The sequence below is a fragment of the Anolis carolinensis genome, chromosome 3 (assembly GCF_035594765.1).
Source record: "Anolis carolinensis isolate JA03-04 chromosome 3, rAnoCar3.1.pri, whole genome shotgun sequence".
Lineage (NCBI taxonomy): Eukaryota > Metazoa > Chordata > Lepidosauria > Squamata > Dactyloidae > Anolis > Anolis carolinensis.
The window spans coordinates 78,337,332-78,625,689 of NC_085843.1; the positions used below are offsets into that span (position 1 = coordinate 78,337,332).

The window sequence follows — 288,358 nt, forward strand, 5'->3', positions numbered from 1 at the left end:
ACCCGCTCCGGAAAGGTGGGACCTTCCTCGACGTCGAGCTCTCTGGCTTCGGTGACCTCGATCCGCTCTCGTATCGGTTCCCCTCCGTCCTCCTCTGCTATCAAAATAGCCTTTAAAAGGGCTCACGAGGAGTCTCGTCGAGCGCAATCCGACTCAGCTGTGGTTCCTCCCACACCTGGCAAGTCCTTGAGGGTTGCATCCAAGCAACCGCCGGCGAAGAAACGGCTAACTCAGCGCTCCTCCTCCTCGGCCTCCTCAAAGAAACACCCGCCATCTTCCTCGACAACTTCCTCGAGAAGGTCTTCTCCTATTGTACCAGCCCAGAGGCCTAGAGATGTTTCTCAGTCTCCATTGCACCCCCTGTCTGATGGGGAGCTGCAGGACTCACCCCACCACTCTACCCAAACGGTGGTCAGGGTGCCGGTGCCGGAGCCCCTTGCGCCGCCTCGCTCGTCGCGCCAACAGCTCTTCCCTCCCACCTCGACACCAGAGCGTGGCAGACAAACGGCTCGCCTGGCTCGGGCAGCCCAGGCCTCAGCCTCTAAGGACCTTCGGCCTCCGGCCCTCTCTTCCCGCGAGGCCTTGCCTCCTCCCGAGACTGTGCTGTCTTCTCCCCCTCAGTCCCCCCAAGGGGCTGAGGAGGAAGATGTTGATGTCGACCGCCCAGACTCTGTCCTCTCGGCCTCGGTGGTCTCTCTCGGTCTCGACCTCTCTCCTCCCCACGACGCGTATGAGGCGGACCCGCCTTCTCCTACTGACAATGTTCGTGCTTTCGCTGAACAAATGGTCAGGATGGCCGACGCCCTGGGTTTGGAGATCAAGCAAACCTCCAAAGCAGTGTCTGACCCAGTCTTCAAAAGGGTGCAGGCCCAAGCTCCGCCGGCCACGCTACTCCCCTTTCTGCCTTATCTGTTGGACGTTATCCAGGCCTCCTGGAAAAACCCTTCCTCCATTCCTCCGACCTCGAAGAGGATCGAGACTTGGTACCGTACCGACGATGATACCCTGGAGTGGCTCAAACACCATCCCGACCCTAACTCCCTGGTCGTTAAGGCCTCTCAATCCTCAGGTCGTCAGTCGAATACTCCGGCCGACAGAGAGGGGAAGCGCTTCGACGCCGTGGGTCGAAAACTTTATTCCGGAGCCCTTTTGCTTTGCCGCATGGCGAATTATGGAGCCTGCATGGGTGCCTACCAACAAATTATCTGGGAGAAGGCGCAGCCCTTCTTCGCTAAGATGTCGGACGAAGACCGCTCCGTCCTCACTACCCTCCAACAGGAGGCAGACTCGCTCGCTCACCACCAAATACAAATGGCGAAGCATACAGGTGATACTGCAGGTAAAATGATTGCCCACGCGATTTCCATTCGCCGCCACGCCTGGCTGAGGTCTTCGGGTCTCTCCTCATCTTCCAGACAGGTCATTGAGGACCTTCCCTTTGACGCGCTCGGACTGTTTCACGCCGGTACCGATGACAAACTCAAGTCTAATCATGACTTTAAAATTCTTGCGTCTAAATGTGGCGACCAACCTCAACCTCAGCGCACTCGCTGGTTCCCGCACCGTTCCCGCCGTTTCCCGCCGCAATCTTTCAGACACCATTCTTTCAGGCGGCCTTCGGGCTCGAACAATCAAGCCCATCACCAACCTCGCCGGGGACCTCATCCGCAAAAGCAACGCGGTCGATCCACCCCTGCTCCTCCGCAGCCTAATCGGCGTACCTGACGCCAACCCCTGCCAAAGCTCCTCGCCCGCTACCGTTGTAGAGCCCACGCTGCCTCGTCCCTTCGGTGTCTTTGCAGACCGACTAGCCCCTTTCTACAATCAATGGGACTCTATTACTTCAGATGCATGGGTTCTCCGCATTGTCCAAGACGGCTACGCCTTAGAGTTCATGGACCTCCCTCCTACAGGTCACGTTCTCCACTCAAACCCTTCCCCAGAGATACTGGCCGAAGTCGAAGCGCTACTGGCCAAAGGCGCTATCCGTCCCTCCCCCCCCGAACTGGACCCTTTAAGTTTCTTCTCCAGATACTTTACAGTCCCGAAAAGAGGAGGCGGGCTACGCCCGATTCTGGACTTAAGGGCACTCAATATATTCATTCGCCCCTCCAAATTCAGGATGGTCTCTATTGCCTCTATCCTCCCGATGCTGCAGCGGGGAGACTACTTTGCCTCCATAGACTTACGAGACGCCTACTTCCACGTGGCAATACGAGAGGCGCACAGACGGTTCCTATGCTTCAAGGTTCTCGACCAAACCTACCAGTTTACCGTTTTGCCCTTCGGTCTCGTCACGGCCCCGAGGGTCTTCACCAAGGTTGTCGCCGCCGTAGCGGCCCACCTCAGGCTACATGGCATCACGGTCTTTCCTTATCTGGACGACTGGCTTCTCGTCGGGCCCGACCCGGTTCTTCTCCAAAATCACGTCTCTTTCACGCTGCGTCTTCTAAAATCTCTCGGCCTCCAACTCAATTCCGAGAAGTCAAATCTCTCCCCGTCAACCCGAATCCGGTTCATCGGGGCCCTCTTCGACTCCGTCGCAGAGACTGTGTCACTTCCGTTCGACAGATTCCTGGCTCTCCGCCACCATATCGCCCTTTGTCGATCTGCCCGGAGGGTCAGAGCCCGTGTCATTCAGGTCCTTCTAGGCCACATGGCCTCCACGGTTCTCACGACCCCGTTTGCCAGGCTGCGCCTTCGGACCCTGCAAAGGTGGTTTATAGACACTTTCAAACCGTTCCACCACCACAACTCCAGATACCTGTCGATACCGTCGTCCGTCCGCCAGTCTCTCTCATGGTGGATGTCTCACCAAAACGTGTGCAAGGGCCTTCCTTTCCATCCAGCCCCGCCATCGCTAACCATAACCACAGACTCCTCCACCTACGCTTGGGGAGCCCACATGAACGGTCTAACGGTTCAAAATCTTTGGTCCCCGTCAGAGAGGGCCAACCACATAAACTTCCTCGAACTTCTCGCCATTCTCAAAGCCCTAAAAGCATTCTCCCCCCTCATCCGCCACAAGTCCATCCTCATTCAATCGGACAATCTAGTAGCAGTATTCTACATCAACAAACAGGGTGGTACGGGTTCGAGGAAACTGATGCTCCTCTCCTCTCGTCTCTGGATTTGGTGCATAGCCCACGGCGTACAGATCTCTGCAATCCACCTACCGGGCGCCCAAAACGGTTTAGCGGATGCCCTCAGCAGGATGACTTCTTCCTCTCACGAATGGAAGCTCAATCCCGAGGTCCTCGACGGTCTGTTCCGCCTCTGGGGGCGCCCTACTCTGGATCTCTTCGCGTCTCCCCACAACGCTCAGCTACCCCGCTACGGAGCGAGGCTCCCCCCGAACTCTTTCCCCGGCTGCCTAGGGGATGCCTTTCTTCTGGACTGGTCGGCGGAGATGCTTTATCTTTTTCCACCGATTCCCCTCATACCGAAAGTTCTCGAAAAACTTCTCTCGATCTCGGTCACGGCGATTCTCATAGCTCCGGCCTGGCCCCGCCAACCGTGGTATCCAGCCCTTCTTCGCCTCTCCAGAGGATCGTTTCACCCTCTGCCTCTCTCGCCGCACCTTCTCTCACGGGAGGACGGCAAAATTCTTCACCCGGACCTTTCTTCCCTTCATCTCACTGCATGGAGGATTCTTACCTAGCCTCTCTTCCGCAGAATCTGCAAGACGTCCTGCGGGCAGCCCATAAGCCGTCTACTACCAAGGCTTATTCCTACAAACTCTCTCGCTTTCATGCCTTCCTTCGATCCCGTAACGTCGACACCTTCCCGACCTCGGTATCGGTGGTCCTCGACTTCCTCATGACTCTCGTCGAGAAGAAACTTTCTCTTGCCTCTATAAAAGCTTATCTCGCAGCTCTTTCCTGGTCCTTTCAGCGCCACGGCCAGCCATCTCTTTTTTCTCACCACCTGATCAAAACCTTTCTCCGGGGCTACAATAACATCTGCCCGCCGTCGCTACCACCTACGCCGGGCTGGAGCCTCGAACTTGTACTTTCTCAACTGTCTTCTGCTCCCTTCGAACCGCTTGCCTCGACCGATCTACGCCTGCTCTCCTGGAAGTTGGCCTTTCTGGTGGCGATCACGTCGGCACGACGGCCATCCGAGCTCGCTGCCCTCAGAGTCGACGAGCCTTATCTTCGTTTCCACCATGACCGCGCTGTTCTTCGCCCGGACATTACCTTTCTTCCTAAGGTGGTGTCAGCCTTCCACCTCAACCAGGACATTGTCTTACCAGCTTTCTTCTCTAACCCCTCCTCTCCTCTCGAGCAAAAACTGCACCTTCTCGACGTTCGGAGAGCACTTCTTTTCTACAGGGACCGTACTAAGGACATTCGTAAGTCACAAAGACTCTTTGTCGCCTATGCCCAGGACAAGTTGGGTAATCCCATCTCTTCCCAAAGACTGTCCCACTGGATCGCTCAGGCCATTGAGTTGGCCTATGAACTAGCCAAGCGACCTCCCCCTCCTTCCATCCGCCCGAGGTCGACTAGGGGCCTCTCGGCGTCGACCGCCTTCCTTAGGGGTATTCCGCTTGACTCCATATGTAAAGCGGCTATCTGGTCAAACCCTCTCACGTTTGTCTCTCACTACAGGCTGGACAGTAAGGCCCTTAAAGACTCGGCCTTTGCAAGATCAGTACTCTCATCTTGCCTCTCCTGACTCTCAGACGTTTTTTCTCTTCATATTCACCCACAGGTGACTCTCTATACCTCTCCTTCAAGTTGGACGGGGTTTTTTCCCCATACCTACCTCTAGGGATATGTTTTTTTCCCATGATTGTATTGAGCAGTTGCTCTGTTGCTTTGTACCGCCTCGTTGGCCCTGGCGGATATGCCAAAGACCAAGATGTGTTTGTCCCTCTCCCCCTGGGAGAGCGTTTATATGCACTACGCAATTGTGTATTTTTCTCTATCATGTTTATTGAAAAATTCCTTCCATGTTATGTTCTTCTTCTATGATGCTCATGTTGCATTGCACTGGTCCTTTCGGACAATTTATTGCACTGGTCCCTTGGGACGGTTATTTTTTTCTATGTCCTAATAAACATGTGTTTGGACATTCACTGATTGTCGAGTTTGCCTTGTCCCACCATCCGGGACCTTAGCGTGTTAGTCTCCATTAGTGTGCATTCACAGAGTACACGAAGAAAAAGGACAGGTTGCTCACCTGTAACCATGTTTCTTCGAGTGTACTCTGTGAATTCACACAAACCCGCCCTTCCTTCCCCTCTGGCAAACCTCTCCCTTTCTCGTTGCCTTGGCGGCGTAGGAACTGGAGAGCGGGCGCCTGGGGCTGCCTTATATGCCCCTTGGGAAGGGGGGCGTGGTTACCGCCAAAAATTTGAACTTCAGCTTGGAAGAGTTTCCGTCGGAACCTGCGCAGGCGCAGCTTCTCCATTAGTGTGAATTCACAGAGTACACTCGAAGAAACATGGTTACAGGTGAGCAACCTGTCCATATAGCAGCTGGAATCCCAGTCTTGTAGGGTCCCAAGGCATGCAAGCCAAGGTGCATATCTGCTTCTTTTACTGTGTGACTAGTAAGAAGGAGATTGGGATCTCTGGGTGTCTGAGGTTGATTAGTAAGGACTCTCAACTCCCCATGGTTTAAAAATAGCAACAAAGGGTTCCATCCACATTCTTAAATTATGGGGATGAAATCTAGAATGCTTGAATAAAAGCAAATGGACATATATGAGTACTAAAGCCATTTTCCTGGGATGAAAACATCTTCACAGTTGCTTTCCTTCAATGTTACCTGGCTCCAACTGGTAAGCTTCTGAATTCTAATTGTGCCGTCCGCCGGACAATAAAAAGCTATAAAACTGAAACGTGCTGTCCTTTATCCGGGCGAACTGCAAATCCCTATAAGCTGTCCTATAGATATTGAACGACTGAGTCTGGATAACTTCAAAAAAGGATGTTTATTCATACAAGGTTGTAAACCTGGCGCAGATCTTAAAGTTGCAGAAAATGAAACAAATTTCTATAGGTTTTAGTCACAGAATTATCCCTGGTTCCAGAAGGCAAAAGTGATTATAAAACCACTATACCCTAATCACGCTGCCTATATTAGAAGGAGAAACTCTTTCCTTCCCTATCTTTACAGCAAAGATTAGTTCTAGAAGCGATGGAATAACTCTGCTCCTCTAACTAGATTTCTTATTCCAGATCAATATAATTCAATACTTATCTAATTTGGATAGGCTTAGATTGGCCTGGTTTTGAGGATGATTTGTCCCAGTTAGCCTTGCACAGCTCCAGCACGTTGGAAGACAATAGCCAGAATGAAGCTCCAAAATGGAGACTAGACCCTGGTAAAAAGGGCGGTCCTAAGATGTTGCACTCTTTGACCAATCACTGCAAAGAAAACTGCAGCCAGCTATTGCAGATTCCAAGCCACTTTTCCTAGGCTTTTGCAGCCAGAGGCTCAAACAAAATGCAAAGGAGGGAAAACAAACAAACGACCAATAGGTAAGGCAAACCATCGTCCTGGGGGACGGAACACTCCCCGCTAAATTCCCAGGATGTGGGAATTTACCAATCAAAAACATACAAACACCTTTGTATACACAACAATACAACAGTATAAAACTTTAAACATCTCCAATAAGCAACACGAGGTCACTAATTGGTCTGTCCAGGACAGACATTTTGTCCTTACTATGAGTCTTTACTTGAACTTTTCTAACCTTACCGTCAGGGCAAGGAAAGGTCTTTAGTATAATGCCCATAGGCCAGGCATAGCGGGGCAAGTCTTTGTCCTTTGGCAACACAAGGTTTCCCACCTTGGCATTGTCCTTTGGGGTTTGCCAGAGTCTTCTGGTTGGAAGCTGGCTTAAGTATTCGGCCTTCCACCTCTTCCAGAAGTGGTTGGCTAAGGTCTGCACATGCAAAATTGGTGCCACAGTCCGACCAAATTGACTTAATTGGCCCTCTGAGGGCTATGAACCTTTTCAATGCGTTTATGAATGATGAAGTGTCCATTCCCTCTGCAACCTCTATATAGACAGTTCGTTTTGACAAACAAGTAAACAAACCCGCCCATCTTTTGTTATTTACAACACCACCCCTGGTTTTCCTAGTGACAACCTCCCAAGGACCAAACACATCGATTCCCACATGGGAAAAGGGTGGGTCTGTCAAAGTCCTATCCTGAGGTAGTTCTGCCATCAACTGACTTTGACAGTTTCGTCTGAGTCGCCGACATTTGACACATTTGAAAATACAACTGTTGACCAACCTTTTGGCATTAACTACCCACAGACCTTCATTTCTAAGGGCTGCCTCAGTTAGAGTTCTACCCTGATGATGGATTTTCTCATGGTAGTGACGAACCAACAACAAAGCAATATGGCTATTGGGGGGTACAATGATGGGGTTCTTTGTACACACTTTGAGTTTAGCCTTAGCTAACCTCCCTCCCACTCTTAAAATGCCCTCCTTGTCTAGAAATGGGTTTAACTCACGCAAGAAACTCCGGCTGGGGGTGTCAAGCCCTTGTTCTAACCTGGCTATTTCTAGACTAAACTCATGCCTCTGAACTGACCTGAATATTACTCCCTTAGCCTTCAACATGTCCTGAACTTGCAAAGGCTGACTATCTTTGCAGACTAAGCGATGTATAAGCCTAGCAACTGCTCTAAGAAGACTGTGCCATTCCGAAAAACGTTCAAAATGGTGTCGTTCCAGACAAGATCTTTGGCCCATCTTGATTTCTGTGGTTGATTTGCAGGCTTTCACCTCTGCACTTCGTGAGACTTGAGCATTCATAATGTCCGAAAACCTTTGCTCATCTTTCGAGAGCGCTGTGGCTTCGTCTCTCTCAGAGACTTTGAAGATGGAGGAATACTCTGGAGTTATTGCTTGGCAGTAGACCGAGATATGACTTAGGCAACTGCGCACAAGTGTAGGACGTCCACCTTTAAGCACCTGTGCTTGATTGGAGTCCAACGACGATGGTGGGTGCATCTTGTTTATGCACACTGGGCCTATGACTGTCCAGCCTAATGGCAATTGTTGTGCGATAGGTGCACCTGGAGGTCCTTTAACTTGGTCGTTCACACAGAACAAGCTCGGGCAGTCCGAGCCAAGCAAAAGGGCAATGTCCACATCTGGCCGAAAGGCTGGTATAGCATTCTTTAACCGTCGCAAATGTGGATGAGCCTCCACAACTTCTCTGGTGACAATCTGCCTTTTGTTCCGGGGAATAGAGGAACACTCAATCAGGTCTGGCAACTTGAACTGTCTCTTCTGGTCGCAAGAGGAGACAACGAAGCCAGATGCTATGCGACCCTGCAACTTCTTTTTTCCTGCACATGTAGTCATAGTGTAGTCGACCATCTTGGTTTTAAGGTCAAACATGCGGAAGAACTCTGGAGTAGCCAGGGAGGCGTCGCTCTGTGAATCCAGGGCCACATAGAGTCTCTTTCTAAGCCAAGGGCTCTTGGCTGGATATACATCCGCTAGGCAGATAGGATGACAAACTCTGTACTGGTGCGAGTCAGAACACAGCTCTGTACAGGCGACTGCTGAAACTTCCACCTGCATCTCTGGTGCGGCTGGCTTGTCGGTGTCTTCGACTGCTGACTTTTCTTTTGGTGAAGCGTTCTCTTTGGGGTGGGAGATGATATTGGAGTTGTGCATTGCGGTGCAATGCTTGAGGCTGTTGCATTTCTCACACTTGATGTTTTCTTTGCAGTTGGATGCAAAGTGTGGAGTTGCTCCACAGCATCTAAAGCAGATTCCCTGCTTTTGAACTAGCTGTTGCCTTTCTTTGTATGTCTTTCTACTAAACTCCCTGCAGTTGGCCAAGCTGTGAGGCTTTTGGTGAATAGGGCAAAGCAACTCCTTTACCTCCGACCTGGGTTCGTCAGTCTTGTGTTGAGTTTCGACTGCCTTTACGCTGACAGGTCTATTGGCCTCTCTAGGTGGTTTCTTGTCCACTTCAGGTGCCTTCTCTGGCTGGGTCCCTTGGTATAAGGTGGGGAGGCCCGTCTGTGGATCATTCCTTTCTCTGGCTGCCCTGGTGATGAACTGGACCAAATGAGAAAATGGAGGGTATGCCTGGGAGTGGGCCTCCTTGTAGTTGAAGACCTCCTGTCCCCAGCGTTCTTGCAAAGTGAAGGGCAGCTTGGTCAAGATCTGCCTCTGGGACAGGTGCTGATCGAGGCACTTCAAACCGGGCAGTTCTGGATTCTCCTTGGCCGACTCTAATTCCGCAAGGAGATCGCTGAGGTCCCACAAGAGTTTGAAGTCTTTGAGTTTTAAAGCTGGGAACCTTTGGAGCTTGTCCATAAGAGATGCTTCAATCTCTGTGCTGGCCCCATACCTCTGCTGCAACCTGGCCCAGGCCTTTTCCAGGGCTTTGTCGGGATCGGCTACGTGGGCTGCGTAGATCTTCTTAACTTGTGAGGATGAGGCTGGGCCCAACCATGCAGCCAGAAGAGTCAGTTCTTCCTCAGGCAATAACTTTAAGTCTCTGATTGCTCTCTGGAAGGTGGCCTTCCAGAGAAGAAATTCCTCAGGCTTGTCCGAAAACCTTTCGACACCCTTGTCCTTAAGATCTCTTCTGGGGCTTCTGATGATGGAGACAAGCTGGGACTCTGGCGTCGAAGGGAACAATTGAGGAGTTTGCTGTTGTGGAGTGGACTCCCACCGTGTACCTTGCGTCAACCTTTGGCCTCTTGGAGGGATGACATCGACCACTGACGAATCGATGGTTCCCTGTGCAGCTGTCTGTAGGGGCCAACTAGCGCTCGGCCTTGAGGCCCTGATTGACTGACCTAGGGTTTTAGCAGGAGGCACAGGTAGCTCGAGCAAGGGTGAGCTCCCCGCTATGACGCTCTGCTCTGCAGGAAACTCAAAAGTGACTTTGGGACCCTGCTCTGGGTAAGGAGAGAAGTCTCCCTGTTCCTCATCCGAAAACTGGCTGTTCATGCTGCCAAGGTGCGCAAACACTTTGGCAGAAGGATCCTGTATTGGTAACTGGCTTACATTTTCTTCTGTGAGTGGCTCAATTAGGGCCTTGGCCAAAGTCTCAGCCCTTACCCTTTTGGCTGCGGCATCCATCTTTATTCTAAGCATCTCTATACGAGCCTGTTCTATTTGCATTTCGCTTTGTCTACGGGCCTGTTCTATTTGCATTTCGCTTTGTCTACGGGCCTGTTCTATTTGCAGTCGTTGCTCTTCTTCTTTAAAGGGAAGGGTGAGATCAGCTGCCTTAGCATCAGCCTCCGCCCCCGCTACCTTGCTCTTTAGCTCCAGACGTGCAGCCTCCTTAATGTGCAAGGCAGCTAGGGAAGAGATGGCACTCCCAGCAGCAGAAGACTTGCTAGAGTGGCTGTGTTTAGACGATGCACGCTCCCTTAGTTTAGATACCTGACTAGAGCGGTTGGACTTAAGACTAAGTGCCACAGCAGGTGATTTTAAAAGATTGGTCTCATGGCTGCATAAGGAAGCTAGGATTGCCCTCACCCTATTTTCTTTCTCATTAGTGTCAGCTAAAACACTCACTATTTCTAACTCTGAATCCTTGGCGTTAATGCGCTCGAGGACCTGGACTATCTTAGACACCAAACCCCTCCAAAGACCGAAGGTCTCTTCAAGGTCTGTCTGTAATATGGATGGCACCCTTGTAATACCCAAGCTCTCTATTCTGCCCATTAATGTTACAATGCGCTCCCATGCCGAACCTAACCTCACATGGAGGAGCTCCTTTTCATCTATTAGATGGGCTAGCATCTTGGCTGAAGGGTGCTTTATCCTTTGGGGCCTTTCATTCCTAATTTCAGCCTCAGAAGGAGATATACCATTTGTATCATCTTGAAATTGCATAGACATTATGTATTCTTAATAGCAAGTAAATTTACAACAAAGGCAAATGCAATATACCTGCAAGTAAATTTACAATAAAAGCAAATTCAATATATAATACAATTCACAGCACTTAACCATAGCAATATATATCACTAAGTAACTATACTTTACAAAGATAGTGACCTTTGGCGCCAGACTTTGGTGGGCAAGCTGCAAAATGTCAACTGACAGCAACTTGCCACTTGATACCTCCCTTGCCCGAGTGACGTAAACTGCCAAAATGGCGACTTCGCCAAATTTTCAAGCACCTCGTGCTCTGCGGCTCGAGGCCTGCCGCCGAAGGAGCACCGAGGCTGGCTTTGGAAAGGAGGAGAGAAGAGACGCCTCCTCCCCGCTGTGAAGGGAGGTCACCACCGCAGGTCGATGAAGCAGGTCACCACCGCAGGACGATGAGGCAGGTCACCACCGCAGGACGATGAGGCAGGTCACCACCGCAGGACGATGAGGCAGGTCACCGCCGCAGGTCAATGAGGCAGGTCACCACCGCAGGACGATGAGGCAGGTCACCACCGCAGGACGATGAGGCAGGTCACCACCGCAGGACGATGAGGCAGGTCACCACCGCCGGACCATGAGGCAGGTCACCACCGCAGGACGATGAGGCAGGTCACCACCGCCGGACCATGAGGCAGGTCGAAGCCGGCCGAGTGCTCCGGCCGAACTCGCAGCAGCGTTGCCAGGCCTGTCCAGGTTCTAGCCTGGTTCTGGTGGGCTTCACGCCTCAGAGCCAGCCAAAGAACTGTCGCTGGTGCTCCGCGGCTCGAGGTCTACCGCCGAGGGAGCCCTGGACGTTGCTGGGAACTGCACAGCCTGTGCAAACCCAGAAAGCCACTGGGCCACGTGCGCACACGCGAGCCAAATAGCAAGGAAATAGAGCCCCACTATTTGATTCCTTCAGGTCTGAGAGCGGGCTCCACTGCCTCAGACGCTGGTAGAGTCTTTAGGTATGCAGACTGAGCTCAGGCGGAAAAGCCGCAGCCTATACTAAAACTTCCTAAACTATAAAAAACTATAAAGCCGTGCAAGCTAGCTGAAGCGGAAAAACCGCTGATCGACCTCAAAACTGTGCCGTCCGCCGGACAATAAAAAGCTATAAAACTGAAACGTGCTGTCCTTTATCCGGGCGAACTGCAAATCCCTATAAGCTGTCCTATAGATATTGAACGACTGAGTCTGGATAACTTCAAAAAAGGATGTTTATTCATACAAGGTTGTAAACCTGGCGCAGATCTTAAAGTTGCAGAAAATGAAACAAATTTCTATAGGTTTTAGTCACAGAATTATCCCTGGTTCCAGAAGGCAAAAGTGATTATAAAACCACTATACCCTAATCACGCTGCCTATATTAGAAGGAGAAACTCTTTCCTTCCCTATCTTTACAGCAAAGATTAGTTCTAGAAGCGATGGAATAACTCTGCTCCTCTAACTAGATTTCTTATTCCAGATCAATATAATTCAATACTTATCTAATTTGGATAGGCTTAGATTGGCCTGGTTTTGAGGATGATTTGTCCCAGTTAGCCTTGCACAGCTCCAGCACGTTGGAAGACAATAGCCAGAATGAAGCTCCAAAATGGAGACTAGACCCTGGTAAAAAGGGCGGTCCTAAGATGTTGCACTCTTTGACCAATCACTGCAAAGAAAACTGCAGCCAGCTATTGCAGATTCCAAGCCACTTTTCCTAGGCTTTTGCAGCCAGAGGCTCAAACAAAATGCAAAGGAGGGAAAACAAACAAACGACCAATAGGTAAGGCAAACCATCGTCCTGGGGGACGGAACACTAATAAAGAAGACAAAGATAAACCCTCAAGCCTGAAATTAGACAACCTCCAACCCCATATTCTCTAGAAAAAGGCTTATTTAGATGCAAGGCTAAGCCATTGTTTTCTTTTAATCATAGTCTTGAAAGAACCAAGGTCTGATTCATGGGGTTTTTTAGTTGTACTATTTTACCTACAGTCAATCCCTCTCACCCACCCTCCAAAATCTTATGAATCTCTCGTTGGTATTTTGAATCCCCTTATGTTAGCTATGTGTAAAGGAATAGAGACAACTTTCTTCAAAATAGTAGATGACAGTTAACTACTGCCGCAGAGGACAGAAATCAAGATTAAGGCTAATCTTAGCAGGCTGAAAAACTGGCCAGAATTAATAAAATGAACCTCATAAGGGATGAATGTAAGATCTATATTTAAGCAAGAAAAAAAATCAGATGCACACATAAAGGTTGGGTGATACCTAGTGAGTGTGACAACACTGTATGAGTACCATTATCCAGAGTCCTTTAGAAATAAAACATGGATCAAGAGCAGAATGCAGCAGCAAAAATCACCAATGTAATTTTAACCAATGTAATTAACATAACTGTAGTGTCTAAAGCAAGGTATGTAGTAATACCAGTTTACTGTATTTTGCCTTGACTACATAGCAAGAATCCAGTTTTTAAAAGGGCATTGAAAATAGTTTCTAAAGGAGAGTGACCAAGATGGTAAAGCAGCAGGAAAGTAGATGTGACTCATGGACCACATGAGACCCCACAAACCTGTTTAGAAATGCTCAAGCATCATCCACCCCATTTTTTAAAAAGTAGCATTTTTTTAAACCCCAAAATATTCATTTGTACTCTCTAGTACAGGGGTGGCTCTCACACCTGTTCTAGGAGGTTGCTGCTTTTGTGTGCCTTTACATTTCTCATGACTCTCCTATAGATTTGTTTCTTTTGCAAGATCTCTTTGGAGGATTGTTGTGTGTGTTTCTGGGCTGTATGGCCACAGTCCAGAAGCATTCACTTCTGACATTTTGCCCACATCTATGGCAGGCATCCTCAGAGGCTGTGAGGTATATAGTTCACTACCTCTGAGGGTGCCTGCCATAGATGTGGGTGAAACATCAGGAAAGAATGCTTCTGGAACATGGCCATACAGCCTGGGAAAACACACAACAACCCTGTGATTCCGCCCATGAAAGCCTCCGACAACTCTTTGGAGGATGTATGCTATTGCCTTCTTCTAAGTGCCCTTCCACACTGTCCCTATATCACAGGATCTGATCCCAGATTATCTTCTTATTCCAGATTATCTGGCCGTGAAGATTTAAATAATCCAGTTTAAAGCAGATAATCTGGGATCAGATCTTGGAATATAGGGCAGTGTAGAAGGGGCCTAAGAGTGAGAGAATTTGTCCTGCCCAGGGTCCCTCCGTGGGCTTCCATGGCTGATTGGGATTGAAACCTCATTTCCTGGAGTCCAAGACCAACATTTAGACCATTACACTGTGCACTATGCCGACTCTAAATGTGCAGGAGAGCAATTCAGCATTGTTATGAATCTCCCTAGGCAATTTTGAAACTTGAAAGAGGTCATTTTCTAATATGAATTCTATGTTATTTCAAAAGAACTATGTTAAAACATGGAATAGGATATGTAGAGATGGGGAATATTAAATATGTATTTGTTAGGGAAAATTTCAATGTCAAATAGAATTTCAGTGATAAAAATGAATGGGACCAAGAAGAAGGAGTATGAGGAGCCTCAAAATAAACTGAGTGGCTGAATCCCTTCTAAGTGATCAGTCACAATGGATCATCAAGGCTTTTATGTAGTTGAGCCGCCTTCAGAATTATAAATCAGAAAGACACTATATTATCAAGCATACAAAAATATTAGGATAGTAACTGGTATCCTGCTGAGGAGTTAGATCTTCATGTCTATGGGAAGTAGAAATGTGCATTTCTGTAATGTCCATTTTTTCTTCGTGTACTCTGTGAATGCACACTAATGGAGAAGCTGCGCCTGCGCAGGTTCCGACGGAAACTCTTCCAAGCTGAAGTTCAAATTTTTGCGGTAACCACACCCCCCTTCCCAAGGGGCATATAAGGCAGCCCCAGGCGCCCGCTCTCCAGTTCCTTTTTTTCCGCCGCAAGGTTCACTTCGGACTCTTCGCATGTCTACTACTTGTTTCAAACGCTGCACGCAGTGCGCTGCTAAAATTCCTGATTCAGTCGGCCACGCCAAGTGCCTCTTCTGTCTTGGCAAGGCTCATGTGGTCGGTACCTGCCTCTTCTGCCTAGCTCTCACGGCTCAGGCCAGAAAGAACAGAGCCGCTAGGCTCAGAGCGGCGCTCTACGAAAGATCTCTCGCGCCAGAACCGACTCCGTCGACGTCGGGTACGTCGTCGTCTTCAGCTCTGAGAGCAATGTCGGCGCCACCAGCTAAGCCTTCGACAGCTAAAGCCTCCTCGGTCTCGTCCAGGGCGTCCAGGACCTCCAGGGCCGCTAAACCAGTCAAGCCACCGTGTACTGTGACGACGGCTACCGTGTCGACCCGCTCCGGAAAGGTGGGGCCTTCCTCGACGTCGAGCTCTCTGGCTTCGGTGACCTCGATCCGCTCTCGTATCGGCTCCCCTCCGTCCTCCTCTGCTATCAAAATAGCCTTTAAGAGGGCTCACGAGGAGTCTCGTCGAGCGCAATCTGACTCAGCTGTGATTCCTCCCACACCTGGCAAGTCCTTGAGGGTTGCGGCGAAGCAACCGCCGACAAAAAAACGGCTGACTCAGCGCTCCTCTTCCTCGGCTTCCTCAAGGAGGGACCCGCCGTCCTCCTCGGCAACCTCCTCGAGACGGTCTTCTCCAATTGTGCCAGCCCAGAGGCCTAGAGATGTTTCTCAATCTCCATTGCACCCCCTGTCTGACGGGGAGCTGCAGGACTCACCCCACCACTCTACCCAAACGGTGGTCAGGGTGCCAGTGCCGGAGCCTCTTGCACCGCTTCACTCATCGCGCCAACAGCTCTTCCCTCCCACCTCGACACCGGAGCGTGGCAGACAAACGGCTCGCCTGGCTCGAGCAGCCCAGGCCTCAGCCTCTAAAGATCCTCGGCTCCCGGCCCTCTCTTCCCGTGAGGCCATGCCTCCCCCCGAGACTGTGCTTTCTTCTCCCCCTCAGTCCCCCCAAGGGGCTGAGGAGGAAGATGTTGACATTGACCGCCCAGACTCTGTCCTCTCGGCTTCGGTAGTCTCTCTCGGGCTCGACCTCTCTCCTCCTCACGATGCGTATGAGGCAGACCCGCCTTCTCCTACTGACAATATTCATGCTTTCTATGATCAAATGGTCAGAATGGCCGACGCCCTGGGTTTGGAGATCAAGCAGACTTCCAAAGCAGTGTCTGATCCAGTTTTCAAAAGGGTGCAGGCCCAAGCTCCGCCGGCCACGCTACTCCCTTTCCTGCCTTATCTCTTGGACGTTATCCAGGCCTCCTGGAAAACCCCTTCCTCCATACCCCCGACCTCGAAGAGGATTGAGACTTGGTACCGTACCGACGACGATACCTTGGAGTGGCTGAAACACCACCCCGACCCCAACTCCCTGGTCGTCAAGGCCTCCCAATCCTCAGGTCGTCAGTCGAACACTCCGGCCGACAGAGAAGGGAAGCGCTTCGACGCTGTGGGTCGAAAGCTTTACTCCGGAGCCCTTTTACTTTGCCGGATGGCAAACTATGGAGCCTGCATGGGTGCCTACCAACAGATTATCTGGGAGAAGGCACAGCCCTTCTTCGCTAAACTGTCAGACGAAGACTGCTCCGTCCTTACCACCCTCCAACAGGAGGCTGACTCGCTTGCCCACCATCAAATCCAGATGGCGAAACATACTGGGGACACGGCGGGCAAGATGATTGCTCACGCGATCGCCATCCGTCGCCACGCCTGGCTGAGGTCGTCAGGTCTCTCCTCATCTTCCAGACAGGTCATTGAGGACCTCCCCTTTGATGCACTCGGACTATTTAACTCCGGTACCGATGACAAACTCAAGTCTAATCATGACTTTAAAATTCTTGCGTCTAAATGTGGCGACCAACCGCAGCCACAGCGCACCCGCTGGTTCCCTCACCGCTTCCGTCGCTTCCCGCCACAATCCTTCCGGCACCAATCTTTCAAGCGCCCCTCGGGCTCGAGCAATCAAAGCCATCACCAACCCCGTCGGGGACCTCATCCGCAAAAGCAACGGGGTCGAACCACCCCCGCTCCTCCGCAGGCTAACCGGCGTACCTGACGCCATCCCCCTTTGTCAAAGCTCCTCGTCCGCTACCGATGTAGAGCCCACGCTGCCTCGACCCTCCTGTGCCTTCGCCGACCGCCTGGCCCCCTTTTACAATCAATGGGAGTCCATCACTTCAGATGCTTGGGTTCTTCGCATTGTCCAAGAGGGCTACGCCTTAGAGTTCACAGAGCTCCCACCTACAGGTCACATTCTCTCTTCAACTCCTTCTCCAGAGATACTGGCCGAAATCGATACCCTCCTGGCCAAAGGGGCCATCCGTCCCTCTCCTCCCGAACTGGATCCTCAAAGTTTCTTCTCCAGATACTTTACAGTCCCGAAGAGGGGGGGCGGGCTACGCCCCATTCTGGACCTAAGGGCCCTCAATATCTTCATTCGCCCTTCCAAATTCAGAATGGTCTCTATTGCCTCTATTCTCCCGATGCTGCAGCTGGGAGACTACTTTGCCTCCATAGACTTACGAGACGCCTACTTCCACGTGGCGATACGGGAGGCTCACAGACGTTTCCTCTGTTTCAAAGTCCTCGACCAAACCTACCAATTTACCGTTTTACCCTTCGGTCTTGTCACGGCTCCAAGGGTCTTTACCAAGGTCGTCGCCGCCGTAGCGGCCCACCTCAGGCTGCATGGCATCACGGTCTTTCCTTATCTGGACGACTGGCTTCTGGTCGGGCCCGACCCTGTACTTCTCGAGAGCCACGTCTCCTTCACGCTGCGTCTCCTAAAATCTCTCGGCCTTCAACTCAACGCCGAGAAGTCAAATCTCTCCCCTTCAACCAAAATCCGATTCATCGGAGCTCTCTTTGACTCCGTCACAGAGACTGTCTCGCTACCGCTCGACAGATTCCTAGCTCTCCGCCACCAGATCACCCTATGTCGATCCGCCCGGAGGGTCCGAGCCCGTGCCATTCAAGTCCTTCTAGGCCATATGGCCTCCACGGTTCTCACGACCCCCTTCGCCAGGCTGCGTCTTTGGGTTCTACAGAGGTGGTTTATAGACACTTTCAAGCCGCTCTACCACCACAACTCCAAGTACTTGTCGATACCGTCAAACGTTCGCCAATCCCTCTCATGGTGGACGTCTCACCGGAACGTGTGCAGGGGTCTTCCATTTCATCCAACCCTACCTTCAATAACCATAACCACGGACTCCTCCACCTACGCTTGGGGAGCCCACATGAGCGGCCTGACGGTCCAAGATCTTTGGTCCCCATCCGAGAGGACCAACCACATAAACTTTCTCGAGCTTCTCGCCATCCTCAAAGCCCTGAAAGCTTTCTTCCGCCTCATCTGCCACAAATCCATCCTCATTCAATCGGACAATCTGGTAGCAGTGTTCTACATCAACAAACAGGGCGGTACGGGTTCGAGAAAGTTGATGCACCTCTCCTCCCGCCTCTGGCTTTGGTGCATAGCCCACGACGTCCAGGTCTCCGCGATTCACCTTCCGGGTGCCCAAAACGACTTGGCAGATGCCCTCAGCAGGATGACATCATCCTCTCACGAGTGGAAGCTCGATCCCGAGATCCTCCACAATCTGTTCCTCGACTGGGGGCGACCTACTCTGGACCTTTTTGCCTCCCCCCAGAACGCTCAGCTACCCCGCTACGGAGCGAGGCTTCCCCCGAACTCCTTTCCCGGTTGCCTAGGGGACGCCTTTCTGCTAGACTGGTCAGCGGAGATGCTTTATCTTTTTCCCCCTATTCCCCTCATACCGAAAGTCCTCGAAAGACTCCTCTCGATCTCGGTCACAGCGATTCTCATAGCTCCGGCCTGGCCCCGCCAACCGTGGTATCCAGCCCTTCTTCGTCTCTCCAGAGGAACGTTTCGCCCTCTGCCTCCCTCGCCGCACCTTCTCTCGAGAGAAGACGGTCAAATTCTTCACCCGGACCTTCCTTCTCTTCATCTCACTGCGTGGAGGATTCTTACCTAACCTCCCTTCCGCAAAACCTCCAAGATGTTCTTCGGGCAGCCCATAAGCCGTCTACAACCAAAGCTTATACCTACAAACTTTCTCGCTTTCACGCCTTCCTTCGATCCCGTAATATCGACTCCTTTCCAACCTCGGTATCGGTGGTCCTCGACTTCCTTATGTCTCTCGTCGAGAGGAAACTCTCTCTCGCTTCTATTAAGGCTTACCTCGCAGCTCTCTCCTGGTCTTTTCAACGCCATGGTCAGCCGTCTCTCTTCTCTCACCACCTGATCAAAACATTTCTCCGAGGCTACAACAACATCTGCCCACCATCGCTACCACCTACGCCGGGCTGGAACCTCGAACTTGTACTCTCTCAACTCACTTCTGCTCCCTTCGAACCACTAGCCTCAACTGATCTCCGCTTGCTTTCGTGGAAACTGGCCTTTCTAGTGGCAATCACTTCGGCACGACAGCCATCCGAGCTTGCTGCTCTCAGGGTCGATGAGCCTTACCTACGTTTCCACCACGACCGTGCTGTCCTTCGCCCGGACATTACCTTTCTCCCTAAGGTAGTGTCAGCTTTCCACCTCAATCAAGACATTGTTCTACCAGCTTTCTTCTCTAACCCCTCCTCTCCTCTCGAGCGAAAACTGCACCTTCTCGACGTTCGCAGGGCGCTCCTCTACTACAAGGACCGTACCAAGGGCATCCGTAAGACTCAGAGACTCTTTGTCGCCTATGCCCCGGACAAGTTGGGTAATCCCATCTCCTCCCAAAGGTTGTCCCATTGGATTGCTCAGGCCATTGAGTTGGCTTACGAGCTGGCCAAACGCCCTCCCCCTCCATCCATCCGTCCGAGGTCGACGAGGGGCCTTTCGGCTTCGACCGCCTTCCTCAGGGGTATCCCGCTTGACTCCATCTGTAAAGCGGCAATCTGGTCAAACCCACTTACGTTTGTTTCTCACTACAGGCTAGACAATAAAGCCCTAAAAGACTCGGCCTTCGCAAGATCAGTACTCTCATCTTGCCTATCCTGACTCTCAAACGTCCTTCTTCTCCCTATACTCACCCGCAGGTGACTCTCTATACCTCTCCTTCAAGTTATGGGCCAGTTTTCTCCCCATACCTACCTCTGGGGATATGTTTTTTTCCCTGATTGTGTTTGGCAGTTGCTCTGTAACACTTTATTGACCCTGATGGGTGTGTCAAGTTGTGTGATGTTTTTCCCCTCTTCCCTTGGGAGAGCGTTTATATGCACTGTACTCAATTTCTGTGTTTCTATTACGTTTATTCAGTATTTCCTAATATGTTCTGTTTTCTTGTATTATGCTCATGCTGGCATTGCACTGGTCCTTTCGGACAACTTTTTGCACTGGTCTCTTGGGACTGTTATCTCAATGTGTCCTAATAAACTTATGTTTGGACATTCACTGGTTGTCGAGTTTGCCTTGTCCCACCATCCAGGACCTTAGCGTGTCAGTCTCCATTAGTGTGCATTCACAGAGTACATGAAGAAAAAGGACAGGTTGCTTACCTGTAACCATGTTTCTTCGAGTGTACTCTGTGAATTCACACAAACCCGCCCTTCCTTCCCCTCTGGCAAACCTCTCCCTTTCTCATTGCCTTGGCGGCGTAGGAACTGGAGAGCGGGCGCCTGGGGCTGCCTTATATGCCCCTTGGGAAGGGGGGCGTGGTTACCGCCAAAATTTGAACTTCAGCTTGGAAGAGTTTCCGTCGGAACCTGCGCAGGCGCAGCTTCTCCATTAGTGTGAATTCACAGAGTACACTCGAAGAAACATGGTTACAGGTAAGCAACCTGTCCATCCAGTACATAGCTTTTTTTTCCTAGTCAAATTTGATTGCTGAAATCATAGGTTACAGTAGAAAAAAAAAGAACACTATCAATTCATCAAGAATTATTAAAGACACAATCAGGGCCAGCCATAGGCAATTTCAAGTGTAAGCAAACAGTATTTTGGTGCCCCCCCAAAAAAAATGCAGTGAGAGTGGAAGAAGAGAGCCATGGAGATAAATAGCAAAGATAATAGGCTTCTTGTTGAAGAAGAATAATTCAATTTGTTGTATCCAGAACAGAATAATAGAGTTGGAAGATATCCACAAAGTAGGCTATGTTTTGGATTTTAAAAAGGACAAAGTATAGGAGAAATCATTTACCATATGCAGCTAAAAGACACATCCCAATACTACAATCTCACGTAATCCCCATTGAAATCTAGGCAGGTCTCATATAGATAAATGAGTTTGGAAAGTACTGCTCCAGTAAATTCCCCGCTTGTGTCCTCAGCCCTTCCCCCTTCTCCCTTCCTGCAGCGTAGCCAAAACGCCGCGCTGCCAGCCATGCCCCCATTGTTGGAAACGGAGGAGAGAGGTGGCAAATTTACTGGGGCAGACCTTTCCAAACTCATTTATCTATATGAGATGTGCCTAGATTTCAATGGGGATTACGTGAGATTGTAGTATCATGATGTGTCTTTCAGATGCATATGGTAAATGATTTCTCCTATACTTTGTCCTTTTTAAAATCCAAAATGTAATCTACTTTGTGGATAGCCCTCGTAGATATGTGTATTAATGAAATAAAAAGAAATCTCTTGTTTGCACTTATGTGCAAATGTTTCATGTCTTTTAAATTTGTTTTAATTATTCCTTTGTAGGTTTAATTCTATTTTAATGCTTATAGTCTGCTTTGGAGTATTTTAAGAGGGAAAAAGTGGTATACAGTATAAATTAATAGTAATATCAAAAATAAAACAGGATCCTAACAATAATGCTAATAATATAATAAACATAGTACAACTTCTAGTTTTTAACAGCATTTTCTAAATTGTTGCTATTTTAATGCTTATGGTCTGCTTTGGAGCATTTTTAGAGGAGAAAAGGGGATATACAGTATAAATATATATAAGTAAAAGATAAAGGTTTTACCCTGATACTAAGTCTAGTCTGGGGGTTGGTGCTCATCTCCATTTCTAAGCTGAAGAGCCAGCATTGTCCATAGATACCTCCAAGGTCATGTGGCCATAGGCATGACTGCATGGATCACCATTATCTTCCTGCTGGAGCGGTACCTATTGATCTACTCACATTTGCATGTATTCGAACTGCTAGGTTGGCAGAAGCTTGGGCTAACAACGGGAGCTCACCCCACTCCCTGGATTTGAACCGCCAACCTTTCGGTCAGCAAGTTGGGGAGCTCAGTGGTTTAACCCACTGCGCCATTGGGGGCTCCAAAATAAATATAACATCAAAAATAAAATACAGTATCATAATAATATCCTAAAAATAATACTAATAACATACTACTGATAATAATTTCCCAATAATAATTAAATAAGAACATCCAAATAATAATAATATCCAAATAATGACAAATGCTATCAATATAGCACATCTTCCAGTTTTTATCTTTATTTTCTAAATTGGTTGCTATTTTAATGCTTAAGGTCTGCTTTGGAGCATTTTAAGAATCACAGTGTTGGAAGACACATCGTGGGCCATCCAGTCAAACCCCTTTCTGCCAAGAAGCAGGAAAATCACATTCAAAGCACCCCCAACAAATGTCCATCCAGCCTCTGCTTAAAAGCCTCCAAAGAAGGAACCTCCTTTAAGCCTCCTTCTTAAGAAGAGAAACTAATATTGAAAATATAATAATAGTATCCAAATAAGAACAATAATAATATCCAGAAAATAAAAATATCCTAGTAATAATAATATCCAAATGGCAATAACAACCTAATAATTCTATTCATGTTATGAATATATCCCAGCTTTCCATTTATAACTGCACCACCTGAACTGGTTGATTTTATAGTGGTGAAATAGGGCTTAAATCATTGGTGGGAATGGTGTGACTCCCCAGATGTTGGGCTGCAACTACACTTGTGAAGAACACTGAATGTTGCACTGGGTAACATCTGGGAGCTGCATAATGGCCTCTCCTAGTTTTGGTTTTTTCCTTTACTTGTCACAGCAGAAGGGAATTTGTTATATCAAATATGGACTGGAAAAAGTTTGAGACCCAGAACAACAGAAAGGACTAACAGAAGGTCTCTTCTACCACCACTTAAAACTTGAAAAGCCTGCTTTGAGAATGATATTGAAGATGGCAGCGGCCTTTTATCCACACAGGCAGTCAGCATTTCCAACAGAGCAGAAGACCTACCATGGATGGAAGTATATCTTTCCTAGAACTTCTCTCCATGGTTTTGTATTACATCCCTGGAAATTGGAAATGTGACTGACTCACCCCTTTGCGGGTGAATGGCACCATGCAACCCTCTCCTTCTCCAGCGGGCGTCAGCCCACCCTCCCCCCCATCCACAGATCCTGCACCCAAGCCTTCATAAGAAAAATAAAGGGCTCTGTCTCAGTGCTGCTTTTTGTTTGGCTGCTGTCATTGGATCCCAGAAATGAGGGTCCCTTTGCTGAAGAAGGGGTGGGCAGGGGAGAGGAGGGGAGTATCGGGTCTGTCTGCTGCATCACATGAGGAGGTGCTCCGGGATTGTCTGGTTGCATTATGTTCTTGCCCCGCCAGCCACCCTTTTTTAATCTCCGGGAAAGTGCTTAAAATCCTCTTGTCCACTCCATTCTCTGGCTGGAGAGATACACCAGGCCTGGCATGTTCTGTGGCCATGCTTTTGCCTCATGGACAGCGAATGCTGATTTGGATCTGGCTGGACACCTCTAATGCGCTGGACACAGAGTTAAACGGAGCTTTGGCGAGTTTAGGGACAATCTGCAAAAAGTTTGGGCTCCGTTTAACCTCGCTTTCTCTCTTCCTCCCTCCCTTTCCTTCCTTTCTCCTTTTGCAAGAAGGTGAAACCCTTCAAAGGCAAAAGGTTTTTATTTCAAGAAAAACGAGAAAAAGAGCCAGAAATGTAAGGGAGGGAAGGAGGAAAGGCGGGCTTGAGGAAACACAACACCTATGAACTGTGAAAGGGATGGGAATGTCCTCTCCCCAGCAGGTTGGATATCTTTTTCTCTCTCCTCCCTTGGAGGAGACTTTCCTCACGGCTTGAAAGTGAGGGGCGTCTCTTCAGGGGCAGGAAAACTTCCAGCCCAAGTTGGCTGCTCATCTCATCCTGTCAGGCTTTTTAAACGCTATTGATTGAGACAAGCTCTTTCCTACCCCCAGAAATGCTTAGTCTGCCTGTTAATTGAGGCGCTAAGGAGCTCAATGCGAGTTTTATTAGCGGCTGCAGAACACAGTGGCAGAAAGGATCAAAAGATGCCCTTGATATTTGTCAAACCGGCCTCCACCCCCCCCCCCCCCAATATTTTTTCAATTACAGAGCAATTCAGAGTTTATCATCACCGCCAGAGGTGGCTCTGAGGCACAGAGGTAAAACTTCTGTTTGCCTGCCTCTCTCTCTCTCTCTCTCTCTCTCTCTCTCGGCGCTGAACGCCTCAACAGTGCCCCCAGGGGATTGGCACCACCTGCATTTGTGTACTTTGCTTATAGGTTCAGCCACCCCCGGACACAATCTTTCATTTTTAAACAGTTTTGGGAAAACTCAGCTTGGTGTGGATTTTTATTGGGCTGATGGAAACAGTAAACATCTGAACTCTGCCTCAATCAAATCCCAATCCCGTTACAACTACAAGAGTAAAACAAAACAAAACATTTCAATACAACAGTGGAAGTTAGGATCTTCATATGTCTTCTGCACTGAATCTCATTTTGTCCCAAGTTTAATTCCTGGATAAATGGCTGAGCTAACAGTTGGTGGCCATTATGTCTTATGTCTTCAAGCAGATGTGTTGATAATCTGCAGCCAGTACACTGTGATCTAAAAGTGATCTGTGATTGGGAATGCGGGATATGTGTGCTCAATGGCTCACTTTTCTTGTCCACATAAGCCGGGATCATTGTCAGATAAATAAAGCTTAATAAAAAAATTAGGTTACTCTGGATCATGTTAATGAGCTAGTGTAAAAAAATTCCCCTTGATCATGCATAACATAAAATATTTTATTATAAGTACTTTAACTGAGTTTCATGTATTTGACTGTTCATTAAATTGTATATGCTAAGCAGCTCATTTTATACTAGGAGGGATGTGCTCCTACTCAATTATTATTGCCAAATGTTTGTATCTCTCACCTCATTAACTACATCCTCCAAGACCAAACACGGATATAAGTATCTGCCAACTGAGGCAGCTCTTCATGTATCTGATGAAAAGGGCTGTACTCAAGAAAAGTTTGTGCCTCATAATGCTTTATCCCTGATAGCGGTATATACCATTAAATAAGTCAGGGCAGAATCTAGTTCCTGTTGTTTTTGCTTGAAAAGACTAGTATAATTCCCCTTTAAAACGTTAAAAGTATTTTTCTGTGATGTCTCATGGGCCTTGTAGTCCCGTTCCTAGTACTATTGTGGCAGATGAAAAGGAAAACATGGGATTTCCACCGGTTCAGCCTGAATCGGAGCCCCTGCACCTGCAGGATGTTTACCCTCAAGAAGTCAGCCAAACAAGCCTTGGGCAGAATTCTCCCCCGTTTTTTCGAAGAGACAATTATAATAGAGATAGAGGAAATAGGGAGGCGAATCGCCGGAGCGCCAGAATCGCAGCCAAACAATTAGCTGATTAGGTTTGCTTCCCTTGGGAAATTCTAAGGAGTCATGCATCTGGACAAAGTTGGGTTTCTCTTCTAGTTCTCCAGGGAAAGTGTTTTCTGGCGGGAAACGAGGCCCTATTTAGGTGTTTTGCCGCGAAGGAAACCTTGCGGAGTCAACTCGTCAGCTTGAGGAGTGAGATCGTGTGTGGACTACGCAACTCCAGTTCCTTGTTTCCAGGACCAAGTTCCAAGCCAGCCTTGTTCCCCGGACCTCGCCACGGACCTTGTTCTTGCTTCTTGTTGCCTCGTATCAAGTCTTGTTTGCCAAGAATCTAGTTTGTTTTCCAGCCTTGTTGTCAAGCTCCAACGGACTAAAGGACCTTGTCATTTCCCCACACTTTGCTTGGCAAAGTGTGTGTTTCGGTTATTGGATTATAACTTTGGACCTTAATATCACATATTGGACATTAATTTCCTGGACTAATTTTGACCTTTCCTGAAAGGTCTACTTCTGAACTATATTCTTCACTTGTTTTATTGACTTTATATATTCCTTTAATAAAGATATTAGATAGAATCTGGCCTCTGCGCATGGTTATTGGTGCTCTGTAGCCTGGGTCCTGACATTTTCTTACATCCAGGTATGATGTTAAAAAATCAGTATCAGTTACAGTCCAATTGCCAGATGTGTCTCCTGCTAACACCCTCACAACTGCTGCTTTGTTTTCCTGAAATAGTTTACATTGTAAATGTAAATAGTTTTCCTTTCTTATGCACATTCAACTTAGTAGTATATATATGTGAGCAAACAGTTCAAAATTCCATATAAATGGAGAATTAAGTCCATCAAAAAAGGTGTTGTTTTTTCTTTATAATTGTTTGGAATTCACAACATGCATTAATAAGCTTCTATCTGCTGTCTCCTCTTTTCTTGTACCTTTCCTTGTAGTAGCATGATGAATTGGTCAAGTCAGGGAACAGAGCACAGGAACAACAAATTGTGCTGTTCTTACCACTCTTTGATTGTGCTGTATTGCTTCTGTCACTGGATTCTTCACTTTCCCCCCTTCCCTGGACTCACCTTCCTCTCCCATGCCTTTTCTTGTTCACTTCACCTCCTCTTGTGCAGCCTCCCTTTCTTGAGTTTCTGCTTGTACCACTCATTGTCTTTTCTACTTACCTTACTTTAAACTCTTTGAGCATGTCTTATTTACGTCTTGCACTTCACCACTCATATGTTTCACTCTCTGGTCTTTCCCCCCATTGCCTCATCTTGTGTCTTTGCAGTGTGGCTCTCACTTTTTTCTTATGCTCCAGTACTCACACAGCTCACTCTCCCATCTTTGCCACTCCTTCCCTCATCTCACCTCCTGTGATAATTGTGTAACCTCTGTTGCTTTTTCTAATGCACTGCTTGTACACTCACTCTATCAACTATCCTACTCCCTTCTACACCTTATCTCACCTTCTTGTGATGAGCCCCTCACTTGCTTCTGGCAGAGCACCATCACACTGCATTTCTTATTCTCTTGTTGTTATTAAAAGCAGTTTAAGAGCTGACAGAGCAACCATAGTGGTGGCCCTGAGAGCTCCAGTTAAACTAGGTCAGTTGATAGAACATGGGATTCTGAATCTCAGGATCGTGGGTTTGAGCTCCACATTGGACGCTATAAGCCAATTCTTCAAGAAGAAGAGGCAACAATCCCGCTAAGACTTCTCATAACACCAGCGACGTATAACATTATCGCTTGTACCCCTGGCCTCACCTCATGGTGTATCCCTCATTGCTTCTTTTGCATTGCTATCTTACCACTTGCTCTCCTTATTTCTTCTACTCCCTCCCTTGCCTTATCCCATGCCCTCATTGTGCACCCTTTACATGTTCCTTGCACTATGACAATTGTTTCACTCAAACTTGCTTCCTTTACACCAAAACTTTCCTAATGGGCTTGTTGCTAGCAGAACAAATTGACAGAAAACTGCCTCCAAGGTTTGCCCCATATCTCCAATTCTACAAGAGCTAAATATTTATGTTAAAAAGCAAAAATCCAGAGCTTGGAATCTGGCCGAGATGATGATTCAAACAGGCATCAGGTGGCCTGTCTAAAATTCATGTAAAGTTTGGTTATCTGAATGAATGAAAACCCTATGCGTAGTACAAGTGGGATGGCAAGACCTTATTTGCAGGTCTTTTTTTGTTGAGACTGATTGATTAAAACTTTAATCACATGTTACTTTAAAGAAAATAAAAAAATAAAAGTTCCTTCTAAAAGCTGTTAGCTATGTTGAAAAGATTAATTTAAAAAACCCAAAACAAACATGACTTACAATGAAACATTTTCCAGTGTCATCTGAAACTATTGCAGACAAGCAGAATATATCCCTTGACAGAGTCAACATTAATATGCTAATACTGTATGTTTAAAATTCAAAATTGAAGAACCCCAGCTGGTGATAGGAACACAGACATGATGTTACTAGATCTTGTTGTTACATGAAGCCTCAGTTAAACTCACAGACTTAAGAGGGTCAGCTGATTGCTTGCTTCATACATTTAATGAAAGATTGATTTCTCGTTTCTAAAGAGCAGGCCCAAGCCAGCAACAGTTAGTCAACATGGATAATTTCCATTTTGTTGCTTTCAACATAAATTAGTCATAATGCACTATTGCTTGATTGAGACAAATTAGTGGATGTTTATGCAAAAAAAAAAGTGGTTTTTGAAATAAAATATATAAGAGATAATTCATGGAGAATCGTATACACAAACACACACCACTTTGTCAAGGTCTTATAATATTTAAGATCCATAAATATAATGGATTAATCGTAGAACTATAGCATTAAAGAGTTGGAGAAACTTCAAAGTTTATCTAGTCCAGTACACTTTAGATGCAGGGGATCTGTTACTGTAGCATCCCTAATAGGAACTCTCCAGTTTCTGCTTAAAATCACAAATTACATCTGTTGAAGGAGCATCTACCAGCTTCTGAAGTACATTGCTCCACTGCTGAATACCAGAAAGGAGTTGTATATAGTCAATTGCTTTTTAGATTGTTCATGAGTGCTCTGGAGTTAGGAGCGTGAATGAGCTGACCCAAGTGTTTGGTTTCTTTTTTTAGTTTTGTGTCCTCAAGTGAGCAAAAAACTCTTTTTTTTAATGTATAAAATGACTTCAGATGGTTCTCCTCCTGCACCCCACAATTCATCCTCACATTAACTATGGAGGATATATCTGGCTGAGTGTATGTGGTCTAAGTGAATTTCATGGCTCAGAGTTGAACCTAACCTCCCAATTTCTGATCCAACATTCACCTCTTCAGTTGGACTCCTGACATCCGCCGAAAAATTGCAGCCAATAATGAAAGGACCAAGGCAGTGACACCTCCAGCTCATCTTCTGTTCGGATTATCAGCCAGCACACCAACACCTTAAATCAAGAAACAGTTTTCTAAGATCTACAGAGATAATCACAGGAACACCACAGCAAGCGAGAGTCCAGAAGTGGCAGTTTAAAACCCGGAACCTCAATCAGTGGCTGGGACCGGATGAGAAAATCCCCCCTGGGCACACAGAAGACTTGGGTGACTTGGAAGGCGCTGAACAGACTGTGCTCTGGCACCACGAGATGCAGAGCCAATCTTAAGAAATGGGGCTACAAAGTAGAGTCCACAAAATGCAACTGTGGAGAAGAACAAACCATAGACTACCTACTGCAATGTAGTCTGAAGTCCTGCCACATGCACAATGGAAGACCTTCTTACAGGAACACCAGAGGCACTCAAAGTGGCCAGCTACTGGTCAATGGAAATTTAGCATAATGCCAAGTTTTTTTAACTTTGTGTTTTTAAATACAACTGTACCCTCAGTTTCTCTTCTGATACGATATATAAATAAGTTGGACTCAGTGTCAAAGATGCTACAGGATCCCTTTACTGCACATAAACACTAGCATGGCTATGTCTTAAATATCACTACACTGCATAGACACCATATGATTCAGGGTGATAAAAAGAAATTGCAAAATGTTCCAAAATGATCTCTAAATTTAATGAAACATTCTTCTCCCAAAGGAGAATTCAGCTGGAAAGTAAAGTGATATGTGATATATGGTGTGGGCATGTGAAGTTGTGTGGGCAGGAATTGGCCAGGAAAACAATGTTAGGTTAATGGTGGATGTCACAGCAACAGTGATATTGTCACCCACAGTGCACTGAGAAAATCACAAAGTTTACCTAAGTGTGTAGTATCTTAGTCCATATTACAAAAGTGATTAGGAATAAAGCTGCCACTATTGTAAAGCCTCTCTCTAGAAATCTATAGACCATCATACTTGGAATAGTTTTAGCTGCTAAACCTTTAAAAGTCTATGTAACAATAGGGAAGGTGCAGAGAAGACTGGAACAGGGCTCCTAACATGAAAGACGACAACATTTGTGGGCACTCCTATCAGCTGTATAAATCTGATGCAAGAAAGTGAAGAAAAATGTATTCCTTTCTGTTCCATAATAACAGAACCTAAGGTCATTTAGTGAGTGTATTAGAAATACCCTCCTTTCTCATACAAAGTTGAATAAATGTGCAGTTGATACATGTTGTTGATACATGTAGTTTAAGTGAGATCCAAAGTCAAAGTGGCCAGAAGATAGATCTGCTTGCATTATTTGAAAAGCAAATAAATAAATAAATAAATAAATAAATAGACACAACTCCATGCAAGTCTTTTTTCATTTTTTATAGCAGAGTCATCAATGTGACAAGATGTCTTTTCCCTCATGTAAGAAATTAGTTTGCCCCTCCATCAGATGTTGATATATTGTCAGAATGCAAATTCCATGCTGTTGTAGGCTATGAATTAAGTCAACATATCCAAAGGGATACAGAAACGTAGTGCACTGTCCCACTTAAGCTTGTAAAATGAGAAAGACATTCGTTCTGCAAAATAAAGGCAGCTTAACATATCTTCTGTATAAAGAATTTTATGTGGTATTCCAGGAGTATTAACAGAATAATTTAAACTCAACAACAAAGACACTTGCTTGTTTGTTTCCCAATCTGAATATTTTATGTGTGGGATGACAGTATGAGACATCCACATGGTTTGAATTTTAATTATAGCAATGAACAGAAATGACATCCTTTCCAAATCACAACCTTTCATAAACCTCAATAAAAAATGAGGGGCAAAAGATTCAGGTTGTGAAGACACTTTTCAATGCATGATTTGTGGTAGGGTTGGGGAACTTGTGAAGTCCTCCTCATATTACTGGATTATACCTCCCATAATCCCTGACCACAAATTTTGTTGGTTGTGGTTAACAGAATCAATAGCTGGAGAGTCACAGACCCCCTTCTTTGGTCCATGAAAATGAATGGGAGACATAGGACCACTGGGTCAATTTTCTGGTAGATTGTGAGCAGTCTTTAAAAAGGAAAGCAATACCAGTGAGAAATGTATATCCCTCCTCCAGGCCAACCTTGCACTTTAATGAAGAGAAGATTTTGTCATTTCAAATGTCAGCAACAAGAACTGCATGTTAGAAGACATCAACAACAAGATCTTCAGGTAAGAACTTTAGTCAGCCTCAATATTGTCAGCCTGAGTGGAAATCCAAAATTGACAGTTCTTGTAGTACTAATTTTTGTTTGTAGAGGGCACCAGCAAACCTTCTAGGAGGTTTTCCAGATCTATAGAGAAAAATTCTGAGTTTGCAGAGATGTAAGGCCAGGAGTAACATGACACATGTAATTAGCTTCATGATCTAGTGAAAAGATTAAAGCAGGTGTGTTATCAATAGGTTTGAATATTTGCAACATACATGAACCAAATAATGGTGCTAAGAATTGAAGTAATTACTTAGTATTAAGAAGAGTGTCATAACTATCCAAAATGCTTGGGTTCAGAAGTGTTTTGTATTTAGATTTTTTTTTTTCAAATTTTGGAAAATGGATGACTTTAGATTTTGGAAGTTTTTGGATTTTGAAATTCCAGATAAGGGTGCTCAATCTACACTATTGGTACTACTCTTATGCTTGTTGAGCTTTATGTAAATAATGAAAGCTTTCCAAGTTCTTGATTTTGATTAAATATATTAATTTCCTTCATCTACACAAGGAAATGAATGAATGAAATAATATGCCCATCAAAATCAATAATAACTTGCAATGCTTTCATTCCAAGTGGGCCATTAAAATGATGAAAACCTGCACACACAAAAGAAGCTATAAGCATGCCTTTATGTGTTTCTCTACAAAGGGCCTATATGAAGCACTGGTGACAAGAAGTATAGCATCAGGCTTGATCGATTACATTTTGTATTTCTATGGATTGCCCTTTTGCTTTAAAAATTGTGCAAGATGATTTCAAGCCAGATATCCAAAGCAGAAATGAAATACACTCACAGGAAATAATTACATAGGAATTTCAATGGGATATTGATTCATGTTGAGCAGTTGCAAGAAAAAAGATATATTTGTGTTTCTAAAAATGTCAGTTGTATGCTGTAGAATCCCATGCATGTCTAACCTGAAGTCAGAGTTCCTTGGGAATTCCTTAGTGCTTTTAATACAAGCAGTGTACAGGTTGTTTACCTTTAGTGTGGTCATCTCAATTAAAATTAATGTGGGAAAATTCTTGCTTATTATTATTTGATACACAACAAAATTAATACACAGCAAAAAACATCACCATGCTGGCTGTTGTATTGGATCACATGTTGGACACTTCCCAAGTGTCTAGGACTATCTGCTGTATCGGCGAATAATGTGTGCAGATCCAAATAGGGTGGTTTTTGCAGATGATAAATGGTAACAACAACAACAACAACAACACTTATTTATACCCAGCTTTATCTTCCCTAAAGGGGACTTATACCTCCTAGAAATCTCCACCCTACGTGGGTATTGGATAAAAGATTCTGAGATGTGTAGTTCAAAAAATAATTTGTCTAAGCCCCACAATGAAATTACAGTAGTAAGATTTCAGAAATGGTCAGAAGTTCATCTGTCTCTAGTGTTTAATAACATAAAGGCTAACACGCCTCCTCTCTGCCCAGCCATACCATTGAGGTGTTTTAGTTTCATCCAGGTCTGTGTTTTGCATATCTGGCTGATGTTTCTTTTTTCCAAAGCTTGAATGGTTTGCTTATTGTTTTATAGCTACAGCGGGCTCTTGGTATCTGCTGGGATTTGGTTCCAGGACCCCCTTGGATACCAACATGCATAAGTCCCATTTTATACAATGGCAAAGAAAAATGGTAGCTGGGTTACTGTGAGTTATCTGGGCTGTATGGCCATGTTCCAGAAGTATTCTCACCTGCTGTTTCAGCCACATCTATGTCAGGCATCCTCAGAGGTTGTAAGGACTGTCAGAGGTTGTCACGAGACAATGCTTCTGGAACATGGCCATACAGCCCAGAAAACTCACAGCAACCCAGTGATTCCAGCCATGAAAGCCTTTGAAAACATGTTAAAATGGTAGCCCTTCTATAAAATGCTTTTTTGGGGTATTTTTTTTGGGGGGGGAGGGGTATTTTCAAGCCATAGATACTTGAATCCATGGATGAATGATCTGTGGGTATGGAGGGCCAACTATATTGCTTTAATCAAAGTTATAAGCTACTTGGGTTATGAATGAGAGGTCAAAGTGCAAAATATAACTACTTTCATAAATAATAGAATATGTTCATTATAATACATTGTCAGTTCACAGTGCATTTAAGAAATGAATGAAAAACGCTACTCATTGTTGATCAGCTTTGAAAATCCATTGTTAATTAACATCATTCCAATCTTCTCTGTTTTTCAACATTTCAGTGGAAATAACTGGCACAAAATACATTGTTAAATGCCTTAATCAGTCATTGTAGAAAAATAGAAGTGTGTGGGACATTCTTAGTACAAAATGTTGACAAAGCTTCCCTACTGAAAGCATCAGAAGCTTTGGGTCTTTTAAGTTTATATTACAAAAAATGTGATTCCATAAACTTTACATCAGATGCTTCATTGTTAATAACAAAAACAATTCAAGAGAGACTTTAAGCTTTCTGTCTCACTCACAATGTTACAGCTTACACATGCATGTGTGTCAGAAGGACGCGGCTTCTTTTTCTGTGCTAAAAGGGCACACAAACAGCTGAAAAGGGTCTGAAGCTCCACTTGCACAGGACATAGGTAACCCTTTAAAAAAATAAACCATAACAAACTTACCAAGATCCTTCATAGAAAAATGCCCCTTCCCCCATATTACAAGAGTAAAAACATGATGACCTCACATAAGACTTTCTGTATGTGTGTGTGGAGGGCTCCTTCACTTTCTCATGCATTTTCAATAGTGCAGCAAGCTAGTGACACCCAATCGAGAACTTTCTACAACTTTCCCCCTTACTTCCACATCTTATCCTTCCCCTGAGACTTCTCATATGTGCTTAGCTGGCTGCTACTATGACATTTGAAAGGAGACACTTTCCTTTCAGTTCTTGAAGCAGTGGATGATAATCTATCTAAAAACAGAGCTAGGAAACATTATTAAAAAAAATATGTTACTCAATTGATGTCAGTTTGACTTAGGAATGTCTTGCGTGTTAGAATTACTGGAGAATAACAAGAAAAAGCACCCACCTTAATAAGATTATATTAAAAACTTTTTTAGAAAAAATAGTGGCAGGAGGATTCAAAATTGCCCCCAAAAGTAAAATCCAAAATAAAGAGCAACTGTAACTCATTATGCAAATCAATGATATTTCTGCTGCTCATAACTGAAATAAATAAATAAAAAAGTGGCGGGCTATGAGTAACATTGTAACAAGCTCTGGGAAAAATATGATATTCCAAGATTTTGTTCCTAAATCATTATGGGTTAGTATTGTATAAGAAAAGAGCAAAATGCTTTCTTCTGTCAGATGTATAGCCAAAAAGTAAGGTTTGGGGCGGGGGGTGAGGGCATTAGAAATTTGCACTCCAAATGATTTTCCCTTTCAGTTCCCTTTATATCTAGCATTGCATTAACCAAAATTTGGATCGGAGGGTTTAGAAATACAATTCAGATACCCAAAGAAAAGGGAAAGGTACAGCAGCCAAGGGAATGTGAGTACAGCAAATATGAGCATTCTTTGATTTCCAATGTTTCATTCTTTGCAAATGCTAGAAATCTGGGGACTGAAGGAAAATTTCATGGGCAGGGGAATTGCCCTCATTTTGCTCCTATGCAGTCCCCCCCTCTTTTCTGCTCCCTGCCTCTGCTCTTTGCAGCGTGGTATGTGGCCGTGGCTACAACACGTCATTTTCTGTAAATGCACTCAATAACATTGTCTGCCATGCAAACTCCTGGTGCCCCTAAGCACAGCTTTAGTGATGGGTGTCCCAATTCAGCAAGGCAGAGCCACATGCATAGCTGATATAGATGTGATTGGGATGCTTCTCCAGTCCTCACTGAGTCTGACACAGACATGTCAAATGGGAGAACAGGTTGAGAATCCTTTATCTGAAATGTCTGGAACCAGAAATGTTTTGGATTTTTTGCATTTTGTATTTATATATACCCTGTTTTCCCCAAAATAAGACCTACTCCGAAAATAAGACCTATCGTGATTTTTCAGCGTTTCTGAGGATGCTCGAAATATAAGCCCTATTTTAAAAATAGGCCCTAGATATAGTTTACGTATTTAAAAAGTCAATTTGGTAAAATAAGACAGCCCCTGAAAACAAGCCCTAATGCATCTTTTGGAGCAAAACTTAATATAAGACCCTGTCTTGTTTTGGGAGAAACAGGGTAGGTACATAGTGAAATACCTTTGATATGGTATCCAAATCAAAACATGAAATTCATTTTTGTTTCATATACACCTTATACGCACAGCCAGAAAGTAAATTTATACACAATATTTCTAATAATATTGTTCATGAAACAAAGTAACCATCAGAAAGTACAGGTGTCACTATCTCAGACACTCATGTGGACAGTTTTGGATTTTGGAGTATTTTGGAATTCCAGGTAAGAGATGCTCAACCTGTATACATCCTCATTGAGGGCTACAAGTTGTACATGACCAAGTGCTACTAGAATTGTACTGAGGTCAGGGTGAGCTACATGGACATAAGTAATTAGTCAGCATTACCAGACACCATGACAGCATACAAAGGGCATCCAGTTACATATTAACAATATATACAACGAAAAACAGTTTTATTTCAAAAGTGAAGAATGAAAGGAAGTAGCAATTTCTATACTGTTATGGTGAAGTGTGCCAATGCGGTATATAAAGATGCCAAAACACCCCTTGGGGAACTGCCATGGTAGTTAAAGCCATATTTTCTTTGTGAAAACGACTGAGAAAGGAAATTCGTTTCCCCATTTCCAGTAAGGATGAGTGTAGCTGGTTTTTAAATCCAGCTCAGTGGTAAAACAATGTAGCCTAGACGTGAGCACTTCTAAGGATTGTAAATCATAGATTAATCATCATTCCATGAAATAACTGGAATTCTACTCAGCAAAAATCAGCATACAGATGAAATTAATGTGAAGGATCTATCACAGTGCAAAATTTCTACCTGCCTACTAGGTTTCTCCTGAGTTATATCTTTTAAAATATGATTTTATATGCTTTTATACAAAAAATACTTTAAATTCTTCTCAATCTACTTTTTTATTTCCAGATTAGGCAGGCATAAACACGAAATTAAGGCTGTACTAGTTTGTTTTCCTCTTGTAAGGAAAACACTTGGTGTGAATGGGCATTTGCACTACATGGAGTTATAATTGTCTTTTGCTTACACAGTAGTCCTTTTTCTGCCACCATTACTCTGACTGAGCAGTAATTTACTCTGATTACTACCAAATTCAGTGCATCTACTTTAGGATAAATGCTTTCAAGTTCACTTGGTCTACTTTACTTCTATTGAGAGAGATTTCCAGAAATAATATAATGTGGGTCCCTTGGGAGTCATTTCCTATTTTTAACAACAACAAAATAAACTCTTCTAGTTTTTTTTGTTTTGTTTCTCAGGAACAGATGCCAGCCATAAAGCAGGCCGGCCATAAAACATCAATTACCCTCTGGTATGTGGGAGCCCCTATATATGTGGGCCAAAAGAAGGTTCTGGCATTCGGTACAATAAAAACTTGTTGGAATCTACCCGCGTGTGTCTTGGTGCTTTTCTTTGGAAGACGGACCACAGCACATCTGGGAGAAGAGAACCTTACAAAAGGCTAGCACATTTCAAATCATAGACTTCCTAAACCAGCCAGGGTAACGTTGTGTTATGTTGCACTGCACAGATATAAACATTTTGTGATAATGCACCAAGTCGGGCTCATGTGTCTTTATACCATCAACTGACATAGTCATCAGCAGATGCATCATTACATTACTGTGAAAAGATATTTGGCAATACAGATAGACAAGTAGATAGATCAATGACTGCTGGTAGTGAAAGCAAGATATCAATGGCGTAAATTAGATTAACATCAATGTGTGGCATAATGCACATAATGCACATGGGAGATTTTATGTACTCTGTGATATTGTTACAATGCAACTCCCATCAGCCTTCCCGCATGGAAGCTATAGTTAAACAACATCCCTGACATAATGGAAAATATCAATCCAACCTGACATGCCTGTGAATATATATTGATGTAACACACTTATCTAATATCATTCAAATGCTCTTGTTCATCCAGATTATCTCCTGCCATAATGTATTTGCCCATGTGGGTTAAGATTGAAAAGGAAGCTATAAATATTACATTGAAAACAAACCTGTTGGAAACCAGGCAGTTGATGTTGGTACATGATATTACTGGTACTGCATATTTATTTAGGATGGTGAGGGCTACAGTAGCACAGTAATAATGAACTTGAAAAGAAGGGATGTGACGTTATTTAATTAACACATGCAGATATGTTGAGAGGTCTTTTAATCTGGTAATATGTTTGTAGGTTGTTATATCCATGAATATATGGATAAGCTGCTATGCATTTGTTTAAGTCTTTTGGGAGAGATTCAGCATCATGAAAGAGTACTTTTCATCTTTAGTCCTTCCTGCTGCAGTTCTACATGCTCCTCAATTCTACTCTGGAGGCTGGGGAAATTTCCAGAGCAGATTTTAAGACTGAAATACTAGAGAGGAAATAGGACCAGCCCCTCTTTGTTTTGCTGATAGATCCCATTCCATTGGTGAGAGAGGCTAACTGAGTGAGTACATCTCCTTGCCAAATTGCATTGAAAATGTGTAGGAGTAAAATCTTTGCAAACATACAAAGTTACTGTTGGGTACCTTCAGGTCAACCCTATGGTGATCCTTAGAGTTTGCTTGGCAAGATTTTTTTTGGAGCGGGTTTGCCTTTAATTTCCTCTGGGGCTGAGAGAGTTTGACTTGGCCAAGATCACCTAATGGGTTCCCATGGTTGAGCAAAAGTTTGAACCTTGTTCTCCAGAGCTCTAGTATGGTGATAAAACTAATAAACTATCCTGACTCAAACATACATTATCCTGAAAGAATATCAAGTGATGAATGGAAAGAAGTTTAAGAGCAATGGATTTTTTGTCTGTGGTGACTAAAATCTAATAATTATTAGGATGACTATTTAATGTTGGTTATCATTCCTTACAGCAGGAGTGGGGAATATATGGTCCTCCAGATGTTCTTGGACTGCAACTCCCATCAACATTTGTTGGTATAACCAATGGTTACAGGCCAGCAATATTTGGAATATTTGGAGGGTCATCAGTTCTCCCTCCCTGATTTATAGGTTCAGTGGCCGGGATTAATTAGTCAGTTTGATCCAATGGAAGGTTTAGATTGTACATGCTGAACATGGTGCCAATATGGATACAGATGTGGCATAGAGTCTAGATGTAGTGTCTACCCATTGGCAGCTGCCAACTGCTGGGAGAATGTGACATTGGAAAGCACTTAAGGCACTACTCATTATAAGTAAAGATGGCAGAATGAGGACTACAAATTGTGCTCACTGACATCACAGAAACTACATGTGTAAGAGGCTGACATGCTGATATCTCATGAGAGATTTCTGTCTAAGGATTGCTCTTTCTAAGGCTTGCCCAAGGGTGCAGCTCTTTGGGAGAGTCTTCAAGCCATATGAAGCAACTATTATGATAATGTAGTTCAGCTGAAATTCAATGGTTTTCTTTCAGTTAGAACATCAGCTGGTTATGTTCTCTTCTGAATGATGTTTAACATTCAAAAATTTCCATGGCTTATATAGGTTATCTATCTTCATATCTACCTACCTACCTACCTATCTATCTATCTACACAGGGTTTTTTTACCCAATGGTTTTGAAAACCAAAGAGTTTCCCAAGGTATTGCACTTAGAGGGTAATAGCTCAACATACACACTCACACACCTCTTACAGACAAATGCCATACAAATAAATCCTTGCATTTGACAAGAATCAGCCACAGTTAACATTCTAACTGTACAGCCCAAATAACCATAAATGGTTTCACCATGTAACATGACGAAGAACAGGATCATTTTGTAAACAGTATCACAGTATATCAGGAATCGCGTTGTAATTTCGTTGCCCTCAGCCCCCAGACCTATGGCTTTTAGAGTTAGCTAAATCATCGCTTAAGAAAACATTGAGGTACTCTAAACAGCTGCCAGTCTGGTACAATGAGGAAGTTGACATGCATTAAACAGGGCAGTTATAGCAGGGTGCAAAACAAACTCTTATAAACTGGTATTAGAACAGAAATACCTTCATGGTGTGTTTCATTTTTTTGCATCCTATTATTTTCTAATTATAGGTCTAAACTTACATTAATTAAAGAGATATATACATTATTTAGAGGTCCTTTACTACAGTACTTTTGTACATGCTGGGTTTATTACTAAACTTAAAGAAAAAAGAAATTACATAAGGCATATATATGTACAGTATCGCATTGAACTGCAAAGATTTCTCTTCATCTTGGGTTTTAAAGCTGCAATGCAGGCATCTCATTCAAAACTGTCTTGGAGGAATATATAAAAAGCTGAAGTTAAAGCTTGGGAAATGGACATTAATTACAGTCACTCCATTTGTTTTTGGCCCAGAATAATAAACTTCTGCTCTTAGTCTTAAAAACAAACTCTAAACCATATGCCTGCATACAAGAACACTTGAGTTTTTTTCCAGGTGAAAGAGAGAATAATAATAAGAGTATATATGGTAAAATAAAGGATATTGCAGCTTTAGCCAAAACGTTTGCTTATCTTTTGGGCAGGCAGACCTTTAGTCCTTTTTTCTCCTTTTAAAGAAAGATTTGCTGTTTTCTGTCCCCTCGTAAGTTTTAAACTTTGGACTCATTCTCTAAATTGGCCACATCACCATTTCTTTCTGTTTGCTCTTCTTGGCTTTTGGGCTCCTCCTCAGGATCCACTTCGGCATGCTGGTCTAATTGACTGGACACAGACCACGTGAGGGGCAACTCTGCTTTACTGGCCTTCTCTGCCAGTTCTTTGGCACTATAAGGTGGTGTGTTGGTCTCATAGGTTTCATGAAAATTGTTGTAGTCAACTTCATAAAATCCATCCTCTAAGGTGAGGACAGGTGTGAACCGATAACCCCACAAGATCTCACTGGTAACATAAGAACTTCGGGCTTGGCATGTCATTCCTGGGAAGAAAAAAGGAGAGAAATTAAAGGCATCAAGGGTACCCAAGAGTGGTCTTTTATATAGTTTGTGATTTAATAGCTATGGTACAAAGGAACACTGTACACCAGAAGGATTAAAATATTTGCCACACTGAAGATCTGCCAGGGTACAATTATGGAAAAGTAGCTGGACGAATGTTCCACTAGATTTTTCTTGTATTTCAAAGATAGACAAGCAACCTAAATTGTATGACTCATTCCACTTCAGAAATTGTTCCAGAAAACAGTAAGAACCAATGCATGTTCATCAGATCCATTCACCGCCCCAATATTGAAGAGATTTTCTAATGGATCTATGCTTCTATGTTAGGGTACATCCACATTGTTCAATTTTAATACCAGATTAACTGCCATGGCTTCATCCTATAGAACAATTGAATTTATAGTTTTTTGGGATTTTCAGAATTTTTGTGCCAGAATCAAGCCTCCCACCAACAAATACCAGGATTTGACAGAATAGAGCCATGGCAGTTAGGCCGTGGCTGTATCATTAGTCTTTTGTTCAAAAAGAAAAAAAATAAGCTATAATTGTGCAGTATGGATACATCATAGTTGGTCCCCTCGGGGAAAAGGAGCGGGTGATAAATAAAGTATTATTATTATTATTTGTCCTGAAGTGGTATCCAAATTATTCCTTTGAAAGAATTGATATGAAAGTTAAAATAGATCGCAGTGTATTCCAGAAATAAAAGTACATCTCATTAAGATGTTATGGTAGCAGCCTTTGTGACATTCCCATAAAACTGTACCCCCCCCCCCCAACCCCGCAAACCCATTAAAATAGCTATGCCCAGATTCAGCATTGGCAAATATAGCTATGACAAGGATCAAGTAGCAAATATGAATAAGATAAGGGCTATATAAAAGATTAAAATACAAACAAAAGAAATGAATAATATAATAATAATATAATAATAAAACTTTATTTATAACCCGCCACCATCTCCCCAATGGGGACTCGGGGCGGCTTACATGGGGCCATGCCCAGACACCATACAATATAACAAAATAAAACAATATATCATAACACAATATAATAGTACAAAAATAATCATATACATTACAACACAGATCAGAGCAGACAGGGCGGGCCACATGAACATTTAATTAAAAACTCGGGAGAGAGAGGCATATAAATAAAGAGAACAGGGGTATAAGATGGAACAGTCCAAACAGTCCAAAGAATAAAATCCAAGGGGAGTAATCAAAGGTATATAACATTTACTCCCCGAAGGCACATCGAAAAAGCCATGTTTTTAGATCTTTCTTAAAAGCCAATAAGGTGGGGGCTTGCCTGATCTCAGAGGGCAATGAATTCCACAGTCGGGGGGCCACAGCAGAAAAGGCCCTCTCTCTCGTTCCCACTAGACGGGCCTGGGATAAAGGCAGTGGCGAAAGAAGGGCCTCCCCAGATGAGCGGAGGGATCGAACAGGTTTATAATAGGAGATACGGTCACGAAGGTAGGTGGGTCCCAAACCGTTTAGGGCCTTATAAATGATGGTATTCACCTTGAATTGGGACCGGAAGGTGAACGGCAGCCAGTGGAGCTCCTTGAACAGGGGAGTAGAATATTTAGGAATGCTGGCTATAAAATGTGCTAGGTGTACTTGCAACAAATGAAAATAAGCACAAATACTAATAAGTTTTACAAATATCTGAAAAAATGATCTATGAGTACCTGCACATAATTGAAATAAGTGTAAGTAATGTGATGAAAATGCATTAAGAAGTGATAATAAAAATTGCTTTGGGAAAAAAAAGTTAGCAGAGCAGCAATTTAAAAAATGTAACTGTGGCCAGTTCCACACAGGGGAAAATTCCGATCCAACTCAGGTTTAAAAAACCCGGTTCAGGCTGGACTTCTGTCCCCACACCGGCCAAAAACCCTGTGCTTTCCTGGACCTTCCGGCAGGGCACCCAGACACCAACACCCCACCCCCCAGAAAAGCCTTTAAAAGTAAAAATTACTTACCTCGTCACAATTACACTGTTGCCGGCCCTCTCCTGGTGCGTAGAAATGACATACAAGGAGAAGGGTGTGAAGAAGGATAATTGCTCCTGCCCCCCCCCCCTTCTCCTGGCGTGTCATTTCTTTGTGCCAGGAGAGAGCCAGCAGCAAGGTAATTGTGGCCGGGTAAGTAATTTTGACCTTTTAAGGGGTTTTGCGAGGAGGTGGGGACTGTCTTAGGGTTTCTGGGCTCCAGAGGGTCAGAAATCCCAAGCCAGCTGTGTGGATAGGGCTCAGAAGTCGCACGTCATGGTCCCCAGACCCAGTCCAAATAGGGCCAACAGTTAGAAAGAACCAGGTCTTCTGAAATACCCTGGTCTTTCCAGGTGTAAAATTAATGCGGTACAAAGCAGGGTTTTGCTGCTTTGTGCCAAATTAATTTGCTTTTACCTGAGGTGTCATTTGGACGCCTCAGATAAAAACACGGGAGCTCGCGCATTTGTGAGCAGACTGGATGCACCCTGAGACAAGGGAGCTCTATTGTAGCTACATCTGCAGATGTTACCCCCAAAAAGCATAACTCTTTAGGCAGCGAATGCCTCAGCCAAAGGGTTTCTGAGCCACTACAGACTGAGGTGCTGGGAAATGATGGGTAATGTGCTGTCCCAAACACAGAATATGTTGAAGGTAGGCAATTGAACAGACCTCTCAGGGTCCTGCCACAATGCTTGTCTTAATGCACTCTGCACCCAGAGCCGTACCTAAGAGATAACTTCCCAGTCTGCAGTGCTTTGGAAGCCCTTAGGATGAGTCACTGCCTAGCTTAAGATGTAGGTTTTGTGGGTCAGGGTTTTTCACTGGAGACTGTAAATGTGAATCCTAAAAGTTTAGAACAAAGACCGAGTCCTGCTTACAATCTTATGAATACTGGTTTTGAAATTCTTTTAAATCATACATTCAGCAAATTTTTCACACAGCAATTGAAAATGTGGATTTTAATCAGATGTCATTTCATAACCCAATGGAATACTCCTGAACCATAGTGTTTTTCTTATAGTCAATACGTAAAAAAAAAATGATAAGTTTTTCTAAACGAGGAAACATCAGCAAGCAGCAGGAGTTTTCATACCTGTAATCCTCAGAAATTGATATCTCAGTTTTCTTATGCAAGGATGAGGCCAAGTTTTGGACCTTAACTGGTCCACAAATATTTGTATTTATTTTAATGTTATTTATTTTAATTTAATTCATATAGGAGTGTAAGCTGCCACAATATAACTTAAAGCAAAGGTAAGACAATTGGTAATGCAACTCTTATAACCACATTAATAAACAGTACTTAATTTAAATAGTTGAAAAGAAGGTACAAATAATAATAATAATAATAATAATAATAATAATAATAATAATAATACAATCCAAAGTGACTAAAATAGTGAATTTCATATTTGTTTTATACTTATTTATATTATCATTGCTATTATTATTGTTGTTGTTGTTGTTATTATTATTATTATTAATAATAATAATAATAATACTGGTATATAAGATGATCAAATATATAATTCAAGGGAGTTTTGGTGACAAAATTATAGATGTTGATATGATGCATGAATAAGTTGGTCAATATACAGAGGGAAAGCCACAGAGTTGTTTCAGTAGTCAGTCACCCCTGGCTGCCACCATAAAAGTAAAGGTAAAGGTTTCCCCTGACGTTAAGTCTAGTTGTGTCTGACTCTGGGGGTTGGTGCTCATCTCCATTTCTAAGCTGAAGAGCTGGCGTTGTCCATAGACACCTCCAGGTCATGTGGCCGGCATGACTGCATGGAGTGCCGTTACCTTCCTGGCGGAGTGGTACTTATTGATCTACTCACATTTGCATGTTTTCGAACTGTTAGGTTGGCAGGAGCTGGGGCTAATAGCGGGCGCTCATTCTGCCTCCGGGATTTGAACCTGGCACCTTTCGGTCCGCAAGTTCAGCAGCTCATCACTTTAACTCACTGTGCCACCAGGGGCCCCGCCACCATAATAATAATAATTTTATTTTTGTATCCTGTCCCATCTCCCTGAGGGGACTTGGGGCGGCTCACATGGGGACCAAGCCCAACAACATACAATAAAATACGGTGGTATAAAATGCACAGTATAAAATACAACAATATAAAATACATAACAACCATATTCATGCCAGATGTGATGCCACAGCAGAAAGGGTAGAGTTGGTTCTTTTAGGTTCTCCTGGGATGAAGAGCTCTCTTTTCACCAATCCAAGCAGAGAAGTAAATGGTTCTAGTACTTACATTAACCCATGGATAAGTCATCCCAGTTTTTTGGGTTGAAATTTTGACTAAAATTTCTAGACATACTTAACATAGTTTCTAGACATACTTGAGTATTAACCACCAAGAAGGTTCTCTCCATGTCCTTATCAAAAATGCCTGTGATGTTGGTGGGACTGAGATGAATATTTGAGAATCTTAAAACTCTAAACTGGTTTATAGGTTTACTCTAGCTGGGACTGACCAATTAAATTCAGGTCATTGCTTCCTCCTCTTCTTCATCCATAATAAGCATGCATAGTACTGAGGAAAAACTGTAAGTGCTAGAGAAGACATTAGTCCTGGAGCTTGGCATTGCATGACTGTTTTTTTAAATTACCTACAATAGAGTCTTGCTTATCAAACATAAACGGGCCAGCAGAAAGTTGGATAAGTGAAAATGTTGGATAATAAGGAGGGATTAAGGGAAAGCCTATTAAATATCAAATTACGTTATGATTTTACAAATTAAGCATCAAAACATCATGTTTTACAATAATTCGACAGAAAAGCAGTTCAATACACGGTAACGTTATGTAGTAATTACTGTATTTATGAATTTAGCACTAAAACATCGAAATGTATTGAAAACATTGACTACAAAAACATTGACTACTAAAAAGCAGACAGCGTTGGATAATACAGAATGTTGGATGAGCAAAGGGTGGATAAGCGAGATTCTACTGTAAGAGTTTTGGGGGAGGGAGAGAGGTGGTTTGCACACATCAGATTGAGAACATGTCGTAGCAGGAATCTGTGGGCATGCACAAGAAAACAGAAAATTACTCCATGAAAAACAGAAATATGGATCAAAACAAGAAACAATCATAGCACAACACAGCAATCAATTAAGCAGAATGAACTTTAGATAATGAACCAAACTAAACCTTTGTTTTTCCTGGTAAAAATCCCAGCTGAACATTTTTTTGATAATGGGAAGAATGTGAAATGAATCATGACAATTGAACAGCAACTCATAGAGGTAGTCAGGAATATACAACCTGGGTTTTCCCCCTCCTTTTGTGATGTATTATTTATGTTAGAACCTTTTACTAAGGTTTGTACCAGTACTCAGGAGAAAAACATTACAAAAGACTGGTGTAACAAGTTGTACCTTTTTCTCAGAATTATTGTGACCTTCTATTATAATGTTGTAAGGTTATAATTATAATGGCATATGGGAATCATATGCATGGTTGTCTGGTTTTATAGATGAGCTGTTGTTCTTGTGTTTAGAACAAAATTTTATCCTATTCGCAGACATGAGATTCTCCTATCGAGCAGGCAGGTACCTTTGTAATAGGTTGGATAGTCATTGAGCAGCAGTAGGCTAACAAGAGGCTAGGAGGCGAACATTAGGATTTTAGGAGACCTTGGAGGGTTATTTCACCCTGACATCCCCACCCCCAAATGACCTATGGAGGCATTTTGCTACGTTTTTGATGCCCCAGGCAATTTTAAGCTTTTTAAAACTTTTATTTTTCTGGAGAAGCCATTGACCGTTTTGAAAAGGGACTCAAAACATAGTATGTCCACACTTCTAGTACAAGAACAGACACTAAAGTGTCTGCCCCTCTGGAGCATATTTATGTTCTTGCTTCTGTTGCTAAAGTTCATCCAACAGTATTCAAGAGAGAATATTACTTGTTCTCCAACATTTCACAGACAAAAACTTGGACATATGTGGGCAACAACATAATAACTGCTGGAGCTCACTTCTAGCCCCCCAGAAATACATAGGTGCAGCCTACTTATATATCCGTGGGGGTTCAATTGTGGGATACCACATGTATATGAAAAAATGTGGGTGATCATAACCCAAATTATTAAATGGTGACCATGTGAACATGCATGCTGCAGTGTGTCCATTTTACTGACATTTTACTGACATTTTATAATATGGGATGTGCCAATTTGTGGATGGTGGAAATCATGGATGCTGTGGATGCGGAGGGCTACTGTTTTTTAATGACTAGAAAAGGGACTTTGGAAGAGATATGTCTGCATAGCAGACAGTTGGACTGAATGTCCCTTGAGGCCTTTTTCAGCTCTATGATTCTTTCCCCCCTTGGGACTGAAATAACTCATGCTGTTTATGTCTCTTCCAACAAAATGTTTGGGTGGCCAAGATTACATTATTTTAGTTATTACTAAACTATTTTTATTCCAGTCTTTTATCATGAAATCTTAGGATAGCAAACAGATATAGTAATACAGACAATTTAAACAATTCCAAATTAAAAGCAACAAATAATCCAAATTAGATAAATAAAGTAGTCATCAAGTCACACAAGAGCTTGCAAAACAATTCTGTCCTCAATGTTTGTTCAAAGTCTCTCTCTCTCTCTCTCTCTCTCTCTCTCTCCCCCCCCCCCCCCCCCAAACTGTGAAGGCTACACTTGACCAAAACTTCCTGCACCTATTCTGTTCTAAAACCTTGCAGGTCTGTTCCCTTCAAAAATGGATTTGACCCATGTCAATTTGGGCCTGTGGCAAACTGGAATTTTTTTTCTAAATCGCCAAATTGTGAGTTTGGAAAATTTATTTTATAAAACTAAAACTAGCTAAAATGCAGACTTCTAGAGCCAGAAAGTAAGTTTCCAAAGGTCTGCTCCCAAACAAACATTGATGCCTGTGATGTCTGTGTGAATGGGAAGGAATTAAAAATTCTGCAGATGAAATAGTTCCCGACTCTTCAATCTGAGGAAGACCTTCAGTTTGCTGACATGGAGTGGCTATTCAGTTTCATGTTTGCGGTTCAGGACATTTCTGTTGCCATTTGTGGCTTCCATCAATTCTGTGGAGCAAAGTGCTTTGTTCAGCCAGACAGATGTTAATGAAACCTGATGTCTGGAAATGTAGCGTAAAGCAAAGACGTGTTCTTCTGCCCTAGATCATTTGGCTACATGGCACGCAGTAAAATCTGCTATTTAGTGGGGTCAGTCAGGCAGTTCAGTGGCTGTGCGGCTGTTTTATATTGAGTAGAAAGAACCACAAATGAGCGTATTCAGAGAGGAATGCATGAAGCGGCACTCCTCCAAGTGAGGAACGGCCTATCTGGAGGACATTGGTCAATGGGAAGCATATAAAGAAAATGGGGGGGGGGGGGGGGGAGAAGAAAGAAGGGAAAATCTGGAGCTTGGAAGCACTAGATTCCAAGAAATGTCACTTTGGAGGAAATACAGGCAAAGGAATGTAATGACTGTAAGCATGAAACCTATTGGTTGGGCCACCATGAAGAGACCCAACATTTTAATGGATTTCTACAAGGGCTGATTCAACATTAAAGAGATCTATTCTAGCAATAGGATCCTAGGTTGAATTATGGTGCCTTTCTATTTTGCTTTGGTTAGACCTCTTCTGGAATACTGGTTCCAATTCTGGGCACTACATTTTAAAATAAATATTGACAAGCTGGAAGATGTCCAGAGGAGGGCAACTGAAATGATCAAAGGTCTGGAGACCAGGCCCTATGAGGAGCATTTTAAAGAGCTGGGTATGTTTAGCCTGCAGAAGAGAAGGCTGAGAGAAGACATGATAGCCATGTATAAATATGTGAAAGGATGTCATAAGGAAGAAGGAGCAGGTTTGTTTTCTGCTGCCCTTGAAACTAGGATTCGGAGCAATGGGTTCAAGTTACAGGAAAGGAGATTCCACCTGAACATTAGGAAGAACTTCCTGGCCATATGAGCTGTCCCTAGGCTAAAGGAAATTTGGATTCTCCTTAATTCAGCTCCTCTTATGTCTCTACCTCCTTTTTTGGCTTTTCTGCTGGTACATCTCAGGCAGCATGCCTTTTTTGCTGGCAGATTTTGTTATGTTGGCAGATCTCTGAGATTACCTAGCCAAAGAGGATTCTCTAGATTTAGGCTCATGCCTTACGACACCTTTTTATAATTTGGATAGACCTGCTAATACAAATGATACAACCATTTGGTTTTCAGAAACCTTAATTATTTATTTTGTGTCAAAAGCATTGCATGATAAATAAGTTTACCCAAATGTGTACCTAACATGTTTACCTAGCATGTGTAGAAAAGATCCTTCCTTCCATACATTTTACTCCTTCTGTGCATCTCCCATAATGCTTTATTTTCTAGTGCTACCAATTGGTGGATTTCCTTTGAGAATGATGCACGCAGTATAGTAAAACAAAGGTGCAGAATGCACATCTCTGTTTTTCTGGACAAGTGAACAAGTGATTCAGTAGGGTTGGGAAGGAAGATGTGTAATCTCCTCTACTCCTAGATAAACTTTGATTGGGGGAACTTTCTAGGTCCTGACCCTTTGTTATTCCTTCTTTATTGCTGCTCCTGTCAAAGGCCTTCCATATACAGGCAGTCCCTGAGTTACAAACATCTGACTGGCAAATGACTCATAGTTAAGAATGGGGGTGAGACAACAGGAAGAGAGAGAAATCTACCCCTCGGAAGGGAAATTCACTCCTGAAAGAGTTATCATGGGGAAAAGGCTATTTTGTGACAATTCACAGCACCAGCTGCAACATTTTATTCCCATCCTTGAGTGGGTTTCTTTTTAATTCCAAAATATGGTAGAACATAGTATGTTCCCTTCTCTTTTAAATGTTTAATAAGTTATAGTAATATAGTGTGCCAGTGAAATAGTACTTTTCTACTATAACTTTATAATTAAAAAATTAAAAATTCAGAGAAGAGAACTTTTTTCAAACTGCAGCATCACCACAGCAAACCATTCCCTGGTGTATCAAAACAAAGTAGCAGCAGAAAAAAACCCTTAATACAGATCTGAAAAATTGCTACAAACAGTTCCTAAGAATAGAATGGGTGGCTATGGAGGCAACAAAATTGGCAAACTCCATGGAAATCTATTTTGAGTACTCACAGTCCTCTTTAAATGAAGAACTCTGTTTCTTCTCAAACAGGAATTATTTTTCCTGTTGGAAGAACTTGGAAACATGATTTTGGGACTTACAATTCAGACTCCCTCAGCCAACGGGGCCACTGAGAGTTGTGAATGGGGGAATAAAATACCCCAAACTGGTGCATGAAACTTCAAAGACAAGGGGTAAATGAAAACTAATCTCTTTGTTCTAGGTAGTGTTTCTTGCATTTTCCTAGATTTTTCTGTTTTCTATAGAATTGGGGCACTTTGCAACCCACCTCTAGACTGCATTGTTTTTAGTGACAAAACAAGCCAACCATTTACATAATTTCTTTCTCAGTGCTTTCATGAAAGTTGCCAAAGCAATGCTAATTTGGGATGTGTTGATACATACTCTATATACTCATGTAAAAGTAGACAATTTTTGACCAAACAAAATCAACTGCAAAACTTATCCATAAATATGTGCTGGAAACAGATGATGACAATGCTAACTCAATGAGCTTTGTGCTCTCTGCCACTTTGGGCACCTGAGGTACAGCAGAGTGCAGGTGACTTACTGTAGAAGCTTCATGTGGTTTGGCCGTCTCTCTGCAATTCTCGCTAGCCTCAATCCACACTACACCAAGCTGCGTCAAAAGGGGCTTCTTGCCTCTGCCTCTTGACACTGCTTTTGCTTTGGGTCCCTAATAGAGGCAGGTTGATTTTCTTGGTCTTCTTTCCCTCTCCAACTTTTTCCCGGCTGCATTCTTATTCCTCATTTATATTCCTCTCCCCCTCTGCACTTGCATAGATGTAGATATTTTAACATCACTAATGAAAATTAAACCCTCCTCCACACAATTTTGCCCCTTCAAATAAACAGAACCTCTCCTTTTCTTTAGCACTCTCTCAATACATCCCATTTATGCATTTTTTAAAAAGAGAGCAAAATATTTGTTTGTTACATGCCCTTAGGTTTTACCCTGGACTTAGTCATAGTAAAGTTCATGATTCTAGCCCTTAGACCTGCCCTCTACTTGTAACATGAGGTCAGCTTATACACAAGTATATACAGTTCTCAACCCATGGCTGATTGTGTCTATTTTTCATTATCCTGACATCTTATCATTGCTATGTGAAAATAATGGGATTGCAAGATTGAATCAATTGATTGCTGTGGCTAATTGATTGTTCTTTGATTAAAAACAAGATGCAACAAGGCAGTTTTCCACATGATAGGGAGAAAGTGACAATCACTTTCAGAGGATAATCTCAATTTCTTTTGTTTTGGGATTTTTTGGTAACATTCTATTGTTGACTTTCTGTTTTAGTGGCTAACATCATTATGAATATTCTTCACTATCATTGAGTGAATGACAAAGGGTGCTTAGGTCTAAGTAGCAGTGATTTTTCTGTAGATCTGCATGTGTCACATATAATTTTGTATAATTGAATTTCATTTTAATTGAACTAAATTGAATGGGTGGGTGCAGGCTCCCTTAGTTGCCAGTGAGAGATAAAAAACTTACACACACATACACAAACACACACAAATGGATCTCCATTTTTGTTTGACCAAAATAATTATTTCACATTCCCTGAACTTTACCTGAAAGTTTGGTTTCTTTCGACACTTAATGGAATGGGCCAAATCGTCATAGTGTGAAAATTACCTTTGTCGTCTGAGAGGATGAGAAAGATATTAAACTGTCAGGAGTGAGAAGACAATTAGTAGATTTCAGAGAAGCACTGGGACAGTTAAGACAGTATTAGAAGAGAATAAGTGGGGAATGATGGATAGATCAGGCTGTAATAAACATATGGTGAAACTGAACAACAAATTATCAGATGCTGAAGTGAATATGCTGAGGTTAAGTGAGCAGAGCAATGAAAATGGTTTAATACTATGCTTGTAAAAGATTACTTTAGATTGATGGATACATTTCCCCATGTACTTGCTTGCAAAGAGGAACATGTCTAATCTATTGCAGCTAATTGTTATTAATTAGAATAAGTAAATTAGAAGGATTTATATCTGTTAAATGTTTATTATCAACTGTTGATGAATTCCATCCCTGGCAACAATCTGTAGTGGGTCTAGCTGGGAATAGAGCAGACTAGTGGAATAACACACACACCACATACACGCACAGAGCAATGACACTGCACAATTCTCTGGTCTGTTGTGTTCTGAAGGTGGAGAAGTCATTACTTTCATTTGATAACTGTGCATTAGTCCTCTAGTTTCCCCTTAACTTGAGAAGCAAATGAGTATCACTGGAAATAATAAGTTCTAGAAAGTAGTTTGTACTCAACTCAGCAGGGGAAGAGGAGAGCAGGGGTGGAATCTTGCTTTACCCAGTAGACTCAGGAAAAAAAACAATTGCAACCTTCCTAGCTTAGGTGTTCTTCCTCATAATTTTGCCACTTGACTACACTCTGATGTTGTTTGGTCACACATGTCCCAATTTTCATCTGTGAAATGTTGGGGAGGGTATAGGAATAGATGCAAATCACTTTCTGATCTTTTGTTAGCAAAAACTCCCTTCTATGAATGGAAGGAACTGTTCTGTTCACGATCAAAGGCAGTACAATAAACAGACCAAGATTTATCAAAACTGTCCAGATATAAATAGGTTCATGATGTGTTTGCTTCTAAGCCTTCTCTCTGTTCCATCACTATCTTGGCAAGTTTCGTAAGAACATGAGATAGAGCCCTCTTGGTGATTGCTCCTAGATTGTGGAATTCACTTTGACAAGACATTTGGTTTGCTGTCTCACTTTTGTCCACCAGTTGGCAAAGACCATTTTATTTATCCAGAAATTCGGTGCATAATTCATGTGGGAGAAGTTGCTTTTCATGGGGCTCCACTTTTATCTTATTTTATTTTAAATGGGTTATAAATTCTTAACTTGTGTTTTTAGTAGAACCACTTGTTTAACTGTTTCTACTTTTTGTACCTTGTTTTAATTGGAATTTATCCTGTGGGATAGGAAGTGAGATAAGAAGTAAACAAGTGAATAATACAAATAAATACAAAATTAATACTAGCATAGGTTAACGTCTCATGAGTCTAGGAACCTGCTTCAAGTGTGTTTGGCTACCCATGTCTCAGAAATTAGTTGAGATAAATGGGTCCCATTGATCATATTGAATATTATAACCCCTAATCACAAAGAGCCTAAAATGAGGTTGTCCTTTGAAGGTTGGACAATAACAACAACAACAACAACAACAACAACAACAACTTTATTTTTGTATCCCACCACCATCTCCCCGCAGGGACTCGGGGCAGCTGATATGGGGCCAAGCCTGACAACGATGGCTCTGGAGACTAAGATTTCAACCCATGGAAACCCACTGGCCTCAAAAAAAGGCAATAGCAAAACCCCTTTGAACAAATCTTGCTAAGAAAACCCTATAATTTATTCATCTTAGAGTTGCCATATGTCAGAAACCTCTTGAAAATACATAGCAAACCCTAATCATTGGGTATTTAGGTCATGTGTAATTGCCACAACAATGGTGATGAGGACCAGTATGGTGGAGTGATTTGAGAATTGGACTTATTTATTTATTTATTTACAATATTTATATTCTGTCCTTCTCACCCCGAAGGGGACTCAGGGTGGATCACAATGTACACATACATGGCCAACATTTAGTGCCATATGAACATAGAGACAGAGACACAGAGACAATTTAACCTTCTCTAGCTTCCAGCTTCCTGAGGGTAAGCTCGATTCTGGCCATAGGGGGAGCAGCTGCTTTATCATTCACTGTGACGCTGAGTCCTTGGATACTTCCTCATTCCAAATGCTGCTGGACGATTTTATGGTGTCATAAATTAGTTAAATTAGCCTCCCCACATAAGTGGTACCTAAATTTCCTACTTGATAGATGCAACTATCTTTCGGGTTGCTTAGGTCAACAACGAACAGGGCTATTTTTTATTTTAATGGTCGGGTGCTCACTCCGACACGGGCTGGCCTTGAACTCATGACCTCTTGGTCATAGTGATTTATTGCAGCAGGCTACTAACCAGCCTGTGCCACAGCCCAGCCCAACTTTGACTCTGGAGACCAGGATATGATTCCCCACTCGGCTCTGGAAATCCACCGGGTGACCTTGAATGAATAACATACTGTCAGCCCGAGAAAGCCTTGTGATATGTCCATCTCAGGGTCACCAAATGTTGGAAACAATTCAAAGGCACACAACAAAAATGATGATTGTAATGCTCGTCCTCAGAAGTGTACATCTTTGTCCATGCGTGCAAACAGAAGAATATCTTCATTCCTCATGTGCCAATCCATGCAACACCTTCATGCTGTTCCAAGTATGTGGAATTTAACAACTTGGTTTTAAAACTGTTCATTTTCAGTTATCATGGAAATATATAACAGTTTCTTAAGCTTGCAGAGGAGACAGTGTCATTGAAGTCGAGCCAGTTATGTGGGTGTAAGATGATTAAGGTGGATGTGATGTAGGAGGAAAAGGAATAGTATTACATTTTTTAAGGATTCTGTTTCTAACATATTTGCATTATCTCCTAGAAAGACTGTTTTTTTAATTATAAAGGTATAGCCTGCAATAAATCTACGGCTTAATTCATTGTCACTCTACAGTCTGTCTGTCTAGTTACAGTGACACTAGATATAAAGATGGTGCCTGAAGACTACCAAATTAGAATTTCAGTATTTCACAATCTTAATTGCTAGTTGCGCTACAAAAGCGTAAATTTGTGGACAGACTCTAAGATCATGGAAATTTTTCTTATCTGCAATGAATGATATAAAAATAGTTGCTTCTGCTTCCAGATAATGATATGCTTCAAATCCTATCTTATATAAAAGCTGGGAAGACAGAGCTTAACATTTCACTTTCAGGTGGTTTCAATTTCAAATATATGTTTTTTTTTGAGAAATTTGTTACCCAGTGCTTGACTAGGGTGTAGAAAGCTTTAAAAATAAAGATACAATTTGTTAATATTCTTTAATACAAAGGCAAAAAGGGGTGGGCAAACTTATTGATCCAAACCAGGAGGGGTCTCCTTAAGCTCCACCTTTGTAAAACTAACAGAAACGTGACTATTCTCAAACTGTGGGTGGGGCAGCGTAACAAGAGGAGCTGGATACAGTTCCATCACAATAGTAATCTTTTGAGTATGCCTACTACTTCTTTGCATTTATTTATTTGTACTAACATGGAAAGAATTGCAGGTCCTCTCTGGATTTTTCTATTTTGATACCTTATTTGGCTCATCATTTTTTTGTTTACTTGTTTGGAATGCTCTTATGTAATTATTCATATTTGCATATTTGCCCAAGCAAGTTTCTCAGAGGACATTGGGATAAATGTCAGGTTTTCAATCACCATTTGGCCTGAAGCATCCTCAAATCACTGCTGTCACCATATTTTTTTATTTATTTTGCTGTTTCTGAATTTTTCTTCTTGATGCCTCCATCACTTTCTCTTCTATGTTTGGCAGATGTTTAAGATCAGCATCAACATGCTATGTGTCATAATAGAGACCGACCAATATTTTCTGAATGAAACTGTTGGTGGGTATTGGCATTCATTAGTAGGAATGTGGTGGGTGTGAGAGCAACAGATTTGTTATTAGCATCAAATGTAACATATTGATAGTATTTATTTTCTTTTTTTAAAAAAGTCTTGCTCTTACTGCTAACATGATAAGCCCCCAAAAATTCTGGACAGTGACCTATGTTACTCATACCTACCTACTGAAATAAGTAAATCAACTTACAGGGTTGTTGTGTGTTTTCTGGGCTGTATGGCCATGTTCCAAAAGTATTATCTCCTGACGTTTCGCCCACATCACAACCTCTGAGGATGCCTGCGGATTCATAGATGTGGGTGAAACGTCAGGAGATAATACTTCTGGAATATGGCCATACAGCTCGGAAAACACACAACAACCCTGTGATTCTGGCCATGAAAGCCTTCAACAACACATTAAACCAAGTTAGTTATGACTATCTTATATACTTGAGTATAATGCACCATCAAATGTAATGCTCGCCTCTGTATTGAAGGTGTGCATTCCAAAAAAAAGGATTTGCTGTCAAATGTAATGTGAGGCAATGGTGGCCATGAAAAAGCTGATGGGAAGCCGTCCAGTCTGGTGGGAAGCTGGTGGTGGTCACAGAAAGACTGGTGGGAAGCCATGCCGCTTTATCAGGTCTGGTGGGAAGCTGGCAGTGGCGGTGAAAAGGATGGTGGGCAGCTGCGCCCCTCCATCAGGCCTTCCCACCAGTCTTTTCGCAGCCACCATTAGCTTCCCACCAGCCTTTTCACTGTCACTACTGTCTCTCCCTCCTCTGTTCCCAGCCGGGATCTCTTGCCCAACAACCAGTTGGATTAGGTGCGCAATTTTAACCTGCCATGAAATCTAATACGCATCTCAATTTTAGCGATGTAATGTTGCCAACAAAGGTACGTGTTAGAGTAAATATGAGTAAATGTGGTAATATGCCTCATTTACTCTAATGGGTCTTTTTTACCCAATGGTAAATCTTCTGAATGAATGGAGATTTAAGTAGCCCCTTGGAAAAGTTTCAGTGCTCTATATATCTTTTGAATAATAAAAGTAAAGCAAACTATGCAAATCTGAAATTGTGCTAAATTTACATAATCTATACAAGGAGAATTTCGGCTACCCTGACATAAAATGTCATAGCTTTGTAAAGCTCTGAGTATAGACAGCTCTGATGTTGATAAATAAATATATCCATTTATTTGTAGATAGTCAAAGGGACTCTCAGCCAGCCAATAGGGTTAAATCTAAAAGTCAACCCACTTTGCATGGTGGTAATTTATCCAATAGCCTCACTGGGTATCTAAATAGCATTCTGTGTGCAGAGTTTACTGCTTTTCAAACACATTTTCCACAGCTGGTAAGCATGCTTTTTATGTAACCATAAACCCCTTCTGCAAACATTGATTTTGAGTTGTCAAAAACATAAATGAAACTGCAAACAGATTTAGATGATTAGCAATGAGGAAATGAATATATCTATATACAGTAGTTAATTTCAGGTTTTTAGCTTTTTAAAGCTTGAATGTTTTATTAGTAAACAAAAATGTTGGCATTGTGGACTTTTTATTGGGAACTGGGGGAATCAGTATCGTGTAAAAATTTCAGGATACACCAATTCAGACATAACTGATGGTTTGTACTCCAAGCAGTGGGGAACTTAGGGTCTAACCTGGACTGTTGGGATGGACCTGCCTGCTTGAGCCAAGGGGTAGATACCACTTTACCATCTCCCTCCAACAAGAAGAGCAAAGCAACATGAAACTCCTGGTTCCATCCAGATACCACCAAGAACTTGTCTACACCAGCCCTAAAACCCAAAGTGGACCCAAAGTCACTCATAAATGTTCAAATAATGTCCAGTGACTTTTGGTCCTTAATGAAATGTAAACCAGACTGAACTAGTTAAGCTCCTAGTTAATCAACGTTGGGGAATGCTTGGAGTTTTGCCAAAGCTGCAGAGCAGTCCTGTACTTCAGGCACAGTGTGGCTAGCAGACTGGCTTGAATGTGAACCATTCAGCTGTCTGTGCTGGCTAGTGCTTGGGAGCACAGGGAAAAGGGGATGAACAGTGACCATGTCATTCCCATCATTGAAGCAGATGGCTGGAGAGCTGTGGGTCAGGAGTAGAACACCTGAATACTCCCAGGGGCTCTGAGGCCAGTGTGGAGCATAGTTTCATTTTCTGGGTGGCAAACACAGAAATCAATGTCCAGCTCCATTGTTGACAGTTCTGTACTTCTGCACCACTGACCATGTTGGTTGGTGGCTTTTGGAAGTCATAGATTTTTAAAAAAATATTCCACACTTCACTTCATACTGAATCAAGCAGTGAGGACAGAACTGGTCTTGTCCTTTCTATTGGGTTTCTATCTGGAATATAAATTGAGTTTTTCCATTAATTCTTCACAGAAAAGGGCTATTCAAAGTAGTGCCAAGGGACAAAAAGCCCGGGGCTGTGGCGCAGATGGGAGAGCAAGCCAGTGCAATTAACTGCAATGAATCACTGACCAGGAGGTCATAAGTTCGAGGCCCGCTCGGAGCTATGTTGTTTGTCTTTGTCCTATGTTAAAAGGCATTGAATGTTTGCCTAATATGTGTAATGTGATCCGCCCTGAGTTCCCTTCGGGGTGAGAAGGGCAGAATATAAATGCTGTAAATAAATAAATAAATAAATAAAAAGAACACAACAACACAAAATTGTTAACATTCCACTTCAAATGAAATTTTAGTACTAGGACTGGGCTCTTGATCTTTTCACTCTGCTTTAAGTATGTGGGATTTACATGGAGTAGATGCCATCTTCTTATACACTTCATGTTTGCTCAGTGCTGTGAACTAGTTTTATTTGCCCTGTTCTCTCAAAGTCACAATTATTGTTCACTGTAATCATCATCACAATCTCTGAGCTGTAGGTTGACAATAACATTTTACAGTTTTTATTTTATTTCAACATTCTCAAGGCAATATGTCCCTCCAAAATACAATTTGTATTGGCTGTCATCACCTTGACTTGATATTTTAACAGGTTTTTGTGGCTGTCTCTCCTTTTCATGTGAGTTCACCTGTTTTTTCCCATTGTTGTCCTATGTGCTGGCTTTATGAATTGTTGATGAAATGCACTTCTATAGACCCAAATCCTATCAAGGTTTTTGTCTGGAAAGAACAGTCTGTAGTGCATGTTTACGTGCTTTTTGTTTGGAAGAACAAATTCCATCTGTACAGTTTAGAATCCATTTGGTCGCTTTCTTTTACTTCTTGCTCCCTTTGATATAATGAGTAGCATGTACTGTCAATTAAACTGAGCTTTTAATATGCTGTAGAGTGAATCCAGAGTCAATTGTTCAGAAATCTCATTGGGTGTGGGAGAAAACCTAGATAAACATGGCAATTTTGGAAAGTGTGATGCAATGAAATGTATCTGATTTCCATGACAACATATAGTTAAAATAATAATATATGTTTTGAATGGTTGGCAGAATGAACTTTAACTAAATGTCAATAAATCTTGGTCTCTTAGAATCCTAGTCCAATACTCAAATCATGATACCAGTCAGGATGGTCTCATGATTTTAGTACTGAACTAGGTTTCTTAGAGACCAAGGTTTGAATTCCTGCTCAGTCATGAAAAACCATCAGGTAGCCTTCAATAAATGTCTCAACCTCAGAGGAAGGTAATGGCAAACCTCCTCTCCTCTCCTAGAATGTATCCCTTTTGGGAAATATAGCAAACTGCAACAGTGGAGAGTGCCTGTAGTTTTTCCTGAAAGGAGGGTGAGAGAATAGGTAAAAAAAGAAAAGAAAAAAAAGAAAAAAGAAAAGAAGCAACATCAAGAAAAAACTAACATAATCATTCATTTCTGACAAACAACATGTCCTTTTACTGTGCCATCGATTTTATGTGAGAATAACCCCATAATTCAACATACCTTTCCTTGGTGCACAATTTTTGGCCTTCCTTGTGATAAACTGAATATATTTGAAAGTTAGTGCAGGATCAGGTTCACAGATGCATAAATGCACAAACAATACAGCATTCTGACATGATTTTTACTGATTCCAATCAGCGGTTGAGAAAATCTGCCCCTTTTTTTTTTACTCTATGACTACTTTTTCATTCCTTTTTTTATCACACACTTGCTATAGGAACAAAGTTAACCCTTAGACCTGAGGATACATGGTGTGACAAACATTGATAGATTAGCTTTTTGCATATTTATGCAGGTTACCTTTTGGCTCTTATACAATGCAACATATCCCTTTAATGTTTTAGAAGAAGTTTCAAATTACAGTAAACATGCAGAAAAGAAATGTTACCTGTTGCTTCCACCATTCCTTCTAGGATTACAACTATTTCTAATTCTTCTTTGGGCAATTGGGCTTTGGAAATCTCCCAGAAAGGACTCTGTTGGTTTATTTCATGGCTGATGATCAGTGGTGAAACCAAAAACAGGCGATCGTCCCCTGTATAATAACCCACATTGATATCTGTCTGATTAAGTGGTATAAATTCTCCCTCCTTTGTCTGTTTAGACTTGATCAACTTGGCTCGTATTGATGCTTCCACAATGTGTGAATTCCTAAGATCCCCAACGCGGAACATCAGGCATAGCTTTCCATCTCGCATGGAAATGACAGCATTGGTAGAAAACACCAAAGTTTCTGCCCTCTTCTTGGGTTGAGAAATTTTTACAAACATACAGCCAACCATGAAGGCATTAACTATAGATCCTAGAACAGACTGAACTAAAAGCAGGATAATCCCTTCAGGACATTTGTCTGTGATGACCCGATAGCCATATCCAATTGTAGTTTCTGTCTCTATGGAGAATAAAAAGGCTGAGACAAACCCATTGAGGTTACTGACACAAGGGGTCCATTTCTTATCTCCTATGTGCTCCATATCTCCTCGGATGTATGCAATTAACCACCAGATGAATCCAAAGAACAGCCAAGTCACAGTGTAAACCATGACAAATATAAAAAGGTTGAATCTCCACTTGAGGTCAACCAAGGTAGTGAAGATATCAGTCAGGTAACGATAAGTCTCTCTTACATTTCCATGGTGAACGTTGCACTTTCCATCCTTCCTAACGTACCTCTGGATTCTTCTCTTGGTACATTCTTTGTTTAAATGCTTTGGCAGATCTTCTCTGGCTTGTTTTGGCAACTTTGGTGGATGAATTGTAACAGGGCTCTCCACGTCCTGCTCCATTGAGTCTCCTTCCAGCACATTAGCTGCCATTAAAGAAAAAGAGAACATAAATACTTCTGGAACTACAAAAGACTGATTTATCAGCACATTAATACTTACTATATCAGTAATATGAAACAACTAAAGATTTTCTGGGGGATACTAAAGCATTAATAGTAGACTTACCAATAAAAGGACCAGCAGCTGGCTATATGATTGTTAACTTTGATTGATGGTTCAAATAAATAGCCTATTTCATTTTCATTATAAATTTATGATTACTACTATTTATTACATTTGGTGGTGGTGGTGGGGCACAGGAATTTAGTCTCAATTTTTCCTACAGGAAATTGAAGTAGTTTAAGTTGTAAGATGGCACCCAGGCCAAGATCACTTTGTCAGTTTAATGGCTGAGTAGGGATTTCTATAAAGGCTGGTCCAAACTTTGATCCATATTGGTCTTCTGAGAAATAGCTGCTGTGTTAATGAGGAATACGGATTGGCCATGAGTTTGAAAGCTAAGTTGTATAGACCCAATATTGGGGATTTCTAATTTCCAGAATCATGTATTTTGCATCCATGGATTCAGACATCCATGACTTGAACATATTTTTAAAATTCCAAAAAACTAAGCTTGGTTTTGCTGTTTTGCCATTTACTACACCATTGTATATCATGGGATTTGAACATCCATGGATTTGGGTGTCCACAGGAGGTCCTGGAACCAAAGCCAAGGACCTATTGTACAGAGTAATGTTTTCAAGCAAGGATAGGGATCATATGGCTCCCCGGGTATTGATGAACTGAATCTCTGTCAGCATCCCTGAACTATGACTATGATGACTATGGCTTCTCAGTCTTGCAGTACAAAAGCCACATCTGAATGTGCATACCATTCTCACCCCGATTTAAAACAAACATTTTTGTGGTTTACCCTTCTTTCTTAGCCTTAGGAGCAGATTAAATCCACAAGTGAACATTAGAAAGTAATAGTAGAGGGCCAGTGTTGTTTAGTGGCTTGAGTGTTGGATTAGGAAGGCCAGACCTCAAATTCCAGTTTAGCTATGGAAATCCACTAGGTGACCTGTCAGCCTCAGAGGAGGGCAATAGCAAATCTCACCATCTTAGGATCCATCTTAGGGTCACCATACCTCAGAAATGACTTCAAGGCAGGGGTCCCCAAACTAAGGCCCGGGGGCCGGATGCGGCCCTCCGAGGTCATTTACCTGGCCCCCGCCCTCAGTTTTATAATATAATATAGTGTATATACATATAACATTGATAATAATATTATAATGTAATCTATATATATAAAAGAGTGATGGCATCAGGGCAGCGGACAAAACAACAAAACTACAGGCCCCCCAACCTCAAAATTTGACAACACAACCCATCATTCACGGCTCTAGGTTGATACAACAAAAAGAAAAGAAAAATAAAGTCCTAATTAGAGGGAGACGAATAATAGTTTTTATCCAATTGCTGCCAGTTGGAAGGCTAAGCTCCGCCCACTTGGTCTCCTAGCAACCTACTCAGCCCAGGGGACAGGCAGAGTTAGGCCTCACTTAGGTCTTTTCCACAGATTATCTAATTTGCACTGGATTATATGGCAGTGTAGACTCAAGGCCCTTCCACATCTATATAACCAATTTAGAATCTTATATTATCTGCTTTGAACTGGATTATCTTGACTCCACACTGCCATATAATCCACTTCAGTGTGCATACTAAACATAAAGACAGCCATACAACAGACATTAAATACAACCACTACCTCAACAATTTCTCACCAACACCACCACACAACGCCACAGCAACGCGGGGCCGGGCACAGCTAGTACAATATAACACTAATAATAATACCATATAATAATATTAATTATATATTCTATATGACATATAATATTACTAATAATATTACAGTATAGTGGTATAGTTCAATATAGTAATATATAATGCTAATATTGTGCTATGCTAATAATATAATATATTGTATGTACATATAATTTGTAAGCCACTCTGAGTCCCCTTTGGGGTGAGAAGGGTGTGATACAAATGTAGTGAATAAATGCAGTAAATAAATAAATACATTTTAGACTTAGGCTCACCCAAAGTCTGAAATGACTTGAAGGCACACAACAACAACAGCAACAACAACAACAACCCTAATTAACTTGACTATCTCATTGGCCAGAAGCAGGACCACACTTCCCATTGAAATCCTGATAAATGTATGTTGGTTAAAATTGTTTTTATTTTAAAATATTGTAATGTTCTTTCATTGTTCTTGTTGTTGTTTTTGCACTACAAATAAGACATGTGCAGTGTGCATCGGAATTTTTTTTTCAAATGATAATCCGGCCCCTCAACAGTCTGAAGGATTGTGGACCGGCCCTCGGCTTAAAAAGTTTGAGGACCCCTGCTTCAAGGCATACAACAAAATTAGTAACAATTTTTCATGTTGGTATCCACTGGGCCCCTGGTGGTGGCGCAGTGTGTTAAAGCACTGAGCTGCTGAACTTGCAGACCGAAAGGAATGAGCGCCCGCTGTTAGTCCCCGCTCCTGCCAACCGGCAGGAAGGTAACGGTGGCCCATGCAGTCATGCTGGCCACATGACCTTGGAGGTGTCTACGGAGAACGCCGGCTCTTCGGCTTAGAAATGGAGATGAGCACCAACCCCCAGAGTCGGTCACGACTGGACTTAACGTCAGGGAAAACCTTTACCTTTACTTATCCATGCTAAAAAAAACATTCATATTGAGGCATGATAAATATTACCATAAAATGTAGAATGTTTCACAGTATGGCATTAATTCCTGGCACTGTTTTACTAACAGAATAGAACGGGCGCTGCAGAATTATTAAGGTCTCATGTTGGTTTGGATTTATCCAAATTACATCAGTTGGTTTCTGCTAGCAGTAGCTACTATTTTACCCGTATGTGACAGGTAGTACTACCAAAAATGCCTCTGCATTCTCTGGCATATACAGACAGAGAAACATGCTTATCTATCTACATATAGTGGAGTTCATTTCCTTATCATACTTCTATGCACATGCATATGGTTTCTTTAAGCCCACTGAGGTATCCTTTTCTCTCTCATACACATGTCCAAAACAGCTTGTACACAAGAGACCTATTTCTGAAATGTTTCACTGCAAACTGCAGGTGAAGGTTTACATGATGAAATATTCCTCTGTAAAAATTCAGCCCAAGAAATTCTGCTGATGAGGTGAAGGACAAATCTCCCTATCTGCACCGTATTCCTCATACAAAAGCATCCAGTCTGGTAATTGAATTTTACTTTAATGCTGGTTTGGGGACAGTGTCCGCTTACTACATTTGGAAACAGGAAATCAGACCAAGAGACACAGGAAAATTCAGTATATATTGCTCTTTCTTTCTACACTTCATTGTCATTCCTTACCTCCCATTGCAACATCATTCACATTAGTGGTAGTTCTAATCCTACAACAAAAAATCAGCCACCAGGAGAAAGCTGGAATTGTAGTTTTTTTAAGTGCATAGCATTTTGGTTTGTCTGTTTATATCTCTATATCTCTATCTATACACATATAGATGTGTATTTTTTGGGGCGGTGGTGTTATTTTTAAAATTTGCGACATGACATAGAACCACAGCATCAATTTAGAGACTGAAAACTGAAATAGGGGCAATTTAAGATTAGACTTTTTGAAAAATCCAACGAATGAAGCAAAAGCTTCATCTGGAAAAGCCTCACAGAGTCTGCTGATTGTGCTGACCGAAAGGTTTGCAATTCGAATCTGGGGGGGCAGGGCGAGCTCCCACTGTTAGCCCCAGCTTCTGCCAACCCAACAGTTCGAAAACATGCAAATGTGAGTAGATTAATAGCTACTGCTCTGGCAGAAGGGTAATGGCGCTCCATGCAGTCATGCCAGCCACGTGACCATGGAGGTGTCTACAGACAACGCCGGCTCTTCGGCTTAGAAATTGAGATGAGCACTATCCCCCAGAGTCAGACACTCCTAGGCTTAATGTCAAGGGGAAACCTTTACCGTTTACTATGACAGATAATTCTTCAGAATCACAGTCACTTTAATTAAATAATCCCTTGAGTTTCCTTTGCTTTGCTTTTCTGTTTTATTTGCTGAAATAGAGATCTGTTTCTTTCTTGCAATAAGTATGTGTTTGTTTTTGCAGTTATTATGATGAACAGAACATAATTTGAGGCGTATTGCTATGGGGTGATGTAGAGGGATGCTACCACCCAGTTATTGGCTATTGTGTTCTGGAGTAGCAAAGGACTTAACAGCAAAGGTTGAAAATAGATCTAGAGGTATGCTACAGTTAGTTGGCTGGCCACAAAGGTGTAAACCAACCATACATTTTTATTTTTCCAATATTCTTGCAGCCCTTTCTTTTAACTAGTAATATGTATACACTTGTTTTTCAGTTTGAATCTGAAAAACAAGGAGATACCTAATCCAGCAACCAAACATGTCAATAATTTAATTCCTGGTATTCATATTCATCCTTCACATAGCCTGTTATGTAAGCGAATACACTTTCAATATGGAAGTGGAGGGAGGAGGGAAAGGTGACTATTTTTCTATTCTTCTTGCTTGGCCACCACACGTTTTATCACAACACAAGGGGATGATGGGTACTACGTGCCCAGGGCCAAGAAATATCCTATCTAAGACAAAGACTACTCTGCCTATCAAGAGGGATAGCTTATCTCTTTAACACAAGAGCATTTCCTTTTGTTATGGAGCCACACTCATGATGACAAAACATGAAGGCTAAGACCCCCAATAATAAGCAAGGGTGGAACAGAATAGCAGACACTGTCCTCTTTCTCTTCTTGTGTAATTCAAGGCAGCCAAGCAAATTAGGAAGACCTCTCTTTCTCCCTCACTGTAATAAATTGCATGGGGGGAATCACTAACGGAAGTAAGTCTGAGCATCATTTTTTACAAGTACAACACATTTTTAAAATTTTAATTAATTTTTATTTACATACATTAACAACTTACAGTGAAACAGAACACAAAACAATGAACATTTTACAAACACATAACCCCACCACCAAGGCCTGAACAAGTACAATTTCATTTACCATAAAATTTGTAAGTCAACCGTTAAATAAATGTCATATCCAAAATTCCTGACCAACAAGGTTGTATTGCTTTCCTTTTTTACTTTCTAGAACATATTTAATAAAAGCTTATCAGTATAAATCAAAATCAGATCTATTAGTTTTCCCCTTGAACACCCTCATTTTCATTGATAATTTATCATTTAAGGCTATGTTTCATACCTCCCCATACCATGCTTCCAGTGTGAGATTGGTTACTATCTTCCAATTCCTTGCAATTATAAGTCTCGCCACTGTGAGTAAAATAATAATCAATTCTTTCTTTTCAATTTCTAAATTCAACTTTGTGGCATCCATTAATAATGCTAACCTAGCATCTGGGGGATGTTTAATCCTATAATGTTACCGACTTCTATAAATATGTTCCAAAAACTCTTCAACTGGGGGCATTCGAGTCTGAGCATTATGGGAGTTGTGTGCGATTTTCAGGATCTGCTAACAATATTTTTATTCTATATCCAAGTTTCCTATCTAAGCAATGTCAGAAGTATAGGGCTGGGGCAGCACCAGATATTTTGCAGTTTGAAGTAGAGCAGCAAATGGCACCCCTACCACATCCTCCAATTGAGGTTCATAGAAGCCAAGGCCACATAGTTAGGCACACATCTTTCCTTTACTCTGGCATTAAGGATACAATAAAAAAATGAGAAATTACAAAGACTGTCCAAATCCGCTCTCTGACTTGGCTTCCATGAGGTTGGGCTAGCATTACCTGAATCTTTGACACAGCAGCTTTTAGCAGAGTCTTCTATGACCTCAGGTTTTGCACCAATAACTGTAATAGCAGTAATGCATGGAGTAATGGATAGCTCTGAAGAAAGAAGAAATCTCAACAACAGCATGTATTCTGTGACAAGTTGTTGTAGAGAACAGAGCATTGATGTTTCTGATTTGATAACAGATGCTGGAATGTTGTTTTTCTTTTCTCGCTTTGTTTTTCTATAGCGTAGATAGAGTTAAGCATGCAAAAATTTCTAGAGGGAGGCAAATTGCTTCCAAAAGGACATGCTTCATTTTTTTAATTGCCTCAGATCTTTTTTCAGCTGTCAAGCATATACCTGCCTTGCATCACCTACTTATTTCAAAGTAAAGATAAAACTTCAGCATGCAGTGAAATCCCTGTGTTTGGTTGTCAACCAATATATATAGCATTGAAAAAACCCTTGATGTTACAATTGGTACAGCAGCTCCTACACAGATCTATTGCTCTATATTACATAATGCAGTAGAATCAGAGCACAGAAGAAGATACCTATTAGCATGGCCACCGTGGGGTTTTGAGAGTCGTGGTCTCAAAAATATTTCTTACTTCTTTTTCTTATGCTGCGAGTTCAAAGGAAGTTTCAGCTGCGATGATTCTGAAGACCCAGTATAAGCTGTTATACCTTCATCTGTACCACCCCCTCCCTTATCCCCCCCCCCACACATTTTGTTCCCCTCCACTTTTATTCCCTTTCCTTGCAAGTCTCCAGACTGGAGAACAGCTTTCATACAAAATGCTGTTTTAGCCATTTAACTTTGCCAAGTGTGAAGGTGTCCCATGGCCAAGTGTTGACAGTTTAGATTCCTTTTGATGAGAGAATATACTGAGGGATTTTGGTGGTTTTGTGATACCTGTTTATTTATGGAGCAAAACATATCTAGAGCAAACTCTAAAAGCAGACCTTTAATTCTACATAAGCTCTTCAAACAGAGCAATTGTACCCTAAGGGAGTTTTCCCTTCAGCAATCTCAGAGTTGTCTCTCTCACAAACACTGTCTCCCTGCTCACAACTAACTGTAAACATTCCTTCCATCTCTCCTCTGTGTTCTTTTTATATTGATTTGTTGGCTGTATGATTTTGAGACTTCAGTTCAGCTGTCTGGTACTGTGTTCCCTATTGTTCAGGCTAGTTGATAACTGGTGTGCAACCAGTTCACAAAAATGTTATTTTACTGCCAATTGATACAAGTTACAAAAGAACTGTTATTTAGGGTTGTTGTGAGTTTTCCGGGCTGTGTGGCCATGTTCCAGAAGCATTGTTTCCTGACATTTTGCCCACATCTATGGCAGGCATCCTCAGAGGTTGTAAGGATCTCACAACCTCTGAGGATGCCTGCGACAGATGTGGGTGAAACGTCAGGATGGAATGCTTCTGAAACATGGCCATACAGCCTGGAAAACTCACAGCAACCCAGTGATTCTGGCCATGAAAGCCTTTGACAACACAACTGCCTTTTTGTTGACACTCTGGTTTAACAATGTTCTGGCTATAGAAAGGACCCCAAGGGAGGTTAGTTTGATTCCAGGTTCTGAAATTTTCCACTGCTGAAATAATGAAATAATGAATAACATAATTTTAGGGATGCAGGAGTTTAATGCTCACCATCTCATATGAAAGCCCATTTTACTCTCTCCCCTCCACTATAACTATGTTTAAAATTTAACCTGCAGTTATTTTCTATGCTATTTCATTCACTTGATTTGTACCAAGTCAAAGCACACACCTCTGCTTAAGGGTGTTTAATATATTTTATTTAATGCATCACATGTCAGTGAGCTATATCCTTTGTAATCAGTGGCAGAGTATAGAGAGAAACCAGCTGGATTTGCTTTTTTCCATCCAGTGCCAGTTATGAGGGTGAATAAAAACATATTATTATTTAAAGATTACAGTACTCCCAAGTACATTAACTATGGGAAAAGCTATCTTATCTGTGCTCACTAAATGGGAATTTAGTGATAACATTTGATAAAAAAAAGGTTCTCGTACAAATTTCTACAGCTTGTCATTTGAAGCTCAACAGAAAATATCTCTCCAGACTCTCGTTTTTGGAAAGGAAGTTAAAGTTAGACCCATGCTAAAATGGACCTAGACATTCAAAATATTATTCTACTGGATCAAACCAAGCTCTCAGTATTTTTGTCTTTTTTGTAGCCATACCAGATTTTACCAGAAAATCTACCTGCAAGGTGTGAAAATGGCCTCTTGCTCAAACCAATCAATTGCCTGTAGACATAGATGTTCGGATTGTGTACTCTGGCTTATGGACCAAAACTTGACAGAGCTGTCACAAAATTCAAGTATATTAGCAGTAGAGCTTACTGGCATATGCTGAAAAGAGGAAACAGGGTTGTTGGTAGAAAGGGTGATCTTGTTTGCTGAGTCAACTCTAATTTGGAGATGTTCTTTTCAAAAGAAGAGCCATAGGATGGGGAAAGGGAGTAACTCCATGGGTATTTGTGCAAATGAGAGATGGCACCAGAGACAGCCTGAAGTGAGGATATCATTAACCAAAGGAATACTGAACTGGTTTGCAAGGGAATTTCAGCTTGCCACCTAAGCACTAATGCTACAGAGAATTTTTAAAATATATAAATAAAACATGAGCCTTTGGAGAAGAAAGAGAATATGAAGAACTCAAACTTGTAAACAGGCATGCAAAAGAAATGGAAAAAGGGGGAAACCATGAAGAGAAATACAAATAAATAACCATTGCTTGTTGGAGAGGTTAAAAAGAATGAAAATATGTTTTTGGCTATGTGCTATGTGCAGAGCAAGAGGAAGAATAGGGAAATGTATTATTTATTCATTTAAAGTATTTCTGTATCGCCTCTCAGCCTACTAGTACTCCCAAGGTAATGAACAAATAAAAGCCAGTGAAGGCAATAGAAAGATAAAACACATTAAAACAATATTTTAAAATACCTAAAAGCAGTCTAAAAGGGATTCTAGGTAGGGCCACTGTGTAGAGAAGCTGGTAAAAAGGTAATAGGGGACAGAGGGAAGGCTGATTGTATAATACTTTATTTGTCTCTGTCCTTTCCCAAAAGGAAAAAAAGTGCTTCAATTGGTGAAAATAGAATAAATCATGCAGAAGGGAGAGAATTGCTCACAATCAGTAAATAGGTAGTAAAAGAATATCTAGCTAATTTAAATGAATTCAAGTCTCCAGGGCTAGAGGTCCTATATCTAGGAATACTATAAAAGCATGCAGATGTAATCTCAGTGAGATCAGTGAGACTTATTGGAGAAAAGGAGCAGTCCTAGTTGATTGAGGAACAGATATTGAGTCCATTTTCAAAAGAGGAAAATATGATCCAAGCAAGTACTGACCACTCAGTTTGATCTCAATAACAGGAAGGATTCCAGGACTGCTAATTTACAACCAGTTTGAGCATACTTAGGACCGTTCCACACAGACATATAACCCAGTTCAAAGCAGATAATGTGAGATTTTATTCAGCTGTGTGGAAGGGGCCTTAGAAAGGAAGACAGCAATTGCATGGCTTAAAGTTACAAGTTTAATAGATTAGGATGTGATATATCTTGATTTCACAAGGCTTTTATCGAGATCCCATACGATATTCTCGCAGAAAAACAAGACAACTGTAGTCTGGATAGGGTTACAGTTAGGTGGATCTGTAATTGGTGGACAACAGATCAATTTCAGAAAGTGCTCACCAGCTGTTGCTCATCTACTTGAAGAGAAGTGTCTAATGGGGAGACTCAGGATTCTGTCCTGAACATGGAGGTGTTTAATATTTGTGTGTACTACTTAGATGCTGAAATAGAGGGTTTCACAGTTGCAGATGATATCAAATGAATGTGAGGTAGTGAGTACTCCAGGAGATGGATGAGAATTCAGAATGATCTTGACGGATTATAGAAATGAGCCAAAACAAATTAAACAAATGTATACATTAGTCCATCTTGGCAGGAAAAATGACATGTACAGCTGTAGGATGGATGATACCTGGTTTGAAAACAGTACTTGTGAAAAAGATCTGACATTTTCCAGCGAGCAAAGATCTTCTTGTTTAAACAGCTCTCCAGCCTTGGTTGACCGAGGTGGAATTATGTACAACTGATTGTGCTATTTAATGTGTAATGTGCATTTAAGTGTTTCAATGGTTTTAATTTTAGTGTTTTAAAAGTAGTGTTTTAATTCAATGTATGGTTTTAATGCTGTTTAAACTGTTGTACTCCAGATTGTGTAACAAGCAGGGTATCGATCAATTAATCAAATAGATAAACTACAAGCTAAGCTGTCAACAGTGTGGTGCAGCAGCCAAAAAAACCAATGCAATTTTGGGCTGCATCAACAGGAATATAGTGTCCAGATTAAGAGAAGTAGTAGTGCCATTCTATTCTTTTTTAGTCAGACCTCACCTGGAAAACTGTATCCAGTTCTGGGTGCCATAAATCAAGAAGGAGATTGACAGGCTGGAAGATGTCCAGAAAATGTGGTCCAAAATGATCAATTTTGGACATCAAGCCCCATGGAGAAGAGAGCTGATATATTTAGGCTAGAGACGAGGAAACGGAGAGGTGACATGATAGCTATCTTTAAATAACTGGATGTCATGCAGAAGATGGAGCATGCTTGTTTTCTGCTGCTCCAGAGACTAGAACACAAACTACAAGAAATTACAAAGAAAGACATTCTATCTAAATTGCAACAAAAGAGATTGTACCTAAACATCTTGAAGAGGTTTTTTTTCAGCAGTGGAATGGATTGCCTGAGAGGGTGGACTTTTCAAAGGATTGTTTTACTTGTGTATTCCTGAATTAGATGTTTTTGTTCCATCTTTAAAATTCTATGATTTAATAAAATACAACTAGAAAAAGAATGAAAAATTAGGAAGGAGAAAAGGATTACATATATCCATAGCTAACATGCCACAGTTGTCTGAATTGTGGGGACCGGGCCGAAAGCAGTAAGAGTACAGAAATTGACTACTTAAATACTACATTTGGTTTGTCTGGGTGAGCCCATAAGATCCAATATGCTATTAACTTGGATTTCAAGCTTTTTCGGGAAGCCACAATGGAAAAAATGGCCCAACTGAGAACTTATCTGAAAATGAATTTACCCTTGCTCTAACCATTACACTGCACTGGCTCCCCTCCTTATGCATTCTCTTCCCATGTACTGCCAAGTAAACATGAATACCTTCTGTACTCAGAAGCAATGAAAAAAATATTTCTCTGGGCACAAATCCTTTGGAAAATGTAAATTTCCATGAATATGTGGAGACCACCTTTTGAAAACCGCTAGTTAAGAAAAACATGACCTTGTTAGAAGTTAGCTCTTTGAATAAGTGATATTCACAAGCATTCATGGAACACAGGTAACTCAGCTGTTAAACTGACAAATCATGACTTTAAATTGCCAAAGATAAAAACATGCTACTACAAAAATATATTTGGTCAGCAGAGTTTTAAAGATGTTTATTTCTAGTTTCCCAAAAGATACACACTCCCTCGAAACCTCTTAGTTTAAAATATGCACTCAGAGATAAAAAAAACAAAGTCTTCTTTGAAAAATAATATATCTTGTTTACTCACAAACATCTTGTATTAATTCACCATATAGGCACATTTCTTATTTAAGTTTAGTAACAGATAGGATGAAGCTTCTCTGTGTTGAGTACACAGGATATCATTCTTAATCAATAATCCATAGTCTTTAAGTATAGTTGTACTCACTGAAGTTCGAAATCATACTTCTCTACTGAAGTCTCTAAACAGAAACATGCATCCACTGAGGTCTGGACACATGCATCTGCTTTCATTGAAGACCAAAGACAATACTGAATACAAAATGGAGTCCTGAGTCTGAACATGCTCAATTACAAGTCTATAACCCCCACACCAAAGAGGTAAGTCAAACTAGCAAATCAACATAAACATACAGGTAAGCAAATATATACATTAACAAATAAACAGTTAAGAGACTTGGGAAGTTGCTATTTCCAACAAAAACGGAGATCTGAAAGACATAGTAGGCCATAACAAGGAAACATTGCTCCTTCTCACTGGAGTTAATCAACTTGTTCACACATACTGTTATATGAGAGTTCGGCAAAGTGATATATTTTAGAATTATCCTCATTCCATATTGATGCATGATCTTTTCAACCTGCCTATCTTATACATCCTAAAATATATCCAGCATAGCTCAGCAGGATCACAAATAATTCAAAGCTTCTACAGCTTTATGAATTCTCGATAGAAAAAGTGACTTTTCAAAAGTTTCTTTATTCTTTGGTTGGAGTAAAGGAACTTAGGAAATTCAACTTTTAAGAAAGTATGAGGATGATTTCCGATCTAAAACTGAAAGTGTATAAATGAGGACTCTTTTGTAATTCACAGTGGGAAACAGAAAATTGAATACATTTAATCTCTTTGATCTGTTGCATTTTAGGAATACCAGAGCCAGCACTTTGAGTGTTGGATTAGGACTCTGGAGGTTGAAATCCTTACATGGCCATGAAACACACTGGGTGACTTTGGGCAAGCCACACACACGTACAGGCACAGAAGAACAAATGCCACCACGAAAACCCCATGATGGGGTTGGCATAAGTTGGAAATGACTTGGAAGCACATAGCTCTATTTTTCTGGAAGGCTACTACTATAGCACCTGGTGTCTATTTAGTGGTTTGACAGATCTCTTCCAAAAAAAAGATAAGATGCCTGAGAGTACTGTTTTAGCCTAGCCTTCTCTATGCTAATTTTCTCAGTCATTGGGAAAATTGTTCAGTGGCTGGAAAATTACTCTGAGAATCTCTTAGGCAGTAGGGCCGTTGGCCCGCTGCCTGGGGGATTCTGGGAATGGAAGGGGCAAAAGTAGCTTTTTCAACTTCTTTATAAGTTTTCCTTTCTTGCAGGGATCAGAGAAACAGATAACCTTCCACTTGTACTTAGTAAGAGAAGGGGATTGTGTACTGTTGTATGGATAAAGTCCCCTCCATGTGTGATACAGTAGTCAGTTGGGAGGCAGAATATGGCAGTTCCGAGTATGGCAACCCAAATTGAAAGTAGGATAACCACACTAAAAAAAGAATAGGGCTCCTGCCCCTTTAATAGTTATGTAGGGGAGAGAATGTATTAATTGAACTGTTATGTTTTTATCTCACTTTTCCCTTTATAGAGCATAAAGTAGCATGCAGAACACCCCCTCTCCCCTCTCTTTATCCTCACAATAACATTGAAAGGCTGGTCAGGCCATAAAACAACGTCACACCTAAATCACTCAAGTCCCATTCCAAAACCTGTAGAAATCCTTGCTTCCCTTGAATTGTTATAGGTGGCACAGATCTATCCTATTTTGCATCCCCAATGAGAGTGGAAATGCTTCTTTGATTTGTAGCTAGAATTTTGTGGAAAATGTTGTGGACAATGTTTGCAAAGCTTATAAAAGTTGAGCTGTAATAAGATGCAAACCCATAAATAGAAAACTAAAATGAAAAACTGAAAACTAAGGCTTTTAAAAATTAAAAATAGCTTTAATGGCTAAAAGGGGGTTTCAGTTTTTCTCTTTTAATTTTGTATCTGTTTACTGCAGCCGTGGATGATTTTCAGGCCAATACCTGGTGCTAAAATACCTTGCAAATGCAATCTGCCACTAGGCACTGCCTTCCCAAAGGCAGAGAAAGGGCCTGGAAAGATGGAGCAGATGGTGTTCTGAACAAAATGACATCTGACACACCTTGGTTACTTCCATATATTTACCCTTGTTGTCTGCTGCTCATACATAAATATACCCATCTTCAGGTTCTGCAAACAACATCTGGCAAGCCATTAATATAACAGCTGACTGTGATAAATTTCTATTATCTGCCACTGACTTTAGCATTACATGGTTGACCTGCTATTGGGCAATCAAACTCTCCGTCTCATTCACATGGAAATTTCAGACAAGTTCCTGTTGAAGTAGCATTGTGCTTCAATAGCAAGTTCATCTTGCTTTTCATCTGTTTGATCAGTTGTTACAATATTGCTATGCCTGATTACTTTCCATCTGCATTTCCCACCTTTTCCTCATTGCCTTTATTATTTATACATACATTTAGAGTTGTCAGTATTTTTACCCCCAAGGGGAGTTCTGTGCAGAGATTTTCCTTGTCACTGCATCTGAAGAACATGAAAAGGCTTGCCTGCTGATTCTTTGCTTGGCAGGTAATAAAGACTCCTACACTGCAAAATAGGAAGATGCCTTAAAGCGGGTCATACTGTTCACTGATCTATCCCAGTATTGTCAGTGGCTCTCAGGGAGAGGTCTTCTGCATCACTTACTAACAGGTAATAGGAAACTGCTTTCTGGCAAGGAATGAATTCAGTTTCAGGAATGTTCCTGGAGGCCACTCAAGTAATGGGCAAAAGAGAGAGATCAAATATTTCAGTATAATTTAGCTGAAATCCCTAAACAGTTGAGACTCCATTACTTGAAGAAGCACCTTTCCTTATATAAAAACATCTGATAATTGATGTCTGTTGGAGGACAGTCATCAATTATCAGATGATTTTACCAAATAGGGTGAAATACATGATTGGAAAGATATATAAGGTAAAAGCAAAGGTTTCCCCCTGACATTAAGTCTAGTCATGTCCGACTCTGGGTGTTGGTGCTCATCTCCATTTCTAAGCTGAAGAGCCGGCATTGTCCATAGACACCTCCAAGGTCATGTGGCCGGCATGACTGCAAGGAGTGCTGTTACCTTCCCGCCAGAGCGGTACCTATTGATCTATTCACATTTGCATGTTTTCGAATTGCTAAATTGGCAACAGCGGAGGCTAACAGTGGGAGCTCATTCCACTCCCCAGATTCGAACCACTGACCTTTCGGTCAGCAAGTTGAGCAGCTCAACGGTTTAACCCACTGCGCCATTGGAGGCCTCATGGAAATATAATAATAATAATAATAATAATAATAATAATAATAATAATAATAATAATACCTTTATTTATAACCCGCCTCCATCTCCCTGAGGGGAATCAGAACGGTTCACATGGGGGTCCTTTATTGATGTGGCATCTTTGTTATGGGTTGTCCTCCAGAATTGGTGGGAAATGTTGGTGTTACTCTAGCATTAAGTAAAAACATGGTTTTTAAAAATGAAAACCTTTGGGGCCTAACTGATTTCATCCAATTTGCACAGTGTTGGGGCTTATGTTATATCACATTCTTTTAATTGGTTTTAAATTGTCTGATCTTAAGAGTTCAATGGTTTAACATGTTTTTAGTTCATAAACATTATTCTCATTGTTTTACTATTCTGACAGGCTGAGATAGTGTGAGATAAAGGTTTTAATAAATGAAATAATAAACCCCTTCTACTTATAACTACAATGGGAAAAACCCACACAAAATCTTGGAAAGGTTGGTGCCATGAAGAAAAGGGCTATCTGGAAAAACCCAGAGGGCCAGATGTGTCTCCAGAGCTTGAGATTTCTAATTCTTCTCCCTGGAGATGCCAGGAATAGCATGCCTATGAGCATCCCCTCTTCCTGCCTGTTTGACTGAAACTATATGGGAGAAGTCACAGGGAGATATAACTTGGGATTGAGAAATTGTGTGTGAGATGAAGAACTTCCACTTTTTCTCTTCCATTAGTACCTCAGTTGAAGTAATGTGCAAAAAAGGACTACCATACCACATTATACATTAGTTTCAAAATTTAAACAAATGATGACATATTAAATTTTTATCCCACATATCTCCAGGTATGGAACTTATGGTAGAGAACAAAAATGTTTTTAAAAGGGAAGTTAAAAGGTCTATCAAAATATCTAAAATAATTAGAAGACATTTGCTTATACTATATACCAAAATTGATTCCAGAAATTTTCCTAGCCCCCCAGTGCGGGTTTTTAGAGTATATGAGGGACTGGATTCTTCTGTTTCATTGGATTCATGTTTTGTTATTAGATGTCCAGCCTGGATATTGCCCACATTTCCTCTTTGATTACCAAAACACAGTGATATGACAGTCTCAAGGGCTGAAAATGAACAATGTTCTCTCTTCCTTTCAAACAGAAATATTTGACAAAAAGTATATTTGTAGATTATAACAAATTACATTTTTAAATGAGTGCTATATTACAGTAATATGTTTGTTTACAACCAAATGAAGTGTATTAAGGATTTTGAAGAGGTGCCCTTTAAAGGCATGGTTATTACATTTTCATTACTTTTTTTACTTCAAGTAATGCATCTAATGGAAAAGAGGACCATAATTAACTTCAATGTTCTATTGGGCTGCTTAAGACTGAACATTTTACTTTGTATGCTTTGTATCTCTTATTTAAAATTTTAATCCATAGTGAAATATGCTTAATTTGTCTTGATGTTACTCTCATGCTTCTGAAATCCTCTCTATATGGCGAAAAACATACAAAGCAAAGCAAAATCTATCCATTTGGCTAATTTGTGTTTGTTCCCTGATACAACTTTTCTGTAACTCATGATTTAAGTTGTTCTCTGCTCAAATGCTAAATAACCCAGTAACCATTGGTAACTAGCTTTGAGAAGCAAACCTCTTAGAGTTTCTTCAGTTTCTGTAATGCACACTCTTAACTGCAATAGAGAATAGCTTGCAAGGGGAAGAAAAGAGCAACGAGAAAGGAGTTTCAAGCAAGCCAAAGTCCAGATTTCTATTTTGGCTTTATTAAAGATGTTTTGCCATAAAGTAGTCTTTCTTAGTGTGGCATAAGCCAGATGATTTACATTAGTCAGCATAGCTAATGGCCAGAGTTGATGATAGTTTAGCACAAAACACCTGGAAGCTGCTGCATGGGAGGTAGCTGCCATAAAATTCTGTCTATAATCAGTATCCTAATGGGGATTGGGATGCTATGGTTTAATTTATCTCAGGAAAATAGCTGTAATTATCAGACCAGGTTCTTGGTGTAGCATTTCTTTGGGGTATTATGGAGAATTTAAACCACTGGCTTGTTGATGCTGTTTAACGTGATTGATTTATAGCTGCTTGCTACTGTTCCTTTCATCTCCAATAATGTCCAGAGTGGTGGCATGTCAGGACCCCTGGGACACTGTAAGACAGTGGTTCTCAACCTGTGGGTCCCCAGGTGTTTTGGCCTACAACTCTCAGAAATCCCAGCCAGTTTACCAGCTGTTAGCATTTCTGAGAGTTGAAGGTCAAAACATCTGGTGACTCACAGGTTGAGAACAACTGCTGTAAGACATTGTAAATGGTGGCTTTTAGTGGACAGAAACCTGGCATGAACGGATCAACAGATACATGTTCTCCTGCAGTTAGGACCTGTTGGAGCCTGCTCAAGTGAACCTGTGTTTCCATAAAGCCTGGGTTAGGGATATATCTTGCTAATAGCTTTGGTTGGTTGGTAGGTACATCAATGAGAGAACATTCAGAACTTAGAAGGTGACCTAATCTCTCCTTCCTTGACAACTAAGTGGAGGTGACTAATGTAAGATAGGAGCGGGCAATTGTGGCTCACCAAATACTTTTGGCTTACTTGAGACTTTCATCAATCAATGGTGAAGGATTATGGAAGCTTCAGCCCAGAAACATGTGGGAGGTCACCATTGGCCAATTCACCCCTAATATAAGAGTTATGTGTAAAAACTAGAATTAGTTTTGGATACTGGATATAAAAAGAGGGGGTGCTGGGGCTTAGTTGCTCTGTAAGGCAGTAGTTCTCAACCATAGGTTCTTCAAACATTTTGGACTTCCATCTCTCAAAATTCTTGAACTTGGCCATCCTAGTAGAAACTGCTGAAGTCCAAGCATCTGGAGGTCCAAAGATTGAGAATCTCTAGTGTAGTATGTCTCATAATAGAGATTGCATATGGAATAGTGGTGAGGTGATGTTGTTTGTAAGCATATGCAAGGTGCTTGCTTCTACCTGTGCTCCCCACTGGTATATTTGTTAATATACAGAATCTTATAAAAATGTGAAGAAATCCTGAGTACTGGGATGGATTTTCCCTCAGAACTTTGGAAGCTCTCACCTTTTTGGGAAATCTGGATTTCATGATACAACCTGAGCAAAGCCATTGCTACTGCTGTGCCCCCACAAACCTTGGAAAGCCAATTAATTGAATGAAAACCAAACCACCAAGACAGATATAGGACCTAATGTAGATCATTGACTTTTTGAATAACCCTAAAATAAAACATTTCTATTGAATCCCATATTGGGAGAAAGCCAAGCAACACTGAGTTTCAGACAGAGGGAGGTACATTCACATTTGTAATGCAATACTGCTGATACTTTAAAATGGCATTCAAGAGAAAGATTATTTTACGGACTATACTCAATTTTCCTAGTCAATACTAGATAATACAGGAGCCCTCGGTGGTGCACCAGATTAAACCACTGAGCTGCTGAACTTGCTGACTGAAAGGTCGGCGGTTCAAATCTGGGAAGCGGGGTGAGCTCCCGCTATCAGTCCCAGCTTCTGCCAACCTAACCGTTCAAAAACATACAAATATGAGTAGATCAATAGGTACTGCTCCAGCGAGAAGGTAACAGAGCTGGCCACATGACCTTGGAGGCGTCTATGAACAACGCCGGCTCTTCAGCTTAGAAATGGAGATGAGCACCATCCCATGGAGTCGGACACGACTGGACTTAAATGTCAGGGGAAAACCTTTACTGTATGGTACTCTGTTGTTCTGTTAAAATTTGAAAATATTTCCTCAATATTACTAACATTGGAACTGCACATTCTGTGCCTACTGATGTACATGGGTCTGAAGTACTAAATACATGGCTTTTGCTAAGCACTTTATTTAGCAAACATTCTGATTCACCGTTCCAGACAGATTCATTGTGGCCTGTGGCAACTAAGGACTTGGGAGCTCTGGTATTAAATCAGAATGTAATAGCTTCCCAGGGCTTGAGGGGGTTCCACACTTTAGTTCTAACATTATTCAGGTGTTACTTTTCATTTTCTCCGATAACATTGCAATGATCGCTGGTGTCCTGCATTGTAAGATATAGCTACCAGAAATAATGATTATTGTTTCCCACCCAGTTGTCTTACCCTATATTTTCTCAGATGAAGTTCTCCCAAAACAGTTATTTACTGGTTGATGAAGAGTGAGAAATACACAAGCAAGCTTCCTGCTACATTTTATGAAAGCTGTATGCCCAGTAACAGGCTTCCACATGGAGATATTGCCATTGCCCTACATGACTGGTTGCTGATCCATCTATTACCCAGGAAATTGAAGGGTCAGGGGCTGCAGCTGGGGAGAGGTGGGTGTTGAGGGAAGATTTTAGTTGGTAGGTTGGGAGTAAGTTCTGATCTCCCCTCCAAAAAACTCAAGTTACACTGACTTATGGCATTGTAATGCACCAGACAAAATATATTACTATTTTAGGAGGGAATCCAGATGGCTGACTTTGGAGTGTTGCATTCTGCAAGAATCTTGCCCCCATTTAAATCTCTTTCATTCTGTGTTCCCTTTCCACATTACTGGTGGTCCATGCTTTGGGGAGACTCTCCTTCATTCCTCAATGAGCTGCTGTGAGCCATTCATACAATTGTCCCAAGGATTGAGTTTCACCTTAATTATTAAGAAGGTGGATGTAGCCCTCACCCTCCTGACTGACCCCTTGTTCAAAGCAAGTAATCCTTAAACTCTGCTTCTCCTGAAGCCTTTCCCCTTCTTGCTAATGCAAGAAACTAACATTGTCAAGCAAGTACAGAGAGAACTTCTATAACTTTACAAATCAAAGTAATATTGCCAAGCCATTTCAAAGGAGGAATCTTCTTTATATCATCACCCTCAACAGGAATATATAAGTACTTTGCATAAAACATGAATATTTGACATAATTTTTTCCAGGCTAGATCTTTTGGTCTACTATGGGCAGCCAAAAGGGTTATCTTCCCCAGTTTCTTCTGTTAAAAATACCTCCCAAATATATCTATGTAGTCAGTATTGCATGAGGATCATGAGAACTGTAGTCCAAGAAAGTACTTGGCTAAACTACATCTTTTGGACTACAACTTCAATCATCCCTAAACACTGGGAAGCTTGAAACATGGAATGAGCATGTCTTCTGCTGCTCAGCAGGATAAGTTTTTCTACTTGCCAAATTTTAGTTTCACTTCACTTTAATTGCCAAATCCTGGGGCTTGTAGTTTGGTGAAATACTATAGAGCTTTAGTTCACGGGTGTAAATCTTAATCCTTCTCTTCTCAGGTACCATGGCACTTTCTAAGTATTTTATTTATTTACAGCATTTATATTCCGCCCTTCTCACCCCGAAGGGGACTCAGGGCAGATCACATTACACATATATAGGCAAACATTCAATGCCTTTTGACATAGAACAAAGACAAACAAACATAGGCTCCGAGCAGGCCTTTGAACTCATGACCTCCTGGTCAGAGTGATTCATTGCAGTTAATTGCAGCTGGCTTGCTCTCCCGCCTGCGCCACAGCCCAGTATTTCACTAAACTTCACATTCCAGGATCCCTTAGGACAGATCCATGAAAAGTGAAGTGATGTGAAACTTGATATAACGGTGTAGTGCAGACAGAGGTTATGTGCCCCCCTTCTAACATTCAGCCTGTTTTATCTCCCCAATGTCACAACTTTACTATCCTCCCTCCTAACTATTCTGTACCGGCAGGATATTTTTGAAACAGGAAAATCATAAATAAATGCAGAGACCTTTTAATAATGAATAAAATACAAGCTGTACCTGCTTCATCAGATTAAGTGAAAATCCTAAGCAATACAGTTTAAGATACAGTACATATCCTCCAGCATTTCATAGATGAATATCAGAACATGTGTGGCCAAGCAACATCAGAGTGTGATCAAGATGGTAAACATTATTCATGAGGAAGAACACACAAACTAGGAGAGACTGCACCAGTTTGCTTTTGCCTACACCTATTGGGATGGACAAGATTTCACTTCACTCCTTTCCTGACAAGTTAATTGAGCAGAAACAACTTTTGCATTTTGAACTCAGTTTCCAACAATTTAATTAAGCTGAGGACAAAAGTGGGAGCATAAAGGACATTTTAAAAGTAGCTGAAAAAGTGGGATGAAAAGATTAATCAGGAGGAGTGTCTTTCCCAACTTGCGACAGTTGGAGAGTATATTAGGGGACATTTATAAATATGAAGTACTAGAGCTTCAAATTAGGTCAGCTATCATGTTGTAAAATGCAGGTCTGAAGAAATTCCTACTGTTTTAATCTACAACACACAGCAGTACCATCCAGTAAAGCCACCTATAAGACAACATAGGGGTTGAAGTAAAAAATAAATAAATGGAACAACAAAGTTCCCTATTCCAGTCTATAAAACGCTCTTACATGTTTCATCCCTACTCTCATTTTAGGTATCTTTCACACTACATAACTTCAGCACTTTAAAACAACTTTAACTGCTGTAATACCGTCCTATAGAATCCTGAGATTTATAGCTTTTTGAAATGCTTCAATGTTTTTGCCAGAGAGTCCAGCTCATCAGCAAGCTACAAGTCTCAGGACTCCACAGGATGCAGTCATGGCAGTGGAAATGGCACTAAAGGGGTATAACGGCAGTGTGAAAAGACTTCAGTCTGGGACTTCTATGTAGAGAACACAGAGAACTGAAAGATGGCTTTACTCCATAAATAAAATGGTAGTATTTATTGCTCATATTGCTTGTGAATTGATGTACATAGAATCACAGAATCATAGAGTTGGAAGAGACCTCATGGGCCATTTAGTCCAAACCCCTGCCAAGAAGCAGGAAAATCACATTCAAAACACATTATTAAAGCAAACTGATCTTGAGAATAATAAATGGAATGGACAGGTCATGACAACCTTTGATTTTCAGCTTAGAGAGATTAATGCTGACACACTTTTGTCGGGGAGGCAAATGAGATTTTAATTCATTTCCAGAAGAAACGATTACCATGTAACATTTTGGAAACGTTTAAAGCTATGAGGAACAACTATATTTCTGCATTATGTTGTTTGGGAGAGTTCAAGATAAGCATGTTTGCTTGCATTATTTCTATTTAGGCAAACATTTTCCAGTTAATAACAGGAATAAAAAGCTGAACCGGAGAGATGGAAAAAACAGGAAACTAAGTAAATATTAAGCTCTGTTTTAAAGGTCATCAAATCTGCATGCTATGCACCTCACAGCTTGCTGTGTATGGGTTTGTTGTTCCTTGCAAAGGGTATTCAATAAATTGGACTCTATTTTCTTTTTTTTCAGAAATCTTTTATTTTCAGTGCAGTAAAATACTGACTGCTCTGTGCATGTTTTCTGTACACATAGTTGTTTATGTACAGCTGAGATTACTCCAGAAGTACTTTCAATAACCCTAACCCCAACGACGCTCCATGCAGTCATGCCGGCCACATGACCTTGGAGGTGTCTTGGAGGTGTCTACGGACAACGCCGGCTCTTTGTCTTAGAAATGGAGATGAGCACCAACCCCCAGAGTCGGTCACTACTGGACTTAACGTCAGGGGAAAACCGGCATGACTGCATGGAGCGCCGTTACCTTCCCACCGGAGCGGTACCTATTGATCTATTCACATTTGCATGTTTTTGAACTGCTAGGTTGGCAGAAACTGGAGCTAACAGTGGGCGTTCATTCCGCTCCACGGATTTGAACCTGGGACCTTTCGGTCTGCAAATTCAGCAGCTCAGCACTTTAACACACTGTGCCACCAGAGGCTCCGGAGCTTCCTTATGCAAGGATAATTTAGAAATAGTTTGCCATTGCCTTCCTACAACATTCCTTGGGGGTTTCCCATTCAGTACTAACCAGGGCTAGCTCTACTTACCTTCCACCCACCATGTTGTACCCCACCTTGAACCGTGAGGAGAGGGAGGTAACTAATAACAACAAAAAACCAGTACAAGAAAACTGCACTACAAACTAGAGCTGATAGCTGGCACAACAAAACATTGCATGGAAAGTTCCTTGACAAAATTGAAGGAAAAGCTGATAAGGAGAAGACCCTGAAGAAGGAGACAGAAGGCCTGATCCTTGCAGCCCAGGAACAAGCCATCAGAACAAATGCAATTAAGGCCAAGATCGAAAAATCAGCTGATGACCCAAAATGCAGACTTTGCAAGGAAACCGACGAAACCATTGATCATATCCTCAGCTGCTGTAAGAAAATCGCACAGACAGACTACAAACAGAGGCACAACTATGTGGCCCAAATGATTCATTGGAACTTATGCCTCAAGTACCACCTCCCAGCAGCAAAGAACTGGTGGGATCACAATCCTGCAAAATTATTGGAAAATGAGCACGCAAAGATACTGTGGGACTTCCGAATCCAGACTGACAAAGTTCTGGAACACAACACACCAGACATCACAGTTGTGGAAAAGAAAAAGGTTTGGATCATTGATGTTGCCATCCCAGGTGACAGTCGCATAGATGAAAAACAACAGGAAAAACTCAGCCGCTATCAGGACCTCAAGATTGAACTTCAAAGACTCTGGCAGAAACCAGTACAGGTGGTCCCGGTGGTGATGGGCACACTGGGTGCTGTGCCAAAAGATCTCAGCCGGCATTTGGAAACAATAGACATTGACAAAATCACCATCTGCCAACTGCAAAAGGCCACCCTACTGGGATCTGCACACATCATCAGAAAATACATCACACAGTCCTAGACACTTGGGAAGTGTTCGACTTGTGGTTTTGCGAAACGAAATCCAGCATATCTATCTTGTTTGCTGTGCCATACAACGTCGTTGTGTTGATGATAATAATAATAATAATAATAATAATAATAATAATAATAATAATAATAATAGTAATAATAATTCCATGATCAGACAGGATCTGGTACTTTCAGGGTATTCACGCTAGATAATATCAGTCAACCCAGCATTCCTTATGGTGGTGTTTGAGTTATACTGGCAGCGCTGACCAGGGCTTATCACATATATTTGTATATAAGTTGACCTAATATATATGTCGAGAGTACGTTTTAAGGCTAAAGTGATAGATTGTTATATGACCTGTGTATAAGTCGAAGGTCATTCTGTGGAATGATTAAAGTCCCAGTGCTACCTCAGGTGGCAGCTTCACCAATAATCTCCCAACACCACCCCATTCCCTTTTTCTGCCTGAGAGAATTTTCTATATTTACAAGTGCTCTCTCTTTCTCTGGATGCATCTCCACTGTAGAATGGATATAGTTTGGCACCACTTTAACTGCTATGGCTCAATATTATGGAATCATGGGAGTTGTGGTTTTACAGTCTTTAGCCTTCACAGAAACATAGAATCATAGAGTTGGAAGAGACCTCATGGTCCATCCAGTCCAACTCCCTGCCAAGAAGCAGGAGAATCACTTAAAACACCCCCGACAGATGGCTATCCAGCCTCTGCCTAAAAGGCTCCAAAGAAGGAGCCTCCACCACACTCCTGGGCAGAGAGTTCCACTGCCAAACAGCCCTCACAGTGAGGAAGTTTTTCCTGATGTTCAGGTGGAATCGCCTTTCCTGTAGTTTGAAGCCATTGTTCTGCGTCCTAGTCTCCAGGGCAGCAGAAAACAAGCTTACTCCCTCCTCCCTATGACTTCCCCTCACATATTTATACATGGCTATCATCAGGGCCGTAGCCAGAAAAAAAAATTCGGGGGTGGTTTTGAAAATTTTGGGGAGGGGTTGAATCCCTAAACCGCCCCCCGCCCCCGGCTACAGACCAGTTAATATCTGCTTGAGATAGTGCCTGGAAGGACTCCTAATTTTTTGTGCCTCATAGACCTAGCATGGGGATTTGGTTAACCAGTTAAAATTCATGAGTAAACCAGGTTTTTTTTAACCTGAAATTTGGGGGGGGGGGGGGGTTGAACCTCTAGCCCACGCCCACCCCCCCGGCTACAGGCCTGGCTATCATGTCTCCTCTCAGCCTTCCCTCCTGCAGGATAAACATGCCTAGCTCTTTAAGTCACTCCTCATAGGGCTTGTTCTCCAGACCTTTAATCATTTTAGTAGCCCTCCTCTGGACACTTTCCACCTTGTCAACCTCTCCCTTCAATTGCGGTGCCCAGAATTTGACACAGTATTCCAGGTGTGGTCTGACCAAGGCAGAATAGAGGGGTAACATGACTTCCCTGGATCTAGACACTATACTCCTATCAGGCCCGGTTCTTCATTGACACCGCTGAAACCGCCGCTTCAGGCGCAGCCCTTCCTGGGCGCACCCGAAGCGGCTGTGGCAGCGACCATTGGGACAAGAAGTATTTTGTATTCTCGTGATATTTCACGAGATCTCGTGAAATATCGTGAGATTTCTGTGAGATCTCACGGAAATCTCACGAGAATACAAGCTACTTCCTGGTTCTGCGGCGAGCCACCCAATGGTTGCCCCTGCCGCCAGCGGTAAGTTTGGGGTGGGGTGGGGGGTAATTTCGGGGAGGGCTGTGTGTGTGCACAGCCCTAGGTTGGCTTACAACCTGAAAAAACCTAGGGCCGCTCCCGACTCCTATTGATGCAGTCCAAAATCCCATTGGCTTTTTTTTGCTACCGCATCACATTGTAGGCCAATGTTTAACTTGTTGTCCATGAGGACTCCAAGATCCTTTTCACGCGTGCTTCTTTGCCAAAAGAGCGCTGGTGTATCACCAAACTACAGGAGGTAAACATGGAGGAATGTGGTAAGCCCTGGGGATGTTTAGGGGGATGGAGACAGGAGCTGTGGGGAAGGCAGAGGAGGCTAGTGGTATCACAGGAGATATGTAGGGAGAAGGCAAAAGCTCATTGCATCTGCTATCCATTTAGTCCTCAAGTACAGCCCCAAATTAAAGAGAATGAAAACTTCTCTTTATACACACCCAGTTAAATACCTATTGAATAGAAACATTTCTTCTTCCCTTTTCAAGTTATGAACCTCCAATTCTTGTAATGTTATCTGTGAAAAGCCACCTGCTTTAAAAATGGAGCTGACTCCTCTTATTCCAGCAATGTATTGATGTTGAAAAGAAAATTGTAGACTAGTTTATTGAAAGTACTTCTGGGGTAATCTCAGCTGTACATAAACAAGGATGTATACACCAAACATGCACAAAGCAGTCAGTGTTTACTACACTGAAAATAAAAGATTTCTGGGGAAAAATAAAGTGGCTAATTTATTATTCACTAGTAGAGAAGTATTCAGTACTCTTGAATGAAGCCAGTTTTTGCTACACATTTTATCCATTTTACGGTTTTCAAAAAAATTGATACCCTTAGACTGGTAGACTAAAATGTCCTGTTAGAGGTCACTGGTTCCCTTTAGCACTGCATTTTTCTGGGCTTAGAGGTGAAGAGGATGGCTAATATTAAACTGACTCAGAACGTGGGGAAATTACAACTCTGCATGATCACAAGTCATGCCGGCTGGAAGCCTCTGGCAGTTGTACTCCCCAAAAGAGCTCTGAATTAGCTTAATAACGGGACATTGTCTCCAAGCCTAGAGGGTTGATTTCTGCTCCAGATGTTTCCTCCCAGCCATTGGGGGCAAAGAAATTAGAGTTGCAGTTCTTGCAAAGAGACTTATTTTCTATTGTTTATGTGTACAGAATGCTGGAGACTCAAACACCTATTGGGGTATCATGAAATCAAGGATCTTTTGTTTATTCATTACTTTCGATCTACAACATTAACAGTATAGGACAGGCTGACCCTGATTAGCTTTCAAGAGGGGATCTGGTGTCGGAAATGACAACATTCTTCAAACTCTAGTAATCTGTTTATCTATGATTCTGTTCCTGTATGTATGTTCTGGTATGCAGTTTCCTTTACTCTATGGTTTCTGAGAAGTTATAAAAGGAACTGCAGGCACACAGACAGATTGCAGACTACTTCAGACCTCAGGATCACACACTTGTTTGCTATTAGAGATGTCCTGGCCGGATGGCACAAAAAATTATTTCAAACATATCTGAAACTTGAGAAATAAGTTTTTTTAAAACCTGTGTATGCTGAACACATGAAGGTTGTGAGTAAACCAAATATGTTATTTTTTTATCAAGGTCTACTTAATTTTTGTCTCTTGAGTGCATGATATAAAACAGGTTGCTATATGGGAGAGTATATATATATTTGGCCACTGAAAAATACTTCTAAAGCTCTGCTGTTTTTATGCACTGGCAAAATCTTTGTTTTCCTAACATATCAGAGATAACAGGTTATTCAGTCTAACAGCTGAAACCATTGCCTAGCATACTTATATCTAGTTGTATACCGCAAGAAAAGATTCTACTATTAAGATTTTTGGCTCTTCTCAAAAAGGCATTTTCCAAAGGTATGAATGCCATTTTCCAAAACTTTAGGCCATATTGGATTTTTTTTTTACTAAAGGGAAAACGCTGGCCCCTTTCTTTGATTACCTGTAGTCCTCCAGTTGTTTTAGACTCCAACTCCTAGAAGTCCCAGCCAGTTTTCCAGATGTTAGGAACTGTGGTAACTGAAGTTCAAAACATCTGGGGGACTAAAGGTTGGGAACCACTGGCACAGAGAAAGGCCTACCAAAGTACCAGGAACAGTATAGTATTGGGAGCAAGGCATTGAGATGGGGAGGAAAACAAATCAAGAGAAATGGAAGATTGGTTTGGGTGAGTGATAGAGAAAGTGAGGACCAGAGAATGAATGGACAAAGACAGAATGGATGGAAATAGTGTGTACATAGATATTTGTGAATAGGCGGGGCAAGGGGGAGTTTAGCAGTGTGTTAGAAAACAAATGAGGAAAAGAGATTAAATGCAAGAGAACATGGATGGAGGGAAATGATAAGTACTTGTGGGCGTGAATTGTTTGGTAGTGTGAGAGAGTGAAAAAGAGACTGAAAAGACACAGAGAAAAAAGTCTCACCTCTTTAAATTTGGCCCTGCCAACTGCCAACTCTATTAACTCTATTAACTCCTTAAGTACCCATCAGTTGCCCATACATACCTTCTGCTATAACAGTGGTTCCCAACCTGTGGTCCATGGACCACCAGTGTTCCCCAAGAACTAAAATATGGTCCACGGACTCACCGTTACTACAACATTGCAACGAGAGTGACTGGTTTTGCTTTTTATAGTTCCGAGGCAACAGGAAGGGGAGACGCTGACTACCCATGAAAGGTGTGACAACAAGCCTCCTGACTGCTGCTTCTCCTCCTCTTCCATCCCCCTGAATGGAGCTGTTCCTGTGACACCTGGCAGCGGAGGCACCTTGGTGTCTTCATTTTTAGGCCTGTTCCTGGGGTTATTTGGGGTGCTGATTCATAAATTGCACTGGATAGACCACATCAGCTCTAGATTATTAAATATGGTATTCTGTGGGCAAGCAAATGGCGACTACTGGATGACATATGTTCTGTATCAGAGACTAGAGCTGATGTGGTCTATCTAATGCAATTTTTCTGAATCAGCACCCCAAATAACCAAACTGAATGTAAAGTTGACCAAAAACTGATTCGTAACCCTTTTGGCACTAATGTTGGAGAGTGGTCCCTGGTTAAAAAAAGGTTGGGAACCACTGTGTTATAGCAACACAGCTTTTGGTTTTGAAATATGTTTTGAAATAATTGTGTAAGAGAGGAAAAATAGGTACAATCTTTGTGCTCCTTAAATGCCCCATCAGTGTCAACTCTGATTGCTGGTTCTTCTAAAATTGTATGTTTTCCCAGAGAGACATTGGGAAATTTTAATTAGAAATGGTGGGTGGCTGAAATTTGTGTTATATGCTGCATGAGTCACACAAACACTTCTTACTTTGTTGTTTTTCCTAGACTCTTCAAGGTTTTTGAATGTGTTGATTTTAACTTGTATTAAATAAAGTTCTACACAAGTAAAATAGGTCTTGTATCCTGTGTGTATATTTGTGGAAAACTGAAAAGAGATCACTAGCAGCTCACTGGTCACATTGTACTTACCCATGTTAATAATAAAATAATTATAATTTCTTATCTGCCCCTTTCTTTGGATCAAAGTAAGGCACTAGAGATAAAAATATGACAGAGAGATACCAGCTAAAATCACAGAACACCAATTACAATGCATAACCAGTTAAAAAAGCACATATATTAAAACAATTTATTTAAAAACTCATAATATAAAAATAAACTGAATAGGCCTGCCCAAAGAGATTAGCCTTTAGTGCTGTCTAAACTCAGATAGTGTATCCAGCTTTTTAATCTCTTCTGACAAGTAATTCCACAATTTGGGGGAGGCAGAATTGTTGTCTTGTGTACCACAGTTGCTAGTCTAATCCTGGCTGACTGAAGTAGATATCTCCCAGATGACCTGAATCCATGTAGAATGTGAAAGCTAACAACAAACACTGTAAACTCAGTGGGGTGGTTGTAATAGTGGTGCAGTGTGATCATGATTGCCATTTTTTAAATGATTGAAGTTTTTTGAACTTGGTATAGTAGTACACCAGTGTACTTTCCTTTGCAGAAGCCCAGCCTCAAGGTTACCAATGTGTGCTCTGCAATGCTTAGGTCCTCCAGCTCTAGGATGAAGTGCAGCTGGAGTAGCAGCTGAAGATGACAGTAAGCACTTAGGCCCCTTCTACACTGCCATATAAAATCCAGATTATCCAGATTATCTGATTTAAACTAGATTATATGCCAGTGTAGACAAATATAATCCAGTTCAAAGCATGTAATGTGTATTTTCTGCTTTGATAATCTCAGTTACATGGCAGTGTAGAAGGGGCCTCAGCTGATAGTAGCAGCTGAAATCCTCATCTGACCTAGCTGGTGTCATCAATTTTTCAGTTGTTTGGATACTCACAGTAATTTCTGCTGCTTTTCACAACAGTTCAGAGATACCAATCTACCACACTGGGGCTTTTTGCCCCTTTGAAGCACTTTGAAGAGATCCCTGCCAAGCGCCATCACATGACGCTCAGTAGCTCCCACCCCATTTACCTTCCCAGTGCCAATGAAGTGTTGAAATTGAGCTACCCACATTTTTGGGCTCTTGTGATGGGGGAAAGGGCAATGCGGCAGCGCATGTTGCCACCCTTTCTCCTAACTGATGGGGACAAGAACAGGGCACTAACGTGCCTTGTTCCATCCTTCACATGTGATGGGGGAAGGAGGAAGGGCGAGAAGGGCGCCACATGCTGCCCCACATGCCTTCCCTTTTGTCGGCAATTACCGGCAAAACACCCCCCCCCCCCATGTGTGAAGAGGTCCTTAGTCTCTGTACCAAAAAGCATCAATTCCTCATTATTTCTCCAAGGAATGACATATGTAGTCTTGATGGCCATGTGCCACTAAAGAAAATAGATTTAAATGTACCTCTATAGCAAGCAATTCCAAATGACTCAACATTTAATTGACTTTCTTGACTACTGCATATTGTATTAAAAAAAGATTTGTAGCATTCTGTTTTAAGGATAATGCTTTCTTATTGATTAAGGTCTTTGGCATTGAATATAACATTGTGTGTTTTATGTGGCATTGTATGTCTTCATAAAACGACCAGTACAGTTTCGCTCTTATTTTCCAATTCTGAAGGGAGTCAAGAACTGTGATCTGTGACTGTTAGTGTTGTTTTATACCACTCAGCAAAGAACCAATGAGTTACATGAAGGTTTGCTCCAGTTGTTATAGGATTTCTTTTCTTTTATCCATTAGTGTTTGACTAGGCCAGATCTAAGTCCTCTGCATTGACTGCTGGACTACCCAGCATCATAATTAGTGACAAAATTAAAATAAAGCTCAAAAGTATTAATAATTACCAAATTTCTATTCAGATTTCCACTATGATTGAGATAAAGGCCTGAATTCTATTTGTTTGTCCCAGCTAGACAACATTCACTGAATTATGTGTCAACACATGAGTAAATCCCACTGATTAAATTAATTTACTTTAGTCAGAATTAAAAATAGCCCTTGGAACGTAGTAAAATTTGCCATCCTATTGTTGAGAAAACTGGTTGGATGACTGATCAACTGGAACTCTTTTAATCAAGAGATGGAGAAGCAAATTAAATAATAAAAGCCTCATTGACTTTTCTTCTTTTAGTGTTGGCCTTTCCTGTCATTTATTCTACACAACTGTTCAATAATGTAATAATCAAAATATAATCTAATTCATTGTTTCCTTCATGTTGCACGGTCTGCCTTATTTATGACTGCAATAAAATGCAAAGGTACACACACAGACTCTGCTGATGAGACTTCCTATAAAATATATTGCAGTACAGAAGCAGATTATGTGAAGCTCTGGGGAACTGCTAAAGTGTTAATAAAAATAACAGCTGGCCCAGATGTTATATGTGTCAGGAGGATTGTAGCAAATTCCTACCCCAGGATATATTGTTTTGGGAATTTATCACAAGCATTTTGCCTTTCCTGGAATTATTTTTCTTGCTGATGGCCACCATTGGCCTCTTCTATCATGTCCAAACATGATATCAATGAATCAGCTGCAGGGTTGTGCTAAATGGTATGGCTTAGGGACCAAAAATGTGCCACAGGACTGTTAGCTCTTCTGATAAGTGCAATGCCTAGAGCTGCTACTATTTGATGTGCTATCTGTTTCTGGTTATATCTGTTTGTCTGGCTATAACTGATCGAGGCATTACTTTAAACCATTTTTTTCAGATTGATGACATTAGTGGGAAGGAGATAGAATATTGGTATGAAACAACTAATCTAGAAATCTGAATGTGAACAAAAACAGAACTAATTGACAGAATATTCCAGGAACTTGACTATTACACAGAAAAAAAAATACATTTTGAACCCTTGCTTTAGCCAAGACCCTATTGCATCAGATAACTCGTGCAATGGACCAGAGTACAAGCGATTTCACATTTTTGCTCTTGTGTAGTGAAACACACAACATTTCAGTGTACAAGCAAAGGTTGCATTTTCAAAATGGATTTCTGTTCACAAAGCACAACCAGCAGTAATGATTAATATGTTACTATGCTAGTAGGTCTTTTTGTTCCAGTATTGCTTGGTGAGACCTTGGACTTATAAACTATTAATGAAATTAGGTCGGCTCCCTCTTTTCTGTCTTTTAGGAAAAACCTAAGACATGGTTGTGGGACAAGGCATTCGAGCAGCAGACGCAGGGATAATAATGAGAATGATTTATATGGTCATAATGTACTTTCACAGCAATGCACAATGCACAGACCTTGGACTATGACTTTGAACTTGTGCAATTTTTAAATGGATGTTTTTATAATGGGCGTTTTAACTATTTGTTTTTAACTGTAATTGTTTTATAATTGTTGTGTTTGGCATCTAATGATTGCCGGTTGTGAGCCCCCCCCCCCCCCCCCCCCAAGGCGGGGTGGTGGTGAGAAGGACAGGATACAAATGTATGAAATAAATAAATAATAATATTAAGACTCATCTTTTTTGTTTTTAAACCCAAAGTACAGCTACTATTAAACTATGTGTGAAGAGTTAGATTATGTGAATGCTTAGCCTAAAAACCAAAAACATCCAAAGGCTTCTGAGCTGTGAAAGCACATTATGACCATTTTTAATAACATGGTTTGGTGGTAGCAAAATAAACACATAACATGATAACCCGAGGCTGTGTCTGCTGCTTTATGAAGTAATCATCTATATAGCTTTCAAAAAAGAAACATTTAACTTGTAATGTGCTGATTTACAATTTCATAATTAGCCTGAGCCACTGAACTCAGAATGGCAATATATGCGCACGTCAACCACATGGTATATAAATGAACTGAGTTATTTGAAATGTATGTGCATGAACATAGGCCTACCAAATTAACAAAGTAAAAGAAATGTGCTAACCATAGCAGACCTGCTGGTTTCTCTGCATGATATGGCAATGTAAAATAGAATAAAGGAAGCCATGTGTTTGGAGCTCAAATATCTCCCTTAATATCCAGTCCTCAAAGTTGTGGGGCCTTACACACTGCCAAACTATAGCATTCCACTTTTATGTCATCACTCCATTCTATGGAATCCTGATATTTGTAGATTAGGGAAAGGTGTTTAAAATTTCCCTCCATACAGTTATCCCCAGATTGCAGAATTTTGTAGAATGCTGCCTTGGCAATTAAAGTGGTATCAAGGTACAATAATAGTGCAGTAGAAAAACAGGCAGAAATAGAAAGGATAGAATTCTGCTGATACATCAGGGTAACTTGGCAGTAGAAGAGCAAATTTTTCTGAGCCCAGATTGTTTTTTATAATAACAAGAACTAATAGCTGCCCTCTATTACAATATTGGGCTTGGGGTAAATGGTACTTGATTTCTGTGGGAAGAAACTGTGAGCTCAATCCATTTCTACTACTAACAACAAAATTCTAGGCTCAAAAAGGGCTTAAAAAGACTTTGTTAATGATAGATGGGAATTTCTTAAAAGTGAGATATTGAGGAACAATTGCAAACAATGCCAGCAAGGAAAAAGGGTTCATAAGGCTAAGGCAAAAAATGAACTCAGGCTTGCCAGAGAGATTAAAACCAATAAAAAAGATTATTTGGTCGTGTCAGTAGAAAGTGGGGGAAAAAAGGAAACGGTAGGGTATCTTCATGGAGAAGCTGATGAAATGCTACCAGGGGATGGGAAAAGGCAGAGCTGCTCAACACCTTCTTTACTTCAGTCTTCTCCCAAAATGAGATTGCTGTTCAGCCTGAGCAATACAGAGTGGATGAGGTAATAGGGGAACTGCAACCCAAAGTAAGTAAAGTAGTGGTCCAGGAATACCTGGCTACTCTAAATGATGATGATGATGTTGATGATGATGATGATAATCGTTTATTTATACCCTGCCCTCTCTCCCCGGAGGGACTCAGGGGAGTATTGACGGAACCAGCAGAAGTAATTTCAGAACCAGTGGCAATAATCTTTGAGAATTCCTTGAGAACAGAAGTCCCAGCAGACTGCAGGAGAGCAAATGTTGTCCCTATCTACAAGAAGGGAAAAAAGAGGACTCAAACAATTACCATCCAGTCAGTCTGACATCAATACCAGGAAAGATTCTGGAGCAAATCATTAAGGAGGCAGTCAGCAATCACTTAGAAATTAAATGCTGTGATTACTAAAAGTTAACATGGATTTCTCAAAAACAAGTCATGCCAGACTTAGCTTATTCCCTTTTTCGATAGAGTTACAAGCTTGGTAGATGCAGGGGATGCTGTGGATGTAACATAAATTGATTTCAGTAATGCCTTCAACAAAGTCCCCCATAATCTTCTTGCAAGCAAACTAGTAAAGTGTGGTCTAGGCAATGCTACTATTAGGTGGATCTGTAATTGGTTAAGTGACCGAACTCAAAGGGTGCTCACTAATGGTTCTTCCTAATCCTGGAAAGAAGCGATTAGTGAAGTGCTGCAGGGTTTGGTCCTGAGCCCAGTTCTGTTCAACATATTTATTAATGACTTGGATGAAAGGCGTGCTTATCAAGTTTGCAGATGATACCAAATTAGGAGGGATAGCCAATACTCCAGAGGACAGTATCAGAATTCAAAATGACCTTAACAGATTAGAGAGCTGGGCCAAAACTAACAATGTGGTGGCTAGTGGCCTCCATATCAATAAGTGGTGAACAGGGTTTCAGTCCAATTTTTAAAGAAGCTATCCAAAGTGCACAGAGCCCCTGTGGTGCGACGGGTTTAACTGCTGACCTGCTGAACTTGCTTACCAAAAGGTCAGTGGTTCAAATACAGGGAACGAGTGAGCTCCCATTGTTAGCCCCAGCTTCTGCCAAACTAGCAGTTCGAAAACACTCAAATGTGAGTAGATTAATTCTGGTGGGAAGTTAACGATGCTCCATGCATATCGGCCACACGACCTTGGAGGTGTCTATAGAGAACGCCGGGTCTTCAGCTTAGAAATGAGCTGGACACAAATAGGCTTAATGTCAGGGGAAAACCTTTACCTTTATCTATCCAAAGTGCAGAGCTTATTTTTGAGAGGAGAGTCCAGCCTCTTGGATGCATCATTTAAGGTAAACAATAAAACCCAGAGCAAAGTCATGCCCCAGTGGCATGGAAGCCACTGATTCTGGTAAAATGCAAAGTAGTTCTACAAAGTCTGAAATCTGCTCACCTCTTTTGTAGCCACTCTGCCTCATTAATGAAATGAAATATGAACACCCGATAAACCTATGAATCTGTTTTCATGCAGACATCTTATGAAGCATATTTTGCATAATTTAACACTATTACTGAGCAGCTAAACCTGATTTATTTATCCATCAATTATGCATTGGAAGTTGCATTGCAACATCTACCCTACAAAGTTCCAACACTTAAAATTAGCACTAATATCCTTATGCTTAGAAAAATAACTGGATTGGCTGCTCTGTTCTGTCATCCATGGCCAATGAAATTAGAAAGTCATTGGTCCCAGGGAGAAGTATAATGAGGGAGCGAGGCAGGAAGGAGAGAAGTAAGGGTAGCAATTTATTCAAATAAAGCCATTCTGCTAATGTCTTGTGCTTCAAAGCCACTAACATAACATGATATATATATTTAATTTTCAAGCTTCACAGAACTATGCCTCCAAAAATGGGAGCAGTGATTCATTTTCTTCCCAATAACGTACATCCATGATAAATTTTGTATTGTAATTTGAGTCTGTATTGTGCAAGTAAAAGACATGAATTTCAGAGTCATGAAACTACACACTAACATGTGGAACAAACTCCAGGCAACAGCCCTTTCCTCAAAGGAGCAGCAGCAGGGGGGCAAGTGTGTGGATGACTGGGATAAAAAGTGGGGTCAATAGTGATACCACTGGGGACCAAACTAATAGTTTGATAGGCTCCACAGCACTGCTAAAAATAATGTATTGATCTAGTAAGTATGTGTGTGTCCAGTCAGCAAAGGATCTCTTGTTCTTTGCCCAACTTCTCTGAAATCCCCTTTACCCCAACTCCAGTGGGAAAGAAGAAATGAGACTCATTGGTTTTTCATATGGTGAGGTCCCTTGGTTCCCAAAGCTCTTGGATGTATGTGTCAATTAGCTTTCAGACACATTCAAAAGTAGTAGGAGTGCAACTGTCCATTTCAGTTACACTTTGATCAGCATTTCAAAATTCGTTCTAGTTTCTTTTGTTTTTGAACAGTAGGTCAGGAGGCCTGTCCTTTGTCTGTGAATATATGCATCCATTGATGGATGGATGGATATGAAAGAAAGAACAAAAACACATATATTCCTCTGCAGTCTTTGTTCTTTATCATTTCTGTATAAGATCAACCCCAGAGTTACTATTGATTGAAGCCTAAATGCTTCTTTGATTACCATAATGCTGACTATGGTGGTCACAATCCCACCCTCCTTCTGTGTCAGTTTCCCAAAGGAAATGTGTGGGTTATGGAAAATAGTGGATGTTCTGTTATTTTCTGATCATCCCCCAACTCGTTCTATTCTCTCTAAATAACTAGAGTTTTAGAAAGGAAGCATAGTCATTATATTGTATGTGTGCCAGGTTGCAATATTTTAGAACCAGGGTTGGTTTAACAAATAAACAGAACAGAACAGCATGTCTTTTGAAAATAAGGAACATTTGGATACGGGCAATTTTCTCAATGGGAACATAGATCAGATTTTGAAAACCTCAAGTTCATACAGGGTTCTTCACATGGAGACTGTTCAGAACTTATGTTCAGTGTTTAGCTTCAGTCAAAAGACTCCATTCCAGTGCATAGAGAAGCTTCATGGGAGGGATTTAAAAAAATCAAAACTAAAGAAGGAAGGGAATGATTAAATTCATCTTCTTTCCTGCTTCTTTCCAATGCAGTGGGCCCTTGGTATCTGCTGCAGCTTGGTTCCAGGACTCCGCCTCCAATGAATACCAAAATCCCTGGATGCCAATGATGTAGTAAAATGCGGTCCCTCATAGAAAAATAAAGGTTTACTTTTTGGAATTTATTTTGAAAATATTTTCAAATTGTGGATGGTAGAATCTGTAGATGCAAAATCCATGGATATTGAGGGCTGATTATATATTCCAATCCTCAGCATTTTGCATTTGCATTTTAAAAAACCCTTCCATGTTAAAAGTAAAGGCACTTTTAATGCTGCATCTAGTTTGACCCTAACAGTCCTCTACCAAACCCTTTCTTTTGTTCTATAATATGTTAAGCGCTCTGATCATTGCTGAGGAAGCTTTTGTCACCTGCCTTTGATGGCCAGCATATCATCTGTCTTCCTGTCACCTCAGGGGCAAAGATATGAGAATGCAGAAAATTCTCTGATCTTTTTTGAATAAAATTAGCTTTATTGCAATAGAGTGAGGTATGATCAGTTAGGAAAAGAAGCAGACAACTACGTCATTCAAACAAGGAAGCCATAGCCCTGAGTTTGCAAGATCTTAACAGAACTGTTAATAATAGGGTGTTTTGGAAGGCTTCTCTTTCGAGGATTGCCATTTGTTGAAGCCGGTGATGGCCATGGACATCTACCATGGTCAGCTAGACCATGGATGGAATTGAGGAAGGTGTCTTATAAGACGGAGAGCATTTCTTTTTCCTCCCCTGGTATCTTAGTTGCATGTGCCAAAATGGCTTTCCTTTAAAGATAGCCTTGGTTTTGAATCCTTACCTCTAATGCAGGGGTGTCAAATTCATTTCCATCAAGGGCCACATCAGCCTTGTCGTTGCCTTGGATGGGGAATCCATGGGCACAGGTTTTTTTTTACATTGTGGTCTTTAGTTTTTACTGTTTGGGTCCCAAGATGTTATTGAACAACAACTCCCATCATTTTTTATTATCCAGACTGGGGATAGTAGGAATTACAATCCAGCAGCACTTGTGGCTTCGAGGTTGGGAAAAGTTAAAGGATATTTTAAACTCAGACATCATACCCACAAGCCTTGTATCTAAATTCAAATCCCACTGTCCTGATAAAACGTGCTCAAATGCAACCAAGGAAAGTATGTCAATGGGCTGGAATATCAAATTCAGTGTGATTTTTAAAGAATTTTATTGTATTTTTAACTCCCTCCCTGCCAAATGCCTGTAAAAATCTGATTTCCTTAAGAAACATGATTTTACTCTTACTATTGGAAGCTAATCTCACACTCCAGCCCACACCATTCTGGATCCATGCTGTTAATAGTATACATTTTCCCTTAGTTGTTACAAAATACTTCAGAAATATTGTGATTTGTCCCAGCTTATTGAAAGTGAGGCATTTTCTTTCTTTTTTATATGAAGCCCCCTAACTTTTTTGTTTTTATAAGCAATGTGATGTGAACTGATTGAAATAAAGATTTTGGTTCCATTAAATACACACTTGAGAGACACTTGGCACTAGCGTGATTTCAGCGCCTCAAGTAAGGTTCCAAGATTTCAGGGCCTCACTTGAAGACTCATGACCTGGACAATATTTTCCATGTTTCAGATTGAGAGAGAGGAATTTTAGAGTGAGTACAGTAGAGTCTCACTTATCCAACATAAACGGGCCAGCAGAATGTTGGATAAGCGAATATGTTGGATAATAAGGAGGGATTAAGGAAAAGCCTATTAAACATCAAATTAGGTTATGATTTTACAAATTAAGCACCAAAACATCATGTTTAACAACAAATTTGACAAAAAAAGTAGTTCAATACCCAGGAATGCTATGTAGTAATTACTGTATTTACGAATTTAGTACCAAAACATCACAATGTACTGAAAACATTGACTTCAAAAACATTGACTACTAAAAGGCAGACTGCGTTGGATAATCCAGAACATTGGATAAGTGAATGTTGGATAAGTGAGACTCTACTGTATTGCCTTAAAACATGTGTAGATATTTTCCTCATATGATAGACTTGTCCAATTACAGTTGACTCGTAATGTATCATACAACCTAGTGACACTGCCAGGGACTGCAGTCTAATAACTTGAACCCTGGGGCAATATTTTGAGTTTCTCAGCCTTCTTTTTCTTTTGCCAGCCACACATCATCTCCAGAGGAAAACAGATTCAATATTGGGCGCCTCTATTATTCTGTCTTGTTCATTAGCTTTCATTTTCTTTCTTGAACTGTCTGGATGTCATTGTTTGAGCTATATGCGCTAAATGTTAGATACTTGGTACTGATTTGTGTTGAAAATGATATCAACTACAACATCATTCCCAATAGGATTTCAGAGCAATTTACATAAAAGTCAACCATTCAATACAGTTAAAACCATAGTTTACAGTAACGTTGTAAAGCATGTAAACTATTACAATGAGCTATCAAAAAATAAACTCCATGGATAAATAGAAAGATTTTAAACATGCACAGAAAACAGTATGTTAGTGCCAAGTGTTCTTCCCATGGGAAGTTATTCCAAAGTTGTAACACTTTCACAGAGGAGACTGTCTGTACACACAGTGCTCTTTTATAGAAATATATCCTTGGGTGTCGGAGCCCCCGGTGGCATAGCGAATTAAACCACTGAGCTGCTGAACTTGCTGACCAAAAAGTCAGCTGTTCATATCCTGGGAATGGGGCGAGCTCCCACTGGTAACCCCAGCTTCTGCCAACTTATAATAATAATAACTTTATTTTTATATCCCGCTCCCATCTCCCCAGAGGGGACTCAGGGCGGCTCACATGGCGACAAACCCAGTTTCAACATACAATAAAATACAGCATAATTAAACCAATGTAAAACAGGTAAAATAGTATAAACATACAAACCAGCATAAAACATCAACATCAAAACAATAGAACATTAGAGTCTGAACATAATATACAAACTGTAAGATAAAATTCAGCAGACTCTACAAGAGGGAATTAAATATCTCATTACAGAGTTCAATCAATAAGAGTGGAGTGTGATAAAACTTCGAACTTGTCCAGTTCAAAAACATGCAAATGTGAGTAGATCAATAGGTACCACTCCAGTGGGAAGGTAATGGTGCTCCATGCAGTCATGCCAGCCACATGACCTTGGAGGTATCTACGGACAACACCGGCTCTTCGGCTTAGAAATGGAGATGAGCACCAACCCCCAGAGTCGGACATGACTAGACTTAATGTCAGGGGAAAACCTTTACCTTTAACCTATCCTTGGTGTGAGCCTTCAAGTTGATTCTGACTTCTGTGGAGCCTAAGGTCCTATCATGGGATATTCTTGGCATGGTTTTTTTTTCAGAGGGGATTTCCCTTTGCCTTTCTGTGAGCAAGAATTGCCCAAGGTCACCAAGTATCATAAATAAATAAATAAGTATGTTTCCTGGCCCAGCAGGGATTTGAACTTTGTTCCCTAAAACATCATTCTGGCTCTTATGCTTAGTCTCCTTGATACATAGAGCATTTTTTCTTTCTTATTAAAACCGTATTCTTATGTACATTTCCATAAAAGCCAGCCCCACAGAAGATTATTTTTCCATAAACATTCAGAGTATCAGAGTTTCATTACTATTTGCTCAAGATGCACTGTGAAGCTGAATAGCAGATGAATCAGAACTATATACACTTAACAGTGTTTATTTTAAATGTACAACGAATGGCAGGGTAGCATGATTGTATTTCATTTGGAAAGTCATATCCACTAAAATTACATGTGAAAGCAAATTCATAATCCTCACAGAATATCTAAATCTACGTTAAATATATAGAATAGATGACTATGAGGGGAAATAAATCATGCTGCAGTCTATGTTGAACATTACTTCTGGGATTTGTCTATTTCTTATTCTGCACAGAGCAATTCAAAAACAGTTAAGAAGGGACCCTTCTCTTTTCTCCAGAAAGTTATCCTTTGATGTAACTTCAATACTACAAATGCCCCACCTTCTAGTATATTCCACATTAGCATCAATGTAGTTTATGTTATGAAATCATGCAAAATGCTTGCATTGAAACACTACAAAAGCACACATGTATATGCAGGCCCATTTCTGAAGGAAACAAGAGCTCTATTTAAGCTCTATTTAAGCAAAAGAATAAACACTCTACCCACTGACAGCCTACTGTGGAACTGGGGCATTCCATTTTCCAATTCCTCCCACAAAATGCTTAACTTTTCATTAAATGAGGAAAATCAATTCGAAATATCAAACCCCAGCAGGCAAGCCATCTTAGAGCACAGCCTCTATCTCTCTGGCTCTGCTCATTCTCCTGCCTAATTAAACAAACACTCCTGCAGGCGTGGACGTCAGTTGTGACAATGTATTACCTTTAATGTTCCCAGGCACTTGTACAGCCAAAGGGAACACAGCTACTCACATGGAGTCCAGATTAAGTTCATGTGCTCACGCTGCCAAAATGCCAACTTCTTATCATCTGGACCGTTTGCCCTTATGAAAACACTTTCCTTTCCCTTCTCCTTTAGATTCTGAATGAAACAGCATCCCCGTAGCAATTCCTGGGTTCAGAAGGCACAAGTCGAAGAAGTGGTTACCAAATGAATATATCTGCTTGCACAAGGAAGCCTGCCAAAATGGCTGAGTGGGGTTCTCTGTCAAAGTTACGTGTTTCCTTCCTTCCAAATGATCATCCACTGCTTAGCTTGCTGTGTAACCCGTGTTTACTAAAACACTGTGCACACTCTCTCTTTTATATCGACTGTGACAGCAATGTCTTGGTGTAATAACTATTTGGCAAGGGATGTCATGTTACATTCTTTTTTTTAGAGTAGCTGGAGTCACTAACATCCTGTGACAATTATTTTCCTCAAACATAAGGAACCAAATCAATGGCTCACAGCACACCAAAGCAAGGCATGGGGAAACTTTTAAAATAATTTTGTTGCTCTTTAAAAACCATAGAGGTTTGCATCCAATGAAGTCACTGCTACCATGAGGCTGTTTGCAGTTTCACAGTGAATTCCATTCAATGCAGTTTCAATTGTGCAATTTTGCACAACCAGTTGTACAGGTGGTTGCACTACCAGACAATTTTGCAGAACCTTGGACACACAGATATAATCCAGTGCAGTTGTGCTAGCAGGGCTTTTCATTCTATAGTTTGAAATTGCAATTAAGTCATGTAATGTTATGTGAATTTCACAGATTTGGAGGTAAACGCAAGGTCATAGCCAAAAAAATTTTTTGGGGGGGGGGGGGGATTAGTGAATCATGAAGAGTATGTAGTTCCATAACACAAAATATTTTAGAAATCAGGCTCTATGGATAAACTTCAGTGGACACTGAAGACAGATGAACTTCAGTGGACACTCATGGGGAGTTGGTTAATCAGTTAAAAATCATGAGTAAATCAGGTTTTTTTAAAACCTGAAAAATTTTGGGCAGAGGGGGTTGAACCCCTAACCCCCCCCCCCCCCCCCCCCCCGGCTACAGCCATGGGTAAAGGTCACTAATGCCATAATCTGTCTGAGCAAATCATCATTATTTCACCTCATTATTACAGCAGTCAAAGGTTGCATTAAGATATATTGACTAATCACTACAAGAGGACACCTACTTGCTAGACAGACACATAATTACAGCTACAATCATATGCAGGTTTACTTGGAAGTAAGGATGCATAGAAAGGTTTTTAGTTAATATGGTATTTATTTATTTATTTATTTATTTATTTATTTACAGCATTTATATTCCGCCCTTCTCACCCTGAAGGGGACTCAGGGCGGATCACATCACACATATAGGCAAACATTCAATGCCTTTTAACATAGAACAAAGACAAACAAACATAGGCTCCAAGGGGCCTCGAACTCATGACCTCCTGGTCAGAGTGATTCATTGCAGTTAATTGCAGCTGGCTTGCTCTCCCGCCTGCGCCACAGCCCGGGCCCAGGATGAAACTACTGATTAGCAACACAAACTAAAAGAGTTCACTTTAGGTAGACTAATTTATCAGCATTTTGATGACCGAGACCCCCGCTTTTAAATTCATCTGACCTGCTGCGGGGAGTTCCACAGATCCGGATCACCAGCGGAGCGGGAGAGTGCACAGACCACAACGAATTATTATTAATTTCTTTTATCACTTTCCCCCCAGTCCTAACATTGTAACTAATCCCCCAATAAAAGTATCCTTTCCTTTAACTTGAAGCTCTCTCCAGTGGTTATTTTGTATCCCTTTTTCTGGCCTCTCTGCATGCAAAACCTTTTTTTCTATCTTCCACTAACCCAGCCGCCGTTCAACTCTGGCGGAAAGCCTCCTGGGCTCTCCCTGCCATTGCGTAACATGGCGAACGGAACAACTTGACCCATAACTTTACCAAAAATACTCCAAGCATGCCCATCTTTTATATCTAACACTTTTGGAAGCCCCTGGTTCCGGGACCACCAACAGCGCCAGAATCAGTCCAGTTTAAAACTTCGGATCAGCTGACTGTCAAAAAGCCGGCTCCGATCGCTCTTTTACAGCCGCAGCCGCTTCCCGGCTCCCGCGGCTGGCGGATTGCCTTTGTAGGGACACAAGCTTGTCTCAGGGCTGCTGATAGTGGACTGCCATCTCCCCTGGAAGGGAAATGTAGTTTCCTCAAGGACCAGCTGTGATCTCTACTGCGGAAAGAGCTCCCGGATGAATTTCTCCTATTCATTCATCTTCATTTTTATGAATGACCGGACTTCTCATTCATATACTTGTTTTCAGTTCTATGAATCGCCGGGTTACCAAGAACAGAGATCAACAGGAATTCTTTCACTTTATTATTTTTATGAATTTCCAATTGCCTGAGCTGTTTATGAACTTTTCATAAACAACAAAAAAGGCTTTTTTGCTTACGTTGGTAGAAAAAGGAGGTGATAGGGCCTCTGCAAGGAGAAGATGGGGTGATGGCGACAGGGGACAGGGAAAAGGCAGAACTGCTCAATGCCTTCTTTGCCTCGGTCTTCTCACAAAAAGAAAGCCATCTTCAACCTCAGCAACATGGAATGGACGAAGGATTGGGGGAAATCCAACCCCAAATAGGGAAACAAGTTGTCCAGGAACACCTGGCCTCTCTAAACGAATTCAAGTCCCCAGGGCCAGATCAGCTACATCCAAGAGTATTGAAGGAATTAGCGGAAGTTATTTCAGAACCACTAGCAATTATCTTCGAGAGTTCTTGGAGAACGGGAGAAGTCCCAGCAGATTGGAGGAGGGCGAATGTGGTCCCTATCTTCAAGAAGGGAAAAAAGAACGACCCAAACAATTACCGTCCGGTCAGCCTCACATCGATACCAGGCAAGATTCTGGAAAAGATCATCAAGGAAGTGGTCTGCGAACACTTAGAAACAAATGCGGTCATTGCTAATAGTCAACACGGATTTACCAAAAACAAGTCATGCCAGACTAATCTGATCTCTTTTTTCGATAGAGTTACGAGTTGGGTCGATACAGGGAATGCTGTGGATGTAGCCTACCTGGATTTCAGTAAGGCCTTCGACAAAGTCCCCCACGACCTTCTGGCAAATAAACTAGTAAAATGTGGGCTAGACAAAACTACGGTTAGGTGGATCTGCAATTGGCTAAGCGAACGAACTCAAAGGGTGCTCACCAATGCGTCATCTTCATCATGGAAAGAAGTGACAAGTGGAGTGCCGCAGGGTTCCGTCCTGGGCCCGGTTCTGTTCAACATCTTTATTAACGACTTAGACGAAGGGTTAGAAGGCACGATCATCAAGTTTGCAGACGACACAAAACTGGGAGGGATAGCCAACACTCCAGAAGACAGGAGCAGAATTCAAAATGATCTTGACAGACTAGAGAGATGGGCCGAAACTAACAAAATGAAGTTCAACAGGGACAAATGCAAGATACTTCATTTCGGCAGAAAAAATGGAAATCAAAGACACAGAATGGGGGACGCCTGGCTTGACAGCAGTGTGTGCAAAAAAGACCTTGGAGTCCTCGTGGACAACAAGTTAAACATGAGCCAACAATGTGATGCAGCAGCTAAAAAAGCCAATGGGATTCTGGCCTGCATCAATAGGGGTATAGCATCTAGATCCAGGGAAGTCATGCTCCCCCTCTATTCTGCCTTGGTCAGACCACACCTGGAATACTGCGTCCAATTCTGGGCACCACAGTTGAAGGGAGATGTTGACAAGCTGGAAAGTGTCCAGAGGAGGGCGACTAAAATGATTAAGGGTCTGGAGAACAAGCCCTATGAGGAGCGGCTTAAAGAGCTTGGCATGTTTAGCCTGCAGAAGAGAAGGCTGAGAGGAGACATGATAGCCATGTACAAATACGTGAAGGGAAGTCATAGGGAGGAGGGAGCAAGCTTGTTTTCTGCTGCCCTGCAGACTAGGACACGGAACAATGGCTTCAAACAACAGGAAAGGAGATTCCACCTGAACATCAGGAAGAACTTCCTCACTGTGAGAGCTGTTCGACAGTGGAACTCTCTCCCCCGGGCTGTGGTGGAGGCTCCTTCCTTGGAGGCTTTTAAGCAGAGGCTGGATGGCCATCTGTTGGGGGTGCTTTGAATGCAATTTCCTGCTTCTTGGCAGGGGGTTGGACTGGATGGCCCATGAGGTCTCTTCCAACTCTACTATTCTATGATTCTATGATTCTATGAATTGTATGCTTATATGTTTATGAAATATTGGAATCAATTCTTTATTAACTGTTTAGCCAAATGTAATTTGGTCTGTAGGTCCCCTGGAAGATTCCCAAATTCATATATTTCCCCTTTTTATATATTATATTACAAAAAAAAGGAAACCGGGTTTACTCTCCGCTTTAAAGCCGGAGAGAACCTGAATTTCCTCCTGGTCCCCAGGAAACCCGCGATATGGCCAGATTGTTTACACACACACACACCCAGCCTATACTTCCACTCAGAACTCACTCAATTTCACACCAAAATCACCCTTTTTCATATTTATGCCTATAATCGCCTAGTCTTAAAAATACAACCAGCAGAAACCATTTCTGACCATTTTTCCTCGGCTCAACAACTGATTGTCAGACAGCGCTCTTTGTGTAAATAGCCTCCCGATCAACGCTATTAGCGCAGGGAGGGAAAATGAGCTATGTGTTAATATTTAATACTTTTTTTGGTAGTTTTGGGGTGAAATGACTATAATATGATTCTCTATATTCCCTAGTATATTTCAATCAAAGGAGGCACAGTCTGAACTCTAGCTGACCCGGAAATCCCTGCCTTTCCTCACCCTAGATTCTGGGCTTCGCACAAAAGAGGATAAACGGTCACCATAAAACTTTATCTATTTGCATCTGCATGACCCATAACTAGAGAGTGTCACCTAAGATCGGAGCAGCCCCACGGGTGATTGAATCTCATATGGAAATGTTGACCACAATCCCATCCTGGACCCCTGGGGAGCCAAAGGAAGACTCCCCACTGGTCCTGTTTCTGTAATCTCATAATGTCAATATAAGCTGACATCTCCGCCATACCTCAAGGTATTCATGAACTGTGTACGTGCGTAAAAGACCCCGGACATCCCAAATGACCTTATTCAAAAACAGCAATAATCTTAAGATTATCCTGGAAGGCGCTAGCCTCGGGTAATCGCTTTGCATAAGATAACTCCAATGATTCATTCACCAAAACCCATTGTCTAGCTGACTCCCGCCTTCCCCAACCTGATTGGCCCTGGCAGAGGCGAGGGTTGCTCCTCATTGGCTCGGCCACAGAGCGGGAAGCCCAACTATCTATCGCGGCGGATGTCCTTTTCAATTGAATTGTTTTAATAAACACTTTGACAGTTTTTCCTTCAACTTGGCAGAGTCTTTTTCCTTTCGGTCTCAGGTAAATTTATATTCCGGGTTATTTTCTGCTTCCCTGAGGCTCGCCAAGGTTCGTTCCCTCATAGGAGGAGCGGTCGGATCTCCCTCACAGTGCAGATCCTGGCAAATCGCAGTCTCGATAACAATTTTACTATAAAATTGTGTTTAGAGAAATGCATATAAAAGTAAAATATAAAATGCTTATAGAATATAACATGTGTTTGTCATGGAAAGTGCATAAATGTGTTAAATGATAAAATACATAATATACATTAAAATATGCAGCAAAAAGAAAAGCAAGCCAATCCTCCTTGGATATTTGATGAAATTCTTTAAATCATGAAAGAGAAGAAGTAAAAGAGGACAGAAATAGGACTAGAGGTCACAATTTTAGAAGGTGGAAGCTCTTCTCTCAAAGCACTCAGAAGAAATAAATCACCAGAAACAAATGGCCTAATCACTGTTTCAAACTATAAAGATGGAATCTACCCCAGTTCTAAAAACAATAATCTCCCCCAAATACAGAAAACTAAATGATGTCCCACAGAATTTTTGTAAATACTCAAAATACATTCCAATTTCCAAGTCAAATAGCCAAAGTACTGTTAATCCCTCATTTGAGAAAAGTGACATTCAAAATTGTACAACAAAGAGTTTTACCACACATGAAGCAAAAAATACTATAGGTTCAAGGTGTGTTCAGAAAATAAATAGGCAGAAGAGTCCATACTGCAAACATACAATGAATGAGAGAACACACCAAATAATTACAGAAGTAAGTCAGCCAGTGCTTTATAGATTGCGGCAAAATGTTTGACTATGTAGATCATAAAAACCTATGATCATATTAAAATAAATGGATGTGCTACAACTTTTGATTTTTCTAACACCTAAGCTGTATTCTATATGAGAATCCACTGTCAAGACAGAATAGGAAAAACAGTCTGGAGATCAGCCATAAGAGACCGCTATTAGAAGCAGCTTGAAGTGAAACTGGTTAAAGCAGTGATTCCCAAAGTGGGTGCTACTGCCCCCTGGTGGGTGCTGTAGCGATCTAGGGGGGTGGTAATGGCACCTATTAGGACACGGAGGTGGGGCCAGGGGAGGGGCAGGGTGGGGCCAGGGGAGGGGCGGGACGGGGGCTCTTCCCAAGTGCCGGAGACAGGGCTGAGCCCCTGAAGTGCCTGTCAGGACACAAGGGGCAAAGCTAGAGGAGTGGGTGTTGCTTCTTCCCAAGAGCCCGAGACAGGGCTGAGAATCTATACCTCTCCTGAGAGGCCTTTTAGAACTAAAGAGCGGGTCTGGGGTGGATGCAGGGCCTCTTCCCAAGAGCACGAGACAGGGCTGAGCCTCTGTATACCTCCCCTGAGGCGCTTGCTAGAAACATGGGGGCAGGGTATAGATGTTCAGTCCCGTCAGGCACTTGGTAAGAGGCCCCGCCCCCTCCTCTAGCCCTGCCCCCTGTGTCCTGGCAGGCGCCTCAGGACAGGGATATTAGCTCAGCCCTGCCTCAGATCTCGTAACTCCACCCATCCCAGTTCTGGCCAACCATTTGTGGCCCCGCCCACCTCCCCTCCCCCTCAGCCCTGCATCTTGGCCTAGGGGAGAGGCTCAGCCCCGCCCACTTGAGCAGGAGCCACACCCACCCCTCTAAGACATGCCCCCCCCTTTCTAGGGGGCACTGAGTAATATTTTTTCTGGAAAGGGGACGGTAGGCCAAATAAGTTTGGGAACCACTGGGTTAAAGCAATTGTAAGGTTGTGTGATGTCTGTCTATCTGTTGAGGTAGGCTTTACAGAATTTGCAATTAGCTTGTAAACATTGTCCAATCTTTGGTCTTAATAGGCTCTGTTTCAGGGGTGACTTTAGACACTCCTTGTCTGATCTGTCCACCAATCAGAGATGAATTACTCTAGGCTATTTGCTATCAAACATGCCTTATGGTAGATGTCCTAATTACAGTACTTGCACTAGGCCATGTTCCTGTTTTTAATCCCCTATAACTCACCGGCTTTCTTGTTGATATTTTTATCTGTTTATAGTTAACTGGCCAAATGCCTGGACTGAAGTACAACAAATTTTTTTTTACTCTGGAACAAGCTGTCTTGACCCTTTTCAACACACCTTTTCTTGCCTCATGCATCACTCACTTTCATGTGACTATTTCCTATCAACCACTTTTGAGTCTGAATTTGGTGAATCATATATGCAAAATACATCTAGCCTATAACAAACTGATCCATCACAGAAATGTATTTCAGTGTTAGGGTGGGGTGCAAATATCACATAGTGTCAAAAAAGCTAGAGTTTTAAAAATCAAATATAAATTATAGGTTCTGAATTGCTTGTCTCTAGATGAAAGTTACTTTCCTAGATTATAAATGTCATAATATTAAGCACAGTGGCTTTGAAACCTTAAAACAAACAAACAAACACAGAAGTGATTAGAACCAGCTACTTCCTTTAAGCTTGACATTCAAGATTATGTAAGCATATCCAGCTTTTATCTCTATTGCTGTTGAAGCTCTGGCCCATTAAATAAGATCTTGTGAAGGGTTTGCATATTCTAATGGTTTAATTCAGAATTATATGTGTGGCATTGTTTTCTCCTTATAATAATGTTAAGAGTTTGCTATAATTGGTTGCTTTGTAAGCACGGTTCAAGAGCCATTGCTTCCTGTATCTAAAATACTGCTGTACCAGCTTTTCAAATCTAAAACCCAATTGATATAAAATGATATTAAAATAAAGTAAAACAGGACATTATGCCAACAGACTAAAATAAAACAATAACATAAAACAATATCAACAACGTTGCTGTGTGAAATGTCTAGACTAGTTTAAAAAGTAGGGGTTGCTTGATTACTAAAAGATAATACTCTTAGTGTCAAATCAGCTTTGTGGGGACAACACTCTGAAAATGGGACCACAATGGATAAGACCTGACTTACTGTTGATATCAATTGTGCCTTTGACTTGGGGAAGCTTTCAGAGGAAGTCCTCAGTAGATGATCATAGTGTTTGGCCAGCTAAGATTACGCAATTCTCCATTTTTATTCTTCATGGTGTTTTGGACTTCATCTCCCAGAATCCCCAATCAGTTTGACAACCAAGGTATCGAGAAGCCAAGGAAGGGCTTTAGAGTACAAGTGGTTTTCTTGGGGCTCAGAATGGACTGCTAGCCTATGAAGCTGTCAGAATTAGTTCTATATGAACTTTTCCATCACATCTAACAGTTGGATGCTGTACTAAGTGGAAGCTTCCAGGGTGTCTTCGAAGATAGCTACTCAGCCACACATAAAGAACTACTTTAAATCAACTGAAGTTGTCAGAACATGTATAATCTTAACCATTCTATCTCTCTCCTTGAGGGCTAGCTGCTGATGAACCAGTCATCTACTGGGGAAAGATCCTCAATCCTTCAGAGGCCTTTTTGGTCTTGCAAAACTAAATTTCAAAACCATCCACAGGCTGTGAACATGTTCTTTCTTCAACCAGAGCAGATTGAATTTCTGGCCTCCAGACACAAAATCTACCTGCTCAAAGTACTTCAATCCTTTCAAGATTTAGCTTCAGTTTATTAACACTCAAGCAGCCCATTATCAGACTCTGGCACTGGCTTGAAGCACCAGTGTTGACCCCAATGAAGTAACAGGCTTTCCCCTTTGCCTTAATAAACCTCCTCCCCTGAGAAAAAGACATATTCCACCACAGACATCAGAAGAGCTGCAAGGCCAAGAACAAGCCATAAGAGTCAAGACAAAGATCCACCCAGAGGAAAGGTGTTCTTACCATACATCAAGGGAACCATTGACCGCATAGGCAAACTGATGAATAAGCACAACCTACAAACTATCTACAGACCACAAAGAAAATCCAACAAATGCTATGGTCAGCGAAGGACAAGAGGGATCCTCTCTCCTCTGCAGGAGTCTACCGGATACCATGCAGCTGTGGACAAGTATACATAGGGACCACCAAACGCAGCGCCCAAACAAGAATCAAAGAACATGAAAGGCACTGCAGACTAATTCAACCAGAGAAATCAGCCATAGCAGAGCATTTGATGAACCAGCCTGCACACAGAATATTATTTGAGAACACCAAAATGCTGGACCATTCCAACAACTATCATGTCAGACTACACACTAAGCCATTGAAATCCACAAGCATGTGGACAATTTCATCAGAAAGGAAGAAACCATGAAAATGAACAAAATCTGGCTACCAGTATTACAAAACTACAAAATCAAAACAGTAGATGGGAACCAAAACTCTGAGGGCTTGACTGACAAAGGATGCCCCCAGGCAAAAGACAAAAACATCTCCAGTGCTGATTAGGGTGATTAACTGAAACATTAATGCTGGCTCCCAGTGACAAAGGACCCTTGCCACACCCCAGACTCTACACAGATATATATATTCTTTCCTTTCCTTACTTAGTTTATCCATACCTCACAACCTCTGAGGATGCCTGCCATAGATGTGGGTGAAACGTCAGGAGAGAATGCTTCTGGAACATGGCCACACAGCCCGAAAGACATACAACAACCCTGTGATCCCGGCCATGAAAGCCTTCGACAACACAAAAGACATTTTGTTTCACTTTCTCAGCAGATAATTTATCTGCTCTTTTTTCTCGAAGACGAAATGACCGATGAAGAAGCTGAGAATTCTCTCCGTTTACAAAAGTCTTGCCTCCTATCTGCCAGCTGATTATCCTCTGTAGCTGCATCTGTTATCTGAAGAATTTCCCTCAAAAAAGTGGCCCCTTTCAGGAATTTTGCCTTGAGGCTCCTGTCTCTGTTCTCCAGAGGCCTCTGGCTCCAAGGCAAACATGTAAAGACCATCATCCCCATTACAATCAGACACAGGCCCAGAATCAGACAGAAGCCCTGGCCCAGAAACCTCATTGACATCAGACACTAATACAGGTAACACAGGCTGAACTACTACAGTTTATAGCAGTTGAGGGCTGCAGAAAGAGTCTTGGAGGACTGGATGTAGCCCAGGATTACCATTTGTCTCCTTCCTGATATAGCAATTAAAGCATATAATGATCGAGAGAGAATCGTGTAGGGTCACATGACACAAGCACCAAGAAGACCTCTAGTAACACTTTTTGAGACCAGATCTGTAAGAAGGAACAGAAGCACTGTACAGCCATGGCCTCAACAAATGGTCCAGGTGGATATTGCCCTTAGTAATATCAAAACCAGAACTTAGAAAAGTTAGACATCATTAAAGTAGTAGGAGAATTTGGAAGGTGTTACCCTCTTTTCCATGCACTTGAAAGCTCTATTTTATAATTGTTTTTCTTTTGACAAATTTATAAAAGTTAGATTAGCACATTACTAAAGTAGCTATAAAGCATCACACTTCCACTACCTATCAGTGCAATTTCTATTGATTCCAAGTGTGATAGATGCTGCTGGAAGACTATATGACTAGATAGACCCACCTGATTAGATGCTCAACAGGTGAAGCTTTTCACCTGTTTACAAACTGCTTCATTTTCCTTCTATTTTATCATACATCTTTTACAAAGTGCCAAAATCACCAGTCTCTTGTTAACCCCTTAATTTATATGCTTTAAAAAAGCAACAATCTATATTATGACCCGATATCATTGTCACCCATTTCCTCCAATATTACCAGTGGAGATGAGGAAATGCACAGTGTTAACAGGCTCAGAATAACATGGGTAAATTTGGCTTTGTGTGACAAAAGGGAAAGTCTTAACACAGAAATGCCATTTTCTGCAGCAGGATCTACTCACAGTAATGTACATTTCTGCTCTGTAACCTCTGTCAAATAAATGTGATTTAATAAATCATTCCAGGGAGAGCTTTGAGTATGCTGCTATTTTGCTTAATTGGATAGACAATAAATGCTAACATACAATAGAAGAAAGAAGTGTTGTTTAGATGGATTTGGGATATTGTCAATGTAGAAAGGAAAAGTCATTTGCTTAAAAAACAACAACAAAGTTTAGACTAGTTCTAGTGCTGGAGATGGGAACATATTCTGATCAGAAATTGAAATGATCTTAAAAGAATAGACATGACAGCAATTGAGACACAAATTCTTCATTAGTTGTTTTTAAAGAAGAGACAATAATTTGCATATCTGCCTGTGAGTTCAGCCTTCAATTAGATCCTTCCTTTCAAAAGAAATAACACCGCCTCCAAACAGTTGCAAACGGGCGGTAGGCATGTGTGCCTGATTGGGTAGGTGTGCATGTGTGAAGTGTTGCTTGACTCCAGTTATGTCAGAGGTGTTAGTTAATAGATACGCACAACAATTCCATATGTCAGAGGAATCCACATTGTCTCCTTTTTGGGAATAGAGATGGATTCCTGCAGCCCAAAAGATAGATGTATAGATGGGGAAAGGGCAAGGGAAGGATGGACTGCACTGGTAAAATATAGAATTCTCTGGCTGTAAATGTAATGTAGGAAAGTCAAGGAACCTATTCTGGTTCTGTCAAAAAGATTAATTTAAAGGGAAAAGCCCAGAGTAGTATTGCCAGTAATAGTATTATCTAGAAGTGCCAGAAGTGGTCAGCAGAATAATTTTTTGTGAGAAATTCAGTATACCTATAGGAACTCCTTTCAGTGAATGAAAGATCAAGTGCACCATCAGGTTCAAGGTATAATCAGGTTTTTGATATTGAAACAGCCTAATGGTATCTCACTCTTTCTGTTTTACAGCAGCTATTGCCAAGCTTGGCCCTCAGAAATTCTTGGGCAATTTCTCTTGCTTGCTCTACTGGCAGAGTCCTTTCTTAATGGGGTAAATTGAAGAGGATTTGTGGGAAGAGCTCAGCTTCCTTTATGAGCAGTAGATTGGTAAATTAATTGTGCCAAAGGTAGAACCAAATAAAGAGAACTTCCTATGTGAAGCATCGTAAACCAAGCTTAGACTCCGAGTAGCTTGATAAAGTATCAGAGATTGATAAGACTGAGAATTTTGCCTTAGTCACACCACACCTGGAATACTGTGTGCAGTTCCAGGTACCATAATTTAAGGGAGATGTTGACAAGCTGGAATGTCTTCAGAGGAGGGTGACTAAAATGATCAAGGGTCTGGAGAACAAGCCCTATGAGGAGTAGCTTAAAGACCTGGGCATGTTTAGCCTGCATAAGAAAAGGCTGAGAAGAGACATGATGGACATGTGAGGGAAAGTCATAGAGAGGAGGGAGCAAGATTGTTTTCTGCTGCCCTGTAGACTAGGGTGCAGAGCAACGGCTTCAAACTACAAGAAAGGAGATTCCATCTGAACATTAGGAAGAACTAACTGTGAGCAGTTCAGCAGTTGAACTATCTGCCCCAGACTGTGATGGAGGCTCCTTCTTTGGAGGCTTTTAAACAGGGGCTGGATAACTATCTGTTGGGGGTGCTTTGAATGCAATTGTTTGGCTTCTTGGCAGGGAGTTGGACTGGATGGCCCACAAGGTTTCTGCCAACTCTATGATTCTATGACCATCCATCCCATTCTAAACTTTGTTGATAAAATTATAGCTTATACAGCTATGATGTAGTGATTAAAGAGCTAGTCAAAAGATGAAGCTCCCTGAAGACCTTGGGACAATTACTATCCCTCAGTATAATCTACCTCATGGGATTGTTCCAAGGATAAAAACGGGAAGAAGAATCAAGTATGCTCCCCAGAGAAATGATCAATCAATCAATCAATCAATCAATCAAATAAACACAAATGTCTGGAAAGCTAGCAAATATTTTCTAGTGGTGGAAGTATCACATAAGCCTCTACTGTGTCATCTGTTTACATTTCACTGTTTTGGACAAATCTGGAAGGGAATGTGACTCTTGATATGAAATTACCCAAGTACTCCAGTGGTTATCCTTGGCACATAATTTGCTAATTTGTTTTTTTGCCTGAAGATACATTATAGGAAGAAAAACAAATTAAGATAAAAAAGATAAGAACCCAAAACTAAAGCTGTGGATTAGGGTCTTCATTAATATGGTTAGAATATAACTCCCATCACCTCCTATCATTAGCCATGCTGTCTCGAGCCAATGGGAACTGGAGTCTAACAACATCTGGATGGCTTGTTGTCTGTCATTTCATTCTTTTCTCATTCTGCCATTATTTGAAATCAATAACTGCGTATTCACTGAGAGATTTATAATTTTTGGTTTATCTTTTCAAAGGGAATAAGATGAGAAGAAATGATCTGCAATCTATTTGCATCTTTCCCCTTCTTCACCTATGCTTATTCATAGGACTATTTCAAACCTATCTGGTACAAAATGAGAATTGGATGGAGTAGAACTCTTCCCTGCCTTTTTGCTCTATCTATTGAGGGATGGTTGCAGTGCTACTGAGTGTGTGAATTGGCTACTTTTCATATGGATTACTTGTCTATGCAAGGGAGGTAATGATTCACGTCACGTAGTTAAGAAATGAAGCCTATGCTAATGGCTTTTCCCGCCTCCTCAAATTTTGATGTATTTTAAAAACACATAATGCACCTTGTTAGCCAGCTTTGTGGCAGAAGCAGGTTTCTGAATAAGGAGAATTTGGTAGCTCCGTAATTGCACGTAATAATAGCTTGTGAAGATTGAGTTCCTCCCTTGATCCAGCTTCTGGGGCTGCACATAACAATGACGGTTCAGAGAGGACCAGTGTACAAGATGAAAGATCTGGAAGATAGTGTTAGGAGAAGGGTTAGATTCCCTATGCTGGGGTAAGGACATTCTGGTTCTCCAAATATTCTAAACTACAACTCTCATAATCCCCTGCCATTGGTCATATGGGAATGGGCAGGATCAGAACTGTAGAATGGAACAATTGGAGGGTGAAAGGTTTTCCCTCTATCCACTTCTGCCTTACTTTCTCTTACAAGCAGTAGCTATACATAGTCTAGAATCATACTGCAAAATAGTTGGTCTTCAAAGAGAAGTGACAAATATAATTACTAAGAAATAACATTGTACAGATAGTACACTAAAGCCTTCGACAAAACATTGTACAGATAGTACACTAAAATTACAAAAATAATGTTTAAAAGATGTCTGAATTATTTGGATTTTTCCATAATATGAGAAGAAATATTAATATTAATAATAGGTTATGCACATTTTAGCAGATGTTTGCTCTGATTTTTTTCTGCTTTGTTGATTGACAGAAATGGTGTGTCATGCGGCAGATTTCTGTTACTCATTGGCTTGAGTCCATCACTTAGTGTTTTCTATGTCCAGAAAGCAGAATAATTCAGTGCAATAATGAATGAGTCACTCACGCGTTGGGTTGAAAGGCCAGAAAACTGCCTCTAATTGTGCTGCACCGCATGAAGGATGTGTCACTCATGCAAAATGCAGTTCATATTGTAGGAGTCATTGGAAAAGACTAGGCAGCGTGTAGGGCAGATTATCCCTATAGGGATAATAATACATGGGAAAACATGAACATACAGAATTCAGTGCTTTAAAAATGACGGGCAAGAGTATTTACTGCTTTGGTGTATTTTTGATCCCATTTGCCTTCAAAGTCTAGGGACTTTGTCAGTGAACCTACATGTAGCCCAGTCTAAACTTCTTCCATCCTTGATGTAAGCTTCACAATGCGAGATAGATGACAGATAGGACCATATGAGAAGTCTATCTTGTTTTCCTGAGTGACTCAATAAAATTATTTTTTCAAAAAGGTCTTAAAGCTTTTATTTAACAAAAGGGTATAAATTAAGACTATTAAAACTGATGTGGTTTAAATATTTCTTTCTTTCAAAGTTCATAGCCCTTTAGCCATTCATGTTATATCAGCAGCTTTAAATTTGCAGGGGATAAAGAAGTTTGTTTTGTAATTTGTTAAAATGTGTTTCTTGAACACAAAAAATTGTATCTGATAGTAATTTACCATTGATGAAATGAGCAAGATTCGCCTATGTAGTTAGGAGTAAAGCAGCAATTCTATATGAATCCAGCAGTCTGCCTAATCTCTGTATTCTATTGCAAGTTATATTAAAATGAATAGAAAATACCTCTGAGTAAAACTGTCAGGGCTATAAAACAGCAGCTGTGGATTGGGGTAAATGTACATGAACTCATGATGAAGATACAGATGTACGCAGAGGTCTGAATCTGAAAATTCACACCTCAGGTAAATCTGGACTTTCTCTGCCAAGAACTGTAGTTTGATTTCTAACTTCAACAATGGTTACACTTCCTTCAGCTTCATCTCTCACAGTGTCATTCTGCTCTATTTTTTGCTATTCCAAAGTTTACACCTTTTCATTGTCATCACAGCCTGTAGCTTGATTGACAGAACTTGATTCTTAGTTCTTGACCACAAAACTGCAGTACTATATACTGCAAACTGTGTTGTGTCCCACCTTGAGCCAAAATGAGAGGAGGGTAGTAAATGCAAATTTATTAGAGGATGATGATGATTTGAACTCCTCATCTACAGACAACAGAGTGACTGCTGGGTTAGAAGAGAACATTTTGGTTGCTCAAGTAAGGCTGCTTGGCATGGCTTTCAGGTCCTCTCTAAGAAGTTATAAACTTTCCCTTTTCTGTTTTTTGTCATTGCAAGATCTCAATTTACTGTAGCCTCTATCTCTCTGCCTGTCTCTTTTAAAATAATCATTATCTAAAGTTGTTGTTGTTCTTGTGTGTCTTCAAGTTGCTTCTAACTTATAGTGACACTAAAGTGATCTTATTATAGGGCTTTCTTGACAAGAGTTGTTCAGAAGGGGGTTGATTTTGCCTTCCTCTGAGGCTAAGTGAACGTGACTTGCCCAAGATAACCCAGTGCATTGGCCTTCGAATCTTGGCCTCCTGAGTTACAGCCCAATACTCAAATCAGCATACCATGTTGGCGCTCTAAGGTAATTATAGTATCATAACCATAATACAACCCAATGAGAATCCAAAAGGGCTGTCATTTTAAAAAAAAGGAATAATAGCAACATATGGGAAAATCAGCAGAAAGAGGCTTTAATGGTTCATGCTAAATGCAATGTAATGATGGTGCTGCAACTATTGAAAAGGCCCTGTCCCAGAAACATCTTGGAATCATTTGAATTGCTTTGGGTAGCTACATCTTGCTTTTTCTTCATCTATTTTGGTTCAGTGCACCAGTTTGTAGTTTATCTTTACTGAGGGCCCATCCAGACAGGCCCAAAATGTGGGACCTGTCTCAGTTTACCAGAGGCATCCAAACAACACCTCTGGTAAAAGCAAATTAATGCGGAGTAAACCAAGGTTTCCCTGGTTTATTCCACATTAATTAAACAGCTCATTGGATCCAGATCTAATGGGGTGCTAGGCCTGTGAGGACTCACTACCAGGACATGTCATGGGTTTCCCTTGGGTGAGTCTCCACAGCACCTTTGGGCTCCCAGATGATGCCCATCCCCTCCCCCCAGCCTCTGATTTCCCTCCTAACTGAAAATGTCCCTGGCTCTCATAGAGCCTCTCCTTGCGTCCTCCTGGCACGAGAAAATGATGCGTAAGGTGATGGGGGATTTTTCTCCTCCCCCTCCCCCCATCTCCTCTGGTGTCATTTTCTTGCATCAGAAGGACTCAAGGAGAGGCTTCATGGGAGTCAGGGTTCTAGTTTTGCCCCAAGAATAGCTTTAAAACCAAGTTTAAAGGAACTCTAAAAGCTTTACTTCAGCAAAGTTTAAAGTACAATAGAGTCTCACTTATCCAACATAAACGGGCCGGCAGAACGTTGGATAAGCGAATATGTTGGATAATAAGGAGAGATTAAGGAGAAGCCTATTAAACCTCAAATTAGGTTATGATTTTACAAATTAAGCACCAAAACATCATGTTATACAACAAATTTGAAAGAAAAAGTAGTTCAATATGCAGTAATGCTACGTAGTAATTACTGTATTTACAAATTTAGCACCAAAATATCACGATGTATTGAAAACATTGACTACAAAAATGCGTTGGATAATCCAGAATGTTGGATAAGCGAATGTTGGATAAGTGAGACTCTACTGTAGCAAAATCACATTCACAAAAGCAATTTCACAAAAGGCAATTTCACAGAACAAGGCAAAAGTCTCTTGACTGAGCAAAATAGTCTTAGGTAATTTCTTCTCCAGGCAACAGACACCTACAAAAACAAGGTTTCTGGGTGGTACAGATGCAGGATCAAGGCTAGATGGATTGGCTGCTGCCAGCAATGGCTGTTTCAGCTGCTCCTGATTTATAGCTCTCAGCCTACAGCACCTGTGTCTCTAGGGAGTGGTCTGATTTCTGCGAACCCTTTCAGCAATCCTGGCTGACCTATGCCTTGCTTGTTGCTCTCTTCAGCGTTCTTGAAAAGTAAGAACAACCAGCATGTCTCCCTCTTCTTCTTCCTCCCAAGTAGACCTAACCACCTGCCCAGAATCCACAGCCCCTTCCTCTTCAGCTTTCTCCTCTTCCAACTCCTCCTCAGAGGCAGAAGAGGAAGACATAACACAGAGACCTTTTCATTAAGTTTTAGGGGGGAAATTGGGGGCTTTGGGGTGGCTTCATGCTATTCCGATTTCAATAAGGATAGCATGTAGCCACCCTGGGAGGATTGTGGGAAAAAGTGAGGGCTAGAACCCGTGCTGAAGTGGGTTACTTTAACCTGTTTCATTGCGGGTTTTAGTCATGTCTGGAAGTGCCCTGAGGTTTGATCCTACCATGATGCTGGTTGTTGTGGATATCTCAGTCAGAGTTCTTGAAAGAGCTGTACATTTCTTTTCACACAAGTTCTTGAACTTTTTGTTTCTACTGGGAGGGAGGGGAAGAGGAGCGTGTGGAATTTTCTGCCCTAGGTTTCAAAATAACTTCCATGGCCTTGGGTATGATGCAACTTCACTTTATTTAGGATACTGTGCTACTGACTGCTGTGCCTCAGGCTAGACATGTTTTGAGCTGGTCCTGTCTTTAAGGAAATGCACTGCTGGACCAGACATCATTGTGGCATGTGCCTCACTTCCTCAAGCAGTAAGAAATCCCAGGCAGGTCAAGTCAAGTTTGTTTTCTTTTGAGAGAGCCTTGGAGGTGTATGGTCTATTTTATAATCTTTGCGTGATTTACAAATATATAAGAAGAACATAAGTGAGACCAGACAACATACACTTTTTACCTAACACTCAGCTTGCTTTGTGTGTATGCTCCTAAAATAACTGACCTGCTATTTCTTCACACTCACCCTCCCTCTTATATCACCCAGCAAACACTGGCAGCTGGCACTCAAGAGACTTCTTTAGGTATCTAGAGGGCATCTCTTAACAGTCAGCTTGGAACAAGGTAACAAGCAGTCATCAGGTTGTTAACAAGACATCTTCCTAGCAGAGGAAAGGTTCCTATTATGGAACCTTGGTTTCTGATCAGACTTTAAGCTTAGTGTTTAGGATATCTGAAATACTGTTGTAGTGGCTATAGGTTAAGCATGGCAGGATTGTGTGTTCTTCCTCATTTCAGCAATGGTATTTCTTTCAAAACTCCAGAGAATGAAATATGTTGCTTGAATATATTCCATGTCACCTTATGAAATTTATACTTTTTAAAGAATTCAACAATTTTATTTAGCATCTCTATTACAAAAAGGTAGTTCTATTTTCCAAAACAACACATCTACCTAGTTTTCAGCACTCCAACATTCTTTATTTGACCTTAGCCGGTCACTGTTTCAGCAGGGGTGCCTGGCTACTGAGATCATGTTCTTAGGGGGTCTGAATGGTCTTCCTTGTAGAGTGGGTAGTGCATGCCTACTTGTGTTAACTAAGGCTGGATCTAACCCAATATCTACATATCAAGTGTTAGGAACATCAACTAATACAACATGGAAATGTTTCAAATCCAAAAGCTCATACCATAAATTATAATAAATAAAGATGCCTCAAACAAATGATAGTAATAGTACATAACATATCAAACAATGTTAATACCATTAACCTGTGCAAACAAATGGAAATTTAAACAGACCTTATTTTATCTATACTCCCACCAACCAAAGCTAACAGGTTATGCAAATAGTTTGAAAAACATAATAAAGCTAAATACCTGATTCAGATCATCCGCCTATAACAAGTAGCTCATAAACCATAAATAGAGGCTCTAATATACCCAAGAAACTCCAAATTAAAACAAAAACATTTACTGACAGATGTGCTGGAATTCTATTCAGCCCTGCATTGTTATGCTTATTTTTGTCATTATCTGTCTAGGTTGTTGTTATTGCCATTGTCTGAAATATTATATACTGTTTCTATAATTTGTTTGGGGCATAATTATTTATTATGGCCTTGTTTGATGAGTCTTAGAAACATAGCAAGTAACAACCTTTTTTTCCTTACCTGCCTCTCCATAGGGATGGAGGCAGAGAACAAGAGATTGAAATACAGCAATAAACAAACACAGTTATAAAACCAACCATTAATTAAAAATATGTACATTATCAGCTAATGGGGCATAACATCACCTGTAAAAGCATATTAATTAAAAGCAATCGATTCATAATTTCAAAACTAATAATTTCAAAACAAACTGCACAGGACTACCAGGAGAGATCAATAACTGCTCTTTAATGCTGTTTAAGTGCAAATAGTATATCTAACTGTCAGCGATCTTTTGTTAGGTCATTCTGCAATTTGGGGATGACCGATGAAAGAGTCTTCTGGTTAACAGTTGCTAATCTGGGGCTGACTGAAGTAATTTTCCCCGAGAATGTATGGGATGAATTACGGTATACGGGAGGAAGAGATCCTGTAGGTATTGTGGGTGCAAAATATTGTAAGGTTTAAATGGTAACAGCCAATACTTTGTACGTACCTTGCCCAGAAACTAATTGGCAGAAGGGTAATAAATGAATATGAAAATAAAACCTGCCAAAGTCAAGTTTTATGGATTTTATGAAGAAAATAAATTAAAACATGAAACAACAGAGAAAGTGGTCATTGTGTGGTTCTGCAATGCACAAAGATTTTCCTGTTGGAAGTGCCCACATTCTAATCACACTGTTCAACAAACTAGTCAATACTTCACAACCAGTGAACAATCTACATGGCAGATTGTAAATTATAATGTTCCCAAATAGATTAGCATTCCAAATTGATTCCAGATTGAGAGAGTTCAATAAAGGTCACACTTCTTTTAATAGCTTACCCTTTGCTTGGATACTGGGGGGGGGGGGATGCTGTGGGGTGGCTGCTATTATTACTCAATTTATACATGCTGAATGCTATGTCTACAGAATCCAAGGGCCCTTCCACACAGCCATATAACCTAGAATATCAAGGCAGATAATCCACAATATCTGCTTTGAGCTGGATTATCTGAGTCCACATTGCCATATAATCAAGTTCAATGTAGATTTTGTACAGCTGTGTGGAAAGGGCCCAAGAGTTAGAGATGTTGGTGGGGTTATCATATGGTGAGGGTGTAATATTCTAGTTTTCCATTTGTACTTTCTTTTTATCATTATGAGTTGGGCACCTTTCCCCGATGCTCTTATTCCACTCTTAATAATGGCTGGAACCTCTGAACTGTTGTCACAAGTGCTTCCTGTGGAGGCAGGGTTGACAGCCAAATTGATGTTATAGCCAAGACTGTTGGAGCTGACATTGCTTCTTCCTCCACATCTCAGCAGACAATTGAAGGCTAGGTTGCTGTGATCCTTGACACACAGCAAACAGAAGCATTCAACAACTGTTTCAACGATGTGCAGCTTGGCACATGGCAGTTTCCAAGCAGCACTTTAAAAACATGCATGCAACAAAATATTCTGAGATCCTTTTGAACTCTTGGAGAGCAGAAAACTAATCCATTGCAAGGAGTTTGAAAATCAAGAACAATGCCTATGTAGCTAGCTACTAGATAGGACTTGTGAAGAGCTGAATATAATACAGTGTTAGTGATTTCTGTCCTAATCCTAGTGGGTTTCAGCAATCACATTGAATAGTACTTAAGAACTCCCAAGTGCTTTGACGGAGTAGTTAAACAGGGACGTTTGTAACCATTGAGAGAGTGGCACAAAAGAACAGGATTCAGGTATCTGCATTTGCTGGTTCAACAGTAGACGTGCACAGATTCAGTAGTATATTAGATCTACCTTTTGCAGGATTTACCCCACAGAATCATTACGTACAACAGTAGTTTATAATCTAGAAAGCTATTTAGTAAAAACAGCTAGTAAGTATACTCCAACTCAGTGATCTCGCTGAAGCCTTTTCAAGGAGACCTGGTCCAAAGTGTAATCCTTTCTCATGGTCAAACTAGCCAAAACAGGTATCATTCCCCCTCAGAGTCATTTTTGTCCACATTATGCTCCATATCTAGTTGTTATAGAACATGGTTTCACATACCTATGAATCTTGCATCTTTTTTGGTTTTGTTCTAGTCATTAGAAGATATGCAAGCCTGATTGCTGAGATACATATCTGTGAGGAACTGACATTGTGCAGGAAATCTGGACTAATGGCAGGGAACATGTATGCCCCTCAATAGTCAACATCTTGTTTGACAGTCGATTTCTTCTCTTCATGATGCCAATCTTACTGGTCAAAGATACACAGGTCATACTCTCCAACATTTCAGAGAGGAAAACTTGGACATGTGTGGCCAAGCAACATCATAGTGTGGTCATGATGGCAAAAATTATTAATGCACAAGCAAGAAGAGGGCGCAACAGTTCACTTTTGCCAGAGCTTACTGGGAAGGCCAAGGTTCCACCCATACCTCTCCCTTTTGCTTAGTAAATGGAGTTAAAACTATTTTTGTACCTTGAATGAAGTCTACAGCAACTGATGTAAGTTGAGGACAAGCAGGGGGAGAGAACAGCTGGAACATTTTAATAGCAGCTGAAAAAGTGGATCAACAAAGAAGTAGTTGGGACTGTTCCTGTTGAATCGAGAGAGTTGGAGGACATGCTATGTCACCTCCATAATCCCATAATGTGCCCATTCCACCAGACATGCTTCTGATACTTTATGAGGTATGCTCATTGTTGGTAGCTTAAATTTAATTTTAATGTAAGAAATCACACATTACATCAGGATTGATGCTGGCATTCCCTGCCACCCATTGCTGAATCTCACCTAGGAAGTGACAGTGAGAAAATGCTGTCTGTTTTGTAGTTGTAGTTAACAGAAGATGCCAGAAATGAAAATATTGTGATTTGCTCAAGGGGCTTAGCACTTTTCATAGCTAGATCACTATGCAAATATTTTCTTATTTGAGGGGGAAAGGGGGCACCTCAATCTCTTTATTTCTTCTATCTGTGTTGATGTAAAATGTTGTTTTACTACTCTGAAATAATCAAACAATTAATGATGAATTTTGGAAGGGTGGCTGCTTAAACATTACCCAGAAAAAGCCAAGGCATCACTGAAAATGAAGTGGAGAAAATGGGGTGTTGATTTCCATATGCTTATGTGTATGTGACATTTAGAAATGATTATTATAATTTAATAGAAATATATCACCATAATAGGGGAAAGTTTGACAAGGTGATGCTTATTCTGATTACCAGATACAACTGGATGGGAGAGTTCTTCAAGCAGAGGATACTTTCAAAAAGATGAACGTTTTTAACAGCCTGTCAAATAAGCAGATTGGTCCCTGTAAAATATGGCACATGGATACCCTTCCTCCAAATTTTTGTTCAACTGGCATTGCTGATAATCACAATTTCTAGAACAACCTGACAGCAGGGCTGGTAGCTATTTGCCTTGATAACACTTGCATTCTGTGCCAAGATGATGCCAACATGTCACATTATGCAAACGGTGACTATTTTTATGCAGATCTAGGCTATTCTCCTTACTGTGCAGATTTAGAACACTGCTGTGTCTACCTCTCCAGAAACAGGCCCATGGAAGAGCTGCTTTAAAGGCATGTCACCATGAAGTATTGGTGTGTTCTATCATCACATACAACCCACCCTGAGACAGAACATTAAATTCTACATGGAGGTGTGGGAATATTTTGCTATGTCTCAGGTAACAACTGTGTATTTCCTGTCTTGTCATTTGCTATAGATTAAGAGTGAGCAAACCCTGGACGTTCTGAGGAGTCACTTTTCTACCACTAGCATCCATTATTGGTTACACCAACCCAGAAAAATGTAATAACTACAGTAATAACAATGAATCCTCCAAACTCCAAAACCCATACTAACTATAGTCAATTTTTTAAAAATGGGGTGGCAGGGTTCTAGATAAAACAAGAATGGGGATCTCTACCTTGTTTGTAGTTGATCATTGGACGATGACCCTGGAGAGCAGCATTTGAATTCCCACTCAGCTGTGGAAACCCATTGCGTAACTTTATGCAATGCACACTCTCCGAGGAGGGCAAAGGCAATCGCCCCTGGACAAATCTTATCAAGAAAACTCCATGATAGGCTCAGCTTAGGGTGCCATACGTTGGAAATGATTTGAAGCCCCACACCATCACCATCTTGTTTTAAGGCAAAACCCACTGTTTCCGAGGCTACCATGAGACCCCCCCCCCCCCATAAAAAAGTTAAGGGCTTGGGGACATTTTTTTAGGACTGGGCAATCATACTGCATTTTAAAAGGTAAGCTTTCCAACAAGGTATCAGACACCTTCTCTCCCCCTCCCCCAACATTTTATTTAGACAACTGGATAAGCCATTGTCAGTGTGAGACAAGCATTTATTTTACCCATTTGAAATTAAGCATTTCAACTTCAAATGTGACATTTGAAATTTTTATAATGACTTTAGGGTGGACAATGAGGTTAATAACAGAGCTATGCTTCTTCTTTTTTTAGCAATGGTCCAGAAAAAAACATACACTTGCTTGCATTTTAGATGAAAATGTCATGGCAAAACCAGACTGGTGGAAGAGAAGATGTAAAAGAGGTGGGGAAGAAGACACCAATACCATTCAAACTGTAGACTTGCTAAGGCTGACGTAACTTGTTTTTTATTTTTTAAATATGGAATAACCATATGAAATACCACAGCATTTGTGTCCATTCCAATAGATTAGGTATTAGGTGTTTGTTTGTTACAGGTGACGAACATCAAAAACCAGATCTCTTATGTTCAGTACTCAGCACCTCTGAGAAATTGAGTCCTATGGCAATACTTGTTACCATCTGACTAGTCTTGGTTTATATCCATTCTAGCAAAATCTAAGTGGAGATATCAAAACAAATGTGCTGGATACAGATGGAGTTCGCTAAAATCAATATTTGTTGTCATTGTATGCCTTCAAATTGTTTTCAACGTATAGCCACTCAGGGGCAAAGTTTTCTGAGACTGAGAGTATGTGACTTGTACATGGTCACCCAGCAGGTTTTCATGTCCAAGCAGGGATTCTAAGTCTAGAGTGAGAACTCCAACACTCAAACCACTAGACCACACTGGTTCTCTGGTAATAATAATAATAATAATAATAATAATAATAATAATAATAATAATAATAATAAACTTTATTTATACCCCGCCACCATCTCCCCAACGGGGACTCGGGGTGGCTTACATGGGGCCATGCCCAGAACAATACAATATAACAAAATATAATAGAACAACAAATCATAGCACATTAAACAACACAATAAAAGAAAATATACACTACATTAAACAAGATCAAAGAACAATAAAACCAAGGGCGGGCCACATGAACACTAGATTAAAACTCGAGGTGAGAAAGGAAGTAGGAGTAAAAACCACAGAGGACAGGGTCATAAAGTGGCGGTGCGATCTGGAGGACAAATATTGAAGGAGAGCAGCAAAAGGGATGTGGTGTTATGGTGTTCAGAACTATTAATTTCAGCAAAAACAAAATGCAACTAACTAACACCTTCTGTGATTGTTGTACTGTGCAGGAAACAGTATTACTTACTTGGGCGACCCCTAGTTGTCCCCGTATGATGGCTTTCCAAGTGTAGTGTCTTGGTGGTGGATACGTAGGTGAATGTGGAGCCCTATTCTTGACCCACATGTTCTTCTACAGTGAGGGCATAGGTTTCCAGGTGGAAGGTGATCCTGGTCAGGGTTGGCCTGAGGCCCCTTCCTCTTGGCACATTTTCCCTTTCACTCTCCATTCATACCTCTTCAAATTCCACAGCACTACTGGTTACAATTGACTTCCAGTCAGAGCACTCAAGGGCAAGACTTTTCCTGTTCTTGGTGTCTATGCCACAGTTTTTAAGGCTAGCTTTAAGCCCATGTTTAAATCTCTTTTCCTGTCCACTAGCATTCCGTTTTCCACTCTTGAGTTGGAAGTATATTAACTGCTTTGGGGGATGGTGATCAGGCATTTGGACAACGTGGCTAGTTCAGCGGAGTTGATGGCATAGGATGCTGGTGGTCTTCAATGCTGGTGGTCTTTGTTTCTTCCAGCATGCTGACATTTGTCCACCTGTCTTCCCAAGAGATTTGCAGGATTTTTTGGAGGCAACACTGATGGAATTGTTCCAGGAGTTGAGTGTGACATCTGTAGATGGTCCATATCTCACAGGCGTATAACAAAGTTGGGAGGAAACAGCATTAGTCCTTCATAAGAATAACTGCAACCTGAGCTTACTGGAGTCCTTTGATTCAGAATGCTACTAAATGAGGGAATTCAAGGTTGGGGATAAATTGCATGGGGAGCTCAATGGGTGGTTGCCACAGACAATTTTGGTCACAGGCAATTCTATTGTTTCTTTTGCCGTCTGAGAGGTTCTTAGCTCTCAGCTTCCCTTCCAGCTATAAACCAGTTCATGCAGAATAAACTCATGTCAGCTGCAGCACCCTTTCAGAAAACACGGCCTTTTTCCAGCACTGCCTTTCATTCAAGAAGGAAGAAATGCTTATAAATAAATGATATACGCGTTTTTCCCTTCTTCATCACTGCAAGCAGCTCTGTTATGCAGAGCTGCTTTCAACTCATAAATGTCTTTTGCTCTGCCTCCCCCACCCCCCCAACCAGACTGCTGTTTTCGGCTTTCTAATATCTTTTGCTATATATAGCTAATTTGTCTAACTGAGAAGAGGGCAAAGGAACCCTTTACTTTCTGTAGGGAATACCAGCAAAGCAGCATATATCTCCATGGAAACATGTTTCTCAATCTGTCAACCTCCCGCAGTACCTAATGCATAATCTGTAATGTGGAGACTACTGTTTAAAATTAACATGACGTGTGTCATTTCAGGATTTAATGTCCATTTTCCAGAATTTTTAATTAGCTTGCTGTTCCCAGATCATTAAGAAATGCTTATTTTAAAAAAACTCCAGAGAAGCTAATATTCTTTCTATCCCTCATTAAAATGCATCATTTGACTTTTTGCCTGCAAACATGTCACAAATGGGGGTTTCTATAGTAACACAGGATAGTGGCTTAATTTGAAATTGTAATCTTTACACACAAATGAAGATTTTTATCTATTAAAAATGACTTCTTTTTAGAAAGAAAAAAGAGAATATTTTGACCATGCTGTTAAACTTTGCCCTGTTGTAGTGACATGCTGACCTTTTAAAACTGTACTAAATGATACTGTAATTCAAATGAAGTTCATTTTTTTTAAAGAACAGAGTTAAGCAGTTTAAAACCTGTGTTTTCATCACATCAGTGATTATATTTGAATTGCATAGATTCTACATATATCACCTGCTGGAATAGATATGATACCATTTTAATTAACAAAGCATTGCACTTGCATGTCATAATCTGATGGCTATAGAAAATTGAAACTGTGATTGTTTTAAAATGTTCTGCAAGTAAGTTTGATTCTAAAAAGTGGTATGTAATAAAGCAATATTACCGAAGGTTACACAGATAATTAAGTATATTAAAACTAGTTTTGTGGTATGTGTGGGCATGCTTAAGATATATTCATGATAAAAGTCATTAAAATGTAGGCCGATATATTGCAGTTACATATTCATACCCTAAAGGTATGGACTTATAACTGATCTGTACTCTGCAAGACCTGTAGTCTTGCTGTTTACCTATGATAAAGCCTCCCTAACTCAGCTTAAGGGCCAGCTGCTGGATTGGATTTTTTTTCTGTGTCAGGAATGACTTGAGAAACTGCAAGTCGCTTCTGATATGAGAGAATTGGCCATCTGTAACGGTGTTGGCCAGGGGATACCTGGATATTTGATGTTTTACTATCCTTGTGGGAGGCTTCTCTCATGTCCCCGCATGGGGAGCTGGAGCTGACAGAGGAAGCTCACCCGCTCTCCCTGGCACAAGGGTTTAACCCATTGCGCTACTAAGGGCTCCACTGGATTGGATAGGGAGATCCTTTCAGCCTCTGATTAGGACAGTGGAAGATGTTTCTGTGCTCCTTGGAACAGTGAACAAGGCTGAAACAACCAAAAACAGGACCTCTGACAAGTTGCTGCAACATGGCAAGAAAGATGTAGAAAAGCCATTCTTCTTGCATCCTGATCAGCAGCAGAATGGGCCTATTTCACCTAATCCAGTAGCTGTCATTTGAGGTGAGTTGAGGGAAGGTGGGCCAGGAGACATTACTTAGATAAGCAAATGTAACTAAGTAGCTAATCTAGGACACCAGTGAGCATTGCTTTTTATTCTAGCAGCTATTATCTTTGTTTTTGTATATATCAGAATGGCAATCATATGCTTTTCTAAATGGTGTTGGACTGCAAGTCCTATATAACTAATGCTGAGAAATGCTAAGAGATGCAGCCCAACAACATCTGGTGGGTCACGATTCCCATCCTTACCAATTTCATTTTTCTCCATTAGATGATAACTAACTATAGGTTACTTCTTCCACTTACTTCACTAGCAGGAACATGTACATTATTATCATGCTTGGTCCATTTCATTGAGAGAAAAACTTATGTGACCATCAAGATGTCATACTTTATTTAGGACACTTTTATTTAAAGAACTGTTGGAGAAAGGTGCACTATTTGAATATGTCGTATTTTTTTAGTCCAAGCTTGGTGTAAAGGCAACAGCAGATACCTTGATATTACAGATATATAAGCCCTTGGATAGTCTACTAAAGGGGCAAATGCATCACCAAGTCAATGTTCTTCCCACCATGGTGAGTTGTACTGCACTTTTTCTTAGAATGTATTCATCATTTTATGAATTTGTCTATAGATTTTCATAGATTTTCCAGGCATCTAGTTTTGAGCGCAAGTTGTTAAATCTGTTAGCGAGAGCAATCTTTGCATCCCAAGACTCACTATAGTTAATTTGCATGTTTGGTAGCATCCTGTTTGTTTGCTTAACTGCACCTCCTCACCTGTATAACTTCAACCTGCATCCCTTCTGTTCTTTTCCCCACCTTCGACTATGAATTTGATCATACATGAGTAATTTGCATGCAAAGCTACTTCTCTTTATTTTTACAAAGACGACTGGGTTTGTTTCTTTATGGGTCTGGACATAAGTGGGTGCCTATGGGATTGACTGCTTCTGTCTTGAACATTTGATTACTCTTACCACTTTATCACACGGGACTTAGGCTCTACCCTATGACGTTTCCAGGATGGAGCCCACCAGAGCCTATCACATGATGCAGAGCTACATCCCTCCATCCTGGCTCCATCCTAGGACAGAGCTCTGAGAACACGGGTGGGTACAGCATGGAGGGAAGCCGGGCAGTGACTGTTTCTCCTATATGATGGGTAAGGGGGTGATGTGGAGTACTTAACACCATTTTCGTCTCTGCCCAACATTGCCAAACGGATGTTCCTGTTGTCCTCCAGCTTAAGGACCTCAATGTGATTAGGTCCCTATTGAGAGATCCATTATTATGGGATTTCTGATATTTCACAACCAAATGGTTACTCTTTAAAGTATTATTTGATTCTCATACTGGGGGTGAGGAGTCCTAAACCCTCCTGCTAGTTTCTGTTCACTGCTTCACACCATCAAATCTGATTTTTCTCCTAACAATATTATAATACAGTGATGTTAATCATGCAGCTCTCTAGGTTTTGTTAGACTGCCACTCCTAATGTTTCTCACCATTAGTACACTTGACTAAGGCCCTGGGATTTGGAGGTCAACAACACTTGGAGGCTGCATAATCAACATTCTTGTGAAATAGGAAGTGAGTCTGACAAGAAGAAAATCTCTTGGAGGCAGGGAACCATGCATGGAAATAACTATCAGGTAGAAAAGAGAAGAGAAGCTCACTCCCCACCAATAAACTTTTCTCAAGTTGCTCCTGATACAGGAAAAAAACCCCTTTTACTCTCAAAAGCCAGTAGTCCCAAAGTCTAATTTCATTGCTTTGCTTTCAGTGTTATTGTTGCATTGTATAGTTAATTTTGGAGGTGGGTGGAATGGGAAGCCTTCTGGTTGCTCACAACTTGGAAGTTTCAGACTGAAAATAATATGCTACTTCCATTGATGAGTAGTAGCAGTTGACGGAAACCATGTCAAAATAATACGTTTACGCAGTGTAAAGATTTTTGAAGAATGTATTTGCTGCTACCACCATCTTTGTCTACCTTGTAAAAATGATTCTTAAAAATATGAGCTTTAGTCCAAGCTACATGAGCTCTTGAGATGTTATAAAACACAGATGTCACTATGCTATGGCCTGGATGAGGTAAAACTCTCTGTAACATCATGATAAGAAGAAAAGCAGTTATGGGGGAAGTTTACATGCAGGAATTATTGTGTGTGCATGAGGGAGGGAGACGAAGAATGGGAGAGAGACAAAGAAGTGATTTTTCAAGGACGCCCTTCCTATCTTATCTATAGAAGACAGTGTAGGTGAAATTCCATTAACAAGCAAAGGAAAGGTTTCTTTGGGTTTTTTGTCAAAAGAATGAAGGATCTCACAAAGTGTGTTTAGAAAAGAGAGCCCCAGAGTCCATGACAAAGTGTGATTTGTTAAAAGTCACATGAATTTTGAAGCTGATTTTCAGCGTACATTTGATGATATTCAAACCTGGTATTTTTGCTCATGCAAAGCTGGAAGGAAAAAATGTTCAGAGCTGCAGACATATCAGACTTCAAGTGATACCTAAATAATTAGTAACCTGCAGTCTGTAAGGATGTCAAGTGTGTGTGAACCAGAATGAATTTATAAAACTATTTTTTTAAAATGGATTCATTCCATTTATATTTGAACTTTTCTGAATCACTACCTTGCTTTGAGGTCAGCTGGAAGAGGAAAACACAGACAATTTTTGGGATGCCACTAGAGGGGCTCCTAAGTAAGCTATGCCCTGGAGTGCCTCTAGCTGTGGAGGGAAGATGGAGGTCAAATTCATCAACAGAAACGAAAAAGAGAAGTCAGAGGGAAGAACATGAAATGGGCCACCAAAGAACATGATAGTCTGAATATTCAAGGCTCCTCCTTCCCTCTATTTTTGCTCCCAGTCACTGTTCGATATACTGCTGGTGTTTCCTCTTCATCATTACAATGTCATGCAATTTATAATAAATAAAAAATAAAAACTTGTATTAGTTGCTGTCTTCATGTTCTTAACAGGTTTTCAGCACAACTCTTATAGTTAGAAAATAATAACAGAACTTGGAAAGCTTGTTATTCTTATTATTACCTTTGAAAATCCTCAGGGTACAATGACTGCTGGATTTGAAGAATCATCCCAAAAGTATTTTTTCAAAATTGTGGAATAAAAAACCCCCTACTCAAATAACATTTCACACAGATTTGCCCTTTTGAAGTGACACAAGAAAAGCAACATTGCCAGGCAGATGCAGGCAATGGGAGAGTGTATAGGTTTGGCTCATATTATTGAAGTGGACCTAGTTTATTGTTTTTACACAGTTTGTAATGTATTATACTGATGCTGCCCTATAGCGATGTCCATTTTGCCTTGCCAAAATCATTCTCCCCTTTCCTTGTGGGAGAATGGTTCTGTAGTCATCACTTTTCATGAGAGAGATTTTGATTCCATCGATTCAGGAGTGCCAAGATAATTATAATGCTGGACTAATACACAGTGAGCAGCTGTTTACTTGCATCTCAAATACATTTATTTCAAAATCACTCTTTTCTGAAAAATTGTCCAAGTTTCTCTATAATTTGTCTTGCCATGTTTACCTACTGGAACCAAAATTCAATATTTTTATATCCCAATAATTCCTATGCAAGTCACACGCTTTTGTAACACATTGAAAACACTTTATTTCTGTCTTACAATTTTATTACTTTTAGTGGATTACTCTGAAGGTTATCAAGCCATTAAAATCAGTAACTTTGCAGGAATTCTTTTTCAAACATTCATATTTTTCTTCCCCAAAAGGAGCAATTAGCAGAAGTTTGGGGCAGCTTTACATAGCACAGAAATATATAGTTCAAAGTGCAAGATAAATATGATTTTATTCAACAGTAGATGTTCAATAGATGAAATGTGAAAATACAAAAGATTACTTCTTGAGTATTATGTGATTTGACTTGTACGTTTATTGTAGCTTTCTAAATATGATAAATGAACTCAAGGAGCTGAGTGGAATTGTTTTCTTTCTTTTCTTTTTTTTTTTTTAGCTATATCCTACCTAGCCTTTTTGATTCATAGTATATAGTCATACAGAATTATATTTGCTGTTGTCCACTGCCAAATTGTTTACAACTTGTGACAACCCTAAGGTTAATCTATTTCAGGGTTTTCTGTGAGGAAGTCTGCCATTTCCTTCCTCAGAAGCTACAAGAGTTTTACTTGCCCAAAGTTATCTACTAGGTTTCCATGGGCAAGTGGGGATCTGAAATCCAAATTTCCAGACTTCATGGGCTTGTCTACATGGGCATGAAAACCCAAATTCACCCTGAGTTGTCTCCCAGTTGTCTTCATGACATTCCTGCACTTCCAGTGCATATCAGACTTTGCCCTGCTTCAGGCAAAGTTGGAGGATGAGCATCCTGCTTCTCACAGGATTATGTACAATGACTGAATAAGTACCCAAATAAATGATTTTTCACCATAATGTAGACTTCCAAACTGCAAACAGCCTGTTCTGCACTTGTTCTCTTTTCCCTGTTCCACCTTAGATGTCAGTTTGCATTAGGTTCACAATCTTTTCTTTTAGACTGGTTTGTATTTTGCACATCTGGTTTCCAAAGTGATGGCTTCAGGCACCAGTGAGGTGGCTTTTTTGACACTCTTTTTTTTTAAAAAAAAGTATGAGTTATTTGTTTGGATGGAACTATTGTGTTCCATCCAAAGGTGTTTGAAAGATTTATCTTAGCATAAAGTAATACTGTCTAATGATTTACGTAGCTATTTTTTGTGATGATGTATGGTGAAAATACTATTCCACTCTAAATATTCCACTCTAACAACCACCATGTCAGACTATAAAGAGAAGCCATTGAAACCCACAAGCATGTGGACATTTAAACAGAAAGGAGGAAACCATGAAAATGAACACAATCTGGCTACCGGTATTAAAAAAGTCTAAAATCAGGACAGTAAATAAAGAACAACACCCTGAAAACAGGGGAATTCAAACAAAGGATCGGAGTCGGGGTCGGGCTGTGGTACAGGCTGTTGAGCAGCTGCAATAAATCACTCTGACCATGAGGTCATGAGTTCGAGGTCAGCCCGTGGCGGGGTGAGCACCCGTCAATTAAAAATAAAAAATATCCCCTGCTCATTGCTGACCTGGCAACCCAAAAGATAGTTGCATCTATTAAGTAGGAAATAAGGTACCCCTTATAAAAAAAGTGGGGAGGCAAGTAATTTACGACCTGGAATGAGGAAGTGCCGTCAGAGTGGATGATGAAGCAGCTGTTCCCCCCTGTGGCCAGAATCGAACATCCCCTCAGGAGAAGGTTAAATTGCCTCTGCGTCTGTCTGTTTCGGCCTCTGTTTGATGTGTTTATGGGCATTGAATGTTTGCCCTATGTGTGTATAATGTGATCTGCCCTGAGTGCCCTTCAGGGTGAGAAGGGCAAAATATAAATACTGGAAATAAATAAATAAATAAAAGGATTCCCCCAGATAGGAAGAAGCCAGGCTATGAAACTGCAAGGCCATTCAATGCTAATCAAGGTGGTCAATTGCAACTTTCATACTTGTCTCAAGCAGACAAGAGTTCTTTCTCCCACCCTGAAAATCCCACTGATATGTAAACTCTATTTGCATAGTTTCCAACAGACCTCACAACCTCTGAGGATGGCTGTCATAGATGTGGGTGAAATGTTAGGACAGAATGCTTCTGGAACACGGCCATACAGCCCAGAAAACTCACAGCAACCCATCATATATTCCTTTGGTACACAAATGCAATTTACTCTTTAATTAATATGCATAATTAATTAAACTATACTTTCAGGACCATAAACTCATCAAGTGACATACATAAGAATGAATGTTGAGTACAGACCCATTAGTCAAGCCACATTTGCAACCACAAGCATTTAAAAGCTGTTTTAAGTCACACAAAAACAATTACACTCTTATGATAAGCCAGCACTGAAGAAACAGGATGTAAAGTCTGGTTTGAAAGCCTGAAGGAATCCCGTGCAATTTATGTGAAATACAGTTCCAAAGCCAATGTGTTTGGATTAAAAAATATTTTTAATTAAAACACAACTTTCAAATTTACACATTAAAATGATAGCACATTTGAAAAAAAAGGATCTGCATATTTCAATTGTTCTTTCTGTGATACATTTTTATCATGTTAGAAGCGACTTGAGAACATACTGAAAGTCATTTCTGGTGTGAGAGAATTAGCAGTCTACAGAGATGTTACCCAGGGTGTGCTACTGGGAGGCTTCTCTCATGTCCCCGAAAGTTAGAAATGACAGATGGAAGCTCAGCCCATCCTGCTGATTCGAACCAGCAACCTTCAGGTCAGCAGTTCACAAGGGTTTAACCCACTGCACCACCTTGGCTCTTGTGATAATGAACTACAGAGAGATATATTCATATTTCTGGGAGGGAAATGCTTTCTTATTGTAGAACTTTACTGTTAAAATATTTATCTTTTTTTAAAAAAAAACACATATATTCTGTGCAGAAATAAAATGTTGCACCCAGTGCTTGGAAATGGCCCTGAAATATCTGGGACAATGGAAATGTAATTGTGTATATGCATATGCTTTTATACAGGAACAAAACGTTAAAGATCTCTGGAATTGCTGGAAAATGGTTAGGTCCAACAAAAATGTCATTTGGACAGTCAACTCCCCTCTCCTAACTGCAGCTACAAACCCAACAAACTCCAGATACATTTACCCTGTCTGGAGAAGCCCTCTGTTAGATGTCAGGGCATGAGGATATCAACACACTGGCAGAGAAATCCTTGATTGGATGAAAGCATGTTACAAAAAGTATGTTTGAAATTTGTTTATCTATCTATCTAGCTATCTATCTATCACTGAATCAATTGGGAAGTGAGGGAAACCTTTGTTCTTCCACCAGCAGATATTTAACCATATCTTTGTCTGGTACATTGTTCTGGGGCTAAAATAAGACTGACTGAGTTCTGATTAGGATCCAAATCTATCAGGGCCATCCAGTAATGAAATACTTCCACTAGCACAACCTGGAGATATAATATCCTTTCATATTGTGACCTTCTTCACACAGCTGAAATACCTATTAAACACTCTGGGGCTGGCAAACTCTTAGAGGCTGGTTTTGGATTGAATTTTAATTGGGTCTAGGCCTATTCCTTTCACTGTTGCGTTTTAAATTGCATTTATGAATGTCTGCTTTCTATTTAATTTAGATTTAGATTTTTGATAGGCATCTTATCAATGTAATCTGGTTTGAACATATTTTTTGGTTGTGAAATTGAGGTATGAATTAATGAATGATGGAAAGTGCTGGGAAGTGTTGTTTATAGCTCCTCTAAAAAATCTTTAAATTAGAAGGGGGTAATTTCTGAAAGAAGAACATTTCTTTTGGTAAATCACTGTATTGTAGTTAAGCTATAAAAAGAGGCAAAGAGCTCAAACAGAACGTGCTGAAAGGAAAACTAAGAGTAAAATCTATTCAGGCAAGAGCTAATGTTTCAACTGAATTATCTTCTAAATACCACAGTTTAGATAGTGGTTCTGAGACTGCTTGCATCAGTGGAGCTGCATTAACATATGTGCAGCTTCATTGGCTTAAGCAGTTTTAGGACTCTTCTTTAGCAAATAAAGAAAAATGTTTAAATCCTACCTTTGGGATCTCTCTACTTTCTTATGTCTTATTGTTGTTATCGTTAAAGCAAAACTTCACTGATACGGTTGTCAGGCTAGCAGCCAGCAACCCACTGTTCTGTCAGTTCCCCTGTGGTTACAAATTGGCCTTAATTTATCAAAGTAAATTTCCAAATAATTCAGTCTACTTATCAGCTGGGGTTTTGCTTTTTGATTCATATAAGGGAGATACATCTTAATCAGCAATGTGACAGTAATCTTTTAAAAACTCACCCTGGAACAGATACAATGAAGCAGAGCTTGAAAGTAACACCACAAAAATAATATTATTCACAATGTGTTGCCTTTTTGAGAAAATTAGTGCATAAACCGGTGTCTGTTATGAAATGACACAATGATTTGAAAAACCCTTGGTTTTTTGGTAGTACTAATTTACTCATTTTTTCAAAATGTAGATGGGATGAAAATTTAGACACATTTCCATATTTTTAATTTAAAAATTAAAATAAAAGAACTATGTATTGTATTACTATTTGTTAGTAACACATTGTGAAGGTAGAAGATCTCTGCTTTGAACAAACAAATAAACAAAACAAACTTTCCAATATATTAGTATAGGAACCTGCCTTTTGTTGATTGGACCATCTAGGTCACGTTATCTATATCTTGTGATAGAGCTCAAAGACCCACATGCTGCCATTTTTGACATCCCTTGAACTCTATAGAAATGAAGTGTCACATTGAGGGTGCCATTTTAGCAAACTCAAAGGATGTTTTGTGCTTTTTGGCTACTTCTTAAAGTAAAACCAAGGGTCCTTCCAGACATATCTTACATTCCAGGATCTGATCCCAGATTTTCTGTTTATCCCAGATTATCTGGCAGTACAGACTCATATAATCCAGTTTAAAGCAGAACACCTGGGATCAGATCCTGGGATATAGGGCCTGTCTGGAAGGGCCCTCAGATTGCTTTGAGGGGCCCAACATAGATGGAGCTAAATTGGTCCCCATTTTGGATTTAAAAAAAAAACCCTCAGTTTTTCAGTGGAAATCTTTTTGGACAGCAGTTTGGGGTTGTTGGGGAATACTTGAGGGCTTCCAAATCAACCACCTCCAAGCACTGTATGCAGCTTGTTGACTGAATGGTTCCCACTCTTGGAGCATACAAACTGATTAAGGCATGGAGCTGTACCCACTTTAGGGAGAAGGCTTAATACTAATAATAGTGATAATGTCAATCATTGAACCTGTGACCTTTTACATGCAATGATTCACAAAATGGCATCTACCACTGAACTATGCTTCCTCCTCTATATTATCTCTGACATAATGGGTGGATCTTCTCTCTACAATTCTTGGATTCATGGATGTACTCTTCTCAATTCATGGATGTACTCTTCTCTCTACAATTCTTTATTGTATTTATGCATCCCCGTTTTTCTTGAAGGTTTCCTGGTGGTATCTATAAGGGGAGATTATAGCAAGAGACTGCTTTGCTTCTATGGTCCAAGTATAGCAAGTTGTTTCCAAACCATTCTCTCTGCTACAAAGAACAAATGGTTTGGTTCATATCTTTTCGAAATGGGGGGAAATGGCTCTTAGAAGCATCTACTGTATAATGTTCTTTTCTATGAAACAATCTTCTTTTGGAATCTTATTTGCTACTCCTGTTTTTCATTATTTTTAAAGCAGAGACCTTGCAGCTATGTATGTTAGTTTAGCTACAGAAGCTGCACTGTTCTGTCAAATTTAGAGTGGGGGAGGACATCTTTCTCTTTTCGAAACACACTCCCCATGACAGGTCTTTGTTTATAAAAGCAATTCAATTAACATGGGTGCTTGAGTGGGTGGCTTATTAGCTGAAAACACAACTGAAGTACTTGAAAGTTACCAATCAACAGCCACCTCAACAAAAAGTCAAATCCTGTGGTAAACAATAATGTATGTATAACAACTGACGTCCCTCCTTCTTTCTTACTCTTTTCATTTAGTACAGCTTCAAAGTACTATTCTTCTGGAAAAGCAAATATGCACACTGAGCAGTTGGGACTATTCTTCCCCCATCACATCTTAATGGTTCTCATATATGTCCTTGTCAATAGGAAAGTGCATCAAACACCATTTGCTTCCTCTGTTTTTGACACAATGTGTTCTTGGTCTGCAAGAATTTTATCTCCCCCCCCCCCCCAGAAAGACTGTTCCAAAATTAACAGAACAGAGAAAAGAAGGAAATGAACACCTACAGGCTGTGCTGAATCTGGGGGAGGTTCCTTTTCATGGTGAAAAATGACTTTTAGCAGAAGGCACAATGTCTCTGGCAAACAGCAGTTCTCAAATAAGATGTGTGTGTGTAGGGAGGTGGGAATGCCTTTGGATTATTTATTCCCTTGTTGGCAAAGTACTTGTCAGGAATAGAGATGGGATCATATTGGCATGGGCATGCTGCTGTGTGGACTATGACCTGCAAACAAGACATTTCCCCTTTAAAGTGTGGCTCACACAGCCCTTAAAAGATTGGCAAAACATTTCCACAGAGAATAAGACACAACAAAAGAAGCAACCACCCTCCATTTTGGTTATCACAAAACAAGACTGCCAGTCTGTTATGTACAGTGGAAGAAACTTGACTATGAAGTGGAGTGTGACTTTTCTTTTGACTATGCACTGAAGGTATTTTTCAAATAACATAATTATAGTACTTTGATACCACTTTAGTTGCCATTTGAATATGATGAGCACTAGAGCAGCTCTCTGGCGGAGAATTCCAGATGCTCCTCCTTAAAGAGAGGAGAGAGGCTTTACAGTTAAGCTGGCATCGATGTGATAATTGTGTAGTAGGATGTTTTAAGAACTCTCTTAATTCTCTTATTGAAACCAAAATGTTTCAGACCTTTATCTCATTGAGAAATGCCAGATAGGTAGCCATTACTGAAACTACTACAGCATGCTGGCTAACTATGGTATGCATTAAAAAACTGAAAAAAGCTGTACTTATTTTTCTAAGTACAGTATGCAAGAACTGAAAATAGCAAGAAATACTTCAAAGAGGCATTTCCTCTTTTCTGTCACATGAATGCCTCATCTGAGATTATACATGCTGTGAAACATGCATTTCAAAATGAAGGAAATATACATTTTAATTCAGAAATCCTGTCTGAATTCACTTGGGCAGTTATGAATATCTAGCAAAGAGTTGTGTGTCTGTGACTGTTTGTTATTCATGATCAGGGTACAGATCATGAGAATTCCCTAATGTATCCTCTGCCTGGACAAGAAAAAAAATTGTTACCTCCCTCTCCTCATGGCTTGAAGCAGGAAACAACACGGTCAAAACACATCAACATAAAATACATAAAATAAAATACATATATTGAAACACATGGTAAAAAGATTAAAATATAGTAGTAATAGTAGAATGTTAATTTTAAATGAATCATTTAAAATTGATTGGCTAGATCTGCCAAAAGAGGTGGATCTTTAGTTGTGCTTTAAATTCTGTGTTTTGTTACCTCGCTCCAGCAGAGCTTGGAAAACATACATTTTTGGTCAACAGCAACCAGAATCTCCCAGGCTATAAGAAAATATAGTCTAAAAATGACTTATCTTGATTGTGAATTTTATCCCCAAACCTTTGGACTACATCCCCAATCCCCTTCAGAGTATCAGATGTTTTGAAGAGTTAGCAACTCAAGAGACAACAACCTCTCCAATTTAGAAATCTGCAAGAATTGTGGCCCTTCTTTCTTTCCTGTAGTGAACAGAAGAAGTACCATTTCATTACTGAAGTCACCAGTAATATGGCGAGCTTAACTTTGTGCAGAAAGTAGTGGACTTCTGAAGTGACAGATGGAAAATTATCTCTACTGAAACCAGACTGTTGATGTGAAGAACCTTCCCTCCACCCTGGCAGTCTTCTGAATGTATGACTGGAGTAATTTATCTATAGCAGTGATGTCAAACCTTTTAGAGATGGAGAGCCCAAACAGGGGTGGGGGTGGGGGATGGAAGGATGGGTTGGGGTTGGCAATTTGGGGGTTGGCAAGCCTGGGGGTGCGGTGTGTCTGTGTGTGTGAGCGCAAGCAAGCAAGGGGCAAGCAAGGCGGATGGGCGGGCAAATGAGTAGGTAAGTGGGGGCAAGTGAGTGAGTAAGCGGACAAGCTGCAAGTGAGCGAGTGACCAAGGGCGTGGGTGGAGAAATGGGAAAATTGTGGAAGCGGGCAATGGTGTGCGTGCCAGGAGAGAGGGTGCTGCGTGCCACTTCTGGCACACGTGCCCTAGGTTGGCCAACACTGATTGATAGAAAACCTTTTTGCACATTTGATTGCTCTTCACTGGATTGTGGCTGATTACATATTTTTCCCCATAATTTGAGAAAAATGTACTAAATCAAAACTACCATAATTGGCTTGCATTCACTCAAATGACTGACTCAGCATCTGTAAATCTATGAAAAATGTCATCTCACATTGATTCTGGTTTTAGGACAGGGTGCAGTACTGAAATGTCTGTAGTGGCTCTAAGGGGGAAAGAGAGGGGGAATGCTGCCATTATGATCTTCCTGGATCTCTACATGGCTTTTCAAACTATTGATCTTAGTATCTTATTGTACTGGTTTTGTGGGATGGCAGTAGGAGGCTGTGCAGGTGCTGGGCCTGTGCCTCGGTTGGATGAGAGCCAATAAACTGAAATCGAATCTCACTATGGAAGAGGCTCTATAGTTCATTGATTTGGAAATTGGGTAAGCAGCCTGTCCTGGATGGGATTGCACACCCTATGAAGGAGCAGTGAGTGCTCCTAGATATGTCCTTGTCACTGTAGACAGAAGTGGAGCATGGAGTGCTTTGTGTTAGTTTTGACTGCTGCTAACCACAGTAATCCATTTACTGGTAACCTCCCAGTTAGACTACTGCAATATACTCTACATGCTGCTTTTGAACAAGGTTCAGAAACTGCAGCTAGTGCAAAATGCAGCAATTTGACTGTTGACTAAGGCCCGGGAGGCCGGATGCGGCTCCCTGGGTGCCATCTCAGGCCCTCCTCATTTTCCCTGACCTCTTGGCATAACGATGTGGCAGCCCTTATGCAGAAAGGATGGGGGAGGAAGGCACGCTGCAGCTGAAAGCCATCTGGAGCACTCTCAGCCACATGTGTCCTGCTCTCCTCTCGGCATATGGAGAGTGCGGGTGGCTCAAGGAAGGCATGCAGTGGTTGAGACCCCTCCAGAGCACTCTTGGACGTTGCCTGCCTCACCCTCCTCCCAGCATAATGCTGAGAGGACAGCCTGAAGATCAAAGGAAGAGTACTGGGGAGGAGGATTGAGGCAATCGCCGCATGTCTTGTTTTCCTCCCGGCATAAGGATAGGGTGAGCATCCCTGTCCTTATACCAGGAGGACAACCCGAGGATGACCTGGGCCCTGCTCCACCCCCCTCCTGGCCCCTCCCTCACCCAGGAGGGCTCCCGGCCAGCCCCACAATGTGGCCCCAAGGCAAAAATGTTTGCCCATGCCTGATATAGACAGTGTATTGTGCTAATCATAAAAGAAATGTATTAGCTGCTCATATATTTCTGATCTTAATTCAAGGTACACATGGGAACATTTAAAACCCTAAACAGCTTGGGACCTTAATGCTTGAGGAAACACCTTTTCTCATATGTCCCTGTCCAAGGATTAAGATCTGCTGGAGGTTTCTTACTCTATTCCACCAGTGAGATCAAACACTGAGTTAGGACATGAGAAAGAGCCTTTTCAGTTGTAGCACCCAGTTCTGGATTGCCCTCCTCTGAGAGAATCGACTAGTGCCAGCACTCATGTAATTTAGGTGACAGGTTCAAACTTGTCTGTTATCAAAGACTTCTTATTCCAAATACAGTGTACATAAAATAATAATTTTTAAATCTTTTAAAATTGTTTTTAACTTATTACTGAAGTTTAATGTGTTTTGATTTATTTCATTATTGTATTGTTTCAAATTCTATAACTAGATTAGTGCTTTTTGGAGCCATTCAAAGGTTTTTAATGTAGGGTGGGGTATAGATACTACACAGATAAAGTCCAAAAGGGAGTCAGCATTGCATACTGATAAGAACCAATGGAAGAATTAGAGAAGGGAAGATTAAAAACAAAACTGGCTTGGTGTTGTCAATCAAAGGAGAAGTGTTCATGCTAAAACATTTCATATTCTTTTATATTATTTTTCATAAAATAAAATCACATTTCTATGAGAATTCTGTTTGTCATAATTTTAAATTATTAATAACTACTTCAGAAGCTTGCTTCTGGGGTACTATTTTCTCTCTATAAAGAACTACCTATGGAAGCAGATGCAAGAAAAAAATGTATCGGAATGAAAAATACAGTTATTTGTGAAAAGCCAGTGAGTTCAACTGGACCAACATGTAGAACCTATTACTTCAGCTACAGAGAGAATACTGTCTGCATAGGAAGAAGCAGGTATTCTGTGATACATGAGTGACTGGAAGAGGTAATGGACTGAATGAGGAAAAACAAATTGAAATTGAATCCAGGCAAGACAGAGGTGCTTGTCATCCCAACCTAGGGATGGCAGTATATCAACCAGTTCTGGATGGGGTTACACTCCCCCTGAAAGACTGTGGGCCCTACCAAACAGGCCCTTTATCCCAGGATCTAATCCCAAGTTTTCTGTTTATCCCAGATTATCTGGCAGTGAGGACTCATGTAATCCAGGTTAAAGCAGAAAACCTGGGATCAGATCCTGGATCAGATATTACATACCTGGATGTCACTACTAGCCTTGGACAGTACTGCACAGCTTTCTTCTACTTCAATGTACCTAGATTACCCTTTTATGGCTAATTTATTTCTTACATTTATAGATAATAATCATGATTTAGTCCATTCATCACTGAATATAGCAATAATTAAACTTTCTGTCAAGTTGAATGGATGACATATAAAAGTTGATTGGATACCAGATCTTTCATTTCCTTTAATTGCAGAAATCACAAATGCATAATGCCTTATGAAGCAGCTGATGTCCAGATATTCAAGATTTACATTTTTGCAACTCAGCAGTTCCAGGAAAAATAAAATATAGAAATGGCTTTCAGCCAGCCTAGCACTACCACAGAAATAACAACTTTCCCAGAGCTTAGATAAGTCACTTTTTCAACTAAAACACTCATAATCCCCTAGTAAGCATGGTCATTGGTTATGCTGTTTGAGAGATTCTGGCAGCTTTATTTCAAAAGGTAATTTTTCCAATTTGGACCTTCCCATGAATGCATTGTTGGGGTCCCTATCCCTGCACTAAATGAAGAAGCTATTGGAATGTTGCGTAAGGACTTGTACTACTATGAGGCAGAGTGAGACAGCTGTTTTCAGGCACTAGAGGCTGAGATTGGAAGGAGTGGCAGATGCTGTCTGAGGATCAGCTGAAATATGTCCAATTTTTTCCGGGTGAACTACCATTTGACATGGATGATAGATAAGGAACCAATTTAAAGCCAAGAAGCCGAAAGTCTGCATAGCACATCAAATGCTTTAGACAATTGTATTGAAAAAGAATAGAGGATAATATAGCTCAGGGGTTCTCAAACTGTGCTCTGTGGAGCCTTGGTGATAATGAGGGGCTCCACTGTGCCATACTGCTTCACACCTCATTTTTTCTGCTCCTGAGAAATGCAGGGAAATTAAACCTTTGAGCTTCCAGAAACAGCAGCAGCAGCATTCTCCCAGGGCACAGGCCCTTTCTCCCCTGGCACACTCTTTTCCTTGCTGCCCAGACCCTTCCCTGCCCCCACTTTCTTTGCTTCCAAAACCCTACCCCCCACTGCTCAGGAGATGCTTTGATTGTGTTTTTCATGCATGGTACAAGGGGGTTGGACTGGATGGCCTCTGGGGTTTCTGTTGTTGTTATTATTATTATTACAAAGGTTGGGTGGCCATCTGTTGGGGTGTTTTGATTGTGCTTTTACTGCATAGCTGCTGGATGATCTCTGGAGTTTCTGGTATTATTATTATTATTATTACAAAGGCTAGATGACTATCTGCTGGGGGTGCTTTGATTATGTTTTTCCTGCATGGTAGAAGGTGGTTGGACTGGATGGCTTTTGGGTTTTCTATTATTATTATTATTATTATTATTATTATTATTATTATTATTATTATTATTATTATTACAAAGGATAGGCGGCCATCTGCTGGGGGTGCTTTGATTGTGCCTTTCCTGCATGGCACAGAAACACTCTCCATCCATCTGCCACTGGCCCAGCCCAAGCCTGACACACACACACACACACACACACACACACACACACACACACACACATAAATATATAAACATTTCTTGGGGCTCTATGAGAAACTTTTGCTTCAAAAAGGGCTCCGTGGCTGATATAGCTGATCCGCGTATATATAAAATGACCATGAGAAATTCTGGAAAGGACTACAAAGCCACAACAAGAGGCTAAGCTGCCAAGCTCTTCTTTGACCACTTTGCCATGGTACACTAAACAGGTGCCATGGAACACTAAACAGTTACACCCACCTCATATTCTTATGCCTTTGGAAATTATCAACCAGTGCTTTGGTCCTAATGTCACATTTTCTAAATTGTGTAAACAAGCTCTTTTCAGTGTTTCAAAATATATTCCTGAGACTTTTCGTGTTTCAAAATATATTCTTGAGACTTTTCATCATCCTTGTAGCTCATTGCTTCTGTGTAGATTTTCTAAAAATAAATATATACGCTTTGTGATTAATTAAAATTAAAACAATTAAAATTATTGTCATTTGCAACATTTCCAGTGGTGATGCTGGGATGAATTAGTTTAAGATCCAGCTAATCATCAATTTGGAGACCATGACTGTACATCTCTGGGCTAGATTTTTAAAGCACTGACCAGTCTTTGCTTGAATATTCATAAGTAGAACATTATAGTACATTTTATTCTGTTATCTAAATGATGTTATAGTAGTCCTGATTTTCCTGTTGGTTCACAAAGTACGAAAAAAAAGAGTTATACATTTTTTCTTTCTTTTGGTGGTGAAGACTACAGTGACTAGAAATCGTTGCACTTTTAGCATCATCCATTATAGTAGGTAAGACAGACTAAAATGGAAATATTAAATAGTTACATACATTGTTAATAGAAAACATTTGGATTTGTTTTTAGTTTTCAAAGCAGTTAGAGAATGTATCAGTGAAAGACTAAAATGAAATGTTCTAAAGCAGGCATGGGCAAACTTTGGCTCTCCAGGTGTTTTGGACTTCAACTCCCACAATTCCTAACAGCCAGTAGGTTGTTGGGAATTGTGGGAGTTGAAGTCCAAAACACCTGGAGGGCCAAAGTTTGCCCGTGCCTGTTCTAAAGCTACAATTAGTATAGATTGCTTTAATCTTCCATCTCTGGAAAATGGATTGGCATCCAGTCAGTGTCACAAAGAGTTATAAGTACAACTTGTACCTGTGTATGGCTTTTTTGTGTTTGTAGAAGGGGGCAGTTTTGTGAAATATCCCATGTACAACAGCCAGTTTTGTCTCTGCGGGCTCATTTTCCTGCAACTTCCCTCCAAAGTGATCATTTAGTGGCCCTCTCTGTCCCTCCTTCAGCCACCACATGGTCATATTGCTGTGTGTTCATGCAGGAAAACAGTGAGTTCTTGGGGATGGAGAACAGAAACATGGCATAGTTATGGCTGGCATAATTTCACACTACATATCCTTGATGAAGGATGTCAGCCACAGAGAGAAACATATGCAGCCGTGCAGCAAAATAAAACAAAATCCAAAGTCCTCAAAAGATGGATACTTTCATTGGCCAACCAAAACGTTCAAAACACACCATGCAAGCTTTTGAAATTCCACTGGCTTCTTCATCAGACAAAATATGTTTTTAAAAATCATGCAGGAGAAGTCACAGACTTACTGCTGTTACTGGAACTTACATTTTATTAGTCTCCACATGCCTGCTTTGAATCTCCTTGAGAGAAAGTGGGATACAAATACTAAAAATAATGAATAAATTAAGAAAATAATAAATAAAGAGCCACAGCCTGCATTGAGATACCTTAATCCAGTGGAGCTTTGAATGCTTTGTGTGATGAATTTTGTGCATTTGATTGGCCAACAAAAGTACACTACTCTTTTGTGGATTGTGCTTTATTCAGCCATAGCAGGATGTAGCAAGTCTAGGTTCAGCTTGTTCATACATGTTAAGGACCTAACCAAACATGAGATGAAACTTGTATTTGAAAATGACTGTCTATCGTTGATTTTAGGTATGATGGCTTTTCCTCTCCCAGTTGATTCTTGTGTTGTCAAATGAGTATTTCAATTCCTGTCACATTTAGAGGCGGACATAGCCAAATGGCATCTGTCCTGAGGCTGGCATGGGAGGAGAGGGTAGAGTGTATTGATGTTCAATCTGTTTCATTGTTCATATTGGTTAACAGATTTTTAATTTGCATTTCTAACTAACTGAGGGAAGAACAGAGGGGGACCTTCAAGGTACTCCCAAGATCTATTATAGTTCCTATTACAATGTTCCCTCACTACTTTGCGGTTCACTTTTTGTGGATTCGCTGTTTCACAGTTTTTCAATAAATTCTAAAAGCCTATTATAAATCATAAAAAATTACAATTTACAGCCTAAGGAAGGGAGGAAGGAGAAGCCAAAGGGAGAGAAAGGGAGCCCAAGTGGCAACAGGAGGAGAAGGAGGCGATTTATCAACACACGTTTGGTTGATAAAGACTTAAAATTGTGTGTAACTACTAAAATAATATATAAATATTTAAATAAATATAGCGTCTCTCCTTCACGGATTTTCACTTATTGCCTCTCCTGGCCCTGCCTCCCGTGCTGCATGCCCTGGCCCCGGCTCTCGCGCTGCGCGGGAGGTGGGGCCAGGGCGCGTGGCGCGGGAGGTGGGGCCATGTCTGTCCCCGCCTCCCGGGGGCTCAATAGTGCCCCGGGAACATGGTGCCCAATGTGGGGGCCTAGTCGGCTTCCTGTGTTGGCCCGGGCCTGGTAGAAGTTCCTGGGTTTGGGCGGGGGGTAGAACTTTTGTCTGTTGGAGGCCAGTGTGAATGTTGTAATTAATCAACAATTAGCATTAAATGGCCTTCCCAGTCTTGCATCCTGGCCAGGGGGAATCCTTTGTTAGCTGCCCCCCATATTGATTTCTGTCTGGAATTCTTTTGTTTTCAGAGTGCTGCTCCTTATTTACTGTTCTGATTTTGGAGGTTTTTTTTTTAATACTGGTAGCCACGAAATACAGGAAACCATGAAAATGAACAAAATCTGGCAGCTAACGACTCTGAACAAAGGATTTCCCCAGGCCAAGATGCAAGGCTGGGAAGGCCATTTAATGCTAACAAATTACAACATTCACACAGGCCTCCAACAGACAAGACTTCTTTCCCCGATCCAGGAACTTCTACAGATATATAAACCCTTTTTACTTAGTTTCTCCATACCTCACAACCTCTGAGGATGCCTGCCATAGATGTGGGCAAAACGTCAGGAGAGTATACTTCTGGAACATGGCCATACAGCCCAGAAAACATACAGCAACCCAAAGAGTGGTTTGCTGAAGGTTACCTAATGAATGACAGCTTTATCCCCCCTCCCCAGAATTGAATGCGGTATTATGCACTGGTGGCCCATCATCCATTCAGAAGAAGTTCCCTCATCCTGCAGAGCTGCCCAAATCTGTTCTACCACATAACCCAATGAGCACTTAGCAGTATTTCTGAGAAATAAAACTACCAAGCTCTTTCATCCTCTTGATACAAAGCTTTCTTCCCACTCTTATATTTTATTATTGAAATCCCTTTCTGCTTCGCAATCCAACCTTCTCTTTTCCAAATGTACTCACTGAAATAGAATACATTATTCCAGCAACAAATTTCACCAGTGCCATGTAGAGATAAAATCTCCCTGTCTTAACACTTACTCACTACTACTCTGTTTATACTTGCAAAAATGACACAGGCCTCCTTAGCCATCATGATGGCAATGTAAAGGAAGAGTATATAGAATCATCACATCATTGCAAGAAGAAAAGTTTCCTGTGATTTTTGAGAGAGCAATTTAAAACACTGCATCTTTGATTCATCACTCCAATTTTAGTGATGCTTGTTCCTATGCTCATTGCATAGTGGACATCAGCTTGCACTTAGCTAGGCAATGACTAGCAGAACGTCCTGAAATAATAGGCTTTCCCCAGCATTGCAGGATGTGCTATACAGGTAGAACTGACAGACATATATGTGGCATTAAATAAACAGAGCCCACCCTGCCATTAGGCAGAATGAAATAATTGCTTCAAATAGCAGATTTTGGGAAGCAATGGTTACTGATGCAGCAATAACAACAACATCAATAATAATTTCCTGTCTGCTTCTCCCTATGGAACAAGATGTGGGTGCAGTAGAATAAAACATAGCAACAAATAGACATGTTACACTTTCAAAATACAGTAAAAAGAACATCAAATAACAATTACATGAACAGTTAAAAGGGCAGAGCATCCATTTAACAAAACATACATAGTAAAAACACTCCATTCATAATTTAAAAACCATCTAGAAAGACCTGCCAGAAGGGTCTGGTCTTTATTGCTGTTTTAAGCACAGATAGCATATATCCAGCAGTAAGAGCCCTTCTGGCAGGTCATTCCACAATTTGATGGTGACTGATGAAAAAGATGCCAGCCTGGTCTTGGCTGGCTGAAGTTAACAGCTCCCAGAAGACCTGAGTGGGTGACAAAGGAGAAAGAGATCCCATGTAGGACTTCGAAGGTAGCAACCAACACTTTGTATCTTGTTCATATACTAATTGGTAGCTAGTGGAGTGATTTTAATATAGCTGTAACAGGATCACTCTTAGATGTGGAGTCTTCTGGAGGATGCTACCCCATCAAAAGCAGTCCGGTCACATGAGGTAAGGAGAGGGTGCCATCTTGTCCTTTTCATCATTGAGCAAAATGTCTTGGGCTGCTTTGGCATTAAAGCTCCTGAATTACAATCCCTCCATTTGTATAATTTTCAGAAATGTGGGATATCGTTCATTCCTGATCTGATTTAAGGCATAATTACTTTCTATAGCAATATGAAGGTGAATGCCTTGTGAATTCCTCAATATTCTCTTGAGGCATTAAGCATTCAGCCACTAACTGCCCATTTGATATGGATGCACTGTGAAGACAGTTTCCTCAGAAATGTCAGCTCACAGAACACTGTCTTGGGATTCTTAAATTGCTTTGCAAACTGAATGGAAATAATATGATGCTTGACATACTATCAGAGGAGAATAATAGAGTTTCACTTTATTTACAGCCTTTCATGCTCAAGATAGCCTTAAATATCTTACTATAACAAATTAGGTAGAGGTTGTTCAGGGATGATGAGTAGGCTAATGGAATACTCATTGTTATGCCTTACTCAAAAACAGCCTACACAAACAGCTGTAGAAAGCAACTCCTGTTGGGTAGGAGAAGATTTTGACTAGGATGGGTTCCATGGCACTCTAAAGCAATTTTGGATTCTGGACTTGATGTCTTAGCATTCTAAAGTTTAATCATTTTGATACCATTTCAGTTTATTTATTTGATGTGGTTAAACATTTCATGATTTTATTTCATAGATCTTATTGAGTCCCCACAGGGAGATAGGGTGGGATATAAATAATAATAATAATAATAATAATAATAATAATAATAATAATAATAATAATAGACAGACTACAAACAGAGGCACAACTTATGTGGCCCAAATGATTAATTGGAACGTATGCCTCAAGTACCACCTCTCAGCAGTAAAGAATTGGTGGGATCACAAACCTGCAAAAGTATTGGAAAATGAGCACGCAAAGATACTGTGGGACTTCGGAATCCAGACTGTCAATGTTTTGGAACACAACACACCAGACCTCACAGTTGTGGAAAAGAAAAAGGTTTGGATCATTGATGTTGCCATACCAGGTGACAGTCGCATTGACGAAAAACAACAGGAAAAACTCAGCCGCTATCAGGACCTCAAGATTGAACTTCAAAGACTCTGGCAGAAACCAATACAGGTGGTCCCGGTGGTGATCGGCACACTAGGTGCCGTGCCAAAAGATCTCAGCTGGCATTTGGAAACAATAGACATTGACAAAATTACAATCTGCCAACTGCAAAAGGCCACCCTACTGGGATCTGCGCACATCATCCAAAAATACATCACACAGTCCTAGACATTTGGGAAGTGTTTGACTTGTGATTTTGTGATACGAAATCCAGCATATCTATCTTGTTTGCTGTGTCATACAATGTTGTTGTGTGAATAATAATAATAATAATAATAATAATAATAATAATAAGTCCATCCCAAATATTAGGAATTGCTATTTTTAAAACATGTTTGCCTGAAAATGCATATGAATGTTTGTGTACCTTTATCTGAATACATGCACTTCCATTTACACTTTTTATAATACATGCATCTTTTGCAAACAATTCTTCTGCTGGTATGCCTTTATCTGAACTTTATTTTCATATATATATATGTATATGAATGTGTGTGTGTGTGTGTATAGTGCATTTCTCTCACATATGCGTTTTCATATACATTTTTGATTGAACAACTTTCCAAACTTTTGTTTCAAAATTACAGAAGTGTGAGCTGAGTCCACATAACTCATGATCAGTAAATTCATCTAAAGCTTGCAATGATTTCGACAATTCCTATTGTCATTACAGCTTGGTACAGTTCATATATATCCTTAATAACCAAAGAACCAGTACAGGGCACTCATTAAAAACATAAAAGTAAATCTGGAGATTTATTGCATGTATGAAATAAAATTTTAAATAGAACTCAAGACAGCAAAAATCAACATGAATCAAAATAGGTTTGCATGGTGTTCCTGTAATCAGCTACTGTATATACTCACGTACATATCAATCTCATATAAGTTGAGAGAAGATTTTGAGGCCTAAATTATTGATTTTGATATGACTCATGTTGAGAGTCATTATGCAGACAGGGGAAAGCATGAAAAAGAGCCAGCTGCCTCTGTCTGCCACTGCCATTTCCTTGTACAGAAAGGACAGAAGCATCACCATGGTGGAGAGAACAGATGGATTTGGTGCTTCTTTTAGGTTCTCCCAGGATGGATCAATATTTTGTCCTCTGCTACTCTACACAGAAAGGGGGATGGTTTCCTTTTCAATAAAAGATAAGGTACAGTATTTGCATTGACCTATGAATAAGTTGACCCAGTTTTTTTTGGATTGATTATTGGACTAAAATGTCTAGACTTATACATGGGTATATAGGGTAATGGAGCAATCCTATACATATCTATTCCCAAGTCAATTTGGTTGAGTTTAAAGGGTCTCATTCCTAGATACACAAGTATAAGATTCCATCTGAAATGTCTTGTCTTGTGTTGAGGACTCCATTCTCAATGTTGAGACCTCTCTGAAAGGGAGGGAGGGCTTAAGATATTAACAGTATGCTGTGTATCAGCCTTCTGAGTAATTAGATCGACAACTGAAATACAACTTGTAGTGGTTAGAGGTGAATTGTCAGTACATGAAACTAGTTTCCTTAGTCACTTGTAATTCAATTAGGTGTCAAAGCAGTAAAATACTGATAGTTATTTATTATTTTTATTCCATAGAGAGTACTTGAAATGGATTGAAAGGAAAAGAAACTTTAGATTCATCAAAATGTAAAATGCAGCTCACCAAGTGTAAATTATGCTTCTCTCAGAGAAAACCATCAATGATTGGTTTCAAGATATACACAATTTAGTTATGGTCCTATACTTTTTTTAGCATTACATAAATAAATAAATAAATACCATAAATAAAACTCTAAACGAATTCAAGTCGCCAGGACCAGATCAGCTACATTCAAGAGTATTGAAGGAATTAGCGGAAGTTATTTCAGAACCACTAGCAATTATCTTCGAGAGTTCTTGGAGAACAGGAGAAGTCCCAGCAGATTGGAGGAGGGCGAATGTGGTCCCTATCTTCAAGAAGGGAAAAAAGAACAACCCAAACAATTACCGTCCGGTCAGCCTCACATCAATATCAGGCAAGATTCTGGAAAAGATCATTAAGGAAGTAGTCTGCAAACACTTAGAAACAAATGCGGTCATTGCTAATAGTCAACACGGATTTACCAAAAACAAGTCATGCCAGACTAATCTGATCTCATTTTTCGATAGAGTTACGAGTTGGGTCGATACAGGGAATGCCGTGGATGTAGCGTACCTGGATTTCAGTAAGGCCTTCGACAAAGTCCCCCACGACCTTCTGGCAAACAAACTAGTAAAATGTGGGCTAGACAAAACTACGGTTAGGTGGATCTGTAATTGGCTAAGCGAACGAACCCAAAGGGTGCTCACCAATGCGTCGTCTTCAACATGGAAAGAAGTGACAAGTGGAGTGCCGCAGGGCTCCGTCCTGGGCCCAGTTCTGTTCAACATCTTTATTAATGACTTAGACGAAGGGTTAGAAGGCACGATCATCAAGTTTGCAGATGACACCAAACTGGGAGGGATAGCTAACACTCCAGAAGACAGGAGCAGAATTCAAAACGATCTTGACAGACTAGAGAGTTGGGCCGAAACTAACAAAATGAAGTTCAACAGGGACAAATGCAAGATACTTCACTTCGGCAGAAAAAATGGAAATCAAAGATACAGAATGGGGGACGCCTGGCTTGACAGCAGTGTGTGCGAAAAAGACCTTGGAGTCCTCGTGGACAACAAGTTAAACATGAGCCTACAATGTGATGCGGCAGCTAAAAAAGCCAATGGGATTTTGGCCTGCATCAATAGAGGAATAGCGTCTAGATCCAGGGAAGTCATGCTCCCCCTCTATTCTGCCTTGGTCAGGCCACACCTGGAATACTGTGTCCAATTTTGGGCACCGCAGATGAAGGGAGATGTTGACAAGCTGGAAAGTGTCCAGAGGAGGGCGACTAAAATGATTAAGGGTCTGGAGAACAAGCCCTATGAGGAGCGGCTTAAAGAGCTGGGCATGTTTAGCCTGCAGAAGAGAAGGCTGAGAGGAGACATGATAGCCATGTACAAATACGTGAGGGGAAGTCATAGGCAGGAGGGAGCAAGCTTATTTTCTGCTGCCCTGCAGACTAGGACACGGAACAATGGCTTCAAACTACAGGAAAGGAGATTCCACCTGAACATCAGGAAGAACTTCCTCACTGTGAGGGCTGTTCGGCAGTGGAACTCTCTCCCCCGGACTGTGGTGGAGGCTCCTTCCTTGGAAGTTTTTAAGCAGAGGCTGGATGGCCATCTGTCGGGGGTGCTTTGAATGCGATTTCCTGCTTCTTAGCGGGGGGTTGGACTAGATGGGCCATGAGGTCTCTTCCAACTCTACTATTCTATGATTCTATGATTCTATGATTCTATATATGCTAGCACAATTACAATGGGCTCCAGAATGTGTAACATTTTGAACAATGGGTATCATGGCCTTGAATGTACCTATTATTCAATTATCACAAATTCTATGACAAGAATCAGAGTGATAGTTGTGTGTGTGCATATAAGGTTGTGAAATTATTGGCTCCAATGCGAGCCACAGTTACACAATGTCTGAAAAAGTGCAAGTACTTCTGCAACTATAGGCTTTGGTCTTGGCAAATTCATGGCAGGACAAAACATTGCATCAAATTCAGCAATGCATTTCGTCTTCCATCCAGCTTCATACAATTGTGGGCTGCATCAATACAAGTATGATGTCTAGATCAAGGGAAATAACAGTACAACTATATTCTGTTTTAGAACCTTATCACATTAGGAAATATTCCATTTCTAAGACTGTTAGAGAATGATTTTGAACAGGTCCCATCACATGAAGTTTGCCCCATTCTTTTAGTATTCCATTGGAATCTATCTGCAAAGCGTTGCAGAAATTGATTATTTATAGATGGAATCGTAATCGTGGTTTTTTTTGAAATTCTATGGATTCTTCCATTGTGAAAGTGCTGTTTTGGGTGTGATAGGAAAATCTGTATGCATCCCATCAACAACTATACTTTTTAAAAGGTCATAGAGTGATGCAGGGGTGTTTTGAATGGATTGGGAGGAGCCAGCCTTCCGTGGTGTGATGAGTCAAAGCGCAATATTTTCAAATCATAACAATCGTAATAATCAGGTGTGATGAAGAGAGTATGCATCCCGTCTCAATACAATATGCATCTAGTCCTAAAAATAAGGGATGCATACTGATATAAACGGATTATATCCCAATGTGATAAGGTCATTAGACTTTGCCTGGAATACTGTGTCCAGTTGTGGGCATCACAATTCAGAAAGATATTGACAGAGAAGGGTGACCAAAATGGTAAAAGGTCTGGAAGTTAAGCCCTATAAGGAGTAGCTTAGAGAGTTTAGTATGTTTATTTTGGAGAAGGTGTAGAGGTGACATGATAGCCATGTTTAAATATTTGCAACAATGTCATATCACACTAGAGCAGTGGTTCTCAATTTGTGGGTCTCCAGATGTTTTGGCCTCCAACTCCCAGAAATCCCAGCCAGTTTACTAGCTGTTAGGATTTCTGGGAGTTTAAGACCAAAACATTTGGGGACTCACAGGTTGAGAACCACTGCGCTAGAGCATGGATCCACTTTAAATCTGGTTGCTGCCTCCTACAGCATTCTGGGGCTTGTAGTTTAGGAGCCTTTGAAATGCCCAGCCAGGCAGGTCCTGGGCCTCACTAAACTACATGTGGCACAGAGCAATAAATATGTTGCATTTCAGTGTGATGGAGTACCCTTCTCTGGAGGTTTTTAAACAGAAACTGGATGACCATCTGTTGGGAGTGCTTTGATTCCTATATGTTCCTGTATGGCAGGGGGTTTGACTGCACAGCCCTTGGCATCTCTTCCAATTCAACATTTCTATGATTATGTGATCTGTCTCTTTGGCTGCCATTTTGCCCCAAGTACTCAGCAAACAATTCATTTATTCTACCTAAAAACTTCAACTTAAGACGGCATAGCCAAGGTCTGAGTGTATTAATCTGTGGATCTACCTCATGCATCAATCAGGCTGAACTCTCCCTAGAAAGGTTATTGTATGGATTAAGTGCAAGAAAAAGCAAGTGTCTACAACTCTTCTGCCTTCATTTGTGCTATAATGAGGAAGATTAGGGGCTGTTTACTATGTGGTTGGAATATATAATTCTGTGTGTCATACTAGAAGCATTTATGCATTGGTTTTTCTTCTTTTCTTCCTTTCTTTTGCTTCTTGGTAAAGTCTGCCTGCTCAATACTGGAAAACATTTTTACCATGTTTTAATAATACAGAATGTTAAATATTATAGCAGATTTTTACCTGCAACAATAATTACTATTTAATAATGGGTGCATCATGGAGCTGTTGTTATCAGTTTGAATCACCTCACTTTGATGTGAAAAGGAAACTACTTATTTACTTAGTCATTTAGATTTTTGTTTGGACTAGTTTCAGACAGGACTGTGGTTTTCTTTGATGGGGAATGACATCACATTTACAGAAAAATATGAGTTGTATCTGTTCAGAATATAATGTGAGGGTTGTGTTTGGTGATTCAGAGATCATTGTCAGGGCCAGCAATGTTAGAGGTATCTTCAGTCAGTCTCCTGTGTCTGTTACCCTTCACCCATCCACTCCTTGAGAAGAAGTGGAACAACAAAAAAGCAGAAAAAAATCAAGTGAGACTGGGGTGTCATATGGACTTCTATATACGGAGGAATCATTTGAATGAGAAGTGGTGTACAATTCCCTTTTACAGTACTTTGGTCTATCTGGGTGCTTCTACGTTTTTCTTCAGAATCGACAAAGTGTAGCTGTGGAGTTGAATAAACTCATAGAGTTGGAAGGAAATACGAGAGCTATCTAGTCTACCTCCTGCCATGCATCAATACCCAGCAAAAACTCCTGAGAGATGACCATCTAAACTCCACTTAAAGATCTCCAAAGAAAAGGGGTCCACTACCAACTGGGATAGTATAATGCACAGCTGGACAGCTCCTACAATCTAGAATAGGGGTCCTCAAACTTTTTAAGCCAAGGGCCAGTCCACAATCCTTCAGACTGTTGAGGGGCCGAATTATCATTTGAAAAAGAAATACAAACAAATCCCTATGCACACTGCATATGTCTTATTTGTAGTGCAAAACAACAACAACAATGAAAGAACAATAAAATATTTAAAAATGAAAACAATTTTAACCAACATAAACCTATCAGGATTTCAATAGGATGTGTGGGCCTGCTTCTGGCTAATGAGATAGTCAAGTTAATTAGGATTGTTGTTGTTATGTGCCTTCAAGTCATTTCAGACTTTGGGCGAGCCTAAGTCTAAAATTATTTATTTATTCATTTACTACATTTATTTACTACATTTATATCCCGCCCTTCTCACCCCGAAGGGGACTCAGAGCAGCTGTATGTACATACAATATATTATATTATTAACAAAGCACAACATTAGCATTATATATTACTACTAGCTGTGCCCGGCCACGCGTTGCTGTGGCAAAGTGGTGGTGGTATTGGTTAAAAATTGTGCAATTTTTATTTGACGTTATTTGTATTTTTTTTATAAATTTTATTGTAAGTTATCTTTTTATTACATTTATTATTTTCTAGTATTATTTTTAGTTATTTTCTGTTATAGTATTTTATTCTATTAATTTTTTAGTGTTTTTAATTATTTTTAGTGTTTTTTATTATTTTTTATTGGGTTGCTAGGAGACCAAGTTGGAGGAGCTTAGCCTTCTAACTGGCAGCAATTGGATAAAAGCAATTATTCCTCTCTCTCTAATTAGGACTTTATTTTTCTTTTTTTTTTTGTTGTATCAACCTAGAGGCGTGGATGATGGGTTGTGTTGTCAAATTTCGAGGTTGGGGAGCCTTTAGTTTTGTTGTTTTGTGGGTCGCCGTGATACCATCACTCTTTTATATACAGTAGAGTCTCACTTATCCAACATTCGCTTATCCAACATTCTGGATTATCCAACGCATTTTTGTAGTCAATGTTTTCAATACATCATGATATTTTGGTGCTAAATTCATAAATACAGCAATTACTACGTAGTATTACTGCATATTGAACTACTTTTTCTGTCAAATTTGTTGTATAACATGATGATTTGGTGCTTACTTTGTAAAATCATAACTTAATTTGGTGTTTAAAAGGCTTCTCCTTAATCTCTCCTTGTTATCCAACATATTCGCTTATCCAACGTTCTGTCGGCCCGTTTATGTTGGGTAAGTGAGACTCTACTGTATATATAATTTTATTTATTTATTTATTTATCCTATTTATACTCTGCCTTTCTCACCCCGAGGGGGACTCAAGGCGGCTTACATATGGCACAATTCGATGCCTTAAACCAGGGGTCCTCAAACTTTTTAAGCCAAGGGCCGGTCCACAATCCTTCAGACTGTTGAGGGGCCGGATTATCATTTGAAAAAAATACAAATAAATTCTGATGCACACTGCACATGTCTTATTTGTAGTGCAAAAACAACAACAACAACAACAATGAAAGAACAATACAATATTTAAAAATATAAATAATTTTAACCAACATACATTTATCAGGATTTCAATGGGAAGTGTGCTCCTGCTTCTGGCCAATGAGATAGTCAAGTTAATTAGGGTTGTTGTTGTTGTTGTTGTGTGCCTTCAAGTCATTTCAGACTTTGGGCGAGCCTAAGCCTAAAATTATTTATTTATTTATTTACTACCTTTATTTACTACATTTATATCCCGCCCTTCTCACCCCGAAGGGAACTCAGAGCAGCTGTATGTACATACAATATATTATATTATTAGCATAGCACAATATTAGCATTATATATTACTATATTGAACTATACCACTATACTGTAATATTACTGTATATGTAATATATAACATAATTAATATTATTATATGGTATTATTATTAGTATTATATTGTATAACTTTATAATATTTTTTATCAATATTATACAGTAGAGTCTCACTTATCCAAGCTAAACGGGCCGGCAGAAGCTTGGATAAGCGAATATCTTGGATAATAAGGAGGGATTAAGGAAATGCCTATTAAACATCAAGTTAGGTTATGATTTCACAAATTAAGCACCGAAACATCAGGTCATACAACAAATTTGACAGAAAAAGTAGTTCAATACACAGAAATGTTATGTTGTAATTACTGTATTTACAAATTTAGCACCAAAATATCACGATATATTGAACACATTGATTACAAAAATGGCTTGGATTATCCAGAGGCTTGGATTAGTGAGACTCTACTGCAGGGGTCCCCAAACCTTTAAAGCAGAGGGCCGGTCCACAATTCTTCAGACTATTGAGGGGCCGAATTATCATTTGGAAAAAAAATACAAACGAATCCTATGCATACTGCACATGTCTTATTTGTAGTGCAACAACAACAACAACAACAACGAAAGAACAATACAATATTTAAAAATGAAAACAATTTTAACCAACATAAACCTATTAGGATTTCAAAGGAAAGTGTGGGCCTGCTACTGGCCAATGAGATAGTCAAGATTGTTGTTGTTGTTGTGTGCCTTCAAGTCATGTCAGACTTTGGCCGAGCCTAAGTCTAAAATTAATTATTTATTTACTACATTTATATCCCACCCTTCTCACCCTGAAGGGGACTCAGAGCAGTTGTATGTACATATTATATTATATTATTAGCATAACACAATATTAGCATTATATATTACTATATTGAACTTGTCCTCTATAATACCACTATACTATTATATAATATGTAATATATAACATATAATTAATATTATTATATGGTATTACTATTAGTATTATATTGTATAACATAAGATTATTATCAATATTATATGTATATACAATATATTATATTATTAAAACTGATATAAAAATATTATATTATAAAACTGAGGGCAGGGGCCAGGTAAATGATCTTGGAGGGCCGCATCCGGCCCCCGGGCCTTAGTTTGGGGACCCCTGCTCTACTGTATGTATATACAATATATTATATTATTAAAACTGATATAAAAATATTATATTATAAAACTAAGGGCAGGGGCCAGGTAAATGATCTTGGAGGGCCGCATCCGGCCCCCGGGCCTTAGTTTGGGGACCCCTGCTCTACTGTATGTATATACAATATATTATATTATTAAAACTGATATAAAAATATTATATTATAAAACTAAGGGCAGGGGCCAGGTAAATGATCTTGGAGGGCCGCATCCGGCCCCCGGGCCTTAGTTTGGGGACCCCTGATCTAGAACATACTTGTCTAATGCAAGGCCTACAGAATGAATCCGGCCCACCATGTCATTTTATGTTGTCCACGAGGCTTTTTATGACAGGGCAATGTAGTTACGTTTATAGTCTTACAATTACAAATGGCCCTTTGAGGCAACAATAAGGCTGATGTGGTCCTTGGTGAAAATGAGTTTGACAAATCTATTCACGTTCTGAATAAATTGCACTCTTCTTACTATTCAGCATTTACTACTCCTTGAATCAGGCAACAGATTATGTAAAGGATCAAAGTTTTAGAAAGTTTCTTTTTTGAACCACAACTTTTAAAATCCTCCAAATGGCATGGCTGTGAAGGAATCTCTGCCTAAAACTATATTATAGGTCAGTGGTTCTCAACCTGGGGTCCCCAAATGATGTTGGCCTTTAACTCCCAGAAATCCTAACAGCTGGTAAACTGGCTGGGATTTCTGGGAACTGTAGGCCAAAAACATCTGGGGACCCCTAGTTGAGAACCACTGTTATAGGTGCAAGCAATCCCTGAGTTACAAACATCCAATGGGAGTGAGACAACAGGAAGTGAGAGAAACCTACCCCAAGGAGGGGAAATTCACTGCTGAAAGAGTTATCATGGGGAAAAGGTGTCTCCACTTAAGCTTTCTCACAAATCCTTGTTTCCACAACAAGCCAAATTTTTCAAAATCCAATTATCACAGGAACAGAAAGTGAAGTGAAATCTTCTGAACAGGGACACAGACACCACAGAGTTGTTAACACTTCATTTCACTATTCAAAGCTTTTACATATGTGTGTGTGTGTGTGTGTGTATGTATGTATGACCTGAGAGCCAGCATGGTGAAGTGGTCTGAGGACTGAACTATGACTCTGGAGACTACAGTTCAATTTCCTGTTCAGCCATTTAAAACTGGCTGCAGGCAAGTTGCATTTTCACAGCTCAGGGAAGGCAATGGCAATTTGCCTCTGAATGAATCCTGCTAAGAAGACTCTGTGATAGGGTCACCTTAGGGTTGCCGTAAGCCAGCAACAATGTGTGCTTCCCCACCCCATCATGGGCTGACCTGGTATAAAGCAGTTTTTTGTGCTCCAGTACACATTATTGTTTATGGTTCTTTCTGTAAGGAGTTTGTTTTTTCCTGTCTGCCTATGTTAGCCTTGTCCTTCCTTTTCAACCTGTTACAAACAGAATTTTTACAATGATAATTTAAGATACCAACATGCTTTAATTCAATGGGAAATGATCTATGATTTTTTGAAAGGTTGGAGTTGTTATCTATCCACTGTTAGAGAAGCTTATAGAAAATGTAGTCTGCCCAATAAAATAAATATCTGTGCAGTTATCACGACTGCCAGCACTCTGCTTTCTGTGTTCATACTCTCATATCTCTCTGTTGATTTTGCTAATATGGAGACCAATTAGTGCTGAATGGACAGTTTTCCTAATGCTGACACCTGCCTGTTAGAAATGGTCTATTCATCATGTACCTAGCATACTCACTTGACTGTAATTGCTTTTTAGCCACCTGCCCAGATTCTATAAAGGTGGCTTTCAATTTGATGGCCACATATTAATGAAACACTCCCTCATTTGTTTTAGTTCTTTGCCATCAAGTCTCTCTCAACCCCCACCCCCTCTAATTATGAGCTTTATTTCAATTTATTCACCAAATTAGAAATGTCTCCTTAAATTACTTGTGCATAAAAAATACAAGACAAATTCTTTGCTTCACAGAGTATAATATTGTCCTTCAAAAATTGTATGCCCTTGGATTTCTGTGAATAAATGTGGCAATAATAATAATAATAATAATAATAATAATAATAATAATAATAATTTTATTCTTATATCCCACCCCATCTCCCTGAAGGGACTCGGGGCGGCTTACATGGGGACCAAGCCCAGTATTGCAACAATAAAATACAACAACATAAGATACATTCAATTACAATGAATTAATACATAAAACATATAAAAACCATAAAAGCATAAACTCAACAACAACCGATAACCAATAGCTGGGTGCAATGGGTGTGTTCAAAAATTGGAGGCAAGGGGGAGACCCTCCTCGCGCTCCCACCCCTGCCGCAAGCACAGCTGGTGGGGACGAGGGAGAGGGCCTTCTCCGTGGTGGCCCCTCGGCTCGGGAACCCCCTCCCCAGGGAGATCAGGCAGGCACCCACCCTGGTAGCCTTTAAGAAAGATTTGAAAACCTGGCTTTTCCAGTGTGCATTTAACAACTGATCACAAAAATAACCTCTTCAGTATTGATATTACTGGGCCTGATGTATTGTTTTCTGTCCCATTTGGTAATTAGTACTATTCCTCGTTTTCCCACCTCGAATTTCTCTTTGATACAGCATTTTTATCCACCTTATTAGATTTTAATCATGTACTCTATCCACTACTGCCCAGCCTTTTATTATTTTAATTTGCTCTACTGTTTTTACTTGGTGGTTTATTCAACATTATATTGTTGTTAAATGTTTAGTTTAATTTATGCAATCTTAAATGTCAATGATGTTTGTTTTATTATGAATGTATTTTATTTTGTTTATTGTGGAATTTTGGACTTGGCCCCATGTTAGCCGCCCCGAGTCCCTGTGGGGAGATGAAGACAGAGTATAAAAATAGTTATTATTATTATAAATTATACATGTGCAATATATTGCAAGGTCACTAATAAGATGGGCCAGTAATAAAGTGCAGTGGCCGGGTATAGGTGGAGGTAAAAGGACTCCTGTTTATAGGTGGCTGGGTATAGGTGGAGGTAAAAGGTAAAAGGAGGTAAAAGGCAATTATTTGTACAATGTATGATCTGCTTTTTCTGAAAAAAAAATTCTAGGGCCCATCTGTCTATGGAAAATATCATCCTTATGATCAAGAACCTCTTTTCTCTATTCCCTGAGCTGTGGTTTATTCACTTTAGTTATTTAGTAGACAGAAATTGTCATGAAAAAAAAAACAACTTGCTGGTCATTGTAGGAACAGAATGCTGGATCAAATAGTCTTTTTGGTCCAATCTAGTAGAGTTGTTTTTATATGGGACTAGCTGCTGTGGCGTAGTCTGGTGGTGTTGGTTAAAAATTGTTGAGGAAGTGGTGGTATTGAATGTATGTTGTATGGTTGTCTTTATGTTCTGTATGCATTAGGTTGTTTGTGTACTGTGAAAGTGGTGAGGCTAGAGGGGGTGTATGTCTCTGTGTAGTATTGTATAGTATTCACACGTTGTCCATCTGTTGTGAATGCTTGGATTGTGTCCTGCTGCATAGCAGAAAAGGGTTGGGCTGGCTGGCCCTTTGGGGGGTCTCTCCAAACTCTTGGATTCTATGCTTCTCCTATTATCATCACCATCATCCTCATCCTCATTATTATGCAGAGGCTGGATGGCCATTTGTCAGGAGTGCTTGGATTGTGTCCTCCTGCATGGTAGAAGGAAGTTGAAATGGATGATCCTTAGGGGTCTCTCCTAACCTTAGGATTGTATGATATTATTATTCTTAATCTTATTCAGAGGCTGGCTGGCCATCTGTTGGGAGTGCTTGGATTATGTCCTCCATGGCAGAAATGGGTTGGGCTGGATGGCCTTTAGGGGTCTCTCCTAACTCTATGATTCTATGATTAGATTATTATTATTATTATTATTATTATTATTATTATTATTATTATTATTATTATTATTGTGCAGATATTAGATGGTCATCTGTCAGGAGTGCTTGGATTGTGTCCTTCTGCATGGTAGAAGGAAGTTGAACTGGATGATCCTTAGGGGTCTCTCCTAACCTTAGGATTGTATGATGATGATAATGATGATGATGATTATTATTATTCAGGGGCTGGCTGGCCAACTGTTGGGAGTGCTTGGATTGTGTCCTCCATGGGAGAAATGGGTTGGACTGGATGGACTTTAGGGGTCTCTCCTATGATTGTATGTTTCGATTATTATTATTGTGGAGATATTGGATGGCAATCTGTCAGGAGTGCTTGGATTGTGTCCTTCTGCATGGTAGAAGGAAGTTGAACTGGATGGTCCTTAGGAGTCTCTCCAAACCTTTGGATTCTATGATTTTTTAAATTATTATTACAGTAGAGTCTCACTTATCCAACATTCACTTATCCAATGTTCTGGATTATTCAACGCATTTTTGTAGTCAATGTTTTCAATACATATTTTGATATTTTGGTGCTAAACTCGTAAATACAGTAATTACTACGTAGCATTACTGCATACTGAACTACTTTCTCTGTCAAATTTGTTGTATATCATGATGTTTTGGTGCTTAATTTGTAAAATCATAACCTAATTTGATGTTTAATAGGCTTCTCATTAATCTCTCCTTATTATCCAACATATTAGCTTATCCAATGTTCTGCCGGCCCGTTTATGTTGGATAAGTGAGATTCTACTGTATTATTATTATTATTATTATTATTATTATTATTATTATTATTATTATTCAGAGGCTGGATGGCCATCTGTTGGGAGTGCTTGGATTGTTTTTTTTTTTACAATTTGTCATTGCCTTGTTGTGTGGATGTTCTCATGCTCCCTGTCATGTCTCCCTTCTAGCCCCTGTTACGCACCTTCCTTCCCTTCCTTAGGGTGCCAAGCTCTGCTTTCCACCCTTCACTCCGGCAGGAAATCAAGCGGGCGGCAGTTATGGTGGCAGCTGCGTAGCCTGTTCAAATCTCCCTCATTCCGGCCCCGCCTGCCCCCTTTCCTCCCTCCCCCCCCCACAGGGTTGCGAGCTCCACAGCCGGCAAACCCACCTCGCTCTCACCTGCCCGTCCCAACTCAAGCCTCTTTCACCACTTTCGCCGTCATCTCTCTCTCCTGGGGCCGCCCCTCCTTCCCTCCCACTCCCCGTTTTTAGTGCGTGGGGCCGCAGCCGGTAAACCCACCTCACTCTCACCTGCCCGTCTCAACTGAAGCCTCTCTCTTTGCTTTCACCATTCTCTCTCTCTCCTGGGGCCGCCCCTCCTGCTCTGATGGGGATGGTGGTGATGATGGCGGCGGCTGCGGGCGAGCAAAAGTGTAGGAGGAGGGTGAGATGCGTGAGGCTCGCATGCTGCGGCCTGCTCTGTGCATGCGCAGATGTTTTTTTTGTTTTTTGGCTTTTTTGGGCCATGGATGTGAGTTGGAGTTTTGGTTGTGTTGTCGGAACCTAGCGGGGAGGCCCCTGGGTTGTGTTGCCAAGTTTTGTGGCTCTGGGTTGTTTAGTTTCATTGTTTACCTTTAAGTAAAAATGGTCAGAAGCTTTTTTTATATATAGATTAGATAGCATGAAAAAGTGTGTGGTCTGAGATGGAGTGGCAATGAACACCACACCATCATTGCATCAACACATTTAGCTCCTAAGGCCAACCAGGTAATTTTGGAATATGGCAGATTCAAAAATTTGACAAGCACTTCCATTCTATAATGACACTTCAAATCTTCCTGTGTTAGTAGCCTCACCCTATCTAGTAGTACAACCTGGCTGTGTTTCTTTATTTTTCCACAAATGTATTACATTTGCTGCTAAGAAGATCTAATACAGTAGAAGAATATGGGACATTACATTTGAAAAGGAACTGGGCACTCATTATTTTGTTCTTTCAAGAGATCTTAATTGTAATAGTCACTGCAGTCCTGAAATAGCGTTCTTGTAATATTGTTACTGCTACTATTGTGCCACTGAAAAATATAGAAAGGTAGTGTTTAGTTCTCTTTATCTCTGATCAACATAATTTTGAATTAATTAGCTTATCTAGATTATGCCTCCCACCACCACAACTTGGCAACATGCAGCTGCCATGCTCACTACACACTAATGCTTTGGGCAAGTTTGAAGAGCCAACACTCATTTAACTCTCTCCATCCTTCCTTCCTCTTTGGCATTATCTCTTTCATTTGGGAAAAATAAAGGATGGAAAAAATAATTAAAACTGTTTAAAAATTGACTAAGGAAGAGCAGCACATGTTTTCAATCTCTTGCTTCTTCTCTTCCTCCTCCTCTCCATCTTCCTTCCACCCTCCCACTCCCTTATCATTCCCTTGTTCCTCACTAGCTGCACAAAGAAGGGAAGCATTGCAGCTACTCTTGTGACTCTTATTCCTGCCTCTCCCATTTCAGACAGAACCAGAATAGAAAGTGTTATAGTAAAAAGAAAGAAAAAGAGGTGGTGGTGGTGGTGATGGTTGTGGGGAACCATGTTAACTCACAAGAAAAAGTAATCAATTACAGCTCTGGCTCTTACAGGTAAAATTTAAAAAATTACTGCAAAAAGTAATTAGCAGCTAGATTTACTCGTTACAAATGACATGTCACTTCCAAACTCTCATCACTGCATGTTGCAGAATCAGATTCCATACACTTACTGTGCACTGTATGAAACTAAGTGCCCAGTTCTTGTTTGTCCCTCATTAAAATGCCCCTTGGGAAGAAGATTTGCTGTTCTTGTCATATGTTCCGTGTCTTTCTCTTGGCTAAGGAAATAAATGTCAGAGCTGAATTCTGAATGCAAGGCTCTGTAGCCATCCTTATGATTAAGGAGCATTGACACAAATGGCGATAGAAAAAAAAAGCAAAGTTGCCATTATTTCTTTCTTAACACATAGCCTGCTTCCTTGATCTTGTTTGAAGCTTCCTGGGCCCATAATGTGGTAGAGCATGTGCATGCAGTGGTTACATATTATGATGAAAGAGCATTCATACTAATGGATATAGAAACCAAACTAAACTTTTATTGTAGAAAATCCATTAGAAATAGAAAAGCTTTCAGCTGCTAGGTTAGGCCAAGCTAGAACAGACAGATGGGGACTGGATTAGTCTTGCTTCTGGAACAATGAGATAATAGAATGAGGTGGAAAAAAGGGGTGGAGTGATCCCTAAGAATATCAGTTTATATCTGAAAAAGTTTAGGATAGCCGGATAAGAGATTTTAGATCACTGAAACACTACCTGACAATTTCAGCAATGTTCTTGGGATACACCAAAGCAAAGGGTAGGATGAAAAAAATGCTAGTGCATTTTATTTCAAGGGTTGTTATGCCAGCAACAAATCATTAGAAGTATTTAAATACTCTAAAATGGGAGAAAACACATTCAAAAACTGGAAAACTACCGAACAGTGTGATGAGGGACTCGTGGTCATGTGGGGAATTCCAGGTGGCTGGCTCTCTGGAGCTTTTGATTTTGTCCCACAGCTTGAGGTTTTCCACCTAGATCATAGATGGAGATATAGGGGGTATGCAAATGCCATTGCAGTGGTGGGGTGTTATCAAAAGTGATGTTCATTGAGAGATGATGCTACTCTGTCATCTCCCAAGATACTTGTGAGCCCATATGACAGCCTTATCCCTTGATGGGGTTGTTTGCTATTATCTCCCTCATCACCACTATGTCCAAGTTAAAAAAAAGTTTTATTGACACATCAGCAAACCTCACCTATAGCATAGTCTTGGTGAAAAGAGATGATGGGTTAATGATTTTCCGATATTAGTGTTTGTTGCTCTCTCTGTGTGTGGTTTTCCTCTATTAGTTGGTGTGCCTATGTATTTTTAATTAAAACTTTATAAAGAAGAGAAAGAAATAGGGCATGGTTAACAAATCTGGAAGCACAACTGAGGAGGCACCTTCTTAGAAGATGAAGCAACTTTCTGCTAACCTCTCTGCCCACCTTCTGCTCCATGATCTTTGTGTTTTAAGTGGGAATGCCAGATGATTCACTCTCCTCTCCACAGGTGATCTGTGCTGGGAGATCCAATTACCCCAAATATCACTTTGGCAAGAAAGATGCCTTAATGAGAACAAATTAAGAATAACCCAGAATTTAGCATGGCAATAGAATACTTTTGCAACAGTGCTACCATTTGGAGGCAGTCAGTGTGAATGTCTTTCTTCAAATGCCAAGATTGATATATTTCTCTGCACCAGATAATAATGCTGTTACTCTAAAAGACAGTATTGATTGTAACTGCTTGATATCCCTGATTAACATATCATTGAAATGCCATCTCTACTATGCCTTTAGTTGAATCCCTAGATATTAATTTGTTACCCTGAATTGTCAATTTTTGCAGTTTTTTGAAGTTCTTTGGAAGTCATTCCATTGAGATTTTATACCAGCAAAAAGGGATGCATGAAGAAATGGAGTTGACTGATGGAACTGTAATCTGAAAAGAGGGTTTAACATAATAGAATTAGTTTATTTTGCAAGTTCCACTTGTGAGATCCATGTCCTGGCAAACCAAGGAAAGTGGAAGTGAGGGTGGCCACCCAAGGGAAAAAAAACAATAGCAGAAACTCTTCATTGCTTTGAACTAATTTGACATGGACACTTTTTTTTTTAAATGTATTTTTATTGAGATCTTTTAATACAATGCTTAAAAAAAACTGGGGGAAAATCACATTTTGGGGAAGGGGTGGTGTACTGGTAAGGGGAGGGGGTACTTCATGCAAGAGGGGGGAGAGGAGAGGGTAGAGAGGGAGGGGGTGTGAGGTGGAATGATTTAAGAGTGTGTATTCTTCATTTGTTTAACTCTGCAGATTTCATCATCAGATGACCATTCCTCGAGTGTCCCGATCACTTTTGGGTGTTTCCTTTTTCCTCTTCCAAGAGCTCTAATCTCTATTTCTTTTCCTCTGAATCTAGCATTCTTTGTCTTATGTATTCCTCGAAATTTGACCAATCCGTTTCTTTTATTGGGTTTCCTTGTTGTTTCTTCATTAGGAATGTCAGCTTGTCCATATTCTTTATATCACTTATCTTTGTCAGCCACTGGTCTGTTGTAGGTACTTGGTTTGATCTCCAGATTCTTGCAAAAACAATTCTGGCCCCCGTGACTAAATAATTTAAGATCTTTTCTTCATTTTTTCCTAAGTTCGTGTTAGTCACCCCTAACAGATATAGTTCTGGTCTAAATGGTAAGTCTTTTTTCAATATTTTCCGGGATTCTTTGTGTATTTCTGTCCAATATTTCTTCGTTTTAGCACATGCCCACCACATGTGGAAAAAATTTCCCTCTTTCTCCTGGCATTTCCAGCATTTCGTTCGTTTATCTTTCTTGTAGTGACCTAATTTTTTCGGAGTTATGTACCACCTATATATCATTTTGAACTGGTTTTCTCTAAGATCCGAGGCGTAATTAAATTTCATATTTTTTCCTCATAGCTTTTCCCATTCTTCGTATAGGATTGGTCTTCCTATATCCCTTGCCCACTGGGTCATACATGTCTTTACATGTTCAGTTTCAGTGTCCCATTCCAGTAATTTTTTGTATATTTTTGTGATCAACTTATTTTCTGAGTTCAGAATTTTTTCCCAGTCCGAATCCAAATTCATGAAACCTTTCTGTTTATCTTTGTTGAATTGCTCCTTTATTTGTCTGTAGTGTAGCCATGTTATTTGCGGGGATAATTTCTGTACTTCTTCTTGTGATCTTAAAAGGTAATCATTATCCTGTCTTATAACCATGTCCTTATATGTTGGCCAGTTCAGTTTTCCTCGTTGTTCCTTCAATATTATTTCTAGAGGAGCTAACCACAGTGGGGTTTTGGGGAACATCCTGTTTCTATATTTTGTCCATATCTTGTTCAATGAGTCTCTTATTGTATGGTTTTTGAAAGTTCTCGCTTCTTTTTTGTCTGGGGTGCCCCATGTAAATACATGCCAGCTAGATTTGAGGTTAAAGCCCTCTAGGTTTAGAGTTTTCTTACTTTTTAGGAGCAACCAGTCTCTTACCCATGTTATTGCACAGGATTCATAGTATAGTTGTAGGTCTGGAAGATTCATTCCTCCTCTGGATCTGTCATGTGTAAGATTTTTGAATTTTATCCTCGGCTTTCTTCCTTGCCATACGAATTTCGATATATCTTTTTGCCATTCATGAAAGGGTTTTTGCGTCCTAATGATTGGTAGGTTTTGGAATAGAAATAGCATCTTTGGGAGTATATACGTCTTGATTGCTGCTATCCTTCCTAGTAATGATAAATCTTGACTATTCCAGCTGTTTAGATCTTTCTTAATTTCTTTCCACTTGCAGTCGTAGTTGTTTTTTATAAGATGATTATTGTTTGCTGATATATTTATTCCCAGGTATTTCATCTTGGTTATGATTTTTAAACCTGTTTTGTCTGATAGTCTTCTTTGTCTATCTTCTGTCATATTTTTCGTCATTGCTTGGGTTTTCCCTAAATTTATCTTAAGGCCTGCTATTTCGCCGTAGTTCTTCACCTTTTCTATCCAGTTTTCTGTGGTGTTTATCGGGTTTTCAATGATGCACATCATATCGTCCGCAAAAGCCCTGCATTTATATTTTTGTCCTTGAATTTTCATCTTCCCTGATATGGTTTAATAATATTTCCATGACCGATATAAAAATAAGAGGTGACAGCGGGCATCCTTGTCTTGTCCCTCTCTGAATCTCTATTTTCTCCAACTCCAATCCGTTTATTATTATTTTGGCCTCCTGAGAGTTGTAAATTGTTTCTATTGCGTTTTGCATATGTGTTCCAATATCCAATCTTCTTAGTAATTTTTTGAAAAAGAGCCAATTTACACTATCGAATGCTTTTTCTATATCCAATGACAAGAATAGTATTTCTTTCTGTTTTTCCTCTTCATAATATTCGATTAGATCTAAAATAGTTCTGATGTTATCACTTATTTTTCGTTGTGGTAGAAATCCTGATTGTTCCTCTTTTATCCAGGTTTTCAAAAAAACTTTTAATCTGTTTGTTAATATGCTTGCAAATAGTTTGTAGTCCACATTCAACAATGAGATAGGTCTATAGTTTTTCATATCAGTTTCTGGCGAATTCTCTTTATGGATCATTGTTATCGTTGCTTGCTTCCAGGTCTGTGGGATTTTGCATTCTGACATTGCTTGGTTCATGATAATTTTTAAATGTGGAGTAAGAATTTCCTCAAATGTTTTATAATATGCGGCAGTCAGTCCGTCTGGACCTGGCGCCTTCTGCGAGTTCAAATTTTTAATTGCGTTTTTAATTTCTCTATCCGTAATTTCTTTATTAAGATCTCTTTTCTGTTCTTCTGTGGTCCTGGTTAGATTTTGTTGTTCTAGAAATTTTATTATTTTATCCTCTTCTATGTTTTCTTGTTTGTAGAGGTTACTGAAAAAATTTCTGAATTGCTTCAATATGTCATCCTCTCTTGTGAACGTTGCTTCCTTGGTTTTTATTATATTTATATATGGCTTTTCTTTTCTTTTCCTCAGTTTCCTCGTTAGCCACTTGCCTGCCTTATTAGCATTGCAGAAGTGATATTGTTTTATATATTTTAGTTGTTTAGCTCTTTCTTCTTGTTCCCAGAGGTTCCTCTGCATTTGCAACATTTCTAGACAGTTTCTAAGTCTTTTGTTTTCCGGGTCTTTCTTCCAATTCTGTTCTGCTTCGCTTATTTTTCCCTCTATCTCTTTTTCTTTTGCTTTCTTCAACTTGTTTTTTCGTGCTGACTGTTGCAGAAAATAACCACGCATTACTACTTTCCCCGCATCCCAGAGTGTTTGCTCTGTGATATCAGGTGTAGAGTTTAGTTCAAAGTATTTTGTTAGTAACTTTCTAAATTTTGTAATGTCCTCTGTCTTTTTGATTAAGTTTTCATCTAATCTCTATCTTTGGGTTTTCTTCCTGTGATTTAATATCAACTCAATTGGGCAGTGATCTGAGGATGATCTGGGGACATGGACACTTTTATAAGGAACCCAAATGTCCTGGACTAAATGTTGTTGGGAGATATCATTTGTAATTTGGTGTATTTTCTTTTAACATCCTTTCCTGAACAGGTCTACTTTGGCTCAAGGCCTGATAGTTGTACAACCATATGATCCTTCTCACTAAACACTTGTTTTAATCCTAATTTGTCCCTTTGACAGAAGACCTATTTATTTACATGTAAAAAAAAAGCTGCCAATGCTGATTTCAGCCCATAATGTGCTGATATGAACATGTGCATTTGGATTGCCAGTGCAATAGGATTTGGCTTTCATCTACTTCAGCTAATTCTAAATATGTCTTTATACTTAGAAAAAGCCAAATCATAGATGCACATAATTTTCTTTTCTTTGGCTGATCTTGGGAAATCAGCATGATCAAAGTGGTCAGTGTCAAATTCATAAAATGGCAGTATACAAGCAAGGAGTTCTATAGGGTTTGACATTTATATGTATATAGTTTTAAAACTATTTGTAAAATGAAAGCTTTTGTTGTAGCACCATGTGCTGAAATTACTATGCAAACCACCTTTAATTATTATCACAATCCATTGGGATGATACTTTAAAGATTTCCCTGTGCTGAACTCCTTTTGTGTGTTGAATAACTCCTTTGCAGTGCTCCTTTTTAGGTAGTTGGATCTAAAGAGGGGGATCTTTCCTGCACATGCTCATCAAAGATGGAATATAACATGGTTTTTTTTTCATCTATGGAGACTACTTTTTGCTTAGAAAAGGTACAATAATAAATCAGTCAGTGACATACAGAACAAAGTGACATTTTAATAGGAGCAATTCTCTTAAATCATTTGGGATAGTATAGACAACTTAAATATGATTTCGATCTAAATTAGCAATGGCTTCAAATATAGAATTCATTCTTGATCCAAGTGCTCTATTTAACTTTCATGTTAATGCCTGCTGAGACAATTCTGCATTTTCCAAAGCTTTGTCTAATCTTTAATAAAGCCTATACTCAGTGTTTGAAAGAGTTCTGCGAAAGACCTCTGCAAAATTAAAAATGATCATCAGTAACAAAACCATCTTTGATCAGTAACAAACCATCCCTGCTCAATGAAAATATGTGAAAGCTTATCAACAATAATTTCACAGAATCTTCAGATCATATACCGCATATACTTGAGTATAAACTGACTCGAATATAAGCTGAGGCACCTAATTTTACCTCTAAAAACTGGGATAACTTATTGACTCGAGTATTGGCCAAGGGTAGGAAAAGGAGCTATGGGTAAATTTCAAAGTAAAAATAGATACCAATAAAATTACATTAATCGAGACATCAGTAGGTTAAATGTTTTTGAATATTTACCATATTTCAAAGAAAAACAATAAACTAGCTCTATAAGTGGAGAAGTAGGGGCAACAAAAACAATATGGTATCAACAATAACCCAATAATAATAATAATAATAATAATAATAATAATAGTAATAATAATAATAAAAACCTTCATTTAGATCCCACCCTATATCCCCATGGGGACTCAGGCCAGCTGCCAACATAGTAACAGGCAAACATTCAATGCTTATATAAACAATGCAGAGCTAGATATAGATCTATAATTATATATACTAATTTCACATATGCATTTCTCCTGAAACGTTTGTAAATCCTTTGTGCGCGCATGCGCATTTCCCCTGCAATATTTGCAAGCCCTATATATACATACATATATATTCATATCTATCTAGACATGTCTCTCTCTCTCTCTCTCTCTCTCTCTCTCTCTCTCTATATATATATATATATATATTTGTGTGTTCATTTTCCCCCTTGTAATATTTGCAAGCCCTATATATAGGTAGGTAAGAACATATTCATATCTATCCAGACATCTCTCTTTATATAGATAATTATATCTATATAGGATTTGGAGATTTGCAAACATATGAGGGTAAATTCATATATAAAAATAATGTATATGTATGGCTACAGATATACAGGTACATGAATCTATATGTACATAGGATTTGCAAAGACCTGAGGGGATATGAGGGGAAAATTCATATATAAAATTAATGTAGATGGATAGATAGATAGACAGAGGTACACAAGGATTGCAAAAGGGGTTAATGCTTATATATCTGTAGCAGATATTAATAAATATTTCAGGGGAAGATGCTTTTATAAGATTAATGGGTATATATATTCTTCTTCCTGACTTGCAAGGGCTTCTTTCCCTTTTCAAAACATTCCCTTGGTTAAGAGCGAGGAAGGCTTTGGAAAAGTAAACACTGATAAGGGAGGGTAAGAGGAGAGATAAATATATCATATATTGCAAGCAATGGCCTCCAGGTCCCGCTGCCGGCTTGACCTTGACCCGATTATAAGCCGGGGGAGGCTTTTTCAGCTCATAAAAAGGGCTGAAAAACTCAGCTTATCTTTGAGTATATACAGTACTAGCTTGTGATGGATTCAAACTATCCTTCATTCACAAGGGATCCCAAGATGGTGTACATCAGTAGTACAGGATCTTGTTTGGCAGGCCATAATTTCTTCCCTCCAATATACCAGGGAATGGTACCCTATATGTGTCATATTATGATTGTATTTCTATTCTTGAAACTTGTTGTAGGTCAGCAGCTGGTTTGAGAACCACAACCAGACCATGGAATGCCATTTTGAGATTACTGGGATACATGACATTTGTGAAATCTGTATGAGAAAAGGTAGTAGAGATATTATAAATAATCTACTGTATTTCGTCAATTCTAAGACACACTTTTTATCCCATATAAACATCTCTAAAAATGGGGTGCCCATTAGAATCGCAGGATTTTTAACAAATATGAGTAAAGCTTTTTCCCCTCTTGGTGGTACTGAAATCAATGTGTATCAAAGAAATATGGTAATTCCGTAGCCAAAATAAAAAAAATCTAATTATGTCAGTCTTTTTGAAAATACGAGTTGCAAGCATGAAGCTATGCATTTCAACTGCACTGTGCCCAGTACATTTTGAAAATGTGATCAATAAAAAATAATCATGAAAAGAAAATTACACAGTATCCTGTATTAAAGGCTTTGATTTGGAAGTTTGAAAATCTCCCAATGTTCTCTGGCTCTATTCCTAGGCTCTAAAACGGTGAACATACAAATCAGTCAATAGAGCTTTTCAGTCAGTGCCACTATGGGTCTGTTTGTGGCTAAATATAGATGGACTCAATAAAAATTAGGAATGAACAACTAAATACAAAGAAAACAAACATTTCCTCTTATCTACAGCTGCATGTATATACGTGGGTATCTTAACTAGGGTACCTCTCCTTTTCGGCTGATAATAATAATTTTATAAGTGTAGATATTTTTTGCTCCCCCCTTCCTACAATGCTCTGTCATAAATAAACTAATGTTTTCCTTGTTTGAGCATGAGGGAGGAGACAACCCACATTCGCTTGCATTGCTTTGTTAGTAACAGATGTATAGTCACAAAAGTCTATATTGAATCTAAATATGACAAGCAGGGCAGAGCGATGCAAATAAAACTGCACAACACCTTGGCTTTAAAAAAATGCCTGCTCAAGTGAACAGTTGTATTTTCCTTGCCAAGAGAACATAGCAATCTGTGTATTTCAAATTGATTTCTACTCCTTTGTTTCTTGCCTGTCCTTTTGTCTAAAGATTGACTCCTAGAAACAGCTACTTTAATAATGTCTGGGAAAGATACTGCATTTTATTTGTTCAAGCACTTCCACTTCTTTATTTAAGATGTTTCATATATTTGCCATTATTTGTGCCTTCATTTTCAGGATGTGGAGTCATGGCTGGGCTGAAAGACAAAAATGCATTTGCCTGTCAAAATGCTGTAGTGGCTTGTTTTTTCCAAGATGTTTGAGAAGAGATAAGAAGGCAAAGGCAGCGGCACAATGAAGGAATGGTGGTGAAAAATGGCTGGCCAGCGGGAAAGAAACAAGAAAGCTGTAGACTCTAGAAGGGGACCATAAAAAAGGACTCATGGTACCATAAGATAAAAATGACTGCATTATGGCACAGACTTTCATGAGGAGATGCTCTTGGTGCAGTCTTCCCTAAAAATATGCTTTACAAATATGTTGAACCACAACTCCCATCATCGCCAACCAATATGGCTATTGGTCTTAGACCACCAAGTTGTGGCAGAAGGTTGATACAATAGACACTGATACAGTGAAAACATTCTGGTTAGTGGTTACAATTCTAAATGAATTGCTGGCCTGCCCTTTTTTGAAGCAGTGTCATTAGGTGTCACCTTAAAAATGTAACATCATTGAATAAAATACATAACAACACAGCATTTAGCAATCTTTGCTGTTCAGCGTTTCCAAAAAATGGCAAAAGGTAATGTTTTTAAACATTTTAAAGTATTTTAATTTTAATTTAAATCTTTATTTAATTGTACATTGTTTTTGAGGCATTGAATTGTTGCCTATGTGTAAGCTTGCCTTGAGTCCCCTTTGGGGTTGAGACAGCTGGGATATAAATATAGTAAATAAGTAAATAAAAAATAAAAGGTAGGCTAATCTTATTTCTGTTTTTAAGACAGGGAACTGAAACTGATTGGGTTAGTCAAGATGAACCAATATGTTTGTTGTTGAGTAGGGATGGCAAATCACTTGCCTTAGGACAAAGAAAAGAGAGAGTTGAAATGTGATGGAAGCAAGGGTGGTTTGACTTTTTTGGAAAGATGAAGCAATGACCGCAAAGTGTGTAAAAGCTCTCCCTTCTAACAAGGGACTGACCTTGTGGATGAGATTGCTGTACAAACCAGAGAGCTGGTTAATTTCACCTCTTACGAATCCTTGGCTTTGCCTCGAATGACCCGGCCTGCCACCCCACCAGCCCTAGTGGGCATCAGCTACCATTGGATGGCATTAGAGCTGCAAGTGTGTTACCAATTTTATGAAGTGATGGTGTTGTGTGTATGATTTAAACTGGAACAATTTAAACGCTCCCTCATAGCAGCTTTAAAAAGCTGTTTTTTCCCTTGGTGGGATGCCAGCTGTGATGCAAGTCCCTCTGAGAGAAAAACAGCCTTACAACAGCTATTTGGATATGAGATATTTGTATGTGTGCGTGCATGTGTGGATATGTGTGGGGGGCTAGTTGTAGCAAGGATTTCTATTAGTCATCCCAAAGAGAGTTAGTACATGATGCTTTGTTCTGCCTCACTGGCCAGGCCTACTGCTGGACAATGAGACAGAAATATTCAGGCAAGAAAGTATGGGTGCTTTTAAACAGCAGCAAATGTAACCATTCCATTTATTATTATTGTATTTTTAATATCAGGAATAGGAAGGTGGGGAGTCTTGCCTACTAAAGCATCTGCATTGGATTTGGGTTCTTTGCACTTATTTTGCTGGGAGCACTTACTGCTCAGTCTCAGTAAGGAAAATATTTTTGGTATACTTTGCTGCTTCATGACCAACAAAACCAATTAAGAACATGTTTGCAAACATCACAATTTGCATAATTTTTACAGTTATGGAAAACAGCTTCTCTTTTACAAAAGAGAATGTGATATTTTCCCGACAAATGCATTCCAACTGTGAGTAGCTTGCATTAAACAATATTGCTCTATCTGTGTGAGCTTGTAATATGTAACCATGATATTTTATGCAATATTATTTCTAAAAAAACTTTTATTGTGTATCACAGCACAGCAGAAACAAACAAATCCTTGTCGTTTCAGATTACGTATTCAGCTCTAAGTATAAATGCAGCCAAATCAGAGAAGAATTTATCAAACATTACTGCAGAGAGATTTATAATCCTTTGCAGGGAAAAGAATGGGTTTAGGCAAAAATTGTAAGGAAAACAAGTCAAAGTCATCACAGTGTTTCTTTCTGTATGGATCATCGGTTGCTAGCAGGATGAATAAAACCTATGTTCTCATTAACAATGGAAACAAATGGAGAAAAATAATAATTTATTTAAGTTGGAGAGTTTTGCTGTATGAGCTTCTTATCTAATACTGTTCACCCCACTTTATCATACCGGACATTTACAGTGCATTTTAAAACCATTTTCCGGTGTAATGTTGTTTCATTGTAGTCTGACTGCCATGAATACAATAGATAGTTTATCTAGTCTTTGAAGCACATATTTTCCTTTTCTTCAAATATAAATAATAGGACTAATAAGGGATCCAATTGTAAAATATTATAAGTATTTCACTGAACATAGCAACCCAGAATTTTATCACCATCTCACATGCAAACCCAGGACTGGCCCAAGTAGTTTTAGTACCTTTATATGAAAGACAAGATAATGTTCCCTGTCTCTTGTTTCATGTACAAATGTTGCCAGGAGAATCTTACTTCAATACTGGATTTAGGATGGCGTCCTCATTTGCATGGTGCCCTGAAGGCAGCAAGATAGTTAACAGGGTGAAGAACTGGGTTGGTGGCAAATACGGCTCTGTCCTCCAACAACGGGAAAGAAAACTTCTTATAGTTAGTTGATACCATTTGGGAAAAATACATGGGGTGGAGCAATAATTGACTGCTTTGAAGAAACACAACCAGCTTCAGAAGAACAGATGCTTTGTGGACATAAAAAAGTTAAAGTCACTGGCTGGATCCATGATCTATCTTCTATGGATGGAATAGTTCAGCTCACAGCTGGTGATATAGCAAATACCTCCTTACTCATGATACAGCTCACCCCGTCACCATGGTCTCTTGCCCCTCAGGCATCACTGGGGGGAAAAGTTGACTTAACTGGGTCTCGGGTATCTGAAGGACCATAGGAGCCCGTCCAAACACTAAAATCTTTGGATTAGACATTTCTTCTCATTCACCACCTTCATGGACATATTTAGTGGGAACATGGGACATGGCCTTGTCCATGGCTGGTTCTACATTCTTGAACAACCTTCCTAAGATAGCTGGGTTGGTTTCTTTTTTGCTGCCCTTTTGCTGAGAAGTGAAGACTTTTCTGTTCTAGCAGACAGAGCTGATTATTTTTTATCACGGGGTTTCAGTTTTAGTGCTGTACTGTTTTTATTTTATGTTTTAAAAATTAATGATTTTAATTCCATGGACAATTTAATCTAAACTTTATGTATGTTTTTAACTATATGCAATCTTACTTACATCACTTTTTATTCCGTAAACTACTTTGAGCTCTACTCTTGTGGGAAAGGGTGCAAAATAAATGAAATGACTGACTAAATTTTTGCCAATGAGAAGAGGTATAAAAGATGTCCATTTCTGTTGTTTTGTTGCTCAAGTCTAAATCTGGATTGTTGTTTGCCCTCAAATTGTGTCCAATTTATGATGACCCTAAAGCGAACCTATCACTATTTTTGCAAGATTTGTTAAGAGGGAGTTTGCCTCCACCTTCCTCTGGGGCTGAGGAATTCCTCTGGATTTCCATGTCCAAGTGATGATTCAAACTTTCATCTCCAGTCATAGGCCAGTGTCTAAACCATTACATCATGTTGGCTTTCTCATCTAAATCTCATCTAAATCTGTACCCCGCCCCAGCTGCTATAAATTTTGTTTGTTCAGTTTGTATGCACTTTGGGATGAAGCCCTTCTACCTAGCCAATGATAAAGAATGTTAGGGTATGGAATTCAGCACCATAGAATTTCCACTTCTAATCTAGAATCAATGCATTTCCTTTTTAACCTTTTTATATCATAGCATTGGCTTGTAGTTTAGAAATCAATAAAACCTATTTGGGCCAATAATAATCTGAACCTGGAAATACAAATTTTAACACTTCTAATTCTTGCTTCTTACTTACAAGTTTTCATTGTATTTTATTTTAGCTTGTTCTTTTTAACATTTGTTTTTGAGTTCTACAATGTCTTTATTAAAGCCTGGGCTGTAAAGCTTTGTTTCCTGACACTGCTTACTTTACTGATTCAATTCACCCTTCTCTATGCAAACATTTCAAACATATAAGACTCCTTGAACTCAAAAATATTTTTGGAAAGTTGAATTTGGGAACTGCATATCTGATAAATACACACACACCCATATATTCTCTTTGAAATGTTCCTGTCAGTAAACAGGATGTTGTCCTGCATCAAGCATCCATGAAGTGGATATTATTTTACAATAATTGCTCAGGGATTTTCCCCATCCTCTTTTAAATATTCTTGGAGGGTGGCTATGCCTGCCTAATTCTGGAGTCTTGCCAGAGTCACAGCCCCACAGGGAGCGGCACTCAGGAGTGAGTGTATGATAGATTTTTGTGAAGCATATATTTTTTTCATGTTAAAAACTGATTAGAATGGATTCATAACTCTCACTGTATAACTGGAATAGCTCTTTGTAAAATGGTTTTCTGTAAGAAAGTAAGAACACATTTTCCTTGAGATATCCATAAGGTTTGTATAAGCTGGAAGTGCCACAGCTAGCAATTTAAAAAAGGTAAGGTAAGAATAGAGATGGAAAAGAATTGTGAGGCCTATCATATCCAACCTAGAAGCTCTATGAACACATTCATATCATGCATTAGCCTTTAAATATATACATCTTGAACCTCTTGAGCAGGGGTTCTCAAGCCTTTTAAGCAGAGGGCCGGTCCACAGTCCCTCAGAGTGTTGGGGGGCTGGACTATAGTTTGGAAAAAAATACAAACAAATTCCTACGCACACTGCACATGTCTTATTTCTAGTGCAAACACACACACACACAAGAACAATATAATATTTAAAAATAAGGATTTAAACCAACATAAACCTATCAGGATTTCAATGGGAAGTGTGGGCTTGCTTCTGGCCAATGAGATAGTCAAGTTAATTAGGATTGTTGTTGTTGTTGTTGTTGTTGTTGTGTGCCTTCAAGTCATTTCAGACTTTGGGCGAGCCTAAGTCTAAAACTGAGGGCGGGGGGCAGATAAATGACCTTGGAGGGCCGCATACGGCCCACAGGCCTTAGTTTGGGGACCCCGGCTCTTGAGAATGGCAAAGGGATAAAGCCCACAATACCTCAGAAACCCCTATAATATAGTCAAGATTTTGTTTTGACTTTGGAGAGGAAAACATATATATAAAAACCATGTGCAAACTGAAGAATGTTTATCCTGGAAGAGTACACAAAAAAGAAACAGAGTGAACAAGTGCACACAAAAATATGCACACATTTCTATGTGGTATTGGTGTTGGGGAATTGTCACAGTCTGATACAGAACTTGGAGTTTGAGAAACACAATGAAACACGTGGCTGACAGATTTTCACATGCCTAGATTGTAAAAAAAAGCTACTTTTAGGTATTTCATTGCTATAATAGTGTAAACCTGGAACAAGGCAAACGGATATGGTAAGGAAAAATTGGAATTGTGGATCTCTAAATATCAGCAAACTTCCCCTCCTCATTAACTACAATTGTATCTCACCCCCTGGAAACTTGCTAGAGACTGGCTGCCAATATATTGGGGACTAATTCAGGCTTTGCACCACTACTCTGAATAGCACTGTTTTAGATATGTTTTCCTTAAACTGGCCCGCTCCAGACTTCTTGGATTACAACTTCCACCATGTTCCAGGTTGGGAATAATAGAATCAAAGAATCATAGGAAAAGCTTTAGAAACTAAAGTTTAGACTTCAGGTACCTCTCCCAATAAAGCTGCAAACCAAGCTGAATCCAACAACAACTTCATGTTTTTCATTTGTCTTGAAAGACAATGTAAGGCTTGGCAATTACCAGTGACAACAGTGAGGACTTGCAAACTTCAACTGTAATCAAGAAATTGCACTGGATGCTGATTTTATATTGCTTGTTGATGGAAACAGCACTACTTGCTATTGTAACTTGTCGATCACTGTTTTCGTTTTAAACCAAACACATTATATTTCTATTTGCTTTGCTGAGTTACCATTAATAACCATCAGTTCTTTCCTAATCTATACTTTGTACTCTTGCATCGGTAGGAAGTGAATGAAAAGGATGGGAACAAACACCCAAAAGGAATTGGGTTTTGTTGGGAGGGGAACCATTTTTCCTGAAGAACATTGTGTTCTCACTGAAGGAAATGTGTGTTTGAAGTTGAGGGTGGTGGAGGAAAGTAAAATATCATGGCAAAGCCCCTGAACATTTATTTTACCTTTATAAAAAGGTGGATCTTTCATTGACTTCCACTTACGAAGCTTCTGTATAAGCCTTACCGAAATGAATCAATGCCTGTTGCTTTTTTGCCCAGGGGACTATAGATCAGAGACAGAACACATATTGTACACGTCAAAGACCCCAGGTTCAATTCCTGTCATTTCCAGGTAGGCTAGGAGAGACTCCTGCCTGAAATCTTAGGACATCATTGCTTATTATAACTGACAGTACTGCATGGAATGGATCGATCGTTTTCATTCAGCAGAGAGCATACATTTCTACATCCATTTTCAGTAGTTCTGTATAAGATTGTTTGGTGCATAATCTTTTAATGCAGTGTTACTCACAGTGGTGATATCTAGCTTGCTACTGACAGTTCCTGGTAATTTTGCCAGAAAATAAAAAAAATACACAACACCCAACACCCCAGTGATTCCAGTTGTGAAGGCTTTTGACAACACAAAGAAAAAAGTAGTTGCAGCCAATGGCACAAACATGATGCAAGACACGGACACGCTGGAAACAATTTGCTGGTTACCCACATCAGATACACTGAGCACTATTCTAAAATAATGTTGGAGGAAAATTCTGAGAGTGCCTTGGACCACAAGAAAATCCAACCAGTCCATACTCTAGTAAATAAAGCCTGACTGCTCACTGGAGGGAAAGATATTATAGGCGAATATGAAGTACTTTGGCCACATAATAAGAAGACAGGAAAGTTTGGAGAAGATCATGATGCTGCAGAAAATGGAAGGGAAAAGGAAGAGGGGCTGACCAAGGGCAAGATGGATGGATGATATCCTTGAAGTAACTGGCTTGACCTTGAAGGAGCTGGGGGCAGCGAGGGCCAAAAGGAAGCTCTCGTGTGGGCTGGTCCATGAGATCACAAAGAGTCAGAAGCAATTGAACGAATAAACAACAACAACAACAACAACAACAACAACAACAGATTCCTTTAGGACATCAGCCATTTAAATATGTATATGATTCTGTAAAAAAAAATCCAGTGAGAATGTATTTGTTAGTTATGTTTATATCCCACATTTTCTTCAGTGAGCTTAAGATAATGCATACAGCTGCCCACTTCCAAATTCTGGCCTGTATAATTCATGTCTGAGTAGGGATTTGAACCTGGCCCTCCAAAATCCATGTCAACTACCATACACTATTCTAACTATCATGCCATACATACAACAACAACAACAGCATCAGCAGCATAATAATAAGGCATGCCAACTGTTATTCATTTAATGCTTTGGGAACTGCAACGCTTTGGTGTTTTAATCAAGAAAGAACCACACTTATTTCTGATTCTTGTACTGAATAAGCGTAGTATATGTTAGTGTTTCTTTAAGATCAAGTCCCAGATCACCCAGGAGGAAACAAATTAAATGGCCAGTACCTCAGGGTACTTCCAGACAGGCGAGAAAAGCATGCCAAAGTGGGTTTTTAAAACTTGCTTTGGTGCACATTTCTGTCCTCTTCCCCAAAACATGGGCTTTTCCGGGGGAGGGGGGTGTTTACATGCCACCCCAAAGCCCCCCAAAACAACCCTTAAAATAAAAAAACCTTACCTGGCTGCCAGGTAACGTATTCCTTCAATCCTCCTGGCATGCCAGTAGAAACGACATGCCAGGAGACATGCCGGGGGAGGGGGGGGGGAAGAATGATTTTCCTCCTCAGCTCCCCTTGTTTCCTGGCATGTAATTCCAACATACCAGGAGGACTGAAAGGTTACCTTAATGGTGGCCAGGTAAGTATATTTTTTTAATTTTAAGGGTTGTTTTTTGGGGGGGGGGCTTGGGGGAGGGGGGTGGGTGCCATCCCACAACTTTGGGCTCCAGGAGCCCAAAAGGTGTGAGGCGACTGTGGGGACTCACTCCCGGATAGTTCCAGTTGGTCCTGGAACTACCCGGGGGTGAGTTCCCACAAGCTCAATGCCCATTAGGCCTTTCAGGAAGGCCCAGATCTAATGGAATAGCTAATTAATTTGGTTCCCTGGTTTGATCTGAATTAATTCGGTTTTACCAGAGGTGTCGTTTGGATGCCTCCAGTAAAAGTGAGACAGGTCTTGGTTTAAAGGCCTGTCTGGATGGGCCCTCAGATCCATCTCTTGTTCAGGTCCTCTGGGAGTTAGTTGTTCTTTGAATAAGGAATCAATCTTAAAGCAATAAGGAAGTTATTGTAATGGTTACTTATCAACATACTCTATAAAACAACAATGAATTCATGAGATTGTCATTTTCCCTGATGGATTTAAACAGACTATCCTATGATGAAATTTGACATTGGGGTACTGGGCAATTAAGAGAAGTTGAGAAGAAGCCATTTTTGCTGCTGGGACACTTGGATGGCTATGCAGACTGCCGAAAATGCTAACAAACTAAACTAAACAACAATAAAACATCCTGGGATTAATCAAGAGTCCACTTCTCATTTTTAAATGTTAAATTTTACAAGGGTTCCATTCCTGCAACCTATATAAAAAGCAATGTGTCACTTCTGGTGGTCCCCCAAGGAGAGGTAATTCCCTACATTTTTGGCTGTAAAAAAGGACAGCCTGGGAGTAAAGGGATGTTGAAAGCCACCAAACAGCCTTAGGAGAACTACATGTGCTCCCAGGAACACATATTACCATTCTATTTTACACTGTGAGACTTTCCCATGTTAGTTCCTTGATTGTTCAGTGGTATGGTTTATTAATGTTCATTGTTTAATCTGAGACCTCCCATGCAACTGGCTGATCTTAGAAACATGAAGGTGCACAACTCATAAAGGCAGCTTCTGAAGCTTCAGGCAACCATAGGATGGTGCGTGTGTGCGTGTTGTGTGTGGGGGGGGGGAGCAGGAGAGTCAGAGATGATATGAATTCTTTATTGGTGAATTCAGCAACCTATGCATTTTTAACTAGTATTTTCCCCCAGTGTGATATAGGGTTGGATGTTGGAATACAACGCTAGGAGACCAAGTATGAATATTTTATTGACCATAGAAACCTACTGGGTAGCCTTGGGCAAGCCACATGCTCTTAACCTCAGCTGAAACCAAGAGTTTCAAAGTTTGCCGAAGAAAACCCCACGATAGGTTGGACTTAGGGTCACCATAAGTTGGAAATAACATGAAAGCACACAGCAGCAGTAGCAACAACAATAATGAATCTATCCACTGACAGAAAGGATTTTAACCCTCTCTAGCCTAAAAAGCATGTTCTAACTGATGTATTTCTTTCTTCTCCAGTACATAGTTGACAACGTATTTTGTTTTTGATATCAGTGATGTTCTCATAAAATGAGAGAGGGTGGGAAGTGCTATAAGATTCTACTTGGAAGTCTTGATTCACTATAAACATGATTTTTCTTCCAAAAGACACTTTAAGATATGGCCCAGAGGACACACAAAGTTACTTGAGCTAGCAAATTCTACAGCTTGGTACACACAAAACCAAATCATAACTTCCAAGTTTCAGCTTTATGGTACAATATGGGAATAATAAGAAGATGCACAAAGAGGTTCCTAAGCTGCTTCTTAGGGTAAACTGTCTTGTACTGTCTTTGGTCTTTTTCTTGTTAAATGCATTGATAATTTCTTCCCATTTCTTTGTTGTTTCTCATGTGTGGTCCTAGCTTACCTTGACCTGTTGAAAGGCTTTTTAGAGTGACAGGGTGATGAATAAATGAGGATATTACTGTCCAAATAATCAACTAGCACAGGATTGTATGTGGGATGGGTGGCATGTTTCAGTTTAAGTGTCAGGCTTAAATTATAGCACTGAAGGCTATAAGGTTATGAGAATATAAAACAGAATATATTTTCTGTAAAATATTTTTTTAATCTAATTTATCATACCTGCAATCCTTAATAAGTCCAGTTGGACATAATGGGATACATTTCTGAGTAAACACGCAAAAGGAGGAGCTGGGTTCATAAAGTTCCTTTTAAGAAGTCAGAGTAATGAAATATTGAAGCCATCCATAAATAAGCAGTGGGAGGTGGATATAATCCATTTTCCTAAAAGTCATTTCAAGTCATTGTGGAACCCTCCAGCTGTTGCTCAGTAACCCTAACTTGTATAGTTCATGGTGAAAAAAAAAGGGAGGAGCTACAAATTTAGCAACGTCTGTAGGGAAGCAAAGCTCCCATCTCTGCTTTACAAGGTCTGCTTTAGATTGCATGGTAAAACTGTAGTCCTAAACAGCAGTACCTGTGAATGAGTCCTACTGAAGGCAATGGGTCTTCTTTCTGAGTCAATAGGTATATCGCTTATTTCACAAATACAAGTTGATTAAGCTCAAAAAAAAGGAAGGGAATGGATAAGAGTTGGGTGTCAGAAGTGAATGACTTTGTTCTAAATAGTCAATGTCTAGAAACACATACTACCAAAAATACTAGTGTGTATATAATATTGTGTTTGTTTAACAATCTAGCACAGTCATTTACATATTTTTTTCAGGAAGAGATTTATCTCAAAAAAGAATTGGCATCTCCCATGAGTTCTGATAGGACATAGATTAAATCAGTATTAACTAAATAAGATAAGACTTCTTTTTCATATCAATGTCCATACACCAGACAAATGAAATATTTCTTCATTAAACCCTAAGCACTTAGCTTGCCATTTCCTCTTTAGAACAACTACTCTTCTCTTAGGAATCTTTCTTTATCACAGATACCATCTTTGGCATTGCTAATAGAAATGTTTGAAATCTTATTGAAAATGAATTAAGAAGACTAGAGCATTATTTTAATACTACGAATGATTCAGAGACCAGTCATATGGCCATCAAAATCAGTGTGTGTGTGTGTGTGTGTGTGTGTGATCTCAGCCCATGGTCTTATCCTTTTTCTATGCATAGCAAGCCCTTCTGATCTGAAAATATTTTTGTTCTAGCAAATACTGGCACACAATGCCAGACAGCAGGATAGCAATCCTACAGAATGCCAGCATCATTACTTTGCAATGAGTGAAGGTCAGTGGGTGGCTCGACTTTCTTATAATTTAAAGAAAGCTTCCTGCTCTGATTGTATTGCAATGAACTGGCAAACTTAATCTTGCCTCTTAAGCCTATGCATGCAGTTTCCACACATGGCTGGTTAGTTATATAATGGTGCAGCAGCACAGCATGTGGAGGGAAGAATGAGGAGGAAGGTAGCAACGGAACCAAGTTGTTCACAATCATTTCCAAAAAACAGTAATTTCATCTTAGGAGCCTTCGCAATTGAAAAGGAAGAATGCCGAGCCAATGACTACCTAGGCTTCATACAAAGCAAACATGGATTCTCTGCTTCCTCAGAAGGAAGGACGAGTGCAAATTAGCTTAAGTTAAAAGGAGGGCAAATGTTGGTTGGACATTAGGACAAACCGTTTAACCATGGAAACAAAATAGTTAAATAACGGAGCTATGACTTTGGAAACTCTTTGGAGGGCCATAAGCAAAGACTGGTCAGCCATCTCTTGGGCATGCGCTAGTTCTGAGTTTCTGCGCAGAGAACAATGTTGGCTTGTAAGGCTCCTCCAATTCTAGGAAAAGCTATAACTAAATTATAAAATGTGCAGATAGGTAAGTAATATATAATGAAATCATGTTCTTGCCTTCTAAATATTATGAAGATGGGGTTTCAAAAACTTCGGGAGATATTTTACAACAAATGCTCTTGAGTAAAAATTACAATCATGGGTTTAGAAGGAGAGATCTTATTGTCACCATAAAACAAGGTACAGGAATATATTTGCAATTTTGACAAAGGGCAGTAGTGTTCCTCATGGCAGTAGCTCACTTGGGAAGACATATTAAGTAACTTCCTACTTACTTGCTGCAGGAGGAACTGCACCAGAGTTGGGAAACCCCTTACCATGTGCCTGAAAGAAGCCTTCTTAAGATTCTAGCCTGCTCCCCTGACATACCATCAACATTGCAGAATTATAGAGGTTTGGCTACACTTTAACTGGTATAGCTTCATCCTGTGGAATCCTGGGATTAATAGTTTGTTGTGGCATCAGAACTCTGACAGAGAAGGCTAATCTCATAAAACTGTAAGTTCCAGAATTCCATAGTATTGAACCATAGCAGTTAATGCATCAAACTGCTATAATTCTGCAGTGTGAGTATAGCCATGGTTGCCCCAAATGTCCCATGTCATCCTTTGGTGGCTTTTTAGCTTTTGTACAGGTCTTCCCCACTCTAAGACTTTGAAATGCCTCTCTTTGGGCTTATTTGCTGGTAGCAGGAGCTTTAAGATAAAATATGCTGATTTTTTTTTTATTCTTCCTTTCAGTCTGCCTACGATAATGTTTTGAAACAGATGCATTCCTTGATTGGGGCCAGGTTGTTGGAATGTCCTGAACTGGGTTTAGAGAATCTACCCCAGGTTTTCTGTTGTGTGTCTATGAAGGCTAGATCAGTTGTCCAATGAATGTGGACAGGGAAAGAAGTACTAAACGATAAAGTCTACATTTGAGATATTTGGGAAGCCTACAGCATGACTTCAGAGAATCTAGATCTTAAAACACAACATCCACTACTGGAATATCTCCAACCACGATTTGAGAAGGTTTCTGAATTTGGCCTTGGATGAAAGAGGTGCTCCACTCTTGGACTACATGATTAATTTAATGTGTTGTCTGATTGTATACTGAATGTGTACTCTTGCAATAAAATGGAGCAAGAATTTCTTTTTTGGTTTGGGAAACAGAATGAATCAGAGAGCGAGAGAGGATGAACCTGTGTGTGGACAACACACTTAGCAAACCTAAATGATCAAGCACTAAGCTGGCAAATTAGGCCTGTGGCTAAGCAAAAAAGCACTCCTACAGTCATGAAAATGTCATCTTTGTGTATGGTGGGTATGATAAAGGCAAAATTTATCCTAGGGATTATTTGGGAAGGCGTGAGAAATAAAATTATAATGCTTTTACATAAATCTGCTATTTAGTTCTCTTTGCAATATGGCATACAGACCTGAGCCTGGGTATAGTACCAGAAACTATACTGCAGAATAAGGAAAGATGCACAAAAAGGAAACTACAATGTTAGTAGTCATATACAATGTCATATGTTAGACTGAGACTCCCAGTAGTCCTAACCAGAATAGCCAATGGACAAGGGTTCTGGAAGTTGTGGCCCAACACTGGAAGATAGCACATTTTCTATTCCTCAAGTTTGCAACTCCCTAGCTTGGAATAAAAAAAGAGGATTAAAGGTGATAAAATTATGGATGATGCAATTATATGCAGAAAATCCGCAAAACCAGCAAACATTCTTCCTCTTTCACAAACACTAGAATTCTGGATTATCTAATGAAAATAATGGCAATGTCTTCTAGAAAGACAAAAAATATTTTTTTTTATGCAATGCATATGTAACTGACAGAATTTGCTGTTGCAAAGAATGATAATTATGGTTAGTGAATAAGAGGACTTTAGGTATGTGATGAATTTTTGGTGGATAATTGCTATCTGTCTGAGGAAGAGAGGAGGTTAGATGAGGATTTTGGGGCATAAATAAATGCAGACATGCTTATATTCTGAATTCTTCTTAGCTTGCCTTCCTAAAAAGGATCCCAGATAGCAAGACTGTAAAAGGTCTGTGTTTGAGGAAAAACTCTTGCCAACATAATCAGAGCAGACACACGTGGCAAAGCAATTAGATGGCCTGACTCAATGCAACACACTAATGCATATTCAACATCTGGATTTCTAAATTTTGTTTAAATTACGGTGCACATGTCCTGGTGACAGTCATGCTTTAAATCCAGCACTTCTAGTGGAAGCCATGATACAAGTGCTCAATACGCTTAGGTTAACAAACCTGCTTTCTGACTCCATGTGGGGTCTCCTGAGGTCACTCTTAGATGGATGGTAGTAATTCCTTTGGCGCTGGTATCATGGATATGATGTAGCAAAAACTCTCTATTGATTTATGAATTGTATTGATTCATGCAATTTGTATCTGCGGACATACTGAATAGATTATATGGAGACAAACATGAGCAACCATGTAAATATGAAGTTGCCCTTTGTATCCTCTTGTAACATTGTAATATAGTAACATTGAGGGAAACTACTATGGCAAGGAAACAGAAAAGAGATATAAATAGATCAAGTAAAAATGGTGCAGTGGTGCCAAAATTATCGATTTTTAGCAGTATACCTGCTTCTCTTTGATTATTAGACTGGTCATAGTAAGCTTTTCCTCCCCACAGACCTATTATCACATCAATATAAGTCAGTGAAAAGCTGAATAATACAAGAGCAAATTAGACTGGATTGGAGCTGATGCAAATGATTTCTGTTCTTTAAAAAGCCCTGGCAATGACCACCCTAAAGTCAAACTCAGCAGAGATCACATCCTTCTGTTAAGGGACTGTTTCTGCAACATTTCAGTTGTGCTATTTCAAAGCAACTAAACAAATATTACTATTTCACAAGCTAAAAATACTTTTAAAAATGGACTTTATTCTCTCTAGACAGTAAAATGGGATAATCCAGTGATTATACTGTGTAATAAATGGAGACAAAGGAGGAAAAGATAATTTTTGTAAAATGTCAGAAAACTAATAAATTTAAAAATCTAATTTTTGTCAAATTTCTATGCAGGTAGAATATACCTCAACTATTATTGATATTTAGATTCTGTAATTCAGCAAGATTCAAAGAGACATTTCAATTTCAATACAAGACTGCTTTCCACCCTTTTAACAATATTGAAGACTACTTTCTCCAACAAAATGTTGGTAGAGAAAGAGGAATATGTATGGCTTTCTGCAGGTGTTTTGAAAGCCAGAGACCATAATCATATATGGAATGATGAAAAAATACCAAGCTACACAGTGCCTGTCTGCTTGCCGAAGGAATCCTTCACGTGTTTAAGAGAAGGGTTTTTAGGGATCAGTAGGACACCATTGGAGCCATCTATCAGGTTCTATGCCTTCCTCTTATTGTTCACTCACTGGAAAATAGTGTCCTAGCAAGGATTCAGTGTGTCCAGGAGCCAATTTCATTTATACTAATAAAACTGTAATCTGAAAAAGTAATTTACCCAATCTCTGGTCAAATTCTAGATGAAGCCATCTTGCTATGGAAGTTCTGGTTTAGAACTCGGAAAAAAAACCTTTTTGAGATGACTAGTCCAAGAATTCCCCAGTTAGCATGGCCAATATAGAGTGACTAGAAAATTCTGGGACCTATTGTCTCCAAAAGGAACTCCATCTCTGTTCTGGATCATCCTGCCTTCTTCATATACATTTGAAATACAAGACTGTACTTCTTATCTGATAGGTGCCATACCCAAAAGGAAATGGCACATTGATTCAGACACATCCAAGGCAAATGGACATTTCTTAGAGAAAAAGTTGTAGTATGAGAGTAACCCTGGCCTCGAGAAGAACTAGCTTGCAGGGCACAGAGGAGCAGCATCACATAGATTCGGTGGATCTAGAAATGGCAGTGAGTATTTTTCTTCGTAGCCCTCCTTGATTTAGCTTGTAATATAACAGCATATAGTAAAGTATTCTGAGCACCATAGAAAGTTCATAAGGTAAGCTCCTTAGTGTATACTTTTATAGAAATAGGCCAGAGTAACTCCATCAGGCCAAAGCCTTTCTGTATGCAAGCATCTTTGAAGTTTTTAACTCTTATGGGCATATCAGTCTTCACTAGGAATTAAACTGGGACTCCTTACTAAAAAAACAATGTCCTTTGATATATGTAAGACAGCTTCCAGAACATGAGCAGAAACTTGGATTCAAGGAACTGAAGAATAGGACAGTAGCAAATTATTTAGTATTTTCCCTAGTAAAATGATAAAGTTGACTCCTAAATAGGAAAGGTAAAGGTAATGGTTTCCCCTGACGTTGTCCAGTCATGTCTGACTCTGGGGGTTGGTGCTCATCTCCATTTCTAAGCCGAAGAGCCAGCGTTGTCCGTAGACACCTCCAAAGTCATGTGGACTGCATGGAGCGCCATTACCTTCCGGCTGGAGCAGTACCTATTGATCTACTCACATTGGCATGTTTTCGAACTGCTAGGTTGGCAGAAGCTGGAGCTAACAGCGGGTGCTCACTCCGCTCCTGGGATTTGAACCTGGGACCTTTCGGTCTGCAAGTTCAGCAACTTAGTGCTTTAACACACTTCGCCACTGGGGATCCTCCTAAATAGGAAACGTTGGGGTAAATCATAGAATCATAGAGTTGGGGGAGATCTTGTGGGCCATCCAGTCCAATCCCCTGCAGGTAATCACATTCAACGCACCCACCAACAGAAGGCCATCCAGCCTCTGTCTAAAAGCCTCTAAAGAAGGAGCCTCCACCACACTCCAGGGCAGAGAGTTCCACTGCCGAACAGCTCTCATAGTCAGGAAGTTCTTTCTAATTTTCAGGTGGAATCTCCTTTCCTGTAGTTTGAAGCCATTGTTCCAGGTCCTAGTCTCCAGGGCAACAGAAATCAAGTCTGCTCCCTCCTCCCTATGACTTCCTCTCACTTATTTATACATGGCCCTCATTATGTCTCCTCTCAGCCTTCTCTTCTGCAGGCTAAACATCGCCAGCTCTTTAAGCCACTCCTCATAGGGCTTGTTCTCCAGACCCTTGATCATTTTAGTCACCCTTCTCTGGACACCTTCCAGCTTGTCAACATCTCCCTTCAATTGTGGTGCCCAGAATCCACCAAGAAGCTAAAAGAAAGGGGTAATAAGGTCAGAAGAGGAGGCCTGTCCTTCCCCATCTCAATCAGCTTTCTTAGAAAGAGCAAGAGAGTGATTTTATAGACTGATGAAAAGTACTCAACAAACATTTCCTGCAGAGCTGATTTGGGAGTTTTGGGAGGGTAGGAAAGTAAGACCTAAATAACTCTCAAAACCTGAGAGCCTGTCTGATCTTGAAAGCTATGCAAGATCAGTCTTGATTAAAACTTGAATGGAGCCTAGCAATGAATATCAGGAACTGCTGGTTATTTTTTAGAGGAAGAAACTGACAAACCTACTACGGAGTGTTCCTTTCCTAAGAAAATCCTATGAAATTCATTGGGTACTTGTGTTGAAAGGTGACTTGAAGGCATACAACACACATACAGGGTGTGGAAGGCATTTCTAGATACCTGTGGGGGTGATTGTGAGAGCTGAAGGTTTTATAGGAGAAAGGGGACGGGAGTAAGACGTTATTGCCCTGATCCCTCAAGTATGTCTCAGGGGATGGGACTCCTAATTAGTAAAACCAAATGCAGAAGAGACACAAGTCATGTCCCTTCATCATCAGTGGGATGGAATGACCTTTGGCAGGGTGCAAATTATGAGCAACGTTATCAAGAAGAATGCATCACACATTTCATTTTCATGTCCTTCGCAAGAGGCCTTCAGTGTGTACCTCCAAGTGCAACAGTTGGGTGTTTGCAAAGCATATACCCATTATTAGCCAGCCATACTTGGATACTGTTCCCTGTGAAGTATATCTGCAGTGGCAAACCTGTGTTTGCCCCATGTAAATTTATAAAAGGGCTTACATACATCATTTCTCTTTTAGTTATGCAACTGAAAAAATATGTTGTTCTGATTCAGAGAATGAGAGAAGCAGAGAGCATCCTGCAATGCTGCAGCATAAGTCTGAGATGGATAAATGAATGGAGGGATCCTCTGATTAAATACTGCAGAACAGAGTTGATTACACCATTGAATTAACAGCTCATTCTCTTGTCACTTTGTTTTGCTTCCAGCTTATTTCTTCTTACTTTTCAATCTATATACCATTGTTTCCTTAGAAAGAAACTCAAGGCAAATTCAGCAAAAATGTAGCATAGTCTATGAAAAGGCAAAAGGCAGCAGTTTTCCAGCACACCAGTCCCTTCTGCTTTTGGATGTTTTACCCATCTCCTTCCAAATCTCCTGAGCTGCAATGAGTTACTACTGATATTTTCTAAATCTTCTCCAGTCATCTTCTCCAGTCATACCTGACTTACCATTCTAGGAAAAGTTGTACTGTTTTCTTTCAAACAGAAGAAAAATCCAGACTTTCTGCATAATTGGGCTCTTATATGTAATCTCCTCGCCTCATATTTAACCTAACTTGAAGAAAAAGGCTGGACCAAGACATGTTACAATCTGAGGCATAGCATCAAATCCCACCCTGCCAAGTCAAGGTGCACAGTGTCCAGTATAATTTGGGATATGAGAAAGAAAATCACTTAAACATTGTAGAAAACACATCAATATTAAATAAAGAGGTTGTAATTTGTTGCTTTTTGATGACATTAAAAATTACCTGAAGTGCTATAGTCTTTCTATGGAAAAGCTGTCCTTGGATGACCTCAGCACCGTGTGTCAATCTAATTAGGCTCTTGGGCATTAAGATGTTTGTAAAAATTGCTTGTTCTTAGCTAACAATTAAATTAGTGATATCTGGTAGCTTTCATGCTGTGGTGGCAGTGATGGTTTGGTGAATACATTCTGGGCTTTAATATGAACTTTAATGGGTTTGTCCAAGGTGCTGAACTTTACCTCCAAAGCATATTGTATTAAAAATCTCATAACACCTCACTTAACCAACCAAAAGGTTTAATGTGTGATCTTGAGATACTCCATATTTCTTAGTCTCCTACTCCACATAGCTGCTGTGAAGATGGCATTCTTTTGGAAGAAAATGTGTTTCCTTCCAGGAGCTCAATGGAGTACGATGCAATATTAATACAGTACAACCCCATATTTGCAGAACCAAAATATGTGGTTTCATTTATTCATAGTTTCACTTATTCCCTTAAGGCCTTCTATACAAGCAAAACCCTCTTCTCAGTTCCTCCTCCCACTGAAAATAATAGAGTTTGCTATTATCCAAGGTTTCATGCTCTGTGGGATCGATTTTTCTTTTTCAGCACTATAATTTGGATCTGTTCATAACTTCATATTTTGCTGTCAAACTCAGCAAATGTGTCTCTGAGATCTGTTTTCAAAAGAATCAAAACTGTGATGAAAGAAACTTCAAATTACTTACTGGTCCCAACAAAGCTTGTATGAATATTGATGGCAAATTCTAACAGCTGCCAATACAAATCCATGCATTCAAAAGCTGCTATGATCCTGGTGGTGATATCATAATCAAGTGCAAATTCAGACCATAGCAACAATCACATTGATACTTTGTGTTGTCCCAATAGCTAAACTAAGTTTGGGCAAAGCTTATTGTTTATCAGACATATTTTGTAGGCAATGTGTAATGCCAGAAATAGAACATATAACAAAAGAGTTTGTGTAGAAACTTTAGGCATATACCTACATATACCTCTCATGTGGATCCCAGCAACATCATGTTGTTGCTCATCACCAATGTTAAACAACTGGTTAATTAATTTTATTCCTTGTGTTATTTTTATTTCACTTTTCAGTATGAAATGTTCACGGCACATAACAAAATAGTGAAAAGTAAAAGTAAATATAAACAAAAAGCCAAACAACGAAGCATAAAGACCAAAGGAGCTGTAAAATGGCAATCTGCTAAAGAATCATCTTTCAAAAGGTTGAAAGAATAAAATGTTTTAAAGCAAAAGTATTTCTATGGAGTAGAAGTTTGGCATGTCCTGTCTCCCTTGTGCACTTCAAAATCAGAATGTGGAAGTAACACATGGATTAAAGGGCTATTTTAATGCCACACTGTATCATTTGACCCTTACCCAAGTCTTCTACAGGCATGCATCATACAACACAAATAATGGTGCATTGCTTTTATAACATTTTCATTTGAGCAGTTTTCAGATACAGATGTAGATGAGAGAAATTCTGTTTCTCTTACTGCAGTTTTAAATATTTTGTCTTTGGAATAATTTATTCCTACAAATTAATACAGAATTCTGACTGAATGAGCAACATAACAATAACGCATTTGACAAGATGTTCATACATTTGTAGGATGCAAAAATTCATTCACAGCATGGTGAATTAAATGTGGAAAACAGCAGTAAATTCTTCCCATGATCTAGTCTGGAGCCAGGATGAATGTAACAATCATTCTTTTTCTCTTTCACCCTTTTCATTTCTCTCTTCTTTCCATCTGAAATCCATTGCAATCGAATATAAATTGGATTTAAATCATTTTGTTAGGCATATGAGAATACTGGCTTATATATAATAAATATACCTCAAATATAGCAAACTATGTTGTTTCCAGTACTCATATAATTTCTTTTAGGCTGCAATCCTATGTCCACGTACCACAGAATAAGTGGGATTTATTTGCAGATAAACATGACTGTTTTAGAAAAATTTCCAGGCAGAAGCACAGAGTTTGAATAAGGATAGCAAAGATTTACTAACCTTTGTAGACATTTTTTTTTTCAAAAGAGAAAACTGTTCAGAAGATATAGTGCTGTGAAAGCCCATATTGGTTTTTGCTCATTTCCCTATTGGACACATGTGGCTGAGAAATAAAAGTATAGATTTCTAGGATATTGAATCTTGGATATGTGCCATTCCGGATCTACAGTCATTTAACATCATCAGATGATGGATTTTAATTACATGTGTGACAGTGGAAAGAGCTCTCTCTGCACTTATGCACATTCACACAAACACCTCTGTTTTATTATTAAACAAAAAGGCCACAAATCTCTTAGCTTTCCTAATGTGATATATATACATATCTAGTGTAAGCTGAATGCAACATCTGTATCACTGTTTAGGAAAGCCAATGTTTTTGACTTGCTTGTCTTAGCCTTTGCGTATTTTGATTTGAAGATATGAAAAAGTATGAACAACATCCCATTGAGTTCCACCATACTGCGTAAGCTGTTGCCAAATGTAAATTTACCCAAGTCATAAAGGGACTGGCCAGCAGCTGAATGAAGGCAGGCACACACCAAAAATGTTCTTCCTTATGACTTTTAATTGCCTGAATTCTTTTTAAAATCCCCGTAGTCACTTTCATCCAGTCAACCCAAATTGATACATTGCGGATTTCTGCATGTTCCATCATCACAAACTAACATGGGATGATGGAAATTGTAGTCTATCACACATGACAGGTTCCAGATTAGGAGTAGGTTGAGTTATTGCCAGTTTCTTTACTTTTCACAATATGATCAAAAAAAGTTTGAAATTAGAATAATGCACAGTGAAAATGCACAATATATTCTCTCTATTCATATAATCTGGAGCTTTTATTTTCAACATTTCTAAGAATTTGTTATTAATTTCTAGGTCCATGGAGTTTGAAATGGGCATAATTACACAGATACACACTCTCCTTCCTTCAATTCCAATGATTGGCACTGAGATATATCATGATGTAATTTAGTGAACCATAGACACCTGACATTTAATTTCAATGGTGTATTTTCAAATATTTCTCTCTCTGCATTAAATATATTGTGAGACTGCAGAAATAACAAAAGGGAAATGTATTTGCAAAATCCAAAAGGAGGAAAAAAGAGAAAGAAAATACATTGACATAGGGAACAGAACTAAAATGACTCATGCAAAGATTTTTCCTCTAAACGAACACTGTTATTTTCCTGTTTTCCTTTCTGTTCTTAATCGTCTTGCACTTCTAACTATAGACAGAAATAATGGTTGCAAGAAATAGAAATAGGGAACTAGCAATGCCAACACTATAGTTCAGAGAAGTTCTCAATCAACATGAAAAACAAACCATAACATTTTTAAAATGTGAATATAGTTGTTACTTTTGCAGTCGCCTCCTGTTGTAGAAATTAATTTTACCCAGTGGTTTTGAAATGAAATAACTACTGAAACTATCTTACATATCCTGAAGTTCGTCCCATTGGGTTCAATAGGATTTTCCCTCAAGTCATGATATGAAGAGATGTAGCAATTGTCTTTGAGTCCTTTATATTTGGTTATTGACAACAGTTTTATGTTCTGTATTTTAGATGTGCAAAAATCCTTCTATTGACAAACTCCTAGCTCCAGAAAAGCTGTGGGCTGATTTAAGCTGAAATGAGATTTTTGTGGAAGAAATGGTTTATTGAGTGCGAGCATAGGACCTAATGGCAATTTCTTCCATGGTTCTATAAAAATTAGCCCTAACCATTTTTTCTCAGCATGAATGTGAACACAAAAGTGAAATAAAATCCATGCACTTTACAAAAAGAAAATTATATTGGCTGGTAGCCTCGCTTCTAATTTCCCAAGTGAAAAGAAAATTGTGTACATATGGTGCAGTCCACAGAGTAATGTGGCTGTGCCAACACTGTTCCGAATTTCATTGAAATGATGAAGTTTTATAGCATCTACATTTAGGGAAAAATGTTGCACTGAATATCTACCTGCTGAGAGAGTATAACAGGGGTGTGTGCACTTCAAAACGGCCCTACAAAAACATGCTGTTGAAGTTTGATAACAAAATGTGCCACTGGATTTAGGTGCCAACAAAATAAACCTCATTTAAGTCAAGTATTTTGTTTAAAGTGAGATTTCCTGAGTTACTGCTCCCATTTGGTGGCACAGTTTGCTCCTCAATTTTGGCAGGACCAGAGCGGGAGGTAGCCATTAACTCCTGGGGTATAGGATTTGAGAGAAGTCACACTAGGTTAGTAGGATGCCGGATATGACTATGCCATGAAAAACATAAGGGCAAAAACTGGGAATAAAGACTTGAAAGCAACTTTCAGAGCAGATTTGTGGGCAGGATATATGAGGTAGAAAGGAAGAGCACACTTATAATGTATTATATGTCCCTTCAATCTATGGTGATATCCCCCACTGATGACATAATACACCAGCTCCAGACCTGGCTCAAATTATTCCCTGTCCTTGAGAAGGAGAAATGAACTAAGAAATTGCTTCTTAATGATTTCCTTCACTCATGTTGCTATGGGAGAATATAGGTATGGTATAGTTCAGCACCTAGATATGCACTGAATCATCAACGGTATGCAAACTTCATGGATGTTGATTGAATTCAGAGAAATCTATCTCTAGACTAGAATTACAAAGGGGAGTTCTGAGACTGGGAAATTATGAAAAACAGGCCATTTGAACATCAAGATAACCAATGCAAAACAACCTGGCCTCAGAGCTCACACAAGTACTTAGGAACTCCCTTACTTAACAGGTACATGGGATAGATGCCTTTGGGCTTCCAAACTCCAACACATGGCCCCACTCTAACAACAGGGAGTGACAAGGCACCCCACGCAGCTTTGCAAACCTGCCACAGCATACACCTGTCTTCTGTGCCTTATTTTAGCAAGTTTGCCATAATAGGCAAATGTGCTAATGGTGCCTTCTATATGTGGGAGGAATTTCAGAATTTTTGCCAGCACAATCCTTGATTGGTGATATTGGTAATGTTTTTGAATATGTTGAGGGTTGATTTTGTTTTTATGCCATTTTAGGTATGGTTCTCTCCCCTTCCATCTCACTTTTGTGTTTTCTCTCTTACTATTCAATATCCATTTGGTGCTATAGTAATTCCATCAGCCCAGTGGTGGCTTACCACCTATTCACAGATATGTCACTAAAGGATTATGATGTCTGTGTAATTATTTCTGCAACTAGGCTTGGGAATGAAAAAGACACCCTCAGCTGAGACACCCATGAGTCCCCGGATGTGTTGGCCTACTACTCACAAAAATCCCAGCCAGTTTATCAGCTGTTAGGATTTCTGGGAGTTGAAGGCCAAAACATCTGGGGACCCACAGGTTGAGAACCACTGACCTAGAGGATTTTCTAGAAGATTTGCAGGGGATACTTTCCTATTTACTTTTCACACTCAGAAGACATACTCAAAACACTTTCCAAGACTTATGCAGCAGCTGAAAAGTTCCCACATTTTCAAAAAGGGAGAGTCTTCTTCCTATTGTGTTTCATAGTATTTTGCTCCAGTATCCCGTGTTTCATGTGCTATTGTGTACTACAGGTTAACTATCCCTTATCCAAAATGCTTGGGCCCAGAAGTATTTTGGATTTTTTGTGTGCAAGGAGGGGATTTTGGAATACAGTACCTTTTCAGAAGTGTCTCATTCATATTTAACATATGTATGAGGCACAAGGCTGGAGAAACAAGAAAGGCTGAGGATCTGAGAAATAGTAGAAAATGAAACTGTTTCACCACCAGCAGCTGTGTCCTCAAAGGCAGAAGTGGGCAGCTGGTGGCAAAAAAATAAATAAATACGTAAGTTTTTTTTGGAGATTTTAGGATTTCTGGATAAGAAAGCATCAACCTGTATAAGGGCCTCATTGATAATCCACTTTTAGTTGGGGCAAAATGCAGCATGAATGCTGCTGATTACTTCTGTGAAGGCATGCTTGATATAGTTATCTTGCTTTATCTTTAAGATGACAAATGAAGACTAAGGACATTTACGTTTCTCCTGATGTGTGTAGGAGTAGGAAGACATTGGGCTTGTGGGGTCAACTTTGTTCTTTACTCAGACCCTAAGATCCATCAATGGGTGCCTACTGCAAATGATGTAGACAAAACATTAATGGATTCTGAATCCAAGGCTTTGTTCTGAATCTTTGAACTGAATGGGGTTCACACCGTTCTTTCACACATTCCTGGATGCTTCAAGGATTAGTAATTTTGATGGTACAATTTAGAGTGTGTGGTTGCATATGTGTTTGTGGGGATCATTTTGTTGCTGCTACAGTTAAATAACTGGCAATCAGAAATTCTTACTGATCTATAGGAAATCCCAAATATTTATCTGCAGAAGCAAATCAACTTTCCACCTCTCCCCATCTTTGTCCTGGTACTGTAATTCTAACTGATGTGTTAGTGCCATCAATGCATAACCATCATGTATAAATAAAGGCAAAAAGTAAGCTTTACAAGCTTATGTAGAAATGAATGGAGGTGAGTGGTACCTAAGCCTCCCTTTTATTCTTTTTCATTTGGAAAAGCTGTTCTTTCCATTCAGAGTGCGCCCTGACAACATAGTGCATTGAATGAAACAGTTGCTTCACTATTATCTAGTGACATGAAAAGTTGAAGCATTGAGCCAACAGAGAACAAATGAACGTATGTTTTACAGATCACTCTCAATCCCTTTCCAAAACTTCCTGATCCATAGAATTTCCATTTTGTACCTCCTGGAGCTGCTCTGCATTTCAGTTTCCAGGAGAAGGTAACTGTGTCAGTCTCTTGTGGCTAAAAACCAACAAAGATTTTTATGACACCTTAAAAGCTCCATTCAGTTTCTTAAAAACTAACACTGTGGATTTTTGTGAACTATCGGCTATAGTGCTGCAATAAATATGTTAGTTTTCAAGGTGCCATTGGAGCCTTTGCTGTCTTTATTTCAAGGAACTATTCTGCCATTGCACCATTGCCAGGAACAGAATGGATTGCTCATTTAAAGTGTACCTGCACAGTGTAATGTATGTCATATACCTCTGCACTACAAGCTCATTACATTATCTGTGAGTATCATTTTTTTCATGATTGCATTGACTTCAGAGCGGAAAGTTTCAGGAAGCCACACTGGTTTCCTAGCACTCCTGCAGATGACTTCATTCACTGGCCTTTTGGCACTGTCCGTGGTCCTGATGCTGGGTTTGCGAGGCTTCCCTTCCTGTGGCTGACAAGCTCTAAAATCAACATCCAGCTCCAGAGCCCTGAACTTTAGAAGTCATTGATAGTAAACCTTTCCTTACCCCACACACCTGGCTCACAACTGGGATAGATTCCCCCCTCTCTGTATGTTCTGTGGAAGTGAAGTGAATATTCCCTGGGTCGCCATGGTGATAGTGTGCTCTGTTCTTTAGAGCAAGTCAAATTAGGCACCACCTCATTAGCTGGAAGACTTCTCCAGCTTGCTGCTCTGCCATCGCAGAACGATTCCTCCTTGGAAGACCCAGGAAGGCAGCGGGGGCCTCTGCCTGGTTGTGTGACATTGCGTCACAGTGCCACACATCTCCTGCTACAGGGCTTCATCTCCCCTTCTAGCACAGCCATGGTCCGGCTGCAGAACAAATTCAAGGTGCCACTGAAATCAGGGACAATGCCATCCCCATCCCAACTCCATCTGGGATGAATTGAAAAGGGTATACCAGCCCTGCTGTTTCCCAGTTCAAGCTTCATGGGAAGGTTTTTCCCTGCCTAAGGGGCACTGCCAAACTAAGTCTTCTGTGAAGCAGTGCCTTGCTTTCTCCAAGTGCTTTAATTTTGGAATTAACTCTCTTGATCTGTTTCGTAACCAGACCGTTCTGCGTCTTCCCTGCCACCATGAAACAAACAAACACAATAGTGTTGCCGAAAGCTTTCATGGCCAGAATCACTGGGTTCCAGTGAGTTTTCCGAGCTGTATGGCCATGTTCTGAAATTGTTCTCTCCTGACATTTCACCCATGTCTATGGCAGGCATCCTCAGAGGTTGTGAGATCTGCTGGAAACTAGGCAAATGGGGTTTATATATCTGTGGAAGGTCCAGGGTGGAAGAAAGAACTCTTGTCCATTTGAGGCAAGTGTGAATGCTGCAGTTAATCACCTTGATTAGTATTTTAAAGCCTCGCAGCTTCATGGCCTGGCTGATTCCTGCCTGGGGGAATCCTTTGACAATTATGTAGATAATTTTAAAGAAATGAAGAAACCATGAAAATGAACAAAATCTGGCTACCAGTATTTTAAAAAAACCCTCTAAAATCAGGACAGTAAATAAATAACAACACTCTGAAAACAGGAGCATTCCAGACAGTCAGGCTGTAAAGCTGCAAGGTTTTTCAATGCTAATCAAGGTAATTAATTGCCGCAGTCACACTTGCCTCCAACAGACAAGACATCTTTCTCCCACCCTGGACCTTCCACAGATAAACCTCCCTTGCTTAGTTTCCAATATACCCTAAAACCTCTGAAGATGCCTGCCATAGATGTGGATGAAATGTCAGGAGAGAATGCTTCTGGAACATGGCCATACATCCCATACATCCCAGAAAACTCACAGCAACCCGAACACGATAGTGTTTTCTTCATAAAATCATGGGGTTTTTTTTTGTACACAAGGGATCCAAATAGACTTGAGTTAATAATATGTCTTTTTTTAAAAACACACACACACACAATGACAACCATGTAATGTCAGCCTCATTTTACTCCCTGGGAAAGGGAGCAAGAAATCTCAACTTTCCAGGCGTCCAGGGCGAGATAGCATTTGACGGCCTCATGCTTCCTCCCCTCTTTTCTCCCCTTCACCCTCTGGCTTTGAGGGCAGGAAGGAAAGCCCATTGCTGAGAGTGGGAGCCCTCTTTCCTTTCTGGTACACAGAAGCCCCGCCAATTCAGAGTGGAACAAGGATTACCCTCAAATTGGGGAAGGAAGCAGCAAAAGAAGAAAGACGCACACACAGACCCACTCTACCACCGGCCTTTTCTGCCAACATCCCAGTTTCCAAACAAAAACAGAATCCCATTCGGGGGAAGAAAAACAAACCCAATGGCTGTATGGCCATATTCCAGAAGCATTTTCTCCTGACATTTTGCCTGCATCTATGGCAGGCGTTTTCAGGGGTTGTGAGGTATGTTGGAAAGTGTGCGAGTGGGTTTTATATATCTGTGGAATGTTCAGGGTGGGAGAAGAAACTCTTGTCTGCCTGAGGTAAGTGCGAATGTTGCAACTGGCCACCTTGATTAGCATTGAACAAAATCTGGCTACCAGTATTTAAAAAACTCTAAAATTAGGACAGTAAATAAAAAACACCACTCAGAAAACAGAGGAATTCCAGACCTGAAAGAAGATTCCACCTGAACATTAGGAAGAACTTCCTCACTGTGAGAGCTGTTCAGCAGTAGAACTCTCTGCCCCGGAGTGTGGTGGAGGCTCCTTCTTTGGAGGCTTTTATGAAGAGCCTGGATGGGCATCTGTCGGGGGTGCTTTGAATGTGATTTCCCTGCTTCTTGGCAGGATGGGGTTGGACTGGACGGCCCACGAGATCTCTTCCAACTCTATGATTCTATGAATCAATCAGGGTCAGCTAACACCTCCCAATAAAGGATTTCCCCAGGCAGTAAGAATCCAGTCCTTGAAGCTGAAAGGCTATTAAATGCTAATCAAAGTGGCCAATTGCAACATTCTGACTTGCCTCCAACAGAGAAGAGTTCTTTCTCCCACCCTGGACCTTCCACAGATATATAAACCCCACTTGCCTAGTTTCCAATAGATCTCTCAACCTCTGAGGATGCCTGCCATAGATGTGGGCGAAAAGTCAGGAGATAGTGCTTCTGGAACATAAAGAACACACAGCGCGGAAAACTCACAGCAACCCAGTGATTCCGGCCATGAAAGCCTTCGGCAAAACCCAAGGGGTTGCTTTCCTCGCAGGCGTCCCCTTCTCCCATCTCTTCTTGTTTGGCTTTAGTTTATTTTATTTGACTCGCGAATGAAGAAGCTCCGAAAGGGATCTGAAATGAATCCCCCCCTCTCTCTTTTTGTTATGTAACGAAGGGCGAGGAATGCAACGAAGACCAGAACTTTGCAAGGGAAAGGAAGAGTTGGACGTGGGGCCCGTCGGAGCCCTACCTGGTCGCTGCACGTTTCTCCCCCGCTCACGCGATCATGGTTTCCTGCCTTCCTTGGGAACCGAGCAGGGCTTTGCCGACGAAGGGAAGGAGGGCGGTGGGTGGCTCGAAGAAATAACGAGGGCGAAGGAGGTAATAACCAGCTGGGGGTTGTTGTTGCTTCTGAAGAGCTCCTACGCCGATCCAGCGCTGCTGCCGGGCGCTTCCATCCTTCCTCCCCGCTTCCCCCCGAGCGAGCTCTGGCTCCAGTTCTGGGCGCTCTCCCTTCCTTCCTTTCTTTCTCGCCTAGGAGTCGTTCAGCTGGGAGGGCAGAGGCGACGCCGGGCTCGCCCACGGGGCAAAGGGGACGCTCGCAGAGACACCCATCGCGGAGCAGAAAGGGACGGAGCCCTCGCCGACGGTCTCAAGGAAGGCGACTCTACGCCAGGCTGCCTGCCTACCTTTGCGCCGCCGCTCTCTTCGAAAACAAGGCGATGAAGGCAATCGTCGGATCAGCACAGCGCCACTTAGTGGCCAGAGTAGGCAGCGCACCCAATGCAGGACGGAGGGCAGCGAAGGAGGGGGTCTGTTTGCCTGTTCCGAGGGGAGCCTGGTTGCCTTCCTTTCCGGCGACGTGGAAACTTTACCGTCTGCGCAACCGGAGCGCTTTTCCTAGGAGCCGCTTTCCCCCTCCCTGGCGGAGCTGGGCTACAACCCGCGCCTATGTGCAGTACACAGAGACTGTAAACATGGCAGTGGGTTGAGAGTTAATTCTGGACCAGGAAAATGGCAACACGTTGGGGAAAAGGGGGTCTCGAAATGGAGAGACAGCACGTCCTCACGGAAATGCATGTTGTGTCGTTATTTTTTGAAGAGGGAATTTCTGTGCTGCACAAAAAAACATATTTAAATTCCAGGTCAGTTTAAGTAAGGCAAGGCATGTAAGGCAAACCACGCAGCTTTGTAAAAATATGGAAGTATGCCAGTGTTCATGGCCGGAATTACTAGGATGCTGTGAGTTTTCCGGGCTTTTCCTACCCTCATATCAGGAACGGCTTGAGAAAGTGCAAATCGCTTCTGGTGTGAGAGAATTGGCCGTCTGCAAGGACGTTACCCAGGGGACGCCCGGATGTTTAATGCTTTTACCATCCTTGTGGAAGGCTTCTCTCATGTCCCCGCATGGAGCTGGAGCTGATAGAAGGAGCTCATGCACGCTCTCCCCGGGTTGGATTTGAACCGTCAACCTTCAGGTCAGCAACCCAAGTCAGCAGTTGGCCGGCACAAGGGCGTAACCCATTGTACGACCAGGGGCTCCATGTTTTCCGGGCTGTATGCCCATGTTCCAGAAGCATTCTCTCCTGACGTTTCACCTACATCTATGACAGGTATCCTCAAAGATTTTGAGGTCTGTTGGAAACTAGGCAAGTGGGGCTTATATATCTGTGGAAGGTCCAGGGTGGGAGAAAGAACTCTTGTCTGTTGGAGGCCAGTGTGAATGTTGCAATTAATCACCTTGATTAGCATTGAAAAGCCTTGCAGCTTCAAAACTTGGCTGATTCCTGTCTGGAGGAATTCTTTGTTGGCAAGTGTTAGCTGGTCCTGATTGTTTCCTGTCTGGAATTCCTCTGTTTTTCAAGTGTTGTTTCTTATTTTAGAGTTTTTAAATACTAGTAGCCAGATTTTGTTCATTTTCATGGTTTCCTCCTTTCTGTTGAAATTGCCTACATGCTTGTGGATTTCAATGGTTTCTCTGTGTAGTCTGACATGGTGGATGTTAGAGTGGTCCAGCATTTCTGTGTTCTCAAATAATATGCAGTGTCCATGTTGCTTCATCAAGTTAGTCTGCAGTGCCTTTCCTGTTCCTTGGTTTGTGTTTGGGCAATGCTGCTGCGTTTGGGGGTACCTACGTAGACTTGTCCACAGCTGCATGGTATACGGTAGACTCCTGCAGAGGTGAGAGGATCCCTCTTGTCCTTTGCCGAACATATTATTTGAGAACACAGAAATGCTGGACCACTCTAACACCCACCATGTCAGACTACACAGAGAAGCCATTGTAATCCACAAGCAGGTGGACAATTTCAACAGAAAGGAGGAAACCATGAAAATGAACAAAATCTGGCTATCAGTATTTTAAAAACTCTAAAATCAGGACACTAAATAAAGAACAACACTCTGAAAACTGGAATTCTAGGTATGAAATAATCAGAGCCTGCTAACACCTCCTAACAAAGGATTTCCCCACACAGGAAGCAGCTAAGCTTTGAAGATGAAAGGCCATTCAGTGCTAATCAAGGTGGTCAACTGCAACATTCACACCTGTCTCAGGCAGACAAGAGTTCTTTCTCCTGCCCTGGGCATTCCACAGATATATAAACCCCACTTGCATAGTTTCCTACAGACCTCACAAACCTCTGAGGATGCCTGCCATAAATGTGGGTGAAACGTCAGTAGAGAATGCTTTTGGAACATGGCTATGCAGCCTGGAAAACTCACAGCAACCCAGTGATTCTGGCTATTAACGCATTTGATTAACTGAAACATTAATGCTGGCTTCCCAGTGACAAAGGACTCTTGCCACACCCTGGACTCTCCACAGGTATATATATTTTCCTTTCCTTGCCTAGTTTATCCATGCCTCACAGCCTCTGAGGATGCCTGCCATAGATGTGGGCGAAACGTCAGGAGAGAATACTTCTGGACCATGGCCACACAGCCCGAAAGACATATAACAACCCATTCAATAACTCATTTGGGGAATTCTGCCTAGTGGGACTGGATACACTGTTTTAGTGGCTCTTGAAATCTTTACACGATCACACTAGAACTTCATTGGTAGTATAACTTCAATTGTCAGTTGCTGAGGACAAACAACAAAACAACAGTGGCCACCTTCATGATATTTGACTTGTGTGGACAGTTTGTTCAGTCTTGAAGGAAAAAATGGTGAAAATATCAGATTAGAATAACCCATCATATATCTAAAGGGAACAAGTCTGAAATCTGAGTTTAAGATGTCTTTTGCAATCTTGTGTATTTAATGAGGTGGATGATGCTTCACAGACATTTATTCTACGAATAAATGTGAAACCTTTTAAAGTGCCACACTAGGACTCCTTTCCTGTTTTTCTATAACAGGCTAATAGTGCTACCTCTGTAGATGGTATAATCTGTGTACATTGTTGGAAGCTCCTGTGATCTGAACTATGCACTGGTTTATGTAGCTCAGGGGCAGCACATCTGCGATTGTTAAATAATAACTAACAGGTGGACAGGGCTGCTCAAAAGGATTTTGTACCTACCTCTCAGTTTAGCTATAATATTTTTGCACTGAAAGAATGATTCAAAGCAATTTTTGAAAATGAATCCAGTTTAGATCTCTCTCACATGAAAGGATAATTGAACTAAGTTGCATGTGTAGAATGAAAGGTGAGTCTAGTGAATTTTTATGGCACAAATGACTGAACTATTTCTCTCTCCTCCTTGCCAAGGTTGTAGATGTCATACAGCTTACTTTATTCACTCACGTCTTCAGGGGCAGTGGAGGACATTGGCAGTGTTTCATTAGGAGCACCAGCTCCTCTTTTGCTTTGGACAAACAATGTCTTGGGTCCACCGTGCCACTGCTATTTATTGCACCACTGAAGTGTGCTGACAGAGCCGGCCCTAGGTATTTTTCAAGTGTAGGCGAACAGAATTTTGGTGCCCCCCCAAACCAATCACTGAAAAATAAAAGCGTTGGATAAGCGAAAATGTTGGATAATAAGGAAGTATAAAGGAAAAGCCTATAAAACATCAAATTACATTATGATTTTAAAAATTAAGCACCAAAACATCATGTTTTACAACAAATCAATAGAAAAAGCAGTTCAATACATGGTAATGTTATGTAGGAATTACTATATTTGCAAATTTAGCACTAAACATTGAACAGGGATATAGGGCAGTGTGGACTTAGATAACCCAGATAGCCCTCAGTATTAAAAAAAAAACCTCTAAAATCAGGACAATAAATAAAGAACAACACTCTGAAAACAGAAGAAATCCAGACAGTAAACAATCAGGGACAGCTAACTCCTCCCAAAAAAAGATTTCCCAGGCAAGAAGAAGCCAGGCCTTGAAGCCACAGGGCCATTAAATGCTAATCAAGGTGATTAATTACAACATTCACACCTGCTTCAAAGAAAAGTTCTTTCTCCCACCCTGGACCTTCTACAGATATATAAACCCCACATACCTAGCTTCCAAGTTCCTACAGACCTCTCAATCTCTGAAGGCCCCAAAGGTGGGCTTGCGTGGTGCGAAGGTGGGTCTGCGCTGGCCGGAAGGCCCAGCGCAGCCGCTGGAAGGCCCGAAAGAGAAGGAGGTGGAGAGTGGTGCCCTCCTCCCAGGATGATGGTGCCCCCGGGACGATGGCGCCACAGGCAAATGCCTATTTCGCCTTATGGTTGGACCGCCTCTGTGTGCTGAACAGGAGCACTGAGAGCAGGCTCCACCCTGGAGGAGTATTTTATTTTGCTTGAACCAACCTGAGTCAGTTGTGGCTGGCAGTTTCCATGTCAACGAAACAGTGAATCTATTTCCGGTTTTGGTCTGAAATTTGAAATAAATATCCAAGATGCTGAAAAAAAAAATGGGGACAAGGCTACTGGACATTGGATGGCTCTTTTCATATTCATACATTGTGGCACAGATTTAAATGAGACTCTTCCGGTGGCGCGAGCATGGCGACAGGTCGGGTTCGCTAAGGGCTCTTGGCGATCCAACCGCGAGGGGAGGATCTGGTAGAGTGTCAGCTCCCTCTCACCCCCACTGATCGAGTTGGGGGGAGACGCCAACACCGCTTGACTTTCGAAGGCCCCAAAGAGCTTCGCCCCTCAAGGGCGAGGATCGAGTGGGTCCGAAAGCGGCGGCCGGCGGATCGCCCCGCGGGAAGCGAGCTAGACTCGCATCTACTGCCAGCCATTCGCACCAGCCAAGACGGACAGAATTAAGAAGAGGGAGGTAGGTGACCACCCCCCGCTGGAATAGTAATCTGGGATCGAGATTGCTTCTCTTCCATGCCAGTAGAGGACCAAGTAGTCTAAGTACTTGTAGTTTAAGATAAACCTCCGCTAGCGACACCTAGAAGGTGCGGCAAAGACGCAGGTCACACGGAAGAAGCGGAGTAAGGATTAAGCTGAATAACGATACCCAACATACAAATAAGTAGAGAGCATAACAAGGATTGTGATTTGCTGACCTTGGCCGCCATGCTGGTGGGGATTGTTATGTCTACGAGCCGCTTCTTGTAAACAATCTGTGAAGGAAGAGCCCCGGCAGGCGGAGCTAACAGAGACCGGAAGAGGGAGAAAGGTTCGCGCTGGGAACGCCAGGGAAGGGCGCTGCTTTGTGGAGGGAAGTAATTCAGTAACACACAACCTGGCAGCAGCTGCCGGAGGACAGTCTAAGGAGGAGCCAGCGAAAGGAAAGGAAAGAGTGCTGTTATCCTAATAGAACATCGTATCAGCCTAAAAGAACACCGTGGGTGGCAACACCAAGCAAGGGGTAAGGAAACAAACAAACTAGACGGTTGCGGAGAAGGCAAAGCGTAACCCCTAGAGTATTGTTAATCTGAATTGAACCCGAAGAGTCCCACCCCGGCGGTATTAGGCCAAGGCAGGCTAGGGTATTAACTGAATTAAATTAAATGAACTCAAGGGCGGTGATTCGACGGGATGTGTGCAATGTACTAAATGAACTTAATTGGAACTAATCTCATGGGAATCACTGGAAAGCCCTGGTATCAATTGCTAAGGATTTGTATGAATGATTTTCTGCTGTAACCCATAGGAGCCGCGGACAGAGAAGGTTACGCAGTGTCCGGACTCAAGACTCCTTTTACATTGTGTCCAAAGGAGCATAGGGAATATTAATTTCATATCAAATCCAAAAAGGAAATAAAACGCCAGTCGACACCCCTCTAACCCCCAGCATCTCCCAAAGGGAACCGAGGGGCTGGTGGGGGGATTGAAGGAGATATAAGGTTGAGGCTCATTCAAACCCACCCGTCACAACTACTACACTTAGGCAGAACAGCAGCTAAGACTAAAATTAACAACCACAGCCAACACACCAACTCAGACAGGAGATTTTGACTGCTCACTGGACTTCGCTGACAAACTGATAAGATGGCGATGTCAAAATGGAAATCGGAGAAAGAAGTCAAGGATATGAAAATCATCCCGAACACTCGTAGAGGATCTTTACCGGACGAAGGATATATGAAGGATATTTTACGGGAGGTACAGAAAATTTCTGAAAAGCAGGATTTACTTCAAAGAGAAGTACAAGCTATGGCCAGGAAACAAGAACAGCAAAACAGGACACTTCAAGAGGAAATGTCTGAAATGAAAAGAGAACTGAGAGAGGAGATTGGATCAATGAAAAAAGTATCCTTGAAAAATTCAAATGATATAAATGATTTGAGATTGGAAAATAGGAAAATTGACAAAATCCAAACAAAATTACATAACAAAATTGACAATCTAGAGGAGAAAAATAAGAAGTTAGAGAAAATTCAAGAAAAAATGGAGTTTCGGGAGCTAGAATACCAACTGAAATACAGGAACGTCCAGGAGGAGGTGAATGAAAATACTGGGTGGGTGATAACCCAGCTAACGGCAAAGCTGCTGAACTGCACTGAACAGGAAGCATGTGGACAAATAGACCGGGTCTACAGAATCCAAACTAACTATACAAAAAAAAATAGAGCAATTAAAGATGTGGTAGTACACTTCTTAAAGAAAAGTACAAGGGACGAAGTCCTGAGGAGAAGTGTCACTAACCCAGTGACATATAAGGATAGGAGATTAGTGGTTTTGAAAGAAATCCCAAAATCTATTATGAATAGAAGGAGAAAATATTACTTTCTGACGGATGTGTTAAAGTTGATGCAAATAAGATACAGATGGGACAAATTCGAGGGTTTGATGGCAACATACAAAGAGGAAAAGATATGGATATCTACAGAAGAAGAGGCGAAGGAATTTTATAAAACTCTGAAGGGAGACATGATCCCTGGTAAACAAACCCCACAAATAGAGTCGGGGAAATACCCCACCTCATCAAAGAAAAGAAGATTCTTTTCTCCGAGAAGCGAGGAATCAGTAATAGCCCAGCTGGAAATGGCTACGGATCAAGACAATGAAGACTTGGAGGTTGGAAGGGCCCTGGAAGACGTCGCAGACAACCCCAATGATGAGTAAAGTTAGTCTTTCTTGTTATTCCAGTAATGTGAACGGGCTGAACTCACCCAGTAAACGAAAAAGTTTATTTAACAAATTACGGAAAGGGAAATACAGTGTCATAGCCCTGCAGGAGACGCATATTGACCAAAATCATACAAAATATTTGGAAAACACTCAGTTGGGGAAGGTCTTTGTATCAGCGGATGTACAGAAAAAAAGAGGGGTAGCGTTATATATAGACTGTAATATTAAAGCAGAAGAACAGTTCAAAGATAAAGAGGGCAGGGTAATTGCAGCCAGGTTAGATACAGAGGGGGAAAAAACCCTAGTTGTTAATATTTATGCCCCCAACGGGCCGAAATTCAAATTCATCAAAGGTTTAAAAGACAACATTAACAAAACGGAGTTTGATCACCTAATATTATTTGGTGACTTTAATGGGGTGGTGGACAAGATGATGGATAAAACTTTTAAGACAAAGAACAGCAAAGCAGCTAGTTCTCTACCAAAAAACTTTCTGGCGCTGATGGAGGAGTATGATCTGGTAGACTCGTGGAGAGAATACAATCGTGATGTAAAAGATTACACGTATTATTCTAGTAGACACCAGGCGTGGTCTAGAATAGACATGATCTGGTGTTCTAGATCAATTTTAGTAAAGATAAATAAGATCCAAATTCTCGCCAGAGACTTATCTGACCACTGCCCTCTAATCTTAGAAATTAATAGGAGATATACGACTAGGAAGTGGAGACTAGATGGAAACCTCATAAAGCAAGAAGAGGATATTATCAAAATTAAGGCCATGACCAAGGAATACTTTAAACTTAACAATACCGTTGGGATGAAACCACAAATAGTTTGGGATGCTTATAAAGCGGTGGCAAGAGGTTTTTTGATAAAACTAAAAGCAGAAAAGAGGAAACAGAAGGAAGCACTCTGGAATAAGTTAATTAAAGATATAGAGACAAAAGAAAAAGAATTAAAAGCCAACCCTAAAAATCTAAAAACTAAAAGAGGCTTAGAGTTGCTAGTGAGACGGAAAAAAAGCTGGGAGTTGGATAAGCTGGCTAGGCAGATGAGATGGATTAAACAAAACAATTTTGAGAACGCAAACAAACCGGGGAAGTGGTTAGCAAGATTAGTGAGGAAAAAGAAATATAGCCAGCAGATCACTAAAATTAAAGCACATGATAGGGTTATCCTGTCAGACGAACAAATTAGAGAAGAGTTCAAAATTTTCTATGGGAAATTATATACCAAAGACTCAATAGAAGTAGGGAACATAACGGAATATCTAGGGAACCAAAAATTAGACAAAATCACAGACGAACAAAGATTATATTTGAACAGAGACATCTCAGAGACGGAAATAATTGAGGTTATTAAGAAATTGGTTAACAACAAAGCTCCAGGGCCAGACGGCTTTATATCAGAATTTTACAAGTTACAACAAGAGGAAGTGATCCATTCGTTGAAAATAATAATGAACCAAGCCCTCCATAACAAGATTATCCCTGACTCTTGGAAGGAAGCAACAATTATAATGATCCCAAAAGAAGGATCAGATCAAACGGAGGTGAAAAATTTCAGACCCATCTCTTTATTGAACAATGATTACAAAATTTTTGCGAAAATCATGGCCAACAGATTAAAAGACTTTTTAGAAGGATGGATAGGAGAAGAACAAACTGGTTTTCTTCCCTGTAGGAATATAAAGGACAATGTTAGGGTCATTATCGATTCAATTGAATATTACGAACAAAACAGCCAGAAAGAGGTGGGCCTTCTCTCATTGGACGCGGAGAAGGCCTTCGACAATCTTAATTGGGATTTTTTTAAATTGGTAATTCGGGAATTAGATATGGGATATTATTTTCAAAATGGAATTGAAAGCATTTATAATGATCAATGGGCTAAAATTCAAATTAATGGGCAAGAGACGGGGAGAATTACAATTAGCAAGGGTACTAGACAGGGTTGCCCCCTGTCACCCTTAATTTTCATCATGGCTCTGGAAATTTTGCTAAAAGCAATTAAAAAAGATGACAATCTCCAAGGGATTAGGATTGACAAGCAGAATTATAAATATCGAGCTTTCGCGGATGACCTAATATGTATTGTAGATAGTCCGAGACAAAATATTAAAAATTGGCTCAGGAAAATTGAGGAGTTTGGGGCAGTGGCGGGTTTCAGAATAAACAAAAATAAAACGGTGATTCTTACGAAAAACATATCAAAAGAAAATCAAGATGTGCTAAGAGCCATTTCAGGTCTTGAAACGCCGTCAAAGATCAAATATCTGGGAATTTGGCTCTCCGCAAAGAATAATCAATTATTGCATTTAAATTATATAACAAAATGGAAGGAAATCATGCAAGACTTAGGGAAATGGGGAAATCTAAAAAAACTCTCGCTGATGGGTAGAATAGCGATTATAAAAATGAACATCCTCCCCAAATTAATATATCTGTTCCAAAATATCCCGATTATTAGGAAGGCAACAATTTTTAAGGGCTGGCAAAAGGAGATTACAAAATTCATATGGGGGAAAAAGAGGCCGAGGATAAAATATTCGACTATGATATTACCTAATTCGCAAGGGGGTTTTGGCCTTCCAGATTTAAAATTATACCATGAAGCCTGTGCGCTTCATTGGGTAAAAGATTGGATCAAATTAGAGAAAATTAAAATTCTGACTCTGGAAGGACATGACCTGAGAAGGGGCTGGCACAGTTATCTATGGTATGACAAAATAAAAGTTGAAAAAAATTTTGGGAATCATTTTATAAGATCTACACTATTTAGAACCTGGGATAAATACAAAAACCGCTTCCACACAAAAACACCTCTCTGGCTCTCTCCAGTAGAAGCACATCATAGAAGGCTTTTGGGATGGACCAACTGGCCCACCTATAAAGAAATCTTAAGTATTATACCAAATGCCAAAGACAACCCCCAATTGAGGGATTTAACAGAGATCCAATCTACATATAAAAATGTCTCGTGGTACCAATTTTTGCAAATCAAAGAGGCATTTAAAGTAGATAGAACGACAGGTTTTGATACTGACCCGAACTTTTGGGACAAGTTTCTTCAAATAGACAAGAAGAATATCTCAATACTATATAAGAAATTATTAACGTGGGCCACTGAAACAGAAGAAATAACCAGCTCTATGATCCAGTGGGCTCAAAACATAGGCAGACCAATATACCAGCACGAATGGGAATCGATTTGGAGAAGGAAAATGAAATTTACTTATTCAACAGACATGAAAGAAAATTGGTTAAAAGTTATTCACAAGTGGTATTTGACCCCAAAAAAATTAGGCTTTATGTATAGGAACGTCAGTAATAAGTGTTGGAGATGTAAAGATCAAACAGGCTCCTACCACCATATGTGGTGGAGCTGTAGAAAAATACAAAAATTCTGGGCGAACATTTTAGGGGAATGTAATATAATTTTAAAAACTAACTTTGAATTTAAGGCAGAGCTTCTCCTGTTAGGGCTTTATGACCCTCAGACTAAAATCAATAATAACACAGACAAATTGTTTACCTTTTTTATTACGGCAGCCAGAATGGTGCTAGCAAAAGAATGGAAATCCGATAAAGCCCCTTCTAAAGAATCTTGGATAGACAAAGTGTTGGACATAAAGGATATGGACTACTTAACTCTGGTGATCAGAAGAAGCAATGGGAAGTTAACAAAGGCAACAGACTGGTCATGCTTCGAGGATTACTTGAAGTCAAGAAAATGAATATGATGTGGTATAAGAAGAATAATGTTTGAAGTCAGCTGGAAGTCAATCCCCCCCTTGCACCCCAATGTACTTTTCCCTTTACGTCCCCGTTTACCCTTCCCCTCACCTTCTACCACCCCCCTCCCTACCCCCCATTCTTTCCCCCCCCACACTTTCCTAATCCATTTTATTGTTATTTTCAAAATCTAATAAAAATTATTAAATCGAGATTTAAATGAGACTCTGGTGGTGCAGTGGATTTAACTGCTGAGCTGCTGAACTTGCTGATCAAAAGGTCAGCAGTTTGAATCTGGAGAACGGGGTGAGCTCCTGCTGTTAGCCCCAGCTTCTGCTATCCTAGCAGTTTGAAAACATGCAAATGTGAGTAGATCAATAAGCACTGTTTTGGCAGGAAGATAACGGAGCTCTATGCAGTAATGCTAGCCACATGACCTTGGAGGTGTCTACGGACAACGCTGGCTCTTCGGCTTAGAAATGGGGATGATCACCAACCCCCAGAGTTGGACATGACTAGACTTAATGTCAGGGGAAAACCTTTACCTTTACCTTTTGACAACGAAGTCACCAGCTGATACTGACCTGAGCTTTGTGCTAATTTTCCTATTTACATTCTCATAATTCATCAGGTTTGCTTAAATGAATCAGCACCTATTTAAAGTTGAGTTTTTCAACTGTGAAGCTGAATGTCTGAATAAATAAACACTGTCTTGTTCTTCCAGAAGCTTAATCTTTCACCTATTCATCAACGAGACTAGCTGACATTATCAATTACATATTGAATTGCACTTTTCATGACCATCTAAGAGTGATCACTTCTTTAATGATCTTAGCTGCTTCACTGGGATTTTACCAAAAAGATTTTATTTTTATTAAATTAAAAACATGCATTTTAAGTTAAATCCTCTCATATAGAAATAATATCAATCAATCTTTTATTTATATCTCAACTTTCTCCTAGGCTGAAACTCGCAAACTTTCTCCTAGGCTTACAAAAATATGCATGATTTGTCCCAAAAGTAATGAGATTTATTTACATTTATTTATTGAGCATACATGCAATTACAATGTATCCCCTTCAAAATAGACTCATTATGATGGAATACAGCAATTCTAGTATTGCTACCACTCTTCATAGCTGTGGAGGCAGTCATCTCTTGAGATTTTGTTCAAAGTCTTTGATGCAGATGCCTGAACATTTTTAACTGTCTCAAAGTGAAGTTCTTTGAGGTGGATTTTGAACTTGAGAAAATAAATCATATTGAGCCAAGTCAGGGCTGTATTGTGGATGCGGAAGCACTCAGATCAGCCTTCACTTTAGTCACTTGTTCTCCATTCTCAGTTCCTAAAGTTAGAGGACACTGCTTGAAGGACACAGCATTTTCTGCTGTGACAAGACACAGAAATTTCTATGCACTTTGCTAATGTACTGCCTTCTACAAAGACATTGGCTCAACTGAGGAAGGTCAAACCATATTCTTAGGTTCTCCCTCCACTTGTCTCAACCCCCACTTTTCTTTCCCGGCTCTTCTATACTGTGAAAACAATCATTCTCATTAGTTTTGGACCAGACCATTTCCCACTGATTTGAAAAACCATTGACAACCAGAAAAAGGAACATGGTCCATTTTGTGCACAGAAGTAAAGCTGACTCCGTTTTCAGTGGAACACTTGAGAGCACAATGCCATGTGACCTATATAACTCTGTTCCTTAACAGATGAAAATGACTCAGAAGAACTGGCCAGAGTGCAATGGTGGCCAATGTTTTCCATGCTAGGAATGTGGTGAAGGTGCCCTGGGATTTAGTCTCGGAGGAGCTATCCAAGGTACTGATCCTGCCCCAAGCTTAGTAGGATGAAAACAGAGTGCATTCACCAAACCACTTACGGGAGGACTGCTCATATTGGTGTCCAGGATTTGCCATCTGGAGAAGTTGCCTCACACTGCCCAGCCTTGGCTATCATTGATACCATCAGTGATGCATTTTCATGAAATATTAGTTTCAGCTCATCTCCCTTGCCTCTGATAATCTCAGTTAGTTTCACTTCAGATTTGGCAATATATTAAAATGATGCACAGCTTTCCCGTAAGGTGTATTAAAAAAAGAAAAACAGCCAAACTCTGCTATTGTGTAAAGGCAACTCTGATGTCTCATGGAGATGATACCATCTGTTTGGAAAAAAATTCAGAGAACAGGAGGGGAACAAAGACAGCAGTGTGTGGGAACTAGCCAAGTCAGCCTTGTTATTTGAGTCATACTAGAGGGAAATCCCCCTTTCCCCTTTCTCTGGTATTTGTTTTTCAGCTCAATCAGTTTTTTTACCTATACTTCCAAGCCTGTGGGGGTTTAAGTCAGGATTCGCACATAAACAGTCATCAGAAATGCTTATGTAGCAAACAATATATTTCCTTCTAGCTTTTATTCTTCCAGACATTAATTGGGATATGTAATGATCACATATCTTCGTATTTTCCAGTGTTACTGCCGGGATCACCCTGGAAGACTGCTGAAGTTCAATCTGGTTTACTTAAGGTTACTTACAAAAAAATTATCAAATTATTCCTGTTACTCTGGTAAAAAAAAGTCTGGTTATCAGCAGTTGTTATTTAGAAAGATTTTTCCTCCCTTTCTGTCTGTGATGTTTCTTCTCTTTTAAAAAGTCCAGTATTTGGCAACATATTTTGACATACAAATTTTAACATAAAACAATCCTTTCATTTTTACTCTTTTTCTAGAGTGTGATTTTTTCTCATTTTAAATGGCTTGTGTTTGGACTAGATGTAATATTTAATAATTAACTTTAATTGATAATATGCAAAGAGTTTTCTATTGGGCTGGGGCATTCACTGTTTGACAACTGACTGCCCTGCTATATAAAAATACCAAATTGCTTTGATTTTATTGCCTCCATTGCCATCTCTGGTGCTTGGCTCATTCTCCCATGAAAGACAGTTGTAAATGTGCTATGCAACGACTTTATGATATTTGATAATCAGATTATGAGCTTCTTTCTGTTCTGCCTAATTTACAACTTCATTAACCTATATGAGAAATAGAAAGGACGGGGAACCCACTAACCAGTCGGAACTGTAGCCATGAAAGAAATGAGCTTTTTTATTACATATTATATTTTGGATTATGGATTATAGCCAGAGCTTGAAAAAAGTGCTGTTTTGGATGATGGCTCTCAATATCCTCCTGCAAGCTTGGCATGGAAATTAATAGACTCAGACAGCGGATCTTAAAGTGTGCTCCGCAGAGCCTTTGGGGCTCCACAAGGCATACTGAGGGGCTCTGCTCTTTCCTCATCTTCCCACTTCTCAAAAGGCACATGGCAGCACTGCCATATTGCTTCCTCCTCTTTTCTCCTTTTGCTCTTTCTTTGAGGTCCAGGCACTCCCTGAGGCTCCACAAATAGCCTCAGGGAGGGCCCTTTGCCATGATGCTATGGGTATCGAGGGGTGCATCCTGGGGTTGCTTCCTTCCTTCCTCCACTCTCTCACCCAGTCAGATGCCACCACTACTGAGGAGGAGGAGGAGGCCGAGACATGCCTGAACTTGGCCACTGGGAGCACCTCGCAAAGCCAGACCTGGATCGCAAAGCCAGACTCCTCCTCCTCCTCCTCCTCCTTCTCCTCCTTCTCCTCCTGGGAGCGGAACTGCCTTCCTTGCTTTTTCTGCATGGCAGAAGAGGGTTGGAATGGATGGCCCCTGGGGTCAGGGGGTATTGGGCGGCAACTTGTGTTGGATGGGGTTGCACTCCCCCTGAAGTCACAGGTCTGCAGCTTGGGGGTCCTCCTGGACTCTGTGCTGGCACTTGATGCTCAGGTGTCAGCGATGGCTGGGAGGGCTTTTGCATAGTTAAAACTTGTGCGCCAGCTGTGACCATATCTTGAGAAGCCTGACTTGGCCACAGTGGTCCATGCCTTAGTTACCTCCAGATTGGATTACTGCAACGCACTCTATGTGGGACTGCCTTTGAAGACAGCTCGGAAACTTCAATTATTACAACGAGCAATGGCCAGGTTGTTAACTGGAGCAAAGTATAGGGAGAGGACTACCCTGCTATTGATAAATGTCCAATCCCAAGTGCTGGTTATTACCTATAAAGTCCTAAACGATTCAGGTCCTGCCTATCTTTGTGACTGTATCTCTTATTATGTAAGTGCACAAACCTTACGATCTACCGGGGAGGCCCTTCTCTCACTCCCACCATCATCTCAAACGTGATTGGTGGGGACAAGAGAGAGGGTCTTCTCGGTCGTGGCCCCCTGGGTCTGGAATTCTTTTCCTAGAGAAATCGCTTACACTGACATCTTTCCGGAAAGATCTGAAAACCTGTTTTTTTCAAACCACCTTTGATTAAGATGAACAGTTGACTGAGTCCCTACCTTTATCTATATCCTAGCATTCCTGAACTTTATCTCTGTCCCATGTTATTAATACTCCTAATATTTTACACTACCTTAACTTTATCTCTCACTCTCAAGATTGAGGATTGAAGCGCCAATTATGTTGCCCTTGGTCATGGACTTTGTTTTTAGATTGTGATGCTGTGTTTTATATTTTGATGTATTGTTGTGATTGGAATGGCTTTGTATACTGTTGTATTTTATTTGTATATTGCTGGGCCTGGTCCGCATGTGAGCCGCCCCAAGTCCCCTTGGGGAGATGGGACGGGATACAAGAATAAAGTTGTTGTTGTTATCATTATCATTATTGTTAAGTTTATGTTGGTTAAAATTCTTCATTTTAAAGATTGTATTTTTTCCTTTCTTTTTTTGGCACTACAAATGAGATATATGCAGTGTGCATAGGAATTTGTTCATGTTTTTTTCAAATAATTCATACAAACACTCTCCATCCATCTACCTCACTGTGAGAGCTGTTCAGTGGCGCTCTCTGCCTCTGAGTGTGGTGGAGGCTCCTTTTTTGGAGGCTTTTAAGCAGAGACTGTCGGGAGTGCTTTAAATGCAATATTCCTGCTTCTTGGCTGGAGGTCTCTTCCAGCTCTATGACTCTATGATTTTATGAAAGTGACAATAGTTCAGGTGCCTAAGTACTCCTCCCTTTCCTTGATGAATTAAACTAAGGAAGTAAACCATGAGCTGAAGTTTTCTGCTCTTTCAACAGCTACCACACTTTGTGGTGTCTGGTTCCAAATGTTCACCCTATTTTATTTGCTGCCCGGCTCTTTTTAATGTTTTAAAAACTGTATGCTAATCTATAGATAGTAAAGAGCCTTTTTACTAACTACCAGGAGGCTTAATATAAACTGCAAAAAGAATGATAAACAAAGCTCCAAATGGAGCCATTAGAAATCAGCCTAAATAGATAATTACACTTCCAAAGGGCTGACTTTCACCTTCCACTAATCTGTTACAGTATAAAACTTGGAAAGTTATTTCCATTTCTTGGTAATACTCCAAGTATGTAATAGCTGATGCAATAAAGGGATCTATTTCAAAATGTTTGAAAAGGGGCACTATAAATGTACATAGATAAAGATGTAGCACACACAAGTGTTTGCAGATGCGTGTGTCTACAAAAATCATGCAGCTTATGCAAATGTCTTATTTACCAGTCAAATTCTCAAGTGATGTGCGCTCAATTTTGGGCTGTCTATTACAAGAAGAGTCTTCTCCAGTATTCAGTAATGGACACTGTTGGCCAGTTGTTATGTTAATAGGTCTCTGCGACAGATTTGCCTCTGTAGCTTTATCATACCTCACAATAATATGATGTTAAAATTAAGATGGCAGGAGCAATTGAGAACTGTGGACAGCTGGCCCATGAGATGAGGGACTGAATTACAGATAACTTCAAAGTGCTGCTTAGCCTGTGGACTGGTGACTCTAACCATACAGGTTAAATAACCAATCCTCCTGGACAGGAAAATATGCAAGGGAGGTTCCTGTTGTAGTTAAGCCCTGATGAAGATCAGGTTCTTCTTGAGTTCTCATGGGTTTCTGTAGCTTGATTATATGTCTCCTGGACTGCCCATTTTTGTGACTTAGGCCCATTCCACACAGCTGTATAAAATCCACATTGAACTGGATTATATGGCAGTATGGATTTAGATAACTCAGTTCAAAGCAGATATTGTGTACTGTCGGCTTTGATATTCTGGGTTATATGGCTGTGTGGAAGGACCCTCAGATAATTCAGTTCAAAGAAGATATTGTGGGATTTTTTTGCCTTGATGTGCTGGTTATATGGCTGTGTGGAAGTGCCCTCAGTCTCCAGTCCTGGCTACTGATTTTTCCTTTGAACTCGGTTCCTGGATCTCTTCAGACTGTTGCTCATGCATCAACCCAGAGATGAAATAAGGAGATCACAATGGTTTCTTTAATAGAATAAGGTATGTTGTTATGGGAAATCATTGGTTCACATCACATTATTTTAAACCCCTCCCTGTCAATCTCATTCTCTCTCCATCCCTTCTTTATTGTTGGAATGTGGAGTAGCATACAGATAAAATGATAGACAATTTAAAACAATCCCAGACTAAAATAAAAAACAAATTAAACAGAGTAATATATATTAAACATGCCAACAAACAAAAAATGACAAAAAGTAAAAAACAAACAAAAACAAACACTCCAGGCATTCTGTGTGTCCCATAGCCTCTATCATTTCCTGGGTAGGAAAAGGGGCTGAAAATAGGGGGGGGGGGGGTGTTTGCAATTCCAGGAGTATCAGATTGATTATAATCCTTTGGGAGTTAAAAAAAAAAATCAGAAGTCTATCTTTGGCCATTTCCAGTTTGGATCCCCCTTTATCTTTTTTTAAACATTTCTGGAGCTGTGTTGGGCTGTGGCGACACTAGTTGATGAAGGCAAAGGTTAGTCTATGGCACATTGGAAACTGCCTGGTCATACCATAAAACAATAAAGGCCACGCTGGATGAAGTATTCTGAGGGCTGCAGCTCCAAAGTAATTTTTGCCCATTCCTATCATGACAGAATAACAATCATGCTGACTGGAGGATGTGAGAGTTGTAATCCAAATGGTAGCTTTGATAAACTGTAATAAACAATGTAATAGATAGTGGGATTCAACTAGTTAAAGGAGAAGTCATTGTTGAATACAATGAGATTGTGAGAAAATATCTAAAGCTTTCCCCTCTGATAGCCTAGATTATCTTGATGAATATATTGAATAAGGAGAGGTTTCCTTTATTGTTGAGAAGGCATTTGAGCTGCTTTGAGTTTCTTTTGTAGAGACAAAAAGTGGGTTATCAATTATTATTATTATTATTATTATTATTATTATTATTATTATTTCAGTTAAAGCAAATTGTTCCCATAAAATGTGAACTCTCTTTGCATTTTAATGAAAAAATAATAATGGTTTAATGGGAAGGGAATATGTTCTTTCAAGCCATTCACAGTGCAGCCTGCATAGCTATGGGCCTCTGGTAATGTTAAATTGTGTCCTGCACTTTACTTGTCCTTTTCCTGCAGCTTGTTATGATTTCATTTTTACTTTTTTACCTTCAAAAATCCCCAACAAAAGAAATTGAGCCCAGAAACATTTGAGAATGAGATTAGCCTTTGAGCTTCTGTGTTCTGCATCTGCAACAAGAAAGCTGAAGTTGCTGTTTTTCTTTCTTTCTCTACTGCGTAATACACACACACACACAGAGGGAGAGATTGCTGTGAGCAGCCTTTTCTGTTCTTTGCAACACACATGACCAATTGAGATAATAATCAGAGTTGGACAACCTGGCCAAAGGTTCATTTAAAAGTGAAGCTGAAACAAACAGGTGTCCTTCAACATTTCAAAGTGTGTGTGTATATGGGGAAGGGCATAGGAGAATTTATCTCCCACAGTTAGTATAAACACACTTAACTGGCATGGTCACAGAAGACAGAGACTTTCTAGCAGACTTCTCTGCTGAAAAAAGATCTTCTAGAAATATGAATCATCGCCATCATTATGGCTATCTTGACAAAAAAAATTGGCTTGTGCTTAAACAACCAGTACCATCATCCTGACATTTCAAATAGCTTTATTGCTTGTTGTGTTAGCTTCATTGCTCATTATACAACAGACAGTGAAGCCATAACAATGAGCAATGGCACTATTACAAATGTGTGGATGAGGCTATGGCTTGCTCGTTAAACATGTGTCCATCCTTGCCATCCAAGGACTGTGTTAATTATGGAGTTTCACCAAGAGGAGCTCATTCTATGGGCAAGCCTCTGCTCAATATTTGATTTTATGCCAGACCTTGGGGACTAGATCACTCCACCTCTGTTTCCACAAGGAATCTCCTATCATCCTTCTTTAGGTGAAAAAAAAACCCTCAATTGAAGCACAGGAGGGGAAGTAAACAAGTTAGATGCATATGGTGTATTTCATATTTGACACCACATCTATGGGTATATGTCACTGAATGAAGTAGATGTGTTCCTAGGCATCACTTCTTTAGCAGAAAATTTGGTATCAGAAACAGAAACCTGCTCTGATTACCAAATCTATGATAAGGTCCCTATAAGCTGAAAGATATAACAACAATATGAAACATTTCTTTCCTTTGATCAAACACAGGCACCCATATGGTAAGACAGGGAGGGAGAAGCAGCTTGCCCCCTTCCCCCTCTGGTGTATCCTCATCCTTGTCTCTAAGCTTTTATCTTAGTGCCCACACTTGCTATTACAGTAGATCTCTGCTAAACCGAGCTCCGCTAATCCGACACTCTGGATTATCCGAGGCGCCGCCAGGGGCTTGGTGGCACTCTCCCCACACCTCGCTTGCTCACCTTTGAAGAAGAGGAGGATGCGAAGGAGGCGGTGGCAGTGGAGAGGGAAACAGACGCAGTGGCAGAGGCAGCAGCAGAGGTCCAGTAGGCCTTTAGAGAAGTGTGGAGCGTGTTGCTAAGCAGTGGCACCCCACGCCCTTCCCTAGGCTGGGGAGCCTACCGAAGGGAGGACACTTCTCCCTTCAGTAGGCACCTGGGCCTTTAGAGAAGCACAGAGCATGTTGCTAAGCAGCGGCACACCCTGCACTTCCCTAAATTGGGGCGCTTTACCACAGATCCGGTTATCCGACAGATCCAGGTATCTGAGATTTGGTTCGCCCGTTTAAATCGGATAACCGGAACTCTACTGTAGTCATATTTAATGTAATGGGAAATTACTAAAAACAGGGTACTTGTTTGTAGAGGGGGATTGAATGCCTCCTCTCCTGCATCCACTTTTCAACACATGAGAGTCCACCCTGGGGGCTGCCATTGCATAATATAATATGTAGAGGGGAAATGTTTTTCAGGGTGTATATTTAAAGAAGATGGAGAATTTACTTACCCCATCTCACAGGATCTCCTCCTCCCACCTCAAGCATCTGCTTGGAGGAAACACAAGGCAACATTCTCAAGACTTCAATAGGGTTCTATCCTTTCGCCCTCAATCCTGTTACTCTAGAGGAGTCCCAAAGCACCGTTCTTAAAACAGACACCACTTCTGGGATACTTTATTTTCCGTCTCAATCCTGTTCCTCTAGAGGAGACCCAAAGCACCATTCTAACTTGCTATTCTTGGTTTTAAAAAGGAACAAAAAGTTAAAAAGTTAGCAATAGAGCAATTTCAAAAGCCTAGATTACTATAAAGGAGAAAATGCAGCAAAAGCAAAGTGGTGACATCTTACAATTGTCCTATTTCTTAGAATTACATTTTTTAAAAAAACAATTACTCTTCCAGACTTATGCAGGAGGATTTTGTAAAAGAAGTGGAGCATATGAGATCACCCATAATAATGCACATTCCTCACATCACTGAAATGATTCAACACAGGCAAATCTGACAGATCCCATCCCACATGTTTTTAAGCACTTGCACCCATTCCCAGGCATGTCAGGAGCTCATAAAACGATTTCTCCCTAGCTCCAGTTTTCTTGTTTCTCCATATTTGGGACACGTTCACTGATGAAACACCACAGATGATAGCCAGAAGTTTGTCTGCATTGAACTTGAATCTATGAACTGTTTTAGAAGTGTGTGGAAATGGGTTGGGGGGGGGGGATTTGCATGTGAGGAAGTCCTAAGAGTGTTAAGTCAATAGTGATCTCACTGGTAGAAGTGGGAGAATAAAGAAGGGCAAAGAAAAACAGCTGAAAAATCCCTAAAACTGTATGTCTCGGAGAGGTTAGAATAGCTGAATAAGAGTTGAGACGACTTGGAGTCAATGGAAAACTAATTAACCAGCTCTAAGATATCTTCAAGTGTTAAGCGTTTTTGCATTCCCAACACATTCAAGACCAAGTCATGTGCCAGTAAACCACAACAGATCACAAAATATTCAGCTCCAGCCTCTCTGAGGACTTCATTTGTGCTCAGAGAGAACAACGTAGCCTAGGAGTGGTGATGTTACTAACCCAGCTAGTAACCCATTCCCACCATGTTGGTCCTGTGAGGCCTGACTCTGCTGCATCACAAAAGAGGTGGTCATTCCACATGTTCATGTCTTATGTAGCTCAAAATTCCTAACTGGCTGCTACTGGCACCAGAAAGGTTACCCTGGATTAATAAAGAGCTTGGAAAGGTAACTTTCCTGCTGGGAATTATGAAAGCTTTAGTCCAAAGGGTTACTTTTCTAAGCTGTGGGTCAACCTTGATTTGATCCAAAGGCACACTTCTTGGGCTCTCCAGACTTTTCATTTAATCTCTAGGTGTTTGTGCATATTAAGTAACGTGGAAATGCTGAAATGCTAAAATGGACTAACAGCAATGAAATGCACTCCTTTCATCCTCAAATGGATCATTGCAAAAATAGTATTTTTCTTCTTGGATTGTTGCTTTTGTTCTTGGATGTTGAGCATCATTTGTGCCTTCGTTGAGCAAATCCCTTATTTCTTCTAAAACCAAAGACTCGTCAATGGGATTACAGTAAAGGCAGGCCAAATCAGCAGCACTGGTACGCATACATGCTCTACCAGCCTAGCAAAGCGGCAAGAGTTCCTTGGAGTCCTTAGCAATCTCTGTTGCTCAGCATGAGTAGCTTCTATTAGGGGCTTTGTGTTGTATGGCTCGTGTGTGCGAGGGATGGCAGGAAAGCAAAGAGGCAGGCAGGTGGGCAGCCTGCCAGACGCCCACACATTGCTGCAGTATGCCTGCTACAGGCTGCTGAGGAATGTAATCTCTCGCAAAATCCATTTGCCAGCTTTCAACTTTTCTAGCTTTGTGCTCTCTGTTTGCTTGAGTCACTTGTGATGGACTGCAGAAAGCCCTTGAGTGGCCCTCCAAGACATCAGGAGGAAGACCTCAAAAGTAATCAGTGTATTGATTTTTAAACTGCACAATGCGGCTTAGAAGGATGTGTGTCGTTAGCTATGTTTGTTTGCTTTTTCGTTCACAGTTCTTTCAAAGGCACTTTATCATGCGTTTGCAGTACCAAGGAAAAAGCAGCAATTCTTCTCATTGCATTCATGTTCTTATAATTATAGGAATGACAATTGGACACTAATAGTACAATTATCTAGTTACAAATACCATAACTGGTTACTTGGAATTCATTTTAACTCAACAAAGTTATGACTCCATTAGAATTCAGTTGCAATTTCAGCTCTGTTGAAATTTAATATTATCTTATCAAGTAACTTTTCTACTTTCATTTAGATTGTGGTATAATTAAACAACAGATGAGGAATATCATATGGTTCAAATTCTAGTTTGTGCTATGCCTCGATCTGGTGCTGTGTGAATGTCGAACCAATACATACATAAAGAGGCAGTTTATTTTCAATGACTGGCTTGAAGCATTCAATAGCTTCTTTTTAAAGTAACTGAACACAACAAAGGTAGTTACTTTTGAATATGACAGACCAAAGAGAGTGTGTATATGTGTGTGTATATGTGTGTGTGTGTGTGTGTGTATACATACAGTGGAGTCTCACTTATCCAATGTAAACGGGCCGGCAGAACGTTGGATAAGTGAATATGTTGGATAATAAGGAGAGATTAAGAAAAAGCCTATTAAACATCAAATTAGGTTATGATTTTACAAATTAAGCACCAAAACATCATGTTGTACTATAGTTCAATACACAGTAATGCTATGTAGTAATTACTGTATTTACGAATTTAGCACCAAAATATCACGATGTATTGAAAACATTGACTACAAAAATGTGTTGGATAATCCAGAACGTTGGATAAGCGAGTGTTGGATAAGTGAGACTCTACTGTACATACATAGAATCATAGAATCATAGAATAGTAGAGTTGGAAGAGACCACATGGGCCATCTAGTCCAACCCCCTGCTAAGAAGCAGGAAATCGCATTCAAAGCACCCCCGACAGATGGCCATCCAGCCTCTGCTTAAAAGCCTCCAAGGAAGGAGCCTCCACCACGGCCCCGGGGAGAGAGTTCCACTGTCGAACAGCCCTCACAGTGAGGAAGTTCTTCCTGATGTTCAGGTGGAATCTCCTTTCCTGTAGTTTGAAGCCATTGTTCCGTGTCCTAGTCTGCAGGGCAGCAGAAAACAAGCTTGCTCCCTCTTCCCTATGACTTCCCTTCACATATTTGTACATGGCTATCATGTCTCCTCTCAGCCTTCTCTTCTGCAGGCTAAACATGCCTAGTTCTTTAAGCCGCTCCTCATAGGGCTTGTTCTCCAGACCCTTAATCATTTTAGTCGCCCTCCTCTGGACGCTTTCCAGCTTGTCAACATCTCCCTTCAACTGTGGTGCCCAAAATTGGACACAGTATTCCAGGTGTGGTCTGACCAAGGCAGAATAGAGGGGGAGCAGGACTTCCCTGGATCTAGACGCTATTCCCCTATTGATGCAGGACAGAATCCCATTGGCTTTTTTAGCAGCCGCATCACATTGTTGGCTCATGTTTAACTTGTTGTCCACGAGGACTCCAAGGTCTTTTTCGCACACACTGCTGTCAAGCCAGGCGTCCCCCATTCTGTATCTTTGATTTCCATTTTTTCTGCCGAAGTGAAGTATCTTGCATTTGTCCCTGTTGAACTTCATTTTGTTAGTTTCGGCCCATCTCTCTAGTCTGTCAAGATCGTTTTGAATTCTGCTCCTGTCTTCTGGAGTGTTAGCTATCCCTCCCAGTTTTGTGTCGTCTGCAAACTTGATGATCGTGCCTTCTAACCCTTCGTCTAAGTCGTTAATAAAGATGTTGAACAGAACCGGGCCCAGGACGGAGCCCTGCGGCACTCCACTTGTCACTTCTTTCCATGATGAAGACGACGCATTGATGAGCACCCTTTGGGTTCGTTCGCTTAGCCAATTACAGATCCACCTAACCGTCGTTTTGTCTAGCCCACATTTTACTAGTTTGTTTGCCAGAAGGTCGTGGGGGACTTTGTCGAAGGCCTTACTGAAATCCAGGTACGCTACATCCACAGCATTCCCTGTATCGACCCAACTCGTAACTCTATCGAAAAAAGAGATCAGATTAGTCTGGCATGACTTGTTTTTGGTAAATCCGTGTTGACTATTAGCAATGACCGCATTTGTTTCTAAGTGTTCGCAGACCACTTCCTTAATGATCTTTTCCAGAATTTTGCCTGGTATTGATGTGAGGCTGACCGGACGGTAATTGTTTGGGTCGTTCTTTTTTCCCTTCTTGAAGATAGGGACCACATTCGCCCTCCTCCAATCTGCTGGGACTTCTCCCGTTCTCCAAGAACTCTCGAAGATAATTGCCAGTGGTTCTGAAATAACTTCCGCTAGTTCCTTCAGTACTCTTGGGTGTAGCTGACCTGGCCCTGGGGACTTGAATTCGTTTAGAGAGCCCAAGTGTTCCTGGACAACTTGTTTCCCTATTTGGGGTTGGATTTCCCCCAATCCTTAAATAGGGAAACAAGTGTGTGTGTGTATGTATAATATGCAATTACTTGGGATGGCTTGAAAAAAAACTATATAAAGGCAACTACTTTAAAAAATAACTTTCTGAACTTTTGTTTTACAAATAGTCATACAATAAAGAGCTTTCATCTGATTCATTTAAATGCAGAAGACATAGATATGCAGTGCAAAGATATGCGAATACATTGCTTTCTTCATTGAAATGGACAGGCAAAACTGTGTTAAACACTCCTATGTGTTTAAATGGTATTTAATAGTGAAAGCGGTGGGGAAATGTAAGCATATCCTCTTGATCTCATTAGATGAGGCTTCTAGCTGTAAGATGACATGTCTCAGATGGCGTATTTTCCCTGATAGAAAAAAAAGAAATGATGTCTGATAATGGTTTTTCTCCCAACTTCCCTCAGAAAAATGATTGCACTTTGCAAAATGATCCTCAAACCTTCTCTATAATGTGGCCTGAAATGATTTAAAGTTGTGGTTAGGCAGCATACTATTCCAGATGTGGCTCCTGCTTTGCTCCCAGACTTCCTATTACAATTTGACCTCCACATCTACATCCTGGTGGTAACATTACATCTAAATACAACTTCTCTTCAATGCATCACCAGTACATTATTTCAGCCCAGAAACCAATGTTCAATCTGTTCGCTCAGAGTCCATTAAGGAAGTGATGGTTTGGATTCATTTCTGCGCTTCCACATATAAAGTGAAACCGCTAATAGCTTTAATGCAAATCAAACTGTTGAATGTGGCAGTACTACACTCATTTCAGTCCTAGAAATATTAAATCTGTAACTATAGTAAGTATAATTAAACACCCATAAATGAATGGTTCTGTGTATCTATGCTGGATACGGGAATTATTAACATTTTTATGTGGTACATTTGTTCTGAGAGCAAATGTAATATTGTTTAGACAAAAGAAAGCTCTTTAATTGGTAGTAGCTGTGCCTGCGCTTCCTCTCTTTCATGTTTCAGTTTGAACCATAGCAAATTTCTAACTAATAGCAATGGGCATGATTTGTGGGAGTGGACAAAGAAGAAGGCAAGCATGATGCTCCCAAGCTGCACCCAATTTCTCAACCATATTTATATGCTAGGTTCCCAGGCATGAAGATGGAGTCATATGAAGCAATCACGAAATGTCATTCAAATTATGTTTTGCAATGAGATGCGGTATTCTTAAGATCAGATAATCAATGTTTACTTTCTAATTCAATACTGGTTTCAAAATGTACCTACATACTAAAATTGGTAGATATGGAGAGTAAGCTGTTGGTAGTTTCAGTAAAAATTACTCTTAGCCTTAATTGATTCAGTACAGGAGGGGGGGTTGGTTAGTACAAATTTATCACATTGTGGCACTTGGCTTCCTTCTTTTATTCCTAGCCTACCTTAATTGAAAAGTGAGAAACTGGTTATAAATAGAGAGTTTGCTTACTTAAATGGGATGAATTGAACTAGTAGCTATGACCGTCAATAAATAAGAGCACAAATGAAAATGAGCATTAAGTATTTAAATAAATAAATAATGAACATTTCAAATATTTTCCTACCGTTAGCTCTGGCCTGGAGCTAGCCATGTATATTCATACTCATTAAAAGCATAGTTATCATGAATCCCGAATGCTCTTTTGCTACATTAATAAAGAAATAGACTCAGGGTTGAGCATTTATATGGCACAACAGCCACAAGGTACCTCTGGCTGCCACTGACTGAAATGTTCTAGATATAGATAGAGGGACCCAGAAAACTAGACAAGGAGGAAGCTGAGGACCTGAGAAAAGAAGGTTATAGGGGTTATTGGAGAGAGCAAGTAGGCATAGACCAGAGGAATGTATGGAAGCAAAGACCCAGACAGCAATGTCCTATCCTGACTTCTTGATGCCTTGAATGAAAGGATCAGAGCCAAGGAAAGTTACTTTTCTGGATTGCAGCTTTCAGATCTTCCCCACTCAGTCAGTATGACTGGAGCAAGACTTATAGATTGGTTAGGCTGTGGAAACCTACAGCTTTATAACTTTAAGGAGTCAATGGAAAGTTGAAGAAAGCAAATCCCAGAGCAAGAATAGGAACAAGGTATTTGCCAGACAGGAGCCGGAGTTCTTGCATCGATTTGAAACTACACAGCAAAGTCTTTGGCTACATGCCCCTAGTGATTGCATCTTGAATCATTGCTAAGACTGGTTGACATCAGTGATCAAAGCAGGAGTCTCCCTGGTCCAGAAGCTCATCAACCATTTAATTTCGAGAGGCATGCTGTAGCAAAACAGTGTCTCATCCTCCCTGCTCTGGGCTTCCATTAAAATGGAAGATGGAAAACTGTGAGTTAACAGATATTCTATTACTGCCACAAATTGAATTGTTTTGTTCCTTAAGTCCAAGCAATTTTTTTAATTTTCTGAAACAGCGATTTGAAATAAAAGTGAAAATGCAATAGTTGTGGATTTACTGTCATATGTGCGCAGCCAATGAGAACTGAATTATTTTTTCTTCCATTCACTGGATGTACCAAGGGAATTTTCTTGCCAGTTCCAATTACCCCAAATGACACAGCCTATTATACACAAATTGTCCTTTTGTCAACATCTTTATTTTCTGGTATTCATGTATGAGGCATTATACACTCTATTAGAGAGGAATACAAGTTTGGAATATCTCAGACCAACTGTGAGAGACAGTGCCTTGTTTTATCCTAATGATCTCCACAGGAGTTTTGCATACATGTCAGAACTGTTCTGCAGTTCCTAACGTTCATAGAAGACATGGAAAAAGACTCTAAGAAGTTTTTTTTAGTATATTTTTATTATGTTTAAAAACAACAAATTTATGTAAGGAGGATTTACAAATCACTGAGAACAAAGATCAACTCCCCCTCCTCTCTCTCTGCTGATAGGATCCATGTTTATTGTTGATTTGAGTCTGAACTTTAAAGGAGCCACCCAAGGCACTGAACCTTAAAAAAAGAAAAATGGGGGTACGAGGGTAAGAGCTAGCTATAAGCACAGTGGATATTTCCATTAAAAGTTCAGACTAAGGATTCATATGCAACCAAGCACTATTGTGTATATGGTTAAACTCATTCAAATAATGTACAACAGCTCTTAACATTGTACAACCAACTGGTTGGATTGCATAAGTATACATTTATTCTGGCAAAATCAAAGTGAAAAAGGTAATTTGCTGTTCTGAAATAGAAGATCAGAGAACCCCATTTAAACTACTAAATGTTCTGCTTCGTATTTCAACATTCTGAATTCCCTGAAAGCATGAATCTATACATCATTTTCCCTGTTAATTACCTTTGGCATATAAAATGAGAGCCACTCATGACTCTAGCTGATTAAATCTGATTGCTTGCAGGGCTGTGTTTCATGTAAATAGAGCTCCAGCAATTAGATTACACAATGCTATTAGGCTACTTATCCTCCCCCCTCTCATCCGCTCCATCTATTAATCCTTTATTCCTGTTATTGTGCAAACAAAGATTTATGGTGGTCCCCAATCTCCTCTTGTTCTGAGAAGTCTCCTCTGTTATCAGCAGAAGAAGCAATACACAGGGATGGTGATTATATAAAAACAGAAGTTTTATTGGTGCTGCCTGTGTCAAAAAAAATCTTTATGGATCATTTCAATAACACAATTCGTGTTTGGGTTTTAGAAATATCAAGTGAAATATGGATGGCTATTTGCAATTTCATTCTTCAAAAGCAGTTTTCTATTTATTTTGTTTCTTCATAAGGAAGAATGTAAAGAGGTAGGGAATTTTGGGTGTATTTCCCAGCAGCAGAAACAAATTATTTTGCTCCGTTCAGCTCTTATTTTCTCTTGGAATGTAGTTCCCTCTTTATCTGTCCCAAAATATTAATCCAAGGCTGCATTAAGGGCTCTTATTTTGGAAGCATACAAAATACATGGATTTGCAATTGAATGGAAAATGCCCACTGAGTTATTTATTTCAGGAAAAGTAAAAAGGTTACATCAAAAATGCCTAGTAACCTCTTGGGCAGTTATGAATATGCAAGATAGATGTTGCTGCTGTTATTATTACTGCTGTTATTGTTGAGTGTCTCAAAATCATTTCTGATTTATGACAAATTTAAAGTGGCCCTATCATGAGGTTCTCTTAGCACAGTGGTTCTCAACCTGTGGGTCCCCAGATGTTTTGGTTTTTAACTTCCACAAGTCCTAACAGCTGGTAAACTGGCTGGTATTTCTGGGAATTGTAGGCCAAAGCACCTGGGGACGCACAGGTCGAGAACCACTTTCTTAGTAGAAATTGTTAAAAGAGAAATTGCCTTTGCTTCAGAGGCTGAGAGTGTGTGATTTGCAAGGGTCACGTATTAGGGTGCTATGTCTAAGTGGGAATTCAAATCCTAATCTCCAGATGCACAATGGTTCATTATTTATGTAGATAGTTACCTTATCTCAAGGAGGTGTTGAATTGTAACCTATGTTTGGGTAAACAAAGCATAGAGACTGTAGGTGTTCTCTGTTTTTGTGATCTCCCACTAACCAGATTCCCCAAATCACTTTGTTTCCCCCCTGGTTTTAAAATGTGAATGGCCCCTCCTAGAATCTTCCAGGGACCTTCTAAATAGAGTACAAGGTTCCCTTGTACTCTGCCCAAATCAGTAACCTGTGGAAGTCACTTGGGGGGGGGGGGAGGACGGGCAGGACAGGGATATTGGCAAGTCCATGTAGCGGATTTGCAGGAGCACAAAACCAGCTCCCAGCTGTCTAGTGCCAAATACTTGTTTATATTGGGTAAATAGATTGCAACAAGAATGAAAAATAAAACATGATTTGATTGCTTGGTATGCAAATTTGTCTTTTTGATGTGGGAATACTTTGAGACAATCAAAATATCTCAGATTCTACAATCTCATCAATCCACACTACTATTACTGTATAGAGAAAGTCACATTCTGGGTAAGGTCTTGACATCTCACTATGCTAGCTGATTGGGTTGCTAGTACTGTACTCAAGTTAGGAAGATAAGAAGAAACAGTTCAGGGTTTTCATTTTCACCTATATCGAGATTGTCAGCGGGGATGATGGGTAGCAGAGTGAAATCCAAAAAATTCACCATCCCGGTTCACCTCCTCCTCTCCAGACTGTTTCCCCGTGTGAAAACAGCACTGGATAAACTCACTCCAGCAGACGAAGTCCAACTGTTGATTAAACTTTATTTACATGATCTATTTACAGATAGAGCAAATTCAGTCCTTTCTCCTCCATGAGTCCTTTCCGCAAGACTCATGCACACACACGCTGCTCATTGCTCATCGCTGTTCTCCGTTCGACACAGGAAAACTTTACTCCCTCGCATTCCACAGGAACCAAGATAGTACCTCCCGGTCAAAACACACTTGACCCCATTGGTCCTGTGATCAATCATAGCAGACTCTCATTAACTCCATAATTGCTGTATCCAGATTGATTTTAACATTTCACAATACACAATACCCTGACAGAGATTTCAACAGGTGTGTGTAAGCTTCCTTTGACTGAAGGACCACAAAAGCTGAAGATGCTACAGTGTCCTACCTCAACCTGATGCCTCTAAATATTTGGGAGTTCAGTTCCCAGCAGCAGCAGACTGTGTATCATGGGAGAAGTAGACTAAAATATCTGAAGAGCATTATCTTGGGAAAGGTTTTATTGCTAGAGAAGAACCCTGAACATTCATTTTTGCCTGACACAAAAACAATTGCTTTTTCATCTTGAAAAAATTATTTGTTCAACTCATACCATAGACATTTTACAAAGTACTGAAAAATTGAATGTTTTGTTAATTAGATTTCCAGTGCTGGAGATTTTCATATTGCAACAAACAACAGAGTTCCACATGTCTTGGAAGAGAAAAATGATGGTGTATCTTGTAGAAAGAACCAAAACGCATTAGTCTGGTAACACACCCTTTGTGCAACTCTAGCTGGGTCTAGAGTGACACCCATGCTGTTAAATGTATTCTAATAAGCATTGATTAATTTTATGCATAAGGCACAGTCAAAGAAGTGGCCATCCTCATTATGATTCTGTTTGCTAATGGGAACAAAAACAAATCAGCAAGCCAGAGGGAGAAATAAAAAGTTAACTAGTGTCCAGAATTTAGAATAGTGGTTTGTGTTAGGAAGATATTTAAAAAATAATCATAGGAAAGAGGGGTTTTTTTTTAGTTACAGGGTTTTTTTTATTTATTGTGACAATCAAAAATGAAAACGTTTTACTTTACTAAAATCTAGATCTTTGTGTAGGCAGCAAGAACAGTAGCTGCAGAAACTGGCTGCTCCCAGCTGCATGACTCAATGTTCAGTGTTTATTCTCTTTTATGCTGTTTGCTAATGCCAGAAAACAAGGTTAAAACTAGATTAAGCAGAGTTTTTCTCCTGTTTTCACTGGGAAATGTCTTCATGATGATTTCCCTTTCATTCCATCTTTTGTTCTTTGCATTTCTTCTGGCTTCACCATCCTATTTGCCTGCCAAGTCTTTCAGCGCTGCTGCGTATGCATGATGGGATCTGAGAGGAGGCAGGAACATGAGGAGCAAAAGAGAGACACTGGTGCCATGGTGACAGGGACAGCAGATCAGGAGGTGGAGGCTTGAAATGTTCAGACTGGGAGCTCTAATATTAGTGGGGTGTTGAATCGGCTCCAAGTTGTAGTTTGAACTGTAAAGGAGCTCTCCAAAGTGCTGAATAGATTCTGTAGGTAAAATTCAACACCTTGGACAGCTCCATACTACAAACCACAGCAAATTCATTGCCCTGCCGACACAGGAATTATCTACCTTCACTGGGATATGCATTGCTTTTGACCAGAGGTGCTTGCTTCTCCCTCTGCAGCAGGCTTGGGCTTTAGAAGCAGCCAGTCTAAGATCAGTGCATCTCAAGAAGAAAGAAGATAATATCTCTTTGGTGGAGTCTAGCATCCAAGCATAGGATCCTATATTGATCCATTCATTAATAATTGCCTGTGTTATTACTATCTGCAATGCAAGCATTTTACATGATTTCCTCTAGTACAGATACTTTACTTTCTCCCTAGCATATGCCTTATTATTGGTATTTTACTCAATGTATGATATTGTGGGATTCATATCTTGATCAGGGGGTTACTTGCCATTCAGGAGAGGGTGAATAACAACAACTACTACTACTACTACTACTACTACTACTACTTTATTTTTATATCCCACCAAATCTCCCTGAAGGGACTCAGGGTAGCTTACATGGGGACCAAGTCCAGTGGAGCAAAAATTAAAATACAACACTATAAAATACATGTACATTGCAAAGCATAACTACATAAAAACATCTAAACAATAATTAAAACATAAACTCAACAGCAACTGATACCAGTAGCTGTGTTCTGGTATGCATATTACTTGGGAAGTGTTAATCAGGCAAGTTTATGTTATAATACAAAGCAAACCATTATCTGCCCTACAGTTGAAGTATCAGCACGGAAAAATTCTAGTCCCTGTTGTGGTCTTTAATAGGTGAACAAATTCTTTCTATTATTTCTGTGATCTGTGTAAAGTTTGGTATCTTAGTCAATACATTTGAGATACTTGTAAGATTACTCTATGCACCATATACTGTAAGCTTGGAATCATTAGTATTCATTTTCAGACAGTGGAGCAACTAGTTTTCCTTATGGTAGTATGTCTTTTCCTTTTGTAGTGGAAATGTATCTAGTAGCAACAATAGTTTCAGAAGAAGAAAAAATAACTTTGTGTAATATTTCCTCTTTTTGTGTTTTACAGGGAATCATTTTTTTGGTCCCCCCAATGCTGGTTGAGAGATTCTGAGACCCATAGTCTCAAAAGTAACATTTCCAAGCTGTGCCTGCAAAAGCATTATTGGTATCAAGAGCCTTGGGGAACTGTAATTCTCAGAGATATTAGTATTTGGAATACATGATGTAGTGAATTAAGTTAGCAGCTGCTGCCACCTCCTTCTTACCAACACTAGATTTATTTTGAGAAAAATGGGAAAGAGTAACAAGGGACATAGCAGACAGCTTCAGAAATGGGAATCTAAACGCCAAGTCATATTTCTGATCATACCAATAGCATGAAAGCAGCTGGCATCTTCAACATTTTATTTGTTTTCGAGAGAGAGAATTGGGTCCGGCTATTCATTTGAAATTGGAAGGAGCTATCCAAAGTTCTGAATCTAGTTTAGATTTAGGTCTGCCTTTCTTAATCCTTTTATCTCCAAAGAAACCTTTGAAATAATGTTCAGGTCTCAGCCCCCCCCCCTCCAAATAAAGATATTACATCTACATCTTTAAAAAAATCATGATTTTTTTTTTAAAAAAAGAAATATTGATAATTCACAGACTTTTATCAACTTTTCAAAGAATTCTGGATTTCCAGGTAACTATGTTTGAGAATTCCTGTCTTTAAAATTCAGACTAAAACCTATAACAGAAACATTTTCACAGAAATTAATAGGTACTACAGATGTGTTGTAAACCTAAGTTTACATTTATACAAATTAGAATACAAACTAGAGGATAACCAGATAAAACAGCCATGATTTTGTGGGGTAAAGAAATAGGGAAAAATATTGATTTGGAGAATTGAGAACATCTATGGAAAAGAGGATTTAAATTTTCAAAGCTGGACCCATTAGAGAAAATATGTACAAAATGTTATGTAGAAGCTACACAACACCAGAGATGATAGTTAAAATAGATAAATCTTATCAAGGGGAAAGCTGGAGGTTCAAGGTGCAGAAAGGTACTTCTTTCCTTGTTTGTTGGACTTGTGGGTTGATACAATTTTTTTTAAAAAAGGCAGTTAAAAAAAATGATTACTAAAAAGTTTAAGAAAAACTTGAAATATGTCTTAGTATTATTCAAAGAGAGAATCAGCATAGGAGATGAAGAAATGTGCCAGTATGGCTTATTGATGCAATAGGAAAATCTTGGAAGGGTGAAAAAGAGTTACTTATAGAGAACTCAAGAGAAAAATCTATCAGAATATATTCAAATGACCAAGCTAACTAATGGTATTCAGGGAGGGAACAATGAAGAATTCACAAAAAATGAAGGCTGGCATTTGGATATTTGGAAAGGAAGACATATGTAGACTTTAAACTAGCTGAAAGGGGAATTTATTAAAACAGATGTAAGAGTAGGCTTCATTAGGTATAAGTTTTAAATTGAGTAGTGATGGAAGTCATCAGTTCACAAGTGTGGGGAAGGAGGATGAGGGTTTGATAAGATGTTGTAATTGTACAGTTTTGATTAGCTACTGTACTATTTTACTTGAGTTTTGCTTTTTGTTTGTCATTCAAACACAATAAAATTTATTATTTTTTTTACAAAGAATACAAATATATGAATTGTTTTTAAGTTGCATGCTTGTAATTTAGGGTTTGCTTGTACTTGGTTCGGATGCTGGAAATCCATGTAATTGCTGCTTGGTTGAGAGTCTCCCTTTGGTTTGTTGTATTTCTGACTAGTTTGAGTTGTTTTTGCATATCTGAATCCCTGAACCTTAATGGGATGTCACCTGAAGTCTTTCTAGGATAAGCATAAGAAGGCTGACTTTGGTATCCTGGCTTTCAAGCCTTGTTTTTCACTGCTCCATTTCTTGTGCAGTTATACTCCAGAAGAGTGCTCCAGTAAGATCTGAGATGGAGGTGATCATAGAATAAGGTCTCATGTGTCAACCTACACAAGTGGACAGTTTGTGATTTAATATATCTTTTTTATATTTATTCCAAAAATGTTGCCTTTTCAGTAGTGATGTATCAACTTTAATATAGCTATGCTATTCTATTAAGGTCAACATGTGGCTGTGGAAACAAGAAAAACAAAGTAATCAAAATGTCTCAGTTTGCTGTGTGGGAGGAACAGAATATTACAGCAATTTGTAACACTTTAAACAATGTGTGGCAATGAAAGCTGTCTGGTAAATGAGTGAAATGGTAGCTAAATACCTTTGTGTGTATGGCCCTGACATTTAGTGTAAGATTAACTGTACAGAGCAGTTGTAGCAGAGGGCTGACAGTTGGCAAAGCCAGGGAACTGGCTGGCCTCAAGCCAGTTAAAGTTAGTGTCGCACCTCAGGTTAGCTTCACCTTGCTAAAGACACCAGGCTGCATGCAGAATGTAGTCTTTTGTAGTTTATTAGGAAATAAGGAAAAGGCAGTTCATAAAAGGCAAAAGTAAAAGTTTAGTTCCAAAAGATAGTTGCAAGACAATGCTGTAAGAAACAAATCCATAGAAACAATAGACATAAAACAAAGTCCTTTCAATAGACACCAAAGTCCCAGAAACGAGGTTACATCCAAACCATAAGATAACACAGGAAAGTATTCTTGGTTCTTGATTCAAGCGAGGAAATTGCTTTGACGAAGATTTCCCTTTCAGCTGACTGCTTTAATAGCATTTCTTTGCCCTTTGACTTCCCTCTTATTTGCTATTCTAAGACTTCTGCGCAACCTCCGAAATTCCAAACGACTAGCTCGATTCAGAGATGCAGCTCCATTGTCAGGGCCACAGGCCTCATTAGTGTTGTCAGGCTGAGGCTGGGAGCTCCCTTCCTGCTTCTTGCACCTGAGAACCATCCTCATTAACAACATCATTTCTTCCCATGGGAAAGCCTACCTGCTCCTCATTTTCCACAGCAAGAACACCCTGCACCTGAATCCCATAATTCCCATCAGAGTCATTTTGAAACTCATCCTAAACCTGAATCCCATCATCTTGAAACTGCATCCCAGAATCTTCATCAGAATCACGCAGAGGCTGAGTCACAACAGTTAGTATAGTTGAATGACAACTGCCAGCTGGCAGATATGGGCAGTTGTGGTCCAAAATATTACTTTCCCAAGCTCTTGATTATTTTCATCCAACATAGTGCGGGTCAAATCTGAATAATCATGCATAGGATTGTGTGGCTTGGTGTTTCAGACATAAGTCCATTGACATTCAGTGAGGATTCCACCCTGGTAATTATTGAAAACAATAGAAGCTGATTTAATTACTTCTTTCCCTGGCATAGACCCAACTCTCATGAGATGGATTTAATCACAAAGAGTTTGGAATCACTGTCTTAACATTATGAGCCTAAATATGCAGTGAGAGTCCATCATTGGTTGTAGTGACTGCTTTTATTTTTTCCTAGCCTGTGCAGTAGTTTCTATTCCATTTGTTGATGATGAAGGAATCTGATGAGGCTGCCCACATAGGCTCAGATTGTGACTTGGCTCACCAACATTTTACTCCCTCTTCAAAGGGTTGTGATAATGCCTCAGAGCTGCAGTGTGAGCTTGCGATGAAATTTGAGAAAGGGGAAGTTTTAACTCATAGATACCAGCTATATAGGAGCAGATGTCCTTTACAACAAAATACTAGCTGCAGCACCTGTTTCCAACGGCAGTTCTACCAACATAGCTCTTGTTTTGTATGCATACTATACTGGTACCAGTCTCACAAAACAACAGCTTTTGGATGCCTTTAGAAATAAGCATGAATGTGCTGAATCAGTCCCTATTGGTTTCCAACTAGCAATGCAAATGAATGAGATGTCCCCCCAAAATGGCTGTGGGTACACAACACAGTACAAATGAAGATTTATGCCTTGGGGCTTCCATTTTTAAAGTACTGGCATATTGTGGGGAATGGGTTTTGTCCCTAGTTCTTCAAGCTGGGAGCAATCAGGGGTTGAATGGAGAAATGGAATGAAGGAATGCCTCTTATTTCACCCTGTTTTGCCAAAGTCTTTATGAATTCTTAACTGTCCATTCCACGTTATTCACTCAAATAGTATGCCTCACTTTCATACTCTCTCCCAAAAACAGTACATGTTGTCAAATCTGGTGGAACTATATAGTTTAGGATATAACTGAAACTTGAATCTTAAAGGTGCCTTTTCAAAGCAGAGGCCAAGGAGATGGGTGATGCCAAGATATTTGTCTGGAGGGAACATAGACATATGTCTCCATAATTTCTCTGCAGGGCTACCTAAGGAGACCCCAGAGCAACTGTCTCCCACAGACAACACTCCTCAGCAAAACACCTACTAAAAAGGTAGTCTCATCTTTAATATTTTAAAAATAAGCCTGTTATACTAGATTTCTCAGAATAGTTTTCTAGATAAGTGACATAAATAACAAAGATAAATGGTGGCTGTCACAACAAAAGGACAAATCACATTATGTGCTGCATTGCGTTTTCTTATTTCTTGAGAGTGTATTAGGTAATCTATAGCCTGTGATCATTTTAACTTCATATTTCAGTTAATAGCGAGATTAGTGCCTGGATTTGCCATTAGCTTGTTTTTTGTTTTTTAACTGGGAGAATCTTCTGGAGATCCTGACTTCCATGTTATCAGTCAGCAGATGATATACAGCACTTTCACTCTTTCCCTTCAGTGAATCCAAGAGAAGTGATGTGAATGTGGAAAAGGTGGCTACGTGCAGTTTTAGGGTGGATAAGAGCAACATCTGAAATGTAAGTCAGAAATCCAGTAGGTTGCCAAAACTATATAGATGGAAGTTGCAACAATTTTGGCCAGTGCTCCTTTTGAAAGGCCAATCAGATAATATTAATATTCTGCCAGTTGAGGCAGAGTTGAGAGATGCTAGACTGGCAAGCATCAGAGACCAGGGATTTAGGGAGGTAGCTCCATAGCTATGGATTTCTTTTTGTCAGGAAGTCTTAAAAGGCTTAACTTTCAATCTACTCTTTATCTTGCTTGCTGAAGAATATTTACTATACATTTTAAAGAAATGTATCATGGTTTTTAGCAGATAGTGCTAAATTATTTAGTAGTAGTAGTAGTAGTAGTAGTAGTACTGGTAGTAATAGTAGCAGCAGGAATTGTGATGTAGCAGTTTGACTCTGGAGATCAGGGCTTGAACCTTTCTTTGGCCATGGAAACACACTGCAAGGCATTAATCATTGACATGTGAGAGACAACAAGGTGTAATAATTTGAGCATTGGGCTATGACTATAGATCATGACTCAAATCTCCATTCAGTCATGGGGATCTACTGGGTGACCTTCAGCAACCACACACTCCCAACTTCAGAAGGAAGTAAAGGAACCTCTTACCCCTGCTGAAGAAATCTCAACAAGAAAAACTCATCTTAAAGTTGCCATAAGATGAAAATGACTTGAAGGCATAAATAGATATATTTTCCCTGAACTATTGCCTTGACATAAACAAACCTATTGCTGGTTCAAAATGGCAATAGGTTCATTTGGTGCTACCTAGTGATCTACCTCCTTTTTGCCCCTTTGGCCAATTGTGGCAGTGGGTCCCCTCTCTTGAAAGCTGCCTTCCAGGAGTGGGAGGAAAGGATAACTGAGTGGCCAGTGTTATGATCTATCTATACCACGTACAATCACACACACTGTCTGCCATGTCTTGAGGATTCAGTTAGACAACAAATACAGTAGAGTCTCACTTATCCAAGCTTCACTTATCCAATGTTCTGTATTATCCAGCGCAGTCTGCCTTTTAGTAGTCAATGCTTTTGTGGTAAATGTTGCAATGTTTTGGTGCTAAATTCGTAAATACAGTAATTACTACATAACATTACTGTATATTAAACTGCTTTTTCTGTCAATTTGTTGTAAAACATGATGTTTTGGTGTTTAATTTGTAAAATCATAATGTAATTTTATATTTAATAGGCTTTTTTCTTAATCCCTCATTATCCAACATTTTAGCTTATCCAATGTTCTGCTGGCCCATTTATCTTGGATAAGTGAGATTCTACTGTACCACACTCAGTTGGAAGGCCATGGTCATAAATAAGAGATGCCAGTCCCTAGATGCACAAGTTTCAAGCAATGTAATTACCCATGAGGCATCATCCTCTTTAGCAATGCTGCTACAATAATGTCAAATTGTAAAAGTAACATAATAAATAGTGACTGGGCTAATTTATTGGTGTAATCAGAAGCAATGGGTCACTTGTTATGTTTAAAAGTTATTTTAAGGAACATTTTAGAGGTATTATTATTATTATTATTATTATTATTATATTTCTTTACACCCCGCTTTATCTTCCCCAAAGGGGACTCAAAGCGACATTCTATCAGTATTCAATACCCTCCCTCCAATGTTAGGCTGTTTGCTTATCAACCCTAACAATCTTCTCATGGCTGAAAGAAAAAGTTATGGAACCATAAAGAGCAATGAATCAAAGAATGTAACAACTCTTTAAAGCATTGCAGTGGCCAAAATCCTGCGCATACCTGAATCATATTGTTATTGTTATTTTCCATAGTATATAAACAATGACCAAAATTCTGCATTAGTCCAGTGGAGTATATTATCGTGCAGTATTATGTCATTCCTAGCAGCTGTCAAGCCTAATGGGTGTTGTTGCAGCCTATTAATGGTTGGAAGCAGCAATATAAGAGGCTAGTAACTAAGGCCCCTTCTACACTGCCATATATAATCCACATTGTCTGCTTTGAACTGGATTATATTGCAATGTAAACTAAAATAATCCAGTTCAAAGCAGATAATGTGGATTTTCTGCTTCGATAACCTAGATTATCTGGCAGTGTAGAAGGGGCCTGAGTATATCAGCCAGCTCCTATATATTTTTCAGGAAAATGCACCACTTTCTTACAACTACTATGAGGACCAGAGTAAAGTTTAGAGGGAAGTCCTTAGCAGGGTGAGCTGAAAGATAAAATCATTGCCCTTGATTAAGGAGAAAAAAGTTTTAACACCAATGTGCTAAAAGATGGATGCCTAGCTTGATAACAACATCAACAACACCATAAGCAACAATGCATTCTTAAGATCTTCCAGATGAAAAAAATAAGTCTCTGAAAGCCCCAGGTTTTGTTCCTGTACAAATAGATTTTCTTTTGGAGAGCCACATGATTTTTTAAAATTTCTGAAATTTTTCAATCCTACTCCTCATGTCAGTTTAAATTGACTGAGTATATTACAAAATTAAATATCTATGTGGCTGTCTTAGAATTAGCTTAGATGGCCACTGCAGGTGAGCACAGATATTGTTTCCAGGACACAAATTCAACAAACAGCAAGTGAAGAAAGAGAAATGGTTGCACCAAAACAAAAAAGATCCCAGTGTTACACTGGTTAGTGCAATATTGCTAAAGCCCTCTAGCATTTTGACTGTAATTCCTGAATAATAATAAAGAATGAAATTGGTGAGAATTGCATGAATCTAGTTGTGTCAAATAGGCAGAGGGAGTAGAGAAGGAAGAACACAAATGGTGGGGGAATGAGGGAAACGGACATTTCAAGAAAGAGTTTGGATGCATGATGCATGCCTTGGAATATGCAGGTAAAATCAAAACAAAGAGCTCTTGATACATTGAGGCCCCTTCCACACAGTTGAATGAAATACCACATTATCTGCTTTGAATTGGAATATATGGCAGTGTGGACTCAGATAACCCAGTTCAGAGCAGATATTGTAGATTATCTGCCTTGATAATATGGTTTATATGACTTTGTGGAAGGGCCCTCAGAGACTCTCTCCTTTCATTTCTGGATGAATTGCTTGCATTTGCCCTTCTCCTGATGAGGATCCATAGCTTATTTTGCATGCAAGTTCTCAGTTACATCCTTTGTGAGCTCCATTTCTTTCTCTGTCAGAAACTAACTTGGTTTGGCTCTGGCGATATTACAGTGATGAATTTAATAAATGAAGCTGTACTTCTTTCCTGGGTAAATTATTCAGGAAATTATGCATCAGTGTCATCTGCAACAAGAAGATGATTTTATCATCTTGGCTATTGTCCTAAATAGAACAAAGAATACCAGATATTCTCCTGGGTACAATAATGCCACTATTCAGTGAAACCCTTCACATCACCAATATTCTGTACTGCCATCTGCCTCTTGTTTGCTTTTCTGCCTATCAAGTAAGATTTCACAGGCAATAACTGTGTGTACATAGCATTTAGAATTGCTCTTTAGTGGACTGCTACAAGGCATATGTATTGTAGATGCATGCATGCTCCTTGCTTCAGGTTCTTTTTCTCTGACAACAGCAACAATCTTATGATCTACATAGAGCAGCATTTTGTGTGTCCAATTGGTGGCATGTAATCTGTAGAGTTTCTGGGACACCTTTAGACCCAGGAACTATAAAACATTGCAAAAAGATCTCCAATGATGCAAAACCTTTTGTTAGGGTTAAATGATAATGGGTCATTTAACAGCCATTTTGTTCCCATGACTTGGCTGAGGCCTGAAATAAATGCACCCACAAGTCCAAGGGGAAAGTGCAGATGGACCCCAGATCTTCTGCAGACAACAAAGTAGTTGTGTTATTAGCTGTATTAATAACCCTGGAAACTACAGCTATCTGGGATTCTTATTCTGTTATAGCAAAACCAGTAAACTCTTATGTCAGCTTTAAGACATACTTAAAAATTACTGTTAAGACCAATAAATGTAATGCTGAAGCCATACACAATCAGGCAGTAGTTCAGTTATGAATGATATTACATGACAACCTTTTTATTAGTCTTAATTCTCCAAGGTTTTTTTTAACAGCTAGTACATTTACTGTGACAGGTTCTCATGGCCCCATACAAGCAATCCATATTCTCCTGCAAGCAAAGCTCACTGAACTGGCTGCATTTAATTTGAAATACATATCAATCTATTTCATTGCAGTCACAAGTACTTCACAATTCTTAACTTCTATAATTTGAGATTCTGAAGATGTACCACTACCTGCTATGTTTGTACCCATAGAGACCTCCTGAAGGTTGCCCTCTACACCTCTGTGTTGGTTTATCTTTGTCTGCATAGGGTTTATTCCTATGTAAATGTGAATCCTATGCCTAAGCACACTTCTTAGAGATAATCTCCACTGATAACAAGTCTACTTCAGAGGTTTCTCAATTGGAAAACAGATTCATACATAGAAGCAGAAGCGAAGATGTGGTACTCTTGAGCTGTTGAATTATTCTTACTCCAGTGACCACACATTGTGTATGGAAGTTCAAAGAGAAACATCTATATGTGCATGCAGGTCAGGGTTTCTCATCACAGATTCATGCTAAACGTGTAACTGTCAGTAGGTTTGGAATACCCTCATTACACAATCTTGGGGTTAGGCGCTATGGTGCAGCTCATTGTGCTTGTACAAATTAACATATAATTAGGGCCTCTGTGGAGATTCCTTCTGAGTAGGTATCAAGGCTAGGAAACATTCCTATATAGTTAACACCTTGAAACTTTCAGTCTGTGACAATGCTAGCTGTCGTTTCTGATCCAGCGTTTCCAGTTCAGCGTTTGCCTTGGCGTTTCTGCTCCAGCGTTTCCAGTTCGGTGTTTGCCTTGGCATTTCTGATCCAGCATTTCCAGTTCAGCGTTTGCCTTGGTGTTTCTGCTTCAGCGCTTCCAGTTTGACGTTTGCCTTGGCATTTCTGCTCCAGCGTTTCCAGTTCGGCGTTTGCGTCGGTGTTCCTGCTTTGGCGTCCCGGCTTTGCCATTCCTGCTTAGGCGTCCCTGCTTTGGCGCTCCTACTTCAGCTTTTCTGGCCTCTGAACCCGGTCCGGCTCCTGACCTTTGTCTGTGTTTGCTCCTAGCTTGGCGTCTCCGGTTTTCTCCCTTTGGTCTTTGGAACTTGGCCTGGCTTCGACTATGATTCTGCTCGCTGCCTTTTGGGAGCGTTTTTCTCTTTTCCAGCCCTTTGCGCCACAGCATTGAGCGGCGTCAGTTCTGGTAACGTTTCTGTTACATTTGATGCGGATTATCAAGCCAGATAATCCGGTTTATCCTTTTGTTCTTACTTTTGACTCCTTTTGAACTAAGACGTTTACTTTTGAAGAGAAACACTGCAGTTAAGTGTTTCTGAGTTTAAAATATCATTTAATAAACATTTAAGAACTTTCCTTTATGTGTGTGGCTTTTTAAGAGGCGGCTGTGTCATGACAATAAGCCAAGGGGGGCTTTTTCATCCCTAAAAAGGGCTGAAAAACTCTGCTTATATTCGAGTATATATGGTATATATACACATACACATGCACACACACATGATTATATATGCTGTATTGTGTATATATATGTGTGTGTGTGTGTGTGTGTATGTGCGTATATATGATTGGCTTGTTGAGCTGCTAATCTATAAAACATCACAAGACACTGGTAAAATGACAACAAACACCCTAAGTATTGAGACTGCAAAAAAGAGATTTGCATAAAATTCTGACAACACCACTCTGTTTGGATGTGTCGACACAAGTCACTATATTCCTTTATGTTTTCACAGAAGACTACAATTATTAGTCGGGAACGGAGGCCTGACACTCATATTAGAACAGCCGAACATGAAAGGCTGTCATTATAAGCATGACTCACATTTCAGTCTGAATATTTTAAGTACTTTAAGTTATATGTCTTCAAGGACTATAACTTCTAGAGCATACCTGCTGAGCTCTACAATACACATACTACCCTTTGATAAAGCTGAACCCAGCTTTTTGGCTTATAGAACTTTTTTGAATCCTTTCCTTTAACCTATAAGCCTCTAAATGACAAAGAACATAATGAGTTCAACACTTCTAGGTGATTATAATGCCTACACCTATAGTGTCAGGTAATGGAGGAGGGCCAGAAAATGTGAAGGAAACATAAACAGGTTCAAATCCATTGTTGACAGTTCCATGGAGAAAAAGTAATAAGAACAGACATCAATGGCTTTCATGGCTGGAATCCCTGGTTTGTTGTGCATTTTCTGGGCTGTATGGCCATGTTCCAGCAGCATTCTCTCCTGATGTTTCGCCCACATCTATGCCAGGCATCCTCAGAGGTTGTGAGATGTGGGCGAAACGTCAGGAGAGAATGTTTCTGGAACATGGCCATACAGCCTGGAAAATGCACAATAACCCAATAAGAACAGTGCTCTGAAGTTTTCTTTATCAACAAGTTCACAGGCAGCTTTTAAAAATCATGTTGAACCACAGGCTCCATCAAAATATACACCTGAAACCCGAAAATAATTCCTTCAAAGATTTTCCCAAAGGAAGAAATCTGTGGTTGCCACAGGGAAGTGTAGTGCTAAACCAAGTTTCAGCTTCTCTACTCCAGTTCAGAAGCACTTTTACACAAATGTCATGTTGAGTAAAAGGATATGAGAAAGATGGTCTTCATAGGATGATAACCTTGTAAATCACCTAAAGCATTGTGAATGGAGGGCGATTAATAAGTAATTAAATGATGATGATGATGATGATGATGATGATAACCGAGAGTGGGTTGAAAGTTAGTGTTGTGTGTTGCTGCTTCCCCCTGTTTAATTGGCCATAAAAGTGTCAGTGAAAGCAGAAATAGATAAGAATGTCCTAATACTTTATTCTCCCTTTACCCTGAATTGTGTAACTCACCTGTGGTTTTATCTAGGTTAGTGGGTCCTATGGATAATGCAGCCACTGTTCCGTCATTCAGAACTTTTAAAAATGCTATAACATTATAGCACTATGATTCCAATTGAATTGGAATTGGGATTTGCAGTTTTGGGAGGGATATTTAGGATTCTTTGCCAGACGGCTCTTGTATTACAAACTCCAAGGTTCCAGTGTGTGTACTGTAGCTATGGCAGTTGAAGTGAAATCATACTGCTATAACTGTGTACTAAGAAAGGGCCTTCAAATCAAATTCTGTCCAAAGTACAAAGAACAGAAATTTTTAGCAACAATATGAAGTCATTTCCATTCTGTTTCACCTTCTAATTGAAAACATTGCAAAATCTTAGTTTTCAAAGCACTTCAAAGTTCTTTATTGTTTTTGCCATAACTAAGTAACATTACTAGCTTTAACAAAAAGAGTTATTTGAGATCATGTTCATTTTCAACACTATTTTTACTCTAGGAACAAGAAATACTAGGGACGGAGAAGGTGGAATTTTCATTTTAAACTAGCTACTTTGTTCTATAAATGTGCCTTGGATTCCCCATGAATGTACCCCATTGTGATTCTCAATAAGCAATATAAGACCTTAGGTATAATAACAATATTCTGTTTTTACAGTATATACATTTATCAAGAAAGAATAATATTTCTTTCATATGATCTGAAATGTTTTCTAACATTTTGCAGCTTTCTCACCCTCATCAAAACCTGGGAACAAAAGAATTCAAGGGGCCATAGAAGAACTAAGGACTTTGAGTACTCAATTACCTGAAATATATGATCTGAAGTTGCATGATGTTTGTGCCACTATGTTATTATTTCTTTATTTTTTTTTAAAAAAGGGCATTTATATTGATCATAAAACAAAATCTGAAGTCCATATAGAAGTGATGCCTGTATTAGGTCCAACAAAATATACGAAATACTGGAACGATGTACTTTTGTTCTTAAGTGGACCTTTAAAAGCATTACCACATTGTGGAGTTTGGTTTCTAAGTCAACATAGCTACCCTTGCATTAAAAAAGAAATAATGAATATAATGTGGTATTTTTATTCCATTCTTCAACAAAGGGGTTTGAAGAACCCCTTCGAAATCAGTTTAAAAGCATATACATAGAAGACATCCCCTACCCCAGACTTACAATCCAGAAGACGCAAGAGCAAATATGGCAGGTAGAGCACTAACACATTCTGGTTTAAGTTAATGAAGTGCGTATTTTTACAGAGCCTAGCTTGAATAGAAACAATTTCAGGTAGCCAGCCATTACTTAGCATTGACTGTCAGGCCAAAGGTTGCTCTGAATAAAGTAATAGAAAAGACCTCTCTGTCTGCTGAAACCTGGTAGAACTAAATATCACTGTGATTATGTGAAAGCAATACACGTGTCTATCTGTTCATCTATTTATGTTGGATAATTTACTGGGGTACCTCTGATGGCAGTCTTGAATAACTTTCAACATTTCTTGTTTTACGACATTAATAGGGTGTGAATCCTTATCCAGAGAATTCAGAATAAGAGCACTGAAGTCCTACTTAAGTAATTAATCAGACTTCAAAAAGAGATTTATACTCTGTAAGGATACAATTTGCTCACGATAATTTTCAGAATAGGCACCCAAGTACAAAATTACTTCTTAATTATGTTAGCTCGTGTGTTATAAATCAAAGCTAGGACGTTTCTGTGTATTAAAATTCCAACAGTTTCCAGGTGAAGAATGAACCAACTATGCTGGATTTGGGGGTGGCAGCGATGGGAGATGGGGACAGGGGGATGGGACAGGACCAAGAGATGCTTCTGCCATATTATCTAAAAACTTATTTTTCTCTCTGGCAGTCCTACCAAAGTATTGAGCATTGCACACATTAAAGATCACAGAAAAGCATACTGCTTCAGCTAGCATGGGGTTCCCTAGTGGTTCAGCAGTGCTCTAGGGTTGATATACCACCAGTGCTTTTGCAGTCTGTTAAAGTAATTACCTACCATCCTTACCCTGTGGTGTATCTTCTGAAAGTTGCCTAATATGTAATCTCCTGCAGCGAATCATATTAACCTCTTAGAATAAAGAATCAATTTCTAGCTTTTGCTTAGCCCTCCTCCTTGCCTTCTTTTCCTCTTCTATATGGAATCTTCTATGTGTGCTAAACTTTGGTGCTGGAGGAAAATCCTGAGAGTGCCTTGGACTGCAAGAAGATCCAACCAGTCCATCTTCCAGGAAATAATGCCCGGCTGCTCACTGGAGGGAAGGATATTAGAGGCAAAGATGAGGTATTTTGGCCACATCATGAGAAGACAGGAAAGCTTGGAAAGGTCATGATGCTAGGGAAAATGGAAGGAAAAAGGAAGAGAGGCTGACCAAGGGCGAGATGGATGGATGGTATCCTTGAAGTGACTGGCTTGACCTTGAAGGAGCTGGGGGCGGCAACGGCCGACAGGGAGCTCTGGCATGAACTGGTCCATGACGTCACGAAGAGTCGGAAATGACTGTGTGACTGAAGAAGAAGAAGAAGAAGAAGAAGAAGAAGAAGAGTGCTAAAGGACAACCAAAATCAGGAAGTACCAACTTCTATGGCTTGAAGTGGCTGCTCCACAACCCTCCAGGATGTGCACACTTCCCCTGCCAGGTCTGCATATGCTCCAAAACTTCACAGATGAAAACAGGGACACTTGTGGCTCACAAGAACATACAAGAGAGCAGAGGCTGCAACAGATTGCACTTGCCTGAGTCCTCGTCTGATTTAATTTAATGCAAACTACTTTTGCACTTTGAACTCAATTTGTAGCAGTTGAAGTGAGTTGATAACAAAATGGGAGGAAGACAAAGAAACTGAGACATTTTAAATGCATCTGAAAAAGCAGAACTGTTTCTTCAAGTTACTGCAAATTGAATTCAAAGTGCACTTCGCTAACTTCACAGGTGACAGCAACTTGCCTTTCCAATAGGCTCAGGCAAAAGCAAGGTTCCTCCTTATTAATAGCTTTTATCCTTTTAATCTCACCCTGATGTTGCCTGGCCACAAGTATGCTGAATTTTATGTAAACATATGATGATGATGATGATGATGATGATGATGATGATGATGATGGTGATAATGATGATAATGATTGAATTCTTTAGTGTACATTTCCATTTTAAAACTGCTTTTAAACTTAGACTAAATGGCAAGGCAGAAGGTTGCCATTAAATACTAAGTCCACACAGGTATATGAGAATTCTGAGGTGTTAGAATGAGCTAGACTATTTTGGAATACAGGTAGGCGATAATTTTTGAATGGTTTTTCTATTTTTAAAAATTCTCTACAAATACAAATCTAACATAGATACAGAGAGTTGAACTATAACATTTTGCCTAAATGTGTTGGTTTTTTTAAATTTCTGATTATGCTTTTTTTTTGGTGATGGTGAACATTCAAAAGTGGCAGAACCTGTTTGTAATGTGAAATGCTACAGTTCATTCTTCCTTCAGTCTGACTGATGGGTTCTAAAAGAATTTGTCCATGGCATTCCTGTAGTATTCAGAGAATGACAAAACAGTTTTCAAGAGTTGTGGAATGTTTAAGAGCAAAATACATTATCACTAAGAATCTCAAATATGTATTTGTTGGTTGGAGAATGTATGTACATTGGAGTAATGGTTTTAGAAATAGCAAACTTCTTTCAGTTATATATTTTCAGAACATAGCATTTGCAGTTCCAATTGCTTGGAGAATAATTTTCAATCTGGCTTCTTATCTGTTATAAACCATACAGCTACCTCTCTCCCATGAAATTAATCCCATAATTGTTTATCTGGTGTTCTTTTGAATGAATATTACCAAAATGGAACCTCATCTGTAAATTAAGTGGCCATATATAATTTCTTTTGTTGCTAATCCCTTTCTCATTCTCTGGATACAATCTCATATTTAGCACTATAATGATACTCAAATGAGCAGAACAAGGGAATTCACATGGCCACTTCTATTCAGCAGTCTATCATTTTCCTGTGACTACAGCCTTATGCTGTATTAGTTCTGTAATGCTATGTCAAGAGAGCACACAGAAGATTATGCCTGTAAAATAGAGGAATAAGTAGTAGGTATGTGAACTTCATGTTTACTCAGAAGTAAATCCCAATATGATTGATTTATTTATTTCTCATGTCAGAAGCGAACCGAGGGTACAAGTTCTAATGGATTTGCAAACATAGAGATTTTTTTAAAAGAAAAAATAACTTGGCATTAATACTAAATGTCTTTTGCCCAGTAGTTGGCCACTTGGAGTGCCTCTGGTGTTGCTGTTAGAAAGTTCTCCATTGTGCATGTAGCAGGGCTCAGAATGCATTGTAGTAGGTGGTCTGTGGTTTGCTCTTCTCCACAGTCGTATGTTGTGGACTCCACTTTATAGCCCCATTTCTTAAGGTTGGCTCTGCATGTTGTGGTGCCAGAGCCCAGTCTGTTCAGCGCCTTCCAAGTTGCCCAGTCTTCTATGTGCCTAGGGGCAGTCTCTCATCTGGCATCAGCCACTGTTTAAGGTTCCGGGTTTTAACCTGCCACTTTAAGACTCTCGCTTGCTGAGGTGTTCCTGTGAGTATCTCTGTAGATCTTAGAAAGCTATTTCTTAATTTAAGGTGTTGGCATGCTGACTGATATATGAACGGGGATGGGTCGGAGATGTCAGTGCCTTGGTCCTGTCAAGAGTTAGACGCCAGTTAACATACAAAACAAAGTTTATTCTGAAGATAAGCCAAAAAAATAACATAAACACAGGAAATATCCTTGAAACACTTCACTTATCAGTGTTTCGAGAGTAGATTGGACAATAATAACTCAAAAACGAGCCACGCTAATTTCCCATGCTGGCATTCAATAAAAAACTAAATAACGCTTCAATTCAGCTTTGGGAAACAAATAGAGTTAATTGCTGGAAAATAAACAAACTAGAAAAGCAGTAAAGCTGCTTCCACGGTGCAGATAAGCCGAGAGCCTCAAAGGGATGATGAATAGCCATCGTCAGAAGAATCCAAGGTCAGGTCGGGAGGCAGCAGAAATTCCGAAAGACAAACCAATAGTCAGAAGCCGGGAGTAGCCGTCAGTCAGAGGGCGTAGACAGAAGCCAGGTCAAATTCAATCCAAAGTCCGAAGAGGGTGCAGTCATCCAAAACAGGTCCATGATAAGACACAGCGAGAGCCAAGCTAGATGATATCAGCAGATTCAAATCATAGTCCAAGTTCAGTCTTCATGGAAACACGGAGATCCCAATGGCGCCTCAGCAACACCTTGCCACACGCAAAGTGCAGTGGCCAAACATTCCCATTTTATTCCCCTTCCTCCTGGGTGACCAAACACACACACCCAAACACCAGGTGTCCCAAATCTACTCAGAGTCTGAACTCCACACAGCTAGAGCTCGTGGATCTGGAGTACCTAGCAATTCGTCGGAGTCCCAATCATCCTGCCCACACTTAGCCCCATGAACACTTAAAGAACCATCCTCCCTTCTCCAAGCATCCCAATTGGGATCAGCTCCTGCAGGAACCCCAGGTTCAGAAGTATCCTTAAGCCCCAAATCCCCAGACATCTCCGGTGGCTGTGCCCATTCAGTGCCCGCTTCCCCAGCCACCACCTGTTCCTCAGCATCCATCTCCCCATCTGAATCTTCCTCAGAAGATCCCCCATATAGCTCTCTAAGTCGCTTCCTGCGCAACTCCTCCAGTGAACCCTCATCACGAGGGTTTTTTCTTCCTCTTCGAATTCCATCACCATCAACCATAATCCCCGAAGGCGCAGTCACAACAGGTCCTTTCATTGTTGGATGCTACTTCCCGGCAGATGTCAGGTGGTGCAATGTGGCTAAGCAGTATAATTTCTCCAGTGGTGTAGGATGTAGACATCCTGTGATAATGCAGCATGTCTCAATAAGAGCCACATCCACTGTTTTAACGTGATGAGATGTATTCTACACTGGGCAGCAGAGTAGCAAAGCACAAGGGCAGATGTCTTCACTGTGTCAGGTTGTGATCCCCAGGTTGTGCCAGTCAGCTTTCGTACAATGTTATTTCTAGCACCCACTTTTTGCTTGATAGTAAAGCAGTGCTTCTTGTAAGTCAGAGCATGGTCCAGGGTAACTCCTAAGTATTTTGGTGTGCTACAATGCTCCAGTGGGATTCCTTCCCAGGTAATTCACAGAGCTTAAGATGCTTGTCTGTTCTTAAGGTGGAAAGCATACGTCTGTGTTTTGGATGGATTAGGGATCAGCTGGTTTTCCCTGTAATAGGCAATAGGAGCACCTAAAGCTTCGGAGAGCTTCTGTTCAACCATTTCAAAGCTCCCTCCCTGGGCGGTGATGGCACGATCGTCAGCATAAATGAAACTCTTTGCCCCTTCTGGCAGTGGCTAATCATTTGTGTAAATGCTAAACATTGATGGAGCAAGCACGCTTCCCTGAGGGAGGCCGTTCTTCTGTTTTCACCATCTGCTTCTCTGACCCTGGAATTCAATAAAAAGCTCCTGTTTTGTAGCAGATTTCCTATAAAGCGGGTGAGGTGGTAATCCTTTGTGATATAAGTTTTTCTCAGGAGAAAGCGATGGTTTACAGTGTCATAAGCTGCTGACAGGTCTATGAAGATGGCTCCTGTAATCTGCTGCCTTTCAAACCCATCTACTATGTCAGACGCAATACTTGTTATGTGCAGCTTTTGCCTTTTCTGAAGCCATCTTGCTCCAGAATCAAACATGGGTCTATTTTTTCCATAATTCTATTCAAAATAAGTCGCTCCAGAACTTTGTAAAGATGGCACAACAAGGAGATTGGTGTATAGCTTTTTGGGTCATTACAGTCTTTACCTGGTTTCAAGATGGCTATGACTCTTGCTTTCCGCCAGATTTTGGGAATCTGACAGGATTCAATGCAGTTGTTCATCATCTTCAGCAGCCAGCACCTTACTTTTGGGCCAAAGTTCTTAATTTGTTCCATCCGTAGATCGTCCAGGCCAGCTGCTTTGCCATTTTTACATTTTTTGAGGGCCATGTCCAATTCAGTAGATGTAAAAGGTTCATGAAGGTGGTGGTTCTCATTATCTGCTTGTCTGACTATTGGTTTGCTTCCTACTTTGGTGGAGAGTTTGGGTTTCCCATTCTTCAGAAGTTGATGCACTACTTGATCTTCCTTTATGTTGGCATGGGTGTTAGTTTGTGAGGGATCATTGCTCAGCTGTTTTAACAGTCTCCATGCTTTCTGACTGCTCCTGCCCAGGTCAACTTCTGTTATCAGCTTTATCCACTGTTCTTTCCTGGCTTCAGAGATGGAGGACAGAATGTCTGGAGAGTTTGCTCACTAAATGGGTCTTCATTATGGAGCCTGTAGTAGGCTTCCAGCAAGGTAGTTGTATCAGGAGTAATGCCTTGAAGGTAGTGTGTTCTGCAGCCTCTCGGTATAGAGGCCCGTGAGCAGTTTTTTTTTTTTTTTACTATTTTGATAAAGCGTTTGTATTCCTCAGGCTCTGGGCTCAGAGATTGGGATGACTGATATGATCTTGTCATCTAGCATGTCTGAGAATTTGGACCAATCTGCCTTTCTGAAGTTGAATCTTCATTTAAATCTAACTTCCAGAGGCCTTATGGTGGGGAACAATTGGCATACTATTGGCCGATGCTGTGTGTTTGGTATTGGTGGTCCCACTGATTTAGAGCAATGCTGCACAATGCTGTCACTCACAAATAGGAGGTCTGGGTTATATCCTTGGTGCCATCTCCCACTGTTGTAGGATGGTGGGAGCTTACCATCATGAATAAGTGATAGTTTAGGCAGTTCAGCCCAGGAAAGGACAGCCTCTCCATTTTTATCCTCCTGAGCATAGCCCCATATGTGGCTATGGCTGTTAAAGTCACCAATTACTACAGTCCTTTGGTGACTATCAAAGTTCCCAAAGGAAACAAAACTCTTCATTTGCAGGTTTGTAGAAAGAGTAATCGTGATATTATTAAGCTCTACTGTTATAACCTCTATATTGTTTTCTTCGGTGTTATGGACACTGCTGACTTGGAGGCCTGGTTTGACAAAGACAGCACTTCCATACTGCGCATGTGGTCTTTCTGTCACTAAGATCATTCCTGGGACTTTTGGTCATTTCTATTGTTTATCCCTGTGTGTTTCTTGGACACACAGCACGTCACATTTCTTATCTCGGCACAGTTCATAAAGCAGCTGTTCTTTGGCAGCTGACATGCCTTTGATGTTGATTGAGATTATTGTCATAGTTGGTCCTGTTGCAAGTTGCACATCGCTTCTGGTTGTGAGAGAGTCTACAAAGACATTGCCCAGGGGACGCCCGGATGTGTCACAATCCTGCATGGTGGCTTCTCTCATGTCCCCCAACGTGATTGATAATTTCAAACTAACCCTTTTACTAGTCACTTCAGTGATCTTCATGTTCTTGAGTTTAAGGGCCCTTCTACACTGTCCAAAATGCAAGTAGACCTGACATTTAAAACATCAATTCCCCCTGTACTTTGCAGCCACCGGGGGGGGGGGGGGAATGTCACAATCGGCATGGAGCGGGGGGGGGGGGGGGCATGGACACTTTCTCCATCCCTTGCCTCCCTGTCCCCTTTATGACCCCAGAATGTACTGTAAAAGCCTCAGTATTTAGGCACAAGGCTTCTCTTGAACTCCTGGCACTTCAAAATGATTCCAGGGGCTTTGCAGTGGGAATCCCCCTTTCCAAAGCTCCGAAACAGGATGATTGTGGGACTGTTTGTTGCATCCATATTGAGTGAATTCCTGCTTTTTCATCTACCAAATATTATTTCATATTTTTTCTCACTTCTTTTTCTTTTCCGTTTCTTTTTTGCTTGTGAGGGCTACTTTTTTTTCTTCTGCTTCTTCCCAACCAACCTACTTATTAGGTTTGCTTCAACACAAGGAATAAACATTAAATGAAATAAATAAAAACATTTCTTTTCACAGTAACATTTGAAGCTGGCCCCCCTTACTTTTCTCATCCTCTCTTTTGTTAGCTTTCTGAGTCTCTCCTACTTTTTCTGACCCTTGTTCTCCATGTTTCTGTTTGCTTTATTTCTCTGATTCCCGCCCCCCCCCCCCCGCCCCATCCAAAACCATTGCTTGTACCATTCAGCCAATTCCTTCTATTTGTTTGAAACAAATTGCATCAGCAGGCACTTCTTTATATTCACAATATGTTTTTGGCTTTGGTGAATTTATTCTACTCATTTTTACTCTACTTTCTCCAGGCTTGAAAAACAAACACCTTCTTCAGTTTTGCATCTACTGTTGCCCGATCTCACTTCTCATTTTTCCTTTGTGCAGAAAGAATGTGTTGCTTTATCTCAATGCTTGAATAATATTTTATTTAAATTGTTTTAACTCTTACCAGCCATTTTTCTGCTTAGCATTTACGAGACAGATTTTCATTCCTACAGTGATATTCTTTATGTGTTTAGAACAAGGCCCACAGTAATAGATGACCATATCTTGCTCCACCTCCTCTATTTCTTTACATAGTCCTATTTTTCTTCATAAGATCTCACCCCCCCACCCCCCAAATTGTCTTGAGTTTATCAGAGATAGAGTTAGGTCCCATTTGTGCAGCTCCAAGCTAGCTGAGGCATCCAGACAATAAACTCCCACAAGTGTGAAAGTTAGCCTTTAATGTGAATCAGTGCTCATCTTGGCTCAAGAGATGAAGCAGGATAGTGACCAATTGAATTTTGTGAAGCAAACAGTCTGTTCATCACAAACACGTACCAATGAAGTGGCTATAGCGACATGAACATCTTGATAGCTAATATGAAAACCAAATAGACTACATAACTGGAAGCAGATGAAAGATAAGCTGTATTGTCTTTGTAAATTGCAGAATGTGGCACAGGCTATTTACTGCTAAGTTAAAATTTAGAGTGAATCTAAATACTAAATCAATAATTGTGCCAAAATACAACTGAAACAACCCGGTACAATTTAAAGATGCTGTTAAAAAACAGATTTGCATTAATAATCCTAATTGACTGGGAGCCAAAAGAAATTTGGACTGAAGCCAGAGACATTCTAAGGATGAGAATGCAAAAAGACATTATCAGCAGAAAAAAGAAAGAAAGAAAAAGAACTCATTGGGTGAAAGATGCAACTCTTCAAGCAGTAAAGGACATATGAGTAAAAGGAGTAGAAGTAGGGCCAGAGCCCTGAATGCAACAGTTTAGTGACTTGTGTGCAGGATCAAAGATCATTATTGTAATACCTAATGCAGAGGAATGGAAGATGACGACAAACAAGCAAAATAACAGATCTCCTAAAGATCTGAACAGTATGCTATACAACCAGCAGGGAAATACATTGCAATATTAAGAAGAAATAAAAAGATGATAGAAACAATGCAATGAAGTGCTATATAAAACAAAATGAAAGGATGACAGGTTCATTTAAGGAAGAACAATTCCAAGATGAACCCACAATATTAGAAAGTGAAATAGGAACTACCCTCAAAACCAGGAACAGATGGCATACCAATAGAGCTGTTTTACGAGTACAGAAACAGAATTCACCCAAATTCCAATTTCAATTTGACAAGAAATATGGAATTTTTTTTAAAAGACCAACAGATTAAAATGTGTGATACATATTCCAATCCTCAAGGAAGGAGATATCAGAAATTGCATTAATATCTCATGCAAAAAAGTGATGGCCAAAAATTCTGCCTATGCTTTACAGATAATAACAAAACTTTTTATTGTGTGTAGATTATGAAAAATTGATAGCTTTTAAAGAAATGGGTGTACCCTAACATTTGATTATACTGATGCATATCCTGCACTTAAAGTAAGAGTTATTCTCAGGATGAAATACAGAGAAACAGAATGATTTCCAAGTGGCAAGCAAGTCAGGAAAGGTTATATATTATCATCCCATTTGTTTAACTTGTACGCTGAATGTATCTTACATAAAACTGGATTAGATCTGGAAGAAGGAGGTGTAAAAATTGGAAGAAGGGACATTAAGTATTTAAGATATGCAGAAAATAACAAATATATGGAATCACTACTGAAGAACGTCAAGAAGAAAGTCAAGAAGAAAGTGTATAGGAAGGTTCCAGTTGAGCATTAAGTAAAAAAAAAAAAGGATAACCACAACAACTTACATAACTTTAAAGTAGATAATGAAGACACCCAGATAGCAGAAAATATCCAGTATCCTGGCTGTTATTAATAAAAAAGGAGACTGCATTCAAGAAATCAGATGAAGATGAGGATTTGGAAGGGCAGCTGTCAAGGAACTAGACGAAATCTTCAAGTATAAATATATATAATTGAATACCATTGCATTGTCTATTGTATTTCCAAATTCTGTGTACGGTTGTGGAAGCTGGATAGCAAAGAACACTGGAAGGAAAGAATCAACTCATTTGAAATGTGATCCTTAGGAAAGTTCTGCAGAGGCAATGGATTGCCAAATAGACAAATAAGTGGCTTCTAGAGCCTGGACTCTCCCTAGAAACTAAGGGCTCTTTCAGACAGGTCCTGTATCCCAGGTTTTCTGTTTATCCCAGATTATCTGGCAGTGCGGACTCATATAATCCAGTTTAAAGCAGAAAACCTGGGATCAGATCCTGGGGTATAGAGCCTGTCTGGAAGGGCCCTAAGATGATTAAACTGAGAACATAATACTTTGGACAAATCATGAGAAGACAAAATTTACTAGAAAGAACAATTATGCTTGGCAAAGTAGAAGATATTAGGAAAGGGGAAAGACATTTATTTACAGTATTTATATTCCACCCTTCTGACCCCGAAGGGACTCAGGGTGGATCACAATGCACATATACATGGGAAACATTCAATGCCATTAGACACATGCAGAGGCGGTCCAACCGCCAGGCGAGGTAGGCTTTTGCCTGTGGCGCCATCATCCCGGGGGCGCCGTCGAGGCCCCGGGAGGATGGTGCCACCCCCTGCCTCCTTCTCCTCCTTTCTGGGCCTTCCTGCGGGGGGGGGGGGGGGGCAGGGCCGCATGGGGCTGGGGCCAGGCCGTGTGGTGGGCCCGCATGGCCTGGCCCCGCCTCCCACGCTGTGTGGCTTGGCCCCGTCCCCCAGCGCCGCGTGGCCACGCACCCCATGCCACGCTGCCCCGCCCCCGTGGATGAACAGTCACACAGACATTAAATAATAGTTGGAGACTTCCCAGTGTCTAGATGGGTCATTTCCTGGTCCATACACTTTGCAACTTGAGATGAAATATTAATTAATATAATAATATAATAGTAAGGGTAAAGGTTTTCCCCTGACATTATGTCTAATCGTGTCTGACTCTGGGGGGTGGTGCTCATCTCTATTTCTGAGCTGAAGGGCCAGCGTTGTCCGAAGACACCTCCAAGGTCATGTGGCTGGCATGACTACATGGAGCTCCATTACCTTCTCACCGGAGCGGTACCTATTGATCTACTCACATTTGCATGTTTTCGAAGTGCTAGGGCTGGGGCTAACAGCAGGAGCTCATCCAATAATAACCATAAAAAAGAAATTTCAAAAATGTCTGTAGAATAAATGAGAGAGTTGCCCATGCGTGTACTACATCTGAAGACATGTGTTTATATCCAAGAAAGGTCATGCTAAAATAAAAGCCATTTGATCTTGAGAGTGCTTCCCTTTCCCCCTTCCCCCTCCTTTTATCCTTTTAAACATATGAACATAGCTCAGAATAGTCATTACTGGCACTTAACTCTAACAGTGCTCTGAGGATTGAGCATGATCACTGGGCACATAATGCTGTCTGTTCAGAAGGAAACAATGGGGATCTTGGTGAGTGGAATGGGGTGGCTGAAACACAAACAGAAGCAGCTTTTTGTTGCAGATTCTTTTTACTTTTAAACCTTCAGATTGTAGTCTTCTGGCAGAAAAGGCAATAGGAAATCCACCAAAGTCTGTGTGTAGCTTTCAGATGGCTTTGAGAGAACATTATCCTTGAACTGCAACACTATGAATAAGATGTAACCAGGATCTGGCAAGATAAATGCATTGAGACATTTATTTGATCAAGACGGTTAAGTTCATTGATGTGAGTTTAGTAGGCTTTGCAATGTTAAGACATCATTTGTGTAGCCCTTTGATGATCTTTAGTTTAATATCTGAACAGTTTAAAAGAGGGAAACTGCTGCTTTTGTACTGATTGCTATATTATAGATTTAGTGATATTATTTGGCTTTGATTATGAAGAAAGGCATCTCCTAGGGAATTAACTCCAACAGTTTATTTAGTGAAAAAAGAACTGGCAAAACTACTTCTGATTAATCCTTGCATTAGAAAACCCTATGAAATTCTTGGGGTTTCCCTAACTACATAGATGACCTGAAAACAACACATGGAAAGTTTATTTAGTTTGAAGCACAGTTGAAGCTCATAATCTCTAGCTACAACCAGCATAGGATTGTCAGATCTCAGGATGTGGAAGTATGAGAGTATGGTATCTCTGGTCCTCTAGGTGAGGGTAAAAGGCTGCTAAAGGCTGCTATGGCTGAATTTTTCACAGCCTAACAAAAATAAATATTTTTCTTGGTATTTTAGTTTTTAGACCTGCTCCTGGGTTTATTTGGGGTGCTGATTCAGAAATTTGCATTGGATAGACTACAACAGCTCTAGTTTCTTAGATATGGTTATCATGCTTTTATATGGGAAACCAGATGGCGTATGTTCTGTATCTGTAATTGGTTAAGCGAACAAACCCAAAGGGTGCTTACCAATGCGTCTTCACCCTGGAAAGAAGTCATGAGTGGAGTGCCGCAGGGTTCCATCCTGGGCCCGGTTCTGTTCAACATCTTTATTAATGACTTAGATGAAGGGCTAGAAGGCATGATCATCATATCTGCAGATGACACCAAATTGGGAGGGATAGCCAATGCTCCAGAAGACAGGAGTAGAATTCAAAACGATCTTAACAGATTAGAGATATGGGCTGAAATTAACAAAATGAAATTCAACAGGGACAAATGCAAGATACTCCACTTAGGCAGAAAAAATGAAACACAAAGATAAAGAATGGGGGACGCCTGGCTCGACAGCAGTACGTGTGAAAAAATTCTTGGAGCCCTCGTGGACAACAAGTTAAACATGAGCCTACAATGTGATGTGGCAGCAAAAAAAGCCAATGGGATTTTGGCCTGCATAAATAGGAGTATAGCGTCTAGATCCAGGGAAGTCATGCCACCCTTCTATTCTGCCTTGGTCAGACCACACCTGGAATACTGTGTCGAATTCTGGGCACCGCAATTGAAGGAAAGGTTGACAAACTGGAATATGTCCAGAGGAGGGTGACTAAAATGATCAAGGGTCTGGAGAACAAGCCTTATGATGAGCAACTTGAAATAGCTGGGCATGTTTAGCCTGCAGAAGAGAAGGCTGAGAGGAGACATGATAGCCATGTATAAACATGTGAGGGGAAGTCATATGGAGAAAGGAGCTAGCTTATTTTCTGCTGCCCTGGAGACTAGGACGTGGAACAATGGCTTTAAACTACAGGAAAGGAGATTCCACCTGAACATCAGGAAGAACTTCGTCACTGTGAGAGCTGTTCGGCAGTGGAACTCTCTGCCCCAGGGTGTGGTGGAGACTCCTTCTTTGGAGGTTTTTAGGCAGAGGCTGGATGGCCATCTGTCAGGGGTGCTTTGAATGTGATTTTCCTGCTTCTTGGCAAGGGGTTGGACTGGATGGCCCATGAGGTCTCTTCCAACTTTATGATTCTATGATTCTATCTCAAAATGTAGTGCTGATAGGGAAAAACTGGTGCCATGTTTTGGAATCAGCAGGTGAAATATACCCAGAAATAAGGATTACATTTGAGGCACCAAAATATGTGTTGGCCAATGTTATTCAATAGTTTGAGAAGGGGAAACATCTGGTCACTGGTCACTTTCTCTCTTTCCTTTTCTTCTTCTCACACTGTAGGCAGCACCAGAATTCAACAAAGAGGAACATTCAGCTTAGTCTTAGTCTTTGCTATCTTTTGGAATCACAGAACACAGCATCAACAAAATTGCTATTTTGTGGCCCTTCCTATTTAAATGTTTGCATTCCTAATTCTGTTCCCACCTTCTTCGCCTTATCCTGTTTAAATCTGTAGTACATTTTCTTGAAGCTGTAGTACAATTCCTTTGTTAGCCTGAAATCCATACTTGCATAATTGTTAATAAAGACCTGCTACAAATATATTTCTTGTTCTCCTCTCTTGTTCTCCTAGATTCGTTTTTCTTTTCATTCTTGTCTTCTTTCTCTGTTTTTCGTCCTCCTTTCCATTCTCACAATTCATGCTAAACATTTTCTCTCTTTTCTCTCTCAAAATCACATCCTCCTTTGCTTTCTCCTACTCTAGCTACTTCTTCCTATACTCATTTATCTCTCCCTTCTTCTCCAATCACTCTTTGTAACTCCCCTTTTTCATCACTTGTTCTATCTTTTTCCTTGCAAGAGAAAAATAATGAATAACAGCATATTGTCTTCTACCCACTAACATGAGTAATCCTCCATCTAGAACCACTGTTGGTGATTGGAAAGTGTGTGAACATGTAGATTATGGGTGGCATTCTTCAGCTGTTTTAATAGAATTGTCAGACATTTGTACAGTCATTCTGTGGCCTGGCATTTGGAACATATTCTTTTTTTTTAATTTGAAGTCTGTGGAGCTCAGATACTGAGGCTAAGTAAGAAATTATGTCCTGATTTGACCTTTAATGAAATATGTAGACATCTTTCCTCAGATTTCCATGATAGCTGGATCAATCTTACAGTTTTCTCTTCTTGTTGTATCATATTGTAAAAAAAAAAAATTAGCACACAGTCATAATCCACGAATATAACTGGAAATAATTCAACTTACTGAGTTGTGATCTTTAAAAACAACAACTCATAAATACATTTAAAATGAATGTCTCTGAATATTTATTTGCATTTGCAGTACTGGCAACACTATTTTATTCCATTTCATCTGCTTGTATTTTTATGGGGTGTTTTTATTCCCTAGAAGCAATTGGAGGGGGGTATCACTTCTTTTCTAATATTCCACTGTTCTTCTACATAGCTGAGCAATTTTTACTCTGAAGAACTATGGGGCGAGCATCCCCAACAACACTGCTGGTCCATCCATGCAGATCCCTGCATGCACATGTGTGGTCTTCCATCAGAAGAACTCTGGAGGAGGTATCTTAGTGCCCTTTCACTAGTGCCACACTTCAAATCTGTGAAATGGAGTGTGTGTTTGTGTGGGAGGCATGTTCCTCCATTGTTTCCAGTAGTGATAGAAGAATTCCCTGCAAACAGAAAACACAAAAAGCATGAATTTGACTAATAATACATGGACCAGCAGAGAAGAGAACATTTAAATTGCAGCCTGAAGTTGAATAGTCTCATGTCCTAATTATGGCACTTTAACGCATCACCCTGTGCTTTGCATGGAAATGAAATGCTACATGTAACATATCAGGAAGACTTGCTGTCTTCCTTCCTTCCTTCCTTCCTTCCTTCCTTCCTAGTAAGTCGAATTAGAGACTAGAAGCTACATTAAATGTGTACTGTGCAAAGCGAGGGCACCTCATTCTATATAGTTACTAATAAAATGGAGATACAATGGGTAAATCAAGGAGATTTAAATCTCTCCCAGGTGGACTCTGCATTTCCATTCTCCTGCCTATCTGAAGAGTTAAAAAGGAGACAAAAAAACCCTCCACTGTTATCAATTAAGCAGGTGCTCTTTTGAACCTCTGTACAGGAGATGGGGAAGTACCATTTATGGTGAGAACTGCTTGGCAACCTTTTCATCCCTTTTGTCCATATAAACAGTGATCTCAATCCACCTTGAAACCTCTAGTCCAGTGGTTCTCAACCTGGGGTCCCCAGATGTTTTTGGCCTTCAACTCCCAGAAATCCTAACAACTAGTAAACTGGCTGGGATTTCTGGGAGTTGAATGCCAAAATCATCTGGGAACCCCAGGTTGAGAACCACTGCCCTAGTCAGAAAAGCATACAATTATAATTGAAAGTGGTGGCTCATGGGTGATCTAGCCCAACTCCTTACTCAATGCAGCATCTCTAGCTCGAGTATCCCAAGCAGATATATCTCCACTCCCCTTTTCAAGACACCCAGAGAAGATCTCATCACCTCTTTAGACAATTGGTTCCATTCACTGTCAAGATATTTCTTCAAATGTTCAATTGATATCTTCTCTTCTGTAACTTCACATTATTACACCCAGCCTTGCCCCCTAGGCCAGGAGACAACAGGCCTGTCCCTTCTTATCTGAAGTATTTAAAGACCACAGAAATCTCACCCCCCCAGTCTTCTCTTCACCAAACTAAACATGACTATGACATTTAAGGTAACATCTATTTTAGGCCCCAATTATACTCAAGGAATCTGAAATTGGCATGGGGGTGGAAGGGCAGGTGGGGGAATAAAGTGCTATTCTTTGTAGCCTGAATGGTGTTTCTACTGAAGCAAGAAAAAGAAGGAGGAAGAAAAGTGTGGTCAGGAAAAAGTGCCTAGTTTGAGAAATCCAGAAAGTTAGGGAAACATTGAAGTGAAGAATTTAACATAGCATAGATGAAGACTTTTCTGCGATACTAATGTCCATTTTCTTTAGAGACTGTACAATTACTGAATACATAGGCAAAGTTAATGTTGTATGAAAACTGCTGTTAGGTTAGGATTTTCCTATTAAAATTGCATAAAATATCATTTCTATCATTTCTGTACATTGAATGAATGCATTCCCAAGCTCATTTATAATGCTTGACTCCAAATGTTCTTATGAATTATAGAAAAGGAAATAAATATTTTATGGAACTAGCTGACATAACCAGAGATGTAAAATTATTATGCTTCTGAATAGAGCAGTATGGTTCCATTGATGAGGAAGCGAGTGGATTTAGGGCCTGTAGGAGCATTTCCAATGGCACATTTATTCTTGAGTTTTATAGACAAACTTGTATATTTAACAATTTGTTACAGGTTTCATCTAAAACACACCTTCCCACCATGTACTGACTGGCTCCCTCTTCCTAGGTGTATGGATGGCATAAGGGGGCCTGGGAAACAGAAGTCAAGCAAGCAAGAGGAAATTGCTGGCTTCTAGACATGTGCACCACCACCATAGTCCTCAAAAGCTCATCCGGGTAAGTCTGAAGGCCCCCTCCAGTTTAACATATGGGTTGCTGTGAGTTTTCCTGGCTGTATTGCCATGTTCCAGAAGCATTCTCAACATGGCCATACAGCCTAGAAAGCTCACAGCAACCCAATGATCCAGCCATGAAAGCCTTTGACAATACATATGTTCTCTTTGTCTGGATATGCAGACAGAATAAGCTTAGAATAGGGGTTTTATTTTCTTATTTGGTTTAAAAGACCAAGGATAGTGAATTACCAATTAGGTATTAGACTGGGTCAAATTAGAATATCAAGCTCTCATGAATTCATTGAGTGTATGGTTCACTCGTGATAATTAGGCAAAGATTTTCTCCAGCTAGACCACTCTGTAGGCTGAATTGTAAAACCGGAATATGACTGGACATTCTTGACATCTCATTTTTAAGAAGACCAGAAAGTAAACACATCTACAAGTACTTCAAAAAAGTGTTGGGAACACACTATCCCCTTAAAAATCTCACTTCTGTCCATTTCCTCCTTTATGCTAAATGTACTTGGGCTGTTTGTTCAGTCAATTGCTTGCAATAATGTGAAGCCCTGTTTCAAAGCAGCTAGGAAGACACTGAAATTCTCTTACAAGTTACAACTCTATCAAATAAGTGCAGTTGTTAAAAGTAATCTCTCTGTGCTACAGCAAGGCATACTGGCAAAGGGATTTTGGGATTTTCAGGGTCTAAATTTCCTAACATTTTCCCTCTATACTCAGTCACTCTTAATTTGATTCTGAGGGCAGTATGTCCCACCTGTGGTCCTTTTACCAGACTATTTCCAAACTGAGCTAGAAAGCCTTGATGAATAATCCAATCATATTTGGCTGAATATCTTTGCAATTGGGAGCCCCGGTGGCGAAGTGTGTTAAAGTACTGAGCTGCTGAATTTGCAGACCGAAAGGTCCCAGGTTCAAATCCCAGCAGCGGCGTGAGCGACCGCTGTTAGCTCCAGCTTCTGCCAACCTAGCAGTTCGAAAACATGCCAATGTGAGTAGATCAATAGGTACCACTCCGGCGGGAAGGTAACGGCGTTCCATGCAGTCATGCCGGCCACATGACCTTGGAGGTGTCTACGGACAACGCCAGCTCTTCGGCTTAGAAATGGAGATGAGCACGAACCCCCAGAGTCAGACATGACTGGACTTAACATCAAGGGAAACCTTTACCTTTACCTTTTATCTTTACAGTTATCAACAAATTTAGGTGTTCTGCATGCACAAAATTTCTGATGGTACAAAATGTTATATCCAAACAAGGAAATTAAAAGCAACCATCTTCCACACTTTTAGTGTGGAATGTTCAAGGGGAAAGGGATCAAGAAGACTGACATGTCCATTCTAAGATGCATTTTCTGAACTCCTGCCATCTTCAGCTCTTCAAACAAACTGTGGTTCCTAGTTGAAAGCACTGTGGTTCATTACTCTCTGCCACCATCAAAATCTTAAGACCAGACCTAAAATCATTTATCATCAACCTTAAATCAGGCAATTGTAAATTCAGTCGTTGTATTACCAGTATTTGATGAAACTGTCACCTGCAGGAGCAGAATGTCTGACAAGATCTATTATGCAGAACTGAATATCATTTGCAAGTTCAACAAGAAGGATGTCTGTATTATAGAATATGAGCCACGCTGGATTATACATGCAGTGTGTTGGGAAAGCAACCATAGTATCTGTAGGTAAATAGAAGTCATTAATTAGAACAAAACATTTGAATTGGATGTTGTAAGACATTTTAAATTGGAGCACCAGATCCCGGGAGGCTTGGAGTGATATCCAGTTTGAAAAGAAATCTATCCCATCTGCAACTGCTGCAAAACATGAAAAATAAATTGGGATATGCAGACAGAATAAGCTTAGAATGAGGGAAGTATTTAAAAAGGGGAAATGGAAGCCTTCCAGTATTGTGACTTAAAGGCATATGCAGTCCCATTCAAGAGAGCCACTGTGTTGTTGTGGTTTGAGTGTTGGACTGGGACAGTGGTTTTCAACCTGTGGGTTCCCGCGTGTTTTGACCTACAAATCCCAGAAACTCCCAGTTTACTAGCTGTTAGGATTTCTGGGAGCTAAAGGCCAAAACATCTAGGGACCCACAGGTTGAGAACTACTGGACTAGGACATTGGGAGACAAGTGCTTGAATACGTTTTGAACTATGAAAACTCATGAATTGATCTTAGGCAAGTCACACCCTCGCAACCTCAGAGGAAGACAAGATCAAACTCCTCTGAACATATTCAGCCAAGAAAACCCCATGATATAATTTGAAGGCACGCAACACAAGAACCCCATTCAAGCAGATCTGTTTTGAAGTTGCCCTCACCACAGCTCTATGCTGCTGCTTTCTAGTCCAGCCTCCTTCTTTCCCCATAGGGACAGATATCATGCTGTATGAAAAGGGAATGGATAGCAGATGGGAAAAGGCTTTTAATGGCAGAAGATAATGAACATGCAAAGTACCATATGTTTTGGCTTATAAGTGATCCTCGGTACTTGGTATTTCCCCTCCCTTCTCCAAGGATAGCTGTTCTCCCCTTTGCAAAGGAAGAGGAAGTGGGAATACAGAACATTTGCTATCTTGGGCATTTTAATCTTCTCCAATACACTTCTCAATAATGCCCTCAAGGCTTTTCAAGCATTCTGTTAGAACATTTGAAAACCCCAAAGGAAACGAGACCAGGTTCTAGCATTGTGATAGTCAACAAGGGTTATCACTATACATTTTCTTTACACCATGTATCATTTTATGTACCTATTTGAAGTCTCTCCTGTGTTTGTCCCAAGATATACAGAAATTAATTAATTTTTTTTCTCCTATGGGAACTGTTGTTTAAGTCTCTTAATTAGTTATTTTTACCACACCTTTCGCAGTTCTGCACTATCCTTTTTTTAGTGCAGCGGCCAGAACCAGAACCAACATACCATACACACACACACACACACACATGCATACTGTGTTTCCCCGAAAATAAGGCAGTGTCTTATATTAATTTTTGCTCCCAAAGATGCGCTAGGTCTTATTTCCAGGGGATGTCTTATTTTTCCATGAAGAAGAATTCACATTTATTGTTGAACAAAAAAATGAACATTTATTATGTACTGTACAGTACGGTAGTTGTCATCACAAACCAGCATAACCAGTCAAACTGTGAATCCTATCAAGAATTTCTTGTTACTACCAATATTTCCATGTACAACACTCTATGCTACGCACATTTACCGATCCTGCCTGTTCTGGTGTTCTGTTCGGTGGGCATGCTTCCAAACAAAAACTTCACTAGGTCTTACTTTTGGGGGAGGCCTTATATTTAGCAATTCAGCAAAACTTCTACTAGGTCTTATTTTCTGGGGATGTCTTATTTTAGGGGAAACAGGGTATACACACACACACACACACACACACACACACACACAGGTTAATACATTTGTGGTTTTATTTTCAATTTCTTTTCTATTTATGCTCAGCATGGAATGTATCTTTTTTATGGCAACCATATACTGAGTCAACATTTTTATCAAACAAGCCACTACAACCTTAGGAGGCTTTTCTAGGTAATTTCTGAAGGATCAGTTCCCATCCTTGTAAATGTAAAGTTTTTTTTTGAGAGGGTGGGTGTGATAACATGTATAAAGAGATAACATGTATCTCTTTATACATGTTCACATTACACCTCATCTGCCATTTTAATACCAATTTCTCTAGTTCGGAGAAGTTCACTTTGAGCCATTCACAATCTGGTTTTTTCCTGAAGATTTCCAAATTATTTGGTGTTTCCAGCAAACTTGACTACCAGGTCATTTATGAACACATCAAAACAAACTGGTCTTAAGTGATTTTAATGAGTCTAATTTAAATATGGGGAGCCAGTGTGGTGAAGTTGTTTGAATGTTGAATTAGTGCTCCAGCAGACCATGGTTTGAATCCCTACCTGGCCATGAAAATCCATCCACAGTGCAAGTCTCACACTACCCCGGTTTCAGAGGATGGCAATGGCAAATCCACCCTGAACACATTTTTTTCCAAGAAAACTCATGATATGTTTGTGTTAGGGTTACCGTAAGTCAGAGACAGTCAGAATGAACACACAAAACAACTCTATATGTGACAAAATCTCATTTATGTCTCATTTCCTGTTTTACTTCTTGTATAGTTGTAGCCTTTTATTTTATCCAGATTTGTTATTTCAAGCCTTCATTATCAGAAGGCAGTATAAGCAGTGCTTATTATGGGGGAAAAAGATAGAGATTCCTCTAAGTAACTTCTTGCTTGTTCACTCACATGCTCTCAAAAGATGACACATTAAGTGTGCCTGATGACAGTGGCTTACAATAATTTGCTACAAGATTTCAAGCTGTTTCATTTGGCTTCTGTACAATTCAGCACTGCAGTTCCCCTTTAAAAAGCCAGCTAAACTCTTCCATCACTTTACATAACCACAAGTGAAGCCTAGGACAAATCACAGATATTTGCCTTTTATTCTAGATCAAAAACTTTATTATTCTCATCCTAAAAAAGAGAGGGAAACATGTCTCCCATGAAGAATTCTTACCTGTATATGACTGCCAGCTATGGCCAAATTCTTCCCTACCTTGCCTCACTGGTGTTCACAATTGATCTGTACCTATTTATTCTAGAAAAGTTGCAGATTAAACCACATTCAGCAAAATTCAGTTAAGATGGATGGTTAAGGAACATATATTGTCTTTTCCCTAAATGACAATATAAAGACTGTTATCATTGAACAGATTATCAGTTGTCCTAAGAAATAAAGAAAGCTGTGTTTTTATATAGTAGAGAATCTGTAAATATCAGAATCATAAATTTGGAAAAGACCTCTCATGTCATCCAGTCCCCTTGCCTAGAAGCAAGAAAATTGCATTCAAAGCACCCCCAACAGATGCCCATCCAGCCTCTGCTTAAAAGCCTCCAAAGAAGGAGCCTCCATCGCACTCTGGGGCAAAGAGTTCCAGTGCTGAACAGCTCTCACAGTGAGGAAGTTCTTTCTAATGTTCAGGTGGAATCTCCTTTCCTGAAGTTTGAAGCCATTGTTCCACTTCCTAGTCTCCAGAGCAGCAGAAAACAAGCTTGCTCCCTTCTCCCTATGACTTCCCTTCACGTATTTGTACATGGCTATCATGTCTCCACTCAGCCTTTTCTTCTGCAGGCTAAACATGCCCAGTTCTTTAAGCCACTCCTCATAGAGCTTGCTTTCCAGACCCTTGATCGTTTTAGTCACCCTCCTCTCGACACATAACTTTAAGACCTGGAAATCTCATGAATTTTAGCATTTGGATGGGCAGATTCTAGATATATTGCTCTATTCTGGACTTTTATATTTGTTGACGTTGTGTACCTTCAAGCTGTTTGCAGTTTATGGCAACCCTAATGTGATCATGGGGCTTTATTGGCAATATTATTTAGAGAAGGTAATGGGAAGTGATACTATCAGGCTGAAATGGATTTGGTAGCTTTATGTTCTGACACATCTGAGGCCATTATTTATTTAAATATTGCAAAGGCCTTTGATGACATTTTTGGATGTTTATTTTTACTATATAAGCCATTTCTGGGATTTTCCCTGAATATTTTTGAAATGGATTAAAATTTTATATTCTGTACCAAAGACAGGTATAATAATGAGTAATCTTAAGTTTATCATATTTTCCCCTATTGAATGAGATACCAAATGAGAGTGCTAACTTTCCCTAATGTTGTTTAAACTATGCTTTAGGTTTACCCTTTGCGTATGCTATCAGACAAAATTTAAGTACTAATGGTTTGGTGCAATAGCGTTATATCAATCTTTCTGATGTTGCAAGCATCTGGAGTATGTTTTTAGCAATCAAAAGGGCATGAAAGACCTATTTTCACTGATTATGTGCAAAGTTCAAATACATGGGTAAACACAGTTTAAAAGAATATGTGCATCATTTAATACCATATAATTTTCTAGGCCCAAATTTATTCATGTGGTTTCTTCCTTCCAGAACGAGGCAACTGCAATACAAATCATTTCCAAAAACAAATGTATTAAAGAAGCATACACAGTATTAAAAACCTCTTCCTTGGAGGCTTTTAAACAGAGGCTGGATGTCCATCTGTCAATGGTACTTTGTGCCTTTCCTGCATGGCTGGGCGTTGCACTAGGTGGCCCATATGGTCTCTTCCAACTCTATGATTCTATGACATCTTCAACAATTAGTTGATTTACTCAAGCCTTTCTTTAAAAAGTTATTATAGTGACCAATATGATCAAAACAGTTGTTATACAAGACCATTTATTTTTAAATTCTTAAAAATGGATTTACATTCAGATATTTGTTCTGTTTTTACTTAACATTATGATTTCTCTTTTAAATCTCTGTAAAGTTAGAACACCATTATAGTTTGTGTGCCTTTTTCTGATTGGTATCAAGGAGCAATTCAAAAGGGCAGTAACAGAGACTCAGATAATTGCAATTCATCTGAAACATGGAATTATGATCTTATGCTTGTAAAGGTCACATTCTTGTTCAGCAAGACCCAATGACATTGGTAGGACATATTCAAGAAGTTCATGGCTCCAGTAGGAAAGAACCTTACTGGGTTCTTCCCAGTTTCCCTTCTTGGTCTTGCTTCATTCTATTGACCATTACCACCCCACTCCAAATTTTATTGTATCATGCTTTTTTGTTCCTTTTTGTCCATACAACACATCTTATTAAAGCAGGTTGCTTACCAGAAGGAGTAAAATTACTCTAGGAAACCTCAGATCTGCAAAGTCTCTTGTGAGAGTTTGATTTGTTTTTATCCCTTTGAAAGACACATTAGTCAACACCTTTTCAACTAAGCAGCTGTGCTGAGAAAGTCATACAATAAACACACACTCATTCTCTCTCTGTGTTGTAAAACTGTTTTTTGTTAACAGTAAAAGTACTTGGGAAGAAGAATAAGGATAATTGGTTAAGAAAAAGCTCTACATATTCCCTTTCAGAATAGAAATCACATTGGTTCTCTCTCTTTTCTCTATCTCTGTTGTGTAGGTTTGTGTGACAGCAAATGAGCAAGCAAATTGTTTTTTTTTTGGGGGGTGGGGATGGAAAGTGTTGCTGTTCAGTTTTTGTCAGGTATCAACAGATTTTTTTTCCTCTTAAAAACTGGGACATAGTTTTCTGATGCTGATATTTTACTCCTCACTCCCTCACAAGCAACAAATACCACACACTCCTAACAATCTGTCCCATCTGAATTAAATGAGAGATAAAAAGTAGATTTTGATGAGCTATTTCTTCCTGTCATTCAGAGCACCATGATTCTTAGCTTTGGCCATTATAACAATTAAGAACCTCTTCTACTAAGATCAAGACTGAACCCAAGACAGGTAATGTGGGTTGGGTGAGGATTCTGCTTCTCTTCAGTTTAATGTTATTTGCAATCAGTCCTTTCACTATCATCAATATTGTGTTGTCATTTGTGCCAAACTGCATAACCTAGAAAACTAAAGAAGCATCCTGATAATGTTCATTTAGAGCAAATTTAATCAAACTGGAAGTTGGAAAGGAAAATACTTTGCAGAGAAATGTGTAGAAAAATGGCCAGGCTGGCAGCTGATGTAATTGATGATAGTTTATGTCCATAGTACCCAGAGGGGTGTGGACACTATGCACAAGTGGGTTATGTGTGAAAGAACGTTACTACTTTTTCTTGACCTAGCTCACCATGGACAGTAAATCCAAATGATGAATCACCAAGCTTGGCTGAAGTTCAGCAAGTCCTTCAGTTCAACATCTAATTTAGAATCCTTAAATCCTGCTCAGTTTTGTAATCGACAGGGACACAGGAACAGAAGGAACAGATAGGAGAAACCCAAGAATTTCAAAAGCACAAAATATTTTTAAAGGAGGTCTTCTAAGCATTGTTGTGATCTGAACTCTGAATTTCTGGCCCCCAAAAGTTTCCAAGAATGCAGGCAGCTTGGTTTATTCATAGTAATAAACCACCTGTAGTCATATTATTGCCACAAAAAGTAAAGGCCACTTTACACTACACAGTTTTACTGCTGTGATTCCACTTTAACTACCATGGCAACATGGAATCCTGATATTTGTAGTTTAGACAGATATTTAGAATCCTCAGCCAGAGAGCGCCAATGTCTCCATAAAAGAGAAACCCCGGGATTCCACAGGATGTCATACCTTCCAATCTTCCTGATTTGGGCAAAGTCAGTTACAATTAATCCTCAACTGTGCTATTTTCCAGTTACTTTTAACATGTCTCCACTTCTTCTCCTTCTCCTATTTCTATCCTTTGTCCTTAACTTACTTCAACTGGGACAATTGAGCTCCAAGTGCAAAATTGGTTTCCATTCAACATTTATTGCTCTTCCTCTTAGGCTTAGATAAAGGCAAACCACAGTATCCTCTATTAGCATGTGCACTATTCCTCATTAATAATGTTTGTCATCTTGACCACAATCTGATGTTGATTGGTCACATGATTCCTGGTTTTCATTCGTGAAATGTGAATGGGTATGGGAGATTGTCATGATAGTTGAACTGGAGTTACAGTGCTCATCACAAGCTACTCAAAAGTACTTTATATTGTGATGGGGATAAGCTCACCTCCATGTGAGAAACAATCATGTTTCTGCAGAACAGTAAATGTCCAGATGGTTGACTGTTGTGCTTGTTCATGGTGTTTACACACTGCCTGTGTCCCAGAATCCTCAGCCCTCTATGAATTATAGCAAAGTCTAAATTCAACACATTGCAGATTATCCTGTGCTATTTTATTCTGCCAGCCATAGTTTCAACATCATAGCAAGAACATTTTGGAATCAGTTGAGCTACATTCTTCCTTTTGTGTGTCTTAAGGCTGCCATTCAGTTTTAAGGAAGGCAAAAAGAAAAAAAAAGAAAAGGCTGGGCGGTGGGGAGGGGGAATTTCAAAGGAAAATAAGTTTGGATATCACAGTTTTTTGTTTCTTTATCATACACACACAGCAGCAACCTCACCGACAACATATCTAAACTCTCAGCCTGTGATTTTGATTAATTGGGCATATGGAGACATCCAAGTGTTGGGCATCAGAGGTACATATAAGCAGGGATTTTTAGGCAGACATCTTCTTTGGGAAGTCAACCAAAACATATTTGCAAAAGCACTCTTTGGCTTTAATAAGACAAGGCAAAACAAGGAAATGTGAGATGGACTGAAGGTTTGCTGGACTCCTGTGAATGATGATTTACTGATTACTGCTGGAGCTTGGCAGGAGCCTGCAGTGCTCACAAGTGGGGGAGCTGACAAGTTACAATCTGCTGTAGACACACAGTTCTCACCCGTTGCCCTGGCTGCATAACGCTGTAAAACTAACAAAGGAGAAATGGAGGATTATATTATCACATTGTTTTTACATTTTAGCTGAGTGACAAAGAGCCCACTTGCCTACTGAGCAGAAAGAGACACCCTGGGTTTCCTAAGGAGAGAGCTGTGGACAGAGATGAGTGTCCTTCTACAAGACAAAATGTTTCAACTTGACCTGTGGAATGTATTGAGAAAGTTAGAGCATTAAGAAAAGAAAGACAGAGGCTCCTCAGAGAATAGCAAAGGCATGTGTCAGAGCAGAATGGTACGGTGAAGTGAAATATACTAAAATAACTGCCTCCCATTAGAACATAAATAGGGAGATGATAATGTTAAACTACCATCCTTGCTATCAGTTCAGTTGACATTTGTCAACTCACTGAATTGTATTACCATTGGTAGTGTTTTGATATTCCAATCTCCCTTCACCCATCCTTATGCAAGTGTAGAGTATAGCTTTGCAAAGGACATACAATACCTACATCACTGTATTTGGGTATAAAAAATTCAGTGGCAAGTTCTATATTGTGAATTTTTGTTATACTATTTTTCTGAAAAATATTTCCCCATCTTTATATGAGTACTACTGAAACTCTTCATTGTCTCTTGGCATATTTCATATACAACCTAAGGTGATTATTTATGTATAACTGGGTATCTTTATATATTTTAAATTTGCTTATGATATCATAGCTTTAGACTAGGCATGGGAAAACTTCGGCCCTCAAGGTGTTTTAAACTTCCACAATTTCTAATAGCCGGTAAGCTGTGTGCCGTCCGCCAGACAATAAAAAAACTATAAAGCTGAAACGTGCCGTCCTTTATCCGGGCGAACTGCAAATCCCTATAAGCTGTCCTAAAAATATTGAACGACTGAGTCTGGAAAACTTAAAAAAAAAAAGGATGTTTATTCATACAAGGTTGTAAACCTGGCACAGATCTTAAAGTTACAGAAAATGAAACAAATTTCTATAGATTTTAGTTACGGAGTTATCCCTGGTTCCAGAAGGCAAAAGTGATTATAAAACCACAATACTCTAATCACGCTGTCTATATTAGAAGGAGAAACTCTTTCCTTCCCTATCTTTACAGCAAAGATTAGTTCTAGAAGCGACGGAATAACCCTGCTCCTCTAACTAGATTTCCTATTCCAGATCAGTATAATTCAATACTTATCTAATTTGGATAGGCTTAGATTGGCCTGGTTTTGAGGATGATTTGTCCCAGTTAGCTTTGCACAGCTGCAGCACGTTGGAAGACTATAGCCAAAATGAGGCTCCAAAATGGAGACTAGACCCTGGTAAAAAAGGGCGGTCCTAAGATGTTGTACTCTTTGACCAATCATTGCAAAGAAAACTGCAGCCAGCTCTTGCAGACTCCAAGCCACTTTTCCTAGGCTTTTGCAGCCAGAGGCTGAAACAAAATGCAAAGGAGGGAAAACAAACAAACGACCAATAGGTAAGGCAAACCATCGTCCTGGGGGACGGAACAAGCTGTTAGGAATTGTGGGAGTTGAAGTCCAATACACCTGGAGGGCCAAAGTTTTACCATGCCTGCTTAGATATGCTGAATCGTCCATTTTAGAGCATATTTATTTTGAGTGGATTATGAAAACTGACAAAGTTTCATATCAAACCAGCAGTCTTTGGTATTGAACACAAATAATTATTTTTCTCTTAAATGTTCCATTTCAATCAATGTTCAGTTTTGCAGAACAAGTTTGTCAGTGGATTATTGCACTTCTTGGTTGTGACACAACAGGAAATGGAGATACCCTCAAACATTTTGTTGCCTGAAGAAAAGGATGAGATGGTGACACATGCAATCCAAGTAGAAAAATGACCAGACTGGCAGCTAAATTTCAATGCTACATTGGTATCAAGACAATATGAAGCAGAAAAAGAAGTGTGTGTGTATGTGTACATAAGTGAGATTGTACGTATGTGAGTGGGTAAGCAAGAACGTCACATTGCAATTTTACTCCATCCATTCCTTATTCCTTTGCAACTACCAACCAAAATACCTGCCTCATTCTGTTGCATGTCAGGGGCAGCTTTGACTAAAGAGTCCTAGCTTTGCTTCCACCTGTTCATGTGATCCAAGGAGCTCGTACAGCCCAAGAAGTAATTGGACTTGTCTTGCTGAATGCAGTCAAGGTCTTCAAGGGAAGCCTGCATAACTTGTGATGCACAACCTAAATGTATGCACCAATTATGTACTGGTGTACCTCAATAAACAAACTAGATGTTGTCCTGGGCATTATGTCTGTTAAAATTTAGCATCACAGACAGAAATAACATGGATAGAAAAGGGATGGGTTCTCACACCACAAAAAGAAGAGGTGTTCAACAAGTGTTGGCTTTTTGTTCAAAACTAACAATATACACATGTGACATAAAACAATCAGATCAGATAAATCTTAAACAAAAATCCTAAAGATCACCTGAAGGCTTCTATCAAAATCCATTCAGGGATGGTCTTTTGCTTCATTGCTCTTCACCTCTCTTACATTTTTCATTTTAATGGTCAACTATCATTTTCTAACATGCTGTATGTGGCTGGTGAGGCAGGTGTATCTGCTTCCCCCCTTTCTCTATGTACTGATGTTAATAATAAATACTTTTTTAATAACCTTCCCTATCTCCTCGGGGGGACTCAATGTATTCAGTTAGGGATTTTGGAGGCAGCTGTGTTTATTTTGCCTATTGGAATCGGGCCTTATAGCTCCAACCAGACTACAATCCCCCTACCACCACCCCAGTTCAAGGTTTCTTGAATTATTTACTATGGAGATGCTATTCCTGCCCAAAATTGAATGTCTGTTTTTCTCTGTGTCTCTTTCACGATTCTTACAATACCAATGTTGTTTAAAGAATTTCATGTTAGACAGAGGATGAGGAGGAAATAAGGCCAGAGAGGCATAAAAAGGAGCTTCATTGACAGGTTCTCAATTATCTGAGGTATGCTGGTATAGTGTAGCTTCTCTGATGCTTGGAAACCTACTCAATGGCATTATCACATACTAGGAGCTGTAGTAGACCTCAAACAAAGCATGGGGATACAAGCAATGATTCAACTGAGACCAGCTGCTCCAAGTGGCACCCAACACACTCAGGCTTAGATAGAGCCAGACAATTATTTTATAGAACCAGACAAGTCTTCATCTATATTTTATTTCCAGGCTCTTTCTGTGACAAAATAAGATTACCACAATCTATTTTTATAGATTGTATTGATCTGAAAGCTATAAAGGATGTGCTCATATGTTTTAATATTGGCTGTCAGCTGCTTTCAGTGCCTTCCAAAAGAGATATAAATGTAAACATACATCAGAATAATTGAAAATAAAGATTTAATGCTGAAGTATTTTGATTTAAGCTTGTTTTGTCTCATTGCTCTCCAGCTATGATCAAATCGACACTAGGAGACTCCATTCTGCTTGGATCAAAATATACTTTAAACAATATTTGGATTTTGACATTTGTGTTTTAAAGAAATCATGCTGATAACACATTAATATTATTTCCTAGAAAGGGGGGAAGCTTTTAAAATTAAAGCTAACTTATTTGTACAGCCGATTTTGTATTTGATCTTCTTTTGATAAAAGGCATGCATTCTAAGAGAGGTAGTTAAAAAAAGATTTTTCCACTCTCATTTCCCTCTATTCTGTTTCCTTTCCACTCAACAGTTTTGCATTACTTTATTCTTAAAACTAAGAGTTGATATCCCACATTTGCTCTGCATGCATGTTCCTTCTTGAGGTTTTTCCTTCCTTAAGATCAGGCTAATGATTTCTTTTTATTCTTTTGTAATCTTAGAGCTTCTATACTGTCCTTATATCCCAGGATCTGATTCCAATCTATCTGCTTTTAACTTGATTGATGAGTCTCCACTGCCAGATAATCTGGGATAAGCAGATAATCTGGGATCAGATCCTGGGATATAAGGACAGTGTAGAAGGTGCCTGAGTCTTCACACTTTTGTGTGGATGATCTTATTTTGGGATAGTTGTGTGTTTTGCGGGCTGTATGGCCATGTTCCAGAAGCATTCTCTCCTGACGTTTCACCACATCTATGGCAGGCATCCTCAGAGGTTGTGAAGTATGTTATTGTATGTTATTAGATTGGCATGCTTCATTCTTGCTGAGTTTTACAATCCGCAAACATCTGACAGTGGCTGGCTTTTGATGCAATGGGAAAATATTGGATGGAATTATTACATCTTAAACTGGTAAATGTTTTGAATAAAAATCTATTATTAGCAAAATCATAACTCCCATCAAAAGCTGGTTAGGAGAAAGGCCACCTTATTGATTTAAATTCTTTTTGTTGATATCTGGTACATGAAAGTTGCAGGGCTACTGATTAAAGTAACAGCAACAAAAAACAGATTAACATTTCCAGGTACAAGTAACCAAAGATTTAATGAATTCTCTCCTTTTTCAATAGATCCTTTCAGTCCATCTATTACAGGATTAATACATTGCTGTATCTGTGTGGCAAGCCATGTGATGGGAAAAGGTACACATTTGATGGCCTTCAGCAACAGAGGGCAGAGATTCTTGGATGTGGCACTGGGCACCAAGAGGCTGCATACTACAGGGTGAGAGCCAGACACTATTTAGGCCTGACCATCCCTTCCTGTGTGAATTTAGGCTAGTCGCTTTGAGCTGGGCAGGAATTTTAAATAGTTTTGATGGTTTGTTGCTACTCTATATTGTATCTAAGGGACTTAGATACTTGGCAAAAAGTGGTGCCTCTAAATAGGCTGTCACTGGCAGAAAGTGGGGACTAGAATATATGACTTTGGTGTACATTTTGATACTCTTTTGGTGAAGAGTACGGTTTTGGAATGGCCTAGTTAGGTTCTAAGATTTGGGAGTAGAGAAGAAGTCTACTTTGAGTTGTGAGACTTGGGTAAAAGTGCCTTGGGTTTACTATCCAGTAAATGACTGACTGGAGAGCAACCCAACTGGATTGCCTTCAGGGTTTAGGTATTTTTCCCCAAGGAAAGACAGAGGATGTTATTAAGGATTGACACCTGGCCTCAGCTGGACCTATATTAGGTTGTTTTGTCCTTCTGCTTCTTTTAGTTCAATGCAAATTAAATAGCTTAAAGGTCAAATAAAGTGGCCCTTATTTTACCCATTCTTTTGTGTCTGGTCTCATTATTCCAGTCATTGATATCAAATGCAACATAAAGTTTTAATGAGGAAGTCGTGTTTGGAAAAGATACAGTTCTTGGTTTTCTGCTTGCTGTGCAGCTGCAAAAGCCAAAAACTTTCTATAAAAGGTGCAACCTTGAAGGGTGAGGAGTGTTGAGTCTTAGGGAAATGTAAATATACGTTTCAAAATGAAGGCAACCCTGATATGCAAGATTTTGATAAAAGTGCAACAATTGAAGGAAATGACAAGCAAAGGCAGAGGAAAGATGGAGAAAACAACTGAAAAATGAGTTAAAAGGTGTTTGTGAGCCAAAACAGTTGTGGGATAGCTGTATATTATCAGCAGGCTTGTCAGTCCATTAGGAAATAAAAAATGAATCAATGCCAAGAAATGGAACATAATGCAGAACAGGAGAAGTCTGAATGAAAGTGTTATCGAAGTGTTAAATCTCTGGGCAGTTCTATGGATGAAAGCATGAAAGCAACAGCTGACAAGTCAGCTCAGATGGCATGCAGCCCTTGTTCCGCTGAGGCCAGATTGCTCTGGCTTTTGTTGATTTTGCCAAAATTCAAATTGCAGTAGCAGTCAGAGAGGCCAACAGATTAGCCTATTCTAATATAGTTGGATGAAAGTAAAAGACCAATTAAATCTGATTTTAAATTGGCTACTATGCAGAGACTTTAATCATGTAAGACAAAGGCTGCACTACTAAATACATTAAGTAGTAAGCCTCTATAGAATTCTGTTGGGCTTATTTCAGAACTAAAAACTCAATTTCCATCCTTGGAAATATATGTAATACATAAAATATTTAAAATCCAGAATTATTATTGTTATGTTTATATTTATAACCCGCTTTTTCTCTCCACAAGGAGACTCAGAAGATTTAAAAACTGCTGAGCATTATTACCATGCCTTTTCTAATCTTAGACAAGATTTGTTAAATTCTACAAGGCAGCTTCTGTTTTGTTTATCCAGCTGGCTGGTTCTTTGTCAGCAGTTCAGTATCCTTCCTGGCACAAAATTCTTTCTCTGTTTGTTACTGAGAGTAAGATGAACTGATGTGAAATATTTGGTTAGGCCAGCACTTCTTCCAGTAGGGGATCACTCTCAGAGGAAATCATTAAAGCTCTAAAAAAATGCCTGAAAATTAAGACCCATCTCATGTTCCCCAATTTTGGAGGGACAGTCACAATTAATCCACTGTTATTCCACTTTTTCAACTGATTTTGAAATGTCCTCATTTTTCTCACTTTCTCCCAACTTTCATTCTTCATCTTTGGCTTACACCAGCTTCTGCAAACCGACTGCTCATCTACACTGGGCAGGTCAGCCTAGCTGGCCACAGAACTCTGAGCTCCTGACCACTGCAGGTGCCTCAGCTGGTATCAGAATGTGGTTCCTGCATGACCAGCAAGAAGAGGGGCGATGATTGGATAGGCCTCCATGGTCAACTAGGAGCACAGGGGTGGTCATACGGGCATCTCCTTTCCCTGGATTGATGAGTGCAGGGAAAAGCTGAGGGTGATTGCAATGGTGTCCCCATCTAGCTGCCCAGACTGTCCTGAAGCCCCAGAATACTCCAGAGTTTCCAGTGAACTCCAGAGTATCTCTCCACTTTCCTTCAAGCTGTTGTGTGCAAAAGGCCCAAGTATCAGGGCCAAAGTTTAATTAAACAAAAGTAAGGTAAGACAAGACCACATTTCCCCTATAAAGAATCCTAAACTCTTAAGTCTTTCAAGTTGTGGCCAAAATAAAAGAATTGTATAATACAACCTTAATAACAATGAAATGCTGCCAAGATCAAGAGTCCAATTAATGTAGACAAGTCGAGGAGTATAGAGCCAGGTCAGAAACAACAAACAATAGCCAAGGTCACAGACCAGTAGTCAGATGCAAGGAGTTCACTTGTCAGTGTTCATAAATCAAAGACCAAGAACCCAGAAGTACAAACCGAAGTCAGATTTCAGAAGTCTGGCCAGGTAATCAGGAATATAAGATGAAGTCAAAGTCTGTAAGTCCAAAGCCAAGAAGTTAGTTGTCACAGTCCAGAAGTTTGAGCCAGAATACAAATAGGATCTGAAGCAAGAATACAGGAAACTAAGGTTAAGTCCAAAAAATCTAATACCAGGAGTTCTTGGAAATCAAAGGGCAGCAGAGCCAAGGGTCCAGCGCAAGAATACAAAGTTGTCTGCTCCACAGAGCTGTTCCCCAGAGGCTTCTTTATGTGGAGGTCTCCGTTGAAGCCAGGCATGTAGCCGGGGGTGGGGTGGGGGCCTTCAGGGGCTTCAGCCCCCCCTCCCCAAATTCTCAGAGTGGTCTGCGAGAAGGCCTTACATTTATTATTTAAACTGTTATGTTTATTCATATAATGATCTGATCACCATGCTCAATGTATGCCATATGCATGGGGGTATTGGGATAATGAGACAAAAGGTTTGCTAGGGTAGATCCCCCATCACCCAGACTCAGCACCCTCCCGAAGCCAAGTCCAAGCCCTCCCCTCCCCTCCCGAATCAAAATCCTGGCTACGGGCCTGGTTGAAGCTTATCTCATTCAGCCGCCACCTTTAATCACTGGGGTCTGCGTCTCTTTCCATGTTCCAAAGGCTGATTACCCCTTCCTAAACTTGTTGGAAACACTGGGAGAACTGCCCCTAGCAGCAGCCAAACCAGACAAAACAGACAAATTAACCCCCAAACACCTTATTCTATTTACCGAAGGTCTCTGTGGTTCATGAAGGTAGCCAGCAGTCTGTTCAGGGCGTGTCTTGGGGCTTGTTTATTTTTTTTTTTAATTTTTTTTTTATTGAAACTTTTTTGTGAGTTACATTGGTGGCCCTATGGGAAGGTTGGGGAGGAGTTGTCCAAGGGAAAGATACTGAGGGGCGGGATATAGATTGGGGGGGGGAGGGGGGAGGGGATGTAATAGTTCTATAACAAATGGTGAGGGGGGGGAAGGAAAGGGGGTTAGGGAAGGGTAATTTCTAATGGGAGAGGGGGGGGGAATGGATGACTTCCGATCTTCTTTCTTCCAGTTTTCTGCTTGTCCTTTAAACATAGTTGTCTTTGAGGTAATCTTCTAGGTCTGTCCAGTCCGTTTCTTTCATTTTGTTATCCATATTATTTTTAAGTAGAAAAGTTAATCTGTCCATATCTCTTATCTCAATGATTTTATCTATCCACAGTTCTTTTGTAGGTGGTGTTTCTGATTTCCAATGCTTAGCTATTATAATCCTCGCCGCAGTAATGAAATAAGTGAAGAGTTTATCTTTGTTTGCATCTAAATTTTCTTTTGGATCTGAGAGGCCTAATAAAAAGATTTCTGGTTTCAACTCGAATTTTGATTTTAATATTTTATTACATTCTGTTTGTACTACTTTCCAATAGCTAGTTAGCTTTTTACATTTCCACCACATATGGAAGTAGGACCCTACTTGTTCCTTACACCTCCAACAGTGGTTGTTTACATTTTTCCACATTAATCCTATTTTTTTTGGTGTCAAGTACCACCTGTGAATTACTTTTAACCAATTTTCTTTAAGTTCTATCGCATATGTGTACTTCATTTTTTTTGTCCAAATTGCTTCCCATTCTTCTAATTTTATTGGTCTGCCTATGTTTTGTGCCCATTTTATCATCGAATTAGTAATCTCCACTTCAGCCGTTGCCCATTCTAACAGTTTTTTATATATGACTGATACAATTTTGTTCTTTCTTTGGATCAGAATATCCCAAAAGCTATTTTCTGTTGTGAAGCCGTTTCGCGAGTCTATCTTGAAGGCTTCTTTAATTTGTATATATTGATACCATGAGACGTTTTTATTAATTTCTTGTATTTCAATCAAATCCTTAATTTGAGGTGATTTTTGAATTATACTCTCTTTTTTCAAAATTTCTTTATAAGTTGGCCATTCTGTCCACCCTAGAAGCCTCCTCTGATTGGCTTCTAGTGGGGATAGCCATAATGGTGTTTTTGTGTATAAGTAATTTTTATATTTTTTCCAAACTTTAATTAGAGATGACCTAATAAAATGATTACAGAAATTTTTTTCCACATTAACTTTATTGTACCATAAGTAACCATGCCAACCTCTGCGTAGATCATGGCCTTCCAATGTTAAAATTTTAACTTTTTGAAGATTTGTCCAATCTTTTATCCAATCTAAGGCGCATGCCTCGTGATACAGTCTTAGATCGGGGAGTCCTAAACCACCTTTATTTTTGGGGGTAATCATAGTACTATATTTGATCCTAGGTTTTTTGTTATTCCATATAAATCTAGTTGCATCTCTTTGCCATTCTTTAAATATTTTATTATTCCTTATTATTGGTATATTTTGAAAGAGGTACAGCATCTTTGGCAAAATGGTCATCTTTATTGTTGCTACCCGTCCTAATAATGATAAGTTTAAATTTTTCCATGTATCCAAATCCTTCCTTATTTCCTTCCATTTTGTAATATAGTTTAGTTCTAGTAATTGGTTATTTTTTGCCGAAATCCAGATCCCCAAATATTTTATTTTAGGGGGGGTTTCTAATCCTGATATTTCTTTTAGTTCCTCCTTACTATTCTTTGTCATGTTTTTTGTTAATATCTTTGTCTTTTTCTTATTAATTTTAAGTCCAGCTAATTTTCCAAATTCCTCAATTTTGTCCAACCATCCTTTAATATTATGTTTGGGATCGTCAATGATGCAGATTATATCATCCGCAAAGGCTCGGACCTTGAATTCTTGCCTGTCTATTTTTATTCCCTTTAAGTTTTTGTCTTGCTTCAAGTTACGAATTAACACTTCTAGCGCAAAAATGAATATCAGAGGAGAAAGGGGGCAGCCTTGTCTTGTCCCTTTACTTATTGAGAAGATTCCTGTCGTTTGTCCGTTGACCCTAATTTTCGCTCTTTGCTCATTATATATTGCCTTAATACCATTTTGGAACTGCCACCCTACATCCATTTCCTGCAATAATATTTTAAAAAAATCCCAGTTTAGTTTGTCGAAAGCCTTCTCGGCATCTAATGATAGCAGTCCCAATTCTTTTTGTTGGTTTGTTTCATAGTATTCTATCGTGTCAATTATAGTTCTTACATTGTCTCTTATGCTCCGATTTGGTAAAAACCCAGTCTGTTCTTCCGATATCCAATCCTTGAGAAATTCTTTAAACCTATTTGCTAATATTTTTGTGAAGATTTTATAATCATTATTTAATAAAGAAATGGGTCTGTAATTTTGGACTTCCTCCGAATTAGCTCCTTCTTTGTAAATCATTATGATTTCTGCCTCTTTCCATGACTCTGGGATATTTCTACTAGTTAAGGCCAAATTCATTATCTTTTTCAAAAATTTTATTATGTCATTTTGTAATGTTTTATAAAATCCCGCTATTAGGCCATCGGGTCCAGGAGATTTATTAGCCTCTAGCTCTTTGATAGCTTTTTGGATTTCTTCTTCTGTTATCTCTTTGTTTAAATTTTGCCTTTGTTCCTCAGATATCTTTTGTAAACCTTGTTTACTAATGTATTGTACTATTTCCTCTCTTTCAATATTATCGCTTGAGTACAGTTTCTGATAAAATTTCATAAATTCATCCCTTATTTCAACATCTCTTACTGCACTTTCTCCATTTGTTCTGATTTTAGTGATATGTTGACTTTGTTTTTTTTTTCTTATTTGTCTCGCTAACCACCTGCCTGGTTTGTTTGCATTTTCAAAAAAATTTTGTTTTGCCCATTTCATTTGCTTGGCTATCTTCTCCAGCTCCCATGAATTTTTCTTTTTATTTAATAATTCCAAACTCCTTCTCGCTTTTTGATTTTTTGGATTTGCTTTTAAGTCTTTTTCTTTCAGTTCAATTTCTTTTTTAATATTATTTAGCTCTATATTTCTTCTCTTATTTTTTATCGCCGCTTGCTGGATAAAAAAGCCTCTAGCTACCGCCTTAAATGTATCCCAAATTATTTGTGGTTTAACTTCAGGTGTATCATTTATTAAAAAAAATTCCCGCGTCATCAATTTTAGTTTCTTTATATCATCCTCCTGTTTTAACAAATTATCATTTAGCCTCCAAACTCTGGGGTATTTTCTGTAATTTATTTCCATAGTTAGTGGGCAGTGATCGGAAAGATCTCTCGGCAATATTTGAATTTTATTGATTTTAGTTAAAATCGATTTCGATGTCCAGATCATATCGATCCTAGACCAAATACAGTGCCTATTTGAGAAGAAGGTGTAATCTTTTTGATTGGGATTGTACTCTCTCCAAGCATCTTGCAAATCAAATTCTTGTTTTAGGGCTAGAAAATTCCTAGGCAAGAGGCTAGATTTCTTTTTGCTTTCATTTTTCCAGGTTTTGTCAATATTTTTATCTAAAATTCCATTGAAGTCTCCCATCATGATTATATGGTCGCACTCTGATTGATTTAATTTATCTCTTAACAGTCTAATAAATTTTGTTTTAGGACCATTCGGTACATATATATTGCATATGAGAATTTTTTCACTTCCTAAGTCAATTTTTACCGCTATTATTCTGCCTTCCTTATCTTTAAATGATTCTTCTGATTTAAATTTTTTGTCAATATAAATTACTACCCCTCTTTTTTTCTTACAGTCTAATGAATAATATTCTTGTCCTAATTGATCATTTTTTAGATATTTTACATGCTTTTGGGCTATGTGTGTCTCTTGTAGAGCTATTATACTATAACTCCCTTTTCTTAATTGATTGAATAGTCTCTTCCTCTTACTGGAAGAATTCATTCCATTGATGTTGTTGGAAAAACATTTTATTGACTGTGTAAAATCACTCATCTGCCAAAATTCCTTCTTCTTCCTCTTCTTCCTCCTCTTCGTCCTCTATCAATTCTTCTTGTTCCTTGTCATTTGATCGACAACCTGTTGCGCCTTCTGCTTCTTCGGGTGAGTCGAATCTTCTTTTTTTTGGCTTTGTCGGGTTTTTCATGTCTTCCGGCGAGATTTCTGGTATGCCTGGTTCGCAGTCTTTCCTTAATTTCTTGTAAAAATCTCTTGCTTTTTCCTCTGACGTCAGCCAAAACTTTTCTCCATTATAGGTTGTCATTATTCCCTCGAATTTTTCCCACCTGAATCTGATATTGCGTCTTTTCAATTCGTCCGTTAGAAAGTAGTATTTCTTCCTTTTGTTCATTATTGATTGGGAGAACTCCTTCAGAATTGTTATTTTCCTTTCTTTGTAAAATACTGGATTGGATGCATTCTCTCGTAAGACGTCATCTCGAGTGCTTTTCTTTACAAAGTGTACTATAACATCTCTAATTCCTCTGTTTTTCTTTGCAAAATGAGTGTGCACTCTATATACTCTGTCCAATTGTCCATTTGCTTCTTGTTCTGTACAGTATAGTAATTTTGATAATAATTGCGTGATCACAGCTTTAATATTCTCTTTTGTTTCCTCTTGTACGTTTCTAAATCTTAATTGATATTCTAATTCACTTTGTTCCAATTTTTCTTG

At 40.2% G+C, this 288,358-nt stretch overlaps 1 protein-coding gene across 2 annotated transcripts; it reads right to left on the reverse strand.

Moving 5' to 3' along the window:
- Positions 1–30,165: 30,165 nt before the first annotated feature.
- kcnj6 (potassium inwardly rectifying channel subfamily J member 6) lies at positions 30,166–204,134 on the reverse strand. Of its 2 annotated transcripts, none has more exons than XM_008107530.3 (3): positions 203,995–204,134; positions 59,103–60,023; positions 30,166–40,073 (listed from the first exon to the last, which is right to left on the reverse strand). In XM_008107530.3, the coding sequence occupies exons 2-3, from the start codon at positions 59,998–60,000 to the stop codon at positions 39,748–39,750; spliced, it is 1,224 nt and encodes a 407-aa protein (XP_008105737.1). In that variant the 5' UTR covers positions 60,001–60,023; positions 203,995–204,134; the 3' UTR covers positions 30,166–39,747. The 2 variants fall into 2 exon arrangements, with proteins under 2 accessions (XP_008105737.1, XP_062831158.1); XM_062975088.1 differs by lacking the exon at positions 203,995–204,134 and adding an exon at positions 126,286–139,415.
- Between the last annotated feature and the right edge of the window lie 84,224 nt (positions 204,135–288,358).

Coding starts and splice junctions, on each gene's coding strand:
- kcnj6 (XM_008107530.3), bottom strand. CDS start 60,000: ATGGAGCAGGACGTGGAGAGCCCTGTTACAATTCATCCACCAAAGTTG. Junction 40,074..59,102: donor AGGAATGGTGGAAGCAACAG/GTAACATTTCTT, acceptor TTTTCTTCCCAG/GAATGACATGCCAAGCCCGA.